General features: G+C 37.2%; 26 protein-coding genes, 1 long non-coding RNA gene and 8 pseudogenes across 34 annotated transcripts; 19 read left to right on the top strand and 16 right to left on the bottom strand.

Annotated features, from left to right (window-relative positions):
• Positions 1-6,379: 6,379 nt before the first annotated feature.
• On the bottom strand, positions 6,380-7,937 carry LOC137725479 (serine/threonine-protein kinase OXI1). Its single transcript, XM_068464182.2, has 2 exons — positions 7,499-7,937; positions 6,380-7,404 (listed from the first exon to the last, which is right to left on the bottom strand). The coding sequence occupies exons 1-2, from the start codon at positions 7,888-7,890 to the stop codon at positions 6,462-6,464; spliced, it is 1,335 nt and encodes a 444-aa protein (XP_068320283.2). The 5' UTR covers positions 7,891-7,937; the 3' UTR covers positions 6,380-6,461.
• Positions 7,938-9,763: 1,826 nt separating this feature from the next.
• Positions 9,764-14,663, top strand: LOC137726992 (adenylylsulfatase HINT3-like). 3 transcript variants are annotated; one of them, XM_088694435.1, is made up of 8 exons: positions 9,783-10,091; positions 10,178-10,233; positions 10,632-10,679; positions 13,238-13,295; positions 13,556-13,622; positions 13,820-13,875; positions 14,094-14,147; positions 14,240-14,663. In XM_088694435.1, exons 1-8 carry the CDS (start codon positions 9,888-9,890, stop codon positions 14,369-14,371), a joined length of 675 nt encoding a protein of 224 aa, XP_088550561.1. In that variant the 5' UTR covers positions 9,783-9,887; the 3' UTR covers positions 14,372-14,663. The 3 variants fall into 3 exon arrangements, with proteins under 3 accessions (XP_088550562.1, XP_088550561.1, XP_068322046.2); XM_068465945.2 differs by lacking the exon at positions 10,632-10,679 and having other exon boundaries at positions 9,788-10,091; XM_088694436.1 differs by lacking the exons at positions 13,820-13,875; positions 14,094-14,147; positions 14,240-14,663 and adding an exon at positions 13,918-14,087 and having other exon boundaries at positions 9,764-10,091; positions 13,238-13,299.
• A 905-nt stretch (positions 14,664-15,568) lies between these two features.
• On the bottom strand, positions 15,569-16,310 carry LOC148696806 (uncharacterized). Its single transcript, XR_015962746.1, has 2 exons — positions 16,064-16,310; positions 15,569-15,817 (listed from the first exon to the last, which is right to left on the bottom strand). It is a non-coding gene; the product is annotated as an uncharacterized LOC148696806 (long non-coding RNA).
• A 1,725-nt stretch (positions 16,311-18,035) lies between these two features.
• Positions 18,036-21,150, top strand: LOC137725480 (E3 ubiquitin-protein ligase CHIP). Its single transcript, XM_068464183.2, has 8 exons — positions 18,036-18,373; positions 18,505-18,572; positions 18,661-18,724; positions 19,457-19,528; positions 20,147-20,280; positions 20,393-20,504; positions 20,581-20,691; positions 20,792-21,150. Exons 1-8 carry the CDS (start codon positions 18,269-18,271, stop codon positions 20,912-20,914), a joined length of 789 nt encoding a protein of 262 aa, XP_068320284.2. The 5' UTR covers positions 18,036-18,268; the 3' UTR covers positions 20,915-21,150.
• A 1,089-nt stretch (positions 21,151-22,239) lies between these two features.
• LOC137725504 (small ribosomal subunit protein uS2y) lies at positions 22,240-24,654 on the top strand. The gene is made up of 5 exons (XM_068464217.2): positions 22,240-22,543; positions 23,084-23,346; positions 23,523-23,720; positions 23,877-24,090; positions 24,299-24,654. The coding sequence occupies exons 1-5, from the start codon at positions 22,399-22,401 to the stop codon at positions 24,394-24,396; spliced, it is 918 nt and encodes a 305-aa protein (XP_068320318.2). The 5' UTR covers positions 22,240-22,398; the 3' UTR covers positions 24,397-24,654.
• An 8,497-nt stretch (positions 24,655-33,151) lies between these two features.
• On the bottom strand, positions 33,152-35,674 carry LOC137725875 (U-box domain-containing protein 9). Of its 2 annotated transcripts, XM_068464703.2 has the most exons (3): positions 34,990-35,569; positions 34,735-34,786; positions 33,152-34,471 (listed from the first exon to the last, which is right to left on the bottom strand). In XM_068464703.2, exon 3 carries the CDS (start codon positions 34,355-34,357, stop codon positions 33,386-33,388), a length of 972 nt encoding a protein of 323 aa, XP_068320804.2. In that variant the 5' UTR covers positions 34,358-34,471; positions 34,735-34,786; positions 34,990-35,569; the 3' UTR covers positions 33,152-33,385. The 2 variants fall into 2 exon arrangements, with proteins under 2 accessions (XP_068320804.2, XP_068320802.2); XM_068464701.2 differs by lacking the exon at positions 34,735-34,786 and having other exon boundaries at positions 34,990-35,674.
• A 15,789-nt stretch (positions 35,675-51,463) lies between these two features.
• On the bottom strand, positions 51,464-52,997 carry LOC137727154 (GLABRA2 expression modulator). The gene is made up of 4 exons (XM_068466090.2): positions 52,803-52,997; positions 52,372-52,473; positions 51,907-52,175; positions 51,464-51,833 (listed from the first exon to the last, which is right to left on the bottom strand). The coding sequence occupies exons 1-4, from the start codon at positions 52,900-52,902 to the stop codon at positions 51,651-51,653; spliced, it is 654 nt and encodes a 217-aa protein (XP_068322191.1). The 5' UTR covers positions 52,903-52,997; the 3' UTR covers positions 51,464-51,650.
• Positions 52,998-54,383: 1,386 nt separating this feature from the next.
• LOC137724557 (uncharacterized) lies at positions 54,384-54,953 on the top strand (annotated as a pseudogene).
• Positions 54,954-57,204: 2,251 nt separating this feature from the next.
• On the top strand, positions 57,205-57,774 carry LOC137724339 (uncharacterized). Its single transcript, XM_068463079.2, has one exon. It carries the CDS (start codon positions 57,205-57,207, stop codon positions 57,772-57,774), a length of 570 nt encoding a protein of 189 aa, XP_068319180.2.
• Positions 57,775-60,065: 2,291 nt separating this feature from the next.
• On the top strand, positions 60,066-60,635 carry LOC137724340 (uncharacterized). Its single transcript, XM_068463080.2, has one exon. The coding sequence runs from the start codon at positions 60,066-60,068 to the stop codon at positions 60,633-60,635; it is 570 nt and encodes a 189-aa protein (XP_068319181.2).
• A 2,329-nt stretch (positions 60,636-62,964) lies between these two features.
• LOC137724341 (uncharacterized) lies at positions 62,965-63,534 on the top strand. Its single transcript, XM_068463081.2, has one exon. The coding sequence runs from the start codon at positions 62,965-62,967 to the stop codon at positions 63,532-63,534; it is 570 nt and encodes a 189-aa protein (XP_068319182.2).
• Positions 63,535-67,771: 4,237 nt separating this feature from the next.
• On the top strand, positions 67,772-69,888 carry LOC137724804 (uncharacterized; annotated as a pseudogene).
• Positions 69,889-72,465: 2,577 nt separating this feature from the next.
• LOC137724803 (uncharacterized) lies at positions 72,466-76,850 on the top strand (annotated as a pseudogene).
• Positions 76,851-83,817: 6,967 nt separating this feature from the next.
• On the bottom strand, positions 83,818-85,065 carry LOC137726957 (uncharacterized). Its single transcript, XM_068465904.2, has one exon. The coding sequence runs from the start codon at positions 84,823-84,825 to the stop codon at positions 83,893-83,895; it is 933 nt and encodes a 310-aa protein (XP_068322005.2). The 5' UTR covers positions 84,826-85,065; the 3' UTR covers positions 83,818-83,892.
• A 20,978-nt stretch (positions 85,066-106,043) lies between these two features.
• Positions 106,044-106,859, bottom strand: LOC148696805 (putative F-box protein At3g10430). The gene is made up of 2 exons (XM_088693381.1): positions 106,583-106,859; positions 106,044-106,453 (listed from the first exon to the last, which is right to left on the bottom strand). Exons 1-2 carry the CDS (start codon positions 106,857-106,859, stop codon positions 106,044-106,046), a joined length of 687 nt encoding a protein of 228 aa, XP_088549507.1.
• A 26,310-nt stretch (positions 106,860-133,169) lies between these two features.
• On the top strand, positions 133,170-137,050 carry LOC137726021 (transcription factor bHLH62). The gene is made up of 8 exons (XM_068464876.2): positions 133,170-134,493; positions 134,999-135,226; positions 135,322-135,387; positions 135,557-135,625; positions 135,756-135,827; positions 135,913-136,116; positions 136,347-136,431; positions 136,531-137,050. Exons 1-8 carry the CDS (start codon positions 133,549-133,551, stop codon positions 136,566-136,568), a joined length of 1,707 nt encoding a protein of 568 aa, XP_068320977.2. The 5' UTR covers positions 133,170-133,548; the 3' UTR covers positions 136,569-137,050.
• A 6,275-nt stretch (positions 137,051-143,325) lies between these two features.
• On the top strand, positions 143,326-147,135 carry LOC137726004 (putative xyloglucan glycosyltransferase 6). Its single transcript, XM_068464854.2, has 5 exons — positions 143,326-144,257; positions 144,582-144,890; positions 145,424-145,714; positions 145,794-145,907; positions 146,097-147,135. Exons 1-5 carry the CDS (start codon positions 143,532-143,534, stop codon positions 146,730-146,732), a joined length of 2,076 nt encoding a protein of 691 aa, XP_068320955.2. The 5' UTR covers positions 143,326-143,531; the 3' UTR covers positions 146,733-147,135.
• Positions 147,136-153,964: 6,829 nt separating this feature from the next.
• LOC137727096 (uncharacterized) lies at positions 153,965-160,101 on the top strand. The gene is made up of 7 exons (XM_068466029.2): positions 153,965-154,072; positions 155,267-155,642; positions 155,788-155,946; positions 156,254-156,730; positions 158,138-158,287; positions 158,365-158,810; positions 159,265-160,101. The coding sequence occupies exons 2-7, from the start codon at positions 155,306-155,308 to the stop codon at positions 159,874-159,876; spliced, it is 2,181 nt and encodes a 726-aa protein (XP_068322130.2). The 5' UTR covers positions 153,965-154,072; positions 155,267-155,305; the 3' UTR covers positions 159,877-160,101.
• Positions 160,102-161,286: 1,185 nt separating this feature from the next.
• Positions 161,287-164,922, bottom strand: LOC137725473 (peptidyl-prolyl cis-trans isomerase FKBP62). The gene is made up of 13 exons (XM_068464165.2): positions 164,501-164,922; positions 164,302-164,388; positions 163,605-163,865; positions 163,436-163,510; positions 163,264-163,344; positions 162,979-163,173; positions 162,794-162,886; positions 162,537-162,712; positions 162,300-162,422; positions 162,067-162,213; positions 161,855-161,982; positions 161,645-161,765; positions 161,287-161,547 (listed from the first exon to the last, which is right to left on the bottom strand). Exons 1-13 carry the CDS (start codon positions 164,679-164,681, stop codon positions 161,497-161,499), a joined length of 1,719 nt encoding a protein of 572 aa, XP_068320266.2. The 5' UTR covers positions 164,682-164,922; the 3' UTR covers positions 161,287-161,496.
• Positions 164,923-168,901: 3,979 nt separating this feature from the next.
• On the bottom strand, positions 168,902-172,047 carry LOC137725371 (peptidyl-prolyl cis-trans isomerase FKBP15-2). Its single transcript, XM_068464032.2, has 6 exons — positions 171,778-172,047; positions 171,627-171,670; positions 170,967-171,029; positions 170,126-170,216; positions 169,334-169,438; positions 168,902-169,229 (listed from the first exon to the last, which is right to left on the bottom strand). Exons 1-6 carry the CDS (start codon positions 171,824-171,826, stop codon positions 169,150-169,152), a joined length of 432 nt encoding a protein of 143 aa, XP_068320133.1. The 5' UTR covers positions 171,827-172,047; the 3' UTR covers positions 168,902-169,149.
• Positions 172,048-173,332: 1,285 nt separating this feature from the next.
• Positions 173,333-175,377, bottom strand: LOC137726807 (pentatricopeptide repeat-containing protein At3g25210, mitochondrial-like). Its single transcript, XM_068465769.2, has one exon. It carries the CDS (start codon positions 175,103-175,105, stop codon positions 173,918-173,920), a length of 1,188 nt encoding a protein of 395 aa, XP_068321870.2. The 5' UTR covers positions 175,106-175,377; the 3' UTR covers positions 173,333-173,917.
• Positions 175,378-178,424: 3,047 nt separating this feature from the next.
• LOC137725788 (putative glucan endo-1,3-beta-glucosidase A6) lies at positions 178,425-180,933 on the top strand. The gene is made up of 3 exons (XM_068464575.2): positions 178,425-178,838; positions 178,924-180,222; positions 180,528-180,933. The coding sequence occupies exons 1-3, from the start codon at positions 178,637-178,639 to the stop codon at positions 180,563-180,565; spliced, it is 1,539 nt and encodes a 512-aa protein (XP_068320676.2). The 5' UTR covers positions 178,425-178,636; the 3' UTR covers positions 180,566-180,933.
• A 9,487-nt stretch (positions 180,934-190,420) lies between these two features.
• On the top strand, positions 190,421-192,979 carry LOC137725720 (UV-B-induced protein At3g17800, chloroplastic). Its single transcript, XM_068464488.2, has 2 exons — positions 190,421-190,880; positions 191,988-192,979. Exons 1-2 carry the CDS (start codon positions 190,540-190,542, stop codon positions 192,784-192,786), a joined length of 1,140 nt encoding a protein of 379 aa, XP_068320589.2. The 5' UTR covers positions 190,421-190,539; the 3' UTR covers positions 192,787-192,979.
• Positions 192,980-194,882: 1,903 nt separating this feature from the next.
• LOC137724802 (chloroplast envelope quinone oxidoreductase homolog pseudogene) lies at positions 194,883-195,930 on the top strand (annotated as a pseudogene).
• A 7,326-nt stretch (positions 195,931-203,256) lies between these two features.
• LOC137726901 (chloroplast envelope quinone oxidoreductase homolog) lies at positions 203,257-204,806 on the top strand. The gene is made up of 4 exons (XM_088694434.1): positions 203,257-203,458; positions 203,623-203,764; positions 203,861-203,952; positions 204,048-204,806. The coding sequence occupies exons 1-4, from the start codon at positions 203,378-203,380 to the stop codon at positions 204,738-204,740; spliced, it is 1,008 nt and encodes a 335-aa protein (XP_088550560.1). The 5' UTR covers positions 203,257-203,377; the 3' UTR covers positions 204,741-204,806.
• Positions 204,807-225,233: 20,427 nt separating this feature from the next.
• LOC148696804 (uncharacterized) lies at positions 225,234-228,436 on the top strand. Its single transcript, XM_088693380.1, has 3 exons — positions 225,234-225,884; positions 227,404-227,535; positions 228,017-228,436. Exons 1-3 carry the CDS (start codon positions 225,279-225,281, stop codon positions 228,434-228,436), a joined length of 1,158 nt encoding a protein of 385 aa, XP_088549506.1. The 5' UTR covers positions 225,234-225,278.
• On the top strand, positions 228,250-228,797 carry LOC148696803 (chloroplast envelope quinone oxidoreductase homolog pseudogene; annotated as a pseudogene).
• A 796-nt stretch (positions 228,798-229,593) lies between these two features.
• Positions 229,594-230,784, bottom strand: LOC137727141 (chloroplast envelope quinone oxidoreductase homolog pseudogene; annotated as a pseudogene).
• A 730-nt stretch (positions 230,785-231,514) lies between these two features.
• LOC137726414 (chloroplast envelope quinone oxidoreductase homolog) lies at positions 231,515-234,273 on the bottom strand. Its single transcript, XM_068465341.2, has 4 exons — positions 234,136-234,273; positions 233,827-233,968; positions 232,565-232,656; positions 231,515-232,427 (listed from the first exon to the last, which is right to left on the bottom strand). Exons 1-4 carry the CDS (start codon positions 234,208-234,210, stop codon positions 231,732-231,734), a joined length of 1,005 nt encoding a protein of 334 aa, XP_068321442.2. The 5' UTR covers positions 234,211-234,273; the 3' UTR covers positions 231,515-231,731.
• On the bottom strand, positions 231,515-246,074 carry LOC137726707 (chloroplast envelope quinone oxidoreductase homolog). Of its 2 annotated transcripts, XR_015962744.1 has the most exons (5): positions 245,915-246,074; positions 245,599-245,740; positions 244,469-244,560; positions 243,561-244,331; positions 231,515-231,644 (listed from the first exon to the last, which is right to left on the bottom strand). XR_015962744.1 is itself a non-coding variant. In XM_068465642.2 (4 exons), exons 1-4 carry the CDS (start codon positions 245,987-245,989, stop codon positions 243,636-243,638), a joined length of 1,005 nt encoding a protein of 334 aa, XP_068321743.2. In that variant the 5' UTR covers positions 245,990-246,074; the 3' UTR covers positions 243,404-243,635. The 2 variants fall into 2 exon arrangements, 1 of the variants encoding a protein (XP_068321743.2); XM_068465642.2 differs by lacking the exon at positions 231,515-231,644 and having other exon boundaries at positions 243,404-244,331.
• Positions 246,075-246,215: 141 nt separating this feature from the next.
• LOC137724796 (quinone-oxidoreductase homolog, chloroplastic-like) lies at positions 246,216-247,534 on the bottom strand (annotated as a pseudogene).
• Positions 247,535-247,835: 301 nt separating this feature from the next.
• On the bottom strand, positions 247,836-249,803 carry LOC137725356 (chloroplast envelope quinone oxidoreductase homolog). The gene is made up of 4 exons (XM_068464013.2): positions 249,647-249,803; positions 249,149-249,290; positions 248,836-248,927; positions 247,836-248,739 (listed from the first exon to the last, which is right to left on the bottom strand). The coding sequence occupies exons 1-4, from the start codon at positions 249,719-249,721 to the stop codon at positions 248,053-248,055; spliced, it is 996 nt and encodes a 331-aa protein (XP_068320114.2). The 5' UTR covers positions 249,722-249,803; the 3' UTR covers positions 247,836-248,052.
• An 879-nt stretch (positions 249,804-250,682) lies between these two features.
• On the bottom strand, positions 250,683-253,459 carry LOC137725507 (chloroplast envelope quinone oxidoreductase homolog). The gene is made up of 4 exons (XM_068464222.2): positions 253,246-253,459; positions 252,944-253,085; positions 251,791-251,882; positions 250,683-251,654 (listed from the first exon to the last, which is right to left on the bottom strand). Exons 1-4 carry the CDS (start codon positions 253,309-253,311, stop codon positions 250,965-250,967), a joined length of 990 nt encoding a protein of 329 aa, XP_068320323.2. The 5' UTR covers positions 253,312-253,459; the 3' UTR covers positions 250,683-250,964.
• A 1,287-nt stretch (positions 253,460-254,746) lies between these two features.
• Positions 254,747-264,164, bottom strand: LOC137724795 (quinone-oxidoreductase homolog, chloroplastic-like; annotated as a pseudogene).
• Positions 264,165-267,182: 3,018 nt separating this feature from the next.
• On the top strand, positions 267,183-273,129 carry LOC137725180 (serine/threonine-protein kinase MHK). Of its 4 annotated transcripts, XR_011067472.2 has the most exons (19): positions 267,193-267,521; positions 268,263-268,588; positions 268,689-268,767; positions 269,049-269,117; positions 269,262-269,351; positions 269,512-269,650; positions 269,735-269,837; positions 270,040-270,092; positions 270,299-270,365; positions 270,591-270,702; positions 270,780-270,845; positions 270,937-271,005; positions 271,100-271,157; positions 271,278-271,382; positions 271,873-271,913; positions 272,107-272,141; positions 272,252-272,294; positions 272,453-272,528; positions 272,812-273,129. XR_011067472.2 is itself a non-coding variant. In XM_068463778.2 (18 exons), exons 2-18 carry the CDS (start codon positions 268,581-268,583, stop codon positions 272,939-272,941), a joined length of 1,302 nt encoding a protein of 433 aa, XP_068319879.1. In that variant the 5' UTR covers positions 267,183-267,521; positions 268,263-268,580; the 3' UTR covers positions 272,942-273,129. The 4 variants fall into 4 exon arrangements, 3 of the variants coding, with proteins under 3 accessions (XP_068319879.1, XP_088550557.1, XP_088550558.1); XM_068463778.2 differs by lacking the exon at positions 271,873-271,913 and having other exon boundaries at positions 267,183-267,521; XM_088694431.1 differs by lacking the exon at positions 271,873-271,913 and having other exon boundaries at positions 272,504-272,528.
• Positions 273,130-282,168: the final 9,039 nt, after the last annotated feature.

Genomic DNA, 282,168 nt, shown 5'->3' with positions numbered 1-282,168 from the left:
TGTGTTTAATGCATTTGTGAATTCACCTAACACCAATGTAGTGTCTATGTAAATACAAAAATATGTCCTATGAACGACGCATTAAGAAATAGCAATTGACTTGAAGTTAAACGGACAAAGTCAATGGTATAACACTTTGAAACTTTGCAAGTGGCCCTCCACTACTGGAGATGAGTGTTGCTCTTGCACCATAGCGTAGGTTCAAATTCCGTCGATTCTCTAATCTAACAAATCTATTGTTTGACCAAAAAAAAAAAAAAAACTTCGAAACTTTTTGTAACTTTTTTTTTTTTTTTTTTTTTATCAGAACTTTGAAACTTTGTTATTGTCCAATTTTTAAAGGACAAAAACCAACTAGTCTAAAAATACATGAGAGTATAATTTGCTCTTTTACATATTTTATGGGGAATTTCACACGTATTTAAAGCAAAAGTCTACAACAAACAAAAGTAACCATCCTAATTGGAGAAGATGATGTGTGAAATCCTTATATTCGTGTTCTTATTCCGGAAAAAGTACTCCGCCATACTTGAGATAGTGAGCTATAACCTTTCAAAATAAGGGAATAAATTTGCTCACCATATTCGGTGATGCTCATAACTCAATTTTTATCTGTTGAATGAATTTTAAAATTTTGATGATGGTAAATAAGGCGATGCACATTACCATCGCTTAAGAGTGATGAACAAAAATGTACCCTTAAAATAATGAACATGTCTAACCAAATTCGGCCGATTAAAAAAAAAAAAACAGTAAGCAAAGATACCTTTTTTTTTCTTCCGAAAAAGAAGAATCAAAAGTTTTTGAAGATAGTTCAAGTCGTAATTCTAAAGAAGTGTCGGGTAGGATTAGAATAAGTTTAGAACTCGGTTTTCTTTAACGTAACAAAAACGAAAATCAAAATATAAAAAACCAAGGTACTCTGTTGTGTACAAGTTCCGCATGGTGCGTTTTGGTTGGTTTAATTACTAGATTGCTCTTGAGATATTAGATTATATATATAACTTTGAATTTCGTTGTTGTTATTGTGTATGTGAATGGTAAAGTGTACAGTATGTGAAAAGCATAAAATATCTGTCAACCAAAAACACGCAGGTAGATCGTTTATGTTGCAACTTCATTAATAGGTCACCCTTTTTCCTGCACTTCACGTGCTTTTCACATGACCTTGTCAAGCAAGTCATTGTCTGGAAGTGTGCATGATCTTCCCTTCTTTCTTTTTTCTTAATTAATATATGAATTTAATAAGGATTAACTGAGTCAAACAAGTGCCAAAAAGTCATTAATCTTTAGGTCATTTAACAACAATATTATTTATCATTACGTTTTTGTCAACAACAATTAGTGTAGTTGTAGACACTTTAGGTCATTAAGCCATAATTTTCGAGAGGGTAATCAAGTGGCGGATTCTTTGGCTAATTATGGTGTCGACCACCTGGGCACTTTTTGGTGGGATTGTTGTCCTCCTTGTGACACTGATGCTTATTTTTGCATCGTTTCTCACTTTTCGACGTTTCAATTTGGGTTTTCTTGGTCCATGAATTTTGGGGTTTTTTTTTTTTTTTTTTTTTTTTTTTTGACAATAAGAATGTGGATGGTGGTAATATGGTCAAACCCAACGAAGGTGGCGGTGCACCAACTAAAGCTGGTGGTGGTGGTGGCAACAGGGGTAATAAGAAGAAAAACAAGGGGAAAAAAGTGAATGCCCATGCTGATGAGGATGAGGGTGAACAATGTGACGACGCTTCTCCACCAAGCAATGAGTCACCAATTCAAGATAATACATTAAGAGAGATGGGAGTGTGCTTAGCCTCACAATGAGCTAACAATAATATAGTTCAAATTCGTCTTTGGCAAGAATCGAACCTAAGACCTCTCACTTACAAGTGAAGAGGAATACTACTACATCCTAGTACGAAGTGGTGACCGGCTCATAGTTTAAAAATAAAGAATGAATACATGACTAAACAAATGGCAATCCTGAATCAAAGCTTATAAATATTTCCTTAATATGCATGAAAATAATCTTGTAAAACACAAGTTATACAACAATCACATATCGCAAATAACGTCTTAGTTTTGACGATGCAGATGTAATCGAACCACTTGATTATTGGTGTATTTTTCCTCACGACTCATCTCGTGATTCAAGAGATAATAATCCCATGACTTAGGGAAGAGCACGTCCAAGTGAATTCGCCCGGGGTGGACCTGATTCACAAAGAACTTCCGAGCCAGGAAGTAAGGGCGAGTTTGGCTAAAGTGAAAAGAGATGAAATAAATGAAAACTATTAGAAAGCGAAAAACTGAAAACAAAAAACTTTGAAAAACAATCTAAAATATATTTATCTTTCAAATTGTTATTCTCAGCATAATTTTGTGTACGTTGTACGTTGTACTTGAACTTGTAGTTTTCACTCTACTGTCATATCTTTTCTTCTCCACAGTCAGGATGAAGCCAGAAATTTCTTCTAATGGGGCAATTGAAAACAACTAAAAAGACCTTATTATAGTATGGTTATACACAATTTGATATTAAGGATGATTTCAAATGATGATGCATTACAATTTTAATGTTACAAAAATTTCAATATAGTAGTGGAAAGTGGCAAAGTGATGAGAAATTAAAATATAAGTACATGATAGGCGGGAGAGGGTTTTTTTCAGTTTGAATGACAGAACAAGAGCACTATTGCTCATATAATATTTGATATGGAGTATAAGTAGAATAAATATATGTTGGATATTAGATACATATATTTTCTTCAAAGATAATCCGGGTATATTATATAATTGTAGTCTGCAACTAAACAAACGAATTATTTGAGCGGAAGCATCTGCCTCCTGTGAGTCTTCATTGACTCCGTCCATGTCCACAACCTTTAATTAGAAAAAACCAAACACAAAATATGAACAGAAAGTCACCAAACAGCCAGCCCTGGAATCGAAAGACTCTCAAAGCACGTAAATATACTTGTTACCTAGGTAGCTAGCGGTGCGGCTCATTACTACGTACTTTCATTGCATGTTTCTTCTGCAACCAAAACTGTCAAATTTTCTTAACCTAAAAACCCTAAACTTCCAAATCGAACCCATCTCTTGTCACGATCACAAGGTCCACATTCATGTCCTTCCCTTCCAGTTTGAAGGATCGTGTGGCCAAGAACCTACACATATATGTGAATTTCACCAAATTGAGGGGCTGAAGCCATAAATGTATGACCCTTGTGCTGTTGAAGGATATCGATATTTAATTTTATCGGTTGGGGATTACTGGTGGAAAATACACGAATTTTGCTCACCATGCATGGTAGATAAGTAGTGCAACCAATAATTATACGTATTTGTAGGTGCAATATTGCAATTAATTGAAAAAAGAGTGGTCCATTACCTAAATATTGGATATGCACATGCACTGCATGCATTATTGCATGCAAGCCAGCTGCGATCGAAAGTTTGATGATAAAATTGAGTTTTTGTTACATATTTTTGGATTTGGATTTTATTTGCAAACTCCTAATTCAGTGATGCTTTATAGTAGATGGACCATCTTAAATTATAATTCAAGAACATGCTTATTTAACAACACGTGCCTCATCATCTCTGCAATTTCCTGTTTTTATTTCTGTTGCAATTTCTTCATATCAATACTAAAGTTGCTTCTAAATCTTGAACTTTTTTTAATATTTATATAATGATATATATATATATATATATTTGTTTTTTTCTTTCCTGTTTTTGTTTCTGGTATAGTTTATGGTGCAACTTCAAAATTAGTATTGCCAGTTTCGTGTCTTGATCACCCGAGATTAGGGAGCATATTTGATTTGGAATTCTATTGCTTTTTTATTGGACCACCTGTCGTTGTTGTATGTTTACATTAAGGTATGAGGTATTTAGGTTAAGTCACTCACAATAAAAATAGAATAGCGATAATAATTTAGTATAGAACATATCGTTTACAAGGAATTGAACCTAGATAGCAATACTCAGTGACAGATATGCACGTTTAATTATAAAATAAAAATTACAAAAAGAGAGAGATTTTTGGAAGAAAAAGTGACCCAAAAGAAACATTATGAAGTGAGAGTGAAATTTATTCAGTCTCCTATTAATAATGTGCTCACAACAAAATACGAGACTAATTTTGTGATCTAGACTTTTTTTTTTTTTTTAATGATCCAAAAGTAAATAACAAATAAACTGCTGAGAATTATTGATTAAAATTATTAGATTTAAATTTTTTTTTATTGGCATCATGAGTTTGGAAGGGTGTTGAGAAATAGAAAAGAAAATAATTTTAAGATTATTGAACTAGAAATTTGATTTTAATGCTAAATTATTACTTTAAGCTCTAGAAATTTTGACTCAATCAAACGTGTACCCAACATGTGAAGGCATTTGGCACCACATTATCCAATATGTGAGATTGTTAAATCCTAAGATTATCTTGTTGGGACAAAAGTGGATCTTGCCGTATCACGCACGAGTAGTGTTATGAAACTCATAGTAATCTTGTGACCTAATAGGATAAACGATTCTCGTTGTAATAAGGTAATCAGAAGATAGTTCCGTGGTAATCGAATTATGTACTCAAGCAGATGATGATCTTCTGATCCTCTCAAAACTTTGAACCAAGTTGACAAAGCAACTGTGTGTCTTTGCAGTCTGATCAGGTCTTATATGATAAAGAAAAGGTAGCAAGATTATAATTTCAAATCTCAGAGTTAAAGCGTGTTTATTTTTCGTTTGAACAGTTTACAACCATATGTTGGGCTGCGGTCTTTCAAAAACAAAGATTATTATAAACAAAAACTGCGGCATCTTTGATTTCGGGTCATCCAAAGATTCCTATACCAAAACAATTGTCTCTTCCTTCTCATCAAACTTTCATTATTGCAGCAGTTGGTTACTTCAATATTTTAAAGGTCTGTCAAACGCAGCAGGAAGATTAAAAAATGAATCAAACCTCATTGAGCTCAATGTTATCTGAGTGAGATACCTGCTGAGTCGAACCTTATATAAATTAGAAAACTAGATTTTAATTCTTAAATAAGATGAAATTTAGAAAAATGTCTTATACAAGATTAAAAATTAATTTTAGTCTGTAGACTCTATTTAATGCCAGCATATGTATTCAATGTTTCTTTTTTTTTATTTATAATTTTATGAATTTAAATTTTATGAAAATATTATAAATTTTAATTCTCATTATGGTAGGCATCTTATATAAGAAAATATTTTCGTAGAAATTTTTCGGTACACTTATGTTTTTGCATATTTTCTTATCTGCCACTAATTCATAAAAATCTATTTAGGTACGAACATTTCAATACAATGGGTTAGTATAATATGTTTAGGTACGGATATTTCAATACACTAGTTTAGTATAATATATTTAGGTACCAACATTTCGGGACACTAGTTTACTATCATATAGTTAGGTACGGAATTTTGGTACACTTATGTTTTTACATATTTTCTTATCTGTCACTAATTCACTATAATATATTTAAGTACAGGCATTTCGGTACACTAATTTAGTAAAATATATTATGATATGGACGTTTAGGTACACTAATTGAAGAAAGTTAAATGAAATTGTATAATAATAAATTTAAAATTTAATGTAATAACATTAAATAAGTTATCTATTAAATATAAAAACTTTGACAAAAAAAAAAAATTCTATTAAATATAAAAACAAAAATATAATATGAATTTGAATTAAGTACACATTAAGGGTCTAAAATCAATAATCAATCTAACACCATTTTTTTTTAAAATTATAATCTTCTTGAAGGATTAAAATTCAAAAACCCCTATATAAATTATATAGAGAGTGTAGATACGAGGAACAAGAAGGTGCACAATAAGTTCTTACCTGCATTTAACGGACATTTTAAAGAAAAATTACTTTGGGTTTAAATCATAATTTGTTCTTATCTTTCGATTACTTTATCATTACGAGAACCGTTTATCTTATAAGGCTTAATCTTATGGTTAAGACTACTTTTGTAATATACTTCCAATTACTTTATCACTACGAGAGGCCTAAGCTTATGGTTAGACTACTTTTTGTAATACTCGGCTATATATCTTCCAAGTACTCTATGAGGCCTAAGCTTACAGTTGTCCAATAAGGCCTTATCTTATGGTTAGTCTTTTTATTTTTTGAACAAACAATATTATCTATAGGGTGAGGGTGGCCTAAGCTAGTTCAAATTCACTCGATAATCAAATCTAAGAATTCTCTGAAAATGAATAACACTAGACTACTGTATTAAGTGACATGATTAGTATATCTTTGTAGTACTTTTTTGAGTCTTTGATATCCTACCAAAAACCCATTGTACCAAAACAAATACAACTGGGAAAATATCAAATAATTATTCGTTAAATTAAGGTTTAATAACTTAATTACAGTATCTAAATACAGAAATAAAGAAATAAAAGAATAGTTAGAAACCCAAAAATGCATCACCACCTTGGGTGGGATTGTTATTCAGTCCTTCCGCCCACACCCTTTTATTTACTCTCTCCTCCTCATTCCCTCCCTTCTCATTATTATTATTCCTATTTTTGTTATTCTCCTCATTATCCTCGCCTTTATTCTCCTCCTCCCCACCACCACCACCACCACCTTCTCCTCCGAATATTCCCTTCACCACCGTCTCCACATCGATTTTCTTTTTTATTCCCTCCGTACCCTCCGCCGTCGCAATATCGGGGATGTACGGCGGCCTCGACAGTCGCAAAACCGAATCCCACTCCACCCCCTTAAAGAAATCGTGGCCCTTGATTTTCCCCGACCCGATTCTCTGCTTCGGATCCTTCTCAAGCAACTTTTTTATCAGGTCCCTCAACGCCGTCGTTTCGCCTGTCAGTTCTGGAGCTTTTGTCAGTATCCGATAAAACGTCTCTTTTCTGTTGATCCCCTTGAACGGCGTGGTACCATACAGCATTTCGTAAAGAAGAATCCCGAGGGACCACCAATCGACGCCGAAATCGTGTCCCTGGCCCGATACGATTTCGGGCGCCACGTACTCCTCCGTCCCAACGAACGAGTTGGACTTCTCGGAGTTTTCCAAGTTGACGACGCCAGCTTCAGGCTGCGCCACCGTGTCGTCGGGCGAAATCCCAGAGTTACAGAAGCGGTGGAACGGCGAGCGCCGCTTCTTGTGCACCGGGTTCGATTTAGCTACGGATTTTGATTTCATCGGAGTCGATTGAGCTGATCGAGGAGGAGTCTTTAGGGGGGAGAGCTCGGTGGAGAGATCGAAATCCACGAGCATAATGTGACCATTTTCTTGGATCATGATGTTCTCCGGCTTCAAATCTCTGTAAACAACTCCTAATCCGTGCAGATAATCCAATACCAGAACCAATTCCGCCGCGTAAAATCTGACAAACCAAAAGGAAAATCAGAATTTTAATTTTCTCGGAAGCCAAACAGAATTTAATACATTAACTTGAGATATTTTGACATTTACTTTACCTGATAACCTCATCGGAGAACATCCGCTCGCTCTGTCGTTTCCTGAGGCAATTGAGATCGCGGCCGGGGCAGTATTCAATGGCGTAGCCGACGAACTTCTCAGTGTCGAGAACGCCATGCAACTTAGGCAAGAGTGGATGCTCGAAACGACGTATTACTTGCTGCTCGAAGCTGACTCTACGGTACTCGCTGCCGTCGCTCTTCGCGTCTTTACTCCTCCGCTCGATTAAGTCCTTGGAAATTACCTTCAAGGCCATTAGCCCCTCCGCCGCCGTTTCTTCTCCCTTCACCAGAAATACCACGCCCTTGGCTCCTCTGCCCAGCGCCGAGATCACACTCAGCCGCCGGAAATCCAAGCTGGGAACCACGACGCCGTCGTTCTGATCGTCCATGGTTGAAATCTCTGTTTCCGTTGGCAGCTGTGCAGAGAGCCAGATACCGAAATTTATACAAGTCTTAGTGAGGAAGGGTTCAATTCAAAAGGTGGGGGCCCACACATTGCACGGTGTTGTTGGTGGAAGAGGATCCAGTCTGGATCTCTTCCATCAAAACTTCAAGATCAAGTGATCTGAATCGTTGAATTTTGATCTAATGGTTAAAATTATTATAATTTTTAGAAGACCTTTTATTTGTAACCGTTGGATCAAAATTGAACGGTCCGAATGACTTGATCATATGCCTTTGATGGGATAGATTCAGACTGAATCCTCTTCCATGATTGGTGTGACTGGTGCAGCCACGTGGCTGGTGTGTGCTGACGTGGCGTGATCACGCGTTGGTTCGAAGCGCAGGCAATTTGCCTGGTTGTTGCAGAGAACGACGTCATCACTGATTCCATTGTTTGGGAGATTTTTAATTTTTAATTTGGCTGTTAATTTGGAAAGCAAGAAAGTGGGGGAAAGTGAATGTGATTCACGTGCTTACGTGAGATCACTTGATTCTAGAAGGCGTGCGGTGCAGGGAATGTTTTGGTTCAAATCCGGCGGTGAGCGGAAAATTTTATTTATTGCGCTTACTTGACTATTACCATATGTTAAAACGAAAGTTCTCATTAGTTAGTTGGGAGACGTTAGGTCATATAGCATAATTTGCAAAAATTATCATGTGATGTTGAATTACTTCATGATATGACGATTGATGAGACAAATAACAAATTTAAAAGTCAAAAATATTATTCGTAAATAAAAATTTTACAATAATTTGTATCATATATATTGTTGATGATGTGTTTGACATTTATATCTTGATCATTAGGTCTTTAATCGATGGTTTAATGATAAAAAATTCAAATTTATAAGATATTTCAGAACTAAAATATATTATACCATGACACGTAACAATGTTATGATGCAATGAGATGGAAGTTTTTGTATGGCCAATGACCTCAAGGGGGGAATGCAGTTGAAAGTTGAAGGTGTGTTTGAATCAAACATACCACATAATAAATGGGTGAATTGAATTTTGGTTGCTGATGGGGTTTTCTGCTTCGGTCTTAGGTTTGGTTTGAGCTTCAAACTTTGGGATCCATCTCTTATGGGTCTTTTCCGGTTCAAAATATGGACACTCGTACCAATCCTCGGTACTAAACCCAACCTAAAGTTTATTTTTATTTTTTTGGTCTTTCTATTTATCCAAAATTTTAAATACACATGATTTTACATGCTTGATTCAAGTAATATTACAATTTTTTGGTAGTACTCTTCAAAAATAACAGGCTTGACTCACATAAATTACGAAAACCTAGTATATTTATATTAAATTTGATGTTTTTGTTTTGGAACAACGATGGAATTTTATTCAATAGGAGTTACAACAGTCGCAACCAAAGCTACCTCCCTACCCCCAAAGAATCCTCCAACAAACCAATCACGTCTGGTGGTTCCTCGAACCACGACCGAGTATGATTCTCATGGACTGCAACGCCAGTTAAGCGATGAGCGACTGTTTAATCGACGGCTCCCATGAGCAGTAAGACCTTCGCATCCTCCACTTGTGTCCAATTGGAGGCAAGTGAATGTCATGCTCTTCTGCAATGAATTGCTCTCTATTGTATAATCTAGCCAAATCTCCTGTAGACTAGAATATTATTGTATAAAAAATCTAGTTAAATTACAATTTCCCAATAGAAAAACAAAAACTAAAATACAATTTCTCATAAAAGAAACTAATTTCAATTTTATTAGCTTGAATTTGAAAATATCACCCTTGTTTCAACCGATTTTATGCAAATGTTAAGGACGGTAACGTTATCTCTTAGGATAAGCGACAAACATGACCCCTTTAATTTATTTTAAAAAATATATAATTATTTTGGTTTCTCTGTCTTCCCAAGTTTCCGAAACGTTTTGCAAACATGGAGAGCGCAACTAGCACTGCTTCTGCTTGAAAAATGGAGGCCCGAAGGCTCGCCATTATCTGCTCCCATATCCGACCCGGTTTGGTTCCGGGTACGACCCGATTAGCTCCCGTTTCTAGGTCCAATTGCCATTCCTGTTTGAACAGTAAGCAGTGGCCCAGTGGCTCCGACGAGGGGAATAGCCAAAACGGCTGCGTTTTCTGTAAAATTATTCGCGGCGAGTCACCCGCTTTCAAGGTTTCTATTTTTCTAGTTAAACTGCATTTTATTTAGTTATTTATGAATATTCCATTTAATTATTTGTGAAATTCTGTACTTTGCAGCTCTACGAAGATGATGTTTGCTTGTGCATATTGGATACGAATCCTCTGAGTAGTGGGTAAGGTATCATTAATCCAATATTTAATTTTTCAAATATTTATTTTCTCAATTTCTAGCTTTTCTCTTTTTCTTTGTGCTGTTGTGGTAAATTTGAATGAGTTCATTCAATTTGTTTTGCAAAACGATATTCTAAATTGCTTTAATTTACGGGGAGTTGGATTCGAACTTTGGTGTACGGTCTTTGCGACCTCATGTGTTTGGCACAATTTCTGTGTACGGTTTCTGCGGCCTCATGTTTTTAGCACAATTTTCTTTTCAATATTACAAAACATTGTGCCAAAAACATGAAGTGGCGGAGAGTCAATAGTGAGTCACACTTTTAGAGTCCCATTAGCGTTTCTCTACCATTTGTAGATCAGCAGGGCAACATTAATGGATGCCTTTAATTCTGTACAGTAGAAATGCAAGTGTTTGTGTCAATTTTGCCGACGTTTCCTTTGTATTGTAAGTAAACAGTGCATAAAAGTAAGAAAGAAAGAATGCAACTATATCATCTTTATATGAACTTCTTTTAACTAGGGCTGGGCACGGGCCGGGCCGGGCCCAATTTTGAAGGGACCGGACCGGACCTAGGTTCAAAGAGAACGGGACGGGCCGGGCTGGGGATTACATTTTCTAATATAAGAACTGGACATTACCCGGCCCGGTTGAAACGGGCCGGTTCGGGCCGGGTCCACGGGTCCCTTTTTTTTTTTTTTTTTTTGGTTGTTTGAAAAAAAAAAAAAAAATTGTACAGAATACAGATTGCAAACTGCACAGATTGCAATCTGCACAAAAAAGTGCACAGATTGCAATCTGCACAAAACTGCTGCACAAAACTGCACAGATTGCAATCTGCACAAAACTGCTGCACAAAACTGCACAGATTGCAATCTGCACAAAACTGCACAGATTGCGAACTGCACAGATTTGCACAGATTGCAAACTGCACAGATTGCAATCTGCACAAAACTGCACAGAAACTTTGAATTTGATTTCTCAAGTATACCATCCCAAAGGCATCAGAAAATGGTCTAGTAAATAATTCCATACCCTTTAGTGAGAAGAGATGAATTTAAACTTCACAAAGTTTGAATCTGTATGTCTCGGTTAACAATGTATACCATACACTCTTTACCAAATTACTTAAGAACAAAATTGATCAATTATGTACTTTTTTTAAGAAGCAGAACGGACACATCTTAAAGTATGATCAAACTATATACTTTGTAAGATTAACTCCTAAATCCTTAACATAATATTAACAATCAAATTCAAGATCTCATCAGAATAAAAGAAGAGGACCTACCACCTTGTTTTAAAAGAAGGGTACAAAATCCTACTTTTAGGTTCTGTTTGGGTAAGGGACTTCGAAGTCCAAAGGAATTGAGGTCAAGTTATCAAGGAATGAATCACAAAATGTAAGATAAGAGGGATTAGAAATGCCCTTCATGAGCATTGCAAAGCCATCTAATACAGGAAGTTAAATGTAATCACAATCACCTCTAACAAGTAACATGAAAATCTAGTAAGATTACAAGAGATTTCAAACTCGTCATGTGACATACACAATATATACTGTCTAAATGGGATAGCTTTCTCTATTGCGAAGTACAAGATCATTACATATAAAAACAAAGAAAGTAACAACTAAAATATGATTATAAGCTCGTATTAGTACATACAAGCTCGTATCAACTATTGCAACAACACTTTTCATTCCTTTCAAGAACTGAAAAGAACAGAGAGATAAGAAAATTACTGTAATCAAATTCGTTGATGTCCATAAACCTACTATAGCTGCAAACCCCAAAGCAACAAGAGCTGGCCGATCTTCAGAATTATCCCACTGTTTCAAATCAAAGCGAGAGGAAGAAAATAGTAAGCCTGATATTAAAAAAAATAATAATAAATAAAAAAAAAGATCAAAATTAACTTGTCAATCTGTCGAATGAAGAAGAAAGAAAATATTGCATGCATTTCTTCATTCATTCCACTAAAAAACAAAATCGTGTGTTATCCATATCACAGCCCATTCTCATAGCTAAGAAAAATGCACAATTGAAAAGCAGATCCATAAAATTCAAAACCAAACAACTTAAAATCTACAATCTATAAATTTCTGCAAATTTAACCAAACAACTTAAATTTCTGCAAATTTAACCAAACAACTTAAAATCTACAATCTATAAGCAGATCCATAAAATTCAAAACCAATAAAATAAACAAGTTTCTGCTAGTAATCAAATCGCAGCAGTCCATATAATCAATCGAAAAGCTTATGCAATCATAGCCCCAAAAACCCTAAATTCCCAAATCAGAAACCCTAATTCATAAATTACCTAGGAATTTGCAGGATGATGGTAGTGTTCTCGACGACGAGGTTGGTGTCGACCGTGTGGTGGTGGTCGGAACTCGCGATTGGGGAGGATTGATGTAATGTCGACAGACACAGTCGAGGTCGACAGTCACTGACTCACTATGAGTCTCAAGGAGTCGAGTCGAGTCGAGTCAGTAGGGGTGGAGAATCGATGGAAAAAGATGGGAGCGATCGAGGTCTGAGTCTGACTCTGAGACGAGAGAGTAGAGAGGAGAGGAGATTTGGGGAGTGGGGGAAGGGAACTGTCGAGACTCGAGTGTCGACTGTGGGAGAAGTCTCTGGGTCTGGGTGGGAGAGTGACTGTCTGAGAGTCTGATCTGAGAGACTCTTGAGACTTGAGTGCGATCGTGCGGATCAGATTAAATCTTGAGACGTGGTTTTAATCAACGGATCAGATCAAATCTTACGGTTCGGGTCGGGGACCCGTTTCCTCAGCAATTACGACCCGCCCCGCCCCGCAAATAACATGGATCCGCCCCGCCCCGCCCCGTTTCAGATTTTTTAAAATAGGACCCGCCCCGTACCCGCCCCGATTCACTTGGACCCGCCCCTAACCGCGGGGTCCAGGGCCCGTTTGCCCAGCCCTACTTTTAACCATGTTTTCGTTTCCACTTGCTAAAGTTCCGTACTTTTGCTCGCGCAGGCATTCTCTGGTTATCCCCAAATCGCATTTTTCTTCGTTGAAAGCCACACCTCCGGATGTAAGTACATCTCTCTTTCATATGTTATGCATTAGATGAAATGATGGGATGAATTTCTTGATGCGTATATGGCAACATTGAGTATGTGTAAAAGATAGAAGTGGTAGAAGGGTGGTGAGCACATTATTGATTCGTTGGACTGTAATTTTCTTTACGTATCTCCGACAAGTTGCTTGGTTATAGTGTAATTTTTTCTGCAAATAATATGCGTGCGCTTCTTTATTTGTTGTGTAACGTTGTAATGTTTCATGAGTCTGCAGGTGGTAGCTGCAATGTGTTCAAAAGTGCCCTTTATCAGCAGCGCAATCATGAAAGCCACTGGTTCTGGTACGTGTTCGAATTCATTTTCCGGTGTCCCCCTATTGTATTTTCTTTTTGTTCTCAGGTTAAGTACTCAATTAGCAATTAGGATGTGCTGAAATGGCCCTTATACTTCAATGATATTTTCATTGACATCCTTGTTTTCAATTGCATATATTCGGTCATACCTACCTAAGCTTTACTATTTTACACACTTAACGCAGATTCGTTCAACTTGTTGGTTAACAACGGTACAGCTGCAGGCCAAGTTATATTTCATGTGAGTCGTCGTAATTTCCCTTTTGATTTTCTTTTGGTTCAGCTTATACTTCATAGCAGCAGATACAATTGAAACGATGCATCCTCCATTGAAAATCTGTAAATCGCATTGCGACTGAGCAAGGCGAACCAGATGCATATTTCATCCGATCCCCGTTGTTTAACTTGAGGAATGTGATAAGCTTTTGCTAATCTTGCTATGTAACATGGCAATTTCAGACTCATATTCACATAATACCGCGCAAGGCCCTTGATAGCCTCTGGGCTTCTGAGGTATGTACCATTCACATTTTTGCCTCCTTATATGTGAAAGTTGTAGAGTCTTGAGGATATAAGCTTGATATATGCATACATGAACTCCGTAGGGTTTGCGGAGGCGGCCCCTGAACTTAGATCGGGAAGCATCTCGACTTGCAGATCGTGTTCGAGAGCAATTGTCGTTATCAGAAAACTCCAAAAACAGCAAAGGTGAAGGATCTGGTCTTACCGAAAACTAGGTGCATATTTCATCCGATCACGACGTAATTTTCACTGTACAATTATGTGCAATATACATACTTTAGTTCTTCTAAACGTTTAGTATGTGGAGTATGCATCACGCGTAAAAATCAGGAAACAAAAGCGTAATCTCAATTAATTAGCAATTAGCGTTGCATAATGATACGGCAAACTTAAATCCTTCCTCTTGTGAAACTTGCTTCTACGTCGCTCAATATATGTCCCCTAACTTCAATCTAACATTTGCCTGGTCTGTATTTCCAAGTTCCAATCCAATTTCTTGTGCATTAACATTGTGGTTTGTCTATTAGTATGCATTAAATTGTGTTTTACTTGCATGAATTATTCCTTAATACAAACAAGGTTTTAGGGAGTTGAGATTTTTGTGTATAGTCGAGTAAGTAGAGACGCGATATTTTTTTGTTGGTGATATTTTCTTTTATACAAACAATAAGGTATTGAACTCAACACAAATATAATACGTCATTGTCATCTATGTGAGTTGGATATGAGACATCTTACTTACAAGTGAAGATAAATACCACTATAGTGTAGTACTACTTGTTAGATAAGCGATATTTTCATTCCTATGAAAGAATACATTTTGTTTTAGAAGATACTGAATTTTAACAATGGATTAAAGAGAGTTAATTGATCCTACTCTATATTATTTTAGGGTGTCTCGCCAAATATATCTTCTTTTTTTGTGTAACAAAAAGTTGGGGGAGGGATCCTTCTTCATTCTAGGATCAGGGCATACCACAACCTTTTTGATAACTCACAGAAGGCGCCATAGCCCTCTTCTTTAGTTTTTTACAGACCGCCCACCAAGAAGAATTGCCGGCAATGAAACTCGAACTTAGGTCTTGGTCTAGCAAAGAAAATATCATTACTAACTCAATCCACCCTTGTTGGCCTTCCAATTAAACCATAAACTACATGTGTTTCCCTTCCTTTTACTCATTGGAAGTTGAAAGGTAGAACTAAAGGATAATACTTCCCCCTTGGATGGACGAGCTCATTCCCCCATTTGCGACGCATCTTTACCATAGGATTTTCATTATAAGAACGATGTAATCTCTTAATCTTCATTTGAAGATCATCCATACAAAAAAATCATTTGAATAAGAAATCGTTTAGTTACCTAAATGTATCAAATAAATTAACGGTGTAAGTAGACATGTAAACGGGTCGGGTTTACTGGGTTTAGGTCTGGTTGAACCCGACTTGTTTCAACCTGTTAACCTTTTTTTATTTTTTATTTTTTTTTAAAGTTTTACATTTCATCCAAATCAATTACAGCATGCAATGTATTTGATTTCCCATGAATGAAAGCTATCGAATCTTTTCAAATAAAAAAAAATTACAGCCCCGTTTGTGAGCATCATCGAAGATTTCCTTGAGCTTGAGTCTGCCAAAATCCAAAAATAACAGCATCCTATGTCCTGCGATTTTTTAGACATAATGCAGAGACCTAATCGCAGTTGAAATTATCCAAAGCACAAAACCCATGAACAAAAAGCAAAACCCATTATCCAAAGCACAATCGCAGTTGAAATTATCAAACACAAATCAACTAATTCTGAATTAATTCGAAGTTGTTTTGAAGAAACCACCTAAAATCAAGCTCAAGTAAAAACAACGAAAAGTAATCGAAATGAAAGAAGAGGTGGAAGGGAATCGGAGCTTACCAAAGAGAGAGTGGTGGAGTCGGAAGGGAAGGAGCATAGCGATGAGCAATCTTTCAGTCTCAGAGAGCAACGCCGTGCTATGGTGCGAGAGAGAGAGTTGTGAGGGAGCTGAGGGTTTTCTATTAGGACTATTGAAATTACACAAAAATCCTCAATAACGGGTCTTAACGGGTTTCGTGGGTTTACCCAAAATGACCCGTTATTTGACGGGTTGACCCGTTAACCACCCGACCCGTTTATCACTCACCAGAAGACTAATTTTAACGGGTCGGATCAGATCGGGTCGGGTTAATGGGTCAGGTGAAAAAGGCTAGGTCTAGGTGTAAGTACCAAGTAGCATATTTATGATGAACCGTTGATTTATTTGATATATTTAAATGGTTAAGTGATCTCTAGTTCAAATGAATTTTTTGATCTTCAAATGAAAATTAAGACATTGAACAATTTTGATTATGAAATTTCAATGGTAACGATACGTCATTCGCAAGTGGGAAAATGAGTTCATCCCCAAAAGAAGAATGCAAACATTATCCAAAACTAAATAGAAGGAAAGTGTAGTGTCAAAACTTTCCAAGTTGGAATTTGGTTTGGGACAAAGTAGTTTTGTTTTCCACGAAACGATATTTACGAAGATTTGTTTAGGAGCATGTAACTTGCGTGATTAAGAGTTTATTTTTAGTATTATTTGACAATTGACACATTTACATTGCCCCAACAATGACACAATTAAAACTATGACATTCATAATATTGTTGGACTTAGTCAAGTTTATTAGAGCAATATTCTTTATAGTTGAGTCGAATTTGAGATGACTTTTAAGTAAATGTTGTGAATAATGACCAATAAATCAATTTCCCATTGACGTCCCATCTTTTGGGATCAATCCCATTGACCGACTTTCATAATCCAAAGGGTGTTGAAAATTGGGTAAAATTATGAGAGAGTAAGGCATTGGCCATTCACCAATATGATTCTTTGTGGATTCTTTTGGTGAGAATACTAGAGATCGATAAATCGTATTCGTTTATCGTATAACATACGATTAGTTTTTATCAAGTACTGTTTGTGTTTAATTTTAAATAAAAATATTTAAAATGATTTTTGACAGCGCTATGTACAATGAATAGACATGATTCACGGATCTTCGAAATCCTCACAAAGAGTATCCGGTGAGGATCCATATTTGGCCATTCACACTGTGAATGGCAATTTTAAAATTATAAGTGGGAGGTCTTAGGTTTGATTTTTGTCAAAAGCGAATTTAAATCATCTTATTGTTAGTCCATTGTGAGGCTAAGCCCACTCCCTTCTTCTTAGTGTAGATAATATTGTTTTCAATAAAAAAATTAAAAAAAAAACAGTAAAAGTCACCAATGAAAAATAGATTAAATAAATAAATAATCAAAATTAACAAAAAGGGACAACTTCCAATTAAAATTGAAACTTACAGGGGAAGGCCCAAATCCAAAAGTCAATATTCTAATGTTAGTGTAATTGCTAGTTCAATAATCCGTTTAAAGTTTAAACCATATTTTGGGAGGAAATTACTATTGTCAGCCTAAAGTTTTCACTTTTGCATTTTAAATTTTTTATAATATACTTGTGAGATGCTTAAAATTATATTATTATAGCGCTAATGTATTTCATTAAATTATTACTTAAATATCAATTAATGTATTTATTTTTTAATAGTGACATATCACAAAATTTACAAATGTAATATACAAAATCAGTATAACTAGAATTAAAAAAAGTGATGCTAGGAAGATTACATTTGTAGACAAAATTTTGAAAACTAAAAGACATGAAAGTTGATGATTAGTTTATTACTTAAACGTTGATAAACATATTCATTTCTATTAATAACATATCATTTAATTTACAAATTTTATTTTAAAATTTAATCTTTTTAACATTAATCTTAAAAAAAAAAAAAAAAAAAAATGTCACAAGTCTTTGTCCTCTCAATTCTCAAACCCCCCAGTGGGAAACGTACTCCCTTTTGAGGGTTTGCCTTTGCCTCTCTCTTCGTCTTCGTCTCCTCCATTTCGCGCTTTCCTTTTTATTTCCCTCACCCTTTCGCTTTCGCCCACCACCTCCTACTCCTCCTCTCTCCACCGCTTAAACATCGATTTTTGGACGCCCGCATCCGCAGAAAACGCCATAGGAAACAATCAATTTGGGGAAAGGAAGCAGAAGACGGATATGGCGCCGAGTCCCGCATCGTCGACGGCGGAGAAACTCAAGAAGGACGGCAACACCTGCTTCAAGAAAGAGCGATTCGCGGCCGCCATCGATGCGTATACTGAGGTATTGTTGTTTTGTTTCTGCAATTCGTTGCCCTCGTGTACTTTGCCTGTGTGGAAAATTTAAATGGTAAAGGTTTGATCTTTGTGATTGATGATTTTGTGGTGTTGTTTTTTGGCATTTGGGTTTTGAAGGCAATCACTCTGTGCCCTAATGTTCCTGTTTATTTTACGAATCGCGCTCTGTGCCATCTCAAGCGTAAGTATGTATGATCACCCCCTCTCTCTAGTTTCAATTTTCGTTTTCCTTTTTGTTTGTTGGATTTCATTAATGGGTTTTGAGTAATGCAGTGATTGGACGAAAGTCGAAGAGGATTCTCGGAGAGCTATTCAGCTTGATCATAACTCAGTTAAGGTAAAATTCTTATGTTTTGGTTTTGATTTTGTTCTTTTTTTCTTTCTATAAATGTGTTTCTACGATGTTATCTGTGACATGAAAATAGAGCGGTGAGATGTTTGGAAGAGTGAGATTTTGGCATATTGATATATCCTTTTGTGTATCGGCTCGAGATGTTGTCGTGGTGCTGCAGGGGGTTGTATTCACTGTTGAATTGTGATAAATTGAATGTCAGCATTTTAACGCATGGAGGTCGGGTCAGAAATCGTTGGCCTACATTACACGCACGAGGACTTTGTCCGTTTGTTACCTTTTCTAACAAGCCATCAGTTTATGAGTTGGATGCTATTTATACAATTTGAGCACATTCAAGTGGCAAAAGACGTTTAATACCAGTTTTGTTGGCACCCAGATGCATAATATGAATTTTCACCTAGATGATAGCTTGAAAGTGGGTTCCTTCTATGTGCTTTGTGCTCTTGACTTTTCTGTTTGAGATTATGATCTGACTTCTGAGAACCTGTGCTTTCTTGTCATTTTTCGCTTGGTTGCAAGTGGATATTCTGTACATTACACTTTTAAACAAGTATTGGATGGGTGGAAGTTTGTATGGTAATGTTGCATATCTTGTATGTTTCCCTGTACACTTCTCCGAGTCTTGCACATTAACCCATTGTCGTCTGGCCATTTTCCTTTTTTCTAGAATCATCATGTTGCCGCATAGTTCATTGAAAATTTTATGTGTGACAGGGTAACTATATATTGGGGCTTGCTTTACTACAGAAGCAAGAGTATGGCGAGGGAGTTAAGGCACTGGAGAGGGTAAGGAGTGCTTTCTGTCTAGCTTTCTCTTATCATGAACATTGAGAAAACATCTCTTAGTATGCTGCTTTTCAGTTTATGATTACGATAGAAGAACAAATTGGAGGTCAATCAAACTCACAAAATTTCTGCTAAAAACTACTTATATCTAGTGAAATTATGAAAGTTGTATAACCCATTCAGAAAAAAAAAAGAAAAAGAAAATACAACTGAGGATACTTTAGAAAGATTATGGCTTTTTTTGATCTTATTTTGAAAGTTGCATAATCTCATAGAACAAAGAGGGTTATGAGAGGCTGTATTATAGTTGCATCACAATGATGCAATTGATATTCACCACTTGCTTAGAAGGCCTTGCTCGACATGCTTGTATATGATGTAATTTGAAAACAGTGGGGAAATCAGGTGTATCACAGAAGCTTAAGCAGTCAAATGGCACTAATACTGTATAATATCCTGCCTGATTTGATCATAATACTTTTATTATTTCATAGTCCTTTCAAACTATTATTTCATAGTGTTCATACTGCTTTTAAAACCTGTTTGTTGGATATAGTTGCTTACGACGTGGATAAAATATTTGAATTCTACTGAAGTTTGTTTGAACTTCCTGTACAGGCTTTGGATCTTGGGAGGGGTGCCAATCTGAATGATTATATGGTAGAGGAGATCTGGCAGGAGCTTTCAAAAGCAAAGTACATGGAGTGGGAGGAGACATCGAGCAAACGTTCATGGGAATTGCAAAATTTGAAGTATGTCTTCCTTGGGTTCAGGTGTATGATGTCTGAAAATGTTTTCAATATTGAAAAACTGTTGATGTTCGTTTAAAGGGAGCTGGTTCATAAAACTTGTTTCATGTCTCAGAGAAGCTTGTGAGACTGCTCTCAAAAAGAAACATGACTCTTGTCAAAAGAAACAGTTAGAGGCGTTAGGAAGAGTGTTCGAGAAAGCTGCAGAAGCTGACACGCCTAGTGAGGTCAGTACATGGTTTTGGTTTTCTTTGTCTTCCATTCACAGTTACTTTTGTTGTGACATTGTTAAAAAAACTTCAGGTGCCGGATTACCTATGTTGCAAAATCACGCTTGACATATTTCGTGATCCTGTGATTACTCCAAGTGGGGCTACATATGAGAGATCAGTGATCCTTCACCATCTTGAGAAGGTATATGTTGTCATATTTCATCTACTAATACAAATGCCTTCTCTGCACTGGTGTATATAATCACATTGATCTCTGGCCTTTTTTTGGCACTATATACCAGGTTGGCAAGTTCGATCCAATCACTCGAGAGCCGCTTGATCAATCAGAGCTAATATCAAACTTTGCCATAAAAGAAGCAGTTCAAGCATATTTACAAGAGCATGGTTGGGCCTACAGAGCATAGTGAAGGTTGAATTTTATCGGAAACTTATAGAGTCGATAATTGTGTTAAAACATGTACCGAACTACCTGTGGCAGACTGCAGTGTCCTCTTTGTGTTTTTGATATTTGGTGATGTGCCCTAGAATCATATTGAAGGTCCCATCCTTTCAGAAAATGTATATAGATTACAATGAAAACCAGTTCTGCACTCAGTGCCGGTGTAGATTCGTCCTACTTAACATTGTTGTGGTTTACTAATTCGGTCTCTCTTTGGGTCCTCAAAACAAGTGTTTCCGCTTCATATCCATGTATACGTTCAAATGCCGGGCTCGATTTGAATGTTTTAAATCGGACCGTTATATCTGATGGTCTAAATGATCTCACATCACAATGTATATGCAACCCATTGATGCATTGTAGAATTTTCGCTCCAAAGTTTTCTGTCTGTTTTCTCAACTAAACTGTGATCCACCTGTTTTTCATTTAGATCTGTTCATCCTGTGATTGTTAGGAGGCAGTGAGCTCAATACGCAAATCCTCCAAATCACTTAAAAGGAAACGGGATGAGGATTATCTCCGGATCCTCTTTGTGAGGATTTTAGGAGTCAATTCATCTTAGTCGTTCATCGTATATTGTGCAGCCAACTTTCGTTAAGTATTTGTTTGTGTTCATTTTTAAATAAAAAATTCAAAATAATTTTTAGCCACAAGATGACTGAAGAATGATATTATGCACTGATCCATGGGATCTTCACAAAGAGGATTAAGATAGAATCCTATTACCCACCCTCTAGCAAGCCTTTATTTTATTATTATATGTTTTTTAATTAATTTTAAATCAGTTAATGAATATTTTTACATATATTTGTAACAAGAGATGGACGGAATGTAATAAAATTGTATGAATCACAGTAATATTGATTCTTTCCCAATTGGTTGGATCGTAGGTGTGATGATTTACTTCATGGACGAGGTCTCTGGTGAAGTCCAGGATGACCCAGTTGCGCTAAGGAAAAGAATAGAAGAAGCATTTGACTCCTTCATGCATGCTCCACTTGGCTCGGGGGATATAGCTTTAGTACCAGAGCTCCACTCTTGCAATTGTGTAGTTGCTCTATTTTTTTTTTATACAATGCCACTGTTGTTAATTGAAATGATTTTTCGAAGCAAAAACAAGGTTCACATTTGTGATTTCGCCTGCGAATTAGGTCACTTGATCCTATTACTGTAAATTAGAGTAAAGTTGTTTTTTTTTTTTTTTTTTTTTTTTTTTTTAATAATTTTTTATTATTTAAAAAAAAATTACATCTCGTTGAAAACATTTTAATTTTCGTAGGGTTTTCGCTTGCACTCTCCCATATATAATGCGAACAAACTCGGCCCACAGTAATCCCGAAAAAAGAAAAAACTGTTCACATCCTCGTTCACTCTCTCTCTCGCTCACAAAACCTCCCGCCGGGACTCTAGGGTTTTCAGAGACCTCATCTCTCTCGGTCGACCGCAACCATGGCGACCAACACCGCCGCGGCTCCGCGTCAGCTCTCTCAGAAGGAGGCTGACATCCAGATGATGTTGGCCGCCGAAGTCCACCTCGGTACCAAAAACTGTGATTTCCAGATGGAAAGATACGTCTTCAAGCGCCGCAATGATGGTACACTCTCATCTCTTTCCATTTTTTCAGATATAGTTCTGATTTTTAGTTTTTATTTCTGCTTTTGCAATTGTATCGATGCTGGGAAAATGCATATTTATCAGACTTTTTTTATTTTGTTTGTATTTGAAATGATGGGCAATCTATATTTGTTTTGCCAGATCTGTTATTTGGATAATTTAGCTCTAGGGTTATTTGTTTTTTGAGGTGCATTTTGTTTCTGTAATTTTTCTTTCGAATTAATATACATTTGTGACTATCTGAACTGATTCATTTGGTTCAATTTACTTGGGTTTAGAAAATTAGATGGTTTTAATATCAATTGATTTTGTCTCGGGACTGTCCGTGCAAGAAGCTCTATAATTTGTCATGTGTGTGATAAAGATGTTGTGAAGCGCATTAGTATGCGGTTGTGGAGCGCAATATTGTGCTAATCTGTGTTATTGTTCGTCGTATTGTTTCGTTAGCTGTTGATTCGTTTCAGGACTAGCTTTCAGTTAACGAATTGGCATTTTAGTGATTAGTTTTGGTTGTTCTTAGGGATTTACATTATCAATCTTGGAAAAACTTGGGACAAGCTTCAGATGGCTGCCAGGGTGATTGTTGCGATTGAGAATCCCAAGGATATCATTGTACAATCAGCAAGGCCCTATGGTCAGAGGGCTGTCCTGAAATTCGCTCAACACACTGGCGCTAATGCTATTGCTGGAAGACACACGCCAGGTACTTTCACAAATCAGCTCCAGACGTCGTTCAATGAGCCCCGTCTCCTCATTCTGACTGACCCACGAACTGACGCTCAGGTGATGATCATATTCTATTTCTAGTGGCATTGTATGTTCCTTCTTTGTTGCCATATTTAAGTTGATGTTTTTATTCAGGGCTTGTGTATATGTTATATATAATTCTCTTAGTTATTTCCCAATTTTGATCTGCTTGTTTTTCTTAGCGTGTTCTGATAGTCGTTATGTGCCTGCAGCCAATTAAGGAGGCTGCTTTGGGAAACATACCAACCATTGCTTTCTGCGATACTGATTCCCCTATGCGTTATGTTGATATTGGCATCCCTGCCAATAACAAGGGTAAACACAGCATCGGATGTCTTTTCTGGCTCCTAGCAAGGATGGTTTTACAGATGCGTGGTTCTCTCCTTCCTGGGCATAAGTGGGATGTCATGGTAAGCCCAGAACACCACTAGTAAAAAATTATAATGTTTCCTTTGAATTTGAAACTATATGCTTTGGCTTTTCGGCCTTATTTGTAAGTTACCTGAGGGCTCTGTTAAGATATAGTCCGTAAACTTTTAATCATCGTCCAAAATTTCTTTTTGCAGGTTGATCTTTTCTTCTATAGAGACCCTGAGGAGGCCAAGGAAAAGGAAGATGAAGATGTTCCTCAAATCCCAGATTATGGAACTGCAGATTATGTTGCACCTGTTATTGGCGGGGCTGATCAGTGGCCTACCCAAGTTTCTGATGCTCCTTGGCCAACAGATGCCACTACAAGTGTCCCGGCAGCTCCTGTTGTTGGCTGGACCGCAGAACCAGGTTTCACTTGTCAACTTTTTAGTGTTGTAAATTTTGTGGTAGAATCATCACATTTTGATTGTAATATCCTTCTTGGATTCTACAGGCTGTTGGAAACATTTATGCTTAATCACATTACATGTTATCAAGTATGCATCTGTTTTCTCAATCATGTACCTATTCTGACACAAATTTGTTTCTTCCCTATCTCGTTTATGTTTGAGTGCAGGCGCAGTAGGGGGAGAGTGGGATTCGATTCCTCCAACACAAATCCCTGCTTCCGCGGTGGAAGGTGTTGTTCCTCCTCCTAGTGGCTGGGAATTATGAAATTCTGAAGGGTGCTCGTCACAATGTCGTTGAATCTGTAGTCGGCTAGATTTTCTTCTCTCTTTTGGGATTTTGTAAAAGGATTATGATACCATTTCGAAAAAATGGATCGTTTTTGAAGCCGTTGAGTTTAGATTTGAGTTACTCTTTGTGGTCTAGACAGTGTTATCCTTGAATGATTTCTTTTTATTAATTTATCGTAATTTACCAAAAGAATTACATCTTTAATAATCAATCAAATGTGAGTTTTTATGTTTATAGCCAGAAGTCCCTTTTATTTTATTTTATTTTAAATTGGAAAGGATGTTTTATTATGAACATAGAATAGCACAAATTATCTAAACACAAACAAGAATATCATGAACTATAACTGCGTCTTTGTAAAACAGACCTACCATGGACTATCAATATTTCTTTACTAATTTCGAAAAATGTCACAAAAATGATCGACTATCAATATTCCTTACAAAAATACACGAAAATGTCTAAGAGAAATACAACAGACTAGGTGTGTACATTATCGACGTGATCCTCGGTGCAAAATTTTTAGCAAAAAACTTAAGGTGAGCCAAAAGAGCGTCACACATACCTCTAAGTCAAGTCAAATCAAATGGCACTTAAATAAGGACAAGGATTGTCTGCCCTCCCACTTCCGATGCTCTCCTATACTCTCCTGTTTGTGTCATCATGGTTAAGTCACGTTAACATTTTATATTACTATTTATTTTTCTCTTATTATCTCTATAAAAAAAATAATATAAAATATTGACGTGGCTTAACTGTGACAACACAAAACAGAAGATCACGGAAGGGCATCGAAAGTAGGAGGACAGATAATCCTTGTCCCTTAAATAAACCTAAATACCTTCATACAATTACACCTAAAACTCTTGTAATATCTCTAAGTCAAGTCAAATCAAATGGCACTTAAATAAACCTAAATACCTTCATACAATTACACCTAAAACTCTTGTAATATTCTGTGCTGGAGTTCAAAGTTGGAGGGGATTGGCAAACGAGTAGTATTATAATACAAACGGTTTTCTACTCTGATTTGCTTTACGTGAGTATTACTCTAAACAAATTCCGAGTAACATTTGACACTGACTTATTTACCGTGATTTATTTTATCTAATCAGATTTCACCTTTCATTAAAATCACATCATAAATAACAAATTTGGATAAACATTTAACTCTTGGAATCTCGAGTCTCTACATTTAGTTTTTGTGCATTTACTTGCATTTCACTAAATCTCGACCATTATAATAATCGATTCATGACATGACAAATGGAACAACATCAACTCCTCTCTTTTAACCCTTAAAATCTCGAATCTCTACATTTAGAATTACTCCTATCTTTTGGCGCGTCTCTTCAAGTCTATCTTTCTCCTCTCTTTCGTGGTTTTGTAATTTTCTTATCAATAAATGGCATTACAAATGGAACAACATCATCTGTTTGTGCTACCATGCCCAAGCAATTTTCATCAGCCATTGCAACATTCCAGGTCACTTCATCCAGATAATACTCTTCTTTCTTAAGATGAGGGAGTCCAATAATAAAAGGGTTGGAGCCCTTGTCGTGCCTTCCACACTTATGGCGTCGGTTTTGGCCTCGATTCATGTTCGCATGTGCTTCAAGCATAGCGGTTGAGCTAGTAGATCTAACTTCTTGATGTTTCATCAACAACTGATTTTTTTTTTTCAGGATGTAGTAAGAAAGAGACCAAATCCTAAAATTTCAAAAATTTGTGTGCCTTATATTGTTGTTGCAAGACAATATTGATGACATGAAAAGTTGAATAGGTTTTCCTCAGGAGATCTTGTTCAGTCAAGTTCTTTTTACTGAACTTGAAAAGTGATTGGATTCGACAAACTTTAGAATTGTATTCACAAATTTAAAGTCTTGAAAATGTAAATACTGCCAGTCATGTTCAGGCAATAAGATATCCCTTCGATGATCAAAGCGCTCTTCCAAAGGAGTCATAAACGTCTTGGATCCTTTTTAGCGAGGTACTCGGTCTGCAGTGCGTCATGCACATGCCTTTGTATGAAGATCATAGTGGTTGCTTTGTCAGCTTTGCCAACCAAGTTATCCATCTCAGCTTCAATGGTGACCCTAAGACTCTTTGCAATGAGGTGGAGCTTTATATCTTAGACACACTTAAAGTAGTTTTTTCTAGAGACTTCGAAAGCTGTAAAGTCAAGTTTGTTCAAAGTCGACATGTCGCTATAACGAAGAGAATAAGATTGTGATTAGTGCAACGGACAAAATGGTCCATGCACAAGGAGTAGAAGATTCATGTTCCAATTGAACGTGTTTTGGATCAAATTTATCAAGTATTTACACAATCATAGAACGTTATATATTAATTACAGCAAAATCAACTAAAATGATCATCTTTTAAAATTCAAATTATTGAAAAGTTCATGTTTTGAATATGTCATTGATATTTATTAATTTAATTTGTTCAACAATTTATATTTGATTTATGATCTTTACAAGTGATACTTTCAAGGGAGAATTGAACTCCAAATCTTAATGCTCTTACATAAAAAGTGACATGTTTGAATCAAGCAACTTTTTTTTTTTGTGTTTTTTTTTTTTTTTTTTTTTGGTGTTTGCAACTTTGTCCCATGCAGTACTTTTTCCACTACACATGAGTTATTCCTTGATATCCATCCCCTGTTTTGTTGGGTTGGCTTGAATAGACCAAACCTCAATTATTCAGGGACATAAAAGACACTTTCTTTATGCGTATTTGCTTATAATTTGGTATGAGTATGCAATAACACCTTTTCAAACGTGATCAATCAGATTCATAGTTACCTATCGAACATGTATTGGAGGTGTTCCTACAGACTGAGTCGGAACGGATTCGATATAAAGGCAGTTTGCTCATTTTTTTGCTCGAATTCTCCTTCCATAAATTGGAATAATTTAAGATATTGTTAAGATGTTAGTAAGTAATATGATGCTTGTCTTCTTGATTAATTACAAGTTTAAAGGGACAAATAGACATCTCATCCTAATAACACTTCTCTTGTCAAAGGATGACCTGACATTTGCTCAAGATGAACTTTTTATATGTACATTAAGTGTCCACAAAAAGAGGTTCTTGTATGAGGTCACTGGACATGATAGGTCATGATATCTTACGTTAGAATTTTTCCCTTAAATGACATTTTCAACAAACATGTGGCCTTCACTCAGTATAAGGCATGACTCTTGGGGCCCTAGGGCAAATTATTTCCTGATCAATTCCTTTCATTATGTACACATACATAGCTACACAAAGCTAAAGCCTATATAAAAAAGAAAATTAGGATTTGCACTATTCAAAGGTAAAAACAGCTTTTGTTCTTCATCATTATCAATCGGACAAAGAATAAGAGTCCCCATGACTTTGACTAGGAGAGAGTAAGTGCAAAGGAAGAATCAAAAGCAGAAGAATCTCACAAAAGGTGAAAATGAACGATGGAGGGAGGCCAAGAGGAGGTATTTGGACATGAAAATGTTGTAGCGCAAGATGAGGTGTGTATATGCACAATTGTATAAGTTGCCAAAATCAATAGTAAGTTAGTATTTGGACGCAGAACTTTAGAAATAAGCGTTCTTACATTCACGCGATCATAGTTTATTATGTGTGCATAAAATTTTCTTTGTGTTTTTTCAAGTTATTTGTACATGTGTTAAACTGTGATTTGCAAAAAAAGAAAAATGACTCGTTTCTTGAATGATTTTCCTTTTGCTCTATTTGCCTTTGATACTATATAACTGCTGTGTTCTCTCCTCCAATGTATACTTTCACAAAAAGAGGGGCATATTCAATGGACCACAGCCCTAGTTGTAAATTGCCACCGCACCCATTCAATATGGTCACATTCTTCTCGTTTTTGCATTTTCCGTTCTTTTGATCATTAAAACATGACTGTCTACAGCCACTCATTCGTTATTTGGAACCATTCGTTATTGGTAATTGTTTTCTGCTTTATTTAAAGGTCAAAAGTGGGTAAAGGAGCTCATTGTATTGTACTGAAACAATCTATCGGCAATAGCTGTTGATTATTGGGCTGTAATTAATTTTTGTGTAGTTGAGGAAACAAGGGTTCTGTGCGGGGTGGCATTATTACATGTATCGGGATTATATAACTCACTTATCACGTGATGAGTTGGATAGAGAGAGGATGCGAGTCAGATCCAGAGATGGAGATATATATGTGATTACACTCTAGTTTTACTATTGTGCAGGCCACTTCTCTCCTGCATTGTTGTGTAATGCAAAATTATCAAGTAGCATTTTTGGAGAACCATCTGCTACAACCATTCAACAAAACAAAACAAAGAATTTTTATTTTTTATTTTTTATTTTTGTATAAGATATATAAAGCTTGATTTTTGTTTCTTCTTCATGGCTAGCTCCTGAACTTGAAATCGAAACTTTGGAAGCTAAAACGAGAACAAACAAAACAGGGATTGAGAATGAACACATGATGCTTGGAGTTGCTTAAGTTGTACACTATACTAACAAGTAACAACTAGAGCTCTGGAAATAGGTTAAGAATTTACAAATATGGTATTGGATTCACCATCATGCAGTATGTGTGAGATTTACAGTTCTGTTCACACTTAGCCCTTGAAGTTCCATTCTGTGCGAGCTTGGATATCGTTCCATATGTGTTCTCTTCTTCCCTAATTTCCTTCCACTTGGTTCGGTCATTCAAACAGACTCTGTGAAGGACAGCAATGCAATTCTCCTTCTTGCGTGTGCAATTGGTCTCCCTGATAACACTGAGCAAACAAGAAACACCTCCAAGCTCTCTGATTTCCTCCACAGCTAGCTCCTGAACGAACATAAATGAAATTCTATGGAAGATCTCCCATTGAAGAAAACCGATAGATGCAGATCATGGAATCGTATGATCAAAAGTTCTGTCGTCGTTCACATCCACCTGATCAGACAGCAGCTGCGCAATGCAATTTGACAACCCCAACCACATCGTTCAACTCCTTCTACTAGGTATAGTCCTGCTTCCGAGCTTTTCATGTTGCGCTGGGACAACCCTACGTCATCCACACTGAGTGAGTACACCAAACATATGAATCCATTCCCAAGTCCCAATACTTGCTTGAAAGACAAATAAGACTTAGGCACGATTACTACGAGGTACGAATGTGATCTGAACTTGTAACGGGATTGTTTGCCTTACTTCTTGTGGCAGTCATTAATAATTTGGAGCTCTTGTATAAGAAAAATTATGGTTGTGCCCAAACCTAATACTCATTTCGGAAACTATGATATGCCAAGTTATGTCTTTGGATAAGATTCGCATTTGAATGACTATAAAGTTTTGAGAATTGTGACAAGTACGTACTCATCTTACAAAGTATATTGTACAAATCGCAAAATAAATGCATTCTGTCATTTGATATGTTGAAGGAACTATTTGGCGAGGTAACAATACAACACCCCAAGCTCTGCAAGCAAACAAAATGCGGCATTAATATTACAAGGTACAACGAATCTCTTGCTTTTTTGAGCCTCGTTATTAAATTTCTCATCTTAATTTGTGGGTGGTGAAAGAGTACAGTATTCCTTGAGTCCACCACATACTTCTCGTTTGGATAAACAGATCCTCTAATTTCTCCACCACATGTTATTCCATGATTTCCATCCCATGTTTTGTAGGGTTGGCTTGAATAGACCAAACCTCAATTATTCAGAGACATACAAGACTCTTTATCCTTATTTGCTTATACTTTGGTATGAGGGTGAAATAACACCTTATCAAACGTGATCAATCAGATTCATAGTTACCTTTCCAACGTGCATTGGATTTGGAGGTGTTAGAGTCGGAGTCGATATAAAGGCAGTTTGCTCATTCTTTTGCACTCCACGCTCGAATTCTCCTCCCACCTATTAGAACGATTTAAGATCTTGGTAAGTAATTTGATGCTTCTCTCCTTGATTAACTACAAGTTTAAAGGGACAAATACACATCTCATCGTAATAACACTTCTCTTGTCAAAAGACCTGTCACTTGCTCAAGATGAATTTTTAATATGTACAAGTGTCCATAACAAGGTTCTAAAAGATGCTCGGCACTAGTTAGGCGGCAAGCTAGGGCTTAGCGCTTAGACGACTAAGTGGAGCCTAGGCGGATTGAAGTAAATTTATATATCGTATAAATAAGTCTTTACTTATACGTAAAGCATACATAATTGCATACATAAATTGTAAAATAGAATAACATAGATTATAAAGTATTAGAACATAATGAAAATATGGAGAATAAACATATAGTGTGTATTCAGCAAGTATCCTACAATTTATTAAAAAAAATAAAATGTAAAATAAAAGTTATCTATTTTCTGGGTAAGAAAGTTGCGAGCTAGGCTGGTCTAGATGGGCTAGGCAGACATCTAGGCGGTCTTGGTGGGTGCCTAAGTAGGTTTTCGTGCATTTTCTTAATTTTCAAACAACTATGGAATAATTGGAACGGTGGACAACCGCTTAGCGCATAGACGGAGCCTAAGCAAAGCTAGGCATAGATTTTTAGAACAGTGATCTATAAAAAGAAGTTATTGTGTGAGGCCACAAGACATGGTGGGATCTAATAGGAGGTGGATTGTCTATCCTCCTATTTCCATACTCTCCCCATGCCCTCCTGTTTGTGTGGTCACAGTTAAGCTACGTCAACATTTTATATTCCTATTACTTTTTATTTTATTATTTCTATAAAAAAAATTAATATAAAATATTGACGTGACTTAACCGTGATCAGATATCACAGTAAGACATGAAAAAAGTATAAAAATAGAAAGGCAGATAATCCACCTCCAATCTAATACGTTAGAATTTCTCCCGTAAATGACATTTTCAACATACATGTCGCCTTCACTGAGTATAAGACACGACCCTTGGGGCCGAGGAATTTTTCAGAGTGCCGGGTACACCAAAAATTTTTGGTGTACCCTCACTCATAATGGTGGACCCTACCTCACTTATTTTTCAATAAAAAAATAAAATCAAATTTTTATGAGTGAGGGTACACCAAAAATTTGTGGTGTACCCGGCACTCCTAAAAATTTTTCCCTTGGGGCCCTAGGGCAAATTATTTCCTGATCAATTCCTTTTCACTATGTACACATAGCTACACAAAGCTAAAGCCTATATATATAAAAAAAAGTAGGGTTTGCACTATTTAAAGGTAAAAAACAGCTTTTGTTCTTCATCATTATAAATCGGACAAAGATTGGAAGCAAATATGATTGAGACAGTTTTTATGTTGGTTATGCATTATTTTCAAGGCTTCTAATGCGGTCCCTTTATTTCTTATGGTAGATTGAAAAAATTGTTTTTGGCGATTTCGTCAAATGCAATTTATATGTACGCATATTTATTGAGAAGGAAATCAAGTTGTTGATTTTTTAGCTTCATTTGGGGTAGATAGTTATGCTTATCGCTGATGGTCATCAGTTCCAGATTTTGTTATATGTGCCCATGTTCATGACATTTCATTTTACCCTTATTGTTGGTTTCGTTGATCATTTGGCCATTGCGGGTTTTGGCATAGTCCCCCCTCTTGTATTTTTCATTTTTCTTTCCTTTATATTTCTTAATAAAATGGTGGAGGAGGGACGGACGGGGCTTTTTTGGGTGTAATGGTCCTCACCCCTATAGGAGAGGATAGATGCCTCGCACGCGACTATTGCCCTAGAGCTAATCTCACCTAATCTTTTTCCACTAAACTTATAAAAAACAAATGGGACAAAGAATAAGAGTCCCCATGACTTTGACTGGGAAAGAATAAGAGCAAAGGAAGAATCACAAGCAGAAGAATCTCACAAAAGATGAAAATGAACGATGGAGGGAGGCCAGGAGGAGATATCTAGATATGAAAATGTTGTAGCACAAGATAAGGTGTGTGTATATGCACGATTGTATATGTTTGCCAAAATCAAAAGTTAATTAGTGAGCGAAACCTTAAATAAGTGTTCCTACATCCATGCCGAACATAGTTTGTTATGTTTGCATAATTTATTTATTTTATTTATTTGTGTTTTTTCAAATTATTTACACATACGTTGAACTGTAATTTGCAAAAACAAAAAATGACTTATTTCTGTGACGAGTTTCCTTTTTGTTTGATACTACAAACTGCTGTGCATTCTCCTCCAATGAATACTTTAAAAAAAAGAGAGGCATCTTCCATGGACCACAACCTTGGTTGTATAATTGCCACGGCACCCATTCAATATGGTCACATTCTTCTCGTTTTTGCATTTTCAGTTCTTTTGATCATCAAAACAAGACTGTCTGCAGCCATTCATTCGTTATTGGTATTTGTTTTTCTGCTTTATTTCAAGGTCAAAAGTGAGTAAACGAGCTCATTGGTTTGTAGTGAAACAATCTATCGGCAATAGCTGTTGATTATGGACTTGGATTATTGGGTTTGTAAATTGTCAAAACATTCATGGTTTTTGTATAGTTGAAGAAACAAGGGTTCTGTGCAGGTTGGCACTATTACATGTAACCGGTAATATATATATATATATATATATATCTCCCCCTTATTATGTGATGAGTTAGATAGAGAGATGATGTGAGTCAAATCAAGAGATGGAGATATATCTGTGATTACACCCTAGTTTTTCTCTTGTGCAGGCCACTTCTCTCCTGCATTGTTGTGCAATGCAAAATTACCAAGTAGCATTTTTTGAGAACCATCTGCTAGAACCATTCAACAAAATAAACCAAACAATTTTTATGTATAAGATATATAAAGCTTGATTTTTCTTCATGGCTAGCTCTTGAACTTGAAATCGAAACTCCAGAAGATAAAACGAGAACATACAAAACAGGGATTGAGAATGAACACATGATGCTTGGAGTTGCTGGAGTAGTACACTACTAACAAGTAACAACCAGAGCTCTGGAAATGGGTGAAGAATTTACAAATATGGTGGAAAAGGAGGATTCACCATCATGCAGTATGTGTGAGATTTACAGATCTGTTCAGTCTATCAAGAATGCCATTAGCTTTCCTCTTAGCCCTTGAAGTTCCATTATTTGCAAGCTCAGATATCGTTCCATAAGTGTTTTCTTCTTCCCTCATTTCCTTCCACTTGGTTCGGTCATTCAAACAGATCGTGTGAAGGACTGCAATGCAATTCTCCTTGTTGCGTGAGCAATTGGTCTCCCTGATAACACGAAGCAAGCAAGAAACACCTCCAAGCTCTCCCATTTCCTCCACAGCCTTAGGATGGCTTGAGATCATTGCGAGGATGGCCAACAGCTCATCAACATGCACACTGTTCGCTATCTTTTTCAGAATCGTCCTCACTGCCCCGTCTCTCACAGCTCTTGCCTTGTTCTCATGAGTAATGCATAGATTGAAAATTGCAGAGGCGACATCTTTCATAGCTAATGGATGTCCCTCGTCTAGGAGGGCAATGAGTGGCTTTAGGGCACCTGATTTTCCAATAAGTGCCTTGTTGGAATCAAGAGCTGACAAAGTGAAAAGAGCTGCAGCTGCATTGCTCCTTGTTTGAATAGTCCCCGATTGCAATGCTTCCATAAGTAAAGGAATTACCATTAAAGTTTCAGCCACAAGCTTCTTGTTGTTGTCGTGGATTGACAAATTCAATAGTGTTGTGATAATATCTTCTTGGAGTTCCGGGTCAATACCATCTTCAAACTTCCCTTCAGATAGAGGACTGAGCAATTGAGGAATGGCATGTATAGACTCGTTAAAAAGCGCCCGGAAAGAAGGCATCCTCTTTGTCAGCATCCGAAGCTCCTTCGCAGCTTCTTTCTGCTCAGGGAACGTCGAAGACATCTTCCGGAGCAAAGAGAGAAAATGGTCTCGATCAGATTCTGTTATACCATCCTCATTGACATGGAGAACGGGATCTGACAATTCAATCCCTCGATTCCTACACCATTGCGATATCATTTCACGAACCAAGTGATTCGGAGTAAGGACAGTGTGTGTGAGTACTTGTTGCGTTCGAGGGCATATCCTGTTGCCCGCTTTCAGTCCTTTTTCGATGAATGCCTTATCATATGTCTGCCAATACAAAGAGTGAAAAATCCAACCTAATTAAGGAACCATTGAGGAACTTAAATCATGAATTACAAAATAGTGTCCAAATGGTACTATAAAAGTTGGCAGAAAATTAGCAGAACATTGTCAACATTTATAACAAATCTCAAAACTCTATCCAATCAAGCAATTACTGCTATAAATTCAAGTTTCTGAATCAGTACAAACACATACAAAAAGTTAAAATAACCACAAACAGTAACCTAAGGAAGAAGACAATAAATCACCTTCCTTTTACGTGGCACACAAAATAAATCCTCTGAGCTCCGTGTTTGGTTGCTGAGAAAGTGAAAAGGAAAAACAAAATAAAAATTCTTATCTTTTCCTTGCCGACATTTTCTCAGCCCCAAAAAACAGAGGACGAAGCCAAAATTGCAGAAATTCAAAACACTGTCAAAAAGCTTCAAAATTGAAAAAAAAAAAGAAAAAAAAAAAAAAAAAGCAAACTAAAAAAAACCCAATTCTCAAAAATCGAAACCAACCTCGCCTGTGGAGACAATCACAGGGTCTCTCATCAGCTCTTTCGAAAGAGGGCACCGGAACTCTTCGGGGCACGAGAGAACATCCTTGAGCTTGAGAGAGAGCGATCTTTTCTTGAGCTTCAATTCTTTCAGAGCAGAGAGAGTGTCTCTGGCCTGATCGATTGTCTGGGTGATGAAATCCTCGTCGTCGACAATTGCTTTCACCAGCCTCTGCAGCTCCTTCTTCAACTCCGCCGCCTTGGCTACCGCCGTCGGATCAGATTCGAAAACGCCCGTCTTCGCCATTCGGGTGGATTTTGGTTTCTGGGTTTTGGTGGGTTTTTGATTCCGCTGGATTGGAATGGTCAGATGGAATTTTGGTTTCTGGGAATGGTGAAGCAGCAGAGGAGGATTGTGGTGTATGCCATTGTTGTCTATGTTCTTATGTTTTCTTCTAATCTCAGTAAAAAAGCAGGAGAATGAGTATGAAACTGGAAAAAAACTGAAGGAAGCCACAAATAGTCAAATGCCCAAACCAGACACACAACACACACGCATCCCACTCTCCCTCCCTCTCCCTCCCTCTTTAAAAGTTATCAACTTGGTGGAGTTATTGTTCTTTCTTATAAATAATCTAATGTTAACTCTTTAATCTAAAGTGAATAAGATGATGTTGCCTTCGTCAACACGTTTAAAAGCTGAAAACAATTAACAGCATCAAGTTTTAAGTATAAATTTAAAATTAATAGTTTATGTGACAGTTCGATATCTTTTTTAAAATTTTGTTATTTATACGATGTATCAAATTAAAATGTTACTTTATTATATTAAATTATTATAATAAACATTTTTATAAAAACAATAATAAATAAACAAAATGTCCTTAATAATTAATTAAAAAGATTGAAGCTATGAATTTTGGGCTGATAATTTATGTTATGCCACATCAGTTTTAATTTTTTGATTAAAAAAATATTGTTACTACTTTTTATGATTGTTAGTGCTGATTTGGACATTTTGACATTTCCTTTCCAGATGCTCTAACATTAGAAAATTAAACTTGAGCACCTTTGAAAAACGTAAATTCCATAAACCATTTTCTCAAATTTTATAAGACTTGTCACTTAATATTACAATATAGTTAAATTTATCTTCACTTGTGATTGATAAGCCTTATGTTCATTTTAATACCAAAATATAATGATATTTATCTTCACTTGTGACTAAAAATCTTAGATTTAAAACTCGCAAATAATGAGTTCATTTTCGAAGACCTTTTGTGGTTTTGTTGGGTTTTTGGTGGTAGATTTTGGAAGACTTGTAAATAAATAAATGGTATTTATTCTTCCACAGTTTTCTCACCGACCAAGCAATAAATATAAAGTATCTGAATTTTAATTTGGGTCCAATGCTATTTGCCAATAAGCTTGGTTGGCAGTATGCTTAGTTGGAGGAAGCGATTAGGTTCGATTTATAAATATTTATGGTGAATTTGATTTGATTTCCTGAGCCAACCATGCAACAAGCCAGAATATGTATGCACCTACAAAAATATTCAAAAAAATGCATGCAGTGTTTCAACATCCCGTGTATCATTAAATAAATAAAATATACACAATACTTTATTAAGCATGATCATCAAATCAAATTTCATCACATTTTTTTGTATTATAATGAAATTAATCCAATGTATAACACAATGTTGGTAGTCTCTTAACAGCAACCAAAGTTCAACTTCGGTTGAAGACTTTTGAACCGACACGCTAAGATTGAAGACTAGTCACATACCGTTTTACTATTTATAATACTTCTTCTCTGCATTACCCATTCCTTTTTTGATTCTCCATTACCCCATTCTTTTAGTTCAACTTTCAATTGGTTATTATTACTGTATCTTTCAATACCAAAACCACATTTTGCGCACATGATTTGTTTGAAAATACTTCCTTCAAACTTAGTGTCGATCACTTTCAAATCTACAAGTAAAACATAAGGGGATGCAAAATGTTGAGTTAAGCGCAATCAAAGATTTGGAAAGTTGTGGGTAGAAGTTAGGGAATTGAAACTAGTACTTTATTAAATTGTATCCATGTAGAAGTGAATTTTAATGATATGCAAAATGTATGAGTTCGGGGGATATCAGATATTCAAATGAATTTATTGGGTAGTGCGAATCACACACCTCTTTTTACTTCCGACACTCCATTGTTAAATTTTGTCTATTGATTTTCGTCAATTGATTCCGTTTAGTGGCAAAAAAATTAAGAAAATATGTGAAAGATAAAAATAAGTATATTGATAATGCTACTATATTAATATTGCAGTTGTATCTAGTTTTAATCGCATGCTTCATGTCCTAACACACAGTTTTTTCTAAGTTTAATTTTTTTGCTATTCAATTGTTTAATTAGTCGCGGGCAAGGAGGGGGCCAAGGCTGCTAAGTGAATTTGCATCATTGCATGTGGGAGGGAGTAAGGACGACATGTGTGATGTGATGAGGGTGTTCAACACGTGTCATTCCATTTCCTTGCCCTACACACATATCATGATTCATATGAAATGGACCAACATCGATTACTTTGTTTATGGAGGATAAACGCAAAGCCAAAAACACAAACTAAGCAATCATGCCAATCCCTAATTCCCGCCGTTCACTCGTGCAAAATTTATGTATCAAACATGTTGGATGGTCCTAATTGTTCTATCAAATATTATTGAATATAATGATGCCATTTGGTTAACATGTGATGTGATATGAGATGGTGGAACACATATTGAATGAGATGATGTGATTTGGTAATTAAACGTGTGTTATATTGTTTGTAAAAGCTATCAAATAAAAATACGATGGTGAAGGAATGAGTTCATATGATTTTTGACATTCAGGCATTTGATAATGAATTTTAACAAGAACTAACACTTTTATGATATTATGTATTAGTGAACACATGAATAATGTTAAGTAAATGATTCTCATACTCATTTTTTAGCAAAAGCTCCATAACAAAATGATTCAAATTTCTATATATTTCTTCTTAATAAACATGCCCGCCATGTTCTCAAATAGTATTTTTAATGTAGCAATGGACAATATCGACTACATATTCTACTTTATATGTTGTAACTATATGAGACTAGCTAATTGCTATGGATAATGAGATAATATATCAACAACACATTGTGATGATCGATATAATGAAACTATTTGCTACACTAATGATGTTATTTAGAGTATTTCCTTATATTAGTATATTACCAAACAAAATATTATACTCATGAGTCATGAATCCATCAAAATCGCCAATCAAATATTATATTCATGAATCCATCCAAATTTGCATGCCACTAATTAAGTAAGCAGAAAACTATTGTTCACCTAACATATAATCTAGTCATTTTTTGGATGTAGACTCGTGTCTAAGTATATATGATTTTGACTTTCAATTTGAAACACGCGATACTGCGTTAGCATACTTGGTCCCAACGAATCGTATTATAAATCATGTACATATGTCATGAAGTTGAAGGAGAAAGTAGGTCATTATCATATATTCAAACCTAGATGAGAAACAAACTCAAAAGCTAATTGTACTCCGATCCAAAAAAACTTGTAACGCACGAAAACTAGAAATTGATATTGCTTTTATATACTTATGCACAAACGAGGTATGAAGTAAATGTGAACTGCTGATAATTTCGAATATTTGCACACAGTAAAGTTGCTGTAAGCTACAGCATTAGTGCATGTTCACGAAACTTTGTGTGATGAACCCCTTGATTTTATGCCAACCATTAGAAAAGGTGGACAGTAAGCAAAACGAGTTTGGTGGGTCTTTGTCAAAATTAGGCAGAGAGAGGAGAGGCCTTGATCACCTTCCTCGCTACAAGGTTTTTCAAGGTCGAGGAGCACCCGATTCATGACTTACAACTCATGGCTCTGCCATCTGGTGCAGGAAACTAGGGGAGGGACCAAATAAACCAAAGAAAATACACCTAGGTTTAGCTTCATTTGCTGACTAATAATATATTGAAAATTTTGTTATGTTTCAGTTATGAATGGAGAGAAACTTATTTCGAAAGGATGTTACTGTGACGGTATTTTCAAACCAATCATGTAGTATTATATGTTTTGACGTTCTTACGTAACGTACATAACAATACACAATACGACACTACAACAAGTATAACTGTTTCCTAGCAGTCCTTCATCAATTGATAATTTGATATCACATCATCTGGATGATAGTCTCTTATTTTCTTAATAATTAGCGAATAAAATGAAACGTAAACTAACAAAGAACTACTCAAGTAACAAGTATTTTATTTACACAAAAAGAACAAGTATTTCATATATTCATTAAAAGAGTCTAGAGGAACTGAGGAAGGCTCCACATCCACATCAAAGTCAAGCCCACCATTTATGATGAGCAATCACAGTTCTATACCTATTTAAATCACTCTTCTATTTTATGTAGGATTCCCTTCCTTTATTTTTTATTTTTCCATTTGCTTGATTTGTGTCTTCTTGTACTCTATCGAGCAGTTTAGTTTGGGGTCAGGCTTTGTCCTATCATTTTTTGCCAGCCTAAACAGTGTCGACAACCCTTCACTTATGTCAATTGAGGACCCACCAATAATGTTTATATGGTGAAATATATAGTATTACACATTTACGCTATCACAATCTCCTCTTAATGCACATGCATAAAACAGATTATCATTTTTGTCCCTCCAAGTTCTTCAACTTAACCTATTTTAATTTTTAATCCATTTCAACAAGTACATAACTCGTTTTTAAACTATGATCTAGAACAATTGGATCAGTTGGGACCAATGGCAAGAGTTAGGCCAATATGCCAAAAGCAGTGAAAAATTACGATGATGCCGATTTGTGTTGGGGGCACCAACTTAAGAATATAGATTTCAATAACTCTACATTCAACCTTCCAACGCTTATGAACGATGAACTCGCCATCTAGAGAATAGACTTGAGGGTTCTTGTACAATACGAATTTATACTTCATGCAAACGCGATTGTTACTCTTAGAATGACGAGTTTGTCATTCTGTCCTAGGGTATAGATTGGTCGTAGTTTGTTAGTATCTCGATGTTGTAGTTGACATAAGGTTTGAAAACGCCAAGAGAAAGAGAATTGTAGCATAATTGGTATGGGAACAGAAATGGGAGTTTGGTACCACCATTATCATCTCACATCAATCACTCTCGATGCCTCAAAGGTATGAAGCACATATGGGGTCCTCAAGTCCTCGTCTCCTCACAGCGATGTGGCAAACAAAAGGCTTGACGTCCCTACTTGGTTGCAGCTGAGTCCTTTCCCTCTTTACATGTGTCTTTGTTTTGTGATGCCACCGTATCCCCAAGAGTCCAACACCACCTCTGTCATTTTTCAATCACACACGAAACGCGCAACAGTGACAAATGGGAAGCTTGACGTCAATCATTTCCTCCACCGAAAACAGGGAAATGAGGCTCCAACCAATTGTCCATTAGCATTGCTATTATGCTTGTTATGGATTACCGACATGTGTGTGAGAGCGGCGAGATTGACTCTATCGCTGCTCTCTCGCCGTTCGAAATGTGAAAAAATCTCATTTGGCATTCTAAATTTCTTATAATTAGAAAGAAAAATACACTAGTGAGGAGTGTGGAATGAAAATTTTGAAGTGCTAATAACAGTTTATTTTTGAATTTGTAAGTGGAAAGTTTTACATTTAATTTACATGACGAGTTTGATACTTAATTAATTATTATGACTATCTTATTGTGTAGTTTAATTTAAACACGCACTTAGAATTTTAGAATACAATATTGATATAACAAAATAAAAAAATATCTATATTTTACACCTCAAGTTTAATTTGGCGGTGGTTTTCAATTCAACATACATTGTGGGAGTATCATATAACAGAGTGTAAATTTTATATTTTTGAATAACATTGTCTTACAACCATTATCATAATATGATGCATTTCTCCTCACTACTTGTATGGGAGTGATTTTAGATTCGACTCATGTGAGTGACGAATTTGATACTAAATTATTCTGACAAACTTATTATAAGGCTTATTTTAAATCTTTCATCTATTACGTAAAAATATCATTTTATATCAAAAAATAGCATTATTAAAAAATATATATCCACTTTTGACAAAAAATTATATATCCCTTGCTGCGAGCCCATGTAGTTCAAAGAGAAGACATACGATATGGGCTAAGAACATAATGGATCATTTTCACCACAGAATCAAAGGCCATCCCAAACCTCTAAAAGCAGCCAAACTTCACACAACCACAAAAGAAAAACAAGTCACGGTGGAAGAACTCCAATTGGGAATATTTTTGCTCGTTATTTTGAAGTGATAATGATGCTTAACACTGATAACATATCAATGGTGCTGCCATTCATGAATGCAAGAAAAACAGATATTGCAGAAACCTATGATCGAAGAAATGAAGAGAGAGGGAGAGGGAGGGAGGGAGAGAGAGAGAGAGAGAGAGAGAGAGAGAGAGAGAGAGAGAGAGAGGAGGACTTTTTGATCTCTAATATCTTTTGTATTTGTTCAGAATGAATTGATACAATGAGCATTACAATCTTATATAGTAGCTAAACAAACTTAGGCCTTAAGCTAGCTAACAGTTACTAACTACCTAGCTAACAACCTATCTGAGGTGGCATAAGAAACTAGCTGAGATGGCATATGATGTGGCATTATTTTCAACATCCCCCTCAATCTCAACTGGGGTTCCCAAGTTGAAGATTGTAGCAATGACAATTGAATGCTGGATTGTGCAACCCTTTTGTTAATACATCAACTGTTTGATCTTCAGTGGGAATATACACTACTTCCAAATCTTTCTTTTGTACCATTTCCCTAACAAAATGATAATCTATGTCTAGGTGTTTGATCCGAGAATGAAACACTGGATTTGCACTCAAGGCTGTTATAGACATATTGTCACAATGAATGACTGCAGGTGCAAACAAGTTAACTTTCAAATCCTTCAAAATGTTCCTCACCCATGCAATGTTAGCTGCAGTGTGTGCAAGGGCCTTATATTCAGCTTCAGTTGAGCTTCTGGAGACTGAATTTTGTTTCTTTGCTTACCAAGATATTGGATTGTGTCCCAAGAACACAACATAACCAGTCACTGATCTTCTGGTATTAAGATCTGCAGCCTAGTCTGAGTTTAAGAATGCACTAAGACTAAACAAATGTATCTATAGTATAATTGATTCTAGTGTGAAGTGTACCCTTCAAATACCTGATAATTCGCTTCATTGCTCCAAAATGCAATTCTATTGGTGCATTCATGAATTGACAAACCGAATTAACTGCAAAAATAATGTCTGGTTGTGTGAAGGTTAGGTATTGTAATGATCCAATCCAGCTTCTGTATAGAGATGGATCTGCCATTGTAGTTCCTTTTGCACCAAGCAATTAACTGTGAGGTTTACAAGGTGTAGCTGCAAGCTTGCATGAATCCATTCCTGCCTTGTGAATCAAATCTGTAATGGACTTCAATTGATTGGCAAATATATCACCATTTGCCTTATATTGAATTTGTAAACCTAAGAAATAGGTCAGCTTCCCCATATCTCTCAATTTAAACACTTCAGATAGTTATGTAATAACATTTTGAACCTTGGATGGATTTGATCCTGTGAGGATAATGTCACCCACATATAGCAGTAACACAATTGTGTCAAAACCATCTTACTTAACAAATAAACTTGTATCAGAAGGAGATGCAATGAAATTCAGTGCAACTAAGTAGCTTGTGAACTTGGAATTCCATGCCTTGGGAGCTTGCTTTAAACCATATAATGACTTTATCAATTTACAAACATGGTTTAGTTTAGCAGGATCAACAAAACCTTGAGGTTTGTTTCATATAAACCTCTTCCTGTAAATCACCATGTAATAAGGCATTTTTAATGTCCAATTGCCTCAGATCCAAACGATTCACTGCAGGAACTGCTAAAATTATCCTCATTGTTGTGTGTTTTACTATAGGACTGAAAGTATCCAAGTAATCAATTCCATGCTCTTGAGAAAAGCCTTGAGCCACTAATCTAGCTTTGTACCTTGATACACCTCCATCTGGATTCTTCTTAATTTTGTAAACCCATTTACTTCCAACTATTGATCTGTCATATGGTGGGGATACCAACATCCATGTGCACTGTGCACTGAGGGAATCATATTTTTCTTGCATTGCCAATTGCCACTGCGGCATACTAGCTGCTTTTCGAAAGGTTATGTAACATCACTGATCTCAGAGATTAATGAATACCATCCAGTAAATAATTCATCTTCATTTAACTGGAGCGATTGCAATTCAGGAAATGAAGCAATCATAGCTGCATAGTTCTTTCTTTCAAAAGTTTAACTTCTTAGTCTAGTCATAACAGACTGAGAAGAACTGTTAGGAAAAACAATTAGATTCTGGTTCTGAGTGTATAGGAAGAATTACCTCAAGCTGTGATGGGGAATGGACATGCAACATTTGATTTGTACCAAAGTGATGATGACTTGGAGATTGGTGCTGACTTTGAGATACATATTCCATAACAGTTGACATACTATCATTAGGCTCACTATGACTTGAATCGGTACTAATATATGTCACTGACTCAGTATTAGCCTCTACCCTTATTTCTTCATTAACCATTTGTCTATCAATACATTCATATCCTTGCCTTTGACCTTGTTCACATATTTCAGGTAATTGAATCACAACATGTGATAAAGTTGGCTTAGACACCTCTTTTGTATTACATGAAACTGTACGCTTCTCATTCTTGAAAGGGTAAATGTCCTCATCATGAATAACATGTCTGGATAATATAAAAATTATGGACTTCATCTCAAAACATATAACCCCTTTGTATCCTTGAGTAAATCCAAGAAAGACACACTGACATGACCTTGGTCGCAACTTATTCCCATTGAAAGGCCTAAGTAGAGGATATACTGCAGTGCTAAATATTGTTAAACTGTGAATGTCAGGATCTTGATTAAACAACACCTGATATGGAGATTTCAACCCAAGTACTCTACAATGCATCCTGTTTATAAAAAATGCAGCATATGAACATGCATGGTACCAAAATGACACAAGGACTTGTGTTTCAGTCATCATTATCAAAGTTGTTTCTACTAAGTGTCTATGTTTCCTTTATGCAATACCATTATGCTATAGGGTATGTGGACATGATAATTGATGAGCAATGTCCTTATTCTGTGGAAATTCCTTAAACACTTTACTTCCATACTCTCCTCCACCATCAGATTGAAGACAATTAATAGCTTGATTAAATTGAGTAGTCACAAAAGCATAAAATTTGACAAATATTGGAAATGCATCTGATTTATTTACCATAGGGAAGATCCATACAAACATATAATAGTCATCTATAAAGCTGATATAATACCTATAGCCTTCAACTGACTTTTGAGGTGATAGATCCCAAACATCAGTGTGAATCTTATCAAACACAGCTTTGGATCTTTCTGATCTTACATGAAATGGTAATTTGCTCATTTTGCCTTGAATACATGCTATACACAATGAAGAACATTCATCTACATTAACTGGTAACTGATTATTCTGTAACATAGACTTCAATATTTCTTCAGATGGATGTCCCAATCATTTGTGCCATATAGTAGCTTTAACCTTTCTTCCCAAAAACACAGCACATCTTCCCAATCTTGCAGCAAATAATCTCTGAAAAGCACTCATTGGAATGTTGAACAGTTCTCCATTATCACTTTTTCCTTGGTACAAAATTAGATGCGTTGCCTTGTCCTATATAAAGAAAAACAAATCATCACATATAAATCAACAACCATTGTCTCTACATAACTTCCTTACAGATAACAGATTCATAGTTATCTTTGGCACATGTAATACATTATGTAAAATGAGAGAATTAGAAGATGTTTTAATGACAGATGAACCAATGTTATGAATTGGCAAACCTTCACTACTTCCAACAATGATTTTAGCATCACTAGTATATGGAGTTACTTGACTATATATCTAGATTGGCAGTCATATGGTAAGTGGCATTTGTGTCAACCACCCAAGTGTCTGCAGCTGAAAAATCATGAACAATTGAATTTGGATTGAAACTTGCAATATTTGATCCATGTGCTGTCATCTCTACAAGAGATTGAGGTGGAGTTCCACCTTGATAGGCATAGTTGTTCCTGTGATAACACTCTAGAGCTGTGTGCCCTTTCTTTCCATATATTTGACACACCAAAAAGCCATTTGATGAAGGACCATTGAAAGTATGTCTTTGATAACAATTTGGAGCTATATGACCTTTTCTTGAACAGATATGACATTCAGGTGACACTGTAAACTTATAATTGGTGTTGCCATTCCAGTTTCTACCTTGCTTAAAGCCATTTCTAGAGAAATTGTTTCCAGAACCTGAATTATTGCCAGAAAATGAACCATTTGCTCCATTTGATCCATTACTTGGACTTTTTCCATTATCGGTGATCCATTGGAGTTTCCTTGTCTATTTCCAAATTTTGAAAATGACCTGAAATTGTTGTTATTGGCATAGAATCTTCTGTTATTACTGTTGAAATTATTCATATGCTGTGAATGAAAGTTCTTTCCTCCATTGCCTACATAGCTAGAACCACCATTAAATCCTTGAAACCCTTGATAATTATAACTCTCTCCTTGTTCATAGTTCTGAAAATTTCCCTAAACTCCTTGTGTATTTGATGACTCTCTTTGCACACATAAAGCAGACATAGAAGTGGGGAGACTTGTCATCTTGGATTAAATATATCTTTATGCACCAAGAAGCTGTGCTTGGAAATCTTTAATGAAATACTAGAATCCCTTGCCAAGATTACTGTTTTAATGACTTTAAACTCTGGTGGCAACCCAGATATTGCATCAATTATGAAATCATTGTCAATGATCTTTTCTCCAGCAGAAACAAGTTGATCTCTAATTCCTTTCAACTTCAACAAGTACTTATCCACCGAATTTGTGCCTTTTTGTATAGTGTGAAACTTAGACTTCAATTGATTCACTTGAACAACAGAGAATGATGCAAATCTTTCTTGAAGACATTCCCAAGCCTCCTAAGATGTTTTACAACCAACAATGTGATCCATCGCCTCATCAGAGAGTAGCAATTAGCAAGCTCAACAATGCCAAATCTTTCTTCACCCATTCCTTGTATTCAACTGTTATTTCCTTTGTAACCCCAATATCTGTACTCACATAATACTTTGGTGGACATTGAGACTCACCAGTAAAGAACTCAAAAATATCATAACCTCGTAACACAAATTGAAACTGATAGCTCCACTTTGTAAAATTGTCATCTTAAAGCTTCACAATTATCATTACCAAAAGACATTTCAATCTTGACTGAGTTTGTTTCCATTATGTCAAATTTCTAAAAATTTTCTCACCAAGATTCCTTATTTCTTCTTCAAATTAACAACTTTTTAGACATAATTCACAACCAAATAACAACTAAGACAACTTGTAATCAATCTTGAAGATAATACTTTTTACACTTTGGCATTGGCCTTCAACAAGTGTAAAACAAGAAACACAATTATATCAATCCAATCACACTTTGGCATTGGCCTTTAACAAGTGGATAGCAAAAAATTACTTCACAATTCTATCAATTTTGTCAATAACTGCTTTGACCTTGTATTGATCAATCACACAGAAAACTGGCATTTACATAAACACATACAGTGCAGTAACTTCAAACATACCCTGAAATCGCCATGAATCTTGAATCGTAGACCCCAGATAGCACATTGCATACTCCATATCCGTATAAGAAAAACCCTGATCCCAGAGAACACTTCGCAAGAAACACCAGCAGAAGAAGCCACCAAAGATCATCTATTCGAACTACCTTCAGTACTTGCAAGAAACACCAGCGGAAGAAATCACCAACGATCGTCCTGGGCGATTGATACCATGATAACATATCAATGGTGCTGCCATTCATGAATGCAAGAAAAACAGATATTGCAGAAACCTATGATCGAAGAAATGAAAAGAGACAGAGAGAGAGAGAGAGAGGAGGAGGAGGAGGAGGAATTTTCGATCTCTAATATTTTTTGTATTTGTTCAGAATGAATTGATACAATGAGCATTACAATCTTATATAGTAGCTAAACAAACTTAGGCCTTAAGCTAGCTAACAGATACTAACTACCTAGCTAACAACCTATCTAAGGTGGCATAACAAACTAGCTGAGATGGTATGATGTGGCATTATCTTCAGCAAACACTTTATTTATCACCATTAAATGAATTTAAATTTCTAGATATGTGTAGTGATATACACAAATCTCAAAATTTAAATACGTATGGTAGTGAGCCACTACTTGAAGGTGGTGAGACCTTAACCATAACGCATATGAAATTCTCTACATGTTAATTGTGAAATCTTTGAAGGGTAATTTTAGAATGACCAAAATTTTAAATCAAATTTGTTAACTAAATGATGTGTTATTAATATGAAATAAGCACGTTAATCAACACTTAAATAATAATTCAATCATCAACAACCACATCCGCAAAATTTGAATTACCCATCTTTGGATTCCAATGCGTTTCGAAACAGTGGAATTCTATCATCTCGACCCACAGTTCACAAAATCTGACTTCAAAATAGCATCCGAGCAGGGAACCCTCAGTCAAAGGCACGTCGTCTCCGTCGCCTCTCAACTCCATTCCCTTGACTTGGAAGCGCCACCGTTCTGAGATGATTCTTCGGCAAGAAATATTACCTTTCGAACCGTGCCCTCCAAGCATCTTAAGTTTACTTACCTACTGGGCTCCAGCAATGATTTCGTATTTGTATCTGTTAATGGTTACTGTGACTTGTATCTCTGGAGCCCATCAACAGTATCTGTACGCAAAATACCGAACCCCAGTTTTATGGAAAGATAAAAAAACTCTACGAATGCAAGTTCCAATTTCGGGTTTGAGTTATGTGTCAGCTATACGGATGACTACAAGCTTTTGTTAGTAGCTTATCTTACTAGGAATTTTGAGACTGGTTTGTATATGGATATGTTCTCATTGAGAGCGAACTCTTGGATAGGCATTCATGTCCCTGACCAAGAGAGTGATGAATATAGCTTTGTAGATCTCGTCAGTCTTTTCGAATTCATATACAACGAGTACAAAACATGCATGTCAAATCACAGTTGCCTCGATTTGGACATCACGAAAAAGTAAAAAAATTCACTTTCAAGATATGACAACAGCAAATAATCTTTTAATCCTTAAATTGCCAATACTCTAATCACTCTTCTTCATTAAATGTCGCTTCCTCTGTTTAGTTTATTGCATGTAAAATAACTAAATTTCTGTCCTACATAAGATGGTTCAAGTTCTTTAAGGAGAATGCTTATGTGTATCGTTTTGTAGGAGAGAATGAATGGAATTTTGGGTCATGAAAGAGTATGAGGTGCGTGAATCTTCTTTTTGTTAAATAATAGATTTGTTAGGTTAGATATTAGATTAGTCAACGATGGGATTTGAACCCATCATGTCATGTAAGGGCTCAACTCCTTTCCACCACTGTGATAAAATGACCACTTGCAAGTGTGTGAATCTTGGACTATTCTATTTAAAGTTGACTTTGCTGACGTACATGTGCTGACCCATCGGGAATGGAAATTATACGGTGATAAACCCATCTTCATTACTGAAAACCTATCTGTCATACGCGGATTTCAAAAGGAAATTGATCAGGATTGAATGTGTTAAAGAAGAGAAGCCAGTTTGCAGTCGCTCCTATAGCCTGAATGAGGTGCCGTTAAGTATATTATCTCTGACGCGGTTTGAATTCATCACCCTATGTGTTAGTGTATTTTTGTAAGGAGTTTAGTTTCATTTGTTTCTAACTACCTTGCTTTATGTAGATTCGGTTGTCTTTCTATTCCTGCAATTCTGTTATGAAGACTTCGATTATCCCAATCCTATTTCTTAATTCTACATCCACGTCTTGGATCCGATCGAAATAGGATTTGGTTTGTTTATATTTATTTCAATGCCTAGTAATTTTAATTTCACTAGGTGGTTTGCTACCCGCCCGTTTGGGGTGGGGCATACCTTATTAATCTGAGAGCTTAGGGTGTGCATAATTTGACCTAGAGGTGATAATAAATCAGTCATCCATCACATAACCAATCACTTTAACGTCTTGTTTAGTTACAAGTCGACGTTACTAAAAGTATTTCAGTGTATTTTGCTGCAACAGATAACTTGGATTCCAAATGTGCGCTACATATTTAGACCTAGATAGCGCACCTAGCATAAGGTTGCTTGTAAACATTTGGTAGCTTAGCGATTTTGGAGCTTGGATCAAGAATGCTTTAAGACACAAGAAATTCAAAATGGGATCGCATTTTAGCAACTCATCTTTCTTGTCGCCAATAGCTAAGGAGGTGTCGTATGGTGGCTTTTACAGAATCACCTTGTAGAGTTCCAGTAGCAATACCCGAAAATATTGAATCTCATTTTCCACTTGGGTATATAGCTTCGAGAGTTGTAACTCAAGTTCAGTATCTTACAGAATTTCATTTGTGGGCAGTGAGTCAAATCTTCATGGTGTTAAATTTGAAGAGTGTGTTATTTTAATTCTTTAGTGCATTTTTTATAAGACCGTTTTATTATTGCTGTTAAGGGCGGAGCCAGAAAATATTTTATGGGTGGGCTAGCTAAAAAAATTACCCTAAAATCATTTTTTATTTTTTATTTTTTTGGTTTTTGCTACATACGTATTCTATGCAAAAATTTAAGTTTAACTTTTGTATTTATATACTTAAAATTTGTCTGGTAGGAACTTAATAAGCTTCGCAATTGCAAACTATCAAAATTACAATGAATCAACAAATTTCATATATATTTAGATTTAAACACAAGAAGAAGATAGAAAACTTGATATCTCAATTACAATCACACAACTAGATCAAAGAAAAATACTGAAAGTAGAAGTAAAGACAATATTAAAAAATTGGTTGAAACTAATATAAACCCTACTATATGAAAGCAGAATAATCTTGAACAAAATGACATCACAATTTTCGTGGTCATGTTTATATTTTTAGTTGTGCTAAATACTCACTGGGCTAATTTCATTAAAAATAATTCTTCTTACACATTATTTTGTCTATTATATCTACACACTAAAGTATATATACATATTGCTACAAATACTCCCTGGGCTACAGCCCACTGTAGCCCTTAGTGTGGCTACGCCATTGATTGCTGTTCCTTCTGTTTTAAATCAAACAACTGAATTGCTAGCTGGCAGTAAAACTAATGTATAACAAATGGCCAAATGGATTGGACGAAATAGACCTAAGCAATACAAAAGGACGCATTAGTAATTTACAAATTAGGCATCTGAGCTCTGTTTTGGGTCCATGATACATTGTTGAAAAGAGCGCGGCGCCCCGGTTTAAACTCACTGGTTTGCTATGATATATGATGAATTTTAGTGCCGTTTAGGCTTCCAAAACTACATTTTAAATTGTGTAATAAAAATTGGATCTTTCGATTTAAGTCCGATTAATTTTGTTCTTATTCCCAAAACCCTTGAGCCTTTCTGAGGTTGTTTTTACGTCTATTTATGCCATTTGGCTCCCAATGTAATGCATCACTTCAGAAATAATCAAGACAACCTCTCGGTTTATCCCAATCTCTAGTGGATTCCACAAACCTTTATTCTTCAAGATTTACATTTGTAATCCTTCTATGCTCGTGCTGCATCAAAAACTGTTTGGCTGATTCGAAATAAAATGGAAGCCATATATAGAATTGTGTTATTTGGGGGTTTCCTCTGCTTGTTTTCAAGGGGTGTTGATGTAAAAATTAGGAAAAGTGATTTCTACACACATCTTTTCTCGCTTTACATATGCCTTTTTATTTCTAATCTTTGGATTGAATAAATGAAAGGAATTACTTTCACGATCTTGGCAATGCAAACTTCGACATATCTATAGAGAAAAGAACTTTGAGGCAGACATTTTAGCGACCTATAGTCTTGATTTAGATTTAGATCATTTTTATTTTGGTACTCCTCTTTATTGTTCAGTTAGTTTCATCTATGAGAATCAACTTGGGATGTTCCGGTCTAGATTTATTATTGAGTATGTTTGTTTGGGCTCTTACTTTTAGCCCCGTTTTTCAACCAAAAAAAAAATTATAGGAGAATCAAGGGACCATAAATAAACAAGGATTGCAGAAGGAGAAATGCGCGTGCGGAATTATTTTCCCAAGATATTAATGCTTCCCAAATGAAGATGATACTTAATAGAGAGTTGATTAAAGGTACTCTGCTCTTGTGTCATGCATAAAGCTTCAACTAACTTTAGGAACGTTAAGTTGTCATAAAAAGTTGTAGAAAATGGCAGATAAGCAAAACCAGATTATGGGAATGTGTACTTAAACTTTAACAGGGGTGGTGTACTTAAACTTTAACAGAGGTGTTACGGTTTTACACTGCAATCTGTTTGAAATAACTCGAGTTAGTATCCTTTTGGATCCAACTAATATAGCTAAATTACTTCATACTCATTAGTTTCATAAACAAAAAAATTGGATCCAGGATGGATACCAAACAACCGTTCCTTCAGTTATTCTGAGATAGCTCTGGAGCTTGGCTTAGATTCCTGAGGGCTTTGTCATAGGATATGAACCCCATGAACCAGAATTCATGACCATCCCTTGTGACAATCTGTATATATTTTTCCGAAGGGTTCCATCTGTTTGCTGAAGGATTTACTGTTCTTAGCTGATCAAGCGGCACCACCACCTACGTGAGATTAACTAACTTGTTAGACGAATGAAGAACTTAAGAATTCGATTATGTCCACTAGAATATCTACCTTGTAATGCATGAGAGTTGGATTTCCTGGGCACAAATAGTAAGAGAAATCGCTGCAGAAGGCTATTCGTTTATCGGAGATGTACATCATCCCAATCACAGGTCCATGAGAAGTTGATAGATGGCAAGCATATGAATGTAAGAGCTTTTCTCCTGTCACTCTTTCAAATGTCTGCTGAAACACTTTTTCTTCTCCTCCGGCAGCAAGCACCTTTGTTCCGGTACTTAGCCTTGCCATCATTGCTTCTGTGAAACTCGGGCACGTTCTCACTGTCATGCGAAAATTCCAAAATTTGTTTGATATAGGCTACTCGTATGATATACGAAACGAAGATCGACTAAGATCAATCAATTCAAAATTTCTGTAGGCTCTACCAAGAAAACTTAACAAACTGGCATTTTTCTTCTATTTAACTTTATAGCAAGGGAGAAATTAACATAGGAATTCATTTAGAAAGAAACTCACGGTGGTTCCAGACATTGTCCGCCTTGGCCTCTGCTCTTTTGGTGGCAACTTCAACCCTTTTACCGCAGTGGCACAATGCCTCAACCATATTTGCCATCGGTTCTGCAGCAGAAAGTAATAAAAATTAAAAATAAAAACGATCATCCGAACTTATCTGCCTGAGACTAAATGAAATGACGTAAATACAAAAAAAATTATCCCCCCAGATATCAAACTATAATTGAAAAGGTTCTTACATGTAAGAAGTCAATAGCACCTAAATTTAAAATTTAGTACTTTTATAAGCATGGATAAAACTAGAGCACAAAAGTTTCCCACAAGAAATTTCTTTATCAGTTAAATTAAGGCTAACTAATGATCATTATTATAATCGAAGGATTAATTCTTAAGAGAACTGCGTAAAGAAACAAGGGAACAACGGAAACACTAACGCTTGGTAGAAGAATTCGATGTGGCCGGAACAGGCGAATAATGGACATAAGGATTGTTTGCCTGGGCTGTGCCTTGAGTTTCAGAGGGACGACTATCCATGTCCGTTGTTGCAAGAGTAGAGAGTAGAAAATGGCGGACGCGATCAGGTTTATATTTATCTGTTTTTTTTTTTATTTTTTATTTTTGGTTTATATGATAAGGGTCTGTCTCGGTGTACAACAAGAAAAAAGAGAGAAAAGAAATGCCGATGGAAGGTTAGGAAAAGGTGATGAAGACCTCTAGGTGCCGTCGCACTTAAAAGCAACAAATAATATGCCAACATTTGTCTAGCAAAGGTTGGATATTGTTTCATATATTCTTTTCCGTTTTCGCTTATGATAGACGCACTCCAAATATATAAATTTGTTGAGATTCTTCAGAAGCATATATATTATATTTATCGATAAGTAAATATGGATGTAGATGAATTTGTAAAAATTAAGCAAATAAAATGGCTTAAATTAATCCTACAGATCTAATAATAAAAAAAAAAGAAAAAAAAAGAAAATCCTTTTGTTAAGCATGCTTCACTTTTTGTCATGTTCTAGAAAGGAGGAGCAGGTTTCAGTTCAAAACAAATTAAACTAGAATAGGTTTGGTGTTTAGCATCCAATGCGATGTGTTTGTCTCTCTTTGCGATAGTTTTGTAATGTTTTCAATAAATTGTAATACTTTATAATTTATTTATATTTATATTTTGCATTTTAAGTTTCTCCATTACAAGTATTGTTCGTTTATTTATTTATTTTAAGTATCAACATGAACCTATTTATAGGTCATATAATATATTTAATAAAGGTAAAAAAAAAAAAAAAAAAAAAAAAAAAAAAAAAACCCTAGGCCAATAGTTAGGAACCTAATTAACCGTTGAATGTTAGGTTTGAATATTATAACCCACAACCCCTAGGTTGGATAAACTTTCTAGAGGTCGAATAGGGTGCTGGACTTCTGAGTTAGGGATCCATGTCCCCACGTCCGTAGGCCGCCTATCATAACCCCGGTTACTGGGGCACAAACCTCCCAAGCTGCTAATCGAACATGACGAAATGGGCCAAAAGATACTCCTACATCACTATCAACTTGAATTTTTTAGATTCTTCTAACATCATATATATTGATCAGTAAATATAGATGGAGATGAATTTGTCAAAAAAAAAAAAAAAAAAAAAAAAAAACAAATGAAATGGCTAAATTAATCCTTGCGATGGAATTAGAAAAAAACTTTTCATAAGCACGCATCGCTTTTGGTTATGTTGGAGTTTCCAGAAAGGATGAGTTGGTTAATTAAACTAGAATAGGTTTGGTGGTTTGCATCCAGTGCATTATAAGTTAGTACGTAAGAGAAAAAACAAAAACTAAAAGGACCAGAAAACTAAACACGTCAAAAGAAATGGGTTTCTTTACCTTCTACGCTCCTAAATTTAGTCCCATACCCCCTCCTTGAGTTGTTTATAATATGATCTCCGTTCATCCATTGCTTATACCAAACAAATAATTTATAATCACTTTAGCATCAATTCAAGAAACATACACCTTGAGCAATGGACTCCTCAATCGGATAAGCAACTTTCAGTGCATCCTTGCTCTTATGTCTCTCATTGTCTCCAACACCATTTGCAAATGCAAGAGCGTCTTCATTAATTGGAAGTGTTTGCAAGCAAACCCAAGACCAATTCCGCTACAACTACAAGCAATGCGTAAAATTTCTTTGGAAAGATATTCCAACTCATTCAGCATCTAATCTCAAAGACCTTGATACAACCATTCTTAAATTAGCACTAACAAATGCATAACAAAGCAAAGCTTTCTTTGTCAATGCACTCAACACCACCGGCAACAATATTGTTAAGGGCTCCGTAGCAATAAAACAATGTGCAGATGCATATGATTTTGCGGTAGACGGTTTCGCTTTCTCAGTGTGAGGGATCAAAGATAATGACAAATCTGTCTTCCAAATACTCACACAAGTACAAGACGAAATGGTTCGTTGCGAAAAAGCATTGATCTCTACCGAAATTGAACTTCCTTATTCAGTATTTTCGACAAACTTCTTGACCATGATATACAGGGATGTTGCATTCCTCGTTACTTCCCAGTTATTTCATATCTAGAAAAGATACGTGAACAATGTATTAAATTCATTATGCATTAATTAAATACTACATAATATACATATAGTTACTATATATTTAATTTGTAAAAGAAGAGAAAAGAATGAAAAATTATTGTAAGAAAACAAAAAGCTATTTTAATATTGAATCCTTCTGTGTTGCTATATTGGTTGTCCATACTACACATATATCTAGATATACTACACTTTGAATTCTTAAGAACACAATATGCTATGCATGTTTAATCTTGACAGCATCAGTGGAAACTTTCAGACTATAATTCTTTGTTGATTCTTCAATTTTGAAAAGATGAAGGAAGGAACGCACGACAGTGTGCATATATAACCAGAATAGCATTTCAAATGACCTCAGTCACATTGATACTAATACAATTACACTTCTGACTTTTGAGGTTTGGATTTTCTTTTTGCCCACTTTTCTACTGCTTTCAGATGAGTTATGGGTACACAATCACACGAAGAAAAAGCCAATTGGCAAAAAAGAGATCTGAAGTCTACTTCGTTGTGCACCCTTCCGTTGATAGGATACATGGGTCAAAGGGAAGACTTGAGTTCATAGACGAAGTTGGCTCGGTAATTGAATTGTCGCTATCCGTGCAACAGAGACAAAATTTGTTATTGGAAATTTTAACAACTCAAAAAAAAAAAAAAAAAAAAAAAAAAAGTACCGTGCACCACCACACCACTTTTAACTCAAGGTCCGGTGCCAATATGTTGACTCTCCTACAAGCGAAGGGTAGTACTTTCCACCATTGGAAAATTGGCGGGTGCATTCCAGCAAGTCGTGTTCCACTTTTAGAGACTAGTGAAACCTTAATAGCTATCACATCCATTGTAGCAAAAACAAATTGATAACTTTCAACATGGGCTTCGACTTCGACAGTGGAATATATTAGGCTTCTATAAGCCCTCACTACATTTTGTACAAAATTAAAACTTAAGAGCTAGTTGATAACCAATTCGTTTTAAGTTTTTAATTTTATTTTTAATTATATAGATTGATGAAAAATATGTGATCTGAAGATCAATGAAGATCGGCGAAGGATAGATGGTGAAAGCAATGTGAATTGATGTTCTAAAAAACGGTCTAAACAGCTGGCCAACATCACGATTAATTACTAGATGATTAGAAAATCAGATACCGCATCTACATGGGTCTAGGCGGAATAGGGGTTTCTTTTGTTTTTTTATTATTGACTTTGAGTCTTGACTCACCCTTTCGCAGATAGAGAAAAGCAAACCAAGAATATGATGTGGTCGTCTCTCTTTGCGATGGTACTTTGATGATTTCAAAAAATTGTAGTACTTTATAATTTATTTATATTTTGCATTTTAAGTTTCCTCATTTCAAGTGTATTTTTATTTATTTTTTTAAATATATAATATACACTTATTTATATTTCATATAATAAATTTAATTAAGATAAAAAAAAAAAATCCTAGGCCACAAGTTAGGACCCTACCCGCCACTTGATAACCACCTAGCGATGCTTAAAACATTAGTGTGAATGGAGTATGTCTGGAAATCAAACAATAAATTTCTTGATTGTGTTCCCTCAGCTGATTTTCGGATCGACCTTTTGATTATTCGTTCGAATGGGGTAAAGCCCAGGGTTGAATATGTTATAACTAACAACCCTTAGGTTGGATAAACTTTTTGGAGGCCGGACGAGGTGCTGGACTTTTAGGCCAGGGGTTGTAACCTTGCTTAATAGGTCTCGGTTCTCCTAAGCTGCTAACTGAACAAGATGAAATGGGCTAAAAAAACTCCTCCAATACTATCAATTTGAATTTTTCAGATTCTTCTAACATTATATATATTGATAAATAAATATGGATGTAACTGAATTTGTAACAAAACAAATGAAATGACTTAAATTAATCCTTGCGATCTAATACAAAAATAAAAAGTCCTTTTGATAAGCATGCGTCACTTTTGGTTATGTTGGAGTTTCTAGAAATGAGGAGTTGGTTAATTAAACTAGAATAGGTTAGGTGGTTTGCATCCAGTGTGTTATCAGTAAATACGTTAGACGAAAAGCAAAAACTACAGACCAGAAAACTAAACACGTCAAAAGAAATGGGTTTTTTTACCTCCTGCGCTCCTAAATTTAGACCCATACCCTCTCCTTGCGTTGTTTATAATATGATCTCCGTTTACCCATTGCTTAAACCAAACATATAATTTATAATCACTTTAGCATCAATTTAAGAAACATACACCTTGAGCAATGGACTTCTCAATGGGGTATGCAACTTTCGTTGCATCCTTGCTCTTATGTCTCTCATCGTCTCCAACACTATTTGCAAATGCAAGAGCGTCTTCATTAATTAGAAGTGTTTGCAAGCAAACCCAAGACCAATTCGGCTACAACTACAAGCGATGTGTAAAATCTCTTTGGAAAGATATCCCGACTCGATCAGCATCTAATCTCAAAGATCTTGACACAACCATTCTTAAATTAGCACTAACAAATGCACAACAAAGCAAAGCTTTCTTTGTCAATGCTCTCAACACCACCGGCAACAATATTGTTAAGGGCTCCGGAGCAGTAAAACAATGTGCAGATTCATATGATTTTGCGGTAGATGGTTTTGCTTTCTCAGTGCGAGGGATCAAAGATAATGACATATCAGTCTCCCAAATACTCACGCAAGTACAAGACGAAATTGTTCGTTGCGAAAAAGCATCGACCTCTACCGAAATTGAACTTCCTTATTTAGTATCTTCGACAAATTTCTTGACCATGTTGTATAGGGATGTTGCCTTCCTCATTACTTCCCAGCTATTCCATATCTAGAAAAGATACGTGAACAATGTATTAAATTCAGTATGCATTACTCAAATACTAAATAATACACATATAATTACTGTATATTTAATTTGTAAAAGGAAAGAAAAGAATGAAAAATTAATGTAAGAAAACAAAAAGCTGTTTTAATATTGAATCCTTCTGTGTTGCTATTTTGGTTGTCCATACTATACACACATACTCACATATACTACACTTTGAATTCTTAAGAACACAATATGCTATGCATGTTTAATCTTGACAACATCAGTGGAAACTTTCAAACTATAATTCTTTGTTGATTATTCAAATTTGAAAAGATGAAGAAAAGAACACATGGCAATGTGCATATATAACCAGAATAACATTTCAAATGACCGCACAACATGGAGTCACATTGATACTGATATAATTACACTTCTGGCTTTTGAGGTTTGGATTTTCTTTTTCTGCACTTTTCTACTGTTTTCTGCTTTCAATGAGTTTTAGGTATACAATCACACGAAGAAACAGCCTATTGGCAAGAAAGTGATCTAAAGTCTGGTTCGTCGTGCACCTTTCCGTTGATAGGATACACGGGTGAAAGGGAAGACTTGAGTTCAGAGACAAAGTTGGCTCGGTAATTGAATTACCACGGTGCTGTGGGAATCTTGTCCTTCATGATCTCTATCCGTGCAAAAAAGAGACAGAACTTGTTGATGGGAAACTCAATAACTCAAAAAAAAAAAAAAAAAAAGAAAAAAAGGACCGCACACCACCTCAACACTTCCAACTCAAGGTTCGATGCCAAAAGGCTGACTCTCCTAGAAGCAAAGGGTAGTACTTTCCATCATTGGAAAACTGGTGGGTGCATTCCAGCAAGTCGTGTTCCACGTTTAGAGACTACTGAAACCTTAATATCGATCACATCCATTGTAGCAAAAACAAATTGATAACTTTCAATATGGGCTTCGACTTCGACAGTGGAATACATTAGGTTTCTATAAGCCCTCACTACATTTTGGTACAAAATTAAAACTTAAAGAGGCAGTTTGATAACCAATTCATTTTAAGTTTTCAATTTTATTTTTAATTATATAGATGGATGAAAAATATGTTCCCTGAAGATCAATGAAGATAAGCGAAGGATAGATGGTGAAAGTAGTGTGAATCGGTGCTCAAAAAAGCGGTCTAGATAGTTGGCCAACACCATGATTAATAACTAGACGGTTGGAAAATCAAGTACGGCATCTATGTGGGTCTAGGCGGAATAGGTGTTTCCTTTGTTTTTTTTAATTAACTTTGAGTCTTGACTCACCTTTTCCTTGACAGAAAAAAGGAAACCAAGAATACGATGCGGTCGTCTCTCTTTGCGATAGTTCTTTGATGCTTTCCATAAATTGTAAAACTTTATAATTTATTTATATTTTGCATTTTTAGTTTCCCCATTACAAGTATAATTTTTTTTAAATACACACACACACACACAGAGTTTTGTATGTCATATAATAAATTTAATTAAGATAAAAAATATAAAAAATCCTAGGCCACCAGTTAAGACCCTACCTGCTGCTCGATAACGACCTAGTGATGTTTAAAACATTGGTGTGAACGAAGTATGTTTGGAAATCAAAAACAAAATTTCTTGATTATGCTCCCTCAGCTGATTTACAGATTGCCCATTTAATTATTCCTTCGAATGGTGTAAAGCCCAGGTTTGAATGTTATAACCCACAACCCTTAGGTTGGATAAACTTTCGAAAGGCTGGATGAGGCGCTGGACTTCTGGTTCAAGTCCATGTCCCCACGACCGTAGGCCGCTTATTGTAACCTTGCTTAATAGGGCTCAGTCCACCTAAGCTGCTAACCGAACGCTACATAATAGGTTAAAAGAGACTCCTCTAATACTATCAATTTGAATTTTTTAGATTCTTCTAACATCATATATATTGATAAACAAATATGGATGTAAATGACTTTGTAAAAAAACAAATAAAATGACCTAAATTAATCCTTGCGATTTAATAAAAAAAAAATCCTTTTGATAAGCATGCATCACTTTTGGTTATGTTGGGGTTTCTAGAAACGAGGAGTTGGTTAATTAAACTAGAATAGGTAGGTGGTTTGCTTCCAGTGTGTTATCAGTTCGTACGTTGAAGAAAGAAAAAAAACTAAACACGTCAAAAGAAATGGTCCTTAATTTAGACCCATACCCCCTCCTTGAGTTGTTTATAATATGATCTCCGTTCATCCATTGCTTAAACCAAACAAATAATTTATAATCACTTTAGCATCAATTTAAGAAAAATACACCTTGAGCAATGGACTCCTCAATTGGATATGCAACTTTCATTGCATCCTTGCTCTTATGTCTCTCATCATCTCCAACACCATTTACAAATGCAAGAGCGTCTTCATTAATTAGAAGTGTTTGCAAGCAAACCCAAGACCAATTCGGCTACAACTACAAGCGATGTGTAAAATCTCTTTGGAAAGATATCCCAACTCGATCAGCATCTAATCTCAAAGATCTTGACACAACCATTCTTAAATTAGCACTAACAAATGCACAAAAAAGCAAAGCTTTCTTTGTCAATGCGCTCAACACCACTGGCAACAATATTGTTAAGGGCTCCGGAGCAGTAAAACAATGTGCTAATTCATATGATTTTGCAGTAGACGGTCTCGCTTTCTCAGTGCGAGGGATCAAAGATAATGATAAATCAGTCTCCCAAATACTCACACAAGTACAAGACGAAATTGTTCGTTGCAAAAAAGCATTGACCTCTACCAAAATTGAACTTCCTTATTTAGTATCTTCGACAACTTTCTTGACCATTTTATATAGGGATGTTGCATTCCTCATTACTTCCCAACTATTCCATATCTAGAAAAGATACATGAACAATGTATTAAATTCAGTATGCATTACTTAAATACTAAATAATATACATATAATTACTGTATATTTAATTTGTAAAAGGAAAGAAAAGAATGAAAAATGAATGTAAGAAAACAAAAAGCTGATTTAATATTGAATCCTTCTGTGTTGCTATTTTGGTTGTCCATACTACACCCATTCCCAGATATACTACACATTGAATTCTTAAGAACACAATATGCTATGCATGTTTAAGCATCAGTGGAAACTTTCAAACTATAATTCTTTGTTGATTATTCAAATTTGAAAAATGAATAAAAGAACGCATGGCAATGTGCATATATAACCGAAGAGCATGGCAATGTGCATATATAACCGAAGAGCATTTCAAATGACCACACAACATGGAGTCACATTGATACTGATACAATTATATTTTTGAGTTTTGAGGTTTGGATTTACTGCTTTTCGCTTTCAATGAGTTTTACGTATACTATACGAAGAAAAAGCCAATTGACAAGAAAGAGATCTAAAGTCTGGTTAGGTGTGCACCCTTCCATTGATAGGATACAGGGAAGACTTGAGTTCAGAGACAAAGTTGGCTCGATAATTGAATTGTCGCGGTGCTGTGGGAATCTTGTCCTTCATCTCTATCCGTGCAAAAAAGAGAGAATTTGTTAAAAAAAAAAAAAAAAAAAAAAAAACAATATAAAGGACCACGCACCACCATACCACTTCCAACACAAGGTCGGATGCCAATATGCTAACTCTTCTAGAAGCAAAGGGTAGTACTTTCCACCATTAGAAAACTGGTGGTTTCATTCTAGCAAGTCGTGTTCCACTTTTAGAGACTAGTGAAACCTTAATATCGATCACATCAGTTGTAGCAAAAACAAATTGATAACTTCCAATATGGGCTTCGACTTCGACAGTGGAATGCATTAGGTTTCTATAAGCCCACACTACATTTTGGTACAAAATTAAAACTTAAGAGCTAGTTTGATAACCAATTCATTTTAACTTTTTTATTTTATTTTTAATTATATAGATGGACGGAAAATATGTGATCTGAAGATCAATGTATGCGAAGGATAGATGGTGAAAACAGTGTGAATCAGTGTTCTAAAAAGTGGTCTAGACAGCTGACCAACACCTCGATTAATAACTAGACGGTTGGAAAATCAGGTATGACATCTATGTGAGTCTAGGTGGAATAGGTGTTTCCTTTCTTTTTTTAATTGACTTTGAGTCTTGACTCATCGTTTCCCTGACAGAAAAAAGGAAACGAAGAAATACGATGTGGTCGTCTCTCTTTGTGATAGTTCTTTGATGTTATCAATAAATTGTAGAACTTTATAATTTATTTAAATTTTGCATTTTAAGTTTCCCCATTACAAGTATGTGTGTGTGTGTGTGTATATATATATATATATTTTAAATATATATATATATATACACACACACACACACTTATTTGTATGTCATATAATAAATTTAATTAAGATAAAAAAAAAAATCCTAGGCCACCAATTAAGACCCTACCTGCCGCTCAACGACCTAGTGACGTTTAAAACATTGGTGTGAACGGAGTATGTCTGGAATTCAGAAACAAAATTTCTTGATTATGCTCCCTTAGTTGATTTACGGATAGCCCTTTTGATTATTCCTTCGAATGGTGTAAAGCCCAGGTTTGAATATTATAACCCACAACCCTTAGGTTGGATAAACTTTCCTGAGGCTGGATGACGCGTTGGACTTCTGGGTCAAGAGTCCATGTCCCCACGCCTGTAGGCCACTTATTGTAACCTCGCTTAATAGGGCTCAGTCCACCTAAGCTGCTAACCGAAAATGACGGAATAGGTTAAAAGATACACCTCTAATACTATCGATTTGAATTTTTTAGATTCTTCTAACACCATATATATTGATAAATAAATATGGATTTAAATGACTTTGTAAAAAAAACAAATGAAATGATTTAAATTAATCCTTGCGATGTAATAAAAAAAAAAAAAAAAATCCTTTTGATAAGCATGCATCACTTTTGGTTATGATGGGGTTTCTAGAAATGAGGAGTTGGTTAATTAAACTAGAATAGGTAGGTGGTTTGCAACCAGTGTGTTATCAGTTAGTAAGTTGAAGAAAGAAAAAAAACTAAAGGACTAAAAAACTAAATACGTCAAAAGAAATGGGTTTCTTTGCCACCAACGCTCCTTAATTTAGACCCATACCCCCTCCTTGAGTTGTTTATAATATGATCTCCGTTCATCCATTGCTTATACCAAACAAATAATTTATAATCACTTTAGCATCAATTTAAGAAACATACACCTTGAGCAATGGACTTCTCAATCGGATATGCAACTTTCCTTGCATCCTTGCTCTTATGTCTCTCATCGTCTCCAACACCATTTGCAAATGCAAGAGCGTCTTCATTAATTAGAAGTGTTTGTAAGCAAACCCAAGACCAATTCGGCTACAACTACAAGCGATGTGTAAAATCTCTTTGGAAAGATATCCCAACTCGATCAGCATCTAATCTCAAAGATCTTGACACAACCATTCTTATATTAGCACTAACAAATGCACGACAAAGCAAAGCTTTCTTTGTCAATGTGCTCAACACCACCAGCAACAATATTGTTAAGGGCTCTGGAGCAGTAAAACAATGTGCAGATTCATATGATTTTGCGGTAGACGGTTTTGCTTTCTCAGTGCGAGGGATCAAAGATAATGACAAATCAGTCTACCAAATACTCACACAAGTACAAGACGAAATTGTCCGCTGCGAAAAAGCATTGACCTCTACTGAAATTGAACTTCCTTATTTAGTATCTTCGACAAATTTCTTGACCATGTTGTATAGGGATGTTGCATTCCTCATTACTTCCCAGCTATTCCATATCTAGAAAAGATACATGAACAATGTATTAAATTCAATATGCATTACTTAAATACTAAATAATATACATATAATTACTGTATATTTAATTTGTAAAAGGAAAGAAAAGAATGAAAAATGAATCTAATAAAACAAAAAGCTGTTTTAATATTGAATCCTTCAGTGTTGCTATTTTGGTTGTCCATACTACACACATACCCAGATATACTACACTTTGAATTCTTAAGAACACAATATGCTATGCATGTTTAATCTTGGCAACATCAGTGGAAACTTTCAAACTATAATTCGCTGTTGATTATTCAAATTTGAAAAGATGAAGAAAAGAACACATGGCAATGTGCATATGTAACCAGAATAACACTTCAAATGACCGCACAACAAGGAGTCACATTGATACTGATACAATTACACTTTTGACTTTTGAGGTTTGGATTTTCTTTTTCTGCACTCTTCTACTGTTTTCTGCTTTCAATGAGTTTTAGGTATACAATCACACGAAGAAAAAGCCTATTGGCAAGAAAGTGATCTAAAGTCTGGTTCGTTGTACACACTTCTGTTGATAGGATACACGGGTGAAAGGGAAGACTTGAGTTCAGAGACAAAGTTGGCTCGGTAAATGAAATGCCGCGGTGCTGTGGGAATCCTGTCCTTCATCTCTATTCGTGCAAAAAAGAGAGAATTTGTTGATGGCATTTTGAACAACTGAAAAAACAAAAAAAACAAACAAAAGGACCGCGGACCACCATACCACTTCCAACTCAAGGTCCGATGCCAATATGCTAACTCTTCTAGAAGCAAAGGGTAGTACTTTCCACCATTGGAAAATGGGTGGGTGCATTCCAGCAAGTCGTGTTCCACTTTTAGAGACTAGTGAAACCTTAATATCGATCACATCCGTTGTAGCAAAAACAAATTGATAACTTTCAATATGGGCTTCGACTTCGACAGTGGAATATATTAGGTTTCTATAAGCCCTCACTACGTTTTGGTAAAAAATTAAAACTTAAGAGCTAGTTTGATAACCAATTCATTTTAAGTTTTCAATTTTATTTTTAATTATATAGATGGATGAAAAATATGTGATCTGAAGATCAATGAAGATAGGCGTAGGAAAGATGGTGAAAGCAGTGTGAATCAAAGTTCTAAACATTGGTCTAGACAACTGACCAACACCTCGATTCATAACTAGACAGTTGGAAAATTAGGTGTGGCATCTACGTGGGTCTAGGTGGAATAGCTATTTTTTTTTTGTTTTTTTAATTGACTTTGAGTCTTGACTCACCATCCCTTACAGAAAAAAGGAAACCAAGAATACAATGTGGTCGTCTCTCTGTGTGATTGACACACCCCGACCGAGATCAGGGCATGCTGGCCGTCACACGAAGGTGACGTAACCATGTGCACGTGCGGAAGCTAATAAGATAGTAATGTAAAAGTACAAATAATTTAAAAACTAGCATGCAAAGTACTAAAACAAGTGCTAGCGTAAGTGAGATACAAATTCAGAGCAAGACTACAGCAGTCCAAAAGAAAAGTTGCGACATAAGTACACCCGAAGGTGACCCTACGCTGGTGAGTGTCTGTCAGAAAAACCGGAAGAACCCTCTGGGAGACCACCGAAACTGCTAAGCAACTAGAACCTGGAGGGGCGCAAAACAAAAGCGTGAGTGGGCAAAAACAAATCTTTTCTAAAACCATTTAGTAAAATACTTTCTAACCCCTCGCCGTAAAACCTGTATACTTCCCAGAAAATAACATATATACGTATGTATAGGTATTCCAATCATGCTCAAGAATATGCCATGTCGCATCCTCATAATGAAATGCAAGTGCTCAGGTATAAATCAAATCAATAACATGTAATCTGGCAGCCGGAGTCACCTAACGTGACCTGTACGGCTGCATATAGAGCTCAAATCTCAACTCAATAACTGAACCTGCCCACGAGTCGGAACCACCTAAAGTGGTCTGTACGACAGGCCTGGGTGTAATATATATATACGTTCTAGTGCTACGATCACGTGAAGGCTGTGCGAATAATCGCGGGTCACCTACGAGTCGGAACCACCTAAAGTGGTCTATACGACAGGACTGTGCACCTAACTTGGATCCAAGCTGAGCGTGTGGTGCGGGAGGTGAACATCACGTGAAGGACTGTGCCCTACTCTGGGCGGGAGCACTAACACCGGGGGTGCAGGTTATGAGCTCTCTAAGCATCTCAATCCACTACTGAAATGTAAACATGTATACTACTTACCTGGCACTTACCTGTGCGTCCACATCACCAAATATGCATATGTATATGTGTACCACTACTAATGTACGCAATGATGCATAAACGATAATAATATGGTGCATGGCATAAAACACTTAACCCTTTTTAAACCATTTCTGGGAAAAATAAATGTATATAGGTATATACGGAAAACAAAAGCCCACTCACTGGTAAGTGGAAGGGTCGTAGCCCCCCTGCCTCGAGTGCGCACGCTCGTCCTCGGAATACGTGTCACCTATATGCGAAATAACTATAAAAACGTTAACTTTAAAGCACATAACCTAACTTTCGTAATAACTTCTCATACATTGCTCAAAATGGACAAATGAATATACCAACGTGCTCTACACAACCTCAGGATCATAACCATATTTTTAGAAAAAATTTTCTCCGCCGCACGCGCCCCCACGCGCCGGCCACGCGCAGGCACGTGCGGTGCACACGGACGGCGTCAACTGACGCCGTGAGGAATATTCCGTTAGTTCTAACGGATTCCGTCAACGGCGTCAGGAATATTCCGTCAGATTTGACGGAATATTCCGTCACCTTCTCCGGCGAGCCTCCGGCGCCGGCGACGTCGCCGGAAAACTTCAAATCTTGTTTTCTCACTCGTTTCTCAACCATTTTCCATGATTCAAACGCCAAATTGAAGCTTAGGACTAGTAGAACCACGATATACTACTTTTAAAAGCTAAAAACCACGCGATCATACCTGTCTCCAAACTCAAAAACCGGCCAACTTCGAACCAAGCTAACCCGACGTCCAAATTCGTCCAACGAAGCACTCCAAGGCTCCTTGGGACCTCACTAAGACATCTACGAGCTTCAAAATTCCAAAAACGTACTAGATTAATGTTTGCATGAATAATACTCAAATCGGACCACCTCGAATCGACGTGAAAACGAAGGATTTCTCACCTGAAAATGGTATGGTTGCACTCACACGAGCTTCACGAGTTCGAAGGTGTCCTTAGTTTCCTCGATCTGTGATGATTTGGTGTAGTTGTGTGTGTGTCCGTACGTTGAAGGAAGAAGAAGAAAGATAGAGGACTCGGGAGAGAGATAGAGACAGGGAAAGGGACAGGGAGAAGTGGAGTGTGTGGCTGGGTGTGTGTGGTTCCAAACATGCCAACGAGGCACACAAACAACCAATAAACAAAATGAAAACGAACTAGGGGCAAAAATGTCTTTTCACATGTACGTTTTGATATTTCCGGGACGGGATGTCACAGTGATAGTTCTTTGATGTTTTCAATAAATTGTAGAACTTTATAATTTATTTATATTTTGCATTTTAAGTTTCCCCATTACATGTATATTTTTATTTATTTATTTTAAATACACACACACACACACTTATTTGTATGTCATATAATAAATTTAATTAAGATAAAAAGAAAAAAAACATCCTAGGCCACCATTTACGACCCTACCCGGTTATCGATAACGACCTAGGGGTGTTTAAAACATTGGTGTGAACGGATTATGTCTGGAAATCAAAAATAAATTTTCTTGATTATGTTCCCTCAGCTGATTTACGGATCGCCCTTTTAATTATTCATTCGAATGGTATAAAGCCCAGGTTTGAATGTTATAACCCACAACCTTTAGGTTGGATAAACTTTCCGGAGGCCGGACGAGGCATTGGACTTTCGCGTCAGGAGTCTATGTCCCCACGCTCGTAGGCCACTTATCGTAACCTCGCTTAATAGGGCTTAGTCCTCTTAAGCTGCTAACCGAAGACGATGTAATTGGCTGGAAGAGACTCCTCTAATACTATCAATTTGAATTTTTTAAATTCTTCTAACATTATATATATATATATATATATATTGATAAATAAATATGGTTGTAACTGAATTTGTAAAAAAACAAATGAAATGACTTAAATTAATCCTTGCGATCTAATTAAAAAAATCCTTTTGTTAAGTACGCATCACTCTTGATTATGTTGGAGTTTCTAGAAATGAGGAGTTGGTTAATTAAACTAGAATAGCTTAGGTGGTTTGCATTCAGTGTGTTATCAGTAAGTACGTTAGAGGTAAAACAAAAACTAAAGGACCAGAAGACTAAATACGTAAATAAAAATGAGTTTTTTTTCCTCCTGCGCTCCTAAATTTAGACCCATACCCCCTCCTTGCGTTGTTTATAATATGATCTCCGTTCATCCATTTCTTAAACCAAACAAATCATTTCTAACCACTTTAGCATCAATTTAAGAAACATACACCTTGAGCATTGGACTTCTCAATCGGATATGCAACTTTCATTGCATCCTTGCTCTTATGTATCTGTTTAGGCCCAAAAATAATATTATTGGGCCGAGCGTAGGTTTATGTTCGGTCCAAAGCTTTTTCAAATATATCATGGGCTGCCTGGTGGTCCCGGGCCATTCAGTAAAGGTGGTCGAGTCCTATTGCAAGAAGGAGTAGTTTGGATGAGCGGATGGGTCGAAGTCCCAATATGATAAGGGGTCCTAATGCAATATGGATTCTCGGTCGGCAATGAATACGGCCTGAAAGGGGGGTGAGTTCAAAATCCTAATAGGAGTAGGACTAGTTGAGATAAAGTTGGATCAGAATAAGAAGTCCTAATCCGAATGTGGTTTCAACTTGATCTTAAAGAGGATTTGATGCTATAAATAGAGAGCAGAATGCATCATTCAAGCCCCCTCCAATTCAACACACAATTGCCCTGTGCAAACCTCTCAAACATCTTGAGATTTTTTATTTTCTTTTTCCGCCAACACATCTTCAGTTTGGATAAATAGCACTGTTAAGGCAACCAGTGAACATCTTCAGTTTGGATAAACAGCACTATTGTCATACAATCAGCCGACCAAGGAGCACATTCGGTTTGGATAAATAGCACTGCGTCGAGGTCGACTGGTTACCTATCCAAGTCTCGGTTGAGACCGAATCCTTATTGGCAGAGGTCATCTTAATAACACTACATTTGGCACGTTGAACGCCGAGTGATTTTATGATTGGATACTCACAAAGGGGTTTCAAAGTTCGACATTCTGACAGCCGAACCACATTTACCATCAAGATATATATCTCCTTTAAGTACTTGTGCCCATATAGTTTGGTGTCGATTCGATGTGCTTATACTCTCACGAATATAATCACTGTGACCAAATTCAGCATTGACGATTCGTGAACTTCGTAGAACTAGCGGGCTTGTCTTCAAGCTCGAGAATCCAAAGGCCGAGACTTGTTCCTTCCTCGGCCGCAATCGCAGGATCAAGAAGTCAGCAATGCGCTCAACGCAACATCAGCAAATTGCACTCCTCGACCAGGCTCGGTTGAAGAGTCGGCACGCCTCACATCAATCGAAGAACGTAGTTTGCTCATTAGTTACTCTGCCTGCGCACCACGTAGGCTTTGTAATTTTTAGGGTCAACAGTATCTCATCGTTTCCAACACCATTTGCAAATGCAATAGCGTCTTCTTTAATTAGAAGTGTTTGCAAGCAAACCCAAGACCAATTCGGCTACAACTACAAGCGATGCATAAAATCTCTTTGGAAAGATTTCCCAACACGATCAGCATCTAATCTCAAGGATCTTAACACAACCATTCTTAAATTAGCACTAACAAATGCACAACAAAGCAAAGCTTTCTTTGTCAATACACTCAACACCACCGGCAACAATATTGTTAAAGGCTCTGGAACAGTAAAACGATGTGCAGATTCATATGATTTTGCGGTAGACGGCTTCACTTTCTCAATGTGGGGGATCAAAGATAATGACAAATCAGTCTCCTAAATACTCACATAAGTACAAGATGAAATTGTTGCGAAAAAGCATTGACCTCTACCGTAATTGAACTTCTTGATTTAGTGTCTTCGACAAACTTCTTGACTATGTTATATAGGGATGTTGCATTCCTCAATACTTCCCAGACAGGGTCGGCCCATAGGGGGTGCAAGTGGTGCCACCGCACAGGGCCCCCAAATCGGAAGGGCCCCCGATTTTTCAAATTTGCATGTATATACGTATATATAGCAGTACGTGTAGAACATTATAAACATGAGTCTAAGTGCAAGTGGTATTACATCTTCTTTACATTGGCCTAGGTGATGGGTTAGAAACTTGTCTCCATCTTTTTTTTTTCAGTTTATTTTTATTAAATGCATAAGTTTTCACAAAATAATATAAAAATTTCACATAATAATATGAAAATTTGAACCTTGACCCTCTAAATAGTTAAGGAAAAACAATACGCCACCTTTCCACTTATTGATTTGTTAAATTTGTTTGTGCTATTAGAATTTAAAGAAACTCAAATGGAAACTAAAATTATTTTTTTGAACAAAAAAAAAAAAATTCTTAAGTACTTTTTAGGGCCTCCAATTGACTTTTGCACAGAGCCCCTGAAATCTCAGGGCCGGCCCTGTTCCCAGCTATTCCATATCTAGAAGAGATATGTGAACCATGTATTAAATTCAATATGCATCACTTAAATACCGAATAATATACATATAATTACAGTATATTTAATTTGTAAAAGGAAAGACAAGAATGAAAGATTAATGTAAGAAAACAAAAAGCTGTTTTAATATTGAATCCTTCTGTGTTGCTATTTTGGTTGTCCATACTACACATATACCCAGTACTAAACGTTGAATGCTTAGGAACACAATATGCTATGCATGTTTAATCTTGACATCATTAGTGGAAACTTTCAAACTATAATCCTGTGTTGATTATTCAAATTTGAAAAGATGAAGAAAAGAACGCATGGCATTGTGCATATACGAGAATGGCATTGTGCATTATATAACTTGAGGTTTGGATTTTTTTTTCTCCACTTTTCTACTGCTTTCAGCTTTCAATAAGTTTTAGGTATACAATCACACGAAGAAAAAGTCAATTGGCAAGAAAGAGATCTAAAGTCTGGTTTATCGTACACCCTTCCGTTGATAGGGTACATGGGTCAAAAGGAAGACTTGAGTTCATAGACGAAGTTGGCTCAGTAATTGAATTGCCGCGATGCTGTGGGAATCTCGTCCTTATCTCTATCCATGCAAAAAGGAGACATAATTTATTGATGGGAATTTCAACAACTCAAAAAAAAGGATCGCGCACCACCACACCACTTCCAACTCAAGGTCCAGTGCCAATGTGCTGATTCTCCTAGAAGCGAAGGGTAGTACTTTCCACAATTGGAAAACTGGTGGATGCATTCCAGCAAGTCGTATATCACTTTTAGAGACTAGTAAAACCTTAAGATCGATCACATCCGTTGTAGCAAAAACAAATTGATAACTACACTTCGACATCGACAGTGGAATACATTAGGTTTCTGTAAGCCTTCACTACATTTTCGTACAAAATCAAAACTTAAGAGCTAGTTTTATAACCAATTTGTTTTAAGTTTTTAATTTTATTTTTAATTATATAGATTGATGAAAAATATGTGATCTGAAGATGAATGAAGACAGGTGATGGAGAAATGGTGAAAGCAGTGTGAATCGATGTTCTAAAAAGCAGTCTAGGCAGCTGGTCAGCATCATGATTAATTACTAGACGGTTAGAAAATCAGGTATGGCATCTACGTGTGTTAGGTGGAATAGGTTTTCATTTTGGTTTTTTATTTGATATTGAGTCTTGACTCACCCTTTCCCAGACAGAAAAAAGGAAACCCAGAATGCAATGTGTTCTCTCTTTGCGATAGTTCTTTGATGTTTTCAATAAATTGTAGTACTTTATAAATTATTTATATTTATATTTTGCATTTTAAGTTTCCCCATTACAAGTATAATTTTTATTTATTTTTTAAATATAATATGCACTCATTTGTATGTCATATAATAAATTTAAATAAGACAAAAAAATCCTAGGCCACCAATTTCGACTCTACCCGCCGCTCGATAATGACCTAGCGATGTTTAAAACATTGGTGTGAACAAAATATGTTTGGAAATCAAAAACAAAATTTCTTGATTATGCTCCCTCAGTAGATTTCCAGATTGCCCTTTTGATTATTCATTTGAATGGTATAAAGCCCAGGTTTGAATGTTATAACCCATAACCCTTAGGTTGGATAAACTCTTCGGAGGCCAGACGAGGTGTTGGACTTCGGGGTCAGGGGTCCATGTCCTCTCGCCTGTAGGCTGCCTATCGTAACCTCGCTTAATAGGGCTCGGTCCTCCTAAGCTGCTAACCGAACATTACCAAATAGGCTACAAGATACTCCTCTAATACTATCAATTTGAATTTTTTGGTCTTCTAACATGATATATATTGATAAATAAATATGGATCTAAATGAATTTGTAAAAAAAACAAATGAAATGACTTAAATTAATCCTTGCGATCTAATTAAAAAAATCCTTTTGATAAGAATGCATCACTTTTGGTTATGTTGGAGTTTCTAGAAATGAGTAGCTGGTTAATTAAACTAGAATAGGTTAGGTGGTTTGCATCCAGTGTGTTATCAGTTAGTACGTTAGAGAAACAACAAAAACTGAAGGACCAGAAAACTAAACACGTCAAAGGAAATGAGTTTCTTTACCTCCGGCGCTCCTAAATTTAGACCCATACGCTCTCCTTGAGTTGTTTATAATATGATCTCCATTCATCCATTACTTAAACCAAACAAATACTTTATAATCACTTTAGCATCAATTTAAGAAACATACTCCTTGAGCAATGGACTCCTCAATCAGATATACAACTTTCATTGCATCCTTACTCTCATGTCTCTCATCGTCTCCGACACCATTTGCAAATGCAGGGGGGCGTCTTCATTAATTAAAAGTGTTTGCAAGCAAACCCAAGACCAATTCGGCTACAACTATAAGCGACGCGTAAAATCTCTTTGGAAAGATATTCCAACTAGATCAACATCTAATTTCAAAGATCTTGACACAACCATTGTTAAATTAGCACTAACAAATGCACAAGAAAGCAAAGCTTTCTTTGTCAATGCGCTCAACACTACCGGCAACAATATTGTAAAGGGTTCTGTTATCTTATTGAGGTTTTATAACTAAAACACTGCATGCATGATAATAGTACGTAAACATGAAAGAACTCTAACCTGATGTATTGCCTGCAGCAGCCATGGAAACAACTTGCACCGAGAGAAAACAATACCAAGCCTTCTATGAATTCCTAACTTTAACACAATGCTCTATGGGAAGCTGTTGTCGTGTATTTTTAGGGTTCATAGGGACCGGTATATATATAGGCCAAAAACTTTAAGTTCCATCCATAAAGGAAACATAAAATCTACTTTCTTGGCCTTCAAGTAATATATCATAATCATAATCGTATAAGGATTTCATCAGTTATATTTCCTATATAAGACTCATAATATATAAGATTGATATCTTTTGGGTAATCAAATCACAATATATATTATTCTCTAATGATACATTCCTATTACATGTAGTAGACCATACCAAGGTTGATTTATGTCGGGCAAGTCCAACATTCTCCCACTTGGTGTACAAAATGCAATGCTCATGTTTTGTCTTAGATTAGAGACTAATATAACTTTAATGGCCATGTGCAATGATTATATCCCATCCTTATTCAAGTTTCTGTCAGATAACCCATTCAAAATGGAAATAACAAGATTGTAAAGTAATCATAACTCATAATCTTCATAATCATACATGTTGAATGCATTACCTACATGAAAAACACCATCTAATTATGATTGAGAGAGGAATTCATAATTGTAATTTTGTCTTTCCCTATATCATCTCAAATCCTCTTTATTGTAACCATGCGACTACACTTTATGCTTTAAACAAACCTGTAAACTTGTCGATACAAGTATGTGTCACTCAATGAGTGATCACATCCTTCTTGTGATTTAAAACATGTATGGTAAAATCACATAATGCAGATATTATCTACCTATGTGCATGTATATATATTACCCTATGCGAACACTTAATTAGAAAACATGTTTATGAATTCAAAATCTTCTAGTAACAAAACTACAATCCATAGAATCCTTGTGAAAAAAACAACTCACTTATTCAGTGCAAAAACTAACTAATAGCATCTACTCCCACTAACTTAGCATATCGAGATCTACAATCGAACCCATATTCTTTACGTGCTGCTTAAAAGCTGCAACTAGTAATGCTTTATTCAAGGGATCCGTAAGCATTGACGCAGTGTCAATGTAGCTAACCTTGACAAAACCTTGTTTGATCTTCTCTCTGATGAGTCTGTACTTGATATGCATGTGTTTGGTCCCTGAAGACCTCTTATTATTCTTGGAGTAGAAAACAGCTGGAGTGTTATCACAAAAGATATGCAGTGGTCTAGCAACAATTCTCAGCACATTCATCCTTTCTATGAATTTGCCAATCTACACAGCTTGTGAAGTAGCTTCAAAACATGCCATGTATTCAGCCATCACTGTGGACATCGCTATGTTCTTTGGCTTCATGCTTTTCCAAGAAATAGCACCTCCTACCATCATGAATATGTAGTTTGATGTTGATTTTAATGAATCTTGACATCCTGCAAAATCCGAGTCACAATAACCAACTATTTCCAAGTCTGTGCCCTTCCCATAAACCAGCTTATAGTCTTTGGTTTTCTGCAAGTATCTCATCACCTTTTTGGCTGCAATCCAATGTGCTTGTCCCGGATTTGACTGAAACCTCCCCAATAAGCTCAATGCAAAAGATATATCAGGTCTAGTGCATACCTGCACATACATTAAGCTACCCACCACTGAGGCATATGGCTTGTCATCCATTTCTTTCTTCTCAATGTCAGTTTTTGGAGATTGTTCTTTGCTTAATTTATCTTCCTTAGTAACTGGCACTTCACTTCCATTGCAATTTGACATATTAAATCTTTTCAGAATCTTGTTAATGTAACCCTTTTGCGAAAGACAAAGTAGACTTCTCTTCCTGTCAAGTGTAATTTCAATTCCAAGGACATATGAAGCTTCTCCCATGTCCTTCATCTTAAAGTTGTCACTCAACAAGATTTTTGTCTCTTGCAACAGACTCAAATCAGTGCTTGCAATTAATATATCATCTACATAAAGTAGTAAGATGATGAAATGTCTCCCACTAGACTTGACATAAATGCATTCATCTTCAGAGTTTTCAATAAAACCATGTGATTGCATAAATTCATCAAATTTTAGATACCATTGTCTAGATGCCTGCTTTAATCCATATATGGATTTCTTAAGTTTGCAGACTAACTCCCTTTCTCCTTCTTTGATAAATCCTTCAGGTTGTCGCATATATATCTCTTCCTCAACTTTGCCATTTAAAAAGGCTGTTTTGACATCGATTTGATGAAGAAATAAATCATAGTGAGCAACTAAAGCCATTACAAACCTGAATGAGTCTTTGGTGGAAACTGGTGAGAATGTTTCATATTAAGGCATCACATCAAAGTATGCATAAATGTGTGTGCCGTATGATTTATGGAAATTTCATAAATTTCGTTAATACTCTAATTCTTAAAAACATTAGTCTAAACTAAGCGTATTTTAGAAAATTCTTTATCAATTACGTAAATGGAAACTAAATAAATATAAAATATTAAAAAAAACAAAGAACCACTCATAAATCATGACATGAAGTCGAACCCACCTTGTGACATCAAGAGTCCTCACGATGCGTTTCACCTAGAAACAAAACTATTTACATAAATATGTAACATACTAACGTATAAACGTGTTTTCGTACAAAGTACAGCTAATAAAGGAACTATTTTAAAACGGTAGAATTTCGAAAAATGAATGGCAGACTTGAGTTCGGCACTTCGAGAAACCTAAAGAGGGACCTCGGGTTCCTCTACACATCGCACACACCGCAACAAGATGGTTGCACTAATAGCCACGCACTGCATGCGCCACTCACAATGGCTGCCCACGCTTCACGCGCCTTCTTTAAGAAATCTGCAGTTTTGCAGATTGTAGGGCTAACTTCCAGAGTTCATTTTGAGCTCGATTTTCAACCAAATTCGATGATTTAAAAATCAATGTGAAGTTAGAAATGTAGGGAACAAAAACATACCAAAGTGGGGCCAAGTTAACATCGGTGTTGGCCAGAAAAATGGCCTAAATGTGGCTGGTCAGTCATCGGAAAACTAAGGGAAAATCCTCCCAGTGTGTGTTCTGCATCAAATCGTCCCCCAAACTCATTTTTAAGGTTAAAACAACATAGGAGATTCAAAATAAGAGGGATTTGAAGGTCTCAAGGCTCACCATGGTCAGAGAAATGAGTGAATAGTGATAAAAGTCACTCTGCACTTCCATTTTTCCACTTGGGTGTTTTGAGCAAACTAGGTACAAGAGTGGTGGTCTTCTACGAGGTTGATGGTGATGATATGGTGGTGGTTTGGTCGTGAGGTTCGTCGGAGTACGGCGAAGTGGTGGTGCTGCTGCTCGACTCCATTGTTTTTACAGAGAAAAGAGAGGGAGAATTTGAGGGAAAGAGAGAAGAAAGACAGATGAGAGATGAGAGAGAGAGAGAGAAATGAGAGTTGGAAGAGAGAGAGGTCCGGGAGATTAGGGGACCCCATTGGCTCACAAAGCAATGTACAAAAGACAAAATAGAAAAATATCCCTATGATGTGAAATTACCAAAATGCCCTTCATGTTCGTAGGTCCGTAAAATTTTAACTGTAACTCCAAATTTGCTTCCTCTTGTACCTATGCGTTCGTACCGTCGAGTAATTTAAGAATACGATAAAATAATAGCTCATATGCGTCAGTAAAAGACGGTCAGCTAAAGTCAACAATCTCGCCTCTAGGGCATTTTTGTCAATTCATTTTTTTAAAATTAATAAATTCGTAAAACTAGAGACGGGTTGTCACATTTGTGGTTGACAGTTTCACTTTCTCAATGTGAGGGATCAAAGATAATGATCAATCAGTCTCCCAAATACTCACATAAGTACAAGACGAAATTGTTCGTTGCTGAAAAAGCTTTGACCTCTACCAAAATTGAAGTTCTTTATTTAGTATATTCGACAAACTTTTGACTACGTTGTGTATGGATGTTTCATTCCAAATTACTTCTCAATTATAAAATATTTAGAAAATAATACGTGAAATTATATTAAATTTAGTATTACTTACATACTAAATAATATATACATATATAATTGCTATATGTATAATTTGTAAAAGAAAAGAAATGAATGTAAGAAATCTAAAAGCTGTTTTAATATCTGATCCTTCTGTGTTTGCCCTTTTGGTTGTCCGTATTACACATACCTGGATAAAAACACGTCGAATTTTGAGCTCTTGACAGCATCATCATATACAGATATATGAAACTTCCAGGTGTTTCACCGCAAGGCGTTAAGGGCACCATGGAGTCGGGGACTCTGAGTGATACTGGCACAATTCCACTTTTTAGTTTCGGTTTCCTTTTTATCCACTTTTTCTTCGAGTTTATGTTTTTTTGGGTTTTCAATGAGTTTTTGGGTGCGCAATCACGCCACAGGTCTGGTGTCTGGTGTCTCTAAATTTTGTGTCTTCTCAATGACTCTTCTTTGATACGTGTTTTTCAACTTAATATTGTTAACTTTATTATTTCTTTCATTAGAAGGAGAATTTTCAAAAATCCTTTAGGCACACCCACCGCAACCCCGTCGGGAAAACATCCCCTTCCTTCAATCTCACGGCCAAAAAAACATCCTACTCCTCCAGTTTCATGGTCAGGAAAACATCCTCCCCCTCCAGTCTCTCTGGGCACACGAATCGACTCGATTTCAACCATCATCCGCATATCCGTCAGGAAAACATCCACTCGAATCCTTCGACTGTGAGCATCTGGCCTGATTAGAAACTAGACTATCCACCCCACAATAGCGGCTAGCTAGGCCACCACCAAGTCCCTCATTAGAATCCAACATCCTCCTCCTCCAGTCTCTCTCACTATCATTATAATGAAAAATCCCAGCCAAAACATCCTCTTCCTTTGATGGTTGAATCCATATGAAATCCTTTGGGGGGGGGGGGGGAGAGAGAGAGAGAGAGAGAGAGAGAGGAGACTTGGTTGGCATCTATGAATATACGGAGTTGTCGTTGGCGAGGTGGGCTGGTCATGGGTTTGGGTGATTCGATGGCTATCAATAGAACTGAAGAATTTGACGATTACTCTACCTTGGTATTTCTAGGTTTTTGGTTTTAATTTCCGATACAAAATAATCAAAATAATGAAGTGAACAATGTTAACCTTTTAGTAAGTTGGACGATACATGTCAAGTAATTAGATAATAGACACTAAAGAGACAAAATTTAGAAACACCAGACTTGCGGCCCAACAATCATGTCAAGAAAAAAACCAATTGTCATGCGCAAAGTGCGTCGTATGAGACTACTAAGAAGCAAGGAACAATCATATTTGCTGTAGCAAAAAATTGGCAAACTAAGTTTTTAATATACGATTCAACTTCTGGCGGTAGAAGTAGAACACTTTAGTTTTCTCCAAGGCCTCAACAACTTGTGATACAAAATTTAAAATTAAGGGTCTGTTTAATAACATTTCATTATAGTTTTTAGTTTTTATTTTTTATGTTATAGATTCGAAAGAAGGATATATGTTCTCTAGTGAAGAATGAAGAAGGGCGAATGACAAATAATAGAAGAAATATGAACGAAATTGTATGAAAATGACACACAAGATAAACAAAAACTACGAACCGAAAAAATAATAACTTTTTTAATTTGTGATCACTTTCAAGCTTTTTGTTTTTTCATATTCTCCGTCACTTCTTCCTCATCCTTCCACAGATGTAAGAACTTGGGTGTATCTTTTTCAAAGTTATGATCATTCGTCGATGAAAACTTCAAACACGTCCAAGTAAGGCAAACCGAATCTACGTGCTTCTTGTTTGGATGGAGATTGACTCATTCAGTTTGCAACTTGGATATATGTCAATGGTTTCACCGACTTCATAAGTCCCACATAGGAGTGAGAAGTAGTTTGCCTTATCTATTACCTTTCCAAAAATCAATTAAAAATTAAAAATCTTATCAAAAAGTTGTCTCGACTTGAGCATTCTAGACCAATGTTCTAAAAATCAGTCTAAGTGGCCGCCTAGGAGGCACCTAGGCACTGAACGGCCGGTGACCGCCGCGATTAAGTCATAATCGTTCACAAAATCGGAAAACATATTAGGCGGACGACTGGGCGGGATTAGGTGGGTCTAGGCGGGGCTGGGCAGAGGTGGACGGGGTCTAGGTAGGCATATGTGGAGAACGCCGGAATCTGAAATTTTTCTTTGTTGCAGAGCCCGGCGTCGCGAGGAAGAAGATGAAGTTATTTGGTTTGTTTAATTGCACCGTTTTATCATTTAGATGGTCCCCACCATCTTTTCCTTTTACTTATTTTTAAATTCTTGGGTAAAGTACAAAAAACTACCTCAACTATTGGTATCACAACACTTTCATATCTCATCTTTTAAAATTGACAATGTCATACTTCATTTTTAGAATTTGGTCCAATGTTATACCTTCCGTTACTTGGCCGTTTACTTTTCAGTTAAATGCTGACGTGGCTTGATTCACGACCCACTTTCTATTAAAAAATTAATTAAATATTATTAAAAACTAAAAAAAATTTATTTAATATTTTTAAAATAATAAAGAAAAGTAAAAAAAAAAAAAAAAAAAAAACAAAAAAAAATCCAACCCAACCCTTTGTTCGTCCCTTCCCAACCCTCTCTCTCTCTCCCCCATCTTCATCTTCTTCTCTTCTTAATCTTCAACCAAAAAAAAACAAAAAAATTTGAAACCCACCCCCCCAACCCCCTGCAACCCAAAAAGAAGAAGAAGGAAAAAAAAAAAAAAACCCAACCCAACCCAGTTCGTCCCCCCCCCACCCCCCAAAAAAAGACCCAACCCCCTACCAACCCTAAATCCACCACTCTCATCTATTCTCCACATCCCCTTTTGCACCCATCCTCCACCTTTTTCGCGCATTCATCTTCCTGCCGACGGGATCTGGATTTTTTTTTTTTTTTTTTTTTTGGGTTGCAAAAGGGAGAAGAGGGGTGGGGAGGGGGAAATACAAACTGAGGGTGGGTGCGGGGAGAAGAAAAATTGGAATTTTTTTTTATTTTTATTGGGGGTTGCAGGTAGGGGAAAGAAGATGAAGATGGGGAGAAGACAAAGGAGGGGGGAAGGGGGAGGGACGAACGAGGGTTGTTTTTATTTATTTATTTATTTATTTATTTTTTACTTTTACGTTTTTATTATTTTAATATTTAAAAAATATTAAATAAATTTTTTTTTAGTTTTTAATAATATTGTAATGATTTTTTTAATAAAAAGTGGGCCCCGAATCAAGTCACATCAACATTTAACTGAAAAGTAAACGGCTAAGTAACGAAATGTATAACATTGGACCAAATTCTAAAGATGAGGTATGACATTGTCAATTTTAAAAAATGAGGTATGAAAGTGTCGTGACACCAATAATTGAGGTAATTTTTTGTACTTTACCCTAAATTTTTTTATTGTATTTCACTGTTGCTACCAGTACTAGGTGCAGGCCTAGGATTGCATGGAAGACCTGTGTGAAGTGAATAACTTAGCAAGCTTTCTTTGGATTTTGTGTTAATTTAATTGGATATAAAAGCAATTTGTAATTTGCACGCTTTTTTTACACTTGGTCAGCCTTTTTGGGTGGGCTTTTTGGTTTTGGAATTTGTAAAGGTCTTTTAACAGATTTGTACCAAAGCAATTTGCATTGTTACAAAATTAATTGCACACTAAATAATGTTTACATGGGCTTTTAACAGTTAAGTATCTTACATTAATCTATTTCTTTATTTTCTTCTTATTTTGCATTTTATGCGGTTCCTACAATACTCGTCACTATGGTTATATGGCATATATGTTTAATGTGTTTTTAAATTTTATACTTGTTGGATACTTCTTTTTGCACTTTATCATTCTTTTATTATCTTATCCATGAATTTCATACAAATATAATTTTTTGTAAGTGCTCATATGTACTTATTTACAAGATATACAAGAAATTTACTCAAATCCACCTAGGCGCCGGCCTAGACCCCGCCTAGCCGTCTATGCGCTAGGCGCCAACCTGCCGCCCGACTAGTACCTAACGTTTTTTAGAACCTTGTTTTAGACAAAATGTTTTCACCATTACTTGAACGTTTCTGTTTAATAATAAATTAATTATAATACTCAACTTTTTCTCTGCATAATAATGCATTATTAATTTATACAGCAAGCATAATTAAATAAAAACATCAGAATAGAAGTTAGGGTAAATTACATAATACCCCTTCAAGTTTGAGGTCTATTATTGTAACATCCCACATCACCCAGGGGAGTGATCCTTATATGTATATTCCAATCCCTACCTAGCATGAGGCCTTTTGGGAGCTCAATGGCTTCGGGTTCCATGGGAACTCCGAAGTTAAGCGAGTAGCGCGCGAGAGCAATACCACGATGGGTGACCTACTGGGAAGTTCTCGTGTGAGTTCCCAGAAACAAAATCGTGAGGGCGTGGTTGGGCCCAAAGCGGACAATATCATATTACGGTGGTGAAGTCGGCCCGGGATGTGGTGGACCCCGGGCCAGGATGTGACAATTTGGTATCAGAGCTTAATCATGGCCATGGTGTGCCGACAATTTGGTATCAGAGCTTAATCATGGCCATGGTGTGCCGACAAGGATGTCGGGCCCCTAAGGGAGGTGGATTGTGACATCCCACATCGACCAAGGGAGTGATCCTTATATGTATATTTTCATCCCTACCTAGCACGATGTCTTTTGGGACCTCACTGGTTTCGGGTTCCATGGAAACTCTGAAGTTAAGCAAGTAGCGCGTGAACACAATCTCATGATGGGTGACCCACTAGAAAATTCTCGTGTGAGTTCCCAGAAACAAAACCGTGAGGGCATGGTCGGGGCCCAAAACAAACAATATTTTGCTACGGTGGTGGAGTCAGCCCGAGATGTGGTGGACCTCGGGCCAGGATGTGACAATTACAACCCCATACAACATATTTAAAACATTTCACTTTCATACCTCACCTACTATTTTATTTCAAAATAATATCTCCGTTAGATTTTCCATCCATTGATCAGTTAAATACTGACGTGGCTGCCACATTTGTGCTGATGTGGCTGCCATATGACAAAAAATAATTTTTTATGCATTAAAAATGTTATAATATTAACCCTATTATAAAAAATAAAAAAAACCCAAACCCAGAAATCCTTTCCCGAGTCTCCCACTCTCTCAGGTCACTCTTCTCTTTCACTTTTTCACTCTCTAGCTCTCTCTCGGACTCTCTCCCCGACAGTACACCCACGCACGCACTCATCTATGCACCAACACAACCGACGACACACCACCACCACTGTGGACTTTCTCACTCTCTCAGGTCACTCTTCTCTCTCATTCTGTCAGCTTTTCCATACATCTTTTCCCTACGATCTACATACGAAAAAGAGCGTAGAGTCAAGGGGAAAGGCTTTGTACCTTAGATTGGTCGTGGGATGGGCGGAGTTAGCTGGGATCTGGCTCGAAACTCACAAGGTTCGCCGGAGCTAGTTCTCGGTTACTGGGCTTCACTTAGCTCCGCAGAGACGAGGGAGAGTGAGAGAGTCCAATGTGGTGATGGTGTGTTGTCGATGGTGTGGGTGTGTAGATGGGTGCGTGAGTACTCATTAAGCAGATTGAGATTCGGTTCATCGTGGGTACTCCGAAAAACACAAACCCACCCCACCTTCCCCGCAACTCCTCCCCACCCTTCTTCTCCCTCCCGAGCTGAGCCTCCCAACTGCCACGGACAACAGCAACCCGCAACTTCCACCCTTAATCAAGAGAGATTGGGCGACGTCAGCGCTGTAGTGGCGCACAATCTCTCGACAGGTAGCGTGCCACACCGCGAGGAGCTTGGCGGACGGGCTGGGCATGCGGCGGTGGTCGCTTCGGAGCTTGATGAAGATGAAGAAAAAGACGCAGAAGAAGAAGTCGATGGCGGAGATGTTGAGAAGGTACTGGATGTTGCCGTACCAGGTCTCGTAGGTATTGGCGCCGTCGTTGGGGGACAACGGAGGAGAGAGAGTGTCATTCATTGAGGGGATGGGGGAGAAGGCTAAAGATTGATAAGGTGTGGGCAACGGAGACGTGGAAAATCTAGGGATTGAGGAACCAGAATTTGGGGTTTCTCTAGTGGGATTTGAGGTAATTGGGATTGAATTGGACTGGGATTTTCTTCATGTAGGGGGAGGAATTAGGGTTTGGGTTGAGGGGTTTTGGGGTTGTGGGGAATAAAAGGAAGATGCTGGGATTCTTGTGGGGTGGAGCGTTCGATTTTGTGTATTTTAGTTTTTTTTTTTTTTTAGAAGATTCAGGTTTTTTTTCAAAAAAGAAATTAAAAAATTATTTTTTTTACCACGTTAGCTCTTAACAGATCAATGGATGGAAAATGTAATAGAGGCATTATATTGAAATAAAATATTAGGTAAATTATGAAAGTGAAATGTTTTAAAGATGTTGTATAGGATTTGTAATAGATCTAAAACCTGAAGGTTATTATGTAATTTACCCTAAAAGTTAATTCATTCTTTTTTATAAGTTGATCTGATCTGTCTTTGTTGTGTCCTTTCAAAATTTTAATCGTCACTCATGATTCACGTAAATTTGCTGCACCACTCCACGCTTGTAATTGCATTTCAGGCCAACTGTCCCAACAATCTCCAAATGTTATACTCACCCGCAGGCCGTCACCATCACCTCTCGCGAAAACGACTTCACCAGAGGGTGCCACCTGTCATCCTCATCACATCAATTATCCTTTCTGGATAAAATTCCAGCCAAAATAATCACCCCCTCAAACCTCCACTACTTACGGTGTGTCCTTATCTCACAACCGTTGGATTTAATGACAAATTATAAACATGGAAAACCAACCGTCTAGATTTGTTTGAATTTACGAAGTTTGATGTACATCCTAGGTGCGCCGTCAAGTACAGTTCGTCCATTTGCCGCGTTTTACAATGCAAAACAAAAGTAAAATAAAATCTCATTATATATAATTTAATTTATTAACTCGATAATTTGATCTAATTATTCCAAAATCGTCTAGTTAAGTACGGACATAGAGCCGGCCGTTCACGGTGGAGTCGGAAACCGTGTCGTCAAACCCAACATAGCGGCATTTGGCGCCAGATACCGGAGCAAAAATGGCCGAGTCTGTCGAGAAGGTTCTCTCCGTCAATGGATTGACGGTCCGTTTGTACGGACCGAACCACTTGTTCTGCATATAACGGTTCTTCCGCCACGGAGGCACGGAGAGATCTGTGCTCTTCAACGATCTCTTTGCCGCGTCGCACGTGACCCGAACGATACGCTTCAGGTCCTCCGAGCTGCCAACGAAGTTTCTGGGCACAAGTTGCAGCAGCCGCGAGTACTGGCTCGACGGCCGAGCGATTTCGAACTGGGCGGCGAAGTCGAGGTCCACGAAGTACCGGCTCTGCCTCATGGAGGAGCCCGATTGGACAGGAACGACGTCGATGAACTCGTAGCTCCCGGAGGTGATGTTGCCGGAGGAGGTCCATTTCGTCTTGCAGATCGCCGCATTGTGTCCCAATCCCCTCAGAAACGACATCACGCTCCGCCCCAGAGTCGACTTGCTGCTGCCGCCGCCGTTGGATCTCAAACACGCGAATGCCTCCTCCGCCTGGGAAACGTGAGAACGGAGCAGCTTCAGGTACGAGTCCGCATTTCCGGAAACGGCCACGGACCTAAGGACGGAGTCGATCGCGTCCGCGTCTGAGGCCGAGTCGACTCGGTCCGAGTCGGACTCGTTGTCGGGAAAACCAGCGGCGGACGACTCGTCGTCTTGGAGGAAGCGGTGGACGAGCTCGGAGAGGCAGGGGGAGTTGTAGTCGCCGGAGTGCTCGCTTCCGCTGCTGACATCACTGAGTCCGGAGCTGTATCCGCCGACTAGTCGCGCTTTCACCCGATCGTCGAGCGGGTAAGTGACCCTCTTCGATCTGGTTCTAACAAAACCAGCCATTAGTGATTAAACAGTTAAATGATTAACTTGCTTTCGAAAATTATGAGTAGGGGAGTTTAGGAGAAACGGAACAGGTGAGACGAATTTATAGGCGTGGCAAAATGGGAAGCGTATGGAAGGAATAAAAATGGGATATTCGGTTTTAAAGTGGTGGGTAGCTTACTGTTAGGGGGAGAGAGAGAGGATATCCGAGAGGGAGTGGTACAGGTGGCGGCATATCCAGTGGCACCTAGGGTGGTTTATTAGAGTGTGTGACGCGGAGGGTGTAGACCGCCGAGACTAGTAACCGCCTTGTGGTTAAGGATGGTTATGGTGGGGTAGGGGGTTGTCGCCCACGAGACTGGCACGTGATTGAATGGGTGTCTTTAGTTAACTGCTCCTCTTGCTTCGTGTTTGGAACGTGGGATTTTGGCAAAAGGATAATTCAATCGAGATGGATAAGTATTAGAAAGATGCCAAGGGTCATCTCACTAATATTTCATATGTGTGGGTCCAAGTCATTTATTGAGGTTTGAACTAGAGATGACGCGTTCCATGTTAAATTAGTGTACTTAATACATTACAGGTTTGGTTTACAATTTTTACTTTTTAATGTATTATATCGTTTTATAAAATTATTATTATTTTATACGTTGGATTGTAAGTCACGTTAGCACAATTTTAAGAATAAGTAAACACAAAAAGAATACGCACTTGTAAATGTCTGATGCTGTGTAGTTGTAAACAAACAACCAATATTTAGATTGCATCAAATCTCTCCAGTCTCCAAGCTATTATAAATGTGTGTGTGTGTAGTGTGTTTATGAAAGAGTAGAACAAATGTGTTTGAAGCCGGGAATCATATTACCAGGCCTATATATGGCTCTGTCCCTCATTCCTTAATAAGTCATGTATGCTCAAGGTTTGATGACTTGACATGATGAGATTGGGTTACTAAACCGGATAATTTCAATTCCAAAATATCACTGATAACAAATCTTCATTTGTTTAAGCGAGTTTTTACAAATTAAGATAAATTGAGTCTCAATCATTAATGTTTTATTCAAACAAGTTCATTATTTTCATTTTTCGTATCACATAACTCAATGTAACAATATTGTAAAGTGGGTGCTATTTAGTAAAGCAATTGGTGGGAAGGGGTGAGAGTGAAGTAGGTAGTGAGATATATATATATATATATATATATATATATATATATATGAGTTGGGGTTTTATATTTTAAATATTTTCAATTGGATTATGATAAAACAAAACTATTAGCTATATGATCCCAATAAAATTAGGTGTGTGTGTGTGTGTATTCATATATATTTAACAATTCTTAGTCTCTTGTGGTTGTGGGACATTGGAATTATTCCAAGGGTTTAAACCATTATATTCTTTGTGGCTAATCTCAGGAAATTGAAAAATCCGACCCGTATGTCTCATCCATTCACAGTCCCTTAACCTAATTCTTAATATTATCAGTTTATCTGAAATTCGAGCTTGGTGTGGATTACTTTTGAAGCACGAATCATGTCGACATAAACGTTGTGTCAATCTTCTTCTTAAACATAAATATGTCTCTTGGTGAGTGGAAAGGGTAAGAATTTAGATCATGAGTTTAATAATTCAATTGGTTATCTTGAACCAACCTTTTTCTGTGGGAACTTTCCTCGATCTCCAAGTAACATTTTAGCTTGACTGGTTGAGGAAAATGTATTGATAGTTCACTCCATTAGAATAAGGGCTTAAGGCTAAGTAAAGTTGATTAACTAGCAAATTTTTTTATCAAAATTAGTTTGCAACTAAATAATTGTTTATCCCATCAATAAAATGCTATTTACAGCCTATTCCCAAACGCTATGAAAATGCCAACATTTATATCATTTCAGGAATGCTATGATACGTTCAATTCTTTCTCTTTTTTTTCTATTTTTTTTTTAGTACATCGATATTTTTACACGGGGAGAGAGAGTTCGGCTAAGCCACACAATTGGTAGCCTAATTGGATATCAAATTCGCCATGTAAGCCTAATTGGGTGTCAATTTGAACCTAAGACATCTCACTTCCAAGTAAAGAGAAATACCAACAGACCATATTACTGAGTGGCAACTGACATAGCTTTTTAGTGCTATTATATCAACACAATATTATTTATATTCAAAATTAATAATTTGGATTAAATCACACAAAGCATATCAAAATAGTCCATTCATCGTAGAGTTCAGTACAACTATTATAGCATGTTTCAAACGTTATCTACGTGACATTGTGGTGTATAGTACTATAGTGCCAACTGAAACAGATTGATGCTAGCGAGAACAAACCATCTTTCGTATATGATACGGTAGTTGATAGTTGAATTCCTTACTTAATCATTAAAAAATAAGCTTAACCATCAACTACCGTATCATATCATTTATAAAAATAAAATAAAAAATAGTCTAAATATAATCTCATTAGCATTTTCTATAGAAATAGGGTTCCATTCTATAAAGGATCTACATGCATTGAAAATACGGTTAGCGTTGGCATTTTGCATTTCGCGCCGGAATATTCTAGGAGAAATAAAGACGACTTTGAATTTGTTGGCCCCACATTAAAAAAACAGTACTGTAGTACATGTACAGTTTTGTCCAAAATATGTCGACATGATTTCGACACTATTGCTTAAAACCTTAATTCTCATGGAGTGAAGAAATAAGTTACTCTTGCTTCTACGCGTGCGTGCTTCCAATGCACAATCTCAATGTGAAAAAAAAAACCAAAAACCAACTTTCTTCGGTATTTACAAGTACTTATAATTCGTTTAAAAGAGTTTTTAAAATGACTGAAAGTATTTTAAAGAAAATAATTTTAGATTTCAAAAGAACTCGAAGTATTTTTTACAATAAGCAATAGTTATGTGGTTTTTACAAGAAGCACTTAACTTAAGTGCTTCTTTAGGATTCAATTATATTGTAACTAAGGATTTGTTTAAAAAATATGTTCACGAAAAACAGTTTCAGCCACTCTAAAAATACTTTGTAACATCCGACAACGTTCAGGGAAGTGGATCCTGTAAGCCTTATATGTATATTCCTATCTCCACCGTAGCACGATATTGTCCGCTTTGGGCCCCGACCATGCCCTCACTATATTGTCGCTTAACTTCGGAGTATCATTGAACTCACATATAGTGCATTAAATATTAAAGAGTATCATTGAGTTCATAAGAGAGAGTTTTGAACACAATCGTGGTTCATGGAGCCTTGTGATTTGGAGTGCTACTATTACAAGGACGTGGTCGTTGTATCTTGGGAGACATGCACCGATCAACCATGAGCACTAGTGAGGCGTAAACTTGTCTTAAGGACAAAGTGTCCTCCACTTGCCTCAACCTTATTTTCATATTTTTCTAATCCATTATGTCATGTTCACTTAACATTGGTTACTCATATGCATGTATTACTTTGATATATAATTGTATGAATTATTTCTTGATTTTCTATGTGATTTAGTATAGCAATTAGATCCTAATTTTTCCAACAATCTTAAGACAAGTTTACATTTAATTGCTATGTTTGTTTAAGAATAATATGCTCTTGTGACAAGGTAAAGGTTCATTGTAATGGCATGATATTTCTTTCAGAATATTTCTATCATATTTTGCCTATAGATTAATTTTTATGGTAGAATTAATGGTCTGATAAGTAATGTTTCATGAGGCAGTGGCTTTGATTCCAAACAGTCTCCTGAATTTAAGTTATGATGTTTTGTTTACAGCAATAATAATTACGCTATATAAATTGTTAGTTATGCATGCATGCATTGAGTTTTTCAGTTTGAAAAGTAAGAATAGTTTTTTTTCTTGTTTATCATCAACTCATTATATTCATAACTATGAATTTACGGTTTTCAAAATGATGAACTGGTGTATTTCAGAAAGATTGATGCATGTCCAAGTGGTACATTGCATTCATTTGTTCGTGTCCTTTCGAATTGTTAAATGCAAATGTGCCGATTATATATGTGTTGAATATATACATTCTTATGAAGTTTTGTTCGATCACAATTTATCCATATACTTGAAAATTTCTCTTACACTTGTTAGCTTTTAAGTTTGCAGTTTTTCTTTAATTTCCTTTAAAAGTATGGACGAGTATTAGATTCTTGGTTGGCTATGGTTGACCAACTGGAAGTTTGAAAATGTCTTTTGAAACTAATGCAACCTTAGTAAGGGTTACATCGTTTGACCAAAAGACACAATTGGGGTCTTGGGTATTGTAGGGAACGAACACATGAAAGACTTGAGAATGAGAGAATCTCTTTACTAAATACACACATGCATGAGTCTTTAAATGCTTGGTGTGTTTTGTCGTCTGCCATATCTCTGGAACTGTCATCCTTTTATCAAACCCAACAAATGAATGAAGGGAAAGTGCAGCCCTCTTTGCTAAGCGTTGGAAATGCATCATGACTTCCATCATTGTAATAAAAGCATCGTGTATAGCAGTTTTAATATAGGTTTCCTTTCAGATTCTGCTATCTGAAGTTACAACTCTATTTGAAGAGAAATAAGGTTGGGGTGTAAATCATGATAAGTTTCAACTGGAAATCTATTAGATGGTCTCTGCTCCAACCAATTAGTTGAGACTGACGATAGCCTGAGAGTGATTTTTCCCATATATATTCATGGACAAATGCAGAGCAATTCGATGTTTGGTTGTGCCCAATATTTCCTAAGAAAATATTGGTGGATTATAAAAAATGCCTAGTGAGTGTTGGTGCTAGATTTGAATGAAGCCGTGACTTTCAACTGGTATGGACATGTATGCAAGTATTATGAAGGAACATGAGTTGGTTGCATTTGATATATTAAATGGATATCTCTTGCCTCTTGGCATATGATGTATAGGTGATAAGAAAATCTGAGACAGGTGAAATACCTTTTCATGAAAGGAGGTTTCTTTTCCCTTGGAAAGTGTACGAATGGTTATGTGCCAATGTGCGTTGATACAGAAAGACTGAAGGCTCGATATATCGTATATATGGTATATACTAATATTACATGCCTTGAGATATCATGCATTACTAACGTGCGACACATATATATATACATATATGTATATATTTGGGATGAGACATGATTATTGCACTACAAAATAATCATATTGATAGTGCACATATGCTACAAAGAAAGTTGTGGTTGTCTTTAGTTAAAGAGTGAAGTCCTAACTATTAAATCTCGCTAAGTTTAGAGGCTAAAGGCAACAATTGCCAAAAGTGTTTTTCCCATAATGGCTAGTGAGGCATGAAGGCCTAAGAAGAGATATATAAGATCTATCTTAGTTGTTTACTACTTCTTAAAATAAAAATAAAAAACGTGATCGATTTAACAATGACGTCAAATTAACCACAACTATCAAAGAATTGTGGGGGTAGTTTATCTAATTTTGAGATATGAGATTTATTTAAGAAGAATGGAAATATAATTTGCTAATTGAATGAGACAATCAAAATGTCGTCTCTTGTAATGACAAGGTTGGAAACCTTCTTATAAATACCTTAAATGTGGGGGAGTTTACTCAAGTGTTAGCAAATTACTTATCAAGTCCGAACACATGTTTGGAGGAATTACATTGGAAAACAATTACTCTCAAAGGAAATAATTTCCATGCATGCATATAAAGTTTGTGATGACCATATAATGAGTAGTCAACCAAGTGGTACTAATTTTTAAAGGTTTGATTAGAGAGTAAGTTGTATCATCAAAGGGAATGGATTAAAAGCCTACGTATTAAGAATTGCCATAATGGCAACCCAACTTGGCTGACTGGAGATCCCAAGATCTAGGTTCAAGATGACAACCGAATTGTGGATGATTCAATGGGAGCACTGTGGAGATAATCTCCTACCCATGTCCTATGATGAAACAATGTTATCTGTAGCGAATTTAGGATAAGCTTTGCTTTTAATGATTCATATACTTGGAAATAACAAGTGGGGTATTGCAGGATACTCTTAATGGGAAGTCACCTATCTTGAGTGAGGAATGGGGTTGTTCCTGTGAGAATTTTTTGAAGGGCTTAGTTCTCTAAAAGCACTTATGAGAAACCAAGAATTGTTCAGGGTCAAAATGAACACAACCAAGCAACCACGGGGTGTCTGGAAGGGTATTGTGTGATTACTATTGTCTTGGTTTACACAAACAACTAAGCAGTTCAAGACATCGCGGTTTACACAAACAACTAAGCAGTTCAAGACATCGCGTTCACTAAGTAACCAAGTAAATTTGATAGTAATTCACTACGGAAGGTTCAAAGCCAAAAGCCACCTATCCCGATGCGATACTTTTCCTACTAAATTCTCTCTCTATTGTCTACATTCTCATTTGCATGATATTGAGTCAATTTTTATTCATGTGGGGGATTGTTGGAAAATTTAATAATAATAATATTATTATTATATTAAATTTATTAATTGAATGGAAATTAGAAGTGGAGCCTTTTGGTAGAAAGATGTGTGTACTTAAATGAAGGGTTGCAACTTTTGACTCTTCATGAATAGTCACATGCTTTCCAAAGATGGAAGCCCCCTATAATCACACACACACACACACAAATTTCATCATACATATGTATAGTGCATTAACTATTAGAGTCTTATTGAGTTCATATGAGAATTTTCAACACAATCGTGGTTCATAGAGCCTTGTGATTTGGAATGCTACTATTACGAGGACGTGGTTGTTGTATCTTGGGAGATATGCGCCGATCAACCATGAGCACTGTAGTGGGGCATAAACTTGTCTTAAGGACAAAGTGTCCAACACTTGTCTCGGCCTTATTTTCAGGTTTTTCTAATCCATTATGTCATGTTCACTTAACATTGGTTACTCATATGCTTATATTACTTTGATATATAATTGTATGAATTATTTCTTGATTTTCTGATTTAGTATAGCAATTAGACCCTAATTATATATATACTTTTAGTCATTAGATTTGATCTATAATCTTTGATCACTTATAGTTTAAGCCTTTAAATTAAATTTCGAAGTTAAATATGTGAGTGAAATAAGTGCATGTAGATACTAAAACAAAAAGGGTAACGTTAGGGAAACTAAATTTGTAGACAAAATTTTCAAATTAAATGATATGTCACCTATAGGAATGAGCACGTTTGTCAACGCTTAAGTAATATTCCAATAATGACAACTACATCATTTAGTTTGCAAATTTGATTTAAAAATTTTGATCTCCTTAACATTATCGAAACAAAAATCGTGCTTTCACTTCGCATAAAGCGCAAAGTCTAATTTTTCCACCAGATTTTTTTTTGTTACATTGTTGTAGCACTTAGTTTAACAAGTTCATGTTTCTCTATTAGGTTAAGGACTAATGGCATTGTTTGATTCGACTACATATAAAATAAAAAGTGAAGTAGCGTTGAGGAAGCCAGTCTATGCATGAGGTCGAAAAAAGCTTGGAAGTGCAGTGACATGATGAGGGATAATTGTGTCTGGATTCCCTCCTTATAGTGGAAGTCCTTTGGCTATGTGTAGTTACTTTCCGATGTTTCCATATCTGAAAAGATAAAGAGAAGAGACATGTATTATGTTTCATCTACTAAACTTACTTTTACCATTATATAATACCTTTTGCGAAATTATTATTCACACTTTAAAATTTAGGATAATTCTCATTTTATTATTTTAAAGTATCGTGGTTTTCAAACTTTTATATATTAAGTTCTTTTTTTTTCTTTTTTTTTTTTTAATCCCAGTCTATACCTAAAGTTATATTTTTCTTGTAAAACACATTTCTGTTAGGTTGACCGTTAGTAACTCCATTAAAGTGTGACGTGACTTTCACGTGGATGATGACTGCGCATCCATATGTCAATGTGGCTCCACGAGGTTACAAAAATTAATTATTGTAAATACTGTAAAAAGGAGAGAGTGAAATGTGAATATTTCACTGCTTCAATGTATCAAATCAACAATGGAGAGTAAAATGAATGGTTATGGATAGCTTCTCTTGGGGATGTGTTTGGGCCCAAAGTAATTTAACTGAGTTTGAAATGATGAGGTACGCTTGAAGGCCAAGGGTGGATTTGTCTAAGTCTTGGTTCAATCAGGAGTTTTAAAAGATCAGGATGGCATAAGAATGTTCATAATATTATAAGGAACAAGGGGCGAATTGGATACCAAAAGATGGATAGGTTCAGAATCCGAGGTCTGGTAAGAGTGATTGAGTTAATCCAAACGAGAAGATAACTCGTTCAAAATATGTCGAGGAGCTTTAGTTCGAGTGGACTCTACCTCGGCACTAGGTAAAAGTTGCCACTATAAATAGAAGATGATGTGCAACGATCAGATCCTCTTCAAATCAACACACAAATCGGCCTTACGCAAACTCTTGTTGTCTATGAAACCCTCTCATCTTTGAGAAAAGCACAGACCTTTCTAACTTCCTTAAGCACATCTTCAGTTAGGTTTAACAACATTTTGGTTGGCAACCGTCGACACTTGAGTTAGGACTAATAGCACGGGAGCCGTAGAATCAGGCGACCGAAGAGCACATTCAGTAAAGTTTAACAGCACTGCTTCGAGACTGACTGGTTATTTATCCAAGTCTCGATCAACAAGGAATCTTGGAGTCCTTGTTGGGACAGGTCACTTCATTAGCCTTTTCGATGAAGTGAGGTGTTACAAGGTTATATCGTTTGGCACATTGAAAGCTAAACCTATTTTATGAGTGGATATTCACAAGTACATTTCAAAGTTCGGCATTTCGACGGTCGAACTGTATTTACAATCAAGACACTTATCTCTTTTGAGTACTTGTGTCTGTATGGTCTGATACCGATTTGACGCACTTATATTTGCAGAAATATAATTACAGTAGCCAAGCCTGGTGCCGACGATTCATGAACTTCGAAGAAACTAGCAACCTTGTCTTCATGCTCTAGAACCCAGAGGCCAAGACAAGTTCCTTCCTCGGCCGCAGTGCCAAGACACGAAAGTCAGCAGCATCTCTGACATCACCACCACATTCATTCACTCACTGACCGAGCTCAGTCGTCGAGTTGTCATGCCCCACATTCAACCGAATGATGTAATGAGCTCAATAACTGTTCGGCCTATGCACCACGTAGGCTAAGTAGTTTTTAAGATCAATAGGATGACAAAATAATTTGTTGCTCGAGATAATTGAGGACCTACAACAATAACGTTTATATATATATATATATATATATATATATATATATATGAGCACAAGCTATACACTCAACTACATATAACCTCAAAACCTTTGCGTCTGAATACAAAGTTCTTTCATGGGATAACTTGTTCGATCGAAGCGTGTCTGCACACCGTTTTTAAGCATGATTTTGCTCTCCAAAGACGATGCCCCAGCGTGCTGGATATCAGGTAATCAGTTTTTTTAATTAACAATGTCTTTGATTTTAAAACCTGTTCTTTGGAATTATGTAGCTTGTCATTGTTGTTGATAAAAGGTTCAGATTCCATAGAAATTTGTTCGAACTTCCTTGTACGAGATTTGGATATTGGGAGAGGTTTCCAATCTGAAAGGTTCATTAAGTTGGTTCTCACTGTTGCTGCAAGAAGGACTGTCATGTTCGCAGGGCATATAGAGGGGGAGGTCATAAGTGTCTATACAGTAAAATTGATCTTCGATGACTATAATCTCGTGGAATCGTCTTGCCCGCCTTTAGTTGTTATGTCACAACAAGAGGACGATACCTCTCCTTTGGGCCAATAATTAATGATATTCGCTCATTCCTCCGAGCTTTTTTCTCAACCCAAACTCAGTCTTGTTCGACGGAAGCAAATTAGGCAGCACATAAAATTGCAAGAACAAGACTTGGGGTGCAATAGGAGGTGGCTTAGTTTGAGGAATCACGGGATACGGTGGCAGAAATCTTGATTGATGATAGTTCTGTTGAATTATTACATTTTTCTATTATGATGTAATGGTGGCCTCTTTTTCCTTGAGTCCAGCTTGAGACTCCCGAGAATGTTTTTTTTTTTTTTTTCAGGGGTTCACTCCTTTAACATTCTATCTTGGTTTTATCGATATTTCTAGGGCTGGAAATGGAAATTCCAAATTACCCGAACTTAACCGAAAAATCCCGAAAAATTCTGTAACCCACCGAAAAAGTCTCAATATTTTCAGTACGGGAATTGGGAGCTAGTCGCCAAAGTGTTTAGTAATCCCGAACCAATATATATGTGTGTGTATATATTTGTTGCAATCATATTTAGAATATGAATGTAATTGTGTAAATCCTAGTAGATATAGGTCTTATATTCCTATTACGAGCTTATTACCTATTAAGAGTTGTAATCCTAAAAGGATAAGGTTTTTACCTATCCTACTACTATAAATAAAGGCACAATAGCGTGATACAACACACACCTCACAATTAAATCTCTCTCTTCTCCCTCTTGCTACTGTTGGCCCCCTCTCTCTAATCCCTTAGATAGCTCAATTAAATAGGCCTACAACACGTTATCAGCATACTCTTGCCAGAAGCTGAGGAATTAACGGATCGTAGGAGGCTATCTTCCACAAAATTTAAAGGGTCTTCTTTGTTTTCTGCTAATCAAGTACTCTTAAAATAAAGGAAGATATTTGAAACATCCACGAAACATGAAAGCATTCCCCATGATGCATGACAATATATATATGTTTCATGTTTTACGCAATTAAATTGCTATGTGGAATTGTGAGTCAAAGCACATAAATAAATTAGAAGCAATTCTAAGTTTTTTTTTTTTAAACCCTAATTATGTCGGAAAAAAAAAAGAAGGGAAATTTTTTTTGCGTTGGCCAATGTGCGGCACCATCGCTGCACCCCCATCATGGCACCATCGGACCATCACTGGCCTAAAGCCCGGTCATATGGACCACACGACAGCAGCTTTTTGGCTTGCTGCACTGACCTAGACATCCCAAGGCCTTTGGCCTGATTAAACTAATGGGCCTGAAGTCCCTTAGCCCAACCAAAAGCCTACAGCTTTTTGGCCTGATGTCTCGCGAGTCCCTAGTCCTCTGGGTTATGCCATGAAGCCCCCTGCCCACTCTCTCGCAACCTTTGATGCTAGGCTTGGCTTGCCCTGACCCTGACCCAGCCTCGGCTGGGCTTCCTACGCCAACCCAAGGCCAGCGTTCCGCGGGGCCTGACCCATGCCCCCCATTCGATCCAAAAGCCAGTAGATGTTGCTACTGGGCTCACTTGTCTTGGCACGTGGCCTGTAACCACATATAGGCTGCTTTTGCAACCAAACCCAAGCCCATTTACCCTTAGGGCTTTGCCCTACTCTTGGCACCCTAGCCCAAACCCTTTTTTGGTCCTCATCTATTAAAGTAATTAAAAGTGACCTGCAGTCCATTAATCTGATAATGAATCCAAAATTATTGACCTGAATATCACTTATATCACTTTTTGGACATTAATGATTCAATAATTTTTTTTTTTTTTATATACTTTGAACTATTGACATACTTTCGTAGTAATGAAGCTCTCACACTTGAGTTCCTGAAGAAACTCAAATCCACTACACTTAAAGCAGCAAATTGCATTCTGTGTTTCTTGCATGAACCTCTCTTTTATGAACTAATCGTTCATAAAACTAAAATGAACCTATAGTTTCATATTTAGCGCATTTGAAACATCAAGTATTCATTCAAAACTTACCACATGAAACCTGTAGTTTTCATGCATAAATTAAACCATTATATGTCTATAGAACCCCAAATGTTCTACAATATATGTCTATGGATTACCATATGACTAATCACATTTTTGTTGTACCCTCCGTTTTAGGGACATGTCAAACTTGAACAATACATGTCTATAGAGCCCCAAATGTTCAACAAAGTATTTGGAAGAAACCACCTGAAGTGGGTTTAAGACGTGAAGCTTCATCTTACCGTAAAGGGTATTAAAGCCATCATCGAGGCACCTACCGACGACAAACCTGTTGATGAAGCTCAGAAAGTTATTGCAATGATCTTTATTCGAAGACAAATCCATGATGCTTTGTAGACCGAGTACCTTGCTGAGGAGGACCCATGCACCCTCTGGCTTGCTCTGGCCGACCGTTTCGATCACCAGAAAGACATATACTTGCTGAAGCAAGACACGATTGGCAGCATCTTCGCTTCCAAGACTTTAAGTCCATGAATGAATACAACTCTGAAGCTTGTAGAATCCAATCAATGCTAAAGTTCTCTAAAATGGAACTAACCGAATCAAATCTCCTAGAAAAGACCTATTTGACCTTCCATACCACCAATATTGTCTTGCAGCAACAATACAAGGCACAAAAATTCACCAAATTTTCAGATTTGATCTCTGTACTACTTCTCGCTTAAAAGAACAACCAACTTTTGATGAAGAATCATCAAGCTCGACTGACTAGCTTGAATGCTACACCTAAAGTGTATGTGACCAATTCCAGCAGCCACAAACGATGAAAGAATGTCGTGGTCGTGGTAATAGGCGGCAAGCCTTACCACAGGTCCGTGGTCCATAGAATCAAGGCCCACCCAAGGAAGGTAATGTGACCCAACAGTGTCCACCCCTTGCCCCTAAAGCCCTAAACTTCAAGAACAAGGGAAAAGCTACCGCTCAATCGGTTTCTACTGAAATGAACATGTGCCACCACTATGGATCAAAGGATCCTTGGTCACACGTATGTCGAGCTAACCTCAAGGCTATTACCAAGTATCATTTCCGTTATGAGTCTAACTTTGCACATGTTGATGATCCGGAAGATACTACTACATCTATAGAGATATCGAATTTTCAGGAGGCGTTACCTCCTATGGACAAATAAATTAGACATGTTTTTAGGGTGTTTACCCCTAGTGGCCAAACCAACTAGGAGTGGCCAACCCCTCTCCCCTATTTTTTAGGTTTATGATTTAATTTTGAACAATTTTCTAAGTCTTTGGAATAATTTGTTTGGTTTTGGTTTGTTTTGAATTACGGATTGTTATTTGATGGATATTATTTCTCGAATTGCTTAATTGAATGAATGGAATTATATTTATGCATGTGAGCAATTCAATCAATTTATTTCTAGGTATGTTTAGTGGGGAAATTAGATGTTTGGCTGATGCTGCTACCACGTATACCATCTTGTGTGAATGACATTATTTTACTAATTTTATGCCTAAGAAAGCACATCTGACAACTCTTTCAGGCCCATCCAACCTAATTGAAGGATACGAAAAGGCCCGTATCATGTTGTCCAATGGTACAATTTTAACCATTAAAGAGGCACTATATTCTCCACGTTTTGGAATAACGTTGTTGACTTTTAGAGATATTCGAGGTAATCAATATCATGTTGAAACCACTGAAGATAATGGTTTTGAATTTCTTTGTATCACTTCGTACGAGTATGGCCAGAAGCGTATTCACGAGAAGTTGAAACATCTCCCGAGTGGGTTGTACATAACACCCATTTGCGACATAAACGCTATATCCTCAAAACATCTCGTGGGCATCAGTTACCTCCCTATGTTGGATTCCCGCCATACAAAGCGTGTTCTTTAGGGAAGTTGAACATTTAACCCTTGATTACAAAGATTATTCACAACCCCATTATGTTTCTTCAGAGGATTCAAGAGGATATTTATGGACCTATGCAACCAACCTATGAACCATTTAGATATTTTATAGTGTTGGTTCATGCATCGACACAATGGTCACATGTTTGCCTGTTGTCCACACGCAATGCTACATTTGCTAAACTCCTAGCACAAATTATTAAGCTAAGGGCTCACCACCCTGATTATCCGATTAAGTTGATTCGACTGATTAACATTGGAGAGTTCACATCATAGACTTTTAACGATTATTGCATGTTATTAGGGATTAATGTGGAACATCATGTACCATATGTTCACACCCAAAACGGTATGGCAAAAGCTTTCATAAAGCGCCTTCAATTGATAGCTTGGACTTTGGTTATATGAACCAAACTGCTGCTATCTACCTAAGGCTATGCAATATTACACGCAGCTATGCTGGTCCGCCTGAGGCCCACCGCTACCTAACCTCATTCACTAGTACAGTTAGTCATTGGACATGAGCCTGATGTCTCGCATTTACGTGTATTTGGGTGCGCAGTTTATGTGCCAATAGTGCTGCCACTACATACCAAAATAGGTCCTCAAAGAAAAATAGGAATCTATGTTGATTATGATTCGCCATCAATTGTTCGCTACTTAGAACCCTTGACAGAAGATCTCTTTACCGCATGTTTTGCAGATTGTCACTTTGATAAGACAGTCTTCCTATCATTAGGCAGAGATAAGCACACTAACGTTCCTAGAAAACACCGCAAATTGTCGTGGTGTGCTCCGACTATGTCTCATTTAGATTCCTACACTGCCCAGTATGAAACTGAGGTGCGACGAATTATAGATCTTCAGAGCATTGCTTAGAGCATGCCAGATGTTTTTAATGATCTAGCTAAGGTGACAAGATCACATATACCCACTGCAAACGCACCTGTAAGGATAGATGTACCCCGCGTACGTCACAAGCCCGCCTAGGAAGGCCAGATAGTCTCAGAATGTGGGGAGGCTGCACCTTCCACATGGCCCAGTACATTGGCGTTGAACTAATCATCTATTCCGACCCTAAAGTGTGGTAGACCCTTTGGTTCAAAGGATTCACAACCCCAGAAGAGGAAATCGGCACCAACTAGTGACCCTAGTTTAAATCCGACCATCGCTCACTCATTCGTTCCAACGCATGAGGTTATTCTAGATTACGGTGATGTCTTAGACGAGATAAACCTACCTCCCAAGAATCGTGAGATTTCGGTCCACTACATAGTATTAGATGAGGTTTGGAATCAGAATGAGATGATCATCGACGATGCATTTACGTACATAGTAGCTACTGACATCATGCTTAACGATGACATTGAACCATGTTCCATTGATGAATGCCAACGTAGAACAGATTGGTCAAATTAGAAACAAGCAATCCAGATCGAACTCGATTTACTTGCGAAACGTAAAGTGTTTAGACCTATTGTTCCTATACCACCACGTGTGAAGCTCGTTGGCTACAAGTGGGTTTTCGCGAGGAAGCAGAATGAGAAGAATGAAATAGTACGATACAAAGCATGCCTCATAGCGTAAGGCTTCTCTCAGCATCCTAGGATTGATTACAAGGAGACGTATTCCCCCGTAATGGACGTTATAATGTTCCCTACCTAATTAGTTTGGTAGTTTTCGAAAAACTGAATATGCAGCTTATGGACGTGGTAACCTGTATCTCTATGGGGATCTAGATATAGAAATATACATAGTTCCAGAAGGACTTCCATTGACTGGTTCAAATAGTTCTAGACCACGGAACATTCTCTTAATTAGGTTAAGGAGGTCACTCTATAGATTGAAACAATCATGGCGGATGTGGTATAATTGTTTGAGTGAATATTTGACAAGTCAGGATTATGTGAATAACGAATTATGCCCATGCGTGCTCATAAAGAAGTCACATTCCGGATTTGCAATCGTTGTAGTTTTTATCGACAACATGAATCTCATTGGAACTCCCACAGAGCTTGAGGAAATTGATGCACACTTCAAATCTGAATTGGAGATTAAAGATGTTGGGAAAACTGGATATTGTTTCAGCTTGGAAATCGAGCATTGTTCGGATGAATCCTAGTACATCAATCGAACTACACCCAAAAGGTGTTGTGACGTTTTAATGAGGATAAAGCGAAACATTCGAGTACACCTATGATCATTCGGACTCTAGATGTTGAACAAGATCTCTTCTGTCTAAAGAAAAATGAGGAAGAGATTTTGGAACCCGAAGTTCCATACCTAAGTACAATTGAGGCTTTATTGTTCTTGGCTCAATGTACTAGACCCAACATATTTTGGAATGGTGTTAAAGACATTTTACATTACCTCAAGGGTACGACATATTTGGGCTTGTTCTATACCCATGAATCTTCGAGTGTTGTCGCCCCCTATGGTTCTAGAATTGATTCTCACCTTGTTGGTTACGGAAATGTTGGGTATATGTCTGACCCACATAGGGCACGTTTTCAAATAGGTTATGCCTTTACCATTGGAGACACGGTTATATTTTGGAGGTCTACCAAGCAAACGCTAGTTGTGACTTCTTCGAATCATGTTGAGATTATCGCCCTACATGAAGCATCGCGTGAGTGCTTTTGGCTGAGAGTAGTTATGGAACATATTCGAAGCACTAGTGGTCTTACTTCCATCGTTAACCTTCCTACTACGATCTTTGAAGACAATGTAGCATGTATCGAGTAGTTAAAGAAGGGATACATCAAGAGAGACAACACTAAACACATAGTGCCAAAGTCAAACAAATCTGTTCCCAGGACAAGCTGGTCGATCTTTTCACCAAGTCATTGCCCAAGTCTACTTTTCAGAAGCTCGTCCAAGGAATCGGTATGCGTAAATTGTCTGAGTTGAATTGCTTGTAGTTCTCTTATTTGGAAGTTATGTCTAAACTCAGGGGAAGTATCCTGAAGCATACTCACTTGATCTTAATGTACTCGTTTTTTCCTACGATTAAAAGCATTTTTCCCACGGATTTTTGCTACCTAACAAGGTTTTGATGAGGCACCTATCTTGGGATGATCATACCCCGTTGAGTTCAATACTTTCGTCATGTTTGACGTTTGTTTTAGACATTATGCATACTTCTCACTTTTCACCTTAGTCTATGGGTTTTTCCCCATACCTTGGGTTTTACCATAACAATGTTTTGTGAATTTTACTACCAATACATACTTTCTTTATATTTGAGACTCATATTCACCCATTATGTTGATGACTTCATCAACTATTCTACCTTATCTGCTCAAGATCTGATGTGACGGTTTGTTTGAGTATTTACACTTAAAGGGGAGTGTTGCAGTCATATTTAGAATAGGAATGTGATTGTGTAAATCCTAGTTGATCTAGGAATATCTCTTATATTCCTATTAGGAGTTGATTATTTATTAAGAGTTGTAATCCTCAAAGGGTAAGGTTTTTACCAATCCTACTACTATAAATAAAGGCACACCGGGGTGATACAACACACACCTCACAATTAAATCTCTCTCTTATCCCTCTTGCTACCACCGGCCCCCTCTCTCTCTAATCCCTTAGATAGCTCAGTTAAATAGGCCTACAACAATATTATATTTATTAGCATAAATAAGCATTGATTCGGTTGATTAAATCTCAACCATTGGTAAACAACTCACTCTCTCTCATCACTCAAATCAAGTTTGTAGACTCTGCACGCTGTCTCTCTCTCACTCAGACGTATTAAATCTCTATGCACTCTCTCATTTCCTTATCCGCTATGTCATAAGTCAACAGACTCAACACTCTCTCCAATCTCGTAAATTGTCTCCGCACTCTTTACTCTCCTCCTCATCCCTTTGTCAACAAATTCAACACATCGGTCGTCGAGTCATCTACCACCACACCTCTATGACTCTTCCATATTCCAAATCCAAACGTCCACAATTCCACCTCCATCTCCCACCACGACCTCCAATCAAGGCTTCCTTGATCTTAACGGTACCAAGATTCACAAAATTATTGTACCTTGATTTGGATTTGGATTTTGAAATTGTGAATTGGGGTTTTGAACTTTCAATTTGGGGATTTAGAATTAAAATTAGGATTACTTCTTGGTGTCTTTGTATTTGGTTTCAATTTTTCTACTTTTGAATTTTGATTGAGGGCTTTCCTTGATCTTTGTATTGTTGACTCTCTGGTTTTTTAGGGATTGTCTGCAAATTTGGGATTTGGGGACTGCAAATTTGTGATTTGGGGATGCATTCATACGATTTCTATTAATTGCATTCTTTCCCGATCCCGACCTGAAAAACCTAAACAACTTTGGGAATATCGAAAGTTCAGGTCTGTTTTGGGTTTTGGAATCTCATCCCAAAAAGGATCGGTTTGGAATTCGGGATTTGGATTTTGATTCGAGATTCCGACCCGAACCAGCCCTAGACATTTCAATGAATATCGAACTTTTTCATATAAAAAAATTTTTAAGTAAAAGACCAACTTTTCATATGTACTTTTGTAAGATAAATTAAATTAAAATATAAAAAATAATTACCCATTCATATGAGCCCGTTACAAGTTCCAATTACGCACTCCGGAGGCCTGTTGAAACCTGTTCTATCGTAACCTACGAATGGACTTAAGTCCAATCCAATCTATTAGCCTCGATCAATTCTGTACCAAACAAACAGCCGGACTCAAGGCCAATCCAATCAATCAAACTCTAATCCTACAAAGCCCACAAAACGACCCTTACAAGGGAGGATCCTCTATCCTTCTAATCTCTCTATCTTTCCATCCCCTCCTATTTGAACGATCACGGTTAAGCCATGTCAATATCTTATATTAATTTTTTATAGAGATAATAAGACAAAAAACAATGTGTGAGAGGAGGGGAGGGAAGGGGATAGGAATAAGAGAGTGGAAAATCCTCCTCCCCCTTGCAAGTCCTACCCTAAGCTTTTGAAGGCTTTTCTTAGGCTATATTCATTGAAATACAAAAAGAAACGCTACGGGAGAGCCGATAAGGGTGTAAGTCACGGCGACACTCACTTTAAGCATCATGGGTTCTTAAGAAGTGATTTGTTTTAATAAATACGATATTATCTGTCACTTAATACTACGGTCTAATAGCAGTTCTCTTCACTTATAAGTGAGAGATCTTAGGTTCGATTCTTGCCAAATGAGAATTGAAACCACATTATTGCTAATCCATTGTGAGGCTAAGCCCACCCCCTCCTCTTAGTGTAGATAATATCGTTTGTTCACAAAAAAAAAAACAAAAAAACAAAAAAAACAAAAAAAAAGCATACGATATTATCTATATTATGGTATGAGGACAATGGGTTAAGTCTCACAATGGCCTAGCCATAATAATTTGTTTTGAATTCGCTTTTGTTGAGAATTGAAACTAAGATCTCTCTTACAAGTAAAGATGAATACTACTAGATCGTAGTACTAAGTAATCCTTAAGTAGTGATTTCATCCTTCAGATGTAATGTGTCAGCGTGTTAGGTTTATAGACAATGTCTTTACTGTCTTTACTTTTAAGGGTAAGACTTCGGCACTACGTAGCATTGGAGTGGATGCTATGACCTTTTTTTTGTTATATTGACATGCTGTAGATTGTCCACGCTCCCACGAGCTCCTCCGTTCGCCATACAAGAGCTCCAGCACCAGTGGTGACGAATTGGTCAGTACTTTGCTTTTGGATCCCAATCGGAATTCTGCCCCAAGTTTCAAGCCCCGTTTGAAGAATCCAACTCCAAGCCCTAATCCGTCGTGTAGTTGTTTAATTAGGCCATCAAATTTCGCGATTTCATGGTGGGTCTGAAAAAATGAAGCAAAACAATCTTCTTTACTTTCTTCAGCGGTTAGATTAAACCTAATTGATCCTATCGATCCATACTACGTTGTTTTTAAAGCTACGTAGTATTGAAGAATTTTAGTTTTTAAAGCTTTTGTCCTTTGGGAATTAAATTACAGTTGTGATCGTTGTTGATAAATGCTTCGGAAGCTATAGATATTCGTTCGAACTTCCAAAACTCTCCGTCACCGGCCCCTGCTTTATATCATTGGTCTCTTTACTCTCTGTCACCGGCCCCTGCTTTATAATCATTGGTCTCTTTCGTCTCTCCCTTATGTTTACTTTGTTTTGGTGTATAGTTATTGCCGTGAAACGCTGTAATAGTCATCATAGTCGTCATGTTTTTGGTTCATGCACACAATAAACACAAGATTTTGGATTAATTATCACCTTCATTATGGGCCTGGTTGGAGCTGGAAGCCATGAAAGATGTCAGATTTCGTTAGAATCAAGTTTAGCTAGTAGGACACTATGAGTTTAGCTTGTGCGGCGCTATGGCTTTCGGATGTCCAAAAGATATGGAGCAACGACATCATTTTATGCTATTATTTGTTTCTGTTTAATCATTTTCAGGAATTGTTGTGGAGTTTGGTTTTGATTTGTCTCTTTAGGAGAGTTGCTAGTTTGATTGCCCTTTATAGGATAGTTGCTTATTTCAATCTTCATTTGGTGTGTTATGTCTCTTATGGATTTATGTGTGACGAGTAGAGCTGTTTGATTTGCTTAGACCCATGGGCATCGTATTCCTTGTCCCAATATGATTTAAAATTTTTAATCTCACATGATCACCTTCTATCTCGAGGTTTAATGGTTTTATTGATCTGTGTAATCTTGCGGTTCTTGATGAACTTGCCTTTTGACGAGTACTTGTAGTTTACTCATTACTTTGTGATTGGTGATACTTTGTTGTAAGAACTTTAAATCTAGTTTGCAAGGGCCTTGTGAGGGTCAAGTTTTTCATGATATGTATTTCTAATGCAATTTTTCAAAGGAAAACTAATGAAAAAGGCTTGAAAACTTTGAGTTTTAACGATAAGGACAAAATAAAGGGTAAAATGAATAGTACCATGTTTGACTTTTTAATGTAAAAATGTGACTTTTCGTTAAAGTGAACAGTATTGCGGGCTTTTCGTTAAAACTCTCATTTTTCAATGAATGAAATACCCATACTGTTCTTAAAAAAAAAATAAATATTATAGATCACATGATGATACGGTCGATCATGGGTTTATTGAATTTATTCAATCATCGAATAATTTCATGTTAGATCGTGTTGTGATAGAGTCAAATTCGAATAAGAAATTATCCAAGTCATCCCATGGGAATGGTATCAAGAAAACAAAATAAAAATCATTCGTTAATTTCAAATATCTTTAAATAATAAAACATATATTAGTGAAAGTAAGCGCTAATTCAAATCAAATCCAAACCTGTTCTTGCATTTAGTTTGAAAAACTATTTGGTTGATCAAGTAACACAAGGCTCTCCACAAAAGTATCCATGAAGAAGTATCTGCGGTGCCCAACAATTTGAAAAGCATTAACTTGTTTGGTCATAGGGTTCACCGATCTCATTCCCCAATACGTTGGGAGCACTACTTCACCGTTCTTTCTAAAACCCACTGACCTATAAATAAGTTAGTTCATGATTCCCGGACACCATACTCTTTCATCACCCACAGACTAACAGTACTGCAATCTAGTTGAAGATCATTCACAAAATGGGCAAGATACTCCTTGTATCTTGAAATGAATTGACTGCTGTGTTAGGCAACTTCGGGTAGTATTATTACACCAAATAATTCACTGCACATATCAAATGACAGGATGAAATGGTTCATATTTTTCTGTAACCGACTCCAATGCAAAGCATCATTGACCAAAGCTGGTGGCCAGCCACAAGGCGAAAATACGACGGAAAATCGAGGCAACACGCTCGGATGAAAAATACTAATATCAGCACTAAGGCTCCTCCAAGAGCCCCTGACTAGCGACCAAATCTCTATTCCACGTGAAGTCAGACAAGTCATCACACTTCTCAAAAGCTTGTAGTCATTTGAATGCGAATCATACCCAAACGCATAATATGTTCGATCATAACGCGAAAAGGGAATAGTGGGCTTAGGCACAACAAAAAACTTTCTAATAGAAGGGTTTCGTATTACTATGTTATAGCCTGACGATGTCGGTGGATTCTACGCATACGAGCCTTTACAAGTTCCAAGCACCTTATATGGAATGCCGTTACCCTGAGTATGTATGTTTTTGTAACCTACGAATGTATTCATAAGTTCGGTATACGTACTCAGTGCATATGATGTAGGGTTGTCCCAACACAGCGAGTAAAGAGTGGGATCATAACTCTGTACAATAAGGAGTCCACCTTCGTTGGGGTTTTCGTTGTTGAGTTGGATTGCGCGTCTTCTGCTGATCAGATGGTTGTAAATGAAGGCAGAGCTCTTGGTCCTGAAACTCCATGATTTGCATACTACGCTGAATCTCATTAAAGATTTAACTGGCAACCTTAAGAGGATTTCGTGTACGATGTCTTCGGGATAGTAGTGCAGTGACTTTGATTCCATGATCAAGATGTCTTGTATAGAATTGATTGATCAAATCTTTTTTGTATTTTTCTTTCCAATGGGAGAGTGAAGAGTTAGAGTCTGCAGCAACCACGATTCGATCTTTTGAAAGCAATTAGAGAAAACCCTTGGAGGAATATATATTATAAGAGCGGACAATGCGGCCAAAGATCGATTTGTCTCCGGTGCTTGATTGAGCCATACGAAAATTGTTGGATTCGAGCTTGACCCTAATCGCAAGAGAAATGTTTTGGGAAGCATCAGAAGGGCTTGTGGTTAGGGCTGGGTTCGGTTCTAATCGGTTCGGTTTTTTCTCAAAACCGAAACCGAACCGAAATTTCGGTTCGGTTCGGTTCGGTTCAATTTTTTTTCGGTTTTTTTCGGTTCAGTTTTTTTTCGGTTCGGTTTTTCTCGGTTCGGTTTCGGTTTTTTTTTTTTTTTTCTTCTCCCTCCAAAATTATTAAAAAAAAAAAAAAGGAAATATGAAAGTTCACATTCATATTAAGAGGCCAGGCGGAATGAAAAATAAGGAGGAGGAGGGTTAGGGTTACAGTTAAGGGTTTTGTTAAAAAGATTAAAAAATTAAAAATAATCTCACAAATCCTGGAGGCATGAGGGTTCGAACCCATGCCTCCATGCTTGTAAAGTTTCACTAAAACCAACTTGGCAACAGGTTCTGTTTTGTTATGATTGTATGACTAAATTATTTATAAATATTCAAAAAAATTATATATATATATTTCGGTTCGGTTCGGTTCGGTTTCCGAGCCTCAAAAACTGAAACCGAACCGGTCAGATTCGGTTCGGTTCGGTTTGACAATTTCGGTTCGGTTTTTTTTTCGGTTCGGTTTTTTTCGGTCTCGGTCCGGTTCGGTTTTCGGTTTTTTTCGGTTTTCGGTTTTTTGAACCCACCCCTACTTGTGGTAGTAGAGGGAGCCATTGAAACAAGCTTGGAAAAGTAGGAAAGTGATTTACCCTCGTTGAATTCTATAGGATCTGTAGGACCTGTATTTATATACTGAGTGAGGATAATTACATGACTGTTACAGGATAATTATCGGGGAAGCCCTACACGAGGAGGATCTTATCGTCTATCATGGCTAGCCAATCCTTAAACATGGTTGACTTCACAATTAGACGACTTCCAAAACAATCATATACGTTACATACATTTTCGGCTCATTGGAGGGGGAGGGGGAGGGGAAGTGAACCGAATACGCAAATCCTTAATCGTGAGTAGCACGTGCAAGAAGTTCGACTTACTTAAATCACAAGCTCAGTGTCTTCATTGAATGCAAGTGAATTGTAACTCAGTTGGTTAAGAATATCGTCCATGCATTAGAGGTTCTGTGTTCGAATCTCTTTCCACGCAAATTAGATGAATTCAGTGTGGATCTATCTTATTTTTTTGTAAAAAAAATACCTTCATTCATGGCTTAAGTCAATTAATTTAATAGGTTCATTCAAATAACAATTCAGCTAAACTCATTTAATAAATGGGTCTGGGATTCTCTTCCCTCATCTTTCCATTCCCTTTCATCCTATCCTCTTACATTTTATATTTTGTCTTCTTTTTTTTTTATATAAAAAATTAATATAAGATGTTGACGTGACTTAACCGTGACCATTCAAATAGGAAGGAAAGGAAAAAAAAAAAAAACAAAAGAGGAAGAAAATCTTACTCTTAATAAATGGACCAAGTTAATAAATAAATAAATAAAAACACGTCCATCTCTCTCCAGGCACTACCTCCCTTCTTGCCCAAAAATTCTAGATTTGCAACCACTATAGCCGCATGTCCCTTGCTACAGCTTGGGGCCGACGGCAACCCATCCCTCCTCCCTTCTAGCTTTTCCTTCCTTCTTGTCTTCCCCCAACCTTCTCTCTCCTCTGCTATTCCGTTTCTCCCACCCCTCCACGATTTCGTTTCTTTTCCCCACTTGATGGCTCTCAACGCTTCTTTCTCTCTTCCTTTCACAGCTCTTCCCTCCGCCATTTTGTGAGCAGACATTGGCATGGCTTTGGAACCTCCCACCCAGATTCGGTCCCTTGCTTCCTCCCGAAGTCTTTTCCATGAATGGAGGCTTGATTCGTAATTTTGGGTGGAACTCGTGGTTGTTGGTGGGTTGAATCTATCTCCATCCGCTTGGTTTCATGGTGGCGACAACTCTCCCTGACCTACTGTGTGGCTGAGCTGCCTTAAGCGCCTAGATGTATGGCGGCTCTGCTTACTTGCCTCGTGGAAGCTACGAATCTCACCAGTGTGGTGAAGTTGCAGGTGGTCTTTGATAACGCTGAGATTTAGCTATGGAGAAATGCAGAGAGAAATCGAAGAGAGAGAGTAGTGAGAGAAACTGAAACTTTTCATATCATTTATTATTACAACCTATCCTTGTTATAAATACAACTACACATAACTAACTTCTAGACTCACCAATACAATAGAGACACATGGCAGTGCCTAACAACTAACAATACATCATGTAATCTAACATTCCCCCTCAATCTGATGCTAGGCAATCCCAAGCATAAGATTGTTACAATGAGAACTAAACAATGGAAAACACAAACCCTTGGTAAGAATATCAGCAAATTGTTCAGATGAGGCAACAAACTACAACAAAATTATGCCTTGCTGAACCCTTTCACGCACAAAATGACAGTCTATTTCGATGTGTTTAGCTTTAGAATGCAAAATGGGATTAGTTGCTAGAGTCATGGCAGATATGTTGTCGCAATGAAGCAAACGAGTAACCGACGAAGAAAGAGACAGATCCTTGAGTAATTGTTGAAGCCATACCACCTCAGCAGTGGTAGTGGCCATTGCTCTATACTCGGCCTTAGTAGAAGACCGACTAACAGTATGCTGCTTCTTCGAACTCCAAGAAATGGGATTGTGGCCTAAAAACACAATGAAACCAGTAGTTGATCTTCGGTCATTGGGATCCCCAGCCCAATCAGCATCTGTGTAAGCTTTAATATTCAAACTGCCAGGTTTATAACACAAGCCAAGCTGCATAGCCCCTTTGAGATACCTCAAGATGCGCTTGACTGCAACAAAATGACTTTCAAGGGGAGAATGCATGAATTGACAGACTTGATTAACCAAATAGGCTATATCAGGTCTAGTAAACGTCAAATACTGGAGGGCACCAACTATACTCCTGTAAATACCTGGATCAGGAACTGGAGGACTACCATGAGTTAATAGCTTTTGATGAGGATGACAATGGGTAGTACAAGGTTTACTGTCTAGCATATTTGTCTTGTGCAGCAAGTCCTTGATATATTTGGATTGATGAATAAGGATTCCCTGAGATTGATACTCAATTTGCAGACCAAGAAAATAGTGCAGAATTCCTAAATCCTTCATATCAAACTCCTTGGTTAATTGGTGGATCACAGATTGAACATGAGAATCATCATCTCCACTTAGGATAATGTCATCAACATAAAGGAGCAACACAACAATGGAATGACCATTATTTTGGACATAAAGAGATGGATCTGCATATGATGCTTTAAAACCCAAACTAAGAAGAAATCGGGAAAACCTTTCATTCCATGCTCGGGGAGCCTGTTGAAGGCCATACAAAGACCTTTCAAGTTTGCACACAAACTTTGGATGATCCTTGTCAATGAACCCCTGTGGTTGAGACATATACACTTCTTCATCTAGAAATCCATGCAGAAAAGCATTCTTTACATCTAATTGTTTAAGTTTCCACCCCTTTGTAGCAGCCAATGATAACATCAATCTGACTGTAGTAGGTTTAACTACAGGACTAAAGGTCTCATAATAATCAAGACCTGCTTCCTGAGAGAACCCCTTGGTTACTAGAGGAGCCTTATACCTCGCAACAAACCCATCAGGATGTCTTTTAACCTTATAAATCCACTTACAACCCACCAGGTTCTTGTGAGGTGGAAGGGGAACTAAGGTCCATGTCTTCTGTGTAATAAGAGCTTCCATCTCCTCATTCATTGCACATTTCCACTGAGAACACTTTGAAGCAGCACTGAAAGACTGAGGTTCCCTATCCAGAGAGGAATCAATGGACATGGAAGCAGAAAAGGCCTTCTTTTTAGAGATCCCAGACTTGGACCGTGTTTGCATTGGATGTGCATTAATATTGATCACAGAAACAGGTTGCAGATCAGGAACTTGAGAGGTAGTTACAGCAGGGTTGGTTTCAGAATCTGAGACAAGTGAATCGCCAGGTTGCAGATCAGGAACTTGAGAATCAGTAGAATCGGATACAATTGCACCTCCAGTAGAGACAAGATCACCAAGTGTTGGAAAGTTGGACTGAGTAACAGGGACTTGAGAAGAAGATGGTATTTGTGGAAATGGTATTGGTATGATGGGAGGATGATGAAAGGTATTAGAGTGACTAATCAAGTGTGGATGTGGTTGGGTGAAGATAGCAGATTGGAGACAAGACTTGGACAACCCTTGAGCACTAGGAAAAACAGTTTCATCAAATAAGACATGTCTGGACACAATAAGCTTATTAGCCTTGGTATCATAACAAATGTAACCTTTATATTGAGCAGCATCCCCCAAGAAAAAGGCATTGTATGGTTTTAGGTTCCAGTTTATGTTGTCTATAGGGTTTCATGGAAGGGTAACATGCACAGCCAAAAATCCTTAAATGCTCAAGGCAAGGTGGAGACTGAAACAACATCTCAAATGAAGAGTGCATCTTTAACACAGATGTAGGCATTCTATTAATAAGATAAGTAGCTGTAGCACAGGCATGAAACCAAAACTCAGGTGAGAGGGAAGCTTTTTGAAGTAATGTGATAGCAGTTTCAACAATATGCCTATTCTTTCGCTCAGCTAAACCATTCTGCTCAGGAGTGTACGGACATGATTTTTGGTGGACAATCCCTTTAGATTTTAGAAAATTTTGAAATAAAAGACTAGTATACTCTCCCCCACCATCACTCTGTAGGACTTTAATATGTGCAGAAAAAGAGGTATGAATATAAGCTTGGAAGTGCACAAATATCTCAAAGACAGCAGCTTTATTAATCATGGGAAATATCCATGTATAACGGGTACATTCATCGATAAACGAGACATAATAGCGATACCCTTCTAAAGACTTGGTAGGAGAGGGACCCCATACATCAGTATGCAAGACTTCAAAAGGAACAAGAGACTTTGAAGCCACTAAGGGAAAAGGTAACTTTGTAAACTTGCCTTGTAAGCAATCAATACAAGTTTGAGATGTGGAATTACAGGGAAAAGTAATACCAGACTTACGAAGGGCTACTTGAGTTACAGAGTTGGTTGGATGACCCAATCTGCAATGCCAGAGATAGGTATTGATTTTCTGTCCAAGAAATGCTGCAGGAGAGGGCTGTGGTTGTTTAAGAATGGGAAGTGGATAGACAGCTTGGTTACTCAATCCTTGGTATAGTACCTTGTTGGTGACCTTGTCCTGTATACACACAGAAAATTCATCAACAATACACCTACAATTGTTGTCTTTGCACAATTGATGCATAGACAATAAGTGTTGTGATAAGTGTGGAACATGTAACACAGATTTTAACTCCAGTGTATGTGATGAATTAGATAAACGAGCTTGACCAATGTGTTTAATTTGTAAACCTTCACCACTAGCACTAGTAACTGTCTCTGATGAAGAATAAGGAGTAGCAGCTTGCAAATTGGACAGATCAGATGTCATATGGTTGGTTGCGCCGGAATCGAGTAACCAATACTCTTGTTGTGGTGCTGTATGAGAGAAATTGGTTCGTGCAGTAAAAGCACCAGTTGAACCATGTTGAGGAGAAAACATCCCATTTGAATACTGAGAATGAGACATCACAGTAGGATTCTGCACTTGAGATTGAAATGGATTTGAAGACTGCAACTGATGTGACAACTGTGGTGTAGAAGAGTGAAATGGATGCTGCTGAATCACATTGGAAGATGGAGAGTATTTCTGAAATGAAGGCACAGAAACAGGTGCAGAGTTGAGTCTGTCAAAGCAGGTGGCAGCAGTGTGTCCTTTTCTGCCACATATTTGGCAACCATTCTGAAAACAATTGAGAGCTACATGGCCCTTTTTATCACATATTTGACAGATGAGCAAAGGTTGAAATGATTGATCTGGAATAATCGGAGAGCCAGGATGCTGAAACTGAGACTGAGATGGAAAGGAAGGTTGTGCAGAGCCTTGATAACCAGATGGTTGATGAAAACCAGAATTAAACCTCTTGCCTTTACCCCTGAACTTGTAGTTATTTCCCCTGAAGTTGTTATAAGTCCCAGAACCGGTCTGAGAGACAAATGCAACAGGACCATTGTTAGGAGAAAAAGACAGTGGCTGAAACTGAGACATCTGGGAACCAGAAGGAACATATGACCCAAAATCAAAATTGCCAGTGGGAGTGGTAGAATGGGAAGAGCCACTAGTGTCATAAGCTGAACGGGAAGTATTTGCAAGCATAGCTGCCATTAAAGAGGGTGACTTGATGACCTCTTCCAATGTAGACTCTTCTGCCTTCAACTGAGATCTTAGCTCTTTTAGTGAAACCAGATTCTCTCGCCCTCGAATTATAGACTTAATGATATTATATTCTGTAGGTAAGCCTCTCAGAGCTACAATTACAATATCCTCATCAAAAATCACAACACCAGCAGTGGCTAATTGATCCCTGCAATCTTTAATTCTCTGCAAGTAAAGATCAATGGATTCTGGCCCTTTCTTGATGTTTTGCAGATCAATCTTCATTTGAACAATGCTAGTACGAGTCATATTTGCAAATCGCTCTTTAAGATTATTCCACATTGCTCGTGAGCTTTGACAACCAATTACACAGGATAAAGCAGCAGTGGATAGTGTTGCAGTAATCAAAGTCATAAGAGCTTTATCATGTATTGTCCAAACTTTATAAGCATCAGTGATTGAAGAGTTATTAACTATCAATTCACCATCAGAACCCGAATCATCATATTTCGAAGGACAGGTAATAGATCCATCAACAAACCCCATAATGCCATTCCCTTCTAGCAACAATTCTATCTGAAATTTCCAAGTAACATAGTTCGAATCATCCAACTTCACAGTAACAGTGTTTCCAACACTAGGTATAAGCGAAGAGATAGGTGATTGTGTGAGTGCTAGTTGAGCAGTAGTAACCATGACTAATCCAATCAGAGATTCAATAAATCCAAGAGATAGAGAATCACAAAGCAGCAATGGCCAAGAATCAACAAATCAAGAACCAGTAATAAATCGAATCAAGCAGAGATATCGAAAGAAAACACCTCAACTGCAACGACGAGACAAAGTGAAGATGGATCCAGCCACAGATCCAAGGAGCAACAACGAACAAAAGATCGACCGAGAGGAGAAATACCACCGACGAGCTCAAGAAACCCCAAAAAAAAAAAAATTTCTAGGGTTTGTAGAAATGCCACCGACACGCACCAACAAACCGTCACCGGAACAACGAAGACGAACCGGAACACCGAAGACGAACAGACGCACAGGAATCGGAAAAACGAGCGGAAGCACAGGAATCGTCAACCAATGGTGTTAACCTTGGCAGGCGATGATACCATGATAACGCTGAGATTTAGCTATGGAGAAATGCAGAGAGAAATCGAAGAGAGAGAGTAGTGAGAGAAACTGAAACTTTTCATATCATTTATTATTACAACCTATCCTTGTTATAAATACAACTACACATAACTAACTTCTAGACTCACCAATACAATAGAGACACATGGCAGTGCCTAACAACTAACAATACATCATGTAATCTAACAGTCTTGCCTAGAGTGTCCTAGCTAGTCCTTCACTGAGATTAGGGGATCGGTGGATTTTATTCTCGGAATAGTGTAGATTTTGTTTGTGCCACGTTTGGCCGGATGATATGGTCTCGCCTTTGAGCGATAGCTTGATGTGGTCTCGTCTTCAAGCAATGATTCTGTGATCTCGTCTTTCAACAGTGACTTTATATAGTCTCGCTCATCAGCGAAGGTTGGTGTGTGCACTGGTATAGGTTTGTTACGTCTATCATTCTTGCAACAAATTTGTAGTAGCCTTCTTGGTGTTTTTAATTAATTGCTTGTTTTTGCAAATTGACTCTAGATCAATGTGTTTGTCACTTGAGCAATGTACCCAACTAGCACCCTTGTATTAATCTATTTATGATGATCAACAAATACCACTATCGTTTCTTGTCAAAAGAACAAAATGCATCAAGTTCAGATTGATGATTCATGTGACTCATTTACCTATTCGAGTTGGAGATTCTTAAAAAAAGTTAATGTTTCACTATAAATCAATAACAATATGTGAAGTATTCTAACCATTATAAGCACATACAATATATTTCTTCTTTCTCTTTTTTTTGGTTGATTTGTGAGTAGCGTATATTTCTTCTTTCTTCAATAAGGGATTTAATCGTACTCTCAAGAATCCGTAGTCCTATATGGGGTTGGAGAGCTTTTACTCATTTATTGCTTCGACACGACACCCCCTATTGCCCATCATATTCTATCTTCCAACATAACACAACTCAAACGAAAAACAAGAAGTTTTTCACATATAAGTCCTTGCCAATATCACAAGTTAAATAAAACCTGTAACTTTTATACAACATCAATTATAGCAATGGAGTTGGACTCTCATATCGACCTGAACAAATTATATATTTCCATGAAGGTAAATTTTTGCATGCTAGACAAAATAGCAAGTTCTAAGTTCTGTCTCAGTTAGAGATGTATTTCTGTTATTACTATGCATGATATCATAAATGAAGTCAATTAAAGCATGAAAATTTGATAAAAGAGGTTCTTTTCTTCAATTGAGCTCTTCAAATATTTCTTTCTTCTTACAAAATATATAATTGTAGAGATGTTCTTTCTAATTTACTATAAAATAAAATAAAATATGGGTGATATAACTTATCTGAATTATAAAGACGAAATTATAAACGAAATTTTTATTTAAACCTACATAACATCTCTCTATACCTAACTTAAACTTTAAATGTGAATTATTTTTTTTTACTCTGTTAACAATAAAACTAAAATTTATAAATAAACCCACACCCTATAATTAAACCCTACCATCACTCCTTGTTTATCCTACATTCATTCCTGCAAAACCCCTAATAGCTCTTATAATAAAAACAAAGCTTTAAGAAAAAGATCAAATTAGGAAATCTTTCTACATCACTAGTCTCTGTTGGGTTGGGTTTTCGAAAATCCATTTGGAAATTTGAAACTTAAGGAAAAAGATCAAATAAAAATTCATTGAAGCAACTAATAGAAAAATTAAAAAGAAAGCTGAAATCTCTATTTTTAAAGAGCTAAAAATTCAAAGAAATTTTAAACCCATAGAACTGTAGATCTTCCAACTCTCAAAATGACATTAAGTTGTAAGAATTCAAAATTTTCAAGAAGGACCCTTTGAAGTTTTGTTGTGGGTTTGATTTCTGAAATAATTTGGGGTTGCCTTGCCTGTAGATGCAGATATTGGGCAAAATTGAAGGTAGAGATTTTGGCAACTGCATTGTAGATAAATGGGTGTATAGTTAAATTTACAAATTGAATTGGGTTTGTGAGGATAGTTTAGATAATAAATTTGGGTTTAAAGAGATATTGGTATCTTAATTAAAAGTAATATGGGTGTAACAAGTAAGTTGGGTGTAGAATGTCACATCCCGGCCCGGGACGGATCACTTCCCGGGCCCGCTCCACCACCGTAGCACGATATTGTCCGCTTTGGGCTTACCATTCCCTCACGGTTTTGTTTTTGGGAACTCACGAGCAACTTCCCAGTGGGTCACCCATCATGGGATTGCTCTAGCCCCCTTCTCGCTTAACTTCGGAGTTCCGATGGAACCCGAAGCCAGTGAGTTCCCAAAAGGCCTCGTGCTAGGTAGGGATGAGAATATACATTTAAGGATCACTCCCCTGGGCGATGTGGGATGTTACATAGAAAGAGATTGTATGAGTTCAAATAAAAATTTCCAATTATATATGCTAAGCTTAAAATAAATATGAAAAGAAAAGAAAAGATTTTATATAACTATAGTAGACAATATTAAATTTACTGGGTAAAGCTAGGTGATGCCAGCCTCGAGTGTGTGTGTGTGTGTGTAGGGATAGGATCAAAGGACAAATATTTTGATTAATATTTTTATACTTCCTTGTAGCTTTTAGATTTTATAACATTCAACAGTCTAGATTAAAAATGATGTGAAGAGTTTTAAAAATTAAATGACTTGGATGATGATGTGGATTAAAACTAATATAGAAAACAATAATCTAAATTAAAAATTAATATTTAATAGGATAAAATTGAAAATACCAATAATCAAACTTCAAACCTAGCATAAAAAATCAAAAAATAAGGAAAAAAAAAACATGAAAATATTGTAACCTCCATCCCTCTCCCTGCAATACCTTAGATGAAATCCCCTCTTTCATTTTATAAAAAATGAACCCTAATAATTAACAAAAAAGGAATGATTTAAATATAAAAAAAAAAAAAAAAAGGTGATAAAAAAAAAATTGAAAACGCAGATGAATGAAATCAAGTTGTTTGTTTGATTCGAAAAGCTTAAAAGAGGAAAAATCATCAATGACCTAAATCAACAAAACTAAAAAAGAATTTGCAAAATCTAATTTAATCACCCTACATATATGAAGAATAATATACTGTTTAGGGTTTTGTACATTTTGCTTACGTAATGAAGATTCGATAGACTAATAGCTTGATTCATTGTAGAAGGCATCAAAATTTCATATCAATTTGCATACCTCATCGGCAAAGAGGGAGATAGAGGTTAAAATACTTCGAATCAATGGAGTTCTACCTCCTTTCTTGTTTGCACGCTTAAAACTAGAGTTTCTTCCTTTTTAATTTTATTTTTAATTACCTTCCATATTTTATGCTTTTTGAATTTTATCTTTATGTTTAATATTAGTTAACATCCATGTCATCTAATGAATGAATATGAACCTTTGGATGTTTTGTAATCTAAAGGTTTAAAAAAAGTGTACAAATATTTGTCAAAATGTTTGTCCATTGATCCTATCCCACACATATATATAGGGATAGGATCAAGGGACAAAGATTTTGACAAATATTGTCACACTTCTTCCCAACCTTTAGATCTAGTTTAATCTAGCGGTCCCTAAGTAAAACTTAAATTGTTCTCGGCAGTGACATGGAAATAGATAAATAAACTAATTTAAGTAATTTTATTTTTACCTAAAAAAGAAAAAGAATCATGTAAAGAGAAAAAACTCAACAATCCTTCTTCTTCCTCTTCTTTCAATTTCCATATTTCTGAAACCCCATATCCCGTAGATTATAGTTGATTAATATATATATATATATATATATATATATATATATATATATATGCGCAATGAAACCAATAGATTTTTCTTAAGAAAAATGTAAGAGTAGAATTTAATTATAGAAGTGCTTGTGGTTTTAACTCTTGAATTGCAAGAGCACCATCCAAAAATTACTGAGGATATAACTTGTTCATCAAAACCTAATCCCAATGTCATGATAAACAAGTTTCCAACTCCTTCACTAAATGCTACTTTAGTTCGATTCATACAATATTCAGAAGCACACAAAGCATATCAAGCTATCACTTGATCTCTTGAATCTTTTGTTAAATAAACAAAATTAAACCCTAAATTAAGTCTTCATTCTTAGTATCTTTGGTTGAGAATTGGGTTATGGCAAAACTTTGATATCTTCAATTTTAGATAGTTCTTAAGTTGTAGTTGTCACTCTTTATTCCTTTTGGTCAAATTGTCATGAAGAAAGACCAAATTTGGTTGTTCTGGGCAATCACGAAATCAATGGACGTCTTCATCCCTCCCTCCTACGTTTTGTAGATTTTATTTATTTATAATTATTATATTCCATGTCATCATTCATGTTATTTATTGATTCAAATCCTTCACATAACTTTTAATTAGGACCATTGGATGATATAAAATCTGAAGGTTAAAAAGAAATGTAAAAATATTTGTCAAAATCTTTGTCCTTTGATCCTATCTTTTATATATACATACAGGCCCTTTATGCAAAAAGATCTCCATTTTTTATAGGGATTAGGTGCGGAGCCCACTCTACATCAAATTTCAACACTCCAAACTGTCTATTTTGTAAGTCTTGCTTCATAGATCATCCTTGCAAAAATTCAATTCAATCCGAAACCATTTGCCTATTTAATTATTAAGATCAAATTTCATTATTTCTTGTATAACAAAATATTCGTTCATTTTTTTTAACCCAATTAGATGTCTTACATGTTTTCGATTTGACTAATATTTTGCAAGGATGATCTATAGGGTACAACTTAAAAAATAAACGATTAGAATCCTTAAAGCTCGATGTGATGTGGACCCCACAAAAACCTTAAAGAGAAAGAATTTCCATGTTTGTCCAAAACCAAAAGTTGTGAAACTAGCCGTGTAAAACATCCAAACCACTACCAATATATATATATAGACATTATTAGGGACATGAATTCTTCATATTTTGGTAGTGGTTTGGATATTTTACGCCACTAGTTTCACGACTTCTGGTTTTGGACAAACAAAGCAAATGAATTAATATTTATCGAGGTAGTCTATGTCTAATTATAATAATAATAATTTACTTTGTCTATTTTGTGCATAATAATTTACCTGTTACGAGATGTTTTAATGCAATAATTAACAAAAATAAAAACACATATACAGCAAAGCACTCCACTAGCATCACCTGTAAACCCAATTAATTAAACTAAGAAGCTCTCTTTTTCTGACACATATGTTCTTTCATTTTCTTTCTTAAGCATACTTGTTTTTTTTTTTTTTTTAATTACGAAAATGTACGATATTCATTAAGAAAATCATAAATACGTACAAACTAAGGATTGTGTCCATGATCATGGACCTCGATAAAAATCTTATAGGGAATTTCAACCCAGTCGAAAATGAAAAGAGTGTCCAACATAACAAGATGACCTATCCTCAAATGAACAATACAAGGGAAAATTACAAAACGTCTTCGAACAAAATATCCCTAAGAAAAGTCGGAGGCTTCTCGAACCACACAATTCTTGGGTACTACCAATTCCCACACAAGCAAGGCGATGCACTGCCGAATTACTTTCCCAATGAACATAGTTGATCAACGACTGACGTAATTAATTTCTTTTCCTTTGGGGTTTGGTTTTGTATTTAGCTTACTTTTGTGGAGCCAAAAAAAATTTGAAAATTTTCTGGAGCTGGCACTTGAACTTTTTTGTAACTAACGAGAATGCCCTTATTAAATTGGCGAGACCCACATTTACTTATTTTTTTTATTTATTAATTGTTAGATAAGACCTGTTATGTATACATGTTGTGAGGGTAGCCTAAACAACAACAAAATTCATGTTTCATGTAATTATTAAATTGCCCATAATTTTTATTTTTGTTAAGTTTTTGTGAGAGTTAGAATGGTAATTTCTTGAAGTTTTGGTAGATAAAGAATGTTCTTGTTAATAAGTAGTATAAATTTTTTTTGTGTTACGTAAGTAGGGTGTGTATATTTGACACTCTGTCAAAAGAACAATACTAGGGTGTGTATATTTGACACTCTGTCAAAAGAACAATACTTGGCTACTCAAAGATAAGTAGGAACTCATATTCAAAACTCTTAGTATTTTAATCATATAACTTTGTGCTTATTATCAGAACAGTTTATAATATGAATCACAATGTAAAGATTAACTCCGCAAAAAATAAATTAAAAGTAAGGTCTTTTAATACATAGACGGTTCGTAATGTTTTTACCAATACCGTTCATTTGTTTTTAAATAGTTTGATAACTAAACGACCTTAATTTTAATTAATTTTTTTACAAGGTGATATTTACAGGATGATTTATAATATGAACGGTTCTGATTATAAACACGAAATTCTATAAATTGACAACGAACAATTTTGAGAAATTTTAAGTAAGAATTTCTACTCATTTTTTAGTAGCCAAATATTGTTCCTATCAAAATAGCTAAGAAAGAATTCTTTGTAAATAATAGTATAAATAAATAAGGTGGTGGAGAGATGTGCATGCTTACCTTTTTCTAGTGCTAATTATAATTATTTACGTACATTTGTAAAAGTTACATATAATTATGTATGATGACCAGAGAATCACATTATAAAACTTCGTGTCTTTGCCTTGCACTTTTGCAATCAAGACTAGACACCGGCCAATCAAAACAAAATTATTCGTATGTTCATTCGTGCTGCATAAGTGTACTTATAATATGGGCACAATGTACAAATTAATGACACAAGTTTTCTATTAATCAGTAAGCAGGTCTGCCTGCACTTCCTCATTTGTTTATAAACGAATCCGACTTCATTAATTTGAGTCATTTGAACTTACATAGAAGTTATATATGTAATTAGTTCCTTAATAAATCAGTTCGATATATATATAGGAATCAATGTATTAAAAGGTGGAGGCTTAGGCGAGGCGTTCTATGGATAACCCCGTTTAGACGCGAGGACTGAAGCATGAGGTGGCACCTAATTTTTTTAGTATATATTGTATATTTAATTTTGTGTGTGTGTGTGTGTGTGTGTGTGTGTGTGTGTGTGTGTGTGTGTGTGTGTAATACTTTGTACAACAATTAATCAACAATCAAACAAGCAATCAAGACCAAATTGAGATTAGAATACAAAAAGTCTTACTTGAATTTTGAAACAATTGTAATGGTGGGGATAATTTTGAAACAATTTGAAGTATGAGATTGGGGTAAAATTGAAATATGAAATTGAAATTCAGAATTGAGAATTTAGGGTTTGAGGAACTGGGGAATTGTGGAATTAGGGATAGGATTGGGTGAACTAAGATCGGGTATTTTGATGGGAAAGAAGGGGATTGACTAGGGGTTATAATTTTTTAAAAATTAAAATTAGACTTGGCCTTGAATTAAAAATTAAAAAAAATTAAAAAAAATAAATAAATAAAACTTGGCCAAATCGATGTCATTTTGGGCCAAGTCATTTTAAAAAAAACATTAAAAGACTTGGCCAAAATGACGCTGTTTTGAGCCAAGTCTTAAGAGAAAAGAGAAAGAAAAAAAACCATTTCTTTTCTTCGCGTTCATCTTCTTCGTGAATACGCTGCCGCTAAAACTTGAGAAAAACCAAAGGCCAGCTGCTACAACGAGCCCAACCTTAGACTTCGAGGTCCTCAGCAAATTTCAAGTAAGTTTTTGGCCGCCTTAGAACGCCCTAAGGCTCGCCCTGACAACCCTAGACGGGTTTTTCACTTACTCCAATAAAATAAAGGCGGCAAGCTACCCATCCAGCCTCCGAGGCCGCCTAAGCGCGCCTCGAGGCAAGTATTTTAAAATACTAATATGAATAGATGTAATATGGCCTTCTTGGTAAAAATAAAGTTACCACATAATTTGCAATCATATAAGAATATCTGATTATGGGTGTTAAAACTCTTAAATCCGATGCTGACTTCAGTACCATAATTAAATTAAATATTAGAATAAAGTTTCTTTTTACATAAGCTACTGTTTACACTAATGATATATTTACTTAACAAAAATGGGATAACGAATTAATCAGAATTGAAATAGGGGAAGTACCCTAGTTGATATGATTCCTTTAGGTATTTGATCATGGATTTTAAAGAAAGCTTACAAACTTTCAATTTCAGTGTTAATAAACACATGGAAAAGTTAAACTGTAATGACCCGTCCTCAAATATTATGGTTTTTATAATTTTAAAGTGTGAAATAACGAAAATGCCTTTCGAGGCAAAAAAGTTGACTTTTGTTGACTGTCTTGTCAGGTCAGGTAAGATTTGTTTCCTTGGTGTATCCTTGTAGTACTCAGCGTTTCGGACGCTTGAGTGCAAGCGGATTCGAAATTGGAGTTGCAATGAATGTTATATAGAATTACAAAGCTGAGAGGCAAATTAGTCAAGTCACTATTCTAGATATTAGGGTTGGAGAGTGGCGTGTGGCCACCTGGTCCGCCGCCCATGGCGGCACATAGGAGAACACGAGGTCCCTCCTTAGGTTTTTCGATGTGCCGAATCCGAACCTGCTATTTGTTTTCCCAAATTCAATTGTTTTGGTATAGTTTTATTTAATGGTCTCTATTTGCGTTTAGGTGCGTCGGTTGAAAGTGACCTGTCCTCCCTAGTTCAAGCGGCTCCCCAGTAGCGGAATACTTGTGAGTGGGCCCCTTCTTAAATTGCATGTTTTTATAAAATATTAAGCTTGCATTCACGAAAATCATGATTTCATGATTTTACGTCTTATGCATTATTTATGATTTATTGAATTATATTTTACAATACATTATGAATTATTGGATTTTCGTATATGAAATTCTATGGATTTACGAATATGAATTATCATGGATTTATGAGATGAGGCTTTGAGCTTTTGAGATCCAGATTTGATATGAGATTTTTGAGATACGTTTTCGGTGTTTATCTAGTGGGTTATCATACAACACATACACACAACAGAGTATGTAGATGTCTATGGCAATAGGAGACAGTTGAGGATATTTATGACATACTCCCAGCTTCATTAGCCACGACTAGTGTCGGTGTGTTGTGTGTGTGTGTGTGTGTGTGTGTGTGTGTGTGTGTGTGTGTGTGTGTGTGTGTTTCTTCTCTAGCATAACCGAGAGTCGTACAGCTACACCTTCGGGTGATGGACCTCTATATTTCTTCTCTGGTGTAACCCAGACTCGTACAGCTTCACTTTCAGATGATGGACCCATTATGTCAATCTACCTATATCCTTTAATTCAAACACTGCAGCTAACTCAGTTATCACAGCTTGTACTTTTTGAGAGTTTAAACCAGTCAAGATTATATCATCTACATAGAGTAGTAGAATGATAACATCTTCACCATCTTGTTTAACAAACAAACTAGAATATAATGATGAAATTGTGAAACCCATTACTAGCAAATGACTTGTGAATTTTGAATTCCAAGCCCTTGGAGCCTGTTTCAGACCGTATAGAGACTTAATCAATCTACATACATGTATTGGATAGCTTAGATCAACAAACCTCTGAGGCTGTTTCATGTAAACTTCCTCTTGTAAATCTCCATGTGAGAAAGCATTCTTGATGTCTAATTGTCTTAATTCCCAATGGTTGATTACAACTAATGCTAATAAGATCCTTACTGTTCTGTGTCTGACCATTGGACTAAATGTTTCAGAGAAATCAACTCCTTGCTTTTGAGAAAACCCTTGAGCCACCAATCTAGCCTTATACCTTGATATTGATCCATCTAGATTCTTCTTGACTTTATATACCTATTTGCTACCAATTATGGACCTATCCTCAGGTGGTGGAACCAACTGCCATGTGCCTTGAGTTCTCAAGGAATCATATTATTTTTGCATTGCCAACTGCCAATGTGGTATAGTTGCTGCTTTTCTGAAGGTGGATGGTTCTATAGCATCTCTGATGGAAGCAACAAAGGAATATCCACCAACAAAAGGTTATTCTTCAGTAATTTGCGAACTTTGTAACTCAGGTAATGAAGCAATATATCCTTTATAGCTTTTATGTGTTATTGCCCCACCTTTTAGTCTTGTAACCATAGGATGAATAAAATTGATAGTATGTGAATCATGACTTTGTGATGATAATGGAGTAGAAGAGATAGGGAGAATTACCTCTAATTGTGCTTCATGATAGACAGGTAACATTGGTAATGTACCAGGAAGAGTGGCAGAGGAGTGATGGGAATCATTTGTTGATGAAGATACATGTGACCTTGATCCATTCTGTGACAGAAAAATGTTCTTAGACATTGAGACAGATAAACCATCTTTAGCTTGATTGCTATTTTGTATTTGTGAACTCTAAGGCATTGGTATTCCTGGTATTGGAACTTGAACCACTATTGGTGTCTGAGACTTGAACTGAGAACCTTGAATATCTCTGTCATTCAAGATTGTTTTCAACTTGTATGGGAACTGAGATTCATCATGAATAATGTGTCTAGAAATTATGAACTTGCTAGTTTTAATATTGTAGCAGATCATTCCCTTGTATCCCATAACATACCTAGAAAAACACATTGAATTGATCTTGGTTGCAACTTATGAGCATTATATGATCTGAGAAAGAGATATACTGCAGTCCCAAATATTTTCAAGTGTTGAATGTCTGGTGCATCATTATGTAACATCTGATATGGTGATTTCATTCCCAAAACCTTACAAGGCATCCCATTGATTAAAAAAGCTGCATATGAACAAGAGTGATACCAAAATGTAGATCATAAATAAGCTTATGACATGAAAGTAAGTGCAGTCTCAATTAAATGCCTATGCTGCCTCTCAGCTAGGCCACTTTGTTGAGGTGTGTAAGGGCAAGAAATCATGTGAACAATTCCTTTGGATTCCTGAAAACTAGTGAACATTTTACTCATATATTCACCCCCTTCATCTGTTTGGAGACACTTAATTGAAGTATTGAACTAAGTTGAAACAAAAACATTGAATTTCACAAAAGCAACAAAAGCATCAAATTTATTTACTAAAGGAAAGATCCATAAAAACCTTGAATATTCATCAATGAAACTGATGTAATATTTGTATCCTTCTATGGATATCTTTAGAGAAGGCCCCCATACATCTAAAGGTAACTTTTGAAACATAAAACCTGCACTACTTTGTCTAACAACAAAAGACTGTCTACACATTTTATTCTGAACACAGAAAGAACATACAGACTTAGATGAATCTATACTAACTGAGACTTTAGAAGCTTTTACCATTGCTGACAAGACTTCCTCATATAGATGCCCAAGCCTTTTGTGCCATGTTGATGTCTTCACCACTTTCCCAATCAAACCAGTTTTCAATTCTTTATTTATTCTACCAACAGAGAAGTTTTTTTAAAATACTACATGTAAACAGATCCCCATCACTCTTTCCTTGGTACAGTATCACCTTTGTAACCTTGTCTTGTATGAAAAACACAAGATCATCACATATAAACCAGCATCCATTGTCATGACAATATTTCTTAACTGATAAAAGGTTCACGGTTATACTAGGAATACGTAATACATTCTTCAAATTTAAGAAACAATCATGAGTAAATAATATTGTAGATCCAATATGTTTTACTTCCAGACCTTGACCATTCCCTATAATGATTTTCTCTTCTCCATTATAAGGCATTAGTTGATTCAGATTCTCCAGATTTGCTGTCATATGGTGCACCAGTATTAAGCACCCATGTGTTTGCACCATTGAAATAATGAACTTGTTGTGCATCATTGCTAGGAATAAACCCTTGAGATCCTTGAGTTGTCATTGCAGTAATTGAAGCATGTGGGGCAGAAGCTTGATAGGAATAGTTGTTTCTGTGATAACATTCAAGGGCAATGTGCCATTTCTTCCCACATATTTGACAAACCATAGGTGGAACATAAACATTACCTTGAGCATTAGTAGTCCTGAGATGACAGTTTAGAGCAGTGTGCCCCCTCCAAAAGCAAATTTGGCATTCAAGAGACACAGATAACTTGTAGTTCGTATTACCATTCCAGCTTTGCCAATTGCTGCCTTGTTTAGGACCATTAGGGGAAGTAGAACCATTAAACCCATATTGGTTGAAACCATTGTTTCCTTTGTATCGATTCCTGAAATATGGCCTTGAAAAATTATTTCCAGAAGAGTATATGTTAGAGTTATACAACCCCTTATTCTGAGAAGAATAGGGCCCTTGACTTGAACCCCCTTGATAATTGCCAGACCCCATGTTTGGCTTTCCCCTTGATACCTTCCTTGACCCCCATTGCCATTTGAATTGGAACTTTCACCATGTACATACATTGCAGACATAGAATTAATTAAAGAGGAAATCCTGGATTCATTTGTCAACTCTGCACTTAACAATTGTGCTCTAAAGTCCACTGAAATTGATGTCTCTGTTGCCAAGATCACAATTTTTATCCTATCAAACTCTTGTGGTAATCCTATCAATGTTGCTATAACCAAATCATTGTCTGAAACCTTTTCCCTTACTAAAACAAGTTGATCTCTAATAGATTTCAACCGCAGTAAAAACTTATCAACTGAGTACTAGTTTGGTACTGAGGTGCTTTTATAAAAAGTGGGTATAAAAAAAAACTGAGCTCAAAAAAGTGTTTGGTAAACACTTAAAAAAGTGTTTGGTAAACACTTAAAAACAGCTTATTTTCACAGTTTTGGATGAAAAAAAACTGAAAATGTGAAGCAGCAAAAATGAACTTATTCTCACAGCACAGCAAAAGCAGCTTTTATTTTTTCAAAGCACAGCAATACCAAACCAGCCCTGAATGTGCTCTTTTTTGTGCAGTGTAAAACTCAGTCTTCAACTGATTAATTATTGCAACAGAAACTGAAGCAAACCTATCTTGCAAGCAGCTCTAAGCTTCTTGAGAAGTTTTACAACCAATAATGTGTTCCATTGCATCATCAGACAAAGTTGCAATCAACAAACTAAGCAGTGCCATATCCTTTTTAGCCCAACTATTATATGCATCAATTATCTCCTTCGTAACACCAGTCTCAGTATTGATAACAAATTTTGGTGGATAAGGATTCTCACCAATGAAGAAATCAAATAGATCATATCCACGCAAAATAGATTGAAACTGATAAGATCATTTTACAAAATTATCATCATGAAGCTTAACAATCAACATTCCAATGAGCCCTTCAATTTTCACAATGTTGATTCACAAATCATGCAAGACTGATACTATACATTTCCAAGAACCTGACTACTTTCAAGAATCAACAGAAGTAAATCTTCAGAAGATCATACAACTATCAGCAAATATACAACACACTTTCTTGACTATTGGCTTCAGCTTTTGATAGCAAAACACTCAATCTTTCAATCAGTATTATTGAAACAATGTAACTGGCATTGGCCTTAACAACTATTCTTCAACAATTCTTTACTACTGGCATCGGCCTTCCGTAGCAAGAAACTCAAACTTTCAACCAATTTCATTGAAATTAAACAATCGGCACCGGCCTTATCAAACATTGTTCATCACATTCATCAAACATATCATATCATGGCAAGAAATGGTATCGGCCTTCAAACAATTATCCATGAAAATCTTATCAAACTTTACTCATACAATATCACAAACACCTTACATGCGAAACAAGAGCATATATGAACACGGAAAACCTGATATCCTTTTATGCCAGCAGCTCAGAAAACCACCATAGAAACCCCATCATTTGCAGAAGAATACAGCGGAAGATTCACCCATTTGTTCCTCGGCGATGATACCATATTAGTTGAACTAAGAAACTGCAGAAAATGGAAGATTTGCAAGAAATTCAGAGATGTAGAAGATGAAGCTATCGAAGGTGAGAGAAAGAAGAAGCAATGAGAAAGGTAGTATTTTGTATTATAGATTGAATGAATGAATTACATTGTACTACCCTTGGATTTATAAACTGTTGCATCTTACTCATTACACTTCTAACCACACTAACTAACTTCCTGTTATCTCTTTAACTTCCTCTAACTAACTTGTGCTGACTTGGCAGCTGAGCTGTCCTCATTTCCTTTCAGCCAACAAGGCCTACCTCTCCAATTAAGTTGAAAATGACAGAGAAATTATATACTACACATTTGACCCCAAACTCTTCCCCCAACAACATTATTAATGTCCAAGAACAATCTTGCGTTGAGAACTAGGACGGTGGAGTTGCCCGGTTTACCATGCCACGAAATTGATAAATTATGTAGTAGAAAACTTTTGAATACATTAACTTTGACCAGATTAATTTCAAAGTCATACATACGTAACAATTATATTACTATTTCATGAGCTAAGCTCGCTATCTTAGCTAACCTAATTATATTAGAATCATTTTCATGGTTGTTTATGTTGCAAATGTAAAACCAGGCGATGTGATATACCAGTGCTATATATTGGTGCTAATATTTTGCTCCACATATAATATTCATGTGTATATGTATGTATAACTATAAATTGTTGTTTTTTTTATATAATCTTAGCTTCAATATCAGGGGCTAATTCAAAACTAATATGCTGCTCGCAGATGTCGGTTCACATATTAATCGAAATGGTATCCGTACCTGTATATGCAGTTGGATGCATCATAAATACGTTCCAATACAACGGCTAGAATGTACATCGATCGATCGGCAGGAGATTCATAAATGAGGATATATATATATATATATATATATATATATATATATATATATATATATATATATATATATATATATATCTGCATCTGCATATATGTATGACCCATGAGGGAAGGCCAAAAATCTCATGTGATGCATTTTTACGTGCCCTAAATTGTTTGGGGAAGGTGCATGCAAGCCGGGTCTGACACGGTACGTGTTTCTTTGACTAGAAAATTCTAGCCACTCAAAAGTCCAAAAAGGGCTTTGCTGCATACATAAATGCTATCCAGTTATGGATATTGTGGTTTCCAACTTGAAAGTTACATGAAGAAAATAGGCATATCTAAATTCTAATGATGATTTCTTAAAATCTTAGAACTGATTGAATTAATGTTCAAACTTATTAAAACGTGAGCATTTTCTTTTATATTGCTCATTGAAAATGTTTTTAAGTCATGACTTGCTCATTGATGTTATCAATATATATCATGGATTAGTTAGTTATTTGGATCATAAAAGTGACATACAAATTCATAACATCTTTTGTGCATGTGGGGGAAAAAATGTGAGTCAAATAAAACCTAACATGTTTGACGGATCAAAATGCAACTCAATGTGCTAGAAAAATAACACGAGATCCCTAATTTGGGAATGATGTCCAAGCTCAACTCAAATCCAACTCATTAATAATTTTTTAGACTCATACTTTCACAACTAATTAGTTTTACGATGGCAGTACTTTAATTTCTTTTTGTTTGATCGGGCTTCTGGTGTCCCCCTTCCTAGGGGACGATGGCAATATTTTCTCTAAAAACAAAAGAAATAAGAGGCATAAAAGATACTCTCTGTACATTTTTTTGGCAAGAAGCGAAAGCAATTTTAACTGTTTTTGATGATGACAATGTACAGTTTAACCTAATAGAATGCTAGTTTACTGTCTATATGACAGCCCATATAAGAGGAGTATGTAAAAGAAGTACATGGAAACATACAAACCTAATACAATGCTATGGCCAAGACAACCATGGATGTCATGAGTGTTCATTTCAAACTCCAAGCATTTGTAAGCAAAATAAAGACTTGAGCATCCCTAGACCAAACAATCATGTATAAAGCAACAACAACTACAGTCACCAACAGCACCACCTTACCTTTTTACCACCACAAAGGAGTGTACAATGGAGTATGTATGGTACTATATTTTCATGAGGAAGTTCCCACGTTTGGGTGGACAAATGTGTGAAGTAATTATAAAATAGTAGGAAAAGTTTCAATCCAATGCCTCAAGGCTGGGAAACAGTTATAAATATAATAGGAAGAAGTGCTTGAACTTCTGTTGTATTTCTTAGAAAGTGGGTTGATGTTGGCTCAATTCAGTCAGGCAGAGTAGTTGGCCCCGATATGTGAACCCGACCAAAACCGGGTTAACCGCCGAGTTGCTCATTTAATTCAATCATTGACCAGCCCGAAACACGTTAAAGAATATCTTTTTAATTTTCCAGAAGATGAAAAATTAAAATTTTGGTTTAGCACGGACTTAGACGAAATCTAAGTTAACCATCCATAAAAATAAGGGATCTTTTGATTTGGGTGTCTCACTCTCTAACTTGTTTGATTAAACATCTCTGTGTATTAGATTTTAACTATTCAATAAAAAAATAAAGTGCTTTAGTTAATCAGTCCTGCTCTCTTCAAATTCTCATTTTGAGTACTTTTGTGAACTAAATGCAAGTTAGCTACACGATTGTATTAGTTTGGATCTAAAGATTTAATATATTTGACAAATTAATAAAACAAAACCAACTTAAAGTCAATGAATCATTAAAAAACTTATTTTCTTATTTTTTCTATTAAGTTGTCAAATATTTAAATCTTTAGATCCAAATTAATATATGACTAATATGCATTATATCTTCACAGTCCATAGAAGAGCACGATTCTTTAGGTAATTCACTTTGACTTTTAATCCAACAATCCATTTGTTGACCCAAATGATTGCTGAATATAAATTTGGTTTCTTAAAAATTACATTAACAAAGAGAGAGGAAGATGATGAATTAAAAAAGAGAGAATGGAGAATATCTACCTTGAAATTAACCCCTTCCCCGCCAAAATTTACATTATTTTAAACTGCGTCAAATTAGCAGGTCCAACACATATGTCCCAGAATAATGAATTTTCATATTTTTAGGTACCAAAACGGCCCCCCAATCGCAACCAAAGATTAAAGGAAAAAAATAAGTACAATGTTATTCACATATTCATTTTTTTCTCTCATACATTTTTTTCAATTTTCATCCGTTGGAGCGAAAGAATTAAAGAAAATTAATAAACAAAAATTAACAAGAATATATGAGAAGTAAAAAAGAAATGTGTGAATAACACTACCTAAGAGAAAAGTTAACTAAAATGGTCCAATTGGCAACCAGACCTGATTAGTGGGGATACTCTTTATATATTCTGGTAATTAGATGAAGAGTGTAGTAAATTCATTTCGTTTTAATAATTCGATTAAAGAATTAGGAGACATGAAAGTCTAACATAAGAAAAACTTGAGAATTCGAGCTTGATGCTTTATTTTGTAAGGTATCGTGCAATGTAAAAAGATATTACAATATATTTTGAGAATCCATGTATGAAGTTTTGTCTTGAAAGATAATGGTATAATTTAAGAATACTTTCCCGATTAATATGCTTAATGTTAGACAACTATTGTATTTGACTAAGAATTCTAACATCATGAAGTCAACTTGGTTGGAGAGGAAATCATAAAAAAGCTCTGATAGCTTTCAACAAAGTTAGAATTGGAAAACCCAAAAAACCTTCACAACCCAAGCCATGATGAGTTGTACCCCTCAAATGGTCCAACCCCAAAATGGTTCTCATGGTTTATGTACGTGATACATGCGTGTGTATTCTTCTACCTACCAAAAACTTTGCCTTTTACTTTATATAAAAAAATGTTACGTTCATTTAATCTTGTGCGAGTTTTTTTCCGTCATTTGAGACATCTCTAAATTTTTATTATTATACAAAACGCTCTTCCAATTGGCTGAGTGTTTTCCAATTGGCGATTGCCTGATGGAAGAGTTATGCTTTATGTGCCAACATGAATAGAATTCTAATTCTTCCATAAAGTTCCTTAAAAATAGAAAGCAAAACCCAAAGAAAAAGAAGGAAGGCAGAGAGAAACGCTTTGGCAGTGGTTTCCAGGCCTTGTTCCAGGGGCAGTGGATGTAGATTTGCTTACTTCGAGAGAGGAAATTGGACAATTGGACACTTTAGGTGCTTTGACGTCCAAGGCCCGGCAACCACCGTCCTACCCGCCTTTTGCGGATGCAGAAAAAGACATAAAACTAAACACTCAAACACGTGTGCCAATTATATTAATATCTATTGGTTTCACTCGTACTGTCTTAAGTTCGAATTTTGTGAATGAAAATTCGATACTAATTTACTTTCCTCACTTTTTAATGTAAATATATCATTGTAAAAAAAAACACTAAAACACATAAATTAGGAGGGCAACTTATGTAGCTCAATTACTGCCACCATGATTTTTGCACAGACGATACAGTGTTATGCAGACAAAAAATTATACAGATACTTTGATATTGACACATGACATTGCAATGACTATATACACATATAAAACAAATCCTTATAAACTAGAATGATTTAGAATACTGCTTATTCTAAACACTTCCAACACAAAACCCAAATCACAAAAAGTTAAACCAACATTTTCTTTGAGAAATGCTAGGTAGACTAACTTTTTATACAACATCTGCAAATCATGTAACATGTCATCAATATAAAAAAAATACATTAATCAACACTTAAGTAGTTATCAAATCCACCACTTAGTAGCATTTTTTTTCGCTTATAAGTGGGAGATCTTAGGTTCGATTCTCGCTAGATGCAAAGTTTAACCGCATTATTGTGGCAAATCCATTGTAAAACTTAACTCACTCCTCTACCTCCTTAAAATATCATCGCTTGTTCAAAAGAAATAAATAATAATAATTCAATTCAAAACCACATCATATAATTTATAAAATATAATTTAAATACACGCTATCCCTAGCATTACCTTTTTCTTTTTCCCCTCCCTCCCCTCCCTCCCCTATTTAACTTCTTCACCCCACAACTGACCCCCTTCCCCTTCTCCTCCTTCCTTCTCTTTTTTCTTTCTGCTTCTCTTTCTCTTTCTGTCTCTCTGCTTTTGCTTAAGCTTTTTACACACCAAACCATTCACTCATTACTCTCCTTCTCTCTTCCACAATCATATATATCCAAACCCCACATTCTTATCTCCACACCCAAATTTTTACTTCCTCTGCTTCTCTTTCAGAAACCACCTCGCCTGCCTTCCGAAAAACCTGAAAAAGAACAATCTTTTGCAGCTGCAACATTATAAAGTTACAGTCTTTGATACCAATTGACATATTGGCGATCATGGAGAATGATTTTTTCCTAAATGCCGGAATCCCACCTCCGCTTCACTTTGAACAAGCATCCTCAATGCCGGCATGGCGGTCTTCTTTCTCGACGGCCATAGACATCCAGTCCTCCACCGCGGACCGGAATTACTCTTTGGAGCAGTCCCCAGACTGCTTCTACAATCCCAACTGGGTCAACAAGTCAACCGACCAGAACATCCACTTCGAATCAGCCCTGAGTCCAATGCTCTCATCTCCGGCGGCGTCCAATTCCAATATCTCGAACGAGAGCTTCGTGATCAGAGAACTGATTGGAAAGCTCGGAAACATCAGAGGCTCCGGCGAAATCTCGCCGCATTCCGAGTCGTTGCTGGGAATTCAAAATTCTTACATGGGTAGAAATGGAAATGTAAGTGCCAACACTTCATGCTACAGCACTCCGTTGAACTCGCCGCCCAAACTAAACCTCCCCGTTGCAGATCACCATTGGAAGAAAGAAAAGCTACCTAGTTTGGGAAACTCCATGGCCTTGAAATCCAGCGTGGCCGAGTTCTCAGCCGACCCTGGATTCGCCGAGAGGGCGGCAAAGTTTTCGTGTTTCGGGAGCAGGAGCTTCAACGGCAGAACGCCACAGCTAGGAATGAACAATAACAACAGTACTGAACAACCGCCGTTTCGATCCCATCCCGCCGCGAAAAATGGCGACAAGTTTCCTCGTGTTTCGAGCAGTCCGTCGCTGAAGGCGCTCGGATCTCAAACGAGTATGCAGGAAATGATGAGTGCTCTGCTGCAGGATAGGAGTGAGTTCCCCATTTCCCGAGAGGAATCGACGATTTCTGAGCAGAATCCAAATGGGGAGACCAATTCCATGGATTTGAATTCTAGGAAAAGAAAATCAGTTTCCAAGGGAAAAGCAAAGGATCCTCCTCCTCCAATATCCCCATCTCCAACTTCCACAAAGGTACATACAAACATACATACATCCCCAATTTCTATTAACTTTCACTTGACAAAATAATATTCTAAATTATGAGGTTGAAATTCGAACTCAGAGTAAAAAATTGAGCAGGGAACATTGACGTGATCAAGTGATCTGAACTTATTTTTTGGATCATTTTAATGATGATAAAGGAGTTTACTTTTTAATAATGATAGATAGACCAAATTTTAAACCTAAATATGTAAACTAAATGATGTGATCTTTGATAATTGAATTATTACTTAAGTGTTGATTAACGTATTTATTTCCTATTGATGACACTTATGAATTTGGTTTAAAATTTTGTTCAACCTAGCATTACCTTCACTTTTTTTTCTTTCTATTTTCAACCCGAAAAGTGAAATTCATACTCAGAGTGCAAAGTATGGGCGCACTGACATGACCAATTGGCTTAAATTCAATTTTCGATCTTGAGTTTGTGCATCAATTTGGTTAAAGCAATTAACTTTTTTTCATTTGCACACAGGGGACTGAAGCTAATGAAAATTCGAATGCAAAGAGAAGCAAGCCAAGTGAAAACAATGGGAATGACCAAAATGGGTCTATGAAAGCAGAGGAGGATGCAAAGGGAAGCACTAGTTCTGATGAGAAGCAAACCAAGACTGGTCCAAAGCCATCTGAGCCTCCCAAGGATTATATTCATGTAAGAGCAAGAAGGGGTCAAGCAACTGACAGCCATAGCCTTGCTGAAAGGGTAAGAATTATGGGCTGAGTTTTAATTAAATTAATTCCCTCCATTTTAATTTCAAGCTTTGTTGTGACATGGGTTTTGTGGTGCAATTTTGATAGGTAAGAAGAGAAAAAATTAGTGAAAGGATGAAGCTTCTTCAAGATCTTGTGCCGAATTGCAACAAGGTATGCGTTAAATGCTGAGTTGTAATATTCTAAACCATTTTAATTGACCAAGAAATTTAATTAGGGGGCAGAGCCATAACCCTAATATACAAAAGCTTTTAACTTTTTAAAGTGCATGAATGTGCCACTTCAACTAACGTGACTTCGATTTTTTTTGGCTTTTTTTTAGGTGACTGGAAAAGCACTTATGCTTGATGAGATTATTAATTATGTGCAGTCATTACAACGCCAAGTCGAGGTAAAAAAATTGACATTTTACTAATAAGAAAAGTCAACACAGATTTCTAATTGTAAATTTGCATTTCAGAATGTAGCTTCCTTGTTATTTCTCTGACCGGGTATATTTGCATGCTCTTTTTTTTATGCAGTTTCTCTCCATGAAGTTGTCTTCTGTGAACACCAGGCTGGATTTCAACATGGAAACCCTAATGTCAAAAGAGGTAGGTCGTAATTTATTCTCTAAGAACATAATTAAATAAATATTTTCCAACTTTTCTAAATTTAATTTTCCTTTTCTGGTTTTAGATATTTCAGCAAAACAGTGGTTTGCCACAGCATCCAATATTCCCATCAGATTCCTCGGCACAAGCCATTTGTGGACACCAACGCCAGCAAAATCCAGCACTTTGTAATGGGGCTGTGGACCCCTTGGATAATACCTCACTATGCCAAGGCCTTGGGATGCAATTACCTCCTCTCAGTGGTTTTAGTAGTGAACGCATTCCTCAGGTAATTAATTTTACCGTTGTACTTCAACAATATTTTAAGTTTGTCGAGGGTTAGTCAGTTGGTTAGATCAGTGTTACCATCATTTTACCTCAAGTTCAAAGTCCCCTTCTTATGAATTAGGGTTGTTTAAGATATATATATATATATATATATATATATATATATATATATATATATATTATCGTCTGGTAGAAAAAGTTATCTAGCTCTTTCTGGTTTACTTTTTCCAGTTTGCAGCATTTGGTGAAGATGACCTGCAAACCATTGTTCAGATGGGATTTGGCCAAAATCCAACCAGGGAATCAGAATTGCATGGTAAGGAGAAAAAAACAAAAAATTCTACCTCAAATTCCTACATATAAAATTGTAATAAATAGAAATTGGCATGGTAATTTTTTCTTTTCCATGACGCAGGTTCAAATCAAGTATCCCACATGAAAATTGAGCTCTGACCGTCAGTCCTTCATAATGTGGACAGAGGGGATGTTGTTGTAAATACAAGATATAAAAAATGTTTGAAGATTTGCATGCACTGTGCTGATACTGAGCCTTTTATCATTTGCTTGGTACCAAACCCTTTACGTCTATTCTATTAAAGGAGCAAATATATGGTAGGGTTGCATGATTAGAGCAACTCTTACGCTGAGGGAAACCGCTTGAGGTTAGATGAGATTAAAATACAAGAAAATCTCATAGAGGTGCCTTAGAGGATGAAGTGGTCGGGATATCCCTACATAAGATTTTCTCCTATGGAAGAGGGCCATTATTTTTTCTGCCTTTTCATTTCATCTTCATTTACTCAATGTAATTTCTTTGTTCTAATTTTTTCCCCCCTTTTGGGGAGAGCCTTTTGTATCCACTGTAAAATCCCAGAAGCAATTTCTGTAAGATAACAATGCTAATTAATTAATTAGATGAGAGAGCTTTGTAATCATTTCAAGGAGAATTTTGTAATTTTCCACAAAAATCATGTCAATCATTGATCACAGTGAAATTTGCATAATCTTTTGGATTTGATTCTGATTAAACTTGGGTTGTAACCAGCTGTATGAGTGGGGTCTCTTGCTCTCCAAGAAAAGTCTAATTTGAATGATTAAGACAATTGGTTATAATCTTGAGCCGGGGTCAACCATGATTTCTGCCATGTTTTGAGCTCCTGTAATTTTCACAGATTATCCAAAAACAGAAGCTTCTGTTCTCTTTTTACTACTCAGAATAAAAAATAAAAAAAAATAAAAAAAAAATTGAGCACAGAGGTCAGAGGTTGGAGGTTAGAGGTTAGAACCACTCCATTAAAAATGTTTAGATTTTTAGATTTTTGTTTTTTACAGTATACAACAGTACAAAGAACATCAAAAGAATCCCAGGTTGGCAGCGGTGAGATTCTGACTAGGCCCAATGAATCAAAGGAGCTTTATAATCTTCACCCACTTTTTAAATTTTATGGTATAATTAAGAAAATAAAGAAAAAGGGCAATGTAGTGGAGTTCAGGTTTGGAAAGATGCCCTTTAGAATTATGCTAATCTTTTTTTTCTAAGAGGTGGTTAGTAAAAATCCAAGTTTAGGGTTAAGCAAAAGATTTGTGCATTGCAGCCTTATCATTTATTTTAATTGAGGGGTCTATTATTGGTCTGCAGATTAGTGTAATTTAAATTATAATTACCAGAAAAAAAGATGCTCTGATTTGGTGGTTTGTGTGGTGCATAGCATTGTGAACATTTGCCTAACATATTATATCATTTGCAATGATAGGCGAATAAATAATTACGATTAGAAAATTGTAGCCTGACAGTTTTGTCTCCATGAATTTCAAAGCCAATTACATGCAGACGTGTATGCGATAGATATTGTTTTTCTTATCCTTTTGCATTTTTCTTTGTCAGCTTCTTTGATTCTCTTTTGGATTTATTTCCTCGAATGCTTGCTTGCTTGAGGTGGTCTTTTCTGATTAATCTTTGGTTCCCCATGTTTTGTTAATGAGTCTGATCGAGATGGACAAACTCAGAAAATGACAAGGAAAAAAAGACTGTAACTTGACATGGACTTTGGCCAGTTTGGACTTCGCTGGCACCCAATTTCAGTATTGTGACTGTTGTTATAGTTAAGAAGTTAGGATTCTAAACCTTGACAATTGCTTGGTTCAATGTTTGTGAAGTGCTATCCTAAGAAAAAGTCGCACTTTGCTTAATTTGTTACATGAGAAATGCTAATAACAAACTCTCATGCATGCACTTGTACGTGATTAATTATCGATTTTGAATTTTTGCATCTTATAATACACCAATTAGTAATATATTTATATATTACAGACAAATATTGTCATAATATTTCGTACATATGCAGACACAAATAGTTGTCAATTGTTGATATCAGTGAGTCTCACAATACATTAACAATTAACTACATGTGGCTAGTTTCGCTAGCATAGTTCTTGTTATGCATATGTTTTTGCCACGTATGGAGCCAAGTATCATTAGCACGACTCTTGCTTATATACTTATGCATAATTAGTTGCCATCTGTCGATTAAAGTGAATCTCACAATGTTTGTACTAAGCTAGTTGTTGGAAAAAAAAAAAATCTCTGGGTGGTATGTCATAATCAAATCCTGAAATCTATGCCCTTAATGGAAGGAAAAAGCTTTGGGTCTCCGCCGGATATATCTAGCTTACCCTCTGGATTTTACAAAAACCAAGGGAAATGAGAGACCCTACCCTAGCTAACTCCTCACCTATAGTCTAGAAAGAATGTTTGGAGAGATTTCAAGTCTCAAGGACAGTGGGTGGCTTAAGGTCAATTATGCAGTAGGGTGACCCATTAGGATTAGGGTAAGTGCCCCACTAACAAAGTTATCGCTATTAAAATCACCCATTTCTGATTAGGGTTTTTTTACCTTTAGTTGGTCATTGGTGGTTTTTGCTTTTGTTGGGGAGAAAGAAAGAAATTGACAACCATCATTTGCTTCACCAAACATTTGCATTTGCAGTATAATTTCATGCTTTCCAACTGTAAGCGTGTTTGTCTCTCTTTTTCACATGCATTCTAAAGAGGTTCTTGCTTCTTGCTACAAATTACACATTAATCAACGAAACCAAAAGCATCTTATGCCATTTCCCTTTCATGAAATCTAGCGAAGAAAGTATTATATAGATTTAAGTGTCACAATCGCACCTCATTTTCTTTCACTTAGAATGATGGACATTTTTTTGTCATGGGCAAAGTGTTAAGCCCCAAATGTCAAACAACTAACTCATAGAAAACTTCCAACCTCTTTGCTTTAAAATTAAAAAAAAAAAAAAAAACACACGACCCCTTTTCTTGTCCGACTTTATAAAACTTTTTTCACTTGCTTTCACTTTGCGTTTTTTAAATTATTTCTTTCCTTGGCACTTACACAAAATTTTTGTTGATTAATTAAGCGATATTCTAATATACTCTAATTTATGTAAAAGAGATTTCATTTTGGGGGCAACGAGATAGGTACACTGTTCTAACCAACTAGCGTAACTCGTTAAAGATAAGATAAAAGAATATAACGCGTGAAACTCCTAACAATATATAGTGATTTAAGAGAAGAGAAAAGTTATAGTCAAACTCTTATTATGGGTGCGTATCTCTGAAATCCTCACTTCTTAACACTTAATTGAAATCCAAAACAAAACCCTATATAATGATCAAGTAAAAAAAAATTCACTTCACTCCGAATTGAATAATTCCAACTTTAAAGTAAAGATAGTAAAAGTGGAATTCACATACTATGGGACTTATTACCTTCATCCCAGTTATGATTAGGCATTAACCAAATGAATGCAGGATTAATTGGATAAATAATCCTCATGATTATAGAGTATTCAGAATAGACTCCATGGTTCAAAAATTAGGAATTAAACACCTAGGCCCATTTGGTGGGTTGGATAGGATAAGTAATGAGCAATTAAAAAATGGACTTGAGTACAATTCATTGTTTTTTACATCAAAATGTGAGACGGACATGATTGATTATGAATTTGCAATAGAGTAAGTGAACTAACCTCTTATACATGGGTTACAAATCTTGTTTTACAAGTCTCTGCCAATTTAATCCTATACAAAAGGCACAATCTCATCTAGCTCACCAAACAGGCTCTAAAGGTTGAGTCAGTTATGGATTAAGCTCACATTGAAGTCTCTGTTAAGTCTCCGTCAACATACAAGGTTAAATTAGTCATTTAACCTCTGTTAGCCTATTTAAGATAGTGAGGTAGTAGCTGCATCAGTTCCAGCCCGACCTCCTGTCGTCGAGCTTTACCGGAGCACATGTCGCGTTGGAATTGCAGTGGAATTAAACAGGATGAGGCAGTCATTGCGCGAAGATGGACAATTCCGGAGGCGAGTTTCATGTCTGGCAGAAAAGGCCGGCTTTTTGACTGATTTTTCCAATTCGCATGTGATTTTCCGGGTCCGCATGTGAGTGTGCAAGAGCTTGAGTTTTCATCTTTGGGTATGGCGGCTATGGAATCTTTTTTTTTTTTTTTTTTTTTTTTTGAAAGCTGCGGCATATATTTCAAAAGGACAAAGTCCATGGGAACCAGTACAAAAGAGCTGGGAGTTAACACCGGCAGCGAGTTCAAAACCAAAACAAAAGGCTGGAAAAAGAAACCAGCACAAAACACCATTAATTACTACTTTCAGACTGTAGGACATCAAGAATAACATCTGATGGTTCCTCGAACCATGCATGATCACATGAGGATGAGAGAGCAGAACATGCAAGACGGTGAGCAGCCTCGTTTCGTTGGCAACAAGCGTGGGCAATGAAGCTCCAGTGATCTCGATCAATATAACCTTCGAATCTTCGACGATATGCCGAATAAAAGACATGTAGGGGAAGATCGAATTTAATGCTGATGTGATATGGAGTGAATCAGACTCAAGGATAAAATTTTGTAATTTGGATGTGATTAATCATCTTCAATTGGGTGATGGACAACAATCATCAACTTCAAACGATAAAATTGGTTGATAACAGTGGAATGACTAAATTAGCTTGTGCCTGACGAAGACCTTGACGAAAATTTTAATCTTAAGCTCAATTGCTAACTCACTCTGCCAAAAGGATTTAAATTTTAGCTTTTTTTGCCACATGGCTATCATCGATGACTCTATCACCATGGGGACTAATTGTCCAATTTGACCTCCAAATGAATAACTCAAAACAAATCAAAGTTATCATCAACTTTGAATGACAAAATGGGTTGATAACGTTGAAATGATTAAATTAGCTTGTGCCTGAATAAGACCTTGACAAAAATTTTAATTTTGAGCTCAATTGCTAACAAACTCTACCAAAAGGATTTAAATTCTGGTTTTTTTTGCCACAGAGCTATCATCCGATCCGATGACGCTATCACCACAAAGACTATTTGTTCAATTTGTCCCCCAAATGAATAATTCAAAAACAAATCAAAAGTTTGGGCCCTATCAGAAGTTGGGTTATAAGATTGCAACTGGTGTCTAGTTAGGCCGAGAAACCCAAACAAGTTTGGGTTGGAGTAGTTCAGATCTGCCATTAAAAGGCCTTTGGATTCATTAATCCTTAGTCTTCTATAGGCGGGCCTATTATTAACCACTCAGCTAGTTCGTTTTCGGATTCAGCCCCAATTTGATCAGAGACTTGGGCATTGTAAGATGCAATAAGAAACAAACCCACTGTGGGTCTTGGCCTTAGCTTAGTTACTTGTGCTTTATTGCCAAGGCAGATTTTGTAAACCAAGCCGATATTCAAAACTACTATAATCACGTAGAAATGAGGTCATTGAAACCAAATCTTGATGAAGAATCGAAAGAAAGATGGGAGCTCGGACCCAATGAGAAGCTTAACAAATCCACCTCCTCTTCATTTCATCGAGATGAGAGATGTTTCATACTGTGCATATTCATCTCTATTCGTTTCCCGTCCTATCAAGTGGATCAATTGTTTTAGGAATTATGTCCTTCATTGCAAAGTATTCGATTCCCAACTAATCAATTCTGAACATAAGCAATCGGTTGAATGAAGCTCGTTTACAAGAGTAGGTATGACAAAATTCAAAGTGGGATTGGAGGGGGGTTGAGCACATCAAATTCCCAACTAATCTATTTCAAGCATAAGCAATCAATCAAATGAAGCTAACTTATAAAAGAGGTCCAATAAAGTTCAAAATGAAGTGCAATGAGACGGCCATAACCAACTAATTTAATCTGATACTTATGATTTCCGCACATTAAGACAAAGCTATTATTGTAAAAGAGAACAATAAAAAAACGAACACAAAATTCATAGGTAAGACATAAGTTGGTAAATTAGTGAATCGAACCAAAAGGACAATTAGACAAATGACTGAAATTTTACTTTCCAACAACATCGTAAAATTTGAAAGTGAAAAAGCAGAACATGATTTCATAGTAGATAAATCATAATAACAACCACCACCAAATAAACTTGGGGGAAGAAAAGCACAAACACAAACAACTATATATATATATATATATATATATATATATAGTAAGAAGAAGACATTTTTGTACCATCTTTCCACTGCAAATGAAACTTACATGAACCAATAAGTTTCACTTAATCACTTACATTTGATAGTTGCTACAAACTTGGTATAAAAATGTAGTGTCACTAGCCTAACAAGAATAGACTAATGACTTATTTTTAGTTCACCAAAATTTCACATTACTCCCATACTCTATCCTTATCACATGCATTTTTCCTTGGTGTCCCAATTTTTCCCTACACTCTATATTATCACATTTTGTCACATGCACTCTTCCATCAACTAAGAAGAAGAGAAAATTGAATTTCAAGATTCATAGTCAATTTTAAGTTTTCAGATCTCTTTGCAAAGATTGTTCAAAATACTAAAATTAACGATTTTTTTAACTTATTTGACGATAAAGGGTAAAGTAAACATTGAGGAAAAGTGTATGTGAATATTCATGAGTCATTCGATAATAAATTGGTGAAAATAAGTTTAAATTAATTATACAAAGCGACAGTGTTTACGAATTAGTCATTCGATTATAAATTGGTACGCATGCCGCAGAAGGAAATATGAAAACGAAGGTGAAATGTCACTCACAACAAACTATACACCACAAACTTTTATGCAATATAAAATACCAAAAAAAATAAATAAATAAAATAAAGGGAAAGTATTAAAAATGAAGGTGAAAAGTCACATTGGCCCACTTACTAAATTTAGCGCAAAAAAAGCCCCCGCTCCTCTTTCGGCGACGCGCACAACAGAGTCATAGTTTTACACAGAAAATTTACAGAGATCTGGGAAGAAGAAGGAGACGACGACGACGACGACGAACTATTTATCTATGCCAATGCCAACTATTATTTAATTTAGTTTAATTCAATTCAATTTAAATTAATTAAATTAATGTCTCGAGCTCAAAACCACGAGTTTCAAGAATGGTGGAACAAGCAGAGAAAGTCCAACCACGACCTCCTCCTCTCCTCCGACGAATCCAGCCACCTCCTCACCGTCGATGTCCACAGCCCCGGCCCCGATCGGACTGTAGGAAAAGACCGCTCCCACAGCGCCCGCCAGCTGTCCTGGGTCTGCCTCCTCAAGTTCCAGCAAATCGCCGCATCCCTCACCTCCCTCGCCAACTCCTTCCTCGTCCTCCTCCGGACCGCCAATCGCCGCGTCACCTCCCCTGATTCGCCCGCTGACTCGGCCTCCTCACGCCTTTACCGCGCCATTAAGGTTTTTCTGATTGTCGTGCTGCTGCTGCTCTGCTTCGAGCTCGTGGCTTACTTCAAGGGATGGCATTTCAGTCCGCCGTCGGTGAGATCGGGGGAGCTGGCGGAGCTCGTGTACGCCAATTGGCTCCACGTTCGAGTGAATTATTTGGCTCCGCCGCTGCAGAGCTTCACGAATGTCTGCATTGTGCTGTTCCTCATTCAGTCGGTGGATCGCGTTGTTTTGGTGCTCGGATGCTTCTGGATCAAGTTCCGTAGAGTCAAGCCCAAGGCGGTCATGGAGTACAAAGCGACGTCGTCGTCTTCCTCGTACAATGTGGAGGAGGGGAATGCTGAGAACGTGAATTTGGAGGATTATCCGATGGTGCTGCTGCAGATTCCTATGTGCAATGAGAGGGAGGTAAGCTGATGTAGGTTTCTCCTCCTAACGACACCGTTTAGATGTTTCAGTTGCGCTTTAGTTATACAAGCTTCAATCTTTCATCTTTTTGGATAAAATGGTAGAACGGTATTAGATGAGCTTGAAATTTGAATGGCATTTCATATGTTCTAGATTTTAGTTGCGAAAACAAATGAGAAGTGATAAGTTAGAATCCGGCTTCATTCGTTATTCTTTTGGATACACTGATAGAATGATGGGTGAAAAGTGTTCCTCTTGCACTTTCTAGCTACCTCTTGTCACTCATTTGAGTGTTGATATGGTCTCGTATTGGGTGTTGAGCAGGTTTACCATCAATCGATTGCCGCAGTTTGTATTCAGGACTGGCCGAAGGAGAGAATGCTTGTACAGGTTTTGGATGATTCTGATGATAGAGAGGTTCAACAACTTATTAAGGCAGAAGTAAACAAGTGGCAACAACGGGGCGTTCCCATATTGTACAGACATCGGCTGATACGCACAGGGTATAAGGCAGGGAATCTGAAATCTGCTATGAGCTGCGATTATGTTAAAAATTACGAGTTTGTAGCCATATTTGATTCGGATTTTCAGCCGGAACCTGAATTCTTGAAGAAAACTGTTCCTTATTTTAAGGTAACTTTTCAATCCCTACTGGAACACACTATTCTGGTTAAACAGTTGAATGTTTTGGATAAATATATGCTGCATAGAATGGGACCATTCATTACACTCCGCTTGTGTAAGTGATTATGTTCACAATACTTCAAGGACTGGATATGTCTATTTTCCGCAAACACTAAGTCATGGTTCACAAATCACAATCGTCTCTGATGTTGTCTAAAATGCGACAATTAGGAGCTCACCCTCCCTCTCAATCTCACCCATCCGGATTGCCTGAAAATTTCAATCACACTCATTGACAATTTGGTATATGGATATCATATGTTTTATTCTAAACTTAATCCGTATCTCATTTTCATACACTACAACTGTGAGCTCAAATGTCAGTTTATGTTCAACTTAGCTCTTTTTGTAGTAATGTCACCAATGTGGGGCAGTGGGAAATACTAACTACCTCTTGACCTGGCGTTACGTAGTAATTGAATTTCATTGCTTGGGCTTCTTGTTTACTGGACTGAAAGTTGGTTTTATATTTTGTCTTGAAGGGGAATGATGATCTAGGCTTGGTTCAGACAAGGTGGTCTTTTGTAAACAAGGATGAGAACTTGCTTACTAGACTGCAGAACATAAACTTATCGTTCCACTTTGAGGTTGAACAACAAGTCAATGGTGTGTTTATCAACTTCTTTGGTTTTAACGGTACAGCTGGTGTGTGGAGGATTAAGGCTCTTGAGGAATGTGGTGGTTGGTTGGAACGAACTACAGTCGAGGACATGGATGTTGCAGTTCGCGCTCATCTTTGTGGGTGGAAGTTCATATATCTGAATGATGTTAAGGTGTGCGTAGTGTCCGTGGTCAGAGTTTCTTTGTACAATTTGAAACTTGTATTGTTTGCTGACTTGCTGCTTTTTGCAGTGCCTTTGTGAACTTCCAGAGTCCTACGGGGCATACAAGAAACAGCAACATCGCTGGCATTCTGGTCCAATGCAGTTATTCCGCATGTGTTTCTTTGACATACTCCGTTCGAAGGTATAGAAGTTCTTTTCTGTTCATTAAATTATTAGAACAGTACGACAAAAAGAGACATCGGAATTATAACAAAAAGTGACTCGCGTGGTCATCTAAATCTCAAGTCAGGAATTATTTGGCTGTTTAATATAAGGGTTCTTTCCAATTTAAGTAAACATGAATGTAACCATTGTTGTTTTCATATTCCAGGTGAGTGTGACTAAGAAAGCGAATTTGATATTCCTCTTCTTCCTCCTGCGAAAGCTCATACTGCCGTTTTATTCGTTCACTCTCTTTTGCATCATTCTTCCACTGACAATGTTCCTGCCAGAAGCTCAGCTACCAGCATGGGTTGTTTGCTATGTTCCTGGAATTATGTCTGTCTTGAATATCCTTCCTGCACCACGTTCTTTCCCATTTATCGTCCCCTACCTTCTGTTTGAGAATACCATGTCGGTGACCAAATTTAATGCCATGATATCAGGATTGTTTCAATTTGGGAGTTCTTATGAGTGGATAGTTACAAAGAAATTGGGAAGATCATCAGAGACAGATCTAATTGCTTTTGAAAGGGAGTCTGAGCCTCTAGTGCCAACTACCGGTCTTCATAGGTCGGCCTCAGAATCGGGCCTTGAGGAGCTGAATAAGCTCAAGACAACTAAAAAAACCGGGAAAAAGAGAAGAAATCGTTTATACAGGAAGGAACTTGTAATTGCCTTTGTACTGTTGACTGCTTCAGCAAGAAGCTTGCTTTCTGCCCAAGGAATTCACTTCTACTTCCTACTATTTCAAGGGATCACCTTTCTTGTTGTTGGTCTTGATTTGATAGGAGAGCAGGTGAGCTAACCTCTGAGAAATGCTTTCCAGTAGTATTGAGCTCTTCCCCGGAATGTTCCATGGGGTGCAGGTTATTATGACCGGAGCATTGAAGTCCATATCAGCGAACTGATGACCGAGCTGTAATTGGCGGCCGATCCCCCTCACCGAAGCAATTCCGTTGTGCTTGTCAGTGCAAAATTGTATGTATCATTGTTTCCGTTGCCAAGCGACATTTTGTGAAATTTTTGTCATCAATTTAGACTAGGGAAAAGGGTTCCTAGAAATAGTTTGTAGGATTGGATTCATTAGCATATCCGATTTGTTTGTCCAGTATAATACCAATGCAGAACTGGGTGGCATTGTTTGATCATCACATTTGTTATTCTTTGTCGTTGCCATTAACAAATTGTGTATGATAAGTTTGCAGAAAGCTTTTGCAATTCGATATTTTGAAAGCATCATCGACCACGTCGTTTTGAAAAACCTAACCAGCACGACGTCGTTCCCTCTTGTCTAGTTGTGGAATATTGATCAAAGACCCATGCATATTCGTCTCCCGCATACGTCCTTATTCTTCTAGTTATGGATGTATTGGGATGGAAGCAGATCCTCTCCGGATCTACACATCCGGGGCTAAATGATCAATTAATTTTGATCCTTAAATTTGATTCTACGGTAAAAAAATCATTGTAGCTTTCAAAAGTTTTCTCTTCTCTTCTCTCTCCTTTTTCGATCATTTCCCTCAGTTTCCCTTGTCTCGCACTCCGGATTCTCTCTCTCTTTGTTTTCTCTCCTCTCTCCCTTTCTTCGGTATTCTCTCTTCTCTCTCCCTTTCTTTCGATATTCTCTCTTCTCTCTTTTTTTTTTTTTCTTTAATTGTTAAGATATAAAAATAATTGTAAATTTCATATCAAACAAGTTTTTAAATCTTATAAAACGCTACTCAAATCAAAATGCGGTCAACTCCGCTCTCGTATCATTTCGGTTTCAATTTTCTAAAGTTTGATAACGCCCTCCCCATCATTTCGTATAGTCTTGAGTCCAGGAACACACCCGGCAGCTGCTCCCAAGATTACATGGTCACCAATTGTGTCCAACTTTGAAATGCTTTTATTTTTGTTTGTATCACAAATTGCCACGCCAATGTTGCGTACAAATGCAATCTACAAGCTTTGACTTTAGGACTTCCGGCACAATCCATTCTGAAGTCTAAAGTCAGATTTATTTTATTTCATTTCATTTTATTTCATATATTAGCACACGCATGAATCTAGACGTTTTTGGCTTTATGGACTTCTGGCACCATCCAAGGTCATATTGGTAGTCGAACGTCGCTCACAGTCGGATCAACATTATAGTAACTGAAAACATTTTTAGAGAAAATATTTTGGATTTCAAAAGCACTTTAAGTGCTTTCTACAAGAAACATCAGTTATGCACTTTAAGTGATTTTCTAATATTTATTAGCATTTTTACTAAGGATTGTTTCCAAAAATATTTTTACAAAAAACGTTTTCAGTCATTTTAAAAACACATTCAAACGAACTAACTATTTACATTTCTTAAACTATTAAGTTTTATCATAAGATATTTTGATACAACTAAAAGTAGAACCATTCAATATAAATTATAATTTATTATACTTTTGATATGAGATTGCATTCTTTAACCACTCATTATATTAAAAATTAGAAAAATGAGCAATGACTTTAGACAGAATCTCTTTGATGCTTCATCTTTTACCTTTCTGTGGGTATGAATACGATGTGTGTGTGTGTGTGTGTGTATCTAGTATTTGTAGAAGCTTAGCTTGTAAGGAACTCAGAGAAGTAGAAAAATATCTTCTTATTTCATTGTATATAAAATAATACATTTACAACAATATATATAGACACCAATACAAGAGTAAAAATGACCCTAACATTTACAACTAATTACACACTGCCCTTGTCTAACTAACTCCAGCTATACAACTATTACTATTAGACTCTTTACACCCCCTCAAGCTGAGACTTGGTGCATGAAAAGTGCCAAGAGGAAGCTTGGACCGAAGAAAACAGAATCGATGCTTGGATAGAGACTTGGTGTGTAAGTCAGCAAGTTGATCGTGGCTACAAACATAGAGAACTTTAACTAACCGAGCCAAGACAAGTTCCCGAATATAATGATAATCTACCTCAACATGCTTTGTCCGAGCATGGAAAACAGGATTGGAAGCAAGAGAGATTGCAGAAATATTATCACACCAAATTACAGGAACTTTAGACAGAGAAAGATGAATATCAGAAAACACCTTGCAAATCCAAGTAAGTTCAGCTGCAGTATGAGCTAAAGAACGGTATTCAGCCTCGGTTGAGGATCGGGCAATAGTTGGTTGCTTTTTAGCAGTCCAACTAATTAAATTCGCACCCAGAAAAAACACAAAACCCACTGGTAGAGCGCCGATCATAAGTACGACCAGCCCAATCAGCATCAGAATAGGCAGTGAGATCTAAAGAACCCTTTTTAAACCAGATACCTTGTGTAAGAGTGCCTTTGAGAAACCGAAGAATACGTTTGGCAGCCTGCATATGTTGTTCCCTGGGAGCATGCATGAATTGACAAACTTGATTGACAGGAAAGGAGAGATCAGGTCTGGTCCAGGTTAGATACTGTAAGCCACCCACGATAGACCCGTATTCTGTGGGATTAGAGTGGAAAGGACCACTGTGATCAAGTTTTGAAGTACCAAGAGGAGTAACACAAGGTTTGGCACCTGCCATATTAGTCTTGTGAAGAAGATCAAGGAGATATTAGCCCTGATGCATGAAAAGACCTTCAGAGGTGCGATGAACCTCTAAACCCAAGAAATAATGAAGAGGGCCAAGATCTTTAACAGGAAAAACTTGACTGAGCTTTTGAATAAAGTGCTAACAAAGATTGGTATTAGGACCAGTCACAAGAATGTCATCTACATAGACCAAAACAAAAACTGGAACTGATGCTTGCAGAACAAACAGAGAAGCATCAGAAGAGGATTGTGTGAAACCAAATGTATGCAGGGCTTGAAACAGTTTATCAAACCAAGCTCGGGGAGCTTGTTTTAATCCGTACAGAGATTTGTGTAGTTTACACACATGATTAGGAAGATGAGAATCAAGAAAACCAGGTGGTTGACTCATAAAGACATCTTCCTTGAGTTCCCCATGTAAAAATGCATTGCTAATGTCCAATTGATTTAGAAACCAGTCAAATTGAACAGCCAGAGTTAATAAAATCCGAATGGTAACCGGCTTGGCCACTGGACTAAAGGTATCTTGATAATCAACACCCTCTTGCTGATGAAATCCTTTAGCTACTAGACGAGCTTTATACCGATCGACTGTGCCATCAGGTTTCCTCTTAATCCTGAACACCCATTTACAACCCACAATATTCTGAGATGGAGAGGGATGAACCAAGTGCCAAGTACCAGTGAGTTGAAGAGCATTAAACTCTTCCTGCATAGCTTGTCGCCAGTGTTCATATTTGGAAGCTTGTAAGTATGTAGAAGGAATAAAATCGACATCCAGAGGTAATGGATGTTTGGTTGCAGAATAAGCCTTTGGTTTGAAAATACCAGCCTTAGATCTAGTGAGCATAGGATGGGCGTTAATAGCATCTGAAGAGGGCTCAAGAATAGAGGCAGGGTTGGACAAGGGTACGGGAGAAGAAACAGGGGCTATGGAGGAAGGCACAGATGGTGGAAGAGATGAACTGGAAGAGGAAGAGAAGTCTGGAGATGGTTGAGGAAGGGAGAAGTGCAAGTCAATAATGGCAGAGGAAGAGGGAGTTGATTGTGGAGCAGACACAGAAGACAGATGATGGAAGGGAAAATGGGTCTCGTTGAATTGCACATGGCGAGAGATATATATGCGCTGAGTATCAAGAGCAAGACACCTATATCCTTTGTGCTGCAAACTATATCCCAGAAAGATACATTCTTTACTCTTTCCTTCTAACTTGGAGGAAACATACGGCTTTAACCACGGATAACAGGAGCAAACAAAAACCTTCAACTTGGAGTAGTCTGGAGAAAACTTGAATAAAATTTCCCATGGAGAACTATGCAAATTAGAAAGAGGCAGTCGATTTATAAGATAAATGGCAGTAGAGAAGGCTTCAACCTAATACAAATGAGGAACTTTGGATGCTACCAATAAAGTTCGAGCTGTCTCAACTAAATGACGGTGCTTCCTTTCGACACAACCATTTTGCTCAGGCGTGTGGGGACAACTGAGCTGATGAGATATACCATGAGCTTGAAGAAAATATGTAAATTGATTGCTAGTAAATTCACCCCCTGAGTCAGATCTCAAACATTTGATTTTATTGCCAACAGAAGTTTCAACATAGTTTTTTAACACAACAAAAGTGGAATATACATCAAATTTGGCCTTTAAAGGAAAGAACCAAGTATATTTGCTATGATCATCCACAATGAGAAGGTAGTACTTGTAACCAGAAACAGAAACAACCGGAGCAGGGCCCCAAACATCACAATGTAGCAAGCTTAAACTAGTAGTTGAAAATGAAGTAGATGAGGAAAACGGAAGCTTGTGATTCTTAGCAACTGCACAGTCAGAGCAGAAAAAATCAACAAAGTGCTTCCCTTGCAAAGCAAGCTTATTGGTAGATAGAACTCTCCTGAAGATGGAGGAAGATGGGTGCCCCAAGCGACTGTGCCAAATATTCACAGAAGCTTTAGTACAAACCAAGGCACGAGATGGCAAGGAAGATGGAGAGAAAGAAGCAGGAATACCTTGAAAATGATAGAAACCATTTCTAACTGGTCCCCGCAAAAGCATCTTACCCGTAGAACGATCCTTAACAATGGAGCCATTGGAATTCAAAGTCAAAGAACATGAATTATCTTTGAGAAATTGATATGCAGAGAGTAAATTGTGCTTCATTTGCGGAACATGTAAAACATTATTCAATTTAAAAGAAGCATGATCAGTATTTAAGGATGTGCTGCCAGTATGGTGAATGGACAAACCTTTGCCATCGCCGATATAGACCTTATCATCACCAGTATAAGGAGTGGGAGAAGTAATGTTGGAGATATCATGAGTGATGTGAGAGGTAGCGCCAGAATCAAGAATCCAAGAGGGAGATGGTTTGGATGCATACTGAGTGTACATGGCAGCTAGTTTGGTAGGAGGAACTTTCCCAAAGATGTCCGGATTCATGTGATCATAGCAGTCAATAGCTTCATGGCTTGTGGATCCATAAATTTGACAAGGAGTACGAGAATGAGAGGAACCCTGAGAACGAAAGCCTTGATTGTGATACCTATTGAATCCAGAATTAGAAGGATTTCCCCGATTGCTCTGATAGTTACGATTGCCTCTGTGGTTGGAAAAACGATTGGTATTTCGACCGCGATTAGAGTTGTACCGAAAAGAATTTTGCATTGGTTGATTGTGAGCAGCATAAGCCTGAGAGGAATGGGGTGTGGGAAGTAAGGGTGGTTGATTCTGAGCAGCATACGCTTGAAAGGGTTCAGTAGCAACAGATTTTTTGCGACGAGCCATTGACAACTCTTTGGTAAGAAGAAGACCGTGCAGTTCATCCAAAGTAGTAGATGACAGCCGAAGAGTGATAGAATCGACAAATGAGTCAAATTCCTCTGGTAAGCCATGGAGTGTAGCAGCAATTAGGTCACGATCGGACACACCAGCACCGGCGGCAGTTAAGGAATCAGAAATTGCCTTGATTTGCTGCAGATACTCAGAGATTGAGTGAGAGCCTTTCTAAAGAGACTGAAGACGAGAACGAAGTTGATGAACATGAGCGTCTGAAATTCCTCCAAAACGTTGCTCCAATTTAACCCAAAGATCTCGAGAAGAAGAAAGCCCAACTGTAAAAGGAATGATCTCCTCCGAGAGTGTAGAATTTAACCAAATCAAAAGATTCTGATCTTTTTCATACCACTGTTCAAATAACGGATTTGGTGAGCGATCAGAAATCAAAGGAGATGGACAGGGCTCAGATCCATCAATAACACCAATAAGCTTGTAGCGACGGAGAATGGGAGCAAAGAGCGCACGCCATGGAAGATAATTCGAGCTCTTAAGTTTAAGAGGAACCATACTCCCAATGTTTTGAATCGTCAGAGAGGTATAACTAGGCACCAAATTAGGGTTTGAAAGAGAGGGAGAAGACGATGAATCGGACGCCATGCTTGAAGACAATAGCAACATCCAACCAAACAGAATACAGAGAGACACAAGATCGAAGGATCACCAAGAAAAATTCACCAGAGATCGAAGCGAACGCAGAGCCGTGAGGATCGAAGATTCACCAAGGTTGGGAGGCGGTGGCGATTGATACCATATAGAAGCTTAGCTTGTAAGGAACTCAGAGAAGTAGAAAAATATCTTCTTATTTCATTGTATATAAAATAATACATTTACAACAATATATATAGACACCAATACAAGAGTAAAAATGACCCTAACATTTACAACTAATTACACACTGCCCTTGTCTAACTAACTCCAGCTATACAACTATTACCATTAGACTCTTTAGTATTAACTAATGAATAATTTGGCAAACTTGAACACTCTACTCTTTATTACTGATTATTAACGGTATACATGTATATATACCTTTGAAATTGTTAGAGTAAATGTAGAAATATAGAGAATAAACTGAACGATGACCTTGAGGTACAACTTGAATTACTTCCTTAAAGTGTTATTTGACCTCACTCGAATGAATTTGCTAAAGAGTTCTTGCCAAATTACTTTCAGGATACAATAAAGTATGAAATATTCGATTAGCAAAACCAAATTGTATTCTCTTAGAAATAACTAAAAAGAAATTGTATGAATGCGATGGAGAGAAGAAAGAGCAAGGAAATTATGCAAACAACAAATTTCTCAATGAAATTTCTCTTCTACCAATTTACCAATATATAGGAGAGATCGCACCCGTTAGACATATCCTTTGATTTTGGATATGCCTTCTCGGCATGAGATACATCCTTTGATTTGTGTATGCCTTCTCACCATAAGATACAATTGAATTAATATTATAGCAATATGTCCAATACGCAAGTTCGATGCAAATACCAAAGGTTACGTCTGTTAGTAAACTGTGCACTAGTCAAATACCCAACTTTTTCCACGCAACAGAAATGAGGATATTATCCTTTTCCTTGCAATATCCACGAAACTTCCAGATTCTTTCGCGAATATATATATATATACACACACGCACACACAGCATATGATTGTGCTTCAGCATTCCCATAGGACTGGGTTGTTAGTACTCCCTCCAAAGCTAGGGAAATCGCTTTTCTAGTTGGCTTGTGGTATCTAGTAGTTCATCCTTGAAAGGTGCGTAAATTTTGTAAAATTCACATCGCATTTATAACTAAATATATATATATATATATAGAGAATTGTTATTAGCACTTCAAAAATTTCATTCTACACTTTAAACTTTCTATATTAGGAAACAAAAATACACTTATGAGGAGTGTAGAATGAGATTTTTAAAGTGCCAATAATATTTTCCTATATATATATATATATAGGCTTATGAAATCAAGAAAATTATAGGAAATTTTAACAAAAAGCTCCCAATACTTTTCACTTTAACGAAAAATCATATTTTTATACTAAAAAGTCAATCCTGATACTATTCACTTTATCATTTATTTTGTCCTTATCGTTAAAACTCAAAGTTTTCAAGTCATTTTCATTAATTTTCCTAAAATTTATTAGAAACAAATAACAAGTTAAAAAAATAAAAAATAAACCTGTAAGTGAGGTTTACACAAAAACAACAAAATTTTGTTTTGTGAAATCACGTTACTACCTTTAGCTTTTTAATTATGATATATGACTAAATAGTCTTTTCATCATCTTGTAATTTACAAAAAAAAATCTATTAATATGTAATTTAAATATTACTTCTTGCTTTAATTAATTGTCCTAACTGCATGGTCCACATGCTTGGAGATAATTCTACAAGCTGCATGGATTGTTTCAAGCCAGTCAAAGTACCCACGCATTCTATTTTTCTCCTGCAACACACCTATGCTTAATCTTCTTTGTTATTATTTGTTTTTTTATATGATGACAAAAAAGTTATAAAAAAAAAAAAAATGTTGTGAGAGCGGAAAACAAATGGAAAATAATTATCATTTCTCCTCATCTTGACATATCGTTAATTTTTTCGTGTTTCTAAATTGTTGAATTTAAAGCGCTTTTTTTTAAGTATAAATTTATCGAAGTCTTACGTGTGAAAAAAATAATTTTTTTATATGAAGTTATGACATATATTTTGACATCGTTTCAAGCCTCAAAAATCTCAAGACTAACCCTAATTTCATGGCCTTGTTTTTGGGATTTTTTTAGATATTTCGGAATATGAAATATTCCAAATATTTTAACCCTTAGATCTTATTTAAAAATACAAAAAATTATCTAAAGGTTAAGCTACCCAGAGTATGACTCTGGAACCGTAATTTTGCTTCACGTCATATTATTAAAAAACAACTCTAACATTAATATTTTGATATATAGAGGAAGGTAGTACAGGACATCCGATTCGATCGATCGATCATGTCAGAAAATGGTTCAACAGACGTTGTAGGGTCGTCTTCGACCCATCCGGAGGAATCTTCACAAGAAATTGAAGGGAGCACTACAATTGTAAGCTTTGAAGGCTACACTTTTCCAACGAACAAGGGGAGAGGTCGCCATCCATTACCACCTGGCCTCGGAACACCAGTTGTAGCAATCGTACGTAGTCCGAATCTGTCAATTTATAGCCCTCCACGACCTTATAGACTTCCACTGTCCCCAGATCACAGACCAGGGGATGAAAATGCTTCAGGATTTACACATATATTTGATCAAGGAAGAAAAGAAAGGCGTGATGATGCTAAAGAAACAGAAAGTAAGCGTGATGCCATCACTACGTCTTGAGTTATTTTTATTTAATACAGGCACAACTTTTTTTTAAATTTTGATTGACTTTTTTGTTCCTTTTGCTTTTCTTTAATTTTATGGGTTTTTTTTTTTGTTTTTTTTTTTTTTTTAAGGAGGGAGTAGTTGGCTGCCGAGCAAATTTCTTGAATGGGGAAGGAGTCGAATGCATTTCAATTATGATACAGTAACAACAAATGGGCGCGAGCCAAGTGACGTTGCTGCAGCTTCCACTCCACCAGCAGCACCTACACCAAATTCAAATACCATTTCATGTATGTGTCTCCTTCCACTGCATCACATATGCCTTATGCATATTTTCTCTTCATTGTTGATCACATCTAGACTCACGTACAGAGGTGGACTAAGTGGTTCAACTCTATTAAGAGGTGCCAGATAGTCAATATATATGGTACAAATTGTTAAAGAATAGTAACAAAACTCAAATAATCGTTATTTACCGAAGAAAAGGGAAAAAGAAACTCACATACCAAATTGTGTGTTATATACATTACTGCTTGTATATCCTTTCTCATTGTTTAATTAATTACTGATTATTGTTTGATTAAATAATCTTTCCAGCGTTGCCAATTAACGCCAACCTAGTTCCCTATGTCCCACTACATCTTGCTGCTCTCAATGGTGACTGGATTGCTGCAAACAATTTCTTGCTATCAAATCCTGAAGCTGCGAGGGCTAAGATCACAAAGGGTTCGGAAACTGCTCTCCACATTGCTGCCGGGGCCAAACATACATCGTTTGTTGAGGAGCTGGTTAAATGGATGATACCGCCTGACCTAGAACTGAAGAATGATGTTGGAAACACTGCCCTCTTTTTTGCTGCTGTTTCCGGTGTCAAAAGGATCGCCGAGATAATGGTGGATAAGAATCCGAAGTTACCCCAAATCAGATGTAGTAAAGATTCAACACCTCTTCATATGGCTACTTTGTTTGGGCACAGGGAGATGGTATGGTATCTTTACGACAAGACTGATACAATTTTGAAGGACTCCGACCGTGTGGGGCTTCTTATTGCCGCAATAACAGCAGATCTTTATGGTAAGTAAGTACCATTTCGATTTACATTTTCATCCTCAAGACTTATGATCAAGTCCAAGTACACAATTATAATATGATTAGGTCCAAAAACATGATTATACATGTAGGTATACCTTAAAATAATTTATCTGTGAGAATGTATCCTACATGTAAGTTTGTACACGTAACAATATATTATGATCCCCTATGTACCTGAATTCGAATTCTTCTCTCCGCATTCCTGCAGTTTATATTAGTTTTAAGTAGAATACCGCTCCTATAAAATGAGGTATATTTTTTTTTTTTGGAAAAATTAGGTTCACATCCTTCTTTTTGTTACTTCATTGATTAAAATCATATTCATTTTCAATTTTTGATCAAGGTCCCTGGGTATTAATAACATCATTAATTATTTGAATAATAAAATATTTTTATTTTTAAATATATTCCTTTAGTGTGAAAAATGTTACAATTAGTATATTTATATTTATGGCTAAATTTTTTATCATATATTTTTATTTTTAGTTTGTACCTATTTTTAATTTGCAAATATTTTTTAATTTGTACCAATTTTCTTTTCATTTTTAATTTGTACCCATATATTAGTTTTGTGCCCATATTTTTTAAAGTTTTATTTGTGTTTGTACTCATGATGTGTACATCGTCACGTGACATTGTATATTTAATCAATGATAGAAAAATTACGTATGGTATATTTATGTAGAAAAATTACGTATGGTATATTTATGTTTTATGCCTAAACTTTGTATCATATATTTATATTTTTAGTTTGTAACATTTTTTTTTAATTTGTAGTATTTTCTTTTTAGTTTTATTTTGTACCCATGTATTAATTTCTTTTAGCGCCTATATTTTTAAAAATTCATTTGTACTCATATTTTTTAATCTTTTATATGTACCCTAATTTATTTATAATGTACCCATTCTTCTTTATTAATGTACCACTTTGTTATATGTGAAATGTACCAATTTTTTTAACACTATGGATACATTCTTTTGCCATATATTATTTCTTATTTTTACATAGTTTTTATCCATTTATTCAATCAAAATGTTTGATTTTTTTTTTATTATAACCGTTTCTAATAGTATTATAATGAGGGATTTTAAATTTATAGGATTATAAATCTCACAAAATATCAAACAATTAATGTCAAAACTATAAAAATAAAAATATTAATAGTAATATAATGAGGTGTACAAAGTCAAGGGACCTTGATCAAACTTTGAATACTATTAAGATTTTAATCAAAGAATGTTAAGGATTAGGGACCACATCCAAAATATTCCTTTTTTTTTTTTTATCAAAATGAGGTATATATTGTAATCAAATTGTCTAGCTAAAATTTGTCTGTATATACACATATATTATGAAAATTATTAATTTCATGATATAATTAACTACAGATCTTGCACTGGATATAATTCAAAAGCACCCTGAAATGGCTTTTGCTCGAGATGAAAATCGAGAGACTGCACTTCATGTGATGGCACGAAAACATTCAGCGTATTATAGTGGACGCCAACCGGGTTTTGTGCAACCATGCATATCTTCAGGTTAGGGTTTAGGGTTTAACATGTCATATTTTAACTCAACTCCTTTGCTTAACATGTTAATTTGCTGTTTTATGCAGTTCCTCGTATCAAGGTTTGCTACAACAAAATAGTAATGCAGACGCAAGCCACTGAGCTTGTGAAGCACTTGTGGAAGAAAGTACTTACTTTAGAAAATGATTCAAAAATTAGCGATTTAATCAGAGCACCCTCTCGCTTATTGTTCAGTGCTGCTGAGTTGGGGAACGTTGACTTCCTGGTCATACTTATAAGAACATACCCTAATCTTATTTGGAAAGTTGATGAACAAAATCGAACCATATTTCACACTGCAGTTGTTCACCGGCAGGAGAAGGTTTTCAATCTCATACATGAATTAGGTGGACTAAAAGATTTAATTGCATCTTACAAAGATGAAGACAATAACAATATGCTCCATTTGGCCGCCAAACTTGCACCGGATGATCGATTAAATACTGATACGGGGGCAGCATTGCAATTCAGAAGAGAGTTACAATGGTTTAAGGTAAGATTTTTCCCTCAATAAACATAGATTTACTGTTTATAATCTTCCTAATCTATGTTGACTAAAATCTTTAGGGTAATTGCAATGAAATGATCTGAAATGAGGATAAAATTTCTCAATTTAATTGAGAGAGTAGTCATTTCTTGAGTCGTGACCTAGAGCAAGTGTTTTGCCATTTTGGGGTAAAGGATTTCATAGGCTTGAAAAGTTAAAGGTTATAGGTGTTTACTAACTAGATCTTGATCCAATGGTATTTTTCTTCTTAATGCCTCTGATGGCCGGTTGTGCCACATGAGCGGAATATCTAAAGTTCAAATCCCCGTCTCAAATTGATAAGAAAAAAGTGTCTTCTTGTTTACACATGATTTTTATTACTACTAACAATGTTTGTCATTTTACTTTGTTCAATACTTCTAATTAGACTAATTGAGATCACACGTGCATAAAATTTTAGGAAGTGGAGAAGATCGTCCAACCATTGTACAAGGAAATGAATAACTCAGATGGAAAAACACCTCAAGTCCTATTCACTGAAGAGCACAAGGACTTGTTACGAGAAGGAGAAAAGTGGATGAAGGGCACTGCATCATCGTGCATGCTTGTAGCAACGCTCATTGCCACCGTAATGTTTGCCGTTTTCTCCACAGTACCGGGTGGAAACAACGACGACACAGGCATTCCGATTTTTCTCCACTCACGGGCCTTCATGGTTTTCACCATATCAGACGCACTCTCCCTCGTCTCCGCCACCACATCAATCTTGAGTTTCCTGTCCATTCTTACATCACGTTATGCCGAAGGAGATTTCCTCCATTCACTACCGAATCGGTTAATTGTAGGATTGGCAACCCTTTTCATCTCTATAGTTACCATGATGATCACGTTCGTAGCGTCGCTATACATCGTTCTAGGCCATGGATATCAGACGATCAAAGTTGCAATAGCTTTGGCTGCGGGCGTTCCTGTTAGTTTCTATGCTCTGTTACAGTTTCCTCTTCTTGGAGATATGATCATTCATGCTTATATTTCAAGGGTATCCTTTCGTCCCATGGGAACACTCAACTAATTGTCCAAGGCCAACTGGAAAGTTATGAAGTTTACGCTTTGTAAAATTATTATATTTTCAAGTGGGTTGGATAAATTTTAGGGTGATTTTGTATAAAATGAATAAAAAGTTAACAGTATTAACAATACATCAACAATAGTTATGTTTATTATAAGTAAGTCAATCATGTAATTTCTTTTTCATCAATTTTCTATTTTGGTATAAGTCAACACGAATCTGACACTACAATGCCGTGTCCATTTCTTGGTTTGGTTTTTCCACCACTCACACATCCTACGTGACCGTTTTTATATTTGAATTTAGACACTACAATACAATATCCATTTCTTGGTAATGTTTTTACTTTTGAATTCAGACATTGCATTATAGTATCCATTTCCTAATTCGTTTTTTCACCACTCACACGCCTCCTACGTGTAGGGCCTTCATATCTTTCAAAATAAATAGTTTTTACTTTTCTATGTATATATTATGTCTTGCATTCTTTTATTAGTTTTGAAACTTTAACCGAGTATATCTTAACACTACAGCTTTCCATAAAGTGGTTCCAATAATATAGTTTCATATATAATGCTCTTACACTATCTTTTACTAATTTTTGTTACACTATCAATCACTCTTATTTTATTCATACAGTGGTTCAAAGAATTCCAAAATCTTCATCCATCCAAATTCTGCTTTTCATATATAAATTCTTTAAAAAAGCTCAAACGTCTTTTAGCGTAAATACACGTGAACCTTCTTTAATAATCTCTAATAGCTTCGAATTTTTTTTTTTTGAACAGTTACTAACCCCGCAGCAACGCATGGGTCATATTTCTAATTAATTACTAGATGTGAAACAACGTTTATAACCCTAATTCTTGACTAAGAAAGATTACTTAGAAGAAAATTAGTCCCAACGAACCAAATTTGCCTTTAAGGATAAAGAAGTCTCCAAACGTAGGTTGGCACTTCAGCCCTCAAAGCTCGAGCAATCAAGAAAAGCAATTCCGGCACGATTTAATTTGAAGAGTTAAATAAACACAATGTACAGAACTGAAAACAAGGACTTTGAGAATGCGTTCACAGGCAGACAGATAGAAAACTTAAGTTAAAACTATTTATAATGGCATACAACACCCCATGTGACGTTTCTCATTTGACCCATGTCTAACTAAAAAATATATATATCATTAAAGGTCGAAAACCAAAAAATGCCACTGATATTAGTTAAATAGTAAAAAATTTATTAATTTCAGCTAAATTACCTTAATTGTTTTTTTTTTCTTAGTCTATGGTTAATGCCGGTTTTTATTTTATTTATTTATTTTTTAATACATCAATATTTTTCCATTAAGGCGGGATAGGAAGTTCAGCTAAATTACATAATAAGCAGTCTAATTTCATATCAAATTTGTCATCACAAGATTTAAACCTAAAATCTCTCACTTCTAAATGAAGAAGAATATCATTATACAAATTAGAACTTCATTTCCATAATCCACGCAAAGAAAAAAGCAAATCCATTAAACTTCTTTGTGCCAATACCAAGTAGTCCTACAAAATAAGAGAAAAATGGGAATTTACTGCTTAATGACACAAATGGAAGTCAAGGGGCGATGATGCGATGCCGTCCCCTTATGCCTTGCTGTCTACGATCATGGGTTCGGCGTCTTTATCCGCTGCTTTCTGCAAAAGCCAAAAAAATGAACCACCAATCAAAACCAAACGATAAAAACCCAGAACGCATGAGAAAACACCAGTCGATGACCGGAAGGATGCTTACATTGTTATCGGGAGAGTCCGACTTGGTAAATTTGGCAAACATGTTGCCATAGAACTTGGCCTCCTTTTTATTGTATTCTTTCATCTTCTCCTTCAATGTCTTGTGCTCCAGCTTCACATCCCTGTTTTGACAAAGAAACGAGTGTTAACATTTTCACTTCCCTGCAAAACTGTGCGAGTGGAAACAAGGATCCAGAGAAGAAGCACATACCTGTTGTTAGGGTCTATTTCAAGAGCTTTCTTGATGTCAAGCTCAGCTAAATCCAAATCTGCAAGCTGAATATATGCCTGAGCCCTTCTGTACAGAGCCTTCACATTTCTGCCCTCGAGTTCCAACACCTGTGTACAATTAGATGTTCGGTTAAATAAAAGTCGACAATAAAAAGGGACCTCTCAAGCATTTCTTAGTTCTAAAGTGCAGACCTTGGAACACAATTTTTCAGCCTGTTTATATTCTTTCAGCTTCAGCTTGCAAGCTGCATCGTTAAGATTGCAGGCAACCTTCAACGCCTTGGCTTGTTTTTTCGCTTCTTCACTGAAGCTAGAGTCATAGTCGATGTACTTCACAGCCTGCATTGAAGAAGCTACACTTCAGTAAGCATAAAAGCAAAGGCCAAACCATCAGGTTTCACGAGTCCATATGTTTGTCATCCTACCTTCTCGTATCTCTTGGAAGCTCTTACATATTTACCCGCCTTAAACAAAGCATTCCCTTCTTCCTTCTTCTTACCAGCAGCTTCAATTTTTTCCTCAGTATTCATGTCCCACGATTCCTTATCCTGAAGGGTCGAAAAGAATTAAAAATTTGTTTGAAAACAAAACACACAATCTCACTAATTTGATACCAACGGGATACATGATGCAATGTAAACTAAACGGCATTATTGACACACCTTCTCAAAAGATGCAAGCTCAACCTCATAGTTGACAGTTGAGTTAGGAGGTACCACAGCCAACTCCTGCTGGGACTCCAACGAGCCAAATGCATACTCTGGTGCAATAGTCAGGAGTGCTACCTCACCCTTCTTCATTGTCAGTACAGCTCTATCAAGCCCGTCAATCACTTGCTCTGTCCAATACAAGCAATGGCTCAGCACCACTGAAGGCCAAAAACACAAAGAAACGTAAACAAAAGCGCAAGTATTATTACCTTCGTCTGTTTTAAACTCAAACAGGTCTTCTCCTTCGGCATGACCTTTCTTCAAAAATTCCTTCCCATCTTGCAGCTTCCCAATCAATTTCACTGCCAGTCACAAAATCAAATAATAATTAATAACATCCAAATGTGCTAAAGATTTCACAGTACTCATCCCATATTAATGAACAAACACTTACATTTAACAACAGCCCCTTCATTTGGACGCTCATACCCCTCCCCTTCTTTCAGGATCTTCTTAATAACCTTCTTGTCATCTGTCACTGCAGATACAGTTCTCCATGATACCAACTCTAAAGTGATATGCAGAGTTGTATTTGGAGGAACTGCACCCTCGGAACCAGATGCAGGTTTGCCTTGATCCCCAAATCCATCTGCAACCACACACAAGTAGAAATACATATTTAATTATTGTTATTTTCAAATTTCAAATAAAATTAGACTGGTGGCTCAAGGCAGCTTACATTGTGGTTTAACCGTTAACAATACCTTCTCCCCCTTCTTCATTGTTTTAACAGCCTTTGAAATTGCAGGACAGAAGTAACCTAATTACATTAATTAGAAGATTACCAGTCAGTTAAAAACCAAAATTCTCTACAAAATTAATGAACTGATATATGACAAGCGAAAGGATACCGTCTTTGACAGTGAATTCCACATCTTGAGATTTTGCAACAAGTGTTTTATCTTCAAGCTGCACCTCAAAATTAACTGCATAACAAACAGGGAGGGAAGGAAGTTAACAGACAAAGGCGACAGATAGTGCACAACCAAACAATAACACACGTCGAAGAGAAACTTTTACCTATAACTTCGTCGAGGTCTTTTGGGTTCTCCCATTTTTCTCCCTCTTTCAAAATCTTCTTGATTACACCACCATCCTTGGATATGTCATTGACACTGGTCCACGATAGCAATTCAACGTCGAATTGCAATGTGGCACTGGGAGGGATAGTTGGTGGCGATCCAGACTCTCCATAAGCCAACGCAGGAGGAATGGTGAAAAGGGCACTCTCACCTTTCTTCATTGTTCTAATGCCTTCATCCCATCCTTTAATCACTTGCCCTGCACAACCACATCACAAAACTCGTGAAGTGAGAGAGCACTCGCCCGGAAGAAAAATTTAACTACTAAAATTCCCAGTTCAGTAGCACAACAACTAATCTTAACAAGGAACATCATATTCGATATCAATGCAACTACACCAAACACAGTTCCATCTTTTTTAACACATTAAAAAAGAGACAAACTTAACATACGACGGGGATGGCACTGTGTCAGTATCTCAAGCCAATCACGCAATGTCCTGTGCTTAGCTTAGGATCCCGCCACAGTCATACTTACAAAAATTGCATCGATACACACTAACAAAGAAATTTAAATACAAAAGCAGTGTATTTGTGCAAAACTAGCCTACCAACTAATCCAAATCAACCAGAAACTTAATCAAGTTCATTAATTTGATCAGATTGAAGCTGAAAAAGGAACAAAAAGCCCTCACCTTGTCCGAGAGTGAACTTGAACGGAGTCCCACTGTCGCGGCTCGAATCGAACTGAGTCCCGTCCAGCAATGTCCCGGTATAATGAACTAAACCCACAAACACCGCAATCAAATAATCAATCCTAATCCAGAACCAATCCCAAAAAATAAAAAATTTCCAAACAAAAAAATGAAAAATAAAAGAGATTAAAGCGCGAACCTTCAACTTCGTCGCCATTATTGGGGGTGTCCCAGCCTTCACCTTCCTTGAGTAGCTTCTTCTTCAAGCCCTGGTGGCCGATCTCCTTCTCCTCGCCGACCTTCAGGACCGGCCCCTCGTCGGGGAGATCGAAGTCCTCGTTCATCTCCTCCACCCTGGGCATATCGAAGTCCTCGTCCATTTTTCTCGAGAGCACGAGATGAAAAATTCAACCGATTCGAAAGCGTAGTTCGAGATTCTGAGATTGAAGAAAATTGGCGAAGAGTGAGAGTGAGGAAGACGAGACTTTTATGGTGTTATTTTTTGGAGTTCTAGAGGCTTCTACAAGGCTTTTGGGCTGCAGAGCGAGGTTTGTGACATGATTTGGTGCTTTGTCGATTTGATGTTAATCGTGCTCCGGGGTTTAACCGACGGCTCAGATTAATGATTCAGCAGAGACAACGTGTCCTTCCATTTATAGAACTTGGTACTTGGTAGGCCCGAATTGTTTCGGTTTGGCTCTGTTCGCTTTCATACGGGTTTGATGTCATTTCACAAGTGGATAAAATTTTTATAAAAAATGAACGAGAAAATAAGACAAGTGTAGCAATAAATTAATGAGAGTACTAGTAATTTTTTCATTTCTCTTCATATCACGTGCGTACTCAAATTTAAAATTAATTATATTAAAATTCTAATCATTTTTTTTCCTTTTTAAAGAGAATAAAAATTTAGTTTGTAACTAAAAAAAAAGTAATTAAATTTTAAATTTTATGTGCTAGGGCAATATACTTGCCATGAGTAGATTGCTAGCACTATCCAAGATCTATTTAACTTCAGTATTGAGATATTTTTAGTTTGAATTGCATATACGAGTTTATGTTTAAAAGAAGAAGAAGAAGAGAAAAAAGAAAAGAAAAAAAGGGAGTAGCAGTAAAATCATTGGTAAAATTTTCATTAAGTGTCATGAGTAGTAAAATTAATTAGTGTTTTATTAATTTGGTACATAAAAAACACATAAATTCAAAGTATCTTATAAAATCCCTTGGAGTTAATCATATCCAAACCTTCTGCACATCGTTTTCTTTGCAACGTTTGTGTTTTTGCCTTTTGATGATGGATTAGGATCTTCTCCTGAGCTTAGAAGGATGAGTAAACCATACTTGGCTATTCAATGATAAGTATAAACTCCTACTTAAAATTCTTAGTGTTTTAATCATAGAGTTTTGTGCTTATAATCAAAATCGTTCATACTATGAATCACACTGTAAAGATCATCTCTGAAAAAAATAAATTAAAATTAAGATCTTTTACTGCTTCTATTGTAGTAAATACAAAGACAGTTCGTAATGTTTTTACCAATTCAGTTCATTTGTTTTTAAACAGTTTGATGACTAAATGAGCTTAGTTTCAATTGTTTTTTTTTTTTTGCAGAGCAATCTTTATATAATGATTTATAATATGAATGATTCTGATTATAAACACGAAGCTCTATAAATTGACAACGAACAATTTTGAAATTTTTTAAGTAGGAGTTTGTACTCATCTTTGAGTAGCCAAATATTATTCAGGTTGAGTCTCCTGAGAAACTCATCAAATCGTTGAAATTTGATCCAACGGCTACAATTATTATAACTTTTAAAGAGGTCCCTTGTTTTTAGCTATTAGATCAAATTTCAACGGTCTGATGGGTTTGCTCAGAAAGCTCAGTCTCCTAAGCTCAGCAGATTATCCTGATCCTTTCAGGACATGCAAAGGCTCAATGACTCAGCAGAAGTAGTGTGTTTTTACGTGTAGTACAACTTCTGCAGTTTTAAGGACCAGTAGTAATGTTCTAAAAATCGGCCTAGGCACTAGATGGTGAAGGCCTATCCCGATTTTAGGCAAATCATTTCAAAAATTCAATCTGGAGCTAGCGATCGCCTAAGTAGTCCTAGGCGGCGCTTATGGAAATGGTGTATCTAATTTGCAAATGATGGATTTACTACAAGTTCATCCAATAGTGAAACGAATTGGAGCACTTTTTAGGGGATACATACAAAGGAAAGAAATAAACTAGATACAACAAGGTTAAATAATTTAGTCTATGTCCAATCCAATGCAAGGATCATGATTCATCTACTTCTAATTTGTGTATTGAACTTTTTTGGATGTATATAATTTGTGTACTGAACTTTTTGGATGTATATAATTTGTGTATTTTTCTACTTCTATTTTTGCATTTTATCATTTTTTTTTTATTATCCATACAAGTATAGTTTTTTTTAGGTGTAAATAGGCACTTATTTAAAAGATATATAATAAATTTACATAAATCTGCCTAGATGTTATGCCCCTGCTCGCCGCCCAACTAACGCCTAGCAATTTTTAAAACCTTAGTACTTAATAGCACTATTTACTATGTTCCGGTTCTTGAAAATCTGTTGATGGTGTTACTATCCGCACACACGTTTGCTTTATTCGGAAGGAAAGCCTCCCCACCGAAATAGGCCAGAGGCTTTAGGTATAAATGCACCCCAAATCTATGAGGACAAACTTGATATTTCGTCTACGTGAAAATTGGACGTGGCTTCAATGTTATTAGTATTTTAACAGTAAGATTTGATTTTTACAATTATTCAGATTTTCTACTTTTAATCGTTTAATCATTCATTTTTTGTATCATTCAATGATACACATTATTAAAGAAAAATCTGTGATGATACAAAAAATTTATCGAGAAAATTAAAAAGCAAACCAAGAATAATTGCGCTCGTTAGCATGAAATCGTATCGTATTGGTCAAACTTGAATGCTTTTCAGTTGTGCAAAGATTTGAACCGTACTGTTTGAGTTTACAACTCATTCAACATTCATAAAAACTCGTTTGCAAGTTGTAACAATAATATAAACTCTTCTGTTTCCGCTGTTTGCACTTTCTAAAACACTCTGCAAATGAAGAAAATCGTTGTTTGAATAAAATTTAAAGGACAAAATCTCGTCTTAATTAATTCGAACTCTCCATGATGAACTGAATCATATCTCGTCTTAATTAATCCGAACTCTCCATGATGAACTGAATCATATCTCGTCTTAATTAATCCGAACTCTTCATTACATGCAGCATACCCATCACAGATCAAAGTAGCTCTTTGGACGACAAATTTAAAACATTCCCAGAATTATTTAAAATTTGACAGGAATCGAAGCTATTAAGATCACACTGCGAACATATTATCATACTGAAGTACATTCAGTAAAGTATAGAATTCCGTCATAGAAAACACATCGTTAGTGTAGTGTCGGAAGCAGATTAAAGAGTATGTACAAGCTGAAAAACCAGTAAACTCTCGTAGCCAGTGGAAACCACTATCAAATGTGAAATTGGTTACTTGGGCATAGGCTTAGGTATATGGCTTTAAATAGTGCACAACATACCTTTCATAACTTGACCAGTCCCGAGCTCAAAAGATATTGGATCGCCCCTTTCAAAACTAGAATCGAATACAGTTCCATCAGTAGTTTCACCAGCAAAGGTCGAAGACAAAAACTTTTAGTCATTTCAGTCTCATAAGGCCTTCAAGGGTGTAACCAGATGCCTATTTGGTTTCACTTCAGGTGGATTATGAGCTCCCTTCTAACCATGACATATCAAAAGACGTATAAGATCAGGAGTAACAAATACATATATACATGGACAGCATAAGTCACATATATGTAAGAATATATATTTATTTGTTATTTTTCTAAAAATGGGTCAACTAGTGGCAAGTCACGATTATCCAATTATTCCAGGAGACGGGAAGACTCACAGATGCATTTCAGCCTCCCTCTGGCCACAAGTTTAGCTTTCACACCAACAACAGGTTTCGAATCCGAAATCTCCAGTTTTTAATTTTAAAGAAGCCTCATAATATGTAGGAATATATTTAAGAAATGATGAAATAACAATTGATTTGTCGGGTTTCTTGGGCAACGCTAACGTTAAAACCGGGTATGACTCTCATTTCCAAAGTGTATTACAAGATTTTCAGTTCAAGTAATAACAAATAAACAAAGAATATGCTTTGTTTGGCAATCAAATTTATTTACGATGTGCTTATCTGATTTTGCAAGAATATAAGCTTGAGTTCAATTTGTTTTCATTTAATTTATTCAATTCAACAGCAAATAAAAAAACCATTTAGAATTTATGCATTTAATTTATTTATGATATGCTTATCTGATTTTGCAAGAATACCTACAACTCCTCTTCACTTGTAAGTGAGAGGTCTTAGGTTAGTCAAAAACGAATTTGAATCACATTATTGTTAACACATTTTCTCTCCTTTAGTGTAAATGATATCGTTTGTTTAAAAACAAAAAAAACAAAAAGGAACGCGTGAGAAGCTATAAATGGTATGCAAAAACCGTCTCCCCAGTAATATGGCAGTGAGATATGAAATAAAAAAAACTCGCCGAAGCTTGCACGAACATTAACAATTTTAACCGTATCATGACATGACAAGTGAAGCCACTATTTTTTGGTCAATGTGAAGCCACAGACAATCGACGCTGATTACAGAGTTAAAAAAGTACACTAGAATGTAGTGTAGTCTAGTAAAGATACAAAGGAAAATAAGGTTTTGGCTCCACTGGGTTGTGGATACAAGAAACTTCTTGAAGAAAACTAAGAACGGAATCATTCCCCAACTACAGCTCTTCATCTTCAGCTTTTGAATTTTTTCCCAGAATTTCCACCAGCTCGGTCTCGAATATCAGTGTTGCACCACCTACAACGTTCAAATAACAACCTCACTCATTTGATATTCTAATGAATTAGTACGTTTCACGTTAAACGAGGTCCGGACACGCGAGGAATGGAATAATTTATTACCTGGGATGGTTGGTGGAGAACCTTGCTCCCCATAACCTAGTTTTGCAGGTATCTTCAACTTACGCTTCTCACCTACGCACGTTCCCAACAATCCTTGGTCCCATCCTGCAAAGAAGAAATCCTTTATTATGTTGACATTCAATTGCGAAGGTAATATACTACTAAGTTTTCAGTAACAATATATACGCCCACCTCTGGAGATCTTAACCAAAGTATTAAGAGTGAAGAACTATATGCATGGTTCTAGTAAAAGGCTACCATGCCATTACATGCAGCATACCCATCACACTTGATCTTTTCCAAAAGTGCATGGCAACATAGATCTTTGGACGACATACTTAAGATTGTCAACGTGGATGGAAACAAAATGCAATGAGGACAATCTAGTAAGCATTCTTTACAAATCCAGCATTGGTTAAAAATTGAAAGGAATCCAAGCTATTAAGACCACGAGTTGAACAAGTATAATACAAAAGTACACTCAGTGAAATTTAGAAAATAGTCATAATAAACCCATCATTATTAGACGAAGCAGGTTAGAATATTAACAAGCTGAAAAAAAACCATTAAACTCTTATAGCCAGTAGAAACAACTAGTGAATGTAAAGTATCTGAAATTGGTTACTTATGCATAGACTTAGATATGTAGAATGATCAAATGCTTCCTATACGAACAACTGTCAAGCTATGGGTTTGCCTATAACCTGCTATGCATTCCAGCAAAAGGTATTTTTACAAGAGTAAGAAAACTACATTAGAATATGGACACGAATTAAATAGCAAACCCCAAACCTTTTATAACTTGACCAGTGCCAAGCTCAAAAGAGATTGGATCGCCTCTTTCAAAACTAGAATCAAATACAGTTCCATCAGTGAGTTTCCCCTGCAAAGGTCAGAGACAAAAAACTATTAGTCTTTTCAGTCTTCACTATAGGATGAGACATTGGCTCAAAAATCAAACTTACAGTAAGACAACTACATGAATGCAGGTAGAGTTTAGATATTGAACGAAAAAGATTGCAAGCTATTATGAAGAAGCTTCTGATGAGCTGAAACTGGTTATTAGTTTCTCTCAAATTCCTACATCTTATTGAAGGAGCTTTTTGGGCCTAATAAGCTCACCAAATAGGGGCGGGATAGGGGGGATCTGACTGATAGAATAGACTAGCAAAAAATACGAAACCAATACCACAACGTACATTAACATCAGTCTCCACCAGATGCTATTAGTTTCACTTCAGCTGAAGTATGAGCTCTCTTATCACCAGGACATATAAAAAGACGTACAAGACCAGGAGTAATGAATATATAAGCAGCATAATTTACATAAGAAAAGATCCAAGAAATGATTAAATAACAATTGCTTGGTCAGGTTGCTAAAACAACGCTTCCAATGTCATTAAAACCAGATATTACTCTCATTTTCAGCTCAAGTAATAATGTGGCGATCTAAAAGAATATGAATGCAAAGCTTGAACTTTGTTAAGAAAAACAAAACGTATGCTATGTTTGTAATCACATTTATTAACAAAATGCTAATCTGTATAAGAAAGTATTTATACGCATATACCATCACACTATCATGACATCCATCGTACATATCACTGTCAACTGTTCCATAGATTCTACTTACCCGATAGTGTACCCTGACTGTATCACCTTTACGAGCCTTAAGTTCACAAGTTTCCGGCTTATACTGCAAAATAAAAGCAAGTTCCAAGTATCAATAATCAATAAAGGTGAATGAAGGATGAGCTCCAAGCCTCCAACCAATTCTAGCAAACCCTCTTCATCCAAGGTTCCATACATGAGCAGGGAACAACAAAGAAATAACAACAATTTCTGAAAAAATCAAACCCAAGAGTCAGCCAAATCAAAAGCACTTCATAGCATAATGATAGGAACAACCAACCCTTTAAAGAAAATGGCCCAAATCCAAAAAGCAAGCTGATCAACGAAAATAACGGGGCGCAAAAATTAACCTAAAGGTCTTAAACGAAATATACTATTCAAAAAGATCATAACTTGCACATGTGAGTTAGGCCATTTGGCCGCGCAAATCTGCGTAAATTGGAGTAGTTTAAAATACCGCTTTGTAAAGCAAAGATCATAATTCAATGAATCATAAAGTAGGAAACTTTAAACTCAACCAAGCAGTAGCCCCACACACAAATCACTACAAATCAATCAGCTCCAGCAAATCATCCACAATTTCGACATAAACATCGTTTCGGATTACAAATTGGACTTGGAAAACAGAAAAATGAAACACAAAACGAAAAGGGTAATTTACCTTGACGCCAATCTGTAACTCTTTGACCTCCTTGTCCGCAAAAACTAGATTCAGAAACCAAAAAAGCAAACAAGTTAGCAAATGGAAATTGAAATTTTTGTCCAAACGAAATCGGAAATTTATATGATTCGGTGAACGATTTGAGACCTACCGGAGCTGGAGAGGGACAGGAAGAAGAAGAGAATGGCGACGGCCCTCATTGCAGCAGCAGCGGTGCTAATTTTTTGCGATCTCTCTCGCGCAGTCTGAGTGTGTCCGAGTGCTTTTTCGGTGGGTCTCGGGTTTTAAACGGGTCTCAAATCCAGGATTTCTATTGGTTATCAATACGTCGATATAATTCTTTTTTGCTTACGTGGCAGTCGATCTGCACTTTGCTTTGCAACCCATTTTCTTTTTACTATTATTTTCAAGAGAAAAAGGTGTTAGCTCCCCTCTTCTTTCATGGGTTTTGCCGTTTTGGAATTGGGGCTACCACCATTTTTGAAGATTAATCAACCAATTAAAGCATCTCCAATGAAATTGGCAGGAACTTTAATTGTTGACATGTCGGTTAGAGTTTCTTTCTACCTTCAAATTTGAATTGGATGACATTCCACTTAAGATTTGATTTTCTTTGGAGATCAAATTAATCCCTTTGGTTGTCATTGACATGCTATTAACAATAACAAAGGTACATGAACTCTTGGAACTCCAATCATTTCAACAGAACTTCATTTGAACTTGCGTGTCTTTTAATGTCCCCAAACCTCAGAAGAGATTCCACCATACAACCAATAGTATAGACAGGGCCAATCTTGAGATTTTGGAGGCCTTGTGCGAGACTTAAATGGAGGCCCTTGCATGGTCTAAAATATTGGTTTCTCTTTTTTTCGTTATATTTTTTATTGTTTATAAATTGATATAACGAAAAAGAAAATAAATAAAAATGAAGCATGGTGTGATGGCTATATACCAATCTACATCCCCTATGTTTTTTGGTTTGAAACTATTTGTTTTTTAATACAAAAAGCATGGTGTGGTGGTTATGTACCTATCATATCATTGTACAAATATTGAAATTAGAACCATTCTTGCTCATCCAAAGTTCATGTTTTAAATTTCGAGATTCGCATTTTAAATTAATTAAACCAAATTAACCTAATGGTGATCAATAGGAAGGGGGGGTACTTTAGGGATGCGAGGAAAGTTGCACTATAATTTTCTTATTGATATATGGAAGACTAGATGGATTTCAAATAGAATGAAAATTAAATAATCCTTAAATAGTGACCAAAAAATAAATAATTGACGATTATATCTTCAAACTTTTAAGAATTTTAATTTATTATGATATTCCTAATTATAAATTTATCAGCAAAAGTTATCTTTTGTAATGAAAGAAATTATCTACATATATTTAAAACAAGAAAAATAAATAAAAAATAAATAAATGGAGTAGCTAAAATGTGCCAGAAATGCCAAAATAAAAAAGTGCCAGAATGGTTGAAAAGAAATCATAATTAAAAATATGAACTATCAGTGACTCGAACCCGCTCACACGTAAATGGGAAAACCAGCACCTGCCGACTACGCTACACTACTTTACCGATGGTTTTTCACGTTTATATATGTAGAAATTATTGGAAAATGTAAAGATACACAAATTATTCCTTTCGTCACTATTTTGTGAAAAATCGTTATGCATGAATATGTTAGACACCTGTAACTTGAGTGTTATGTATTTTATTTGTAAAGGATTAAAAATTGTGATAAGTTGATAACAGTTTACATGTTTTGACACTACATCATTGTTAACTCATCCAGTCATACAGGAAAACAGAAATAAACTTACAAGCATCCTCTTCCGGGATAAATTTATGACCAACAAATTCTTCAAGTCATGCAATATAACACGCAAATCGCAGTAGCATCAATCTGAAAGCATGGCAAGATGGAAATACTAACAGACGACTGCAAGATCACTTCCTCCGAAAAAGAATTCACTCAGTTCCAACTTCTTGAAATTTGACATGTTTACCAGCACCTCCAGCATACATGTAAACTCTGCTACCCTCCAAATTACACTTCGACTCCAATGTATCCTTGAAAGGCATAAATTAACGTTCTGAGCGATCCCAACTCATCCTCATTAGAACATACATGCTATACATCTTCAGGCCGATAGTGGCATGGTCGGTCGCATTACCACATCCAATCAGCATCGACCATATGAGATTTCGTATCTCATATATGAATCCAACAAAGGAAAAGGCATATACGTCTTGAGCTGAACTCAGAGCACAAGAATTGAACTACTCCCCATTTACAAAATGCAAAGCATTTAGCAAAGTCTTGTAAGTCCTTTCATTCATCATACTATCCTTCCTCCGCAAATCCTCTAGTAGATCAAATGCCTCGACGCCCTTCCCATCCCGGCACAATCCTTCCAATAACGTCTTGTAAGTTAACAAATCAGGAGACATAGCATTACTCAACATATCAAGCACGACCTCAATCGCATCATCATACTTGTGTCCCATAGCGAGACTGCAAATCACAATCATATATGTACTACTGCTGGGCACCAACCCTTTTCCTCTCATTTCCTTGTAAAACCCTAAACCCTGAGCTACCCTCCCCTTCTCACATAGCCCCTTAGCAATGTAACCATAAGTATAGGCGTTCGGCTCACATCCGTACAACCCCATTTCGCGAAATACCTGCATTGCATCATCCACCTGCAAACACTTCGAATACGCCTTTATGATCATATTCAACACAAACGTATCCGGAATCACACCGCAAGCCTTCATCTGCTTCGACAAAGACCGCACGGCGCGCAAGTAGACATAGCAAACATGCATATTATTAAACCTCCTAAGCAAAGAGTTGAGCAGCAATGCATAAGTTTCCAGATTCGGTTTGCAATTCTCGGAATTCAACATTTTCTTATAAACATCAAAAGCACGATTGAAAAGCAGCTTTCTCCCGCAGCAAAATCGAATCATGGAATTGTAAAGGGGCACGCTAATTTCACAGGCGCCGGCGATTACCTCTTCCACCAGGGTTTCGGCGTGGCGGTAGCGTCTGCCGTCGAGCAAGATTCTGATCATGGTGAGGTAGGTGGCGTGGTTGTGCTTGTAGTTCCGCTGCTGGGAGGTCCACCGGAAAATGTCGAGGGCGAGATCCGGGTCCGATTGGGCTTTCAGTGCTTCGTTCACTTCGGGTGGCCCGAACCCGGGTTTGAGCTTCTGAACCCATGTCTCGAATTGTTTTTCTAGCGGGGTTCGGGTTCGGAGCGGGTTTGTTGGGATAAGGTTTTCGGTGGGTGAGGAGGAAAAGAGGCGGTGGTTGAGATAGAGTGACGGGAAGGAGGACGGAAAAGACGGGTGGCCGTGAACGTGGCGATAGGGGATACGTGGGAGTGGAGGAGAGGGAGCATTGGGGTTTCTGATAGTGGCGGTGAGGCCGGTGAGAAGGCGGCGTAAAGTCACCGTCATTGTTATACAGCGAGGGAGGGAGAGTGTAACGGCGGGGAGTATTCAGTGAGGTGGGAAACAGGGACCAGCTACTGGGTTGGAAAGAGTGCTGTTGGCTGGTCCAATATAATTGGAGGAGTATTGGGCTGAGTCGAATTGGACTTAGGGTCAAATTGTTGACTTGGAGTTGAACCGGGCCGGTCGGTTGTAACCCGAGGTCCGAAGGGCTTGGCCCTATAGGGTCGAGGCGGCTTAATCGGTTAACTTGGAGTCAGAATATCTACTAGCCTAATGTCGAGAAATATTTCCGTTCTCAATATTGAAAGAACTTATAGGTCCGATTATACATTAATTTTGTATTATTAGCCCGTTTAATAATTCTTGAGTTAAATTTTTTTTTTTTTTCATATATTACTACCAGTTTTAATTATTGTAGTAATTCTCTTAAAGAAATATATTATGAGCTTAAAGATGAGGACAAAACCGAAAGGGTTGTTCAATAAAAAAGTAGTCTTCATGCCATATTGGAGACCACATAATCGATTGGATTGTGACGTGTTTAACGAGAAGATAGACTTCAAGCTGGTGATGGGATTTTCACATGATGGTGTCCAGATTATGAGGGGATAAAATCTCAGTCGCATGGTGGACTTCTACAACTCGGCAAAATTGGACATCAAGGAATTTATTCCCATAAATACAAGAGGATTGACAACATAGAGAAGGTCTGCAACTTAATGCACAAATCAACGTTCTATGCGAAAACTCTCAAACTTTTGAGAAAAACATAAAGAGCTCACTGACCCCTAACCCAAATTCAATCTGGTTAGATAGGTTTGGGTTGGCATCCAACGGATGGTGACTGTCTAGTTAGACGGGTTTTCCAGAAATAACCAGTAAATGCAACTGTCTAATTAGACGACGTTAGAGTTGTAGAATTAGTTTGACTTAGGAGTTTTGGTTGTTTGGTTAGATAGGAAGTCTCCCAAGTTCGATTGATTATTTATTTCAAGTCTCTGTCGACGAAAGAGTCAAACGAGGACACTTTATCAACTTTCTCAGTGAATATCAACTTTCTCAGTGAAGTGAGGTGTTACCCAGTTATATCAATGTTCAGCGCATAGGCAACCAAATCATTATTGAATTCACAGTAATAGGCATAACCTTGTCTTCAGATTATAGAACCCAAAGCCGAGAGTGTTCCTTCATTGCCTGAAGTTTCTCTATTCAATAGTCAATAACGTGTAGTACCACACCACCACACTCAGAGATATTCACCAAACTGAGCTCGTTAGCGAATTGGCAAGCCCACGTCAACAAACAAGTCATCGAAGGACGTAGTTAACTTCTAATTGCTTCGATCTAAGTGCTACATAGGCTATAAAAATGTTAGGACCAACAAGCTCAGATTGTTTTGTCTTATTAATCAAATAAATTTGGACTGGGAGTGTTTAGGGGCAGCATTTAGGTGTTCTTAAAGTTACCTTACTAGACCAGTTAGGTTGGACAATGGTCGATGATATGCCCTAAAAATATGCCTCTAGTATGGAAATATTTTTTCTTATTACAACTTTATATTAAGTGTGTTGGAAATTTAAGCTAAGTCATGTAATAAATCAACATTTATAGAAGTAAAAATCTTTCACTTACAACTTGTATAAAAAGAAGAGAGTTTTAATGAAAAGCTTACAGTATTGTTCACTTTAACGAAAAACCATATTTTTACACTAAAAAGTTAATGCTGATACTATTCACTTTACCTTTTATTTTGTTATTATTATTCAAATTCAAAATTTTTAAATCCTTCTCGTTAATTTTCCATAAAAAAAATGCTACTAAATCTGAATAGGTGAATTGAGGTAGAGTAGACCGATGATCCTGTAATCATTTGGCCGGCTATTGAAAGAAAAAGCTTGCATCTGCTCCCCCTAAAACTTATAACGTAAAATTAGATATTTGACTACTATAGTACATTAGGTTACAAATCCAATGCCCAATATTCGCGTACGGGTAACATGTTCCGCATTCCCAACGCCTTGATCCACTTTTCTCGCCAAAGCTAGCGGTCTTTTCCAAAGCAATAATCTTTGATTATTTTATGTGTGTTTACTAGTCCATTGGAACCCTAAAAATTAAATAGTAATTGGACATTGGTGACCTAAACGTGGACTCGGGGGCATTCTTTTGGGTCATAGGGAAAATATAAATAGAAAAATAACAAGAGTTAACAAAGGTTCAATAATATTTTTCTTTACTTATAAGTGAGAAGTTTTAGGTTTGATTTTCGTTAAATGCAAGTTTGAGTTACATTATTATTAACCCATTATGAGGCTAAGTTGAATTTCATTCATTTTAGTATAGATAATATTGTTTGTTTAAGAAAAAAAAGTTTTTTTTTTGGGTCCAAAAAACACATTAAAATGGAACGCATTGATGGACTTGGGTTCGCTTTTCTTAATTCTCTATGTCAATTATTCTATTTCAACACTCAAAATTTATACACTTGCAAATTCTTAAATAGAAATGTGTCTTATATCATACAGGAGACTCACATAATTAGATTGTATGTCAAAAAATGTTTAAGTTTCTTGTGTTACTTTATTTCCATTGGCTAGCTATCTTGAATTTTTTAGATATAAAAGGAAAAAAACTTGGGGTTTAATTGGAATTTTACCTATTTTTCTATCTCTAAATAACAGAATACGAAAATAATTTTACTAGCGATACGCAAACATTGGTAGGACTATGTAGAACTGGACAAGACTGAAATATAACAACACTATGTTTTTACAGATGGGGAACAACTTTCGTAGGCAGGGACACTCCTCTTGCCCGGCGCTCTCTCACTCTCACAAACACACGATCTTGATTAATTAACTCATTTCTTGTAATTTGCCTTACCTAAATTTTTCTTCATAGGCAGATGCTGGAAATTTACCTACGTGCAACATGAAGGCCTCTGTGCTGGAAGTTTATGAAGCTGCCGACACTAAACGACTAATTGTACTTTTCGTCGGTATCTAATTAGACCCTTTCCTCCACCTTCGTGGAAACCAAGCAGACAAGCAAAAGCCTCATTAACTTTATATTAAACCCCTGAAACAGTAAGACAGATAGGCCCCACCGTTTCCTTCTCTTTGCTCTAAATATCTCAACTTTTCTTGCCCAGTATAGTAAATGAGGAGGATTGTCTATCTTTCTATTTTCATACTTTGTTTATGTTCTTTTGTTTATGTGATCACGGTTAAACAATGTTAACATTTTATATTTTTATTACTTTTTGTTTTATTATTTTTATAAAAAATTAATATAAAATATTAATTTTGATTTAATCGTGATCATACATCACGGAAATGAATAAAGAGAGAATGAAAATGAAAAGTCAGTCAATCCACCTCCGTTGGTAACTCCAACCATCTGATCTGATATTCCGTCTCCGTACTCTGTCTTCGCCTTTTCCCTCTTTCCTTTTCTCTTTTTTCAATAAGGTTATATTCCCAATCCTCTCTTACTCCTCGAAAACCCTGCAACATCTGACTCCCCTTTAATACAATGGCCAATAGCAGCAGCAGCAGCTCAGTGCTCCAGTTCCTTCATTTTATATCTGATTTTTCCTCAAATATCCAATCTTTGAGCTCCAAAACTCACACATACAGAAAGTTTCTCTCTTTTTACTCTAGCAGCTCAAAACCTACAAAAATGGAGCTGGGTCTTCTTCCCGTGCTCATCCTCTGCCTCTCAGCTTCCATTTCCAGTAAGTTTCTTCCTGTAAATCTCAAAAATGGTGACATGGGTTTTGTTCATTGGTGTTTTTCTCTAACCCCGTTTGATTTTTTCAGGTGCGGAGCTCGCCGCCAAGGTGGGTGTGAACTACGGCCAGCTGGGCAACAACCTCCCATCTCCGTCGCAGTCGGTGAAGCTCATCCAATCCCTCAATGCGAAGCGCGTCAAGCTCTACGACGCCAACCCCAAAATCCTCACCGCCCTTCGCAACACTGACCTCCAGGTCTCCATCATGGTCCCCAACGAGCTCATCAACAACATCTCCTCCAATCAAACTCTCGCCGATCAATGGGTCCACACCAACGTCGTACCCTTCTACCCGGAGACCCTGATTCGGTACCTCCTCGTCGGAAACGAAATCCTCAGCCAACCCGATAAGCAAATCTGGTTCAATCTCGTACCCGCAATGCGGAAAATCAAAGCTGCTCTGAAGACCCACCGGATTACAAAGGTGAAAGTCGGAACCCCATTGGCTATGGACGTCCTCGAATCGTCGTTTCCGCCTTCGAACGGCACGTTTCGGTCCGATATTTCGGGTTCGGTCATCCAACCCATGTTGAAATTCATCAACAAAACCAAGTCTTTCTTCTTCGTCGACGTGTACCCGTATTTCCCCTGGTCCTCCGACCCGACCCACATCGATTTGGGCTACGCTCTCTTGGAATCCAAGAACATTACGGTCACCGACCCGGCTTCCGGCTTAACCTACCACAATCTCTTCGACCAAATGGTGGACGCTTTGATTTTCGCGATGAAAAGACTCGGGTACCCTGATACCCGCATTTGGATAGCCGAAACTGGTTGGCCCAGCGGCGGCGACTATGACCAGATTGGCGCTAACATCCGCAACGCCGCCACTTACAACCGAAACGTTGTAAAAAAATTCAACGCGAAACCACCGGTGGGGACGCCGGCCCGACCTGGTGCAGTGCTCCCGAGCTTCGTCTTTGCTCTATTCAACGAGAACACCAAACCGGGTCCCAGCACGGAGCGGAATTTCGGCTTTCTATACCCAAACGGGTCGAATGTGTACCCGATTGACTTAAGCGGGAAGACGCCCGATTCGGAGTACGCGCCGTTGCCGGTGGCGACGAATAACGAGCCGTATAAGGGGCCGATTTGGTGCATGGTGGCGAAGGGAGCCAATCAGAGCGCGGTGGCGTCGGCCCAATCGTACGCCTGCTCGCAGGGGAATAAAACTTGTGACCCGATTCAACCCGGAGGGAAGTGCTTTAAGCCGGATTCGTTGGCTTGGCACGCGAGCTATGCGTTTAGCGCGTATTGGGCTCAGTTTAGGAAGGCTGGTGGGAGTTGTTACTTTGGCGGGCTCGCTACTCAAACCATCAAGGATCCAAGTAAGTATAAATTTTCTCTTTCTTCTAGTGATACGGTACTCCAATTTAAATTACGGGAAGGGAATTCGAACTTGTATGCATAGAAGATGTGAGTGGTCAATTGACTGCATTGTACCAATCAACTGGCCACTCACATCTCGGAAAATGCATCCTACGTTGTAAAAAAGAAAAAAAAAAAAAAAAAACCTCTGTTTATTAATTATTCCTAGTTGTATGCAAATTTTAGGGCATATTGTTCAAACAAGTCCTTTCAAGTGCAATTGTGTTATGCTTCTTCTTATGCGTATTCTCCTTCTCTATTTCAGGTTATGGATCCTGCAAGTTCCCCGGTGCCAAACTATGAGCGACGACGGATACAATGTCAGCATGACGGTCTCTTTTCCGTGAATAAGCTGAAATTTTTTTTCTTGGGACAGTTGTTTTGGGTTCCCCCTTCATTCTTGTGATCTAATCTACTTAAGATTTAGATGATTTATAGAGCGTATCATTTAGTTCTTCTCAAAAGAGTGACCTTTTAGTTAGTAGTACAAGTTTTAGATCAAAAAATGGTCACTCACCCAAGTGAGCCACATTTGGATTCTTTTCCATCCGAAGGCTATATTTCTGCTCCTACTGTGACCGTTGTTCTTCTTTTTCCTTGTACTTTCCCTTGGCTTTCTTAGTATTATTGCAATATTTATATTGGCTACGGAGATTTCTCTCCATTTTTTACACTTTTTGTTTGCGCATGGTTCTAGTGCTTGTCATGCAATGTTCTGAGCGAGCGAGACCCCCATTGTAAAGGGGAATCTGCGCTGTAACTCGGATATATTTCGTTTGTGTTTACAAGACTACAATATCGCCTTATTCGAATGACTAGTGTTTTAGACACAAGATAGAACTGTACTGACACCACATTGTCTCTGTTGCAAACTTGCAACCGAGTCTCATCATAGTTTTGTGGGATAATACTCTTATTATATATACCCATTATCCAATTATATTTTAACACATGTTTTACTGTGTTAAACAATAACGACTATGTTTTTTTGCTTTTTGTTTTTGAACTTTAAAAAACAAGTAACACGTGCCATCTTTTGATTCAGCCAAATAAAAAAGTGAGTACTACTTGACCTAAATATTATGCAATTCTACACTAATATTCCAAATTCAATAAGCACAGCTATATGCAAAAATTAAAACACATAACGTGCATTATCTGTATTACAACGTGAAAAACTAAAAACACATGTCAAAATGCGTTGTTGATTTGAGACAGACGCTATCAATGTTGCGTGCTCGGTCTTTATACATGTTTCTTCCCAACATGATAGCACATCATGAATGCTCACCGAAAGTGTTTCTGCTGCTGCATTTAGTGGACTTCAATTATGTTATTTGCCATTTCAAATCCAATGTTCATTTGACTGTTATTTGGATTATCACATTGGAATTCATTCAAAGATGACGTAACATTATGATTACCACATGATCATCGCTTAATACATTTTGATTAACATTGACCTTTAGATAATTAAATTAAAAAAAAAAAAGGTAAACAATCTAGGGGTGGAAACTTGTTTTCCTTTTTGGAGGCTATGTTGAATGCCTTCCCTACTTGGGCTAAATCCTTTTACCTTGTCTTGCTGGGCCTTTAAGTACACAAAATAGTTTTACAGACTCCAGCTTTCATAAACAAATTCCGGAGAATAAGTCGCAACAAGACTGTAATAGAGATTCTGCCCTAATATCAAAATCGGATAATATTATCCCGACAACATCCGTGATTATTTTTGTTTAAAAAATTTAAAACCCTGTTAGCAAAAAATCGAATGGATAGCTAGATTGTCACTCTAAATACGAATTCATAAGATAAACCTATATTAAATGTTATGTTTCTCTATTGAAAATTGGGTCAATTCTTGATATCATCATAATACGTGTCTCCTATTAGCCAAATTCCGTATAATAAGTCGCAGTAAGAGAGATTGTGCCTTAATATTAAAATCGGCTATATTATCCCGACAACTTCCGTGATTATGTTTGTACTAAGAAATTTTGGTATCTAATATGTACACGTTGGAAGGTGATTCACAAATCTAAACCCTATTAGCCAAAAATCGAATCAATGGCTGGAAAGTTCACATTAAATACAAATTCGTAAGATAAACCCATACGGAATTTTATCCTTTAGTCATAGATGTCCGTGCTTATACTACATTATAGGAAGTAGAATACTTTTTCTTTCAGTTTTCAATAGGGAAGTGTTATTAGCATTCCAAAAATTTCATTCTACACTCCTCACTAGTGTATTTTTCTTTCCTATTATAGAAAGTTTGAAGCGTAAAATGAGATTTTTGGAGTGCTAATAACAATTCCCTTTCAATAAGGTTTGTTATACAATACACATAATACACCCCAAAGGATTTCTCACCAAGAAAGACCCTTATTGTCGTCATAAAAAAGAAACAAAGTACATGAGAGTTGCTACAAAAATATGCAAATGTTTTCCCACAATCTTCATCCATCTAAATCACTTCCTTTATCGTCATTAACCCTTGTGATTATGACACTAATCCTGACCATGGCGACACCGAAGAATTATTGAGCAACCTCGGTTATAGGGGTTTATGGGTTTGCGTGGACCTTCGGTTTCATGGTAACAACCTGGATGTGGCCCGCCTGGTCTTCTGCATCGGTCGAGGACTCCGGGGTCAATGCGGTTCCTTTCACCTTTGACTTCGGAGTTTAGCACCACCACGCTAACGAGGAGCAAGCAGAGGATGAATGGTTTCATGTTTGAAATGCCCATGAGTATTATTTGTAAATGTATCTCTAATAGTTTGTATTTGTACGTTCACTCTTGGCAGAAGACTGTCAATTTATATGAGTTTTCGCCATGGTTGAGTTAGAAACAATGGGTTTTAACAGATATTTGTGTTTGTTTCTATGGTTTCAGTTGTTGATCTTGAGAGGTATATGCAGCAGTTACATAACAGACTACTATATAAAGGCCATGGGTTACATGTCTGTGTCAACGATATGGTGGAAGCATAGAATGCATGCCAATTACACGTAAAATCTCAATTCCAAACAAAAAAAATTCTCAATTCAAGGACGATTACAATATCGAGAAATATTTTTTTATAAATGAAAGTGCTTTTAGAAAAAAATATTTTTGGCCTGTTACAGGAAGTACTTCAAGTGTTTTTCAAGGATTCACTTGCATTTTTACTAAGAATTGGTTCCAAAAACATTTTCACCAAAAACACATTCAGCCGTTTTAAAAACATTTCCAAAGAAACCCTAAATTTGTAGTAGGATTTTTCGAACCAAACAAACTCAAGTGTGATGTCGTTATAGAATATTGTAACTGAAATAGAAAAAGTATAAAAGGAAAGAAAACTGTTGTTAGCACTCTAAAAATCTCATTCTACACTCTTCATAAGTGTATTTTTCTTTTTATAAGTGTATTTTTCTTTCTAAATAGAAAGTCTGAAGATCTAAACGAGATTTTTTTAGTGCCAATAACAAGTCTCGAAGGGGAATTGTGGTAGAAATTACAATAGGCTATAATTATTGAATAAATAATAATTAAAACACAATCATGATTAAATAAAGGCGTGTAGGAGTAAAAAAATGTATTTGTTATATTTCTCTATTGAAAATTGGGTCAATTCTTGATATCGTCATAATACGTGTCTCCCATTAGCCAAATTCCGTATAATAAGTTGCACTAAGAGAGATTCTACCTTAATATTAAAATCGGCTAATATTATCCTTTTGGTGGGAATCCAAAGATCAATTAATTGTGTATGTTCATCGTATATCGTGCAGTTAATTTTTATTAGGTACTATTTATATTCAATTTTAAATTTTAAATTTTAAATAACTTTTAACCGCACGATGTACGATGAACGAACATGATTGATTGATTCTCTGGATCCCCACAAAGATGATCTGGAGAGGATCCTATTCCTCTGCATAAGACGCGTCTCCTTCTTCATGTTTAATCATTGAAGGGACTGTCATAGTGGCATCCGGTGCTAATGAAATAAAGGCATGTGTAAGTTATTTATGTCTAAATGTCTTTGTTTTATTGGCTCGTGATGTCACGTGACGGTGAACCCATGATATGTAAGCTATTGTCCAATAACGTATGTGACAAATGTGAAGAAAACCAAGAAAATGGTTATATTTGATCTTAGGTTAATTTTTATTTTATCAAATCAAATGATACATTTTATATTTAAATATTTCCATCATGTGCAAAAAAAACCATCTTATTTAAGATGACAATTTTTGTATATAAACGAAAAGATGACAACATAATTTCTGAAAGAAAGAATAAAAAGTTTTAGGGGCATAACAATTTCTTATTTCCAATGAATTCATGATATCTGATGATGGTGGTTCGTGGAATCAACTTCAAACTATATAACTTTCAAGGTTTCATGTCACCATAAAATTGGACCTTCTGGAGAGAGTGGTCTTCCTACGTTCGGTCCACCTGTATCAAAGATCCTACGTCAAAATGCATGGCAATGTTTTCCACATATAGGCTCCCTTACTAAAATTTCATTATGTTTGCATAGCTAGCACTAAGATAGAACATAATTAACCTCTCTTATGGCCATGGCGACACTGAAGCATTGTTGAGCAACCACGGGTATAGGGCCTAGAGGGTTTAGGAAGAGTAGGACAACCAGGATGCCACCCTCCTGGTCTTCTACAGGGGTCGGCAGCTTCGATTTCGATGAATTTTTTCCTAGCTTCCACTCCTTTTTTCATCACCACCATGCTGACAAGGAGCAAGCAGAATATTATTGACTTCATGTTTGAAATGCCCATAGTTGTGTTTCTGTATTGGCATAAGACACTGGCCATATATATGAACTTTGTCTAGGGTTTTATTTGCTCTTGACCTTGAGAGGTAAGGTAGCAGTTACATAATAGGAGTTACATGTGGAAAGAAGTGAAAACATGAGGGTTAAGTTTCAAATTTTAACTTTAATAGTTGAGTAATTATCTCCGCAGAAACAGTAAGAAGAAAACATGAGGTTTAAGTTCCAAGTTTTAATTAGGATCTCTATGCATGCTATGCTCTTCACCTTGAGATGTAACGTAGCAGTTACAAAATAGTAAATACATGTGGAAAGAAGTGAAAGTGTAACAGGGGGTTTGTGTAGGCAGTGTATTCGAGTTATAAAAATTGCTCTATATCTTACAACTATAATGCCCTTTAGGTCATTTTTGTTGTTATCATTAGAGATCAACATTCTACATACTTTAAAAAAAAAAAAAAAAACATACTACATATTTACGTATATAACGAAGTTTTTATTTTTTATTTTTGAAAAGAAGAAAGTAGGGATAAACAACATTGCAGTAGCGAACTTAGATGAACACACAAAATAAGGATAAACATTTCTTGATTAGGTGCAATTGACAAAAAACAACAATTTAAAATATGATTAAATGGTTTGGCCAATGTCAAGGGTATGTTCATACATGAAATTATCGTCGATCTCTATGGAATGTTAGGCTTCAGTCATGGATGTCCATGTTTATACTACATTATAGGAAGTAGAATACTTTACCCTTTTTTTTTTTTTTTTTTTTTTTTTTTTTTCAATTTTCAATAACGTTTGTTATACAATACACATAATAGTATTACACCCCAAGGGTTTTCTCACCAAGTAAGACCCTTATTCTCGTTATATAATAGAAACAAAGTACGTAATAGTTGTTAAACTCACCATTCTCTCCTTTAGTGTAGATAAAAACGTTTCCTTCAAAAAAAAGAAAAAAAAAAAAAAAAAGAACCTAATAGTTGCTACATAAATTTGTAAAATAATGTTTCCCCACAATCTTCATCCACCTAAATCAGCTTCTTTATCGTCAATTAACCCTTGTGATTATGACCCTAATCATGACCACCGCGATGCCAAAAAATCTTTGAGCAACCGCGGTTATAGGGGTTCGCGGGCTGGGGAGGACTTTTGGCGTTACCATTAGGCCATCTCCAACCGAAGGGTCCAGAGGGCTGAAAATAGTCCGAAAATCGTCTCCAACCAAGGGTTAGGCCAGATGACTCGTGGGCCCAACAGAATCTCAAAGGGCCAAAGGGTCAAAGGGCTGGCCTCTTCCAGCCAGCCCCAGGCTGGCCATAATTTTTTTTTTTTTGTGTCGGATTTCCTGTCGGTTATATCAGACAGGAATCCTTAAACAAAATTTTGAATCCAACGGCTAGCTGACGTCAGCTAGCCATTAATTTTGAATTTTTTTTTTACAGTTTTATTTAATTTTTTTCTTTGACAAAAATTTTCCTATAACTTCTATTTTACAAAATTTGTTTCATAGTTTTTTTAAATTCTATTTTTTTTCCTATAACTTCTATTTTACAAAATTTGGTTCATATTTTTTTTTAAAATTCTATGTTTTTCCTATATTTTTTTGACGTCACTTAACCATTGGATTTGAATTTAAGTTGTAGTAGTTTTTAAATTTAAATAATAAATTATGTTTGGCCCTCGGTTGGAAACGATTTTTTATGATAGGGCTAAAACAAGCCATTTGGCCCTCGGTTGGAGATGGAGGCAAATATAGCCTTGTACTGTTCATTAAAATATTAATATCTTCGAGGGCCAGAGGGCTAAAACAAGCCATCTGGCCAACCCTCAGTTGGAGATGGCCTTACAACCAGGATGTAGCCCTCCCGGTCTTTTGCATGGGTCGAGGACTCCGAGGTCAATGCGGTTCCTTTCAGCTTCGACTCTAGAGTTTAGCAATACCATGCTAACAAGGAGCAAGATGATGAATGACTTTGTATTTGAAATGCCTATGAGTGTACTTCTTGAGGTATCTCTAGCAGTTTGGATTTGTGTTCTATATGAGTTTTCAACACGGTTGAGTTAGAAAAATATTAAAACATATATAGGGTTATATTAATCCCTATTTAGATAGGAATCCTACACTACTTATAATTAAAAATTACATTCCTATAATATATACTACAATCAAAGAGAGGATTTCTGTAAGATCCCACATCGCCTAAGGGTGAGGATCTTGTAAGCCTTATATGTATATTCCCATCTCTACCTAGCACGATGTCTTTTGGGAGCTCACTGACTTCGGGTCTGTAGGAACTCCGAAGTTAAGCGAGTTCGCGCGAGAGCAATCCCAGGATGGGTGACCCACTGGGAAGTTCTCGTGTGAGTTCCTAGAAACAAAACCGTGAGGGCATAGTCAGGGCCCAAAGCGAACAATATCGTGCTACGGTAGAGTCGAGCCCAGGATGCGGTGAGAGCCCAGGCCGGGATGTGACAATTCCGAATTTAATTATTGAAGAATTATGACTCCTTGTGTTACTTTTATAAAGAGAGAAAAAAGAAAATTCAGATAGAGGAAAGAGAATCTTATTCCCTTAATGCTAGGTAGATTAAATTTGTACACTGTAAACTAAATAATGTGTCACCAATAAAAAATACTGAAAATTTAACTTCCCCCCTCCAAACTCATTTTTTCTAGCCTCTAGCCCATCATATAATATTTATCCGAATAAAACCCAATGATTATGATCCAACTAAGAAACTTACCAAATTAAGTTTGTGTGTCCGTTTTTATATTTTTTGGATCCCTAATATACCCCATCTAAGCCAATACGGAAAGTTCTTGTAATTTTGTTTAAATTGATCGCGTGCATTGAATTTGGCAAGGTCTTGTAGCCATGAAATATGGTTCTAGATGGAGGAATTAGTTTGGAAATTTTTGTTGATTTCGACAATAAATTTCAATTTGAATATACCTAATTTAGTGTTTATTTTCAACAATATATGTTGTTTAATTTTATGAAAATAATTTACCTACTATGAAAATTAACTTTATGAAAATAATATCTATCACATCCCCGCCCAGGCCCTCACCACATCCCCGGCTCAACTCCACCATAGCACCATATTGTCCGTTTTGGGCCTCGACCACGCCCTCACGGTTTTGTTTTTAGGAACTCACACGAGAACTTCCCAGTGGGTCACCTATCCTGGGATTGCTCGAACTCGAACTCACTTAACTTTGGAGTTCCTATACAACCCGAAGTTAGTGAGTTCCCAAAAGGCCTCGTGCTAAATTGAGGTGGGAATGTACATATAATATAAGGCTTAGAGGATCCACTCCCCTGGACGATGTGGGATGTTACAATATTTATTGTTTAATTTTATGCCTACAGTATAATTACATGAAAATAGTTTACCTACCATGAAATTAATATTTTGAAAACAATATCTACTATATAATTTCATGAAAATAATTTACCTATTGTATAATTACATGAAAAAATTTACCTACCATGAAAATTAATTTTTTGAAAACAATATGTTTAATTTTATGAAAATAATTTACCTACTGTATAATTACGTGAAAATTAACGTGCTTACTTTTTAAATTTGTAACAAAACTAATTTAGTGACTTTTTTTTTATGGTATTAGTATACATAAATGTAGAATATATGTCTGTATATATTTGATCTAATTAGGTTTTGGATTGGAGGAGTTCAGACAAAATTAAAAATATATTAAACAAATTAAATGTGTAAAAGAAACGTATAAGAGATTTGGTGGCATGATTTTGTAAATAAACACAAATTCATAGACATCTTTTATCCAACATAACATCATATTTAAAATTTGGGTTTTATTTACAAGTTTTAATATACGTGGTTTTTGTCTTGAGTTTTAGAGTTGTAAGGGTTTAAATCTAAATAACCCTAAAAAATAAGTACGTTAATCAATATTAAGTAATAATCGCAATCATCAACTTTTCTTAATTTAGTTTACACATTTAGTCTCCATAACATTACCGGTAGTTTATCTTATAATGGTGTGACGAATCGCCTAGCCAAGCTAAGTGTATCTCAGAGTAACTCAATTATTTAGTTTGAGAAACCCCGAGATTCTATTTGGGTGTTCTTCAACCAAGACTTATGTTCTCTTTGATCTTTCAATAAAGGGAGTTTTAATAAAACGTTTATGGTATTGTTTATTTTTAACGTTAAAGATATTTTTAGCCTAAAAAGTCATTCTTAATACTGTTTATTTACACCTTTATTTTGTCCTTTTGATCAAAAGCTAAAATTTTCAAATTATTTTTGTTAGTTTTCCTTTGGATTAAAACTACCGATTCTTCTTAAAAAAAAAAGAAAAAAGAAAGCATTCCCCGTAGTTGAGTCCAACTCCAAAAACACAAAAATGATAAAGAATTGGGTTAGGTCTAACGATTCATCATCCATTGATTATTATACTATTACTTCCCATCTCACAACAACTTTACTACTTAATAAAGCGACTTATCCGAATCTTTATCAAAAATTAATAATTGAGGTTAAGTGAGCGGTCATTGGTCAACGTGGTGGAATCAACATATACAAACACATAGGGTCCACAGCAAACCAATGTGCTTGTGGGCCATACATTATCCTCGATTTGCTTATTCCTCAAACATCAATGAATACCAACCATCTTGTGATATTTGTTCCATTGACCAGTGGAGGTACTAGGGAATATCTCAAATTCGGAAAGTCTTTGCGTTAGCTCTAATATTGTCACGTGATGTTATTATTTTAAGTATTACACTAACGTGAATGATAAATTTGATACGTGTATATTAATTAAAAAAATTACATATGTTTTTAATTGGAATGAAACAAATGATGATATCAAATTATAGTGTTTTGTGCAATTTAGAGTAGTACTTATCAAGCTCGGCTAACATATAGTGAGGATAATATATACTCGTTAAGAAATTGATACTTAGTTATGTATAAATTTTTATGTTTGATAGTCGAACCATTTAGGTTATTTAATTGACTCATATGAACGACACATTTGAATTGAGGTTTGTACGAATAAAATAATGAGTTATACATTTTACTTGCCTTGATTGATGGGCGGAAGAATTTCTCTAGTTACAATTAAACCGCATAAAAGTCTTATAAACGCGCTTATCCTTTCTCTACAAAAATTTAATCGAGTTCAAATAACATTGTGAAACGAAATTTTGGCTTGTTAAATATTACTGATTTTACAATATGAAGTATGAAAAAATAACAACTTAAACCTTCAATCTTTTCTTACATCGGTATAACACAGACGGTTAGGATCGCGCCACGTGTCCCAACGCAACACTACTACCAATCGCAGCCACCCAATCCCTCTCCCTCTCTGACTCAACCACTCTGACAATCCTATCCAAAGTTTCCATATATATTATTCCTCTCCCCCTTAAAAAAAAAAAAAACAGCTCTCAACTTTCACTCCCACTCTCAAAATCCGCCATCGTTGATGGACCATTGTCTCTCCCCGCTCTCAACCGTCAAGCTCTGCATAACCCCCGCCTTCGCCCCGCCCCGCTCCGCCGTCCAATCGCCGACCGCAAATCGGTTCTTCAGGCCGTTGACCGTCGTCGCCGGAGCCGGGGCGAGCCACTGCGAGTTCAGCAGCCTCAACTCGCCGCTCGACCCGCGGACCCGACCCGGAAAGGACCTCTGCACCGTCTTGCAGAACCATCCGCGGCTGTTCCACCTTTCCGTGGCTCAGGAGCTGAAGAAGTTGGCCGATGATCGGGAACTCGCTCTCTCTCGTGCGTCTCTCAGCGCCGCCTCTCATGAAGCCTGCCTTCATAGGTATTTGCCCAAATCTCATCGCTTTATTTATTTATTCGTTAATTTTTTCTGGGTAGATATTGAAATATCACTTCTCTGTTTTCTTATGAACATGTAAATGTGCTATTTTTACAGTTATTTTTCCCGATTAATGTGTTTTTTTCCTTCTGATTTTTCTCGTACAGATTGAAACTTTTTAGTTGATACTTTTTTATTTGATGTTTAAGCAATTTAACTGAAAAAATTACTAGAATCTAAATTCTAATCCCTCTAACTGTTCATCTCCTAATGAGTAAAAAAGGGTAACTTTTTATTTTTTTTCGTAAGCATTTGTAATGAACATGATGGGTTTTCAGCGTACTGTAATTTAATGCTCTACCAAGATGATCAAGTGCTGCTTTTTAGTATGCTATGTGATATAAGCTGCGGTAGTGATTTTTGCAATCCCCGTTTCTCCCCATGCACTCCTCCCTGTTTGTCTAGCCTTTGGATTGAATAATTCAAAGGGTGAATTAGGGACGGAAAGAAAGACAGGTGAAGTGCAGAAGGATAAAACCGGAGTGTGAAAGTCACTACCCTAAGAGCTATTCTACAAAGTTTTGTTTTTTGTTTCTTCCTTTTCCTTTTTGCTTTGTTCAAAATTCTGCTTGGACGATAGATGGATAGACTCATAATTGACTATGATTTACGGTGTTGGAGGATGGAGAGGTGCCTTTGTTGTATCTTAGTTAGGAAATCACTATGTTCATATGAAGGGCTCGATTGCCCTGTGGTTTATAATGATATGCGAAAGCTAGTTCATCAATAAGGAAATTGTTGCTTTCTTTGTTGTTACCTTTTAAATTTGTCGTTGTAGGAACGACAATGATGATCTTTGGGTAGGGCATTTGTGAATGCACTTGCTATGCCTAACATGCACTTTTTACCTGTGCACATAGGCAGGCGGTGACTGCAGTAATGTTGCTGGGTGTTCTTGCCTAGCGACCCTTACCCTATTAGCGTAAGTAAATTGGTGAACGAATCCTTGTAAGTTCTTGGTGGGTTGAAGCTCTCGTATGTGGAATTTCCAATTAGATTTCCTTAGAATCATATCTATTTCTTTGACCTAATATATTACTGAAATGCCAGGAGGATTGCACAACTGAAGGAGCAGGAGTGCGAGACTGTTGTGGAAGATTTCATGTACCTCTTAGTCTTTTACAAGTTTTCCGAGATCAAAGTTCATTTGGTTCCTAAGCTCTCTAGATGCATTTACAATAGGAGACTGGAGATATGGCCTTCAAAGGATTGGGAGCTAGAGTCCCTTTACAGCATGGACGTTTTGGAGATGATAAGGGAACATGTAAGCACAGTCATTGGCTTGAGAGCAAAGTCTAGCGTCACAGACAATTGGGCAATGACAAAGATCACGCGTCAAACACTTGGTCAAGCATATGTGGCTTCCATCTTATATGGTTACTTTCTGAAATCTGCCTCATCGAGACATAGCCTGGATCACATTCTAACTCTGGAGAGCCAAGACCTTCCTCTGAATCACAGAACCTCTCTTCAATTTCTGGAAATGTGTCCTAATGGAAACAAAAATCTTCTCTTTGGCCGCATTGGCAACATTCAAACAAAGTTTCAAGGGTCAAGTAGGCAGGAGAAGACTCATGGAGAGTTGAGGTGTTATGTGATGGGGTTTGATCCTGATACACTTCAGAGATGCGCAAAACTGAGATCCAAGGTGGCTGTGAATTTAATTAAGAATCACTGTTGTGCACTCTTTGGCGATGATGAGAGCATGGGTTCGCCCGAGACCGATGAAGTTATCTTAACTTCGTATTCAAGCCTGAAGAGGCTGGTTCTAGAGGCTGTCGCCTTTGGTTCATTCCTCTGGGACACCGAAGAATGCATTGGGACAGTATATAAGCTTAAGGAGAACTGATTAGTAGATATGGTTGGTTGTTTTTTTTTTTTTTTTTTTCCCGAATATGGTTTGGGTTAATTATCTTTGTAAATAGCAAGGATTTCGTACTCCGCTTTTTGGCTATAAATAAAACATGGAAGCACCCGGTGACTTTCTATTGTATAGTGTATATCATGGTTATAAATAAAACATAGTTTTGATTCCCAGGCAATGTTCACCCTTTCTATGGGATGGTGGTTTGCCAGTTTATGCATGAGATTACTTGGTGGAATAAGTAAACTTAGGACCCAAGGCAATGAATTTGATAGGCATTCGCTATGTGTGATAATTTTAGACACAACATGTTACACAATTTGAAAGTCACACGATTATAGGATCTGATGTCTACATGAGTAACTCTGTTCGAGGAATATTTTATCAATAAAAATGACACGACCTGTTGATACCCCGAACTATTCGCTCTCTAAATTCTGAACCTTTCAATGTTTGACACTCCAGTCAACAATTACAACTTAAAACCATATATAGTATCTTGAAATCTTCCGGTCAACTAATGTCACATCCCGGCCCAGGGGGACCACTTCCTGGGCCCGCTCCGCCACCATAGCACGATATTGTCCGCTTTGGGCCCTGACCACGCCCTCACGGTTTTGTTTTTGGGAACTCACACGAGAACTTCCCGATGGGTCACCCATCCTGGGAATGCTCTCGCGCACTACTCGCTTAACTTCGGAGTTCCTACGGAACCCGAAGCCAGTGAGCTCCCAAAAGGTCTCGTGCTAGGTAGGGATGAGAATATACATATAAGGATCACTCCCCTGGGCGATGTGGGCTGTCACAATCCACCCCCCTTAGGGGCCCGACATCCTCGTCGACACACCACAGCCAGGGTTAGGCTCTGATACCAAATTGTCACATCCCGGCCCGGGGGGGACCACTTCCCGGGCCCGCTCCACCACCGTAGCATGATATTGTCCGCTTTGGGCCCCGACTACGCCCTCGCGGTTTTGTTTCTGGGAACTCACACGAGAACTTCCCGATGGGTCACCCATCCTAGGAATGCTCTCGCGCGCTACTCGCTTAACTTCGGAGTTCCCATGAAACCCAAAGCCAGTGAGCTCCTAAAAGGCCTTGTGCTAGGTAGGGATGAGAATATACATATAAGGATCACTCCTCTGGACGATGTGGGATGTCACAATCCACCCCCCTTAGGGGCCCAACATCCTCGTCGGCACACACGTGACCAGGGTTAGGCTCTGATACCAAATTGTCACATCCTGGCCCGGGGGGACCACTTCCCGGGCCCGCTCCACCACCGTAGCATGATATTGTCCGCTTTGGGCCCCGACCACGCCCTCACGGTTTTGTTTCTGGGAACTCACACGAGAACTTCCCGATGGGTCACCCATCCTGGGAATGCTCTCGCACGCTACTCGCTTAACTTCGGAGTTCTCATGGAACCCGAAGCCAGTGAGCTCCCAAAAGGCCTCGTGCTAGGTAGGGATGAGAATATATATATAAGGATCACTCCCATGAACGATGTGGGATGTCACAATCCACCCCCCTTAGGGGCCCAACATCCTCGTCAGCACACATGCGACCAGGGTTAGGCTCTGATACCAAATTGTCACATCCCGGCCCGGGGGGACCACTTCCCGGGCCCGCTCTACCACCATAGCACGATATTGTCCGCTTTGGGCCCCGACCACGCCCTCACGGTTTTGTTTTTGGGAACTCACACGAGAACTTCCCGATGGGTCACCCATCCTGGGAATGCTCTCGCGTGCTACTCGCTTAACTTCGGAGTTTCTACGGAACCCGAAGCCAGTGAGCTCCCAAAAGGTCTCGTGCTAGGTAGGGATGAGAATATACGTATAAGGATCACTCCCTTGGGCGATGTGGGATGTCACAGCTAATGTAGTAAAGAGTGATCAGTTTTGACACTCAATTAAGGATTTTTGATCTGTATAAACCAATCATTAGTTGATGCATACGACTTATCTGTGTATGTTTATCAACATTTCCACTTGATTGTTGATTCAATGTGTTTTGCGATCTATGAACTCAATGTCTTTGAGTCATGGGCTAATTGGTTGGCTTGTGAACTTTGGCTGATGAAATTATCCGGAACACCTTGTGATGTGGCCGGAGAGGTTGTAACGGTTGGAGGAGTAGAAAAGTTAAAAGCCGGTGACAAAGTTGTTGCAATGCTCAATTTTATAGTAAGTTTCGAAAGAAAAAAAAAACAATTTCTGAGGAGCTAATATTGCGCAATCCTCCATCTTAATATATATTCAAGTTTTTGTGGTTACTGATATAAAGGGAGTTTCAATTGAGTGAGTCTATTATCTATGATGCCTCACTTCGTGTGATCAGTTGTCATATTGCCATACATGTTTGTAGAATAGGTGGACTGGCTGAGTTTGCTGCATCCAGTGAGAAATTGACAGCAGCTAGGCCCCAAGAAGTTTCAGCAGCTGAAGGTGCAGGCTTTCCTAGTTCCGGCCTCACAGCTCACCAGGCTCTAACCCAAGCAGCCGGGATCAAACTTGACGGAACTGGCCAGCTCAAGAACATATTGATCACTGGTGCCTCTGACGGCGTCGGTCACTATGTAGTCCAACTAGCCAAGCTTGGAAACACTCATGTTACCGCCACTTGTGGAGCTCGTACTGTTGACATTGTCAAGAGCTTAGGGGCAGATGAGGTTCTTGACTACAAGACCCCGGATGGGTCAGCTCTCAAGAGCCCTTCTGGTCGGAAATATGATTTTGTGATTCACTGTGCATCAACAGGCATTCCACGGTCAACTTTTGAGCCGAATTTGAGTGCAAATGGGAAGGTTATAGACCTTACTTTCGGTGCAAGTACCCTGATCACTACTACTCTACAAAGACGCACTTTTTCAAAGAAGCAGCTGGTGCCGATGATCATAAATCCGAAACGTGAGAACCTGGACTATCTTGTTGAGTTGATGAAGGAAGGAAAACTCAAGATGGTGATCGACTCTAAGCATTATCTGAGCAATGCTGAAGATGCTTGGGCTAGGAGAACTGATGGCTATGCTAATGGGAAGATCATTGTGGAGATTTAATGACGCAAAATATCTTGGGATTTTATAAAATTCATGTGCAACAGAATAATGTTTGGTGATTTGTGTATGTGTGTGTATTTTATTTTATTTTTTTTGTGACACACAAAATCTGTTAGTGTAAAATTGATGTTTTGGTATGGAGTTCTAAAGAAGAAAAAGACTAAAGGATGAATGCTGCTCTCTCTGTAAGTCACAGAGAAACACAGAATTGTATTAATATTTTCTCACTCACCTCTGCACACAAAACGTGCAGTAGGGAATATTACAGCTAACAAAAGCTGAGCTGGATCAATTCATCAGATCAAAGGATCTCAACCATTCATCTAACTAATAATTAGGATCTAAGCCCACAAGGCATTCAAGGCCTTTTACACATAAAAACAAAACATTACACTTAGCATTCTTTGCATAAGTGAGTACACCAATTAAATCAAAGCTTTATTCTAATTCATTTTCAGCTCAAATACTTATAATTCAACTCTCCCCTTTAAGTTTTGAGCTGATTTCACACCAAGCATGTCTCTAAGATAGTTGAATCGATCATTGGTTAAAGCCTTAGTGAATATATTTGCCACCTACTCATTTGTTGGACAATACACCAAGTCAATTATTCCTTCTTGAAGTGCATCCTTAATGAAATGATACCTTCTGTTGATGTGTTTGGTTTTCTGGTGGAAAACCGGATTTTTAGTGATTGCAATTGCAGCTGTATTGTCACAGTGCACTGGAGTTGCTTCAGTTTGTAACTCACCAAAATCTTCAAGCACGAATCTAAGCCAAATGGCTTGTGCTGTTGCTTCAGAGGCACTGATATACTCTGGTTCTGCAGTGGAGAGAGCTACACAATTCTGTTTCACTGAAGCCCAAGAAAACACTCCACTACCAAAAGAAAAAGCATATCCAGAAGTACTTTTGCTGTCATCAACTGATCTTCCCCAATCACTATCACAAAACCCAATTGGCATTGCATTCTTTCCTTTCACATATTCCAATCCATAATCCAAGGTACCTTTAATATATCTTAGCACTCTTTTAGAAGTACCAAAATGTTTATTTGTGGGACTGTGCATGAATCTGGCAAGGAGACTAGCAACATACATTATGTCTGGTCAAGTGGCAGTAAGGTATAGTAAACTTCCCACAATTCTTTTGTATTGTTCCTCACTTGCTGGTCCACTACCATCATCTTTACACAGTTTATCAGATGGGACAAGAGGTGTGGCCATAGATTTGCACTCACTTAGCCCAAACTTACTCAACAAGGAAACTGTATATTTCCTTTGATGAATAAAAATGCTTGAGTGAGTTTGAATAACTCCCATGCCAAGAAAATGGTGAAGAAGTCCCAAGTCTGTCATTTCATATTTGATCTTCATGTCCTCCTTGAATTCATTCAATAACACATTGCTGTTCCCAGTATACACAATGTCATCAACATAGAGTGAAACAATTAGGAATTCTTCTCCCTTTTCTTTGGTGTAGAGAGTAGCTTCGCTTTGGCTTTTAACAAATCCACACTGCACACAATAGGAGTTAATTTCACTATACCAGGCCCTTGGTGCTTGTTTTAAACCATACAAAGCTTTATGAAGCTTGTACACCTTATCTTCACTCCCCTTGACTACAAAACCATCCGGCTGATCTACATAGACCTTCTTTTCTAGTACTCTATTTAGAAAATCCGATTTGACATCTAGTTGATATAGTTTCCAGTTCTTTTGTGCAGCCAAAGCAACAAGAGTCCTAATTGTATCCAATCTAGCAACTGGGGCAAAAGTCTCATTATAGTCTATCCCTGGTTTTTGAGCATATCCTTTTGCAACAAGCCGTGCCTTATTCTTCTGCACAGTTCCATCAAGGTTGAGTTTAGTCTTAAACACCCACTTCACACCAATTATGGGCTTGTTTATTGGTCTATCTACCAATTCCCATGTTGCATTCTTTTCAATCATTGACAACTCATCTTCCATAGCTTTCATCCATGATTCATCTTTGGCAGCTTCATCAAACTTTTTAGGTTCTACAATGCACATATTGCATTGTGCCAGAACATCATCCAAATTTCTCCATTTCAGTGGAGTGTGGTCATATGTTTGAGACCTTTTCATACTGCTAATTATATCACCTGTTGTTTCATGAGAAGATGACAATCTTGGTGACTGAATATAGTCATGACTTCCAAGAGTTGTGTTAGGTGATGAAAATTGTGATTGTTCAGATAAGTCTTCATGATTGGGCACAATTACATGAGTATCAGAGATCTCCTTCCAATTCCAAGCTGCACCCTCATCAAATACTACATCCCTTGACAACAGAAGTTTCTTCTTGATAGGATCATACACTCTGTACCCTTTTTCACAAGTTGCATATCCTACAAAGATACCCTTGGTACTCTTGGCATCTAGCTTCTATCTCAATTCACTTGATATATGCACATAGCACAAGCAACCAAAGATTTTAAGATGTGTAATCCTTGGTTTTCTCCCATTGAATGCTTCAAATGGGGTTATATCTCCGAGAGCTCTTGTAGGACACCTATTCAGTATGTAGACAGCTGTGTGTACAGATTTTGCCCACAGATAATAAGGTAACCCTTTATCATGGAGCATGGCTTTTGCCATTTCAACTATAGCTCTGTTTTTCCTTTCCACCACTCCATTTTGCTGTGGAGTATAAGCCATAGAAAATTGCCTTTGAATGCCTTCATCATCACACAGTTTGTTAAACTCACCAGATATGAATTCCCATCCTCTATCACTTCTCAGACATTTCACTTTAAAACCACTCTGTAATTCTACCATAGACTTGAATTTTCTAAAACAATTCAATGCATCTAACTTGTACCTAAGGAAATAAACCCACATCATTCTTGTGTAGTCATCTACAAGAAGCATAAAATACTTGTTACCTGCAATGGACTCAGTTTGCATAGGCCCACATAAGTCAACATGAACTAACTCTAGTGGATTGCTTGCCCTCCATGCCTGATTCTTTGGAAACCACTCTCTATATTGTTTTCCCAGTTGACATCCTTCACAGATTTCATCAACCTCTTCTAATTCTGGAAGTCCATGAACCATTTCTTTCTCTTTGAGTTGCGTTAACCCCCTTTGGTGTAGATGACCTAATCTCTTGTGCCAGATCCAGGTAGATCGAGATAAGCTTGTTTTCAATGCAACTTGATCATTAGGTAATAATGCTAATGGATAACATCTATTCCTCTTCATTTCTACTTTGATTACAAGGCAATCCAGTGAGGGACCATCAAAGATGCTGCACATTTTACCTCCAAACAACAAATAATACCCATGCTCATCCATTTGCCCCACACTTAGTAAGTTCTCCTGCAATCCAGGTAGATACATTACTTCTTTGATGTACTTTCTGCCTTTACTAGTATCAATCACTAGAGTACCCATTCCAGCCACATTCATAAGTTCTCCCGTTGGCATTTATACCTTGCCTACCACATTCCTCCTTATATCAACCAATAACTTCTTACTTCCAGTCATATGATTGCTACAACCACTGTCAATATACCATTCACCATTGACAGTAGATTCAGAGATGGTGCTGTTAGCAAAGAATAAATTCTCTGTCACCTCTACTTGATTAGCACTGTTTGCCTTTGCACTGGTTTGCTTACAGGACACTCTCTAGCCCAGTGTCCAAATCTCTCAATTGTAACATTTAGGCTTCCCCTTAAATCTACACTCACCAAAGTGAAATTTAGAGCACACCTTACACTGTGGTTTTGTACTTGACTGATTCATAGACTGTGAGGAATATGCATTCTGAGCAGCATTTGTAGAAAATTTATGCTGGAACTTAGGTCTCGAATCCCATTTTCTACCTTTAGAATTCTAATTTTTTTAAAGCTGAGATGGACCAGATTGAGATCCACCACTATTTTGTCATTTTGGACTCACTGTGAGGGATGAGAATGCCTTCCCAGTAGTATCAATAGTGTGCAAATCAAACCGTTGTTCTCGGCTCTTTAAAATTGCAACAACTTCCTGCAATTCTACAGTCTCTAGACACTTTGTATTTTCTATAACCAAACAGATCGAATCATAAGGTTTACTTAAACTAATCAGAACCTTCTGCACAAGTCCCTCATTAGAAAGAGATTCACCAAATGTTCTCATTTGGTTAATTAGATCATTCAGCCTTGTGAGATAATTAAATAGAGACTCATCATCTCGCATTCTAGCATACTCAAATTCTCATCTAAGATTCTGAAGTTTTACGGATCTAATCTGATCACCACCATGATATTCTTTATACAGCAGATCCCATGCCATTTTGGCAGAGTCGGCGTTGGCAATCCTAGGAAAGATCTGATCAGAAACTGCATTTTGTATAATATCTAGAGCCTTTGCATCCCTCATGAGCACAACAATCATTTCTTCATCACCGTCATCTTCCGATGACTCTTCAGCTTCCTTCTTCTTCTTCTTCTTCGAATCGGGTGTTGGCAATCCCTTTTCTACCAGATTCCATAACCCGAGAGATTTGAAGATTGTTACCATCTTAATTCTCCAGAACTCATAGTTCTCGCCAGAGAAGATTGGAGTTCTCACTTCCGAGCCTCCAGATCCAGACATCTTTGCAAACCTTTCGTGAGCTTTGATTGAGCTTGGTGACCTCACAGATTTACGCCTAGATTTTAAATAGCGTAACCTGGCTCTAAGGCCATGTTAGTGTAAAATTGATATTTTGGTATGGAGTTCTAAAGAACAAAAAGATTGAAGGATGAATGCTGCTCTCTCTATAAGTCACAGAGAAGCACATAATTGTATTAATATTTTCTCACTCACCTCTGCACACAAAACATGCAGTAGGGAATATTACAGCTAACAAAAGCTGAGCTGGATCAATTCATCAGATCAAGGGATCTCAACCATTCATCTAACTAATAACTAGGATCTAAGCCCACATGGCACTTAAGGCCTTCTACACATAAAAACAAAACATTACACTTAGCATTCTTTGCATAAGTGAGTACACCAATTAAATCAAAGCTTTATTCTAATTCATTTTCAGCTCAAATACTTATAATTCAACAAAATCATTATGGAGATTTAATGGGAAGATCGTTGGGGAAATTTTGATAACTAGCCATATTTTTGTAGAGTTCTTATCGTTGTACCACGAAATGATTTTTGGCCTATCTTTTGCAATTCTCACAAATTTAACCAGAAATCCATGCAAGAAGTAGTGTTTGATTACCAGCGAAATCTCTTTTGCGGTGTATGTGTGTGTGCAAATCTTGGAACAATTTAGTCAGCAGCTCTAGTTTCATAAACCTCCATCTCGAAAGGAATGCTGCGAAAAGTTCTTGTGATTATCTGCTTATCAGCAATGCTAAGCTAAATTGCTTGTCACTCTTTGATGCTAAAACAGTTGCCTAGTGTTTGGATTTAGAGCCTCCTAAGGACAAGCCTGATTTTACCATTCATGGTTCTTGCAATGAATGACTTTGTATCTCTGGTGTTACAAAAGCTAAAAGCACGAAGGCTCCTCTGCTCCTGTATACCTTTGGAATCCATCGATTAGAAAACTCAAGAGACTTACCAAGGGCCTCATTCAGCCCAAAAGCAGTTTGGTTGCTCTCTGGTTTGGATGTCATGGTGGGGCGAACGACTATAAGGTGGTGAGCATTCAGAGGTGGTGCAAGAAACTTGGCGTTGAGGTTTACAGCCTAATTGTACTCTTGGAAAAAAATTACTGCAGTTCCTAATGTTTCACCGGATGTCAGTTTATTGCAAAACAGGGGTGCATTCTTGAGTGGAGTTGTATATTGGATTGTAAAGCGGAGTTCAGAAAATCGCTCATTCATCCTATCTTTTGATCTGTGTAGTGAGGTTTTTCAAAAGATTCTGTATCCTGATAAATTGCATGGAGTGCTCGCCTTAATCACTCTTCAAGTGTTTGGGAAATCACTCTCTTTTTTTCCATCACAGACTAGACCTAGATGACGGAAAGTATCGGTATTGTGACATGGGTAATTTTACTTAAACTGAATTCTATGTTCTCGGTTCCTATGCATGCCTTTGGTATAATGTACTAGTAATATGTGTGATAGTAAAGTTCTCATGCTTGAGTTGGATTTTGGATCCTAATCCGCAGATCGGTACTAACGCGTTTAATGTATCCTAAGGAAACTTCATTGTTCATGTTGTATGTGAGACTTCAACTCATTTAATTAATTGATAACCCCGACTTGATTCGATTATGTTTTGAGTAAGCAATTACATCGAAACCATTTGATTCAGTTAATTACTATTAGATTTAGTTAGAATCAGTCATATGAAAGCTCCATTTATATTTCTTAGTGACTTTTTGCAATTTCCCGGAAGATAACGATTCAACAACTGCTTCTTAAAAAAATTACGGCCAACAAATTAAAATTAAGGGTTTACCACTCCAATGGTAAACAACTAGCATTGCGTATAAGCCAGCGTAGCCTTGTGACCTCAACTCTGATCACAATTATATAATAAACCAAGTCGCTTCCTACACTAAATGCAACCCCGAAGACTCAAAACAATCGGCAAAGATGGTTGTGTTCCTTCTCAAACTCATCTTCTTCACATTGAGCTTCATATCGAACTTGGTTACGCGCTTGATCTTCTCTGCGACGGCTCATCTTCTCGTGTTATTGATCCAGGGATTCAGAACACCAGCCCAAGGCATCCATGGCAAATTGCAACTAGTCACCGAGGTTATCAGGTCATGTTCTGAGTACTTTGCGGGACTTGTAATGGAAGCAATAAGTGCTACAATCTCTACTTTCTTTGATTTTCTGAAAGGAAGTGTCACCGGTTCTGCTGGCGTTATCACTTCTGCGATTGTAGGTCTCGTGGAGAAAACAAAGACTTCTCTTGAATCGGTCGATGGGTTGCTCACTGATTATCCAGAGGTTTCGAAGGGGTTTTCGGAGATGGTTTATCGTATTGTGAATGATATGTGGAATAATTTTAAGGATGCGTTTGAATATGTAACAAAGAATGCTTGATTGTTTGTAAAGACCTCTTCAATTTATTGTAATATTTGTGCATCCTAAAGCATAAGAATGAAATTTGTATCGATTTTGAGATGGAAAAGAAGAAAATGTTAGCATAAGAAAATGTTAAGTCGCTCGTGCACTAAAGTGATTTCTAACCATAGATGCATGTGAGTTACAAAATAGGGCCACCTAAGGGGATTCTAACATCTAGAAATTAGTAACCCGAGAGCAGTTTTCGCAGCACCAATGTTGTTCCAACCTTCACAACTTGATGTGTGAGGATTTATGTCACACAAAATTACAGACTTAGGATATTCAATTGCTTTCTTTATTCTTCTTTATTCAATACATACTAATGTGAAATTACCCTTGAATCAAAACAAAATGCTCAAACCTCATCGTTGACTCATCTGACGAACCAAAGTTGTCCAACAATTGATAAATCACTTAATGGGGCTGCAAAAATTTCTGTCTCGCCAATCTCATTCTCTCTGTTTCTAGTTATGGCAGCTGTGCCGGTGGCGCCCAAACTTATGCACGCAGTTCAGTACAACTGTTATGGTGGAGGAGCTTCTGGTTTGAAGGTTTCTTAACTTTTCTGCTTCTTTAATTTGTCTGCCTTTTTTTTTCTTCCTGTTTTGATTTTTGCTTGTGGACATTCTCTAATCTGCTAAATTGCAGTTTTGAGAAGAAATCATTTCACCATCTCAACTACCAGAATCTTAAAGTTGATTTATGTTTGTTGCAGCATGTTAGCACACCAATTCCCGCTCCGAAAAGAGACGAGGTGTGTCTGAAACTGGAAGCAGCTAGTCTGAATCCATCTGATTGGAAAGTTCAAAAAGGGATTCTATGGCCTGTTTTTCCCGGAAAACTCCCCCACATACCTGGTAATTTCGTTACACCTTTTTACCCATAATCCGGTTTTGAATCATAAGCTGGTTGGTTGCTTTGTTATGTTTGGCTGATGAGATTATCTAGAACAGTTAATGATGTGGCCGGAGAGATCATAGAGGTCGGACAAGGCGTCAAAAAATTCAAAGCCGGCGACAAAGTTGTGGCGTTGCTCAATCTTTTTGTAAGCCTCATTTTATCTTAGGTATAAGTTTCACATGAAATTTAATTTGTTTGTTATTGATATCATCTCTGCTGTCATATTACATGTTGAAAAAGAATGGAGGTGGACTGGCCGAGTTTTCGGTAGCTAGTGAGAGACTGACAGTTGCTAGGCCCCCAGAAGTTTCAGCAGCAGAAAGCGCTGGCTTACCTATTGCCGGCCTAACAGCTCTCCAGGCTCTCACCCAAGCTGCAAACATCAAGCTTGATGGATCTGGCCAGCAGAAGAACATACTGATTACTGCTGCCTCTGGCGGTGTAGGCCACTATGCAGTCCAGCTAGCAAAGCTCGGAAACACTCATGTCACAGCCACTTGTGGAGCACGTAACATTGAATTGGTCAAAAGCTTGGGGGCAGATGAGGTTCTTGACTACAAGACCCCTGATGGGGCATCTCTCAAGAGCCCATCTGGTAGGAAATTTGATGCTGTGATCCACTGCGCATCAGCAGGCATTCCTTGGTCAACATTTGAGCCTAATTTGAGTGCAGAAGGGAAGGTTATAGACATTAGCATCACTCCTAGCGCCTTGCTTACTTTGGTACTAAACACAATCACCTTCTCGAAGAAGCAGCTGGTGCCGCTGCTCATGAATGCCGAGGCTGAGAGCCTGGAGTATCTTGTTAAGTTGGTGAAGGAAGGAAAGCTCAAGACTGTGATTGACTCGAAGTATGCTCTAAGCAAGGCTGAAGATGCTTGGGCTAAGAGTATAGATGGGCATGCTACTGGAAAGATCATTGTGGAACCTTAATCAGAGAAATTATCTTTGGATTTCTAAATTTTAAGTACTGACTTTCGGCTTAATGTTCATTTTAAAGTGTCTTGGATTACTCGAAACGTTTAGGAATAACGAATGAGTAATTAAGCAAAAAATACAGTTATTCAACAATATATAGTCTGGTTAGATTTTGCTTGATGACCAAGCCAGAGTTACAGATATATGCAGGACAAGTTCAGAATCCAATCGCCTTAATTTATGTGATTGGAAGACAATTTTCATAGAATAAATGAAAAGATAAATCATGTTCAATTTTGTCAAATGAGATCATCATTAATAAAAAAAAAGTTCCAATATAACAATTATCAGGGGTTGACTTTGAACGCACAGAAAATTTTCGAACAATTTCTCAGATTGGGTAAAAAATAATACTTCATTGATATTGATGTATAACAATAGGAAGGTTATATATACAGAGCCTGGGAAACTAGAAAGTAATTATGAACCTATAATCTTGCAAAGTCAAATAGTTGACTTAGACTAATTAGGAATGTATAGCTCATTGATACTCCCTCCCAAGTTGGAGCATATATGTCGTCAATGCCCAACTTGCTAAGTGAGTTGTGAAATACTCTGCCTGTGACTGATTTGGTGAGGACATCTGTAAGTTGATCTTCGGATTTAATAAATGATACCTCAATGATCTTTGCCTCGAGCTTCTCCTTGATGAAATGTCTGTCAACTTCAACATGTTTGGTTCTATCATGTTGCATTGGATTATGTGCAATGTCTATTGCGGCTTTGTTGTCACAATTCAGTTGCATGGTTTGAACCCCAATTCCCCCAACAAATTCCTTATCCAGAGTATCTCACATACTCCGTGTGCCATACCTTGATATTCTGCTTCAGCACTTGATCTTGACACTACTTTCTGTTTTTTGCTTCGCCAAGATACTAGATTGCCTCCCACAAAGGTAAAGTATCCAGATGTAGATCGCCTGTCAGTAACAGAGCCTACTTAGTCTGCATCAGTGTGACCCTCAACATCTAGATGACCATGTTGTGTGAACATCAATCCTCTTCCAGGAGATGACTTCAAGTATCTCAGAATTCGGTTTATCGCATCCATGTGGGCTTCACTTGGTGCATGCATGAACTGACTCACCACACTTACGGCATACACTATATCAGGTCTAGTGTGTCCTAGATAGATTAACTTACCCACGAGGCGTTGATATCTTTCTTTGTTGGTGGGTATCTGATCAGGATATTCACCAAGCTGATGATTTAACTCCATTGGCGTATCTGCTGGTTTGCTGGCTAATATTCCAGTGTCAGTCAAAATGTCAAGGATATGTTTCCGTTGTGAGAGAAATATTCCTTGTTCTGAACGAGCCACTTTGATGCCTAAGAAATACTTCAGAGTATTAAGATCTTTCATTTCAAAGTCACTTGCCAAGTGGTGCTGCAATGCTGCCTTTTCCTTTAGGTCATTCCCGATAACTACCATGTCATCAACATATACAATAAGGGCAATGACTTTACATTTCTTATGTTTCAAGAAAAAAGTATGATCTGAGTTACTTTGCCTGTATCCAAAATCCTTCATTGATTTGTTGAACTTTCCAAACCATGCTCTGGGTGACTGCTTCAATCCATAAATAGACTTTCTCAGTTTACACACCATGTTGCCAGTATTGGGCCCAATCTTGCATCCTAGAGGGGAATCCATATAGACTTCTTCTTCTAGGTCGCCATGTAGGAAGGCATTTTTGACATCAAACTGGTGTAATGGCCAATTTAGGTTTGCTGCCAGAGAAAGAAGTACCCGAATTGTGTTTATCTTGGCTACAGGGGCAAAGGTCCCCCCATAGTCAATCTCATAAGTCTGAGTATAACCTTTCGCCATCAATCTTTCTTTGTATCGTTCAATGGTGCCATCTGGGATCTTTCATCGCTTGAGTCCACTTGGGATCTTTCAAAGCTTCATGCACATTACTTGGAATAGATACAATGGATAATTGACATACAAATGATGCACATGACAGAGACAACCTATATAGGGACACATGATTAGCAATAGGGTATTTAACTTTTGTTTTTGGGTCTAGGTCATACTGTTGTCTAGCAATCCCTCTAGTGGTACGAGGAGGTAACTGATAACCTATGTTTCCTGTATGACTCGACTCGGATAAAGTGCTTAAGTTGGAGTTTAATTGTTCGGTTACCTGCGGGGAATCTTCAGGACCTGATTGGATGATTGGTGATGGTACTGTAGTATGAGGGAAATTATCTGAACCATTATCTGGAGTTTCTAGTAACTCTTGATCTTGTTGCACCACTATAGCTGGTTACTCGGACACTAACTGTTCTAAAACATTTTGTTGAATTTGGATGATCTGAGTATCTACTGCAAAGATAGAGCTCTCCCTCTGTAGATGATGCTCCAAAACTCCCCCTGAGTAATAAAACTCACTCTTGTGGAAACTCACATCTGCGGTAACATGCATGGTCTGAGTGGGAGAATGGAAACACTTATAGCCCTTATGAGTGTCACCATACCCCACAAAGACATAACGCAGTGCACATGGATCAAGCTTGCCACGTTGATGTGGATACACTTGAACATAAGCAACACAGCCAAAGAGACGTGGTTCGAGATTTGATGTGGATGGCATGGTGAGGAGAGTGGTCAATGTCTAAAATGGAGTTTGACACTAAAGAGTGCGGGATGGTGTTCTATAATGAGGTAAGCAGCAAAACAAAGAGCCTCCTCCTAAAAATAATGAGGCATACGGGCCTCAAATAAAGAGGCACGAACAACTTCCAAGAGATGTCGATTCTTACGCTCTGCGACACCATTATGTTGTGGTGTATAGGCACATGTGGTTTGATGAACAATACCATGCTGACTTAAAAAATTATGTAGGTCATGGTTGACATACTCTCCTCCATTATCAAACCGAAGTGTAGTGATTTCTTGTCAAATTGAGTAGCAACATATTGATAAAATAACTTGAATTTGGCGATGACTTCACTTTTCTGCTTTAAGGGAAAAATCCAGGTCATTCAGGTGCAATCATCAATAAACGTCAAAAACCCCTTAAAACCACTAATAGTGGGAACTCGTGATGGTCCCCAAACATCAAAATGGGCAATCATGAAAGGCAGAGAACTTTTATTCAATCTTAATGGATAAGAAATACAATGGTTTTTCGCCAAAATGCAAGTTTCACAACGAAAGTTTGATTCAGCAAACTGGGAAAACAAATATGGAAATAAAAGTTTTAGATAACCGAAAGAAGCATGCCCTAATCGTCTATGCCATAGCCAAATTTTCTTCATCTTGATAGACTTATCTCCTCTCACATGATGTGCGTTACTCAATCTCTTACTGCTGTCGTCTGTCAAGTCCAGATAATACAACTCTCCCCTCCTAGTACCACATCCAATCACGGCCCTAGTGAGAAGATCCTAAAATAGACAATACAATGGCCAAAAACACACGATACAATTAAGGGAATCAATGATTTGAGGAACAAATAACAAGTAAAAGAAGATGTGCAAGAGGTACCTAAGGTGGCCAAGGCCTTGGAGCCAGATGTACTTGATGGAGGTTCTAATGCAGTCTCCTCGGATGACTGAGCGGATGCAAATGAGGCTATGGTCGAATCCTTTTTTTGCCCTTTGTGGACCCATCCTTATGGATAACCAAAGATCTCATAACAGCCCTTAATTGTGTGGTTATCTAAACCACATTTGGTATACTTCATTGGAGGCCGGTTACGAGTAAGGTTGACACTGTAGTTGTTCGGCCGAGATTGTTTGGACCTGGCAACAGCCAAGGCTGTGGCTTAGGAGGTTTCACCAGCTTCAGACATGGTTCCCTGTCGGTTACTCTCTCGTTTAATATGTGCATATGCTGCCTCAAGTTCGGGCTTAGGCTCCATCCTCAAAATCTCTCCTCGGATTTGATCAAAATTATTGTCCAAACCGGCAAGAAATATATAAACTCGGAGACGATTAACCTCCTTGCGTCTAGTCTCAACATCTTTTGGATGCTCCATGGTGCTTGGACTTAATTGATCAAGCTCCTGAAAAATCTCAGTGAGCTCACTATAATATTTGGCAACTGATGCACCAGCCTGCTTCATTATGAATGACCATCTGTGAAGGTTATAAATCTTGGGTTCATCAGCACCATCTGAATAGGCTTGATTTAGGCCTGGCAATTTCTGACACGACCCGATAACCCGACATGACACGACACGAAATTAACAGGTGTTTGGGTCGACACGATAACGAATCGGGTCGTTATCGTGTAACCCGATAAGCACCTGTTAAGGTAACGGGTTGGTTCGGGTATACACGTGGGTAACACGATACACGATAAGCAGAATATTATTTTTATAATTTTATAACCCTAAAAAAAAACTGTAATAATTATATACATTAATTTTATAATTTTATACCCCTAAAAATTATAATATATATATATATATATATATATATATTAAATTAACTATAAAATTTATAATAATTATAATAATTATATATACTATAATAATTATACCCCCAAACTATTAAGTCTATCTATAATAATTATATATATATATATATATATATATATATATATATTAAATTTTATAAAAACTATAATAATTATTAATTAATAATTTAATATGCATGAATATGATGCATTGCATTGCATCCATTGAAATTTGATGTGATTTGTTTCCATTCAAATTTCAATAATGAATTTCTTGCTGTTGCCAACTTGCCGCCCTTTTTGAAAAAAAAATGGAGGGAAAATGAAAATGTTAAGAAAAGTTGAAAATGAAACAAAAAAGTGAGGGAATTAGGGAAAGATGTTGGAGGGAAAAGTGAAAATGATAAGAAAAAGTTGAAAAGGAAACAAAAAAGAGAGGGAAAAATGAAAATTAATAGAAGTGGTGAGAATTTTTTTTTTTTTTTTTTTTTTTTTTTTAAGTTATTAACTTTTTATCACACACATGACTGTCATGACATATCTCACTATTTTTATAATGACACACGTGACACGTGATGTATGTACTATTCCGTGTACCAGTCAATTATAATTTATACGTACAAAATAAATAGATTTAAATCTACTTAATAAATATATATATACACACACACACACGGGGAACTTGATTGATGGCATACGAATTCTCCAAAACTAATTTCAACGATCCCAACCGTCAAACTTGTTTGTATATGCTTTGAGATCACATCAACAAAAAATCATAAAAAATAAACATTCAGAGATCAAGTAACGGGACAAAGCTTTTCAACGGTTATAAACGAAAAATCACGATTTAACGGTTATTTTAACTCCGATTTTGATGATTTTTTATAACTACACTCCTTGACCCTATATGAATACAATGAATGAATTCGATCTTCAATTTAAAATATTTACACAAGTGGATACCCCAAAATCTTATGTTATACTTAATGAAAGTATAAATAAACTCTAAGTGTTAGTCAATCTATCGTTTTACGAATTCTCCAAAACTAATTTCAACGATCCAAACCGTCAAAATTGTTTGTATATGCTTGGAGATCACATCAGCAAAAAATCACAAAAAAAAAAAAAACATTCAGAGATCAAGTAACGGGACAAAGCTTTTCAACGGTTATAAACGAAAAATCACGATTTAACGGTTATTTTAACTCCGATTTTGATGATTTTTTATAACTACACTCATTGACCCTATATGAATACAATGAATGAATTCGATCTTCAATTTAAAATATTTACACAAGTGGATACCACAAAATCTTATGTTATACTTAATGAAAGTATAAATAAACTCTAAGTGTTAGTCAATCTATCGTTTTACGAATTCTCCAAAACTAATTTCAACGATCCAAACCGTCAAAATTGTTTGTATATGCTTGGAGATCACATCAACAAAAAATCACAAAAAAAAAAACATTCAAAGATCAAGTAACGGGACAAAGCTTTTCAACGGTTATAAACGAAAAATCACGATTTAACGGTTATTTTAACTCCGATTTTGATGATTTTTTATAACTACACTCCTTGACCCTATATGAATACAATGAATGAATTCGATCTTCAATTTAAAATATTTACACAAGTGGATACCACAAAATCTTATGTTATACTTAATAAAAGTATAAATAAACTCTAAGTGTTAGTCAATCTATCATTTTACGAATTCTCCAAAACTAATTTCAACGATCCAAACCATCAAAATTGTTTGTATATGCTTGGAGATCACATCAGCAAAAAATCACAAAAAAAAAAACATTCAGGGATCAAGTAATGGGACAAAGCTTTTCAATGGTTATAAACGAAAAATCACGATTTAACGGTTATTTTAACTCCGATTTTGATGATTTTTTATAACTACACTCCTTGACCCTATATGAATACAATGAATGAATTCGATCTTCAATTTAAAATATTTACACAAGTGGATACCACAAAATCTTATGTTATACTTAATGAAAGTATAAATAAACTCTAAGTGTTAGTCAATCTATCGTTTTACGAATTCTCCAAAACTAATTTCAACGATCCAAACCGTCAAAATTGTTTGTATATGCTTGGAGATCACATCAGCAAAAAATCACAAAAAAAAAAACATTCAAAGATCAAGTAACGGGACAAAGCTTTTCAACGGTTATAAACGAAAAATCACGATTTAACGGTTATTTTAACTCCGATTTTGATGATTTTTTATAACTACACTCCTTGACCCTATATGAATACAATGAATGAATTCGATCTTCAATTTAAAATATTTACACAAGTCGATACCACAAAATCTTATGTTATACTTAATAAAAGTATAAATAAACTCTAAGTGTTAGTCAATCTATCGTTTTACGAATTCTCCAAAACTAATTTCAACGATCCAAACCGTCAAAATTGTTTGTATATGCTTGGAGATCACATCAGCAAAAAATCACAAAAAAAAACATTCAGAGATCAAGTAACGGGACAAAGCTTTTCAACGGTTATAAACGAAAAATCACGATTTAAAGGTTATTTTAACTCCGATTTTGATGATTTTTTATAACTACACTCCTTGACCCTATATGAATACAATGAATGAATTCGATCTTCAATTTAAAATATTTACACAAGTGGATACCACAAAATCTTATGTTATACTTAATGAAAGTATAAATAAACTCTAAGTGTTAGTCAATCTATCGTTTTACGAATTCTCCAAAACTAATTTCAACGATCCAAACCGTCAAAATTGTTTGTATATGCTTGGAGATCACATCAGCAAAAAATCACAAAAAAAAAACATTCAGAGATCAAGTAACGGGACAAAGCTTTTCGACGGTTATAAACGAAAAATCACGATTTAACGGTTATTTTAACTCTGATTTTGATGAATTTTTACAGCTACACTTCTTGACCCTATATGAATACAAAGAATGAATTTGATCTTCAATTTAAAATATTTACACTATCACAAAATCTTATGTTATAATTTATATACTTAATAAAAGTATGAATCAACTATTTGGAAAAGGAGGTAATATATTTTTATATGGTATAGTATTATTATTTTATTTTTTTTCATAATTATTTTGTTTAACTTTTCATAATTGAATGATTTTTAATGTTTGCTTTTTCTATACTTAGTTTATGCGGAAGAGAGTTCTGACGTGGAAAATCTTATTGAAAACATCTTCAACATAACTCTTGAAGGCAATAGATCAAGCCAAAGTTCCAATACAATTTCATGATGATCGATGTAAATTGAAGGTTTTGTAAATGGAGGTGTAAACTTTTGAGAAAGACTTACAATCTTAAAAACAAAAACTCTTTATCCTTACACATTTAATATTTGTAATAGATTAGTAGTGTATGTATTATTTTTTTTATTCGGCTTTTATTTTCGAGTGTAGATATAGTACTTGAACGAGAAATGTTTTAATGTTTTGAAGTAATATTTATGTGGCAATGTGTGGTATGTGCAAATTTTTTAAAAAAATATTTTTTTCTTAACGGGTCATAACGGGTCGGGTCACTTTACCCGTTGGATAAAGTGACACGACCTGTTAAAGACCCGTTAAGATAACGGGTGTGACACGACACGACCCGTTAAGATAACAGATGTTACACGAAAACGACATGAACACGATAGACACGACCTGTTTGCCAGGCCTAGCTTGATTGCAGCCTAGACTTGCTTTGCTGTGTCATAATGAATAAATCATTTAATCTGATTAGGTTGCATGGCGTCGAACAACCAACTCTTGACTTGGCAATCCGATGCACGCCATTTATTAAATGTGGGATCTGAGTCTGCAGGCTGGGCAATATCACCGGTCAAGTGGCCATGTTTTTATCGCCTAGCTATCTTCATCTCTATGATTTGATGCCATAGAGAATAATTATTCTCATCCAGTTTGATTCATGCGGAGAAGCTGGAGGTGTCACTCTACAAAGTGACGATTTGTGTGGTAGTTTTGGAGCCTCCTGACATCAAGGATTGATTGGTGTTTACTGACCCATCATTGTTGGCCATGATATTGGCTTACACGTGAAGGTTGTAGATGGAATATAGGCTGGTTTGACAAACTGATTTGATGAAGGTGGACAAACGGATTTGACTGAGGGAAACGTTTGAATTGCAACAAGACAAACTGATTTGCAATAAGAAATAGAGGTTGAGGGGGGAAAAAAAGGCAAGGGAACGCTTTGAGTGATTTGCTGGTGTTGGGTTTGTTGACGGCTGCTATTTGCGGAAGCGATTGCTAGGGTTAAGTCAAGAGACAATCATGATCGACTGCTCTGATACCATCTCAGATTGGGTAAAAAATAACACTTCATGGAGATTGATGTATAACAATAGGAAGGTTATATATACAGAGCCTAGGAAACTATTCTAGGAAAGTAATTATGAGCCTATAATCTTGCAGAATCAAATAGTTGACTTAGACTAATTAGGAATGTACAGCTCATTGACACAATTTATAAACGGAGCACGTCACAGTATATATATATATATATATATATGTGTGTGTGTGTGTGTGTGTGTGTGTGTGTTGTGTGTGTGTGTGTGTATGCAGTTCACATGATGAATATATATATGTGTGTGTGAGTGTGTGTGTGCAGTTCACATGATGATGCATTGGTCTATATAATATGGGGTTCACTTGATGACGCATATAAAAATTTCTTTTTTCAGAGTTCTCGCCATCTCAGTCTCCGAGTTTGGCAGCCATGGCAGCGAAGCTTATGCATGCAGTTCAGTACAAAAGCTTTGGTGGAGGACCTTCTGGCTTGAAGGTTCTTTGTTATCTGCTGCTCCTTTTCTTTATGTTTTCTATCGTACTTTTCTTCGTAGAATTCTTGGAACTTTTTTTTTTTCCTCTTTTTATTTTTATTTTTTTTATCCTCACATAACCTACTTAGATTTCGCCTCAGTTTCGCAGTTATGTTTCTAGTATAGGCAAATATACCAAGAGGATTTTTCGGTTAAGAGTGCATCAAAGATATGTTTTGCAGCTGGTTCTTTTAGGCCATCTGTGTTGTGTCTCTTTAATTATATTTTCGTTGCAGCATGTTGAGATTCCAATCCCTACCCTCAAGAAAGATGAGGTTCTACTGAAACTAGAAGCAGCTAGTCTGAATCCGGGTGATTTTAAAATTCAGAAGGGCCTGGCACGCCCTTTTTTACCGCGATAATTGCCTCACACGCCTGGTAATTTGGTTCTCTTTAATAACCATATAGTTATAACTGATTCATGTAACTAGATTGGTTAATCAATTGGTTTGAGTTTGTTAGGATAAAGTTGTTAGAAAGGGTAATTGAGTCATTGTGTATTGAGATATTAGCTATTATAAATAGCTGTTGTAGCAGTCGCTTTTAGACAATTACATTTTCATATGCTTCTCAATAATATACAGAGCTTTCTTCTTCATCTTTTTATCATTCCTTCTGCCTTTGTTCTATAATCTTAGCATATCCTAATATTCTAGGTTAATATGGTATCATCGCCGGTGAAGGCTCGCTGCCACTTCCGGTCCTAAGGGTTTCTTCCGCTACTCTGGTTCAATTTTGTTGGAGGAGGCTTGCTGCCATTTCTGAGGGTTCTTGTGGATTCTTGGTGTTTTCATCTGAAGGTTCTTTGGTTGATTGGGCTACTGAAGTTTACAATGGTGTTCGAAGGATCGATCGTGAGTCGTGTTTGAAGAATTGCTTCATTTCAGGTGATATTGTTCTTGTTTCTTCGTCTGGGTTTTGTTTTGTCTTCCATGTTGATTTCCTCTCTGGAGAATAATGGAGTTTTGAGAGTCTGTCATGATTCTTGTGAATTGGGGATTCTGTTATGTTTTCTCCTGAATTGGTGAGTGAATTCTGATATAGTGGTTGTGGTTTTTACTGGCGTTTGAGATTCTGTCATGATTCTCGTAAATTGGGGATTCTGTTATGATTTCTCCCGAATTGCTGCATGAATGTTGCTCTAGTGTTTGTGAGATGGTTCATTGAAGTATTGATAATGATATTGTGATTTCGTATATCAGTTTCAAGAAAGTATTAGTCTTTCTTTGTTTCACGTTCTGCTTGCAAGAAAGTTCCAATCTTTCTTGAGTTGTCTACAGTGTTAGTCTCTGAAGTTGGTTGTTTTGATCTGTGGAAGTGTTCATTTTTCTATCATGGCTGCGTCTTCGTTTAAAGTTGAAGGTGTTTTGGGAATGCTTACTATCAAGCTTAGGGATGATAATTTTGCCAAATGGGCATTTTAGTTTCAGTCAGTGTTAAGAGGATATAAGCTGTTTGGTCATTTTGATGGTACAAATCCTTGTCCATCAAAGTTTGTTGTTGATTCAACTAATGGGGTTACAAGGGAAGTCACAGAAGCATATACTGAGTGGGAGACAATTGATATGGCTTTGTTAAGTCTCTTGCTTGCCACTCTTACTGATGAGGCTATGGAATATGTGATTGGGTGTCGAACGACGTATGAAGCTTGGACTAATCTGGTTGATCGATATGCCACTGTGTCTAAATCCAGAATTAATCACTTGAAAACTGAGTTACACACAATTCAAAAAGGGTTAGATACCATTGATAAATATCTGTTGAGGCTTAAGCATATTCGAGAACAACTTAGTGCTGCAGGAGAATCCATCTCAGATAATGATGTTATGATTGCTGGTCTTGCTGGATTACCTAGGGAGTATGGTGTTATTCGTACTGTTATATTGGCCAGGGAGTCTACACTCACTTTGAATGAGTTCAGAGCATTGTTACTTGGGACTGAGAGGGAAATCGAAGGAGAAATGAATACACTTACTCAGAATCTATCAGCACTCTATGTTCAAGGGTCAAGTTCTGGTTCAAATACTGATTCTGGTTCTTCTGCTTCATCTTCAAATTCTCACAGTCATGCTCATATTCCGGCCATCACTGCTGGTACTATCACTTCTGTACCTTATGCTTCACAACCATCCTTACAACCATCTCAAGTTCAACATCCTTTTTATTCTCTACCACCACCTCAGTTTCCAAATGATTCATTTGGTTACGGTTTTTCTGCAAACTCAAGTGGTCAAAATGCATCTAGACCACAGTCTGTGAATGCACAATCTGGATCTTTTGTGAATCACTATAGGGGTAGCAACAACTATAGAGGTGGAAACAATTACAGAAATAACAATGGTTTCAGAGGAAGAGGATATAATTCTGGTAATTCAGGGGGTTCAAGGCAATCTGGAAATAGAAATAATAATTGGTCAGGCATGGTTGATACTAGAACTACTTTGCTGATTGAATGTCAGATTTGTAACAAACGTGGACACACTGCAGTTAATTGCTTTCATAGGAATTCGAATGTACCAACCACATGTGTTGTAGTAGAGTGTCAAATATGTGGGAAAAGGGGTCACTCGGCCTTGGATTGCTATCAAAGGGGAAACTATGCGTATCAAGGACAACCTCCACCTCCATCACTGTCTGCAATGAATGCACAACAGACTTCATCATTTCTTCCTCAAGATGCTTGGATTGTTGATTCTGGTGCGTCCCATCATATAACTTCTGATAGCAGTGCTCTCTCTCTCAAGTAATACCTTTTGAAGGATCTGAGAAGATAACAATTGGGAATGGTACAGGTCTACCAATTAAAAATATTGGTTCAACTATACTTCAAACTCCTACATGTTCCCTGGTTCTTAATAAAGTTTTGCATGTGCCTACTATTGCTAGGAGTTTACTCTCTGTCAAGCAGTTATGTGCAGATAACAAAAGTTGGTTTATTTGTGATGATTCTGAATTCTTTGTGCAGGACAAGAAGACAAAGGAGATAGTGTACCACGGAAAGAGTAGGCCTGAGGAATTGTTCCAGATCCCTGTAGTCACAAGTGCAAACGGTTCTCAGTTCATAACAAAGTATCCAGCAGCTTATTTAGGCAAAGCAGTGAAGAATACTGTCTGGCATCAGAGATTGGGACATCCAGCTCATGATGTGATGACTACAATGTTAAAACAGTCAAATATTCCAGTATAAACAGATGATAATAATAGTACTTGTATCTCTTGCATTCAAGGAAAGATGTCTAGGATTCCATTTCCTGTTAGAACTGATAGGTGTACATCTCCTTTTCAGAAAGTACACACTGATATCTGGGGTCCATCACCTGTAAGATCCATAGAGGGATATAGGTATTATGTAACATTTGTTGATGAATATACAAGATTTGTTTGGATATTTCCCATGAGCAATAAATCTGATGTGTTTACAATCTTTGTTAAGTTCTACAAGTTTATTCTTAATCAATTTGGTGCAACAATCAAGTCATTGCAAACAGATGGGGGAGGGGAGTATACAAGCAAGGGTTTTACTTCATTTCTAGCTAACAAAGGTATCTTGTAGCTCATATCTTGCCCTTATACTCCTCAACCGAACGGCATGGCAGAAAGGAAACATAGACATATTTTGGACACTGCAATCACTCTTCTTAGTGCTTCTGGTTTACCTTCTGAGCTATGGTACTTTGCTTGTGCTCATTCGGTTCTGTTAATCAATAACATGCCTTGAAAAAGTTTGTCTTTCAGTTCTCCATATTTGACTTTGTATAAGAAGGTACCTGATTTACACTCTCTTAAGATTTTTGGCTCTGCTGTATTTCCATGGCTAAGACCCTACAACATTAATAAGTTACAACCAAGATTAGTGATGTGTGCATTCTTGGGTTATTCACAAGGGTACAAAGGAGTGATTTGTTATAACTTGCAGACCAAGAAATTTATTCTTTCCAGACATGTCTGTTTTGATGAATCTTTATTTCCTGCGAAAATGGTTCAACACACAAGACCTGCAAGGTTGGATAGACATGAGGAACAGGAACAACCAAGGGATGCACCTGTTATGGTATCTATCCCAGTGTCACATGCAAGGAGACCTACGGATCATGCAGGATCACAGAGTTCCGTCTCTCACTCAAACACAGAAATATTCTCTCCCAATATTAATACATCAGAAGATCATGTCTCACCAGAATCAGATAATCAAGGGTCTGGAACACCTGATGCTCATTCCTCTCCACCTAACACTACTCATTTGCTTCCTGTCATTGATCCTACCCAACTCCAGGTAGTTCTTCCTTTTACCTCACCTTCCCATCATACTACTTCAGTCATCACAGATGTAAATCCGAGTTGTATCCAAACTAGGTTAAAAACTGGTACTATTGTTAAGAAGAGTTATGTGGGATGTCTTGCTTTTCTACCTCAGTTGCATTCCTTAAATCTTGATGGATTACTTTCTGCTGATTTTTCTACCAACTTCAGTGCACATTTGTCTGGGGGTTTTTCTTTTCTTGCTGATATCACAGATGGGGAAGAACCTAGAAATTTTAAAGCTGCATCATTGAAACCAGAATGGCAACTTGCCATGCAAGAGGAATTTAATGCCCTGAAAACTCAAGGCACTTGGATACTTGTTCCACCTCCATCCCATCGATCAGTTATTGGCAGTAAGTGGGTATATAAGGTAAAGAAAAATCCAGATGGTAGTATATCTAGGTTCAAAGCCCGGTTGGTGGCACAGGGATATTCTCAGGAGCACGGCTTGGATTACTCAGAGACTTTCAGTCCAGTGGTTCGACATACCACTGTCAGACTTATTTTAGCCTTAGCAGCTCAATTTAGTTGGCAATTAAGGCAACTTGATATCAAAAACGCATTTCTTCATGGAGACTTGGAAGAAGAGGTTTATATGAAACAACCACAAGGGTTTGTGGATGCTACATGTCCTGATCATGTCTGCAAATTAGTCAAATCCCTGTATGGGTTAAAACAGGCTCCTCAAGTTTGGAATTCGAAAATTTACTAGCTTTCTTCCTGCTATTGGTTTTCAATCCTCTCTTTCAGATACTAGTCTCTTTGTCAAAGTTGATGGTGGAGACATAATCCTCTTATTGTTGTATGTGGATGACATCATTCTCACTGGTTCAAACTCACTTAAAATACAGTCTGTAATCGATGCTCTTGCTGATGTGTTTGATCTCAAAGATATGGGGAGGTTAACATACTTTTTAGGGTTGCATATCCAGTATCGAGATGACGGTTCCTTGTTTATATCACAGACTAAATATGCAAAAGATGTGTTACACAAGGCAGGTATGGAGAACTGCAAGTCTACCTTAACACCGTCTAAACCTCACACTCAATTTCTTGTTGGTGAAGGAACAATGCTATCAGATCCGAGTCACTATAGAAGCATAGTTGGGGCTCTTCAGTATCTAACTTTTACTCGGCCTGATATAGCCCATTTCGTGAACATGGTTTGTCAATTCATGGCACAACCAACTGATTTACATATGTTTCTGGTCAAACGAATCTTGAGATATATACAAGGCACTATTAGCTATGGCTTACAGTATACAAAAAGCAAGGATTTCAATATAACTGCTCATTCTGACTCCGATTGGGCAGCATATATCAACACCAGAAGATCCATTACAGGTTTTGTTGTGTATCTTGGGACAAATCCGATTTCCTGGCAGTCTAAAAAAGCAATCCACAGTCTCTAGAAGCTCCACAGAGGCAGAGTACAAGGCTTTAGCACATTGTGCAGCTGATGTCTTTTGGATCCGTTCAGTTTTTAAGGATATTCATCAATCCATATCAGCCCCGCCATCCTTATACTGTGACAACCTCTCAGCTTTGGCTTTAAGTTCAAATCCGGTCTTTCACTCCAAGATCAAACATCTGGACACAGATTATCACTTTGTGCGTGAGAAGGTTCAGAGAGGAGATCTGATGGTTCACTATATTTCGACAGAGGATCCGGTAGCTGATGTCTTCACCAAGGGACTACATAGTCCCATATTTCAAAAACATTGTCGAATCCTTGGCTTGAGCGTTGGTTCTGCAGCAAACTCAGCTTCGGTAGCTCAGCTTGGTTTGAGGAGGGAGTAATAACCATATAGTTATAACTGATTCATGTAACTAGATTGGTTAATCAATTGGTTTGAGTTTGTTAGGATAAAGTTGTTAGAAAGGGTAATTAAGTCATTGTGTATTGAGATATTAGCTATTATAAATAGCTGTTGTAGCAGTCGCTTTTAGACAATTACATTTTCATATGCTTCTCAATAATATACAGAGCTTTCTTCTTCATCTTTTTATCATTCCTTCTGCCTTTGTTCTATAATCTTAGCATATCCTAATATTCTAGGTTAATACTCTTTTGCGTCAGTGGAAATTACAAAGATAATGAAACCTGTTTTGTGATTTATGAATTTGATGTCGTCGAGTCTTTGGCCAGTAGGTTGATTTTTGTTAACTTTTGCTGATGACATTATGTGTCGGTTATAGTTACTGACGTAGCTGGAGAGATGGTAGAGGTTGGACAAGGAGTCAAGAAGTTCAAAGTGGGTGACAAAGTTGTGGCATTACTTAGCTATAGCGTAAGTTCTCGTTTTATTCCTTTCTTGAAGTGTAAGTTTCACATGTGCAAGGCACTTGTAACTCAACTGGTAAAGAATATTTACTCGTGCACCTAAGAACCTGAGTCAGGTTTCCCCCCTTCCCTCACTACCGATTGTATCAAAAAATAAAATTTCAATAAAAATTAAGGTCATGTTTTTGTTATTGATCATATCAATAAAATGGTGGTGGACTAGCTGAGTTTGCCGCAGCCAAAGAGAAATCAGTAGTTGCTTGGCCTCTTGAAGTTTCGGCAGATGAAGGTTCCAGCTTACCTGTTGTCGGTCTCTCAGCACACCAGGCTCTCACCAAGGATGCAGGGATCAAGCTTGATAGAACTGGTGAGCTGAAGAACGTACTGATCACTGGGGCTGCTGGTGGCGTTGGTCTCTAAACAGTTCAACTAGCAAAGCTCGGAAACACTCATGTAACAGCTACTTGTGGAGCAAGAAACATTGAATTGGTCAAGAGCTTAGGGGCAGATGAGGTTCTTGACTACATGACCCCCGAGGGGGTAGCCCTAAAGAGCCCGTCTGGTCGGAAATATGATTCCGTGATCCACAGTGCTTCACAAGCAATTCCTAGGTCAGTTTTTGAGGCCAACCTGAGTGCAAGAGCGAAGGTAATAGACCTTACTATTGGTGCCAGCAATCTGTTTACTTTTGGTCTGAAGAAAATCACCTTCTCCAAGAAGAAGCTGGCGCTACTGATTATAAATCCCAGGGCTGAGAACCTAGATTGTCTTGTGAAGTTGGTGAAGGAAGGAAAACTCAAGACGGTGATCGACTAGACGCATCCTCTGAGCAAGGCTGAAGAGGCTTGGGCTTAGAGAATCAATAGCCAGTGCACTGGGAAGATCATTGTGGAGCCTAACTAGGCAGGCAAAATTTCTTCATTTCATGATTTTTATTCTCTTGTTTCTTGTAGTATTGTAAGGCTTGTAAACGTCATAATGATTGTTATTCTCTTTTTTCTTTTAGTATTGTAAGGCTTGTAAACTTCATATGCAACAGAATAAAGCATATGTATAAATTATGGATTTTATTTTATTTTTGGTTTTTTTTCATGATTTGATATTATAAATGACAAGGTTTAGGATTAATGTTCGTTTTCAGCTGTTAATTAGTTTGTTGAAATGATGATGATGATAATAATTATTATTTAGTAGAATAATCCACTAGAAAACTCTCAAGAATTTCCCAGATGATGATGACACAAGAAAACAACTAGTCCTTATAAAACAACATGTAAACGCATCAAATTAATGGGTTTCCAAATGTTTTATCATAGAAACTAATCCCAAAAGTAGTTAATTGTTTTATATTCTCTTCGGACCTTGAGTGTAAGGGTGAATGCTAAGTGTTATCTAACCGAGTTGCACACCTTACCCTTAGTCGTTAAATTTAAATTTGGGCTGAAGTTGCGGGATCCAAAGGAGAAGGGTCGGGCGGCTTCGTGGTTAGATTTTGCTTCGTGATCAAGGCAAAGCTTCAACAAGTTCTGAACTCAATTGCTTTATTATATTCAAAAAAAAAAAGAGCTACGAGATAATCATACTAACTGAACAAGTTGCTCCAATACAACAGTTATCAGTGTTGACTCGTCACGCAAAACAAAGCTTTCGAACAACTATAACCAAAAAGTCTCACATTTCTCAAACTGTCTCGGAAGTTTGGCAACCATGGCGGAGAGCTTATGCACGCGGTTCAAGTACAACCTGCTATGGAAGTGTTTAAAGATTGAGATGAAGTGGTGATTCGTTAAGTAAATTTTATGTTTGTTGCAGGCATTGTTTTAAAAACTCCCATCTAGGTGCTAGGCAGCTGGCCACCGCCCCAATTAATCTCTAAACGTTTGAAAATAAAAAATAGCACCTAGACCTACCTAAGCGCCTACTTAGACTGCCCAAGCACCCTAACCCACCCAAAACCGTCTAGGTCGTGACCCACTTAGAAAATAGATAACTTTCGTTTTGTTTTTTTATTTTTTTCAATAAATTGTAAGAGACTAATCGAATACTTAGATGAACACACATTATATGCTTGTTATGTTGGATTATGTGGCCAAGTGGCCATATACTTTAGAATAAACAAACAAGAAGGTGGACAACACCTTTCCTTGTTTTGGGGAAGAAAAAAGGGAAAAGTAAAAGGGAAAAGTTTGGTTGTCTTCAACACCTGTGAGAGCTTTTTTTTCGGTTTATAGGGAGAGTTGTAGAGAGAGAGGTGTAGTTGAAGAGAGCAAGGGAGAGTTGAGAAAGCATCCAAAGAGATGGTGAGAGCATTTGGCTCTACCATGGGCACGGGTGAGAGAAATCAAGAGAGCTAGAGTGAAAGGTCTCTTGTGAAAGAACTCTTGGGGTAGAGTGAGGCTCTTGGGAAAATTTTGTGAGTGGGTGTACAAGGGATATGGGATTGGGTTATGTCGATTTAACTCATGTGTAACTTGTACTGTTTTTCTCATAGTGAAGAGCAATATCTCTCCGAGGACGTAGGCAGGTTTTTGCCGAACCTCGTAAATTTCTCGGTGTCTTTATTTCTTGTATTTTAAACTATTCAACTGTGGGTTTGTATGTTGTTGAAGATAATCAGCCAAGGCACAACAATTGGTATCAGAGCTTTGTTGGAAGCTTTGGTTCATTGAAGGTTCAGATTTATTATTCACCATGATGACTACAAACATGTCGTTTTCAGTTGAGAAGTTTAATGGGAATGGCAATTTTACTCTCTGGCAGATGAGAGTAAAGGATGTCTTGACTCAACAAGGCTTGGTTAGAGCTTTGAAGGGAAAAGATGGGAAGCCTAAAGAAATGACAGATGACCAGTGGGAGGAGCTGGAGTCGCGTTGTGTTAGCACGATTCGACACTGCATAGCTGATAACATTATCAACAATGTTATGGATGAAGATTCTGCGCCTGCACTGTGGGAGAAGTTGGAAAAACTCTATATTGCTAAGAGTTTGACCAACAAGTTACATCTGAAGAGGAAGCTGTACAAGCTGAAGATGGATGAAGGCGGGAATCTCATGGACCACATGAATGTGTTCAATGGATACTTGGATCAATTGAGGAAAGTTGATGTTAAGGTTGAGGAAGAAGATAAAGCCCTCTTACTTCTTACCTCACTTCCAGATTCGTATGAGAATCTTGTGACAACCTTATTGCATGGAAAAGATACAGTAAGTTTGGAGCAGGTGCAGGCTTCTTTGGTGTCTTATGATACACAAAAGAGGAAGACCATTGTTGATGGTGGGCACGAGACTGCTTTAGCTGTTCAATGTTGGAATCATGGAAGAAAATTGGGAGGAGGATTTGAGAGAGACAGCATGTTCAAATCAAGCTCCAAAGGCAAGGGACCACAATGCTATGACTGCAAAGAATTCGGACATAAAAGGATAAATTGTCCTTTGAGAAAAAGAAATGATGATCTTGGTCCAGGTAGCAGCAATTTTGTGGCGGAAGACTTCGAGTATGCCCTCTAGGTACTCGAAGCAACACATCTCCTGGTGATGTATAGTCTCAAGTGTTGCAAGGGTTTTGCAGCAGGTGGAGCTATGGGATTCACAGGTGATGAGATGGTCCTGAAGAATAAGAAGTGTGAGGAATGTTTGTCTGGCTCGACGGGTGTTGCTGGAAATGGGTGCACTGACAAGTTTCCAGGTTGCAGACAATGAAGAGGAGGAAAACCTGCTGGAGGAGACGAGGATGTGTCGAGATCCTGTCTGAAGCTAAATGTTTTTTGCTTGCAGCAGCTGCACATGCATTGGCAGTGACTGAATCGGAATAGGACCAACGAGGTTGATTCAGAGTGTGCATGCTGATACGTAAGGCCAATGGACTTTGGTACAGTTTGAGTCGAGGTGGAGATCATTATGAGTACCAGAAAGTTTGGGGAATTTGATTTAGTTACCGTTGTCCTTAGTTTGTACTTTGGGTGCTTATGGTGAGTGTTGATTCGAGTCTTTGTTACGTTTTCAGAACTTGACCAAGGTGGAGATTGTTGGATTATGTGGCCAAGTGGCCATATACTTTAGAATAAACAAACAAGAAGGTGGACAACACCTTTCCTTGTTTTGGGGAAGAAAAAAGGGAAAAGTAAAAGGGAAAAGTTTGGTTGTCTTCAACACCCGTGAGAGCTTTTTTTTCGGTTTATAGGGAGAGTTGTAGAGAGAGGTGTAGTTGAAGAGAGCAAGGGAGAGTTGAGAAAGCATCCAAAGAGATGGTGAGAGCATTTGGCTCTACCATGGGCACGGGTGAGAGAAATCAAGAGAGCTAGAGTGAAAGGTCTCTTGTGAAAGAACTCTTGGGGTAGAGTGAGGCTCTTGGGAAAATTTTGTGAGTGGGTGTACAAGGGATATGGGATTGGGTTATGTCGATTTAACTCATGTGTAACTTGTACTGTTTTTCTCATAGTGAAGAGCAATATCTCTCCGAGGACGTAGGCAGGTTTTTGCCGAACCTCGTAAATTTCTCGGTGTCTTTATTTCTTGTATTTTAAACTATTCAACTGTGGGTTTGTATGTTGTTGAAGATAATCAGCCAAGGCACAACAATTGGTATCAGAGCTTTGTTGGAAGCTTTGGTTCATTGAAGGTTCAGATTTATTATTCACCATGATGACTACAAACATGTCGTTTTCAGTTGAGAAGTTTAATGGGAATGGCAATTTTACTCTCTGGCAGATGAGAGTAAAGGATGTCTTGACTCAACAAGGCTTGGTTAGAGCTTTGAAGGGAAAAGATGGGAAGCCTAAAGAAATGACAGATGACCAGTGGGAGGAGCTGGAGTCGCGTTGTGTTAGCACGATTCGACACTGCATAGCTGATAACATTATCAACAATGTTATGGATGAAGATTCTGCGCCTGCACTGTGGGAGAAGTTGGAAAAACTCTATATTGCTAAGAGTTTGACCAACAAGTTACATCTGAAGAGGAAGCTGTACAAGCTGAAGATGGATGAAGGCGGGAATCTCATGGACCACATGAATGTGTTCAATGGATACTTGGATCAATTGAGGAAAGTTGATGTTAAGGTTGAGGAAGAAGATAAAGCCCTCTTACTTCTTACCTCACTTCCAGATTCGTATGAGAATCTTGTGACAACCTTATTGCATGGAAAAGATACAGTAAGTTTGGAGCAGGTGCAGGCTTCTTTGGTGTCTTATGATACACAAAAGAGGAAGACCATTGTTGATGGTGGGCACGAGACTGCTTTAGCTGTTCAATGTTGGAATCATGGAAGAAAATTGGGAGGAGGATTTGAGAGAGACAGCATGTTCAAATCAAGCTCCAAAGGCAAGGGACCACAATGCTATGACTGCAAAGAATTCGGACATAAAAGGATAAATTGTCCTTTGAGAAAAAGAAATGATGATCTTGGTCCAGGTAGCAGCAATTTTGTGGCGGAAGACTTCGAGTATGCCCTCTAGGTACTCGAAGCAACACATCTCCTGGTGATGTATAGTCTCAAGTGTTGCAAGGGTTTTGCAGCAGGTGGAGCTATGGGATTCACAGGTGATGAGATGGTCCTGAAGAATAAGAAGTGTGAGGAATGTTTGTCTGGCTCGACGGGTGTTGCTGGAAATGGGTGCACTGACAAGTTTCCAGGTTGCAGACAATGAAGAGGAGGAAAACCTGCTGGAGGAGACGAGGATGTGTCGAGATCCTGTCTGAAGCTAAATGTTTTTTGCTTGCAGCAGCTGCACATGCATTGGCAGTGACTGAATCGGAATAGGACCAACGAGGTTGATTCAGAGTGTGCATGCTGATACGTAAGGCCAATGGACTTTGGTACAGTTTGAGTCGAGGTGGAGATCATTATGAGTACCAGAAAGTTTGGGGAATTTGATTTAGTTACCGTTGTCCTTAGTTTGTACTTTGGGTGCTTATGGTGAGTGTTGATTCGAGTCTTTGTTACGTTTTCAGAACTTGACCAAGGTGGAGATTGTTGGATTATGTGGCCAAGTGGCCATATACTTTAGAATAAACAAACAAGAAGGTGGACAACACCTTTCCTTGTTTTGGGGAAGAAAAAAGGGAAAAGTAAAAGGGAAAAGTTTGGTTGTCTTCAACACCCGTGAGAGCTTTTTTTTCGGTTTATAGGGAGAGTTGTAGAGAGAGGTGTAGTTGAAGAGAGCAAGGGAGAGTTGAGAAAGCATCCAAAGAGATGGTGAGAGCATTTGGCTCTACCATGGGCACGGGTGAGAGAAATCAAGAGAGCTAGAGTGAAAGGTCTCTTGTGAAAGAACTCTTGGGGTAGAGTGAGGCTCTTGGGAAAATTCTGTGAGTGGGTGTACAAGGGATATGAGATTGGGTTATGTCGATTTAACTCATGTGTAACTTGTACTGTTTTTCTCATAGTGAAGAGCAATATCTCTCCGAGGACGTAGGCAGGTTTTTGCCGAACCTCGTAAATTTCTCGGTGTCTTTATTTCTTGTATTTTAAACTATTCAACTGTGGGTTTGTATGTTGGTGAAGATAATCAGCCAAGGCACAACATGTTCTCCATGTTTTTATTATGATTCAATACTTTATAATATATATGTCATTCTATTTTGCAGTTTATCATGAAAATATATATTTTTTAAGTATAAGCATAGACACTTATTTATACGGTATATAATAAATTTATTTAAATCCGTTTAGTCTGTCTAGTCCCTTGTCTAGCTGTCTAGGATCTGACCCCAGGCCACTGCCTGGCCTAACGTCTTTTAGAACTTTAGTTGAAACACATTGAGGTTCCAATTCCCGCCCTGAAGAAGAATGAGGTTTTGCTGAAATTGGAAGCAGATAGTCTCAATCCAGTTGATTGGAAAATCAGAAAGGCGAGCTGCGGCCTCTTTTCCCTGACAAATTCCCTCAAATACCTGGTAATTCCGTTTCTCATGTGATTTGTGACGTTTATATAATTTTTTCTCTTCAACATTTGTAAATAAAACTATGCCAGAACACTAAATATAATCTCTCATTTGTGCTCAATTCGTACGTGGAACACTGTTCAGCGTTGTGGGTTGATGGATTAGTAGGATTCTGTAACAAAATTATGTTGAAAGATGAGTTGTTTTGGGAATTTAAGCATTCAATGTCCTTGAGCTCTAGGCTGCTATCGGTAGTGCAAAATCTTTAGTGTAGCGGGTTTTTAATTCTCCTCTCTCTCACATGACATGACCAGCAACTGATGTGGCCGGAGAGGTTGTAGAAGTTGGACAAGGTGCCAAAAAATTCAAATTCGGTGACAAAGTTGTACTGCTCTGCCATTTCGTAAGTGCTCGATCGACTTATTCCCCTTTTCTTTAAGAGCTACTTGTTTATGCTGAGGATTTTCACATGTAAAATTCATGTGTTTGATAGAGTGGACGACTGGCTGAGTTTGCTGCAACTAATGAGAGATTAATGGTTGCTAGGCCACCTGAAGTTTCAGCTGCCGAAGGCGCATGCTTACCAGTTGCCGGCCTCACAGCTCCCCAAACTCTCACCCAATGTGCAAGGGTCAAGCTTGACGGAACTGGTCAAAATAAAGAACATATTGATCACTGCTGCCTCTGGTGGCGTGGGGCACTATGCAGTCCAACTAGCAAAGCTTGGGATACTAACGTTACAGCCACATGTGGGGCGTGTAACATCGAATTGGTCAAGAGCTTAGGGGCAGATGAGGTTCTTGAATACAGAAATGTGGATGGGGCAGCTCTAAAGAGCCCATCTGGACGAAAATATGATTTTGTAATCAACTGTGCAAAAGGCATTCCTTGGTCAACTTTGAGTCTAATTTGAATGCAAAAGGAAGGTTGTAGACATTTCTCCGATGTGAGTTCTTTAGCTACTTTTGTAATGAAGAACCTCACCTTCTCGAAGAAGCAGCTGGTGCCACTGCTCATGATTCCCAAGGATGTGAACCTAGAGTATCTTGTTAAGTTGGTGAAGGAAGGGAAGCTCAAGCCAGTGATTGACTCGATGCATCCTCTGAGCAAGGCTGAAGATGCTTGGCTTAAGAGTATCGATGGCCATGCTACTGGGAATATCATTTTGGAGCTTTAAGTAGACAAAATATATTCAGACACTGCACTTTTTTTGGGACTAAAGTAAAGTTCATGTACTTCTATACAACAATGTATTAGTACCCCATGAGTTGAGACCAAGCTTTAAGCTTAGCTGAAGCATTTAGTTGAACATTTCCAAACAAAGATCATGCCTTTCAATACCTACAAGTATACAACTAATCGCGGTTTGTCTGTCATCTCAACGCAAACACAGCAGACAGAAAGTAACCAGAACCCAAATGAAAAACCTTGAAACATTGTGGTGTCCCAAGTTAAAATCTTATTCCGCCACAATATTAAGTCTCGTTGCACTCGCAAGAAGCAAGATCAAAGCCTTTTCCTTTGATTATTTCAATCTTACAAACAACTCTGCAAGTCAAAATTTTTAATTCCCTGCCCCCATCCTAATCTTGTTCAAATCTTCGAATGTAAGAAACCAACTTAAAAGCCTAATTCCCTCCATCAATTCTAACCCTAAACATGAAAATACAAACTTAAAAGCTATCCATATACCCTAAAAAGAACCAAATTTTAGAATGTAATCGTATCAGTTTATAGGATTTGATTAAAGCACAACAATCAACTCCACTCATCTAACCCTGGTTCCACTGTAGCGAGTGCATTTTCGGTCACCACCCTTGAGAACTCCCATTGATTTCTTTTCTTATGTCTGTACTTTCCTGCTGTTTATGATTCATTGTTATTACTCGGCGCAAAATTGTTAATTTTTTCAAAGTACTCAAAGCATTATCATTAACTTACCAAAATTTGGTACTAACTATTGTGGCCTATTTAACTGAAAGGGAATAGGGGGTGTGGCAAGAGAGAGTATGGAGAGAGTGTAATGATTTCTTATGTGGATGTTATTCCCTCTGCACAGTGTCTTTATTTATAGTAGAAAATAAGGAGAGGATTAACTTGTCCTCCAAGTAAAAACAATCATATAGGAAAAGAATAACTAGTAACCAAATCTATCTAGGATTTCTCAATCCAAGAATATCTATAACAGTAACGAAATTATTTGTAAAACCACACATCATAATCACAAACTTCTCATATAACTACATAACACTGCAATTCAAAACATAGCATGGCCAAAACTAAGGCTCCACAATTATCTTTCCGGTAGCATGGCCATTGCTGATCTTAGCCCAAGCATCCTCCGCCTTGGCCAGGGGATACTTTGAGTCAATTATAGTCTTCAGCTTCCCTTCTTTCACCAACTTAGTAAGATACTCAAGGTTATCAGCCTTGGGAGATAAGAACAGTGGCACCAGTTGCTTCTTAGAAAAGGTAAATTTCTTCAGTGCAACGCGCAACAGAGAGCTAAGGGTGCGAGTAATATCTATTACCTTACTGTTCGCACTCAAATTAGGCTCAAAAGTTGACCAAGGAATGCCTGTTGCACATTGGATCACAACATCATATTTTCGACCAGATGGACTCCTACGAGCTGCACCTTCTGGGGTCTTGTAGTCAATAACCTCATCAGCCCCTAGGCTTTTGACCAGTTCAATGTTGCAGGCACCACAAGTGGCTGTAATATGAGTATTTCCGAGCTTTGCCAACTGAACCGCGTAGAGACCTTCACCACCTGAAGCAGCTGTGATCAGGATGTTTGCTTGCTGACCACTTCCATCAAGCTTGATCCCACCAGGTTGTGCAAGAGCCTGGTGAGCTGTGAGACCAGCAACGGGTAATCCAACAGCGGTGGCTGCTGAAACTTCCGGTGGCCTTGCAACAGTTACACTCTCCATTGTCACGGCAAGTTCAGCTAGTCCACCTCCAGTCTTTGATTCATTGTCGAAGAATAGAATGAGACAAAAACGGACATGGTATGTATCAATGAATGATGCATGAGATATCTAGGTGACACATTCTGTCACTGGGTTTGCATATTAAGCACACCAAAAGTGGTTTTTACATGCAATAGTTCAGTCTCATGCCGACTGGAATGACACTAGGTAAAGAGGCACACAAAGTCGATGAAAGGTTAACGAGGGTTTACAAATACAACAACTCAGATTGGAACAAATGGATTCAACTTTTCAAATTAGTAGATACTTATTCAGACATCATTGATGAAAATAATAGTTCTAAATTAAGTTATGTCCATCTATATGCATGTTTCCTAGATGTATGTGGAGCCTAAAAGATGTTATTTCCAAAACATGATATGGAAGCTTAATTCCCTTTTTCAGAATTATGTTATCCTTTCAGTTAAATTTTACTTCGCCGATAACGAAGACTAAATTTGAAGAATTTCAAGTGAAACAGAGAAAATGAGCTAGTATATAAGGGAACTTACGAGAGTGTTAACCTTTGCAACAACTTTGTCACCAGCTTTGAAATTTTTTACTCCAGGTCCTACCTTTACAACCTCTACTGCCACATCGATACCTGTTCCGAGTTCCACCAATGGATATCTTCAGTTAACAAAACGACTTCTCACAAAATGTGGTCCTTTGAAAACTTCTACATAAAACATGTTAAGAAATGCATCCCACCCTCTCCTTCTGAAGAACTCGAAAAACTATGCTGTCCCCGTTGCATATCCCTTTACTCTCTCTCTCTCTCTCTCTCTCTCTCTCATTACGATACTATCAATGTTTACGTAAGAATCTCTCCCCGGAAAACACACAAATTCCACTCCAGAAGTTTATTAGATGAAATGAACAAGAAACAGTACATTCAAATGCAAAGTATTAGCGTGTTTAAGCATTTGTTGAACATTTGAATGTACTGTTTCTTAGACTAACATGGTCATTTTATTTTGGATGGAAAATTAAATAGAAATTGGATGTCAAAGATCTTCGGCCAACTTCGTATATAGCTTGTTCAAATCAAAACCACTGTCAAATATACTTTACAAGAAAATGAACATAAATCAAATAATCCATATCATTAAAAATACAAGACCCACACATTCCACTATTAGACATCTCATATAGCACACAACTAAAGCAACTGTATCAGACAACTCTTGCATTTATAATTTCTTTGAGGGTACATGACTATATTTCGTCTACTTAAGCCTCAACGATGACCTTCCCGGTTGCATGTCCATCGACACTCTTAGCCCAAGCATCTTCGGCCTTGCTTAGAGGATGTGTCGAGTCGATTACCGTCTTGAGTTTTCCTTCCTTCACTAACTTAACAAGATACTCAAGGTTCTCAGCCTTGATATCAGCAAACAGCGGCACCAGCCGCTTCTTCGAGAAGGAGAGTTTCTGCAGAGCAAAAGTAAGAAAGGCACTTGGACCAGGAGTGATTACCATGACCTTCCCGTTGGAACTCAAATTAGGCTCAAAAGTTGACCAGGGAACACCGGTGTTGGTTGTGCAGTGGACCACGACATCATATTTCCGACCAGATGGGCTCTTCAGAGCTGCTCCTTCTGGGGTCTTGTAGTCAAGAACCTCATCTGCCCCTAAGCTCTTGACCAATTCAACGTTACGAGCTCCACAAGTGGCTGTAACATGAGCATTACCGAGCTTGGCTAATTGGACTGCATACTGACCCACACCGCCAGAGGCAGCAGTAATCAATATGTTCTTTTGCTGGCCACTTCCGTCAAGCTTGACCCGAGCAGCTTGCGTGAGACATTGGTGAGCTGTGACGCCAGCAATAGGTAAGCCTGCAGCTTCAGCTGCTGAAACTTCGGGTGGCCTGGCCACTGTCATGTTCTCACTAGCTGTGGTGTACTCAGCCAGTCCACCTCCAATCTATCCATATGTAACATGACAACAGAAAATTGAGGCATAGATATAACAAACGAGATCTAAATGCTAAACTTCTTATATGCACAATGAGCTATTCAAAAAGGGGAAAAAGTAACCAAAGGATTAAGATAAACACTCACAGCAGCGGTCAGATATGCCACAACTTTGTCGCCCGGTTTGAACTTTTGGACGCCCTCTCCAACTTTTACAACCTCTCCAGCAACATCAGTAACTGTTTTCAATGATATCATTACCCGATGTCAACAAACCAACCTACCAGCCTAAGACTCTCAGACATGAATGCATAAACCACAAAACAACTCGTCTCGCAATATAGGAGCAATATCCATCCATTTTTAAGTCAAAGCATAAATTTGTTTCATAATCCAGCTTTTTATTTATTTTTTTGGGTCAATCCAGCTAATTTATCTACCTCACAACTCTCCAAATACTTCAATGTATGATGAGAGTTTTATCAACAACATGAACTAATCCGTAACCATTATGCCCAATTCTTTAAAGAGGGCAATCTCTTTGGGACACCGAGTAGTGCATGATTTTGTTTCAAACGCCGTAGTAATTAATCAACATCAGGTAACTTTATTAATCAGTTCAATGTTGTTGTAATTAATCAAATTTAGGTAACTTTACTTTATCATCAGTACATTGCCTGGCCTGCGGCAGCTTATATGACACGAATTGATTTATGAAGGACCCTCAAACGTTAATTGACTGGAACAGGGTGATTATTGAAGAATTTAACAAACCTAAGTAACTAAACTTCCCCAAATTCTACATGCAGTGATAGAAAATTTGCAAAACAAGCAGTGCATAGTCATAGGAGGAAAACTTTTGAAAATGAGGCAGGTAAAAAGCTCGAGTCTTCAGTTATTGTCGAGAAATTTTTAAAGGTGCCCAAAACACGAGGCGGAAGATCACATGTTATTATACAATTGGAGGAAAGCTTTTTTTTTTTTTTTTCAAGTGTCCCTCTAATTGTAGAATGAAATATGGTGTTCTGCCTTGTGTTTCAGGCACACTAAAAAATCTGTCATTATTGTCATTTGTATAAACAGTTTTTACCAACGTCAACTTCGAATACTTTGAACAGGTAAAATACACAAGTACAAAGGCCTTGTTTGGCGTCAAGGGCTGGACATGAATAAAAATGGATGTCAAACTTTTCAAATGTTTTGTAAGTTTAAGGTAAAAGATGGGTTATTCAAGTAGGAAACTTAATCCATTTTTAAACTTCAACTGAAACAACATTTGGGAGTTGTTGACTTGCATTTCTTTTTTATAACATACATTAGAATGTAGAGTTATCCCTTTCATTTTCAACTCAATCTTAGATACCAAACAGGTCAAAGTTCCTAACAAGGTGATCAACTTGATTACTTACCAGGTATATGAGGAAATTTTTTGGGCAAAAAAGGTCGTGCCACGCCTTTCTGAATTTTCCAATCCAGTGGGTTTATACTAGCTGCTTCCAATTTCAGCAAAACCTCGCCTTTCTTCGGAGTGGGTATTGGAACCTCTACATGCTGCAACAAATTTCATAAATAAAATACAGATACAAAAATTATAAAACTCTTCTCTTTTTTTTTTCCATTATAGAACTTGACTTTTTTTTGTTTCGCGGCAACGAATATTAAGCACTTCGTAGATAAAAAAATAAAAGGAAAAATGTAATAGATAAAGAAAAAGGAACCTGTAAACCAGAAGCTCCTCCACCATAGCCGACGTACTGCACCGCATGCATACGCTTCGACGCCATGCCTGCCATGCAAACCCTAGTCGGAACTGTTAATGTTTAAGTTGCTATTTATATCAATCTCTATATATAAAGCCAGCAGGCCAATATATACAACCAGAACCAGGACTTGCATGTTGAGAAAAGTCAGACAGATGAAAAGTCAAGCCTTGCAGAAGAAGAAGTTGAAGTCAGAATTTGCAACTCTGTACAATAAAGGGTGATGAAAAGAAAAGTCACAAGTGAGACAGTACGAACTGAAAACTCTCCACCACCACACAAACGATTGCCTTAGCTGTGTAGGGGCCATATGATCAGAGAGGCGGAAAGAAGAGTCAGCCTCCCGTGTGGTGAGAGAAAAGTCTAAACCAAATCAAAGCTTGCAAAAGAGAATTTTGGCATATCAGAATCTATTAACAAGAAAATGTGAACATTAGATCACAAACCTTATCATTTACAATACAAGACCTACACATCACTGGAAGATATAACAAATGACACAACTCTAGATAAGTACATAATGTTTGCATATCCCATTAAAAACCACTAAGATGTATCTTGTCTACTTAAGGCTCGACAATAATCTTCCCAGTTGCATGTTTATCGATACTCCTAGCCCAAGCATCTTCAGCCTTGCTCAGAAGATGTGTCGAGTCGATCACTGTCTTGAGCTTTCCTTCCTTGACCAACGAAACTAGATACTCCAAGTTCTCAGTCTTGAAATTCATGGGCAGTGGCACCAGCAGCTTCGTTGAGAAGGTCAGTTTCTTCAGAGCAAAAGTAACGAAGGCACTTGACCTTCCCGCTGGCACTCAAATTAGGCTCAAAAGTTGACCAGGGAATGCACAGTGGACCACAGCACCATATTTCGGACCAGATGGGCTATTCAGAGCTGCTCCTTCTGGGGTCTTGTAATCAAGAACCTCATCTGTCCGTAAGCATCTGGTGTTTCCGAGCTTTGCTAGTTGGACTGCCAGTATCCACACCATCTGATGCAGCAGTAATAAAAATGTTCTTTTGCTGGCCACTTCCGTCGAGCTTGACCCCTGCATTGCGTGATAGACTGGTGAGCTTGAAACCAGCAATAGGTAACCCTGCAGCTTCAGCTGGTGAAACTTCAGGTGGCCTGGTCACTGTCATGTTCTCACTAGCAGCAGCATACTCGGCCAGTCCACCTCCCTTTTATATGGTAACAAACAAAGTGAGGCACTGATGATAGCAGGGACAAACAAATGGAGACCGAACTTAACCAAAGGAATAAAATGAAGATGTACAGCTTGGGAAAGATATGCCACAACTTTAATTGTCGCCCGGTTTGAACTTTTGGGTCCCTTCCAACTTCTACAACCTCTAGCTCCAGCCAGTAACTGTTTCCAATAACATCATTGGTCAATGTCAACAAACCAACTTACCAGACTCACAGACATGAATGCATAAACCACAAAACAACTCAACTCGCAATATAGGAGCAATATTCATCCATTTTAAAGTTAAAAGTATAAATGTGATGATAATTTTATCGACAAAATGAGCTAATCTGTAACCATTATACCCACTTCTTCAAAGAGGATTGGACCAGGCCATGGGGCCTGATGTGCTGATTTCTTTGCTTTTTTTTGTCGTCTAACGATTCTTCCTCGCGTCTTTGTAGAATTTCTTAGAGTATGTCTTCTTCAAGCCACAAGAGTGATGATGGTGTGCTACCATTGTATCGTCAAGGTGGGTCTTTGAGTAAAGTGGGCTGACACGCCCCGATCCAGATGTCCGTAGGACATCGGAATGGTCACATGTTGGCCAACACCCGAGGATGATGAAAGCCATTTATTGAAAACATGAGAACTAAAATATGAATAAGATAAGAGAAATTTAAATATAATTAATATGCAAATGAAGAACGTGTTCAGAACATACAACTAATCCTAGACACTAAAAAGGACCAACATAAAATTGAATGAACAATGGGATGGGTCCTACGCCAAGAGGACTCGAAGATGCCGTTGCGGAAGTGCCTTGACGCCGAGATTGTAGGCCTTGATTCTAAATCCTAAGGGGGTGTAAAACAAACATGAGTGGATCAAGTTGATATATATATATATATATATATATAAAACATTTATCAACATACTAACCCCCAAAGTTTTATGAAAACTCAATAGCATAATATGTAATAGGTTTTCCGAAAACCCTAGCATGTAAAACATCTCATAAAACATATCTCGTATACAGTATGCATAGTGGTATCCAATAATAGTAATATCTCCTTGCCCGCAACCAACACCATGTCTCTCAACCCAAAGCCAGAGATTATTTTCTCCCAGCCCAATGCCAATTAGGGATGGCAACGGTTCGGTTTGGGGACGAAAATGCTATATCCATCCCCATAACCACAAAAATTAACCATATCCATAACCGCAGATTAACCATCGGGGATTATCCATAACCATATCCACTGGGTAACTTATTTTCAATCGGTTATCAGTTATATCCATCTTCGTCAAAAAACAAAAAACAAAAAAAATATATTTATCCAATTGACGCATTATAAATTTTACTAGATACTAATTCCGTCATTAAATAGCAACATCCAATTACAAAAAACTAAAAATATATTTGAAGTTGTTCATGATAACATGCACCAATTTCTTGACAGTGAGACTTTTGAAGAGAGATGAATCTGATAAACTTGTAATATTTGATAATTGATATATAAAATGATTCAATGAATTAATTTGGTTGAGTATAACAATAGGAGTATTGAATTGATGAGGTTGTTGGTATGCCCCATGCATGATGTTTGGTGCATAATAAAGATAGTATATGCATGCATAATGAATTAATATAGGGAGGGTTCGGTAAATTGAATAAAATTATATTATATATCAAATATATATATATATATATATATATATATATATATATATATATATTCGGGTCGGATTGGGGACCCCTATAACCATATCCAAAATCATAACCGAATAAAGTTCATGGTTTTTCCCCATATCCATACCATACCCGAATTTTCATATCCAAATCCAATCCATTCGGACGGTTATCCACGGTTATCGGGTATAACGGTTAGAATTGCCATCCCTAATGCCAGCTCCATGTCCCTTGGCTCGAAGCCAAGGCTTATTTCTCTCAGCCCGCAGCCAACACCAGATCCTCGCCCCTGGCGGAATAGTGACCACTAGATATGCACAAAAACATTGAACATAATCTTTCCAAACATAGGTATGTATATTTGAAAACCATCTTCATAGTATAAAGTTATCCATCATCTATACTATAAAGAAGTGTGTAAAAACATGTTCTAAATAGTATATCGTCATCCATCAGATATCCTACAAAGAACATAGGTTCGATAATGGTATTCCAAAATATTCTAAGTAAGCATAATATCTCATAAAACGTTTCATACAACGTAATCATTAAATCATGCTTTTCATGTATGCATTCCTACTATTAAAACATGCATTTTAGAAATGGTCCACTCATAGATACTTCGCTGTCAAAGAGCCACACAAAACTAGCGAAGATGGAATCGCCACAATATATGCACCTAAACACATAAAGGGTCCAATTAATAAAACTATATTCAAATTATTAAATTTGGAAAACGGACGTCAAAAACGAATTCAGGACATCGAATTAACCTAGGAAGGGTCCCGGACGAAACCCTAAAAAGTCAACTATGACAGGTCAAAGTCAAAGTCAATCAGTCAACGGTCAGACCAGGTCTGGGTCAACAGGCCTGGGTTTGGTTCGGGTTGGGCCTAGGGTGTGTGGAACGGATCCATGGCCCAAAGGCCTGGATCCAATAGGGTTTTGGGTCTAGGCTTCGACGGGCTGAGCTTAAGTTCCACGGGTCAAAGGCCCAGGTTCCATATGGCTAGAAGGCCTTAGATCTTAGTGTTTTAAAAAGGTTTCACTAGGTTAAGCTTAGATGCAATGGCCCAAAAGCCTCATATCTACACGGCCCTAAGGGCCGATTTTAGAAAATAATTAAAACAAAATAAAAACTAATTAATAAATAGATTGGGCTCAGGGGTTTAGCGGGCCAAGGCCTGAAAGGCCTGTCTCCTTGGTTTTGGGCTTGAATGCCCTTTCCTCACTAGGGAAGAAGGTCGGAGTCGTTTGATCTTTGGTCCCTGTCAACACACACACACACATAGGCTACGATCTAGGAGCCAAAATGAAGAGTAAGATGAGGGGAAGGGATTCCATACCTTGGACACGTCGAATGGTGCCCGGAGGTGGCCGGGATCTTTCTCGAAACCCACAGGGGTTCGCTGAACTTGGGTTGGGTATCCTCTGGGTGCCCCTAAGCTCCACAGAGACGGAGATAGAGAATGAAGGAAGGTCCACGAGGGTAGTGGTGGTGATGTGCTGTCATCGAGGTGGCTCCGGTACCTCGGTGTGTGAGTTTTGGTTCAATCAGTGAGTGAGAGAGATTGGAGCGAGTGAGAGAAAAAGAGATAAGAGTTAGTTGAAAGAGAGAGAAAAATAGTTGACTCAGGGAAAAAAATGAGAGATACGTGAATGTTTTCCATGTGGCAAACAGTGATAGGATGAGAGGTTTAGAAAATCTGAAAAATGAGATTTTGATTGGATGAGGATAGGGAACTAAAATGCAAAATTTAATAAACCTTTTGGGAAAAAAAGTGAAATTACGAAATCTTTGGGGGTGGGGTTTCACATGGGCTACGTTAAGGCTGCTTACTTCAAAATTAATTCTGATGACTTGTTCAAAGACTTCCTTGAAGCGTATAGGCATGCAATTCCGTCAGGGGTGCGTGTGAAATGTGTCAAGGAAAATAACAGTCATGAGCCATGTAGTGGGGCTCAAAGAGCCATCAAGTTTCACCCTTACTAATTCGTGTTAAGATTTACTTTTTCCATGCCTCATTTTTTCCAAGAAATGCTTTGCTCCATGAAGTGTGTCCCCACTTAATGTTCTCCTAATGTGGTCTGTGTGATGATGGGATTCCTCAATCTAAGCCAATTCTTTGACTTGGATCCGGTCATCATCGAATTTTGGTACTTCTTTGACATAGGCCACATTGATAGAGTTGGACAGCTGCAATCCTGCCATAGGCTCTTTGATCATTCGAGCAAGGAAGATCATGACTGGGTCAAATAGACTTTGGAGATAAGTGGAGAGTGAGAGTATGATTCTTCCCCTGAGCTGCGCGTTCCAACGATTTTTATCACCAGTAAGTAGACTGCTTAGTCTCCAGGCTACTTTATGTTTTTGCTGAGCTACTATCTGATTTGTTGATTATCCACTTTTGCTTATGTAGATTCAGAATTCGGCTCAACTGCCAAGATTTCTCTAGATATGAAGAAGGTGTATGTTGCTCTAAGTATCCCTACTGAATACCGTGAATGGCGTTGGTTGCTTAGTCCTCTTCGTAGAGAGAAATGTGGGTTGCCCCTGAAAGATGAGATAAAACGAATCAAGACGAAGGCATTAACTTGTTCGATTAAGCTTGCTATGAATAAAGGTGAAAAGAAAAGATCTTCCCCACCTGCTCAAGAGATACTGGCTGAGAAAAAGCCAAAGACTTCTTCCGCTGCTCGTGAAGGTCCGCCTGCTGCCGATAAGCTTGTGATTGACTTGACTTCTTCTAAGGGGAAGAAAGATGTGGCTGCTAGATCTGAGCCGGTGACGTTTGCCATCAAATATGGCTATTACGATTGCTGATAAGATTGCTCAGTGTAGAGATTCTGCCATGCCCCCAGTGCCGAAATATATGCCAAGACGTCCATTGGGAGCTAAGTCTGGTTCAACTTTGGAGAAGCTTGCTACTATGAAGAGCAATAAGGTGGACTCTACTGCTAAAGTGGTGCCAAGGCCCATTCCCCTTGCTGCTGAGACTGATTCACTTGTTGAGAAAGAAGAGACTGCTCGTGTAGGCAGTTGTGAGAAATCTACCAAGCCTGTTTCTAGGGATGTTGCTAAGATTTGTGTGCTCTTGAAACCAGATTCCAAGTTCCTTCGCAAAGTACATGACCGAATATAGAATGATCGCTCTGCTTGCTATGATGCAGAAAACGGTGATTCTGGCAGCCGAGTCTATGTTCCTTGACCAAGAGGATACCAAGGCTGCCAAGAAGGTGGCAAAGACTATTCTTCTGCCAAGAAGATGAAGAGGTTGAAGTATGAGCTATCACTTTGAAGGGATCTAATATCTCTGCCCCCACTTCTTTGCAGCTTGAGACCGCTCGCCAAATGATGGAACTCCAAGGCTCACTGAAGATCAATGAAAGTCTCAAGAAGGAAGTGGATAAGCTGCAACGCATCCGTGTTAGTCTGCTCGAGGAGAACAAGCAGCTGAAGGGTAAGAAGCCTGGGCTCGAGGCTTGGCTTGTTCAAAGTCAGGCCGATTTCTACAAGCTGGGTTATGTAGATCATCTCTTTGGTAAATCGTCTGACTTTGAGTTTGATGGGAAAAACTTCGAGACCTTCTCTATTTCTTAGGAAGACTTGCTTAATTTTACTTTTGAGGCTTCCATTGGTGAAGTAGTCGGAGAAGTTGGTGCCCAGGCTGGGGCAACCGGGGGTGAAATACCGAATGATGCCTCTGGCAAGAATGTTATAGCTGCTGAAGGTGTGGCGACCGAGTAGTCGTAGGATGTCCAAGCTGCTGAATAGTAGTTTTCTAAGTAACCTCTAGGATTTTCTTTGTTTTCCTTATTTCTTTTGCTTTACTTGAACTCATTCGGCCTTTGTTTTTTGTTTATCAATTTTGCTAGAAAATTCAATAAACTTGCTTCTTTTTTTTTTCTTCATCTTCACTTCTTTGGTTTACGCCCAACCTTTGACCTTTAGACCAGCAATAGGCGTGTTGCTTTTCTATAAACAGACAAGCCCACGTAGCCTATGCAGCTGCATGTGTTGGTGTAGAACTTTTACAAAGTTGTTAGTCATAGGGTCACGTAACCAATCTTGCGCCTCGCCTTGTAAAGTGGTGGTGAATATCTTGCACATAAAAATGTCATTGTTCCGATGAAGGACCATTGTGCTTCGGTAGTGCTTCAAGTGTCTCTCCGGGTCTCCATCTCCTTTAAAGGATACGAAATGTGGCATGCTGAACATGCATGGAGGCTTTACTTGCTCGATCTCGTCCATGAAGAGTGACCGGCTTATGTTGGTCACGTCCCGTCTTAATGCCTCGTCTGTGACCTTGTTGCATTGGAAAACACATAATCACTCGGTCATGAGCCTCTCTACTTCTTCCTGAATTTACCTTTCTTGGGATAGCAAAGTGTTGTGTTCCCTTCATGTGCAAATATAATGATAGTATAGTGGCACAAGTAAGGGTGTCGAACCACAATGACTTATTAGACCTCTACAAGTTACGAACTTTATGTGAACCGGCCCTAACTAAACAATGAAACTAACAAATTGAGTTTAGATTTTGATTTGAAAAGTAAAGTAACTTAAAATGCAAGAGAATGTAAATATGAATAATAGAATGATTCAGAAATGATGGGAACGGAATTAGGGATACCGATTTTAACATTTACAAACCAATTCCATGAAAATTAAGTCAAAACGCATTCAACTCTCTTATCTGCAACTATGGTTTGTTTTACTCATTTATGATCATCCATTTGATGTGTGGTTGTGATCAAGTACTTCTAATTTGCAACCTAGTTGTGATGTTTAACTTTGATTTCCAAATAAGAATCCATTAAGAACAAGAAAACTTCAAAGAACCAAAGAAGTCACATGGTAGGATGTATGCATAGCATTTTCTTCAATCATTCACATGTCTACCAAGATTAAGCATGATGTGTACTATAACCTTGATCAAATAATTCATAAGCAGCCCTAATGGTGATCAAACATTAAGATTAACAAACAAATTAAATTATAAAATCAGTGAAAGAAACAAGAAAACAGATTGATGAATCGAAAACTTTAACTTAATAACAAAGAATATTTTTGCAAGGCTACATCGAAATCCCTAACTATGAACTTAATGACACAACATGATTATAGAATATATAAATATCAAGAACAACATGACTGAAACTAAAGTTCATAGAAGAAACCCCCTTGAAGCAATTCTGATGTTGAACTTCTCCAACAACAACGTGGCTGCGTGGTTTCTTCAGTGGCAGCGGATGATGAAGGGAAATACAGTTTTGTTTCTGGAAGAAAGGCTAACGAAAGAGAAGAGAGAGAACTCTGGGCGTCCCCAAGGGGGTTTATCCCAAAGTGATATGAAACCCTAGTATTTATATGCTAAATGGGGCTGCAAGATATTTCAAAGTGATCCTAACAACTTAACCTTTATTTTGCATGTTTTTGCCTTATTTGGCACCTCCAAATCAGGCTAGATATCCCCATTCCTTTCCCATTATGTTCCTGGTCATCTAACAAGCTAGATTTGTCTTGGATTCTTTATTTGGACTTCAAAACAAGTAACAACTTAATTTGGGCTCCAAAACAGGCCACTAAACTTCAATCCACGTTTGAATAAGGGTCAACTCCAAAAATGGCATGTTTTCACTTCTTTTACCTTCAAATTGATACTAAAGTACATGTAATTGCACACTAACACAAAATAAGGTAAAATGCAACCAGTTTAACTCAAAAACATCACAAAGAGATGAGGAATGGATGATATAAATGCATGAAATATATATGTTATCAAAAACCCCCAAACCTGGTTTTCGCTAGTCCTCGAGCAAAACTATAACTAAAAACACACAAAACTATAAAATCTAATTATACCACTTTTGTTGGCTGAACGATTGCACTGAGCATGTGCAACAAGCCTTTAAACCTCTAGGTGTCCCTAGTCGGAGGAGTTGTGTCTCCTGATGATTTACAGTGATGATGCCCACAAACTAATAAAAACCAATGAAAGCTTAGTCATACATCCAAACCAAAAGTCAACCACTTCAAAGAATTGTATCCTGTGTAAAGTGTAAAAATATTACTCCATGTCTCATGAGTTCAAAGACACCATACTCAAATGCCAAAGATAGAATTCGCCTTAACTCTAGTCTTCACAGATATCACTTAAATTTTCACTCATATCCAAAGGTGTAGTCTCTCCACAAATACATGTAAGTGAAATTATGTAAAAAGGATTAAAAAATTCTCACATATGAAATATGAAATAAATATTACATCAAACACTGATCCCAATGTGCATATGTCCTTAGACTAACATGGTCATTTTATTTTGGATGGAAAATTAAATAGAAATTGGATGTCAAAGATCTTCGGCCAACTTCGTATATAACTTGTTCAAATCAAAACCACTGTCAAATGTACTTTACAAGAAAATGAACATAAATCAAATAATCCATATCATTAACAATCAAGACCCACACATTAAACTATTAGAAATATCATATAGCACACAACTAAAGCAACTGTATCAGACAACTCTTGCATTTATAACTTGTTTGAGGTTACATGACTATATTTCTTCTACTTAAGCCTCAACGATTACCTTCCCGGTTGCATGTCCATCGATACTCTTAGCCCATGCATCTTCGGCCTTGCTCAGAGGATGCGTCGAGTCGATTACCGTCTTGAGCTTTCCTTCCTTCACCAACTTAACAAGATACTCAAGGTTCTCAGCATTGACATCAGCAAACAGCGGCACCAGCCGCTTCTTCGAGAAGGAGAGTTTCTGCAGAGCAAAAGTAAGAAAGGCACTTGGACCGGGAGTGATATCTATGACCTTCCCGTTGGAACTCAAATTAGGCTCAAAAGTTGACCAGGGAACACCGGTACTGGTTGTGCAGTGGACCACGACATCATATTTCCGACCAGATGGGCTCTTCAGAGCTGCTCCTTCCGGGGTCTTGTAGTCAAGAACCTCATCTGCCCCTAAGCTCTTGACAAATTCAATGTTACGAGCTCCACAAGTGGCTGTAACATGAGCATTACCGAGCTTGGCTAATTGGACTGCATACTGACCCACACCGCCAGAGGCAGCAGTAATCAATATGTTCTTTTGCTGGCCACTTCCGTCAAGCTTGACCCGAGCAACTTGCGTGAGACATTGGTGAGCTGTGACGCCAGCAATAGGTAAGCCTGCAGCTTCAGCTGCTGAAACTTCGGGTGGCCTGGCCACTGTCATGTTCTCACTAGCTGTGGCGTATTCAGCCAGTCCACCTCCAATCTATCCATATGTAAGATGACAACAGAAAATTGAGGCATAGATATAACAAACGAGATCTAAATGGTGAACTTCTTGTATGCACAATGAGCTAATAAAAAAGGTGAAAAAGTAACCAAAGGAATAAGATAAACACTCACAGCGATGGTCAGATATGCCACAACTTTGTCGCCCGGTTTGAACTTTTGGACGCCCTCCCCAACTTTTACAACCTCTCCAGCAACATCAGTAACTGTTTTCAATGATATCATTAGCCGATGTCAACAAACCAACCTACCAGCCTAAGACTCACAGACGTGAATGCATAAACCACAAAACAACTCTCCAAATACTTCAACGTATGATGAGAGTTTTATTAACAACATGAACTAATCTGTAACCTTTATGCCCGATTCTAAAAGAGGGCAACCTCTTTGGGACACCGAGTAGTGCATGATTTTGTTTCAAACGCCGTAGTAATTAATCAACATTAGGTAACTTTATTAATCAATTCAATGTTGTCGTAATTAATCAAATTTTGGTAACTTTACTTTATCATCAGTACATTGCCTGGCCTGCGGCAGCTTATATGACACCAATTGATTTATGAAGGATCCTCAAACATTAATTGACTGGAACAGGGTGATTATTGAAGAATTTAACAAACCTAAGTAACTAAACTTCACCACATTCTACAGGTAGTGATAGAAAATTTGCAAAACAAGCACTGCATAATCATAAAAGGAAAACTTTTGAAAAGGAGGCAGGTAAAAAGCTCGAGTCTTCAATTATTGTTGAGAGATTTTTCAAGGTGCCCAAAACACAGGAGGGAATATCACATGTTATTATACAATTGGAGGAAAGTTTTTTATTTTTTAAAGTGTCCCTCTAATTGTAGAATGAAATGTGGTGTTCCGTCTTGTGTTTCAGGCACACTAAAAAATATGCCGTCCTTGTCAAACAGTTTTTACCAACATCAACTTCGAATACTTTGAACAGGTAAAATATACACGTACAAAGGCCTTGTTTGGCGTCAAGGGCTGGACATGAATTAAAATGGATGTCAAACTTTTCAAATGTTTTGTAAGTTTAAGGTAAAAGATGGGTTATTCAAGTAGGAAACCTAATCCATTCTTTAACTTCAACTGAAATAACATTTGGGAGTTGTTGACGTGTATCTCTTTTTTATAACATACCTTAGAATGTAGAGTTATCCCCTTCAAGTTTCAATCAATCTTCGATACCAAAACAGGTCAAAGTTCCTACCAAGATGATCAACTTGATTACTTACCAGGTATCTGAGGAAATTTTTTGGGCAAAAAAGGTCGTGCCACGCCTTTCTGAATTCTCCAATCCAGTGGGTTTATACTAGCTGCTTCCAATTTCAGCAAAACCTCGCCTTTCTTCGGAGTGGGTATTGGAACCTCTACATGCTGCGACAAATTTCATAAATAAAATACCGATACAAAAATTATAAAACTCTTCTTCTTTTTTTTTCTCTTATATAACTTGAGTTTTTTTTTTTGGTTTCACGCCAAAGAATATTAAGCATTTAGTAGAAAAAAAATAAATAAAAGGAAAAATGTAACAGATAAAGAAAAAGGAACCTGTAAACCAGAAGCTCCTCCACCATAGCCGACGTACTGCACCGCATGCATAAGCTTCGACGACATGCCTGCCATGCAAACTCTAGTCGGAAGTGTTAAAATATTAATGTTTAAGTTGCTATTTATATCAATCTCTATATATATATAAAGCCAGCCGGCCAATATACAACCAGAACCAGGACTTGCTTATTGAGAATAGTCAGACGGATGAAAAGTCAAGCCTTGCAGAAGAAGAAGTTGAAGTCAGAATTTGCAACGGATTCTTTCCTCCCCTTTCCTCCTCTCCGATTTGAATGGTCACAGTTAAGTCACGTCGATATTTTATATAATTTTATATAAAAAGAGAAAAACAAAATAGAAAATGTGAAATGAGGGAAGGGAAAGGAAAGGAAAGGAAAGAGGAGGGGAAAGAATTCTAGTCCTAAAAGGTGATGAAAAGAAAAGTCACAAGTGAGAAAGTACGAACTGAAAACTCTCCACCACCACACAAACGACGGCCTTAGCTGTGTAGGGGCCATATGATCAGAGAGGCGGAACGAAGAGTCGCATCCACCAAATCAAGGCTTGTAAAGGAGAATATTGGCACGGAACAACCAAAATCTATTAACAAGAAAATATGAACATTAGATCCCAAACCTTATCATTTACAATACAAGACCTACACATCATTGGAAGATATAACAAACGACACAACTCTAGATAAGTACATAATGTTTGCATATCCCATTAAAAACCACTAGGTGTATCTTGTCTACTTAAGGCTCGACAATAATCTTCCCAGTTGCATGTCTATCGATAGTCTAAGCCCAAGTTCTTCAGCCTTGCTCAGAGGATGTGTCCAGTCGATCACTGTCTTGAGCTTTCCTTCCTTGACCAACGAAACTAAATACTCCAAGTTCTCAGCCTTGAAATTCATGAGCAGTGGCACCAGCTGCCTCTTTGAGAAGGTGAGTTTCTTCAGAGCAAAAGTAACCAAGGCACTTGACCTTCCCGCTGGCACTCAAATTAGGCTCAAAAGTTGACCAGAGAATGCAGAGTGGACCACAGCACCATATTTCGGACCAGATGGGCTATTCAGAGCTGCTCCTTCTGGGGTCTTGTAATCAAGGACCTCATCTGTCCGTAAGCCTCTTGACAAATTCAATGTTACAAGCTCCACAAGTGGCTAACATGAGTGTTTCCGAGCTTTGCTAGTTGGACTGCATACTGACCCACAACACCTGATGCAGCAGCAATAAAAATGTTCTTTTGCTGGCCACTTCCGTCGAGCTTGACCCCTGCATTGCGTGATAGGCTGGTGAGCTGTGAGACCAGCAATAGGTAACCCTGCAGCTTCAGCTGGTGAAACTTCAGGTGGCCTGGTCACTGTCATGTTCTCACTAGCTGCAGCATACTCGGCCAGTCCAACTCCCTTTTATATGGTACCAAACAAAGTGAGGCACTGATAGCAGTGACAAACAAATGGAGACCGACCTTAACCAAAGGAATAAAATGAAAATGTACAGCTTGGGAAAGATATGCCACAACTTTAATTGTCGCCCGGTTTGAACTTTTAGGTCCCTTCCAACTTCTACAACCTCTAGCTCCAGCAACATCAGTAACTGTTTTCAATAACATCATTGGTCAATGTCAACATACCAACTTACCAGACTCACAGACATGAATGCACAAACCACAAAACAACTCAACTCGCAATATAGGAGCAATATTCATCCATTTTAAAGTTAAAAGTATAAATGTGATTATAATTTTATCGACAACATGAGCTAATCTGTAACCATTATGCCCACTTCTTCAAAGAGAGCAATCTCTTTGGGACACACAGCCAAACAATTAACATATTTACAACAACCCCAACAATATTTACTTAACAATAACCCTTGGATTAGTCCACCAAAACAAAGCTTGTAAAAGATAAATGTTTGCAGGAAACTATCAGAATTAGTGTATTAACAGGAAAATATGAACATTAGATCCAAACCGTATCCGTTGCAATACAAGACGGAAGACCAACACATCATTGAAAGACATATCATAAAGCGCACAACCACCTGTATGAGATAACTCTTGTCTAAGTACATGAAGATATAAGTTTACATTCCATTAAAATTATCAGTAAGATGTTACATCTTGTCTACTTAAGGCTCGACGATGATCTTCCCGGTCGCATGTCCACTGATACTCTTAGCCCAAGCATCTTCAGCCTTGCTCAGAGGATATGTCGAATCAATCACTGTCCTGAGCTTTCCTTCCTTCACCAACTTAACGAGATACTCCAGGTTCTCAGCCTTGGCACTCATGAGCAGCGGCACCAGCTGCTTCTTCGAGAAGGTGAGTTTCTTCAGAGCAAAAGTAACCAAGGCACTTGGACTGGGAGTAATGTCTATCACCTTCCCGTTGGCGCTCAAATTAGGCTCAAAAGTTGACCAGGGAATGCCGGTTGCACAGTGGACCACGGCATCATATTTCCGCCCAGACGGGCTATTCAGAGCTGCTCCTTCTGGGGTCTTGTAGTCAAGAACCTCATCTGCCCCTAAGCTCTTGACAAATTCAATGTTACGAGCTCCACAAGTGGCTGTAACATGCGTGTTTCCGAGCTTTGCTAATTGGACTGCATATTGACCCACACCACCAGAGGCAGCAGTAATCAGTATGTTCTTTTGCTGGCCACTTCCGTCCAGCTTGACCCCAGCAGCCTGCGTGAGACACTGGTGAGCTGTGAGGCCAGCAATAGGTAAGCCTGCACCTTCAGCTGCTGATACTTCAGGTGGCCTGGTCACTGTCAAGTTCTCAGTAGCTGCAGTGTACTCGGCCAGTCCACCGCCCTTTTATACGACAACAAAGAAAAGTGAGCCACAGATGATGGCAGTGGCAAACAAATGAAGATAGAATTTAACCAAAGGAATAAAACGAACACTTACAGCTTGGGAAAGATATGCCACAACCTTGTCGCCAGGTTTGAACTTTTGGACCCCCTGTCCAACTTCTACAACCTCTCCAGCAACATCACTAACTGTTTTCAATAATATCATTAGCCAATGTCAACAAACAAGAGTGTACAAACCACAAAACAACTCGTCTCGCAATATAGGAGCATAATTTGTTTCAGAATGTTGCTAATGTATGTACCTCACAACTCTCCCCAACGACACGAAACTGATCAAATTCCGGTAAATTTATCAATCAGTTCAACGCTGTAGTACTTAATCAAACACCAGGAAAAACAGAAATTACCGGGTGCATAAGGGAATTTGCGGGGCAAAAAAGGCCGCAACATGCCTTTCTGAATTTTCCAATCAATTGGGTTTATACTGGCTGCTTCCAGTTTCAGCAAAACCTCGCCTTTCGTCGGAGTGGGGATCGGAACCTCTACATGCTGCAACAGACATACAATTTTGCATTAACAATTTTTTAAGGTAGCTCTCACCGGTACTACTTTCTCCATCGATTTTTATTGCCCTTCCAATTCAAGGGCACATATACATTGCAGCATTTTCTCACGGGTCCTCAATCATTTCTTCGGTTTTTTTTTTTTTTTAATTTATTTGGGATTTCAGGGCCTAAAATTATACAAGTAATACATTTTCATTTTACACCGAAGAATATTGAGCATTAATGAAATCCCATAAGCAAAAATCACCAATAAGAATAAACGACATGAGAAATCTACAAAATAATGTTTTTACAGAAAATAGAGAATCGAAAAGAAGGAGACAATCGGAAAGAAAGAACCTTTAAACCAGAAGCTCCTCCTCCATAGCCGTCGTACTGAACCGCATGCATAAGCTTCGACGCCATTGCTGCCATACCCTGAGTCGGCAGAGAGGTAGAGAGGGGCGAGAGAGAGTGCGTGTGTGTTTTGCTAGATTCTTTGTGGGAGAGGCTTTTGACGTCTTGTATACCAGACGTGGACGCACAGCAAGTTGCCAAGTGTTATATTGATGTGAATGACGGAAAAAAACAACCTTTTATTTTATTATATTCATTCGGTTTTCGATTTTTTTCGATTTTTTTATTACCAAAATATAAAATTTGGTGGTTTAAGAAATTCTATGTAATTAAATATTGATCACTTATCGATTAAATAGTGAAAACGAAGTCAAATATATATTGACCTCAAATCGATTAAATACTATAGCATTGTATCGCACATTTTAAGGACCTAAAAATGCACTTATTCAGAATTTAAAAGGTCATCCAACATTATTTCTTGAAAAATTATGATAAAAAAATTGTATGCGGAGAGTTTATCGAAAAAAAGAAAATTGTAAGCGAAGAGTACTGACTTTTTAATAAGGAAAATTAATTAAAAATGTTTGAAAATTTTAAATTTTAACAATAAGATTCAAATAAAATGTAAAGTGAATAGTATCCGGATTGACTTTTTAGTATAAAAATGTGATTTTTCATTAAAGAAAACAGTACCTGAAATTTTTCGTTGAAATTTCCTTTAATATAGTGAGCTAACTACAATTTACATGATTTTTAAAATTATATCAATTTATATCTTTTGAATATTTGAAAGTATTAATGTTCATTAAGCTGATGAGTTTTTCGGTCAATGTGATGCAAATGTAACTTACAAATCATCGCAATTATGAATTTCATAATCACCATATCATCAACTTAATGAAGATTTAAACACTAATAAAATGGTACAAGTAAAAACCTTAGGGGGCAATGCGAAAAAATATAGAGGGTGTAAAATGTAAATAGCCATAATATAATAGGATGTACGGGATGCACACCTAACAGACTCACTATAAAATGTACTTAACAATACAATTAACATTAATTCATATCCAAACCTTATCATTTACAATACAACACCCACACATCAATGGGCGATATCATAAAGCACACATGAAATTTACATACCACTTAAGAAACACTAACACATATATACATGAGTGGTGTTATCCACACACCTTTATTTACTTTTCACATACCCTTCCCAATTTCCAACCGTTGAGTTGAATGAATTGAAAAGGATCAAAAGACAGAAATTAACAAAGGGCGTGTGAATAGAACTACCCTGTATCTTGTCTACTTAAGGCTCGACGATAATCTTTCCAGTCGCGTGTCCATCCATACTCCTTGCCCAAGCATCTTCAGCCTTGCTCAGAGAATGCGTAGAGTCGATTATCGTCTTGAGCTTTCCTTCCTTCACCAACTTAACAAGATACTCCAAGTTCTCAGCCTTGACATTCAGAAACAGTGGCACCAGCTGCTTCTTCGAGAAGGTGAGTTTCTTCAGAGCAAAAGTAACAAAAGTACCTGGACCAGGAGTTATGTCTATGACCTTCCCGTTGGTGCTCAAATTAGGCTCAAAAGTTGACCAGGGGATGCCGGTTGTGCAATGGACCACAGCATCATATTTCCGACCAGATGGGCTAGTTAGAGCTGCTCCTTCTGGGGTCTTGTAGTCAAGAACCTCATCTGCCCCTAAGCTCTTAACAAATTCAATGTTACGAGCTCCACAAGTGGCTGTAACATGCGTGTTACCGAGCTTTGCTAGTTGGACTGCATACTGACCCACGCCCCCAGAGGCAGCAGTAATTAATAGGTTCTTTTGTGGGCCGCTTCCATCCAGCTTGATCCCAGCAGATTGCGTGAGACACTGGTGAGCTGTGAGGCCAGCAACAGGTAAGCCTGCACCTTCAGCTGCTGATACTTCAGGTGGCCTGGACACTGTCAAGTTCTCACTAGCTGCAGCGTACTCAGCCAGTCCACCTCCATTCTATCCATATGTAAGATGACAACGAAAAATGAGGCACAAATATAATAAATGAGTTCTAAACGTGAAACTTCTTATATGCACAATTAGCTCTTCAAGACGGGGAAAAGGTAACCCAAGGAATAAGATGAACACTCACAGCATGGCTCAGAAAGGCCACAACTTTGTCCCCTGGTTTGAACTTTTGCACTCCTTGTCCAACCTCTACAACCTCTCCAGCCACATCAGTAACTGTTAATATCATTAGACAATGTTAACAACAAAAACCTACGAGTCTAAAAACTCAGACATTGATAACTTAAATCATCAAACAGCTGGCCTTTCAATACACAAATTTATTTCAGAATCCATCACAAAAAATAAAAAAAAAGCACCAGAAAATTCTCCCAAGATTACAAATAGGAATCAAGTGTAAATGAGAAGTTTCATTAAAAACAGGATATCATCCTTAAACCATAATGCTTACTTTTCAATATTCAGTTTTTAAAAAAGTCTCATCCGCACACCTAGTTATTCAATGATGGAGCAAACCAATCACACCCAGTACCTTGTACAACAGTTGGCATGTTGCAGCTTATAACACCAGTTGAATGTTGTCATGGTACCTCAATATTTTAAGTAGCCCGGTGCAGAAAATTTATCGGATAGTGAGTAGACTACACATCAGTGGCATTACCAAATCATCTTCCAATATACTATCTAATCGACTCGAAGACTCACAAAGAGGATGATCGATCATTCTAAAAACAAAGGCCTTGTTTGGTGTCAAGCATTGGACTGGAAGAGGTAACACGCTTGACTCAATGGATGTAGAACAAAAAATTGGATGCCAGCTTTCACATGTTGTCTAAGTTGAAGATAGATGATTGATTAGTCAGAGACTCACAGAGGATTAAGTTATCCTTTCAATCCCCACAAAACGGTAAGAGTTAATTTTCCTCCATTACTAATCCTCCTAACTTCAACTTAGACAACATTTGAAAGTTGCATCCAATTTTTCTTTAACGTACATTGAATCTAGTCAGTTATCCATTCCAAACCAAATCCTAGACACCAAACGAAGGCCAAAGTTCCTACCAAATCCTAGACACTACAAGTTAATCTGACTTTATAACAAACAGATCACTTAAAATCTTATTAATTTTTCTAGATGCTATGATTGGACTGTCAAATTATTTACTCAGGAACTCACAAGCACAGAATTACCGCTGGGAAAGTTCAAGATTGATTGTAACTTGTAAGAAAAAGAATTTGGTGAAATTCTTGCAAGCAAAGAAAGCAGAATCATTCACCAGGTATGTGAGGAAATTTTCGGGGATAAAGAGGCCGAAGCATGCCCTTCTGAATTTTCCAATCAACTGGGTTTAGAGCAGCTGCTTCCAGTTTCAACAAAACCTCCCCTTTCTTCGGGGAGGGGACCGGAGCCTCCACATGCTGCAAAACACAAATTACATGAATAAAATACACATAAATTCCAGAAGGAAATATCAAAGAAGGTAAACCATATGAGATAAATCTACAAAATGTAAGACCAAAAAAATTTACAGAATAACAAAAGGGAAACCGTAGGAGATGAAGAAAGAAAAGTCAGAACCTTTAAAGCAGAAGCTCCTCCGCCATAGCTGTCGTACTTTACCGCATGCATAAGCTTTGATGCCATGTTGCCGTACCCTCCTGAATCGGCAGAGACAGACGAGACAGGATTCAGATTTGTAGAGAGAGAGAGAGAGAGAGGGAGAGTTGCTAGATTCTTGTGGATTGGGTTTCTGACGTCTTGTCAACCACACTTGGAATTAGTTCAGTTTGCCACGTGTTGAATTATGATAATCGACGGAGATAACCCTCTGATTTTGATTGACTTTATTTGGAAAGGAATTGTTTCCGATCTCTTCCTCTTAATTCATCAAATCTGAGAATTGGTTATTGAAATTTAATTCAACGATTACAAATAAATATTTATTTTTAAAGTTATTATAATTTTAGCCGTTAGATCAAATTTCAATAGCTTGAATCCTCAAACTTGATGGATTAAGTGGAAAGATTCCAGAGATGATCCCTTTCAAACTGTATTCACTTGTAAATATATCATTATATAAAAATAAGTTTAGAACTATTTTGAAGTTGTGGTGCTTTTAAAAAAAAGTTATTAAAAAAATTTGGACACCAAATGTGTTTAGTAAAATAAAAGAAAAATATTTCTTTTTTAAAACTATGTCAATGACAATAAAAAAGTAGAAGTATGGTCTACCATGCTACTATGCTTTTTCAAAAATTATTTTTTTTTCTTCAAAGTATTGTGAATAGTGTCTATTTAATGAAACTTTCAAATGATAAGTATACTCATGTATACTACACAAGATTACAATTTTTATCCTTGCATTATTCTCTTTGAAAATTTTTATAAGGGTGTGATATCCACACATCTTATTTTACTTCTCACACACTTTTTTAATTTTCGATCGTCGGATCGGATGAATTGAAGAAGATCAACGAACAGAAATTATCAAGAGTGTGTGAGAAGTAAAATAGGGTGTGAAGATAGCACACCACACCACAATAATAACTCGTTGAATATTATAGTCTTTGTAATCATTTAACATATTCACAACAGTTTTATATAAAATTTTACCAAATATTTAAAATATTGTTTTTTTTTTTTTTGTTAAAAGCATTTTTACAAAAACAAAAAATTTATTAAATATTCAACAACTTTATTTTACAACTATTTATTCTTACAGCACAACAAAAGTATTTTTTTCAAAAAACAGCAATACCAAACTAGTCTTTAGTGTTAGTGCTCGTGAAGGAAGAGTAACTCGATTAGCCTATTTCATCTTACATCTATCATATTATTAATTTAAATGGATAATCAGACGATTAAATAAACACATCCATTGATACAATTTCAAAATCTTGTAAGTATTTATAATGGGACAAAATTGACACCCAGCAATAATAATAAAAATTGACAGGTAACAACCCCAAGGGGTAGGTCGATGAGGGAGCAAAAGTTTAGAACTCACAACCTGAACCGTAGTTAACATTGCCGACTGTAAACCGTAGTTAACAATAAAATGAACGTTATTTAAATCCAAACCTTATCATTTACAAAACAAACACCCACACATCAATGGGAGATATCATAAAGCACAAATGAAGTTTACATACCGCCAAAAAAACATTAAGACTTGTATGTCATGGATCATGACAACCACATCCATTTATTTATCATTCACACATCTTTCTCAATCTACAATCGTCAAATCAAATAATGTAAATTAACAAAAATTGTGTGAATAGCACCATCCTATATCTTGTTTACTTAACCTCGACAATAATCTTTCCATTCGCGTGTCCATCTACACACCTAGCCCAAGCATCTTCAGCCTTGCTAAGAGGGTGCGTCGAGTCAATCACTGTCTTGAGCTTTCCTTCCTTCACCAACTTAACAAGATACTCCAAGTTCTCCGCCTTGGCATTCATAAGCAGTGGCACCAGCTGCTTCTTCGAGAATGTCAGTTTCTTCAGAGCAAAAGTAGCAAAAGCACTTGGACCAGGAGTGATGTCTATGACCTTCCCGTTGGCGCTCAAATTAGGCTAAAAAGTTGACCAGGGGATGCCGGTTGTGCAGTGGACCACAGCATCATATTTCCGACCAGATGGGCTAGTCAGAGCTGCTCCTTCTGGGGTCTTGTCGTCAAGAACCTCATCTGCCCCTAAGTGGCTGTAACATGCGTGTTACCGAGCTTTGCTAGTTGGACTGCATACTGACCCACGCCCCCAGAGGCAGCAGTAATCAATATGTTCTTTTGCTGGCCCCTTCCGTCCAGCTTGACCCCAGCAGCTTCCGTGAGACTTTGGTGAGCTATAATGCCAGCAACAGGTGAGCCTGCACCTTCAACTGCTGATACTTCAGGTGGCCTGGCTACTGTTAAGTTCTCACTAGCTGTAGCGTACTCAGCCAATCCACCTCCATTCTATCCATATGTAAGATGACAACAAAAATTGAGGCACAAATATAATCAATGAGTTCTAAATGGGAAACGTCTTATATGCACAATTAGCTCTTCAAGACAAAAGATTTTTCAGCGTGATCGGTATATGGGATAGTACATCATGTGTTATTATACAAATGATGTGATATGTGTGTTAAAAAGTTAATAACTTAAAAAATAACATTTCTCACCACTTGTATTAAAACACGTGATGTACCACTTGTATTTCCGTCACAATAAAAAATTTCTCCTTCAAGACGGGAAAAAGTAATCAAAGGAATCAGATGAACACTCACGGCATGGATCAGAAATGCCACAACTTTGTCCCCCGGTTTGAACTTTTGCACTCCTTGTCCAACCTCTACAACCTCTCCAGCCAGATCCGTAGCTGTTAATATCATTAGACAATGTTAACAACAAAAACCTACCAATCTAAAAACTCAAAGACATTGATAACTTAACACCAAACAACTCGCCTTTCAATGTAGAAATATCAGAAAAATCATTAAAAAGTCGACAGAAAAATCTCCCAAGATTACGAGAAATTTTTTGTTGTGACGGGAATACAGATGGTATACCTATAAGAAATGACTCTTGGATTTCTCATTTCTTAATGAATAAGAAATTACAATCAGTTTATATATACATGTGAGAAAATAGCTTAGTAACTAATTAAACCTGATTAACTAACTAATCTAGGATTAGTTACATGGACAGCTGTAACAAACTAGAAAGTAAAATACATCAGACTATACATGTGTTATAGGTGCCTTATTACACCCCCTCAAGCTGAACGGAGGAGGGCCGAGGCAAAGCTTGGAACGAAGAAGGTGAAACCGAGCTTTAGAAAGAGATTTGGTGTGGATATCAGCAAGCTGGGACTGAGTATTGAGATAGTGCACCTGAAGCAGCTTGGCAAGAACAAGTTCACGTATGTAATGATAATCAATTTCCACGTGTTTGGTACGAGCATGAAAGACGGGATTTGAGGCCAGAGAAATAGCAGAAACATTGTCACACCAAAGAGTAGGAATAGTAGTGAGAGGAAGAGCAACATCTCTGAAAATCTTACATATCCAGGTGAGTTCAGCTGCTGTGTGGGCAAGGGAGCGATATTCGGCCTCTGTAGAAGATCGAGCAACTGTATGTTGCTTCTTGGCGCTCCAACTAATCAAGTTGCGACCCAAAAATATACAATATCCACTGGTGGACCTGCGATCAAACACACAACCTGCCCAATCGGCATCAGAGTAAGCAGTAAGATGCAAGGGACCCTTCTTAAACCACATTCCTTGATCAAAGGTGCCTTTTAAGAACCGTAAGATCCGTTTAACTGCCTGAAAGTGGGAATCGCGTGGACAGTGAAGGAATTGACAGACTTGATTCACGGCAAAGGAAAGATCCGGGCGTGTCCAAGTGAGATACTGTAAAGCCCCAACGATAGACCTGTAGTCTTTAGGATCAGCCAAAGAATCACCAACATGATCAAACTTCTGAGATCCGAGAGGAGTAGAACAGGGCTTACAACCTGCCATGTTGGTCTTGACTAAGAGATCTAAAGCATATTTGCTTTGAGGCAGGAAAATACCCTCAGCAGATCTGTGAACTTCTAGGCCAAGAAAATAGTGCAAGGGACCCAAGTCCTTAACAGGAAATAAGGAACGAAGTTGCTGAATAAACTGTTGACACAGAGATGTATTGGGACCAGTCACGAGGATATCGTCCACATAGACAAGAACAAGGACAGGGGAAGGTTGAAGCTTCACAAACAGAGAGCAATCAGAGGTTGAGTTTGTAAAACCAAGAGAGATCAAAGCTTGAAACAGCCTGTCATACCATGCCCGAGGGGCTTGCTTTAAGCCATAGAGGGATTTGTGAAGTTTACAAACAGATGAGGGTTGTAAAGGATCAATGAAACCGGGGGGTTGCTGCATAAACACATCCTCTTGAAGATTGCCATGGAGAAAGGCATTGCTGATATCCAGTTGGTGTAAAAACCAATCATATTGCACTGCCAGTGTAAGAAGAATGCGAATAGTAACCGGTTTAGCAACCGGACTGAAAGTCTCCTGGAAATCAATACCCTCTTGTTGATGGAAGCCCTTAGCAACAAGACGGGCTTTGTACCGATCAATAGAACCATCAGGTTTCCGTTTGATCCGGAAAACCCATTTGCAGCCGACCAAGTTTTGATTGGGAGAGGAAGGGACAAGAGTCCAGGTGCCGGTGGATTGGAGGGCTTGAAATTCTTCAAGCATGGCTTTATGCCAGTGATCATACTTGGAGGCTTGCAAATAAGTAGTAGGCCCAAATGAACTAGGATCAATAGGGTGTTTGGTAGCTGCGAGCACTCGAGGCTTGAAGATTCCAGCTTTAGATCTGGTGAGCATGGGATGAGTGTTGGCTGGAACTGAAACTGTGGGAGATGGAGCAGGAGAGGGCTCGGGAGATGAAGAAGAAGTGGGAGGGGGCTGGGGAGAGGGAGATGGAGAGGCAGTAGATGGAGGAGGGGTGTCTCGAGGGCCGGAAGACAACATTGAAGAAGATGTGGTGGCAGGGAGGCTGGACTGAGGAAATGGTAGGGAGAACTCAGGTGACGGAGAGAGAGGGACAAAGGAAGAACTCTGTGAAGAACCATGGTGAAGAAAAGAGGAATCATGAAAAGGAAAATGATCTTCATTGAAGAGAACATGCCAGGAAATATAGACACGGTCAGAAGATACATCGAGACACCGATAACCTTTGTGTTGCAGGCTATAACCAAGAAACACACAAGGCTTGCTTTTTCCATCCAATTTGGATTGCAGATAAGGCTTGAGCCAAGGGTAGCAGCAGCAACCAAACACTTTTAACTTGGAATAATCAGGAGGCTTGTTAAAAAGAAGTTCCCATGGAGACTGAGAAGATCCAGAAATAGGCATGCGATTTATAAGATACAGGGCAGTAGAAAAGGCTTCGACCCAAAACTGGTGAGGAACTTTAGAAGCAACAAGAAGTGTCCGTGCAGTTTCAGTAAGATGTCGATGCTTGCGTTCCACACACCCATTTTGCTCAGGAGTGTGTGGACAACTAAATTGATGAGAAATACCATGTTGAAGCAAGAAAGAAGAGAAAGTAGAACCAGTGAACTCACCCCCTGAGTCTGTGCGAAAGATCTTGATTTTATTTCCAAGTAAGTTTTCAACATAAGCTTTGAACATTACAAAAGTAGAAAAGACTTCGGACTTGCGTTTTAAAGGAAACAGCCAACTGTATTTGCTATACTCATCCACAAAGAGAACATAGTACTGATAGCCACTAACACATGAAACTGGACAGGGACCCCAGACATCACCATGAATTAAGTGCAACCTATCTGAGACAGTAGTAGTACTAGAAGAAAATGGGAGCTTGTGATGTTTACCAATTGCACAGTCTGCACAAAAAAACTGAACAGAAGCGGAAGTATGAGGAACAAGCTTATTAGTACGTAAGATCCTTCTGAAAATAGCTGTGGAAGGATGACCAAGGCGTTTATGCCATTGTTGTAACGAAGCTTGAGTGCTAACAAGTGCAGAATAAGAAGCTTGAAAAGGCTGGCCTTGCAGAGGATAGAAGCCATCCCTAACTGGGCCGCGAAAAAGCATCTTCCCAGTGGAACGGTCCTTGATGACAGAACCATCAGAATCAAGGGTTAAAGAGCAATAATTGTCTCGAAGAAATTGATATGCAGAGAGGAAATTGAACTTCATCAGTGGCACATGAAGAACATTATGTAACCGAAAAGCAGCATGTGGTGTTTGGAGAATAGAAGAACCTGTATGGTGAATTGGCATACCTTGGCCATCACCAGCATAAACCTTGTCTTCACCAGAATACGGAATGGGAGAAGATATTGCAGAGATATCATTGGTGACATGCGCAGTAGCACCAGAGTCCAAAAGCCAGGTAGGCTGAGAAGAAGAAGCAGTAGTGGCACACATAGCAGCAAGCTTGGCAGGGGGAATCTTTCCAGCAAAAGCATGGTTCATCCGAGCATAGCAGTCAAGAGCCTCATGATCTGAAGAATTGCATATTTGACAGGGAGATCGATGGCCAGAAGAACGATTGAATCCACCAGAGTTGCGATTGAAATTACCAGAAGTATGATAAAAATAACCATTGCCAGGGCCAGAGTTGGGATAATTGCCACGATAGTGACCACGGCCTCGATTGTTTTTCTGAAAATTGCTTCGACCACGATTATTGCGCTGGAAATTATTGCGATTGCTATATGTGGAATGTTGAGGAGCATATGCCTGTGAGGGAGGAGGCGTAGGTAAAAGACCTTGCTGGAGAGATGAAGTGTGAGCAGCAAAGGCTTGAAACGGTTCAGTGAGAGACGAGGACGGAGCTTTCTTCTTCCGATGCATGAAAAGCTCTTTGTTCAGAAGTAATCCATGAAGTTCATCTAAGGAAGTAGATGAAATTCAAAGCAGAATCGAATCAATGAAAGATTCGTAATCATCAGAGAGTCCATTTAGGGTAACAGGGATGAGATCTGGTTCCGACACCGATGCACCAGCAGCCATAAGAGCATCAGAGATGCTTTTGATACGTTGCAGATAATCAGAAATTGACAAATCTCCTTTCTGAACCGCATGAAGACGCGATCGGAGCTGGTGAATGTGCGCCGCCGAGACTCCGCCAAAACGTTGTTCCAGAATCTGCCATAATTCGCGAGACGAGGTGACGCCAACAGTGAATGGAATAAGATCTTCAGAGAGAGTGGAGTTCAGCCAGATGAGGATATTTTGATCCTTTTCAAACCAGATCTCGAAATCAGGGTTAGGAACTGCAGTACTTGTACCAGATTGATTGAGAAGAAAAGGCGGTGGACAAGTCTCCGAGCCATCGATGATACCTGTAAGCTTGTAACGCCGGAAAATTGGAGCAAAAAGAGCCTTCCAGACGAGATAATTGTCCTTCTTAAGCTTTGTAGGAACCATACAACTGATGTTTTGGATGGAAATTGAAGAAATCGAAGAATTAGGGTTTATTGGAGTGGGATTTGAGGAAAGAGGAGAGGGATTCTGAGCAAAAACTTCTGGATTTGCAGGCGAAGAAGTAGAAGACGCCATTGTCGATCAAGATTATGCAAAGAAAGACAAGATTTGTGAGGAGAAGGCAAAGATTGTAGAGGAAGCTAGGATCGGTGCGTGAGCAGAGAGGCAAGTGATACCATATAAGAAATGACTCTTGGATTTCTCATTTCTTAATGAATAAGAAATTACAATCAGTTTATATATACATGTGAGAAAATAGCTTAGTAACTAATTAAACCTGATTAACTAACTAATCTAGGATTAGTTACATGGACAGCTGTAACAAACTAGAAAGTAAAATACATCAGACTATACATGTGCTATAGGTGCCTTATTAATACCACGTGTTTTTATGTAAGTGATGAGAAATTTTATTTTTTAAATTATTAACTTTTTAACACACATATTCCACTATTTATATAACGACACGTAATATACCACTTCATATGCCTATCACATTGGAAAATCTCTCCATGATTACAAATATGATAAAGTGTAACTGAGAAGTTTCATTGAAAACACGAAATGATCTGTAAACCATTATGCTTACTTTACAATATCCACTTTTTAAAAAGCGTCTCTTCGGCACGCCTAGTTTTAAAATGATGGAGTAACCAATCACACCCAGTACCTTGTACCTTGCTTGTACAACAATTGGCATGTTGCAGCTTATAACACCAGCTGAATGTTGTCAAAGTACCTCAAACGTTAAGTAGCGCGGTGCAGGAAACATATCGAAAAGCGAGTAGACTACACACATCAGTGGAATTACCAAACACTAATGACAAGCACTGCACTGCAATGTTAAGTGCACAAACACGTCGTAAAAGGAGGGGAACAACTAGAAAGCGGGTTCTTTTGGTGAAAAGGGGGCCTAGCCCAAACAAACTTCTACAAATCCATGACTGGTAAGGCCAACGAAATCATCTTCCAACATACTATCGAATCTACTCGAAGGCTCACGAAGAGGATGATCGATCATTCTAAAAAGAAAGGCCTTGTTTTGTGTCAAGCATTGGACTGTAAGAGATCACACTTGACTCTATGAATGTTGAATGAAAAATTGGATGCCGGCTTTTGAATGTTGTCTAAGTTGAAGGTAGATGATTGTTTTGTCATAGAGGATTAAGTTATCCTTTCTATCCCCACAGAAATGGTAAGATTAAGTCTCCTCCATGACTAATCCTCCTTTTAACTTCAACAGTTCAACTTAGACAACACTTAATTTTTCATTGACGTACATTGAATCCAGTAAGTTGTCCATTACAACCCAATCCTAGACATCACCAATACGGTCAACTTAATCTGACTTTATAACAACAAACAGAGCATTTAAAATTTATTCATTTTTTTAGGTGCTATGAATTGGACTGTCAAATATCTTTTTACTCGGTATATCACAGGCACAGAATTACTGCTGGGAAATTCTTGTAAGAAAAAGTAACTCACAAGCACAGATTGATTGTAACTTGTAACAAAAAGTATGTAGTGAAATTCTTGCAAGCAAAAACATCAGAATTATTTACCAGGTGTGTGAGGAATTTTTCGGGTTATAAGGGCCGAAACATGCCTTTCCGAATTTTCCAATCACCTGGGTTTTATAGCACCTGCGTGCAGTTTCAACAAAACCTCTCCTTTCTTCGGAGAGGGAGTCGGAACCTCCGCATGCTGCAAAAAAAACAAATTAACATGAATAAAATACACATAAATTCCACAAGCAGGTTCTTTAGATATAAGTTCTTGAAACTCTTATTTTTCAAACAAAAACCCATCTATTTTTAAACATTCAAATTCAACCCAAATTTCAAATAGACTGCTATGTCGACAAATGTATAACCAACTATTACAACACCTTTATAACTTATGCCACAAAATCCTAATTTGGTTAATAAATGTTATTATTCATCCTAATTATGATGAGCAATTAAATCCATATGGATATTTTACATCTCTTGTATCATAAATATTAGTAACATATATAATTTAATGGATCAGGATCCTCTCCTGAGCTTCCTGAGCAAATCACACGGCCTTTTGGATTAAAATCCAACGGCTACAATTATTATAACTTTTAGAAGAGTCCCCTGTTTGTAGCCGTTGGATTTTGATCCAACGGCCCGTGTGATTTGCTCAAGAAGCTCAACCTCCTAAGCTCATGAGAGGATCCTGATGCTAATGTAATTTACCATATTAAAAAAATAGACATATCTCGTAGGAAAAAAAAAATGAGTTTTAACGAAAAACTCGCAGTACTATTCACTTTAACGAAAAACTACATTTTTACACAAAAAGTCAAACCTGATATTATTCACTTTATCCTTTATTTTGTCCTTATCGTTAAAACTTAAAGTTTTTTAGACATTTACATTAGTTTTTCTAAAAAAAATTGTTTGAATCATGAAATTACCTCCCTATAAATTAATTTACCTACTTATAAAATATTTATACTAATTTACATACCTTTAAATTAATTTACCTATTCCAATAAAAATTAGTGATATAGATAATGTTTCAATGTTGTAGGTTTGTGCTTGTAGGCAATTAAATAAACTCGTAATCTAATGCACATAAATCATGTAGGTAAATTAGACTATTTTGGAAGTAAATTAGACTCTTGAAATTCGGTTTGATGTAACAGGTTTTGTAGGTAAAAATTGCACGGAACATAGAGCTTTTGTTTTGTGCATTAGGGATTGGAGTATATGTGCAAGAGCTGAAGCTGTTTTAGGTTTATTGTTGTGTTGGTTGGTGAATTAACTTGTATATTTAATGCACAAAATCATGAAATTAGTAATTATTTTTCAATCGACACCTTATAACAAGTAACTGATCCAAAATTTTGAAAGTTAATACATTGGATATACAATGAATGGCATGAAATATTTTGTAAAATAAATATAATTAATTAAATGGATATAACAAGTAACTGATCCAAAAATTCAATCCAAGTTTTAATAGGGTAGTTTAGGCATTCGGAAAATACACAATTTGAAAGGTCAAACTTAATTAAAGAATTTACTTAGTTGGAGCATAGTGCATGAGCTTTAATCAAGATAACAAAAGGGAATAGGTTTTAGTTAAAGAAAATATATTTTCAAAGAGTAATGTCAAATTTACAAAATAATAAAAGGAGAAATGTAGGAGATGAAGAAAGAAAATAGAGAACTTTTTAAAGCAAAAGTTCCTCCTCCATCTCCATAGCTGTCGTACTAAACCACTTGCATAAGCTTTTGACATCGGAGAATGATTCTCTTCCTTCTTAATCTCTATTTCCTTCATACTTGAACGATTACCATTAAACTATGTCAATATTTCATATTAATATTTTTATACAAAAAACAATATATAAGAAAAGAGAAAGGAAGAGAAAGAAAATAGAAGAAAAGCGAATCTTACTCCTTAACACCATGTTGTCGTACCTTACTGAGTCGGAAGAGACAGACGAGTAGATTCATATTTGTAGAGAGAGACAGAGATAGAGTCGCTTTATTCTTGCCGGATGGATTTTTGACGTATTATCTACCGCACACACGTGGAGTTACTTTGGTTGCCAAGTGTTGAATTAGGAAAACGCTGGAAATAACCCTCTAATTTTATTTGGCTTTATTCCATCACAATTTTTAGTGTATATCGTTATATCAAATAAAAATGTAATTTTCACCATTTATTTGTATTATTATGTATATTATCTTCTTAATAGAGATCAGAATCATAAGTGTTGGTATGTTCTACCTCTATTAAGAGCACTTCAACTCTTACAAAGTTCTTTGGGCAATAGGCAATTCAATCCCCAAGTGAATAGTAACTGCGTCCAAGTGCATCTCCATCTTAACTAAATAGGCAGGGCGTTGGTATTAAAATATTATTATCATTAAAATAATAAAAAATTATTTTTAATTTCGGATAGCAATAAAATATTAGTTGAAAATATTTATGAATATTGAAATGTTGTGTAAGATGAAAGAACATGATTAGGTATTTACAGAAAAAAAAAATATTTTTTTTCTATTGTTAATTAATTTTTAAATTTTGTTTGTATTTTTAACAAATTTTTATAATCTTTTGCATTTTTAATTAGTTTTTCTAACTTTTTTATTGAATTTTTTTTTTTTTAAATTGACTATGGCAGATGTCACGCTCATGCAACCTTGCCTCACATGGCCTAGGGGTTGGGCCAGTTGATTTTGGCCTGGTGAGCAACTAGGCTTCCTCGAGCCCAGTGGATTGGAATGGGCAGGAAGAGTTTTAGAGGGAGGGGATTTAATCCACTATCTCATAGGGAATTTGAAAGGGTGGAATTGTTCTAAGAGATGGTACAAATAGATGGTAAGTGTAATGCTCACAAGTATGTGTACTATTATGGGATGCCTTAATTATATTTACGACCAAGAGTAGTATTATATTGACTAGAATTATCGAAATACCGTAGCATGATTATACAGTCATACTTATGTTACTGCTCATCATACATGCTTACACTAACGTTTATTCACCTGAGGCCAGAGCCAGTCTTTACGTGTATGTTCACATCGAATTGAATTCGCTTACGTTGGATCTATTGTAGGTGAAGTAACATGTCCTAGATTGCTATGGGCAATTAGGACTCGTATGTGATGCATATAAGGCCAATTTGCACGTGATTGTAGTACTAGAGCTTAAATCGGTATTACATCCAATCTTATTTATGTCAGAATATCTCTGCATAAACTTGTGTGTTAGCATATGTTGATCAGTACCGGATGTTATATGTTTTATATGCGAAGTATTGTGAATTATTGCATTCTTGGGGTATTACTGTTTATGGTAAGTGTTTTCATACTATGCGTAGTATGATATTTGTAAACTATACTTGTTTTACGGCAAAGGTTAATATGTTTTCGAAAAGGTTTTACAAAGTTTTATTTTTAGGCCCACTCACTCCTATTTTTCGCCCCTCCAGGATTTAGTAGCAAAGTTTTTGTATCGACAAGGATTCTTGGCAAATGTTGATATTCCAGATTACTTTCGATGGTATAATTCTTATTTTATTTTTACTGTATTTTACTTATGCTCTGACATCATGTGTGAAATGGATTCAATTCCACGTACACGCGCACTCTTGCATTTAGTCACTTCTAGGTTTAAATTTACTCACATTTTCCACGTCAATACACTTTTTATTCGTTACCTTCCTGATATCGACCAACATAGCTTGATTAGAGTCCAGGTGGACATTCCTGGTCGGGGTGTGTCAAAAATAAGTTTGTTCTCATTTATTTTGTATAAATAAATAAATAAATCATTTTTTAATTTAAAATGTACCCATTCATGTTATTTTTCAATTTTTTTATTGAATGTACCCATTCTTAAATATATCAAATTGTTATATGTAAAGTATACCATTTGTTTAGATGTAAAATAAATCCATTTTACGTAAAATTCATAAAAAAAAAAATTCTAACCCATTTTTAAAATTATATGGGTACATTTCTCTGGTTGATTTAAGAATGTATACATGTCAAGTTTATTCGAATAAATTTACTAATATAATTAAGCCTAATTTATATTATTATTTTTTTGGTTTTGTGAATGTACCCATTTTTCTGGTTTGACGAATCTTCCAAACGGTTTATGGCACGATAATGTTTTGGTTAATTTATAAATATGCCATGTCGATATATATATATATATGTATATATATATATATAAATATATAAGGGAAGAGATTTTCATTTTATTATAAAAATAGAGATCAATTGTGGGATCTACACCACGTCGAACCTTAACAATTTGAAACATTTATTTTTCAAGTTGCACCTCATAGATTATCCTTACAAAATATTAGCCAAATCAGAAATATTTAAAACATCTAATTGGGTTAAAAAAATTAACGAATATTTTGTTATATAAAAACCAATAAAATTTTATCTTGAAAATTACAAAATAAACAATTTGAATTGTTGAAGTTTGATGTAGATTGTACTTCACACCTAAGTTTTATTTAAATTCTCATTAATAAAATAATGACCAACATGGAAATACGTGCTTTATTAATGTCAAGGCTTTAATAAAAAGCTAAAAACTAATAATTTTTTTTTTTTTTGAACAAATGATACTACCTATATTAAATGAATGAGAAGTTAACTAAGTTTTATACTGAGTTAGCTAATATAATGTAGTTCAAATTCGTTTTTAACGAGAATTGAACTTAAAAAACCTCTGATTTACAAGTGAAGAATAACCAATAAACTTTCAGTAAAAAAATTTGGTAGCTAGAAACTGCATTCAAAGTCTTGTTTTTTTTATTTTTAGTCTTTATTAATTTAACAATTGAGATTTGTTCTTTGTTATTTTTATTAATTTTCTTTAGTTTTTTATAATTAAAAATTAAAAAGTAATCGAGGACAATAAAGCGCGTAACCAATGAATAAGCCGCGGGACCACCTGGACCACCATCCTTCCCCACCACCACAACAAAGCATTTTCTATTTCTCATTTTTAATTATATTAACGAAACCCAATAAAAAATTTATACTAACGAACCGATAAAATCATTAGAGCAAATAATTTATAATATTTCGGATTTTAATAACAATTTTTGCTTGGTTTCTTCTGCCTTTGCTTCTTATGCGGAATCCTTCTCCCTCTCATGGCTTCACCAGCAATCCAAATTTTCTCTCTCTCTCTCAAGTTTCCTCTCCTCTCAAACGAAATTTTCTCTCTGAAAAATTCCCTCTTTGTTTTCCCTGGAAAACTGTTTGTGCATTGTTGATCTGTTTACCTTCCTAATTGTTTCTCTGGTTATCTCAATTATTAGCTTCAATTGTAAATTTGTAAGTTCATCCTTCAATTTTTCTTGTATTATGTTGAGCACTTTTATGAATTTTTGGATTGTTTTTAGCTGTCTGCAACTTGAAATACACGAGGTTTTCATTTTTGGGCTCTGTTTGGTTCTTAAGAAAATCAGGAAAAGCAAAAGAAAGAAAATTTAATTCTGGGTTTCTAGTTTTTGTTAGTTTTGGTACCAATATATAGTCTAACCATGGTTGAATTGGTGGAGTTGATTGTTGGGTTTTAATCAAATAGTACAAATTATATGGTGATATTGTAAAGTTTGAATCTTTTTAGTGTATTTGGATTGCTTGTCTAGTTTGAGTTTGTTGTTTCATGTTTAGGATTTGAATTGATGGGATGGGATATGGATTTAATAGATTTGTTGTGTACGAAAATTTCGTTGTTTGATCTTTTGAACAAGGTATGGGATGGGGAAGGGCTACAAAATTTTGGCTTGTAGAGTTCATTGTAACATTGAAATAACGAAAGGAAAAGGCTTTGATCTTGCGATTCTAACGAATTTAGTATTATTGTAGGGCGCAATGTTTTAACTTGGGAAACCAAAATGTTGTATGTTTTTTTATTCGGGTTCTGTTTTTCTTTCTGTGTGCTTTTTTTTGTGTTGGCCAAGAAGGCAAACAGTGATTTGTAGGCTTGTAGCTATTAAAAGACATGATCTTTGTTTGATGTTGAATGGTTGGGTTTATTAATTTGACTTCTGACTTTGCCATCTACTGCAGCTCAATTGCCCCGGTTTTTGATACGAGGCTATAAGTTAGTGGGTGTAAAGAAAATGGATTAGCCGAGTTTAATGCTTGGTCCCTGGAGTTCACGTGGAGGGTTGCAAAATGTTGATAAACTTCTTCCCGACTGTTAACCGCTCCTACAATGACAAGTGGATGCTTGATGAAGCCAAATGCTGGATGCTAGACTTAAGCACTATACAATGCCTACAAGCCAGTGATCAAAACCGTGTTGTCAGCGAAGACACCTCTTTTTGGAGATTGTTTAAATTCCACTGAACGATTGTTGGACTGTATACTGTTCACACATAAAAAATGGAAAGGTTAGTTGCTTTCTAATGCTTTGAATTGTTTAAAACCAATAGGTTTTCATTTTTTTTTAATTCTTATTTTTTTTTTTGTTTACTTGAATTCTTTTCCCAGATATAAAATTTTGGAAGAGCTTGGTGATGGCACTTGTGGTTGTGTATATAAGGCTCGTGATTTGAGAACAAAGGAGATTGTATGGTTCTCCTTACTAAAGAAATGACTAATTCTCCTAAGATTTGTTTGATCTTGACCTGTGAATTTATTTGTTTTTGCAATTAACCCCTGTGAACTTTTGGTGATATGCTTTTGATTTTATCAATCTTGTGGTTTATACAAATATTGAGGGAGAACACGGACTCAATATTAATTCTTGTCTCTAGTATTGTAACATGAATGAATTAGTTAAGAGTATAGAGTAGGCATTTATACGAAAACGATATCCTTCCTGGTATTACTTAACCTTTCTGACCTCAGGTTGCTGTCAAGAAGATGAAGAGGAAGTTCTATTTCTGGGAGGAATACTGGAGGTTACGAGAGATTAAGGTATGTCCCACAGTAACTTTAACAGTTCAATATTGTTGTGCCATACGCATCAATATGAGCTTTTACATTTTGCATATTGCTAAATGAAATAGATAATGCTATCTGGTTGTTTCCATTGATTCAAGTCAAAATCTTTTTTCCCAGGTACTTCGTAAACTAAATCATCCCAATATCATAAAGTTAAAGGAGGTTGTCAGGGAAAACAATGAGGTGTTCCTCATTTTTGAATATATGGTGAGGGACCTTTTGCCTTCTCATTTAGTTTTGTTTACGTTATAACTTATATATCATATAAAATGATATCATCCTCTTAATTTGAAAGTTGATGAATGCCAGTTGGTCAAGTTAATCTCATTATGTAAGATGTGTTTGATTCCAAATTTCATGTTTCCAGAACTATAATTTGTACCAAATAATGAAAGAACAAAGAAGACCCTTTTCAGAGGATGAGATTCGTAGCTTTATGTCTCAACTGCTGCATGGACTTAGTCACCTTCATAAAAGTGGATATTTTCACCGAGATCTAAAGCCAGGTAAATTATGTTTGGCAACATTGTGTTTTCTTGCATCTCTATATTTTTGTTAAGAAATTAATCGAACATGATTTTCCCTTGAAGAGAATTTGCTGGTGACAAATGACGTTCTTAAAATTGCTGATTTTGGCTTGGCTCGAGAAGTATCATCGATGCCTCCTTACACTGAATATGTTTCCACACGCTGGTGAGTTAGTCATCTTCAGTCATCTTATCTTGTTTTTCGCATTTGTGAATGTATGGTTTTCTGGAGAGGGGGGTTAATGTCGAGTCGTGTTATCTTATTGTGTGCATAAATGTCTTTGCATGCACTCTGATCTTTTACATTTTACGGTGCTTTGCATGCACTCTGATCTTTTACATTTTACGGTGCTTGTTTGGCATCCTAGGTATCGAGCACCAGAAGTCTTGTTGCAGTCCAAACTATACACTCCTGCAGTTGGTAAGCATGGTCTTTATTACTTCTTCATTGAACAGCTCCTCGCCCAGAAGTTCTGTAATTTCTGTGTTGAAAAAGTTTCAACTGAGGTTTATACTGGTTTTGTATATCTATGATTAGGCTGCATGAGATTTTTCTATATCAAGCTTTAGATCAATTATCTCTCTGTGCTTCTTTGAGTGGCGATTAACAAATGAAAACATATGCAGACATGTGGGCAGCTGGCGCAATCCTAGCTGAGCTTTTCACTTCATCCCCTATTTTCCCTGGTGAAAGGTGATTATATCATTCTATATTTATTGTTTTTGGTCTTGGTGAGAAAAATGTGCATAAAAATGATTCTTTTGCAGTTACCTCTACGTAGTCCATTTATTTTACCTGTCATACCGCACAAAAAAAAATAAGTGCACTATAGATGTGTGCTAAGTTTTCCTTCTTTAATATGAAGATATGTTGGAGAACTTCTTTACATCTTACAAATCTAGTTTCTTCAATGGACAGTGAGATAGATCAATTCTTCAAGATCTGCTGTGTGCTTGGTACACCAGACTTGACTGTCTTTCCTGAAGGGACAAATGCCTCTCGATTATATAGCTTTATCAATTATGAAAAGGTAAGCTTTTGCATCGATCTGTTTACTATCAATTCATATTGCTTGGCTTTCACTCACTATTTCATTCTTTTTAATAGATCTTGCCTGCTAACCTCTGCGATATCATTCCAAATGCAAGTCCAGAAGCAATTGATTTGATCTCGGTAAGAGTTGTTTATACAGTTCTCTTTCATCAGTAATTCCTGACAATATTTGTTAAATGCTTTAATATCTTGATTTCTTGATTGTCGGCAGCAACTATGTTCATGGGATTCCTCAAGGAGGCCAACCGCCGATGAATCATTACAACATCCTTTTTTCCAGGTAAGATGTGTTCTCAAGTTTTCTTCTCTTCTTCGCTGTTGTTCTATTTTGCTATGTTATAAATTTGATCAGCTTACTAACATAAGATGGATAGGTGGGCTGGATTCCTCGTTCACTTCCTGATTCACTTGACCTGAAGCTGAGTAACATGGGTAAGGTTCCGTTTCCCCATTCTTTCATGCGTACCTAGCTCCCTTATTAGTATCCTTTAGTTTTTTTCTTTTTTCTTTTATCTTCATTTTCATGTATGATTCTTCTCCATTATTTCACAGGGGCAAAGCCAACACTCGAGTTGAAATTATCGGACTTTGGTGCTGAGCCTGAGGACTGCTTTCTTGGCTTGACATTGGCTGTGAAACCCAGTGTTCCAGACTTCGGTAATTATGTTTATTCCTGTGGAGTTAGTTTGTAAGGCATGGATAGGGATGGCAATGGGAAAAATAAAACAAACTTTTGGACAAAATTTTTGTTTTATTGCAATGTTTGCAATGTGTCTTGTGTGCCTTGCATGCTTGGGCTCATTCCTAAGTGTAGTAGCTTATGTTTTAGCTTTTTTCTCATCCAGTTAGGTTCAGGGTGGCGTTCTTGGTCCATAACCTAATTTACTTCCACTTCTGCTTTAGCACTAGTCGACCACTCAAAGTTTAAGACAGGCCTTGTGTATTAGGAATTGCTAATAGCAAGTCTGGATGGACTGTTGAAGTGAAAGTATTTCAACCTCCCCATGCTTCCGCTTCATTTACTTAGTACATTCTTTTGTCTCCCATGCATCATTATTTAGACATCAGGATATGGAATTTCAAGTTTAAATGGTGTCATTTCTGTTTGACTGGAGATAATTCCCTTTTTCTCCTTTTTATTTTGTAGCTGGAGTATTGATTATTCCACGGAGTTCAGCTGAATCATAAGTTAATATTTCAAGGATCTATCTTTAATTTTTTGAGCAAATTCAAGGATCTATCTGAGCAGTCATATTTTATGGGAAATTTTTAGACTTTCCCTCCTTTTTGTAAATTCTTTATATTTTGGTTTCACCTCATATTTATATCTTTTCTGGAGGGCTATATTCATCTCACTGTGTATTGTAATTGTTCCCTGCAGATGTGGTCCATGATGTATCTAATCATATGAAAGACGTGAGTGCATGGGCTTCTTTTGGGAATGTTTTTGTGGAATCTTGTAGCATTAGAACCCAAATGCTGCTTAATTTACCGTTGTTTTGAATTATGTTTGTTTCATTTTGCAGGATGCATTATGCTCTGGTTTGGAAGATCGTCCTGGACGATCTGGTAATTCTTTGGATCTTTCTTTAATATCATCGTTTCAGATTAGAAGGCTTGCCTTAATTAGGGAGAGAAATGTGGATTAAGACAAGAAAAAACTATTTGCCTTCTCTTCTTAGCTTCTCTTTTCTTGAAACTGATGTGTCGTTGCAACTGTTCTCCAGTATTTTGGTCTCTGATGCCCCCCGACCAACGTGGAATTTGTGCCCCAGTAGAGCCTTCCTTTTCTTTATCATTCAGGTCAGTTCGCATGTCCGTATAGTAATATTGTTTATCTGCTCATTGTGTAAACGGTCTACGTGGTGATAATGTGCAAAATTTTGTTTCCCTTCTGCTTTAATAATATGGCTTGTTGACCATATCTCTCTTATGGGGTTATTGATATGATGGTACTTCCAATACACCAAGAAGCTGTAGATAATGATATATAGTTGTCTTGAGGTTGACTTTTCGCAGAACTGAGTTTTATCCATATTGTTCTGGACTAACATGATGTCTGTTATTCCCCATGCCTTTCTTGCAGTTCAATTCAACATCCATCCGTCAGAGTTCCACAATCGGCTGGTTTCTCCATCCCATCCTTGCAGCCGAACATCTTAGATGGTCGATTTTTGACTGTGTCTCCTCCCTTCCCACAAAGCCATTGCCTTTAAGTGAGATGATCTAATAAACTGCTATTGGAATGAAACGCGGGCTGTAATTTATTACACATGTTAATATAGAGTTGCATTGAGCACTGTCATACAGTCTGCCATTGTATCATGAACATGTAGAGTGTATTCAGAATATTCTTACTCGAATTCTTCAATATTGTAAAGCCAATCGACATTGTACCATGACACCTTAATTCGTGCATCATTGAAGCTCAAACAGTGTTACAAATCGACGTTTTTCGACTACTTTTAACGGATGCAACCGCACACTGTTTAATTGACCAAACAAAGTAACTCACTTCTTTCACCGACGAGCGGAGCGAGCGGGCGACTCAAACTTGGGATCTCTTCCTGCACAAGTGTTTTGTTTTAATGCAGGCAGCAGGTGTTGTGGATTTTGGTGGTGCGATTGAGGGGAATGTGGCATGTTTAATTGAAGCGGACAGACGTTCAGATTGCGACAGGGAATGGATAGTGGCAATGGAGACGTTGGAGAGGGAATGACAAAGCAAAGCAAGAACAAGACAAAGACAAAGGTGACGCCGCTGAAATTGCTTGGCGTAAACGCTGCAAATGGGCGGCAACCACACGTGCTTTTGTTCGCAAATGCATCGCATCTGAAGGGTAATGGCCGGTTTGGTTCAGTTTGGCTCGATTGTGAGTTCGAGTTTTTGTGAACCGGCCAAAACCAAATTAGATTAACCATTTATACATTATTCCTCTCATTAGCTAGTACTCTTTCGTTAAAATCGAAATGAAACAAAAACATTTACTGTAATTGGTCTGGTCACGATTTTAATACAAGACTGGTACAATTTATATATGTCTACGGCCTTTTAGTAGTTTGAGTGAGTGTAATACTTACATATAGAAATCACGCACTTTGAGTTTGATACATATAACTACTATTATACTAGTATGAGTTCAAAATATTGACATCACATTCAAATTTTCCCGCTTAATAGAAGAGTGTGGTTCCAATATGAGTTAAGTATATTAGTATCCACTCACTTTTTTCGACCTATTGACCACCCTTTCCTTCAAACCAACTAACTAGAAGCCGACATAAAGATAGAAAAAGGATCAAGAACAGCTTAAAAACCACAAATGCCAAAACTCTATTAACATGTAGATTATTAGATCAACAATAGTATTATTCTTACCAATTATTTGTACGAATTTTCTAATAAAGATGAGATCTGCATGTGTCTATTGCCACCTGGTCCTTTCCTCTGCCCTTTTTAGGGGATTTGAGAGACTCAAAGAACATTCGGAGAAAGAGGAGAGGAGAGAGAGAGAACCCTCCTCCTCATAGCACATCGCATCCAACAATTAGAAGATCTAAAACTATAAAGCCCAAATTACACAAGAACACCCCTTTTTATTTCATGCATACTCTCTTAATTTGTGGTCGTCGAATTGACTTAATTAAAGAAAATCAAAGGATATAAATTAATAAGAAGAGTATGAGAAGTAAAAATAGATGTATGGATAAACACAAATACACTCTCATACAAAAGATAGAGGTAGACGCATTTACATACATATACAGAGAGAGGGAGAGAGAGAGACTCAGATAAATTCCTCTTTTCTTTTCTCTCTTTTTTCAATGAGATCTTCATATTCTTCTCCAACAATGTTTGCTTTGTAAAATCCAATTATCTGTGTTTTCTCATCCATTTTGTGAAATTTTCTTTCTTTTTCTCTTCCTGGAAACATAAAATCAAAACCCTTAATCCCAAGTAGACCTGACAATTTTTTACACGACTCGTTAACATGATATGTAAATGAAACGAAAATAACAGGTTTCGGGTCAACATGATAACTAATTAGGTCTCTATCAGGTCACATGAGAAGAACCTATTAATAACTGGTCCTTAACAGGTTTACACGAATGTAACACACGAGTAACCCGATTCGACACATTAAGAAAAAGTTAATTTGATGGTTTTATGTTTCTAAACTACTAAAAAAACTTACTATATAATACAATAGCCATGGTGTATATGTATATATTGTATATTAAATATGTATTATTGTATTATTATTCTATATAAAATTAAAAAATTTAAGTTTTATTTATTTTTATAGTATACTATAGGCAAAGAGTGAGATTTAAAAAATTATAAAACACATTAAAAATAAAAATAGCAAGTAAATAAAAAAATACCAAACACATTACAAAATTATAATAATTAATTTACAAGTGCAAAAAATGTGAAAAAAAAAATATATATGCAGACGCTCGTGATAACATTCTCTAGCTTTGAGTTTGGGTATATCGTCGTTTGAATTTTTAAAACCATACAAACCCTCGTGAATAGTATTTTTTAAAGGAGTTCAAAATAAATAAAATCATGATCATTAATGTACAAGTCTGAAAAATGTGAAAACATATATAAACGTGTAAGGTTCCTCAATTTATTTTGCATATCCATGAACATTTGATATTTTGTAGTAATGTACTAATGTTTTTTTATTAGGCTCTATTTTTGGAGTATGTAATACTTGAAAGACAAATGTTTTATTTTTATGTTTTGAAGTAATATATATGTGACAATATAATATGCGTATACTAATTTAGTATTATATTTTTCATTTTTTGTTTGTCAAATTATGTTTTTCATGTTCATTATTTATTGATTTAAAATATATCTTCTTTAATTGGTAACGGGTTGGGTCATATTACCTGATAATATTAACGGGTCAATTTTGGATCGGGCCATATTATCCATTTACTTTAACAGGTGTTATATAACACAACTCGTTAAAATATCAAATATGTCACGAAAGCGACACGAACACAAAAAACACGATACGAATGACAAATCTAATCCCAAGTCTTCAACTTTAATTTTTGCTTGTTTGGTGGGATTTTATTATTTCATTTAATTACATCGGTTTTCACGTAAATTGGGATTGAATTTCTTGAAATTGGTCAATATTGGCAATTGGGTTTTGTTTTGTTTTTTTATTTTTTTATTTTTTTATCAAATGATAAATTTGTTAGATTCGATGTTAAATTAGAAAGTTGACAGGATTCGAACTCACGCCTTGGTATAAAAGCAACACTTCTAATCAGAACTGTAGTCCCACCCTAATTGTGATTTTTATAGTAATTTAGGGTTATATTTTACAAGAAATTCAAAGTTGTATTTAGAAACTGAGGCTTTGGATTTTGTAACTTCAATTTAAAGCTTTTGATTATGTTGGACGATTATCTATGTATTTAGTAGCTCTAATTCTAAGTCTGCACGTTGATCTGCTGGTTTTGGAAATTGGGAACTGTAATAAGATTTATGCTGGATTGTGACGGTGCACCGAGAACTTCTTCGAATTCGAGGTTGTCGTCTGTGTTGCATTTGTTGTAATGAATTTTTGGCCTTATAGTCGGGACATGTTCCTGATGTTGGCTTTTGCTGATGAGCAGCTGATCAGTCTCTATTAGATGAGCAAACGACCAAAAATTAATATTTTCCGGTACCAGTTCCTATTCGAGGGTGGAACTTGATAGAGATAGGTTGTGTGATGATAGGAGCATATTTATGCGACTTAAATGGCTTGTTCTCGTACATTTACGTTATGTTTCTTTAGTTATTTTAGTACTTTAAGCTATTTTCGTGTGTTTGTAGGTCCAAAGGGCTAAAGGAGCAAAAAGATGCATTTTGGAGACTTTTGGAGCACTTTTGGGCTAAGGACGGATAGCTTATGCTTGAAGCCAAAGTGTTGGACGAAATTGAAGACCTAATTGGAGCCAAAGTGTTGGAACCTTGTTCTCTTTAGTTTTAGGACATTTAAACCTTTCCTAATCCCAATCATGCCATGCATAACACACATCCATTCTAACACATTGTCATTGCACATGCATTTCCTTCATTAGTTAACCCACATGCACTTATCACTTATCATCACCACATATCATATCACTTAATCACTTATCACTTATCATCACCACTTAACCACTTATCATATCATAACCACATATCATATCACTTATCACTTATCACTTAACATAACATCCACCCACTTCACCTACAACATCCACCCACTTCACCTACAACATCCACCTACTTCACCTACAACATCCACTTCACCTACAACATCCACCTACTTCACCTACAACATCCACCTACTTCACCTACAACATCCACCTACTTCACCTACAAATGACATAGCCATATGTTCCCTCCACTACTCCTATAAATACCCTTGCATTCATTCATTCAAAGACATCTCATTTTCATACACAACACACCACAAACACTTCCATTCCTTCTCTTTGCCGTGAGTCCCCTTAGAATCCAAAACCATCTTTTCCATTCCACACTTCCATCCCCCAAACCAATTATCCCTAGACCTTATGCTACAATAAAGAGGAAGAGAAGAGGGCCTAAACGTTCATACAATTCAAATTTGAGTTGTTGGAATGTTTAGGCGTTTCTTTGATTTCAATGTTTAATTTCAATTCTCTTTGTTTTGTATGAGGAACTAAACCCCCCTTTAGCTAGGGGGTGATTCGAAATTATGTTTATGTTTGTAATATGATTTGATTACTTTTAATTACGTTTCATAAATTGTGAATTCAATTTGTTTAACTGTTTGATTGATAACCTATTTATGTATGTTTATTAAGAATGAACGCTTAATTTTCATGCATGAATTTGACGCTAGAATATAAGTGAGTTTCACATAATAGTTATGAACTTATATTCACAAGTAGTGGAGGTTGCTTATAAACAATCGCGTTAAACAAATTCTTGGCATAAGTTTCATGCAATCATAGTAACGAATGCCTCGTCAACACTTATAGTTTTCATGATGCTTAATGATTCTTGCTTGTTTCTCTATTATGCAATTCATGTAGGGAACTTGTGAGGAATGCTTTGGGTTGTCGTATGCAATCATCCAATTCATTAACTTAAGGAAAACTTGACGGTTAATTTAAGCGGACCTAATTAACCCGGGGTGTTGAGAATTCATGGTTTGTTGAAATGCAATTGGAAATCATTTTATTATGCAAGTGTAACATGTATGGAGATGAACCCCTTAGCTAGCCATACCATCCATTCATTTCCGTCAATTTCATATTTACAATTTGTTTTCTTTACAATCTATCCATTTTAGTTTAAATTCGTCCAAATCCAATTCCCCCCTATTTCGTTGAAGTCTTAGTCTTAATCTTTCTTATTTTTAGTTTTGCTTTCTTCGAGCATTAAATAGTGTTTTATATTGTGTTTTTAAGTCAATTTAGAAGGTTTTAGCAAGCCCTCCTAATCCCCGGTCTAGAACGATCCCTACTTGCACTTATACTACAAATCGTCAAAAAGAGGGTTTAATTTGTGTGCGCATAAATTTCGCATCAAATTTTGGCGCCGTTGCCGGGGATTAGCAACTTTGCTAATCCCTTGGTTCTTTTCTTTTTTTTTTTTTGTTTAGTTGTTTTCGTTTTAGTTTCTAAATTAGTGTTGTTTTCTTTGTTTGTTGTTACTTTTCATATTTGATTTAGTTCTCTTTCTTTGATTTTAGGTGCTAAAGAAGTAAGATATGGATTTTGCTAGCATTCAAGCTCAATTGGCAAATCTTACTTCTAAATTGTCGCCGTATGCCGAAAGGACCACAATGCAGAGTGTCCCTACATTTGATGCTTCATATAGGCAAGGATTTCAAGCCAATCAATGTCCACAAAGAGATTGGAGGGATCATTCAAACTCTATATGGTGGGAAGATCAACAAGTTCAACGTGAAGCATATTGGCAACCATATGAGGAGTTCTATTCAAGACCTATGCAGCCACCACAACTTCATATGCAATATGCTCAATTAAATTCAAGTTCGCCAATAGATTATATTCAAATTCTTAATGAAATAAATTCTTTGGCGCAGGGGTCACAAAATCAAGCCAAGGAGGCTCAACAAGAAGCATATTGGCAACCATATGAGGAATTCAATACAACACCTATGCAGCCACCACAACCTCCCCCACAACAATTCCAATCAAGTTCAAGTATGTCCATGGATAATGATAAAAATTTTCAATTACTAACCTCTTTGACGCAGGACGAACAAAATCAAGACAAGAAGTTGGGTAAATTGGACGAGCAATTTGGGCAGATTATGGAGTTCATGAAACAAATTCAAGAGCAAAGTGAACTCTCCAACTCAACTATTGAAAACTCGAAGGAAGATTTTGAAATCCATAATGCTATCACTTTGGGAAGTGCTATGGAGGTTGGAGCTGACCTAAAAATGTCCAAACATAGCCTAGAAGTGGAGGAAGAGCTGCTAATTGAGGAGGAGGAAGAAGATATGCACACGGCAAGGGTAGAACAACCCTTGCCGCAGCCCCCTAAGCCCTCTAAACCACCCACCACCAGTAAGGACGTCCCAATTCCATGTTATTCGGATGTTATTCCACCCAATGTCCCTTTTCCTAGCAGGTTTTTGATTCCCAACCAAGAAGAGAGTAAAAAGGACATCGTGGAAGCCTTCCCACAGGTGCAAAATGCTATTCAAATTCTTGGTGCAACACAACAAGTTTTAGATGGTGTTGAATTCTTCAAAGGACTTTGTACACCAAGAAGAATGATTCAAGAGAAGGTAGTGGCTGGAGAAGATGTAGAAGGCATCAAAGAGGACATATTTGAAACCACAATTCCCAAGGAAGTTGGATTTTATGACACGGGACAAGTCATAACTTTCGAATGGGTGTTTATTCTGGAGTTCATTTTGGAGCACACAGGTAAGCCGCCTCCCCGAATTTCAATTTTCTTTTATACTAACATGTGGTTAATGATTCAGGCACCCAATCTGGAATTTAAACTATTACCGGATCATTTCAAGTATCACCGCCCATTCAAAGATAAATTCCATGCCGTTTGATTTTATTTATGTAAAAAAAAAAAAAAAAAAAAAAAAAAAAAAAAAAAAAAAAGGATACTAAACATGGAGAAAGATGGAGCCTTCACAGAGGATGTTTACGTGAAGCCCCGCTACGAGGCGTCGAAGCAGAAGGAATAGAAGCGGAAGGCATAGGAGCGGAAGGCGCAGAAGCGGGAGGCATCGGAGCGGAAGCCATCGGAGCTAGAGCATTCCAGGCCTCAATACTTGGCCAAGCGCTGGATGACCCAGGAAAAAGGTGCCTCTGGAGACAAGCTGCAAGCCTTTGACGGTCACTGTGAATTCGACCCTCAGATTCTTGCAGCTCATCAAGCTTTCTCTTCATGCCCGACGAATAGTTATTTGCAAGCACATGCAAACTTCTATTCTCGTACTTAAGCTGCTGGATCTCTTGCTTAAGACTCTCCACCTCTGCCATCAATGATTCCACCTGACGGGAGCGGGCAAGCAGGCGTTGGCCCATGTTGGACACAGAACTCGCACACTGAACACTAAGTGCGAGGGACTCTTGAACGGCCAACTCATCGGACCGTCCTGACAGCAGCCTACTATCTTTTGGAGTGAGGAGGTTCCTAGCTACTATTGTAGCTGTTGTGGCGTCCTGCATCACGGAGTCTTCACCTGTAAGAAGACCGTTAGAAGATAAGAAAGAAGGGCGCCATACGTTACCTTGACGCGGCGCGCCCGTATCACTGCTAAGGCTCAATTCCAAGCTAAGGTTCGATGAGTTTGCCATTTTTCAAAAGTGTTCAAAGAAAAGGGATGGAGTTAAATTTCAAAGGGCCGGAGTCGATCTTCAAGAATGGGAAATCTTCAGAGAGTGTTTGTTGTGGTGATCGATAGCTCAATAAAAAAAGCCAAGGCGACGCGTCCACCGATTAAAAAAGCCGGAATTTCCGGCGTAATTTTGGCGACGCTTTCTCGGCTTTTCAGAAGACGCGTTCAACTTTGTCAAAAGATTTCTTCTTTTCAGACAACACGTGGAGGCCATCACCGCAACTACATATCTTTAGCCGACAAGCGCAAAGTTCGGCGACGCTTTCTCTGCTTTTCAGAAGACGCGTGCAGCTTTGTCAAAAGGAGCCGCATCTGCACTACCACGTGTCGTTCAGAAAGCGAAGGGGCGTCGTTCAGAAATCGAAGAGGCGTGCTCAGAGATCGAAGAGGCGCCACTATTTCAAAAAGCCGGAATTGCGGGATCAAAACGTTTGTCGACAAGGGTAAAAAGTACCACCACTTGATATTATCTCTATATATGTCGACCTTCGTCTTTTATGGCAGGGCAAACCTGAAGAAAATGCCCAACTCTCCCTCACCTCTGAGGGTGCACTCCCAGCCAAGCCTTTCGAAATATTCAATTCTTTCTTCTTCCCCAAAGATGATACCAGATGCCTGGAGTACATATGACCCAGGAGGAAACAGCACAACAAATACATGTGCTGATTCATTCACCGCTTCTTCAAAAGCAAAGGTATCTCATATCATCAAGGTCAAAAGCAAAAGTATCTCATATCATGCTCTTTCCCTGTCTTTTTCTTTGTCCTTGTTCTTACTCGCATGGCAAAGTAAAAGAAGCAATCAGCCGGCACTTAGAGTCAGTCTTCCGATCTGGAGCCAACTGCCTGGGATCTATTCCTGATTGCTTACCTAGCGTTGCTCTCGAGTAGTCATCTTCAACGGTTGATACACTTCCGGAGAAGGGATCACTTCTGCAAAGGGGAGCGAGTAAGGCAAGTGAAAATGATACATTGAAGCATGTGGAGACAAACATAGGCTGAGTTATCCTCCAACCCTTTTCAATACGAATTGGAAAGATTGAACAAAGAAACAGACCAAAGGGGTAAGCTCAGACCTTCGGGGGAGACCAAAAGAACCATCCTGCTGCCCAGTTCAAGAAGTAGCACAAAGGAAAATCAACGATGGGCAGAAACCAGTTCAAGAGTAAGCCTGTGGAATCACAAAGATCAAAAGCCTCAATGCAATTACCAAGGAGAAGATGGAATTTACACTCTATAACCAGATTTGCGTCTCTAAACTCTTCTCTTTGTTAATTACATTATGCCATGTTTAGTATGTTTAAGTGCTTTTTGTGTATTTACTTATGCTTTGTGTGAATCTATGCTTCAAACATTGAGGACAATGTTTAATTTAAGTGTGGGGGGGGTAACTAAGTATGTTGATGCAAATTCGTTGAATTTTATCACCCACACTTCAAGTGTTGTTCCTTGCTGTTTTAAATGTTTTTAAGTTGTTTTAGAGTGTTTTAGTGTGTTTTGTTTTATAATTCGAAAATCCCATAAAAATTTGAAAAATTGTTTTGAAAAACCCAA

This window comes from Pyrus communis, chromosome 5, assembly GCF_041283825.1.
Source record: "Pyrus communis isolate YQ-2024b chromosome 5, ASM4128382v1, whole genome shotgun sequence".
Taxonomy (NCBI): Eukaryota; Viridiplantae; Streptophyta; class Magnoliopsida; order Rosales; family Rosaceae; genus Pyrus; species Pyrus communis.
The sequence above is the reverse complement of the archived record's forward strand: the minus strand, read 5'-3'. Positions and strand labels throughout refer to the sequence as shown.

Coding starts and splice junctions, on each gene's coding strand:
- LOC137725479 (XM_068464182.2), bottom strand. CDS start 7,890: ATGGACGATCAGAACGACGGCGTCGTGGTTCCCAGCTTGGATTTCCGG. Junction 7,405..7,498: donor TTCTCCGATGAGGTTATCAG/GTAAAGTAAATG, acceptor TTGGTTTGTCAG/ATTTTACGCGGCGGAATTGG.
- LOC137726992 (XM_088694435.1), top strand. CDS start 9,888: ATGGAGGCCCGAAGGCTCGCCATTATCTGCTCCCATATCCGACCCGGT. Junction 10,680..13,237: donor GCCGACGTTTCCTTTGTATT/GTAAGTAAACAG, acceptor TTGCTCGCGCAG/GCATTCTCTGGTTATCCCCA. Junction 13,876..14,093: donor CAGGCCAAGTTATATTTCAT/GTGAGTCGTCGT, acceptor TGGCAATTTCAG/ACTCATATTCACATAATACC.
- LOC137725480 (XM_068464183.2), top strand. CDS start 18,269: ATGGCGCCGAGTCCCGCATCGTCGACGGCGGAGAAACTCAAGAAGGAC. Junction 18,725..19,456: donor TTGATCATAACTCAGTTAAG/GTAAAATTCTTA, acceptor TATGTGTGACAG/GGTAACTATATATTGGGGCT. Junction 19,529..20,146: donor GAGTTAAGGCACTGGAGAGG/GTAAGGAGTGCT, acceptor CTTCCTGTACAG/GCTTTGGATCTTGGGAGGGG.
- LOC137725504 (XM_068464217.2), top strand. CDS start 22,399: ATGGCGACCAACACCGCCGCGGCTCCGCGTCAGCTCTCTCAGAAGGAG. Junction 23,347..23,522: donor ACCCACGAACTGACGCTCAG/GTGATGATCATA, acceptor ATGTGCCTGCAG/CCAATTAAGGAGGCTGCTTT. Junction 24,091..24,298: donor TGGCTGGACCGCAGAACCAG/GTTTCACTTGTC, acceptor GTTTGAGTGCAG/GCGCAGTAGGGGGAGAGTGG.
- LOC137725875 (XM_068464701.2), bottom strand. CDS start 35,274: ATGGCGAAGACGGGCGTTTTCGAATCTGATCCGACGGCGGTAGCCAAG. Junction 34,472..34,989: donor TGATTGTCTCCACAGGCGAG/GTTGGTTTCGAT, acceptor TTGTATTGGCAG/ACATATGATAAGGCATTCAT.
- LOC137727154 (XM_068466090.2), bottom strand. CDS start 52,902: ATGGATAGTCGTCCCTCTGAAACTCAAGGCACAGCCCAGGCAAACAAT. Junction 52,474..52,802: donor ATCGAATTCTTCTACCAAGC/GTTAGTGTTTCC, acceptor TTTCTGCTGCAG/AACCGATGGCAAATATGGTT. Junction 52,176..52,371: donor GGACAATGTCTGGAACCACC/GTGAGTTTCTTT, acceptor TTCGCATGACAG/TGAGAACGTGCCCGAGTTTC.
- LOC137724339 (XM_068463079.2), top strand. CDS start 57,205: ATGGACTTCTCAATGGGGTATGCAACTTTCGTTGCATCCTTGCTCTTA.
- LOC137724340 (XM_068463080.2), top strand. CDS start 60,066: ATGGACTCCTCAATTGGATATGCAACTTTCATTGCATCCTTGCTCTTA.
- LOC137724341 (XM_068463081.2), top strand. CDS start 62,965: ATGGACTTCTCAATCGGATATGCAACTTTCCTTGCATCCTTGCTCTTA.
- LOC137726957 (XM_068465904.2), bottom strand. CDS start 84,825: ATGGCTGGTTTTGTTAGAACCAGATCGAAGAGGGTCACTTACCCGCTC.
- LOC148696805 (XM_088693381.1), bottom strand. CDS start 106,859: ATGGAATCAAAGTCACTGCACTACTATCCCGAAGACATCGTACACGAA. Junction 106,454..106,582: donor CCCTACATCATATGCACTGA/GTACGTATACCG, acceptor CGACATCGTCAG/GCTATAACATAGTAATACGA.
- LOC137726021 (XM_068464876.2), top strand. CDS start 133,549: ATGGAGAATGATTTTTTCCTAAATGCCGGAATCCCACCTCCGCTTCAC. Junction 135,388..135,556: donor TTGTGCCGAATTGCAACAAG/GTATGCGTTAAA, acceptor GCTTTTTTTTAG/GTGACTGGAAAAGCACTTAT. Junction 136,432..136,530: donor CAGGGAATCAGAATTGCATG/GTAAGGAGAAAA, acceptor TCCATGACGCAG/GTTCAAATCAAGTATCCCAC.
- LOC137726004 (XM_068464854.2), top strand. CDS start 143,532: ATGTCTCGAGCTCAAAACCACGAGTTTCAAGAATGGTGGAACAAGCAG. Junction 144,258..144,581: donor CTATGTGCAATGAGAGGGAG/GTAAGCTGATGT, acceptor GGTGTTGAGCAG/GTTTACCATCAATCGATTGC. Junction 145,715..145,793: donor TATATCTGAATGATGTTAAG/GTGTGCGTAGTG, acceptor TGCTTTTTGCAG/TGCCTTTGTGAACTTCCAGA.
- LOC137727096 (XM_068466029.2), top strand. CDS start 155,306: ATGTCAGAAAATGGTTCAACAGACGTTGTAGGGTCGTCTTCGACCCAT. Junction 156,731..158,137: donor AATAACAGCAGATCTTTATG/GTAAGTAAGTAC, acceptor AATTAACTACAG/ATCTTGCACTGGATATAATT. Junction 158,288..158,364: donor GCAACCATGCATATCTTCAG/GTTAGGGTTTAG, acceptor TGTTTTATGCAG/TTCCTCGTATCAAGGTTTGC.
- LOC137725473 (XM_068464165.2), bottom strand. CDS start 164,681: ATGGACGAGGACTTCGATATGCCCAGGGTGGAGGAGATGAACGAGGAC. Junction 162,214..162,299: donor CTTCCAAGAGATACGAGAAG/GTAGGATGACAA, acceptor TCTTCAATGCAG/GCTGTGAAGTACATCGACTA. Junction 161,766..161,854: donor GAAATAGACCCTAACAACAG/GTATGTGCTTCT, acceptor TTGTCAAAACAG/GGATGTGAAGCTGGAGCACA.
- LOC137725371 (XM_068464032.2), bottom strand. CDS start 171,826: ATGAGGGCCGTCGCCATTCTCTTCTTCTTCCTGTCCCTCTCCAGCTCC. Junction 171,671..171,777: donor CCTGTCCCTCTCCAGCTCCG/GTAGGTCTCAAA, acceptor TTCTGAATCTAG/TTTTTGCGGACAAGGAGGTC. Junction 169,230..169,333: donor TTCTCCACCAACCATCCCAG/GTAATAAATTAT, acceptor TGAACGTTGTAG/GTGGTGCAACACTGATATTC.
- LOC137726807 (XM_068465769.2), bottom strand. CDS start 175,105: ATGACGGTGACTTTACGCCGCCTTCTCACCGGCCTCACCGCCACTATC.
- LOC137725788 (XM_068464575.2), top strand. CDS start 178,637: ATGGCCAATAGCAGCAGCAGCAGCTCAGTGCTCCAGTTCCTTCATTTT. Junction 178,839..178,923: donor CCTCTCAGCTTCCATTTCCA/GTAAGTTTCTTC, acceptor TGATTTTTTCAG/GTGCGGAGCTCGCCGCCAAG. Junction 180,223..180,527: donor TCAAACCATCAAGGATCCAA/GTAAGTATAAAT, acceptor TCTCTATTTCAG/GTTATGGATCCTGCAAGTTC.
- LOC137725720 (XM_068464488.2), top strand. CDS start 190,540: ATGGACCATTGTCTCTCCCCGCTCTCAACCGTCAAGCTCTGCATAACC. Junction 190,881..191,987: donor CATGAAGCCTGCCTTCATAG/GTATTTGCCCAA, acceptor CTGAAATGCCAG/GAGGATTGCACAACTGAAGG.
- LOC137726901 (XM_088694434.1), top strand. CDS start 203,378: ATGGCAGCTGTGCCGGTGGCGCCCAAACTTATGCACGCAGTTCAGTAC. Junction 203,459..203,622: donor GAGGAGCTTCTGGTTTGAAG/GTTTCTTAACTT, acceptor TGTTTGTTGCAG/CATGTTAGCACACCAATTCC. Junction 203,765..203,860: donor AAAACTCCCCCACATACCTG/GTAATTTCGTTA, acceptor TATCTAGAACAG/TTAATGATGTGGCCGGAGAG.
- LOC148696804 (XM_088693380.1), top strand. CDS start 225,279: ATGATGACTACAAACATGTCGTTTTCAGTTGAGAAGTTTAATGGGAAT. Junction 225,885..227,403: donor GGCACGAGACTGCTTTAGCT/GTTCAATGTTGG, acceptor AAACACATTGAG/GTTCCAATTCCCGCCCTGAA. Junction 227,536..228,016: donor CAAATTCCCTCAAATACCTG/GTAATTCCGTTT, acceptor TGTGTTTGATAG/AGTGGACGACTGGCTGAGTT.
- LOC137726414 (XM_068465341.2), bottom strand. CDS start 234,210: ATGGCAGGCATGGCGTCGAAGCGTATGCATGCGGTGCAGTACGTCGGC. Junction 233,969..234,135: donor GAGGAGCTTCTGGTTTACAG/GTTCCTTTTTCT, acceptor AATTTGTTGCAG/CATGTAGAGGTTCCAATACC. Junction 232,428..232,564: donor TGGCATATCTGACCGCTGCT/GTGAGTGTTTAT, acceptor ACATATGGATAG/ATTGGAGGTGGACTGGCTGA.
- LOC137726707 (XM_068465642.2), bottom strand. CDS start 245,989: ATGGCAGGCATGTCGTCGAAGCTTATGCATGCGGTGCAGTACGTCGGC. Junction 245,741..245,914: donor GAGGAGCTTCTGGTTTACAG/GTTCCTTTTTCT, acceptor AATTTGTCGCAG/CATGTAGAGGTTCCAATACC. Junction 244,561..245,598: donor AAAATTTCCTCAGATACCTG/GTAAGTAATCAA, acceptor CATTGAAAACAG/TTACTGATGTTGCTGGAGAG.
- LOC137725356 (XM_068464013.2), bottom strand. CDS start 249,721: ATGGCAGCAATGGCGTCGAAGCTTATGCATGCGGTTCAGTACGACGGC. Junction 248,928..249,148: donor CAAATTCCCTTATGCACCCG/GTAATTTCTGTT, acceptor TATTGAAAACAG/TTAGTGATGTTGCTGGAGAG. Junction 248,740..248,835: donor TGGCATATCTTTCCCAAGCT/GTAAGTGTTCGT, acceptor GTCGTATAAAAG/GGCGGTGGACTGGCCGAGTA.
- LOC137725507 (XM_068464222.2), bottom strand. CDS start 253,311: ATGGCATCAAAGCTTATGCATGCGGTAAAGTACGACAGCTATGGCGGA. Junction 251,883..252,943: donor AAAATTTCCTCACATACCTG/GTGAATGATTCT, acceptor TGATATTAACAG/TTACTGATGTGGCTGGAGAG. Junction 251,655..251,790: donor TGGCCTTTCTGAGCCATGCT/GTGAGTGTTCAT, acceptor ACATATGGATAG/AATGGAGGTGGACTGGCTGA.
- LOC137725180 (XM_068463778.2), top strand. Junction 270,846..270,936: donor AAGCAATTGATTTGATCTCG/GTAAGAGTTGTT, acceptor GATTGTCGGCAG/CAACTATGTTCATGGGATTC. Junction 271,158..271,277: donor CCTGAAGCTGAGTAACATGG/GTAAGGTTCCGT, acceptor ATTATTTCACAG/GGGCAAAGCCAACACTCGAG.